The 241587-nt window shown below is 35.7% G+C and overlaps 27 protein-coding genes, 7 long non-coding RNA genes and 1 other non-coding gene across 48 annotated transcripts; 16 read left to right on the forward strand and 19 right to left on the reverse strand.

The window, feature by feature from the left end:
* Positions 1-18118: 18118 nt before the first annotated feature.
* LOC149399158 (O-Glycosyl hydrolases family 17 protein) lies at positions 18119-20438 on the forward strand. The gene is made up of 3 exons (XM_089613852.1): positions 18119-18410; positions 18514-19860; positions 20391-20438. The coding sequence occupies exons 1-3, from the start codon at positions 18338-18340 to the stop codon at positions 20420-20422; spliced, it is 1452 nt and encodes a 483-aa protein (XP_089469978.1). The 5' UTR covers positions 18119-18337; the 3' UTR covers positions 20423-20438.
* Positions 20439-26882: 6444 nt separating this feature from the next.
* On the forward strand, positions 26883-32802 carry LOC149399159 (uncharacterized). The gene is made up of 5 exons (XR_016296767.1): positions 26883-26933; positions 27096-27233; positions 27531-27614; positions 32622-32687; positions 32762-32802. It is a non-coding gene; the product is annotated as an uncharacterized LOC149399159 (long non-coding RNA).
* On the forward strand, positions 28732-29641 carry LOC149399160 (uncharacterized). Its single transcript, XR_016296445.1, has 4 exons — positions 28732-28803; positions 29015-29114; positions 29222-29272; positions 29527-29641. It is a non-coding gene; the product is annotated as an uncharacterized LOC149399160 (long non-coding RNA).
* A 5476-nt stretch (positions 32803-38278) lies between the features above and the next one.
* Positions 38279-42550, forward strand: LOC149399161 (splicing factor). Its single transcript, XM_089611278.1, has 2 exons — positions 38279-38456; positions 38557-42550. The coding sequence occupies exon 2, from the start codon at positions 38589-38591 to the stop codon at positions 42339-42341; it is 3753 nt and encodes a 1250-aa protein (XP_089467404.1). The 5' UTR covers positions 38279-38456; positions 38557-38588; the 3' UTR covers positions 42342-42550.
* A 3841-nt stretch (positions 42551-46391) lies between these two features.
* Positions 46392-51973, forward strand: LOC149399162 (eukaryotic translation initiation factor 5B-like). The gene is made up of 14 exons (XM_089611280.1): positions 46392-46513; positions 47042-47112; positions 47255-48082; positions 48367-48866; positions 48934-49041; positions 49152-49252; positions 49334-49424; positions 49510-49620; positions 49718-49783; positions 49945-50004; positions 50077-50634; positions 50910-51032; positions 51410-51529; positions 51613-51973. The coding sequence occupies exons 2-14, from the start codon at positions 47061-47063 to the stop codon at positions 51676-51678; spliced, it is 2784 nt and encodes a 927-aa protein (XP_089467406.1). The 5' UTR covers positions 46392-46513; positions 47042-47060; the 3' UTR covers positions 51679-51973.
* A 3834-nt stretch (positions 51974-55807) lies between these two features.
* LOC149399163 (transcription factor MYB53-like) lies at positions 55808-57743 on the reverse strand. Its single transcript, XM_089611281.1, has 3 exons — positions 57550-57743; positions 57333-57462; positions 55808-56769 (listed from the first exon to the last, which is right to left on the reverse strand). The coding sequence occupies exons 1-3, from the start codon at positions 57680-57682 to the stop codon at positions 55977-55979; spliced, it is 1056 nt and encodes a 351-aa protein (XP_089467407.1). The 5' UTR covers positions 57683-57743; the 3' UTR covers positions 55808-55976.
* A 10481-nt stretch (positions 57744-68224) lies between these two features.
* POR (C-CAP/cofactor C-like domain-containing protein) lies at positions 68225-72041 on the reverse strand. Of its 5 annotated transcripts, none has more exons than XR_016296779.1 (4): positions 71945-72041; positions 70450-71543; positions 69434-69536; positions 68225-68716 (listed from the first exon to the last, which is right to left on the reverse strand). XR_016296779.1 is itself a non-coding variant. In XM_089613560.1 (3 exons), exon 2 carries the CDS (start codon positions 71535-71537, stop codon positions 70479-70481), a length of 1059 nt encoding a protein of 352 aa, XP_089469686.1. In that variant the 5' UTR covers positions 71538-71543; positions 71945-72041; the 3' UTR covers positions 69241-69531; positions 70450-70478. The 5 variants fall into 5 exon arrangements, 2 of the variants coding, with proteins under 2 accessions (XP_089469686.1, XP_089469685.1); XR_016296780.1 differs by lacking the exon at positions 68225-68716 and adding an exon at positions 69241-69300 and having other exon boundaries at positions 69434-69531; XR_016296778.1 differs by lacking the exon at positions 68225-68716 and adding an exon at positions 69241-69300.
* Positions 72042-72963: 922 nt separating this feature from the next.
* Positions 72964-74402, reverse strand: LOC149399165 (Ribosomal L29 family protein). Its single transcript, XM_089613761.1, has 2 exons — positions 73926-74402; positions 72964-73315 (listed from the first exon to the last, which is right to left on the reverse strand). Exons 1-2 carry the CDS (start codon positions 74277-74279, stop codon positions 73139-73141), a joined length of 531 nt encoding a protein of 176 aa, XP_089469887.1. The 5' UTR covers positions 74280-74402; the 3' UTR covers positions 72964-73138.
* Positions 74403-76311: 1909 nt separating this feature from the next.
* Positions 76312-79331, reverse strand: EMB3006 (embryo defective 3006). Its single transcript, XM_089613077.1, has 8 exons — positions 79117-79331; positions 78768-78836; positions 78124-78153; positions 77927-77959; positions 77482-77552; positions 77055-77136; positions 76633-76725; positions 76312-76544 (listed from the first exon to the last, which is right to left on the reverse strand). The coding sequence occupies exons 1-8, from the start codon at positions 79228-79230 to the stop codon at positions 76485-76487; spliced, it is 552 nt and encodes a 183-aa protein (XP_089469203.1). The 5' UTR covers positions 79231-79331; the 3' UTR covers positions 76312-76484.
* Positions 79332-80731: 1400 nt separating this feature from the next.
* Positions 80732-84364, forward strand: UBP3 (ubiquitin-specific protease 3). Of its 3 annotated transcripts, none has more exons than XM_089612845.1 (7): positions 80732-81163; positions 81829-81945; positions 82208-82306; positions 82710-82898; positions 83161-83342; positions 83517-83927; positions 84064-84364. In XM_089612845.1, the coding sequence occupies exons 1-6, from the start codon at positions 81047-81049 to the stop codon at positions 83920-83922; spliced, it is 1110 nt and encodes a 369-aa protein (XP_089468971.1). In that variant the 5' UTR covers positions 80732-81046; the 3' UTR covers positions 83923-83927; positions 84064-84364. The 3 variants fall into 3 exon arrangements, with proteins under 3 accessions (XP_089468971.1, XP_089468972.1, XP_089468970.1); XM_089612846.1 differs by having other exon boundaries at positions 84171-84364; XM_089612844.1 differs by having other exon boundaries at positions 83517-84364.
* A 2080-nt stretch (positions 84365-86444) lies between these two features.
* On the reverse strand, positions 86445-93936 carry LOC149399168 (calmodulin-binding transcription activator 3-like). Its single transcript, XM_089611219.1, has 13 exons — positions 93663-93936; positions 92705-92824; positions 92348-92463; positions 91715-91803; positions 91353-91395; positions 90768-90945; positions 90539-90637; positions 89963-90288; positions 89207-89635; positions 88420-89108; positions 87602-88175; positions 87157-87477; positions 86445-86826 (listed from the first exon to the last, which is right to left on the reverse strand). Exons 1-13 carry the CDS (start codon positions 93700-93702, stop codon positions 86710-86712), a joined length of 3141 nt encoding a protein of 1046 aa, XP_089467345.1. The 5' UTR covers positions 93703-93936; the 3' UTR covers positions 86445-86709.
* Positions 93937-96492: 2556 nt separating this feature from the next.
* Positions 96493-100616, reverse strand: LOC149399169 (putative mitochondrial adenine nucleotide transporter BTL3). The gene is made up of 4 exons (XM_089613793.1): positions 100003-100616; positions 99292-99595; positions 97970-98434; positions 96493-97200 (listed from the first exon to the last, which is right to left on the reverse strand). The coding sequence occupies exons 1-4, from the start codon at positions 100407-100409 to the stop codon at positions 97126-97128; spliced, it is 1251 nt and encodes a 416-aa protein (XP_089469919.1). The 5' UTR covers positions 100410-100616; the 3' UTR covers positions 96493-97125.
* Positions 100617-104693: 4077 nt separating this feature from the next.
* Positions 104694-105521, reverse strand: LOC149399170 (uncharacterized). The gene is made up of 3 exons (XR_016296775.1): positions 105243-105521; positions 105085-105136; positions 104694-104821 (listed from the first exon to the last, which is right to left on the reverse strand). It is a non-coding gene; the product is annotated as an uncharacterized LOC149399170 (long non-coding RNA).
* Positions 105522-105724: 203 nt separating this feature from the next.
* LOC149399171 (uncharacterized) lies at positions 105725-106762 on the reverse strand. Its single transcript, XR_016296774.1, has 3 exons — positions 106483-106762; positions 106290-106354; positions 105725-105859 (listed from the first exon to the last, which is right to left on the reverse strand). It is a non-coding gene; the product is annotated as an uncharacterized LOC149399171 (long non-coding RNA).
* A 499-nt stretch (positions 106763-107261) lies between these two features.
* Positions 107262-108576, reverse strand: LOC149399172 (uncharacterized). The gene is made up of 4 exons (XR_016296801.1): positions 108426-108576; positions 108272-108352; positions 107653-107808; positions 107262-107580 (listed from the first exon to the last, which is right to left on the reverse strand). It is a non-coding gene; the product is annotated as an uncharacterized LOC149399172 (long non-coding RNA).
* Positions 108577-119962: 11386 nt separating this feature from the next.
* On the forward strand, positions 119963-122921 carry LOC149399173 (adenine deaminase). Its single transcript, XM_089612692.1, has 7 exons — positions 119963-120088; positions 120818-120914; positions 121046-121116; positions 121461-121733; positions 121823-121916; positions 122172-122280; positions 122538-122921. Exons 1-7 carry the CDS (start codon positions 120065-120067, stop codon positions 122614-122616), a joined length of 747 nt encoding a protein of 248 aa, XP_089468818.1. The 5' UTR covers positions 119963-120064; the 3' UTR covers positions 122617-122921.
* A 140-nt stretch (positions 122922-123061) lies between these two features.
* Positions 123062-125130, reverse strand: LOC149399174 (ras-related protein RABH1e). The gene is made up of 6 exons (XM_089612694.1): positions 124902-125130; positions 124199-124269; positions 123894-123982; positions 123651-123762; positions 123484-123574; positions 123062-123413 (listed from the first exon to the last, which is right to left on the reverse strand). Exons 1-6 carry the CDS (start codon positions 125016-125018, stop codon positions 123270-123272), a joined length of 624 nt encoding a protein of 207 aa, XP_089468820.1. The 5' UTR covers positions 125019-125130; the 3' UTR covers positions 123062-123269.
* Positions 125131-125809: 679 nt separating this feature from the next.
* Positions 125810-128746, reverse strand: LOC149399175 (beta-ketoacyl-[acyl-carrier-protein] synthase III A, chloroplastic-like). Its single transcript, XM_089613450.1, has 9 exons — positions 128604-128746; positions 127806-127975; positions 127360-127508; positions 127138-127274; positions 126955-127060; positions 126769-126887; positions 126617-126681; positions 126309-126525; positions 125810-126154 (listed from the first exon to the last, which is right to left on the reverse strand). Exons 2-9 carry the CDS (start codon positions 127970-127972, stop codon positions 125933-125935), a joined length of 1182 nt encoding a protein of 393 aa, XP_089469576.1. The 5' UTR covers positions 127973-127975; positions 128604-128746; the 3' UTR covers positions 125810-125932.
* Positions 128747-130475: 1729 nt separating this feature from the next.
* LOC149399176 (uncharacterized) lies at positions 130476-132922 on the forward strand. 2 transcript variants are annotated; one of them, XM_089611067.1, is made up of 4 exons: positions 130476-130746; positions 131451-131620; positions 131694-131793; positions 131900-132922. In XM_089611067.1, the coding sequence occupies exons 2-4, from the start codon at positions 131504-131506 to the stop codon at positions 132682-132684; spliced, it is 1002 nt and encodes a 333-aa protein (XP_089467193.1). In that variant the 5' UTR covers positions 130476-130746; positions 131451-131503; the 3' UTR covers positions 132685-132922. The 2 variants fall into 2 exon arrangements, with proteins under 2 accessions (XP_089467193.1, XP_089467194.1); XM_089611068.1 differs by having other exon boundaries at positions 131488-131620.
* Positions 132923-133174: 252 nt separating this feature from the next.
* On the forward strand, positions 133175-134816 carry LOC149399177 (uncharacterized). The gene is made up of 3 exons (XM_089613042.1): positions 133175-134006; positions 134259-134384; positions 134491-134816. Exons 1-3 carry the CDS (start codon positions 133435-133437, stop codon positions 134636-134638), a joined length of 846 nt encoding a protein of 281 aa, XP_089469168.1. The 5' UTR covers positions 133175-133434; the 3' UTR covers positions 134639-134816.
* Positions 134817-146178: 11362 nt separating this feature from the next.
* On the forward strand, positions 146179-148457 carry LOC149399178 (adenine phosphoribosyltransferase 3-like). Its single transcript, XM_089612493.1, has 5 exons — positions 146179-146441; positions 146561-146671; positions 147600-147692; positions 147759-147908; positions 147970-148457. The coding sequence occupies exons 1-5, from the start codon at positions 146360-146362 to the stop codon at positions 148086-148088; spliced, it is 555 nt and encodes a 184-aa protein (XP_089468619.1). The 5' UTR covers positions 146179-146359; the 3' UTR covers positions 148089-148457.
* A 4477-nt stretch (positions 148458-152934) lies between these two features.
* On the forward strand, positions 152935-157366 carry DOT3 (Phototropic-responsive NPH3 family protein). Its single transcript, XM_089611473.1, has 7 exons — positions 152935-153537; positions 153684-153753; positions 154228-154826; positions 155274-155573; positions 155876-156134; positions 156226-156354; positions 156844-157366. Exons 1-7 carry the CDS (start codon positions 153401-153403, stop codon positions 157216-157218), a joined length of 1869 nt encoding a protein of 622 aa, XP_089467599.1. The 5' UTR covers positions 152935-153400; the 3' UTR covers positions 157219-157366.
* A 40-nt stretch (positions 157367-157406) lies between these two features.
* Positions 157407-158567, reverse strand: LOC149399180 (Ribosomal protein L23/L15e family protein). The gene has a single exon (XM_089611477.1). It carries the CDS (start codon positions 158505-158507, stop codon positions 157791-157793), a length of 717 nt encoding a protein of 238 aa, XP_089467603.1. The 5' UTR covers positions 158508-158567; the 3' UTR covers positions 157407-157790.
* A 1027-nt stretch (positions 158568-159594) lies between these two features.
* LOC149399181 (Nucleotide-sugar transporter family protein) lies at positions 159595-161813 on the reverse strand. Its single transcript, XM_089611476.1, has 7 exons — positions 161601-161813; positions 161186-161234; positions 160867-161093; positions 160582-160780; positions 160351-160494; positions 160136-160210; positions 159595-159960 (listed from the first exon to the last, which is right to left on the reverse strand). The coding sequence occupies exons 1-7, from the start codon at positions 161726-161728 to the stop codon at positions 159799-159801; spliced, it is 984 nt and encodes a 327-aa protein (XP_089467602.1). The 5' UTR covers positions 161729-161813; the 3' UTR covers positions 159595-159798.
* Positions 161814-164374: 2561 nt separating this feature from the next.
* ASN2 (asparagine synthetase 2) lies at positions 164375-169265 on the forward strand. Its single transcript, XM_089611474.1, has 15 exons — positions 164375-164510; positions 164938-165076; positions 165196-165294; positions 165368-165509; positions 165757-165852; positions 166125-166219; positions 166455-166616; positions 166958-167038; positions 167133-167354; positions 167467-167601; positions 167859-167939; positions 168037-168123; positions 168264-168371; positions 168618-168897; positions 169014-169265. The coding sequence occupies exons 1-14, from the start codon at positions 164431-164433 to the stop codon at positions 168849-168851; spliced, it is 1761 nt and encodes a 586-aa protein (XP_089467600.1). The 5' UTR covers positions 164375-164430; the 3' UTR covers positions 168852-168897; positions 169014-169265.
* Positions 169266-169371: 106 nt separating this feature from the next.
* Positions 169372-172434, reverse strand: LOC149399183 (TLD-domain containing nucleolar protein). The gene is made up of 9 exons (XM_089611475.1): positions 172098-172434; positions 171930-172066; positions 170742-171268; positions 170560-170632; positions 170347-170427; positions 170195-170258; positions 169965-170052; positions 169786-169870; positions 169372-169710 (listed from the first exon to the last, which is right to left on the reverse strand). The coding sequence occupies exons 2-9, from the start codon at positions 172056-172058 to the stop codon at positions 169627-169629; spliced, it is 1131 nt and encodes a 376-aa protein (XP_089467601.1). The 5' UTR covers positions 172059-172066; positions 172098-172434; the 3' UTR covers positions 169372-169626.
* Positions 172435-172578: 144 nt separating this feature from the next.
* On the forward strand, positions 172579-172651 carry TRNAR-ACG (transfer RNA arginine (anticodon ACG)). Its single transcript has one exon. It is a non-coding gene; the product is annotated as a tRNA-Arg (tRNA).
* Positions 172652-175931: 3280 nt separating this feature from the next.
* Positions 175932-178064, forward strand: LOC149399185 (small nuclear ribonucleoprotein SmD1b-like). Of its 2 annotated transcripts, none has more exons than XM_089613806.1 (5): positions 175932-176103; positions 176205-176243; positions 176358-176434; positions 177441-177635; positions 177730-178064. In XM_089613806.1, the coding sequence occupies exons 2-5, from the start codon at positions 176230-176232 to the stop codon at positions 177810-177812; spliced, it is 369 nt and encodes a 122-aa protein (XP_089469932.1). In that variant the 5' UTR covers positions 175932-176103; positions 176205-176229; the 3' UTR covers positions 177813-178064. The 2 variants fall into 2 exon arrangements, with proteins under 2 accessions (XP_089469932.1, XP_089469933.1); XM_089613807.1 differs by having other exon boundaries at positions 175994-176103; positions 176211-176243.
* A 4397-nt stretch (positions 178065-182461) lies between these two features.
* ANNAT2 (annexin 2) lies at positions 182462-185041 on the forward strand. The gene is made up of 5 exons (XM_089613619.1): positions 182462-182675; positions 183476-183621; positions 183729-183947; positions 184237-184449; positions 184573-185041. The coding sequence occupies exons 1-5, from the start codon at positions 182600-182602 to the stop codon at positions 184867-184869; spliced, it is 951 nt and encodes a 316-aa protein (XP_089469745.1). The 5' UTR covers positions 182462-182599; the 3' UTR covers positions 184870-185041.
* A 68-nt stretch (positions 185042-185109) lies between these two features.
* Positions 185110-187660, reverse strand: LOC149399187 (hematological/neurological-like protein). 2 transcript variants are annotated; one of them, XM_089613621.1, is made up of 5 exons: positions 187405-187660; positions 187193-187266; positions 186671-186785; positions 186247-186537; positions 185110-185594 (listed from the first exon to the last, which is right to left on the reverse strand). In XM_089613621.1, exons 1-5 carry the CDS (start codon positions 187510-187512, stop codon positions 185322-185324), a joined length of 861 nt encoding a protein of 286 aa, XP_089469747.1. In that variant the 5' UTR covers positions 187513-187660; the 3' UTR covers positions 185110-185321. The 2 variants fall into 2 exon arrangements, with proteins under 2 accessions (XP_089469747.1, XP_089469746.1); XM_089613620.1 differs by having other exon boundaries at positions 186247-186561; positions 187405-187658.
* Positions 187661-193711: 6051 nt separating this feature from the next.
* Positions 193712-197254, forward strand: LOC149399188 (uncharacterized). Its single transcript, XR_016296387.1, has 12 exons — positions 193712-194034; positions 194122-194159; positions 194236-194387; positions 194506-194643; positions 194731-194861; positions 194953-195051; positions 195387-195465; positions 195553-195808; positions 195901-196023; positions 196269-196291; positions 196393-196493; positions 196919-197254. It is a non-coding gene; the product is annotated as an uncharacterized LOC149399188 (long non-coding RNA).
* A 5372-nt stretch (positions 197255-202626) lies between these two features.
* On the reverse strand, positions 202627-203444 carry LOC149399189 (nitric oxide synthase-interacting protein). Its single transcript, XM_089613188.1, has one exon. The coding sequence runs from the start codon at positions 203365-203367 to the stop codon at positions 202789-202791; it is 579 nt and encodes a 192-aa protein (XP_089469314.1). The 5' UTR covers positions 203368-203444; the 3' UTR covers positions 202627-202788.
* Positions 203445-208495: 5051 nt separating this feature from the next.
* Positions 208496-211955, reverse strand: LOC149399190 (ARM-repeat/Tetratricopeptide repeat (TPR)-like protein). Of its 2 annotated transcripts, none has more exons than XM_089612416.1 (4): positions 211746-211955; positions 210093-211089; positions 209157-210009; positions 208496-208986 (listed from the first exon to the last, which is right to left on the reverse strand). In XM_089612416.1, exons 2-4 carry the CDS (start codon positions 211059-211061, stop codon positions 208934-208936), a joined length of 1875 nt encoding a protein of 624 aa, XP_089468542.1. In that variant the 5' UTR covers positions 211062-211089; positions 211746-211955; the 3' UTR covers positions 208496-208933. The 2 variants fall into 2 exon arrangements, with proteins under 2 accessions (XP_089468542.1, XP_089468541.1); XM_089612415.1 differs by having other exon boundaries at positions 210093-211127.
* Positions 211956-223524: 11569 nt separating this feature from the next.
* Positions 223525-225316, reverse strand: LOC149399191 (cell wall integrity/stress response component-like protein). The gene has a single exon (XM_089612417.1). The coding sequence runs from the start codon at positions 225133-225135 to the stop codon at positions 223771-223773; it is 1365 nt and encodes a 454-aa protein (XP_089468543.1). The 5' UTR covers positions 225136-225316; the 3' UTR covers positions 223525-223770.
* A 4812-nt stretch (positions 225317-230128) lies between these two features.
* LOC149399192 (uncharacterized) lies at positions 230129-233945 on the reverse strand. 4 transcript variants are annotated; one of them, XR_016296319.1, is made up of 7 exons: positions 233653-233945; positions 232983-233063; positions 231230-231318; positions 231082-231134; positions 230933-230992; positions 230789-230842; positions 230129-230532 (listed from the first exon to the last, which is right to left on the reverse strand). It is a non-coding gene; the product is annotated as an uncharacterized LOC149399192 (long non-coding RNA). The 4 variants fall into 4 exon arrangements; XR_016296318.1 differs by having other exon boundaries at positions 230129-230830; XR_016296316.1 differs by having other exon boundaries at positions 230129-230842.
* Positions 233946-241587: the final 7642 nt, after the last annotated feature.

The following is a 241587-nucleotide window of genomic DNA, read 5'->3' on the forward strand; positions in this document are numbered from 1 at the left end:
ATACATACATACATATACATATATATATATATATATATATGTTGACCTGTAAAATTAGTATAACAATATCTCACGAAAATACACAGACTCCGAGTACGAAGCCTCCGAGTACAGATGTGATTTAGGCGAGACTTTCTCTTTATACAGACGAATCAAATACAAGAGAGCAGTGTTTTCTATAGATTTCAAGTGAAAGAAAGTGTGTAAAAAGTCCGTGCTTCGTTCTGTGCTGCTGCCTCTATTTATACTCATCTGGTCGTGTCTTTGGCGGTTATTTTGAGGAACGTGGGGTGATCAATCCCACGTTCTGGACGGTTATGGGTAACTGCCTTTCGCCTTTCTCTGAGGTGGGCGGTTAATGCTCCTCGTGTGGTTCCTGAACCGTCAAGGTGTGCGTTTTAGAGCTTGAAACATGTTTTCTATTAGTTTTGACTAGTCTTTGACCCACGTTCTTCTCTTCTCTTCGAAGTTCTGATCGGTGGGTTTCGTTCTTAACTTATGAACGGTTCGTTCCTTTTCAATGGATGGCCCTTGGGTTTACTTAACCTGAGCTCGGTGCTGGATTCTTCTCGCTGCTCGGTAGTCCGACTAGCCAGCTCGGAGTCTGACTAATTTATCCCGTAACAGCTGCCCTCCAGTTTCTTAGTTTTTTCTTTAGCAAAAATGGTAAGGAACTATTTCGGTTTGCTTCGTGACCGTGTTCATCTTTGCTTACTCGTCTCGGGATGATCCGAGTAGAATTCTTCATTCTTTTGCTCTTTTTCTTTTCTTTTTACAGGACGACGTCGTTTGTCATCTGGCCTTTCTGAACCGTAGCGTCTTTTGCTTCGACGGTCAGATGTGTTTGGCTTCCTGGACAAGCTTAATCCTCGCCGTTCGTGAAGTCTTTATATAAGGCCTTTTCTCAACTTTTGACTTCATTTCGCTTTTTCTTCTAAATTCTAGTCTCAGAGCGTTCTCGGCTTGATCTGCTTATTCAGATTGTGCTTTTGGCTTTTTCGTTTTTGCTCGGATCTTCCGATCTTCAATCTCGCGGGTAAGGTCTGTTATTTTTCATCGTTTTGATACCTTCCTTTTGTTTTGAGATCGTTGTTCGGCGATCGGTATCTTCTTTATTTATTGTATTCGGACCCTTCGGACTTTAGGAATCTTAGTTTCTCAACTTCATTAGGGCTATGGGAGGACTTGCGCGTCCTGATATAAGCTTTGATCCTCGCGTCGTTCGGCGATCGGAACCTGATCCCGATAGTGTTACTTTGTTGGATGGGTCCAAGTTTCCTTTCCTCAGAAGTCCCGTGTGGTATCATGTCCCAGAGATCGGATGGGACCGTCCTGTAATGGCATATGATGAATCATGCGTGCCTCCCAATCCTGAGTCCGAGGGGGTTGATAACGAGAAAAAGGTTTTTGACTCGTCTTCCCTGTCGTGTAGGGACACTATGGTCGTGGAGATATCGTCTTCGTCCGCTTCTTCGAGGGAGAGCGGGTCGGAATCTCGTGATACGACGAGCCTTTCTCTTTCGCAAGACCGAGGAGAGGGCTGCTCTCAAGGCATTCCGGGTCCAAGTGGGAGGACCTTTGGGGTTGATCTTCCAGAGGAAGATGAAGATGCCCTGGTCTTTGAACGGAAAGAGGGCCAGTTTTCGGCCAAGGTTTGGACTTCTCGGGTTACCGAGAAATATATACAAGGGTTGAGGGAGGAATTTGAGATAGCTGATGGAATTATCCTCTCGGCACCTTTGGAACACGAGAGAGCCGATCAGCCTCCTGTCGGAAAGATTGCGTTCAATAGGGCTATTTTGAACGTGATCGGAGGGTTGCCAATGCATCCTCTCATTTCCCAGTTCATTTCCGACCTGGGTTGTTCTCCTACCCAGCTCGTCCCCAACGTGTATAAGATCTTCGTCGGGATGGCCGTGCTGTGGGCGAAAATTTATGATCGCCCTGTCACTTTGCAAGATTTTTCGCAATACTACTCGTTTAAGTCGGCCCCAGGGCAGCATGGTTACTATTATGCTCGGGCCAATGACGATCAGTCTAAGGTGGTTACTCGCCTGCCGACCAGCCAGAAAAATTGGAAAGATCATTTCTTTTGGGTTGAAGGGAACGCTTCTTATGAAAGGTGCCCCATAAGGGCTCCGTTCTCGGAATTGGGTGTGATTTTGGTCCAGAATTCTTGTTTGATAATCTGAGCCAGGCTTTTGTTCTGGGTTCTTATATGTTTTATGTTTGGTTCCAGGTTCCCTTCCGCAATACTCCGAGGAGGAGCGACCACTTCACTCGGAAATTTTTGATCTTTCAGAGGCTGATCGGTCGACGTTTTTGTTATCGGATCCGGACCTGCTCGACCAATATTATTATTACCTTTATTCAAGTAAGTATTTTACTTGCCCTTTATCAACTTGCATATGTTCCAGTCTCTTCTCATTTTCATTTGTGTTTCTTAACAGAGATTGCCCAGATGGCGAAAAAGAAATCCGCTCCCGAGCTGATCCCTCCCAATCCGAAACGTGCCAAGGCTTCTAAGGCTTCGGCTGCTGGTAAGCGGGTGGCCTCGTCTATTTCGAAGGTTTCGGAGCCTCTGAGCTCCTCTCCGGTTAAGAGCATGGCCGAGCTTTCTTTTGCCTCTGATCCTTTGGCTCCGGTTGTCACTTTTCTCCGCGAGCGTTTCCCTGCCGAGAAGGTTCAGGAGGTTCTCAGGTTCGAGCCTTTGGAGAGGCTTAACCAGGCCACCGATTCGGCGATTTCGGTAAGTTTTTACTTGTCTAGTCGGCACCTTTTCCCCTTTTTGATAGCTCATTGAGGCTGACCATTTGCTCGTTGCAGAGTTTTGTCAGTATGACCGGTCTCGTCGGACTGCTAGGCTCCGAGCTCACTTCCCTGAGACAAAGGAATGATCGATTCCTTAAGGAGAGAGACGCTGCCAGGGATGAGACAGCCAAGGTTAGGTCTGAGCTAACCTGGAAGTTCAGAGAAGACCTTGAGGCTGCTCGTTTAGCGGCGGTGGAAGAGTACAAAGCTTTCGACGATTATCGTGATATGCGCGATGATCTCTATACCGCTGGAATGACCGAGGCTGTTCGGCTTCTTGGTCCGAAGAATCCTACTCTGGATGCGACGGATCTTGATCTCGACTCGGAGTCAAGGGCCAGCGAAGAAGGCGACCAGGAGTAGAATTTATAGTTGTTGTTTTATTATTATATTTTTTTTTTATTTATGCTAACCCGCTTGGGTTTTGAACAATTGATCCGAGGTCGGATCTTTATTATGTAATTTTCGTTTTTCCCTTTCGGGATTTGAACAAATGATCCTTGGTTGGATCTATATTTTGTGTATATTCACTTAAGTTTCAAAATTTCGGCAAAGTAAAGTATTACTAGGTATATTTTATAAAAAACTGTTTGTTAGTTATCTAGCCGCCCAGTTTACTTTGTTGAAATGAAAGATAATTAACACATAACGTGATAAATAATAAATAATGCGATTCTCTGACCACATAAGTAATTCCGAGCAGAGGAATGAAAGACGAACAATTACTTGAAATTATAAGCACGTGATTACTCGAAATTCCGAGTAGAAGATCGAAAGATAGAAAATTACTTGAATTTATAAGTACGTGCGACCAAGCCGCTTTTCGAAATTGTAAACGCGATACATGCGACCAGCCGCTTTTTGAAATTTTAACGAATAAACAACTTAAACGTAAAATTGGCGAAGGTGCTCAGCATTCCAGGGATTTTTCTCCATATCGCCGCTTAACTGTTGTAGCCGGTAGGCCCCGTTTCCGAAGTCTTCTCGGATGATGTAGGGTCCTTCCCAGTTTGCGTTGAAGGCTCATTCCTGGTGGATTTTGGTGTGGAGAAAAACTCTTCTGAGGACTTTGTCGCCGACTCTGAATGATCTTGGTCGGACTTTCCTGTTGAAATACCGAGAAACCTTTTGTTGGTTAGCTAGATTTCTTAATCTGGCGTTTTCTCTTTTTTCTTCTAACAGGTCTAGACTAATTTCAAGCATGTCGTTGTTTACCTTTGTTGAGTAACTTTCTCTTCTCATTGTCGGTATCAAGACGTCGGTCGGTATGGCCGCGTCGGAACCGTATGCGAGGGAGAAAGGCGTTTCGCCAGCTGCGGAGTGCTCGGTGGTTCTGTATGACCAAAGGACTTCTTGGAGCATATCTACCCACTCTGACTTCTGTTCGTCTAACTTCGTTTTTAGGCCGTGTTTTATTGTTTTGTTGACGGCCTCCACCAATCCGTTTGACTGTGGTCTGACTGGAGTGGAAAAAACTTTGTTAATACCGTATTTTTCACAAAAACCTTTGAAGGATTCACAATCGAACTGGGTTCCGTGGTCGGATACAATTTTGACTGGTATTCCAAACCGGGTAATGATATTTTTCCATACGAATTTCTCAATTGCATGGGCCGTTATTTTATTTAAGGGTTCGGCTTCAACCCATTTTGAAAAATAGTCGATGGCTACAATTGCATACCTGCATCCTCCTCGGCCTGTTGGCAAAGCTCCGATTAGGTCTATTCCCCATTCTGCGAATGGGATCGGGCATGAGAGAGTGATGAGTGGATTAGGTGGAAGTCTCGGGATGTTTGAGAACTTTTGACACTTGACGCATCTTTGCGTCATGTGCCGAGCATCGGCCTTTAATGACGGCCAGTAGAGTCCTTGTCGGATGATCGTTTGCGCCAATGCTTCGCATCCGATGTGACTTCCGCATATCCCTTCATGGATTTCTTTGAGAGCGTACTCGGCTTCGTCTTCATCTAGGCACTTGAGTAGAGCTTGGGAAAATCCCCTTTTGTAGAGATTCTGACCTTCGAGGAAATATCGGGCAGCTCTGAACTTCAAGCTTCTAGCCTCGTTTTTGTCTTTGGGTAGAGTACCCTGCTGTAAGTATTCCCTGATCGGAGTTTGCCAAGACTTTCGTTGCTCGATATGAAGCACATGGGTGGCTTGCTCGATGCTGGGCTGCCCTATTTTGATCACTGGGATTGACTCCGAGTCTGATCCTTGAGTGGCGTGCTTTGCTAATGCGTCGGCCTCTACGTTCATGGCTCTTGGGACTTGGGTGATCTCGCAAAGTTCGAATTCGTTTGCTAAGTTTTTAGCCTTCTCGGCATATAGCGACATCTTTTCGCCTTTTGCCTGAAATTCACATTTCATTTGATTAACAATTAACTGAGAATCCGAATATACTTTGAGCTTTTTGATTTCTAAATCTTTTGCTATTTGCAGCCCATGTATCATAGCTTCGTACTCAGCTTCATTGTTCGAAGTATTAAAATCGAATTTTAAAGCGAATTTTACCTTGTCTCCCTCTGGACTAGATAGCGCAATTCCGACCCCGGACCCCTTTTCGTTGACTGCTCCGTCTACATACATGTCCCAAATCGGGAATTCGACTGGCCTGTATGTGAACTCTGCAATGAAGTCAGCGACTGCTTGTCCTTTAATTGCTGGTCGGGGGCTGAAGTGTATGTCATATTGTGTCAACTCAATTGACCATTTCATTAGCCTTCCGGATACGTCAGGCTTTTGCAGCACCTGGCGCAGTGGGAAATTGGTGAGGACCGTAATCGGATGTGCAAGGAAGTAGTGTTTTAGCTTCCGAGAAGCAGTGATGAGGGCGAAAGCTAGCTTTTCGAGTTCCGGGTATCTTCCTTCCGCCTCGTTAAGGCGCCGCGAAGTATAATAAACCGGGACCTGGTGTTTTCCCTCATTCTTGATCAGCGCTGAGCTTACTGCATGTTCCGAGACGGCTATGTAGATCTCCAGGGGCTCTCCTTCCTACACTTTCCTTAAAGTCGGAGGCCATGCCAAGTGTTCCTTTAGGGATTCGAAGCTTTCGTCGCACTGCTTGGTCCATTCAAATTCCTTGGAGCCTCTGAGTATATTGAAGAAATGAATACTTCGGTCGGTAGACCGAGAGATAAAGCGACTTAATGCAGCTATGCATCCTGTTAGTTTTTGCACTTCTTTGATGTTCCGAGGTGGTCTCATGTTCCATAGGGCTGTGATCTTTTCCGGATTCACTTCAATGCCTCGTTCATGAACGATGAAACCTAAGAATTTTCCTGATTCAAGATATTTTCCAATCTTGAGCTTCTTCTCAGGTTGCTTTGGATCTGGGGCGACTTCCTCGACTTCGTCTCCTGGGCCAATTTCTTCTCGGCTCGGGAGGCGTGGGTCAAAATCCGAATCGATCATCATAACCTTGTGGACATCTTTGTCCTGACTCTCTTTGAGATAATTCGCATAGCAGCTCCTTGCGATAGCCTGAGTTCCGACTACTTCACCTACTCCGTGCTCGGTAGGGAACTTCATCTTCAAATATTCCACCGACGCGACGGCCCCGAGGGACTGCAAGGTCGGCCTGCCAATGATCGCATTGAATGAAGATTTTCCGGGGACCACTATCCATGTTGTGTTGGTGGTTTTACTCCTCGGGTTTTCTCCCACAGTTATTGGGAGTGAGACTAATCCTTTGGGCTGGATTGAATCTCCCGTGAAGCCATAGAGATTTTCAGGGGAAGGAGCCAATGCGTCTTGCTTAAGACCCATCTTATGAAACGTATCTTCATAGAGCACGTCAACAGCACTTCCAGTGTCCACCAAAATTCGGTGTACATTCCTGTTGCTGATTAGAGCCGAAATGACCAATGGATCGTTGTGAGGGTACATCACCCACCGAGCATCTTCTGCTGTAAAGGTAATTGGCTCCGAGCTAGATTTGGCTATCTTGTTAGGCCTCTGTTCGGCTGTAAACAAGATATGCCGTGGTCCTGCGTAGGCTTCCCTTACATAGCTCTTCTGAGAGCTCCTTGAAGTTCCTCCCACATGTGGTCCTCCGACTATGAGTGAGATTTCGGCATATGCCTCACCTTTCTGTTCCTCTTGCTCCCCTTGCTCGGCCTTGAATTTCTTCAACGCTCCTCTTCGGATTAGAGCTTCAATGGCTTCTTTGAGGTTGAAACAGTCGGCAGTGCGGTGACCGATGTCAGCGTGGAAAGCGCAATATTTTGTTTTATCTCTCCTTGAGATATCTTTCTTGATCGGCCTAGGCTTAGGGAAATCTTCCTTGTCCTGTGTAAGACTAAATATCTCCTCTATCGGGGCATTGAGCTTATGATATTTATCGAACTTACTGGAAAAAGGTTTCAGAGGTCATGCTCCTGACCGGCTCTTCTTCGGTGGGCGGTGGTCCTCAGGATGTCGTTCCCTATGCTCTTCTCGGTAGCTCTTCGGCGGCTTTGCTTTTCTTGCCGCCAGCCTTGCTTCCTCCGCGTTGATATATTTCTGAGCTCTCTTCAGGAAATCGTTGTAGTCCCTTGGACCAGTCTTCTGAAGAGACCACCAGAATTCTGATTCTGTTCGGACGCCGGAAGAGATCCCGAAGAGCTTAAAGTCTTCGTTCAGATCGTCAACTTGAAGTGCTTGTTCCGAGTAGCGATTAATAAAATCTTTTAGAGACTCGTCATGGGCTTGTCTTACCGCCAGCAGTCTTTCTTTGGGAGTTTTCCCTGAACTGGAGCCGACAAACTGTTCCATGAATTTTCTAGACAGCTGTTTCCAGGATCCTATGGAGTTTGGCTTTAGTTTTCTGTACCATCTTTTGGCTGAGCCAGTCAGAGTGATAGAGAAGGCTCTGCACATAACTTCTGGTCCGGCTCCTTGCAGCAGCATCCAAGAGGAAAAGGTGTCTATATGGTCTCCCGGGTCGGTCTTTCCATCGTATACTGGGATGCTTGGCATCCTAAACCGATCAGGCAACGGGTGTTCTAACACGCGGGCCGTGAACGGGGAGATAGCTTCTCCGACCTTTGGAACAGACTCCTTCTGACCTAGGGCTACCTCTTCAATCCGACGTTCCAATCTTCTAAGATTTGTTTTGTTGGTGCTTGCACTGTCTTCGGTCTCCGAGCTTTCTAAGCTGTGCCTGAAAGTGCTTGAATGTCCTTTGTCCATGCTGGGCTGGTACCGATCAGGAATCTTTTCCTGACTGTACTGCTCCTTCTCGGACTCAGAAACATCTTCCATCCTCTCATACCGATCTCTGGCATGTTTCCGAGGTTTCTTAACCTGCGGATCTTGTCCGATGGGTTCTTTCCCTGATCGGTGCGAGGGCTCTTCATCTGGGATCACTATCGCGCTTCGCAGTGTGACCCTTTTTGCCTGCAACCTTCTCTTCAAATCCCTGTTATTTGCCTCTAAGACCGAGAGGCGCTCTTGCATCTGTCTGAATTGTTCTTCGAGGCTGGGTTCCGGAAGGAGTTCAGCTATTTCTTCCGAGGTGAGAGGCAGGGTGCGGTTATGGTGCTCTATCTCCGTCTCCTGGTTAGAGACAGCGTTCACGGGTGCGGACGAACTAGCCATGTTCTTCAGCTGGTCCCCCTCCTTCTAGCGCCAACTGTTGACCTGTAAAATTAGTACAACAATATCTCACGAAAATACACAGACTCCGAGTACGAAGCCTCCGAGTACAGAGGTGATTTAGGCGAGACTTTCTCTTTATACAGACGAATCAAATACAAGAGAGCAGTGTTTTCTAGAGATTTCAAGTGAAAGAAAGTGTGTAAAAAGTCCGTGCTTCGTTCTGTGCTGCTGCCTCTATTTATACTCATCTGGTCGTGTCTTTGACGGTTATTTTGAGGAACGTGGGGTGATCAATCCCACGTTCTGGACGGTTATGGGTAACTGCCTTTCGCCTTTCTCTGAGGTGGGCGGTTAATGCTCCTTGTGTGGTTTCTGAACCGTCAAGGTGTGCGTTTTAGAGCTTGAAACATGTTTTCTATTAGTTTTGACTAGTCTTTGACCCACGTTCTTCTCTTCTCTTCGAAGTTTTGATCGGTGAGTTTCGTTCTTAACTTATGAACGGTTCGTTCCTTTTCAATGGATGGCCCTTGGGTTTACTTAACCTGAGCTCGGTGCTGGATTCTTCTCGCTGCTCGGTAGTCCGACTAGCCAGCTCGGAGTCTGACTAATTTATCCCGTAACAATATATATATATATAATTACAACATTTGGTGTATAGTAATTTCAAAATGAGAAATGATTTTCCTAAGCGATATCAGCCTAAATGTTAAGATGGTGGTGTGACATTAATACAATCAATTGTATTTTTTGTAGGTCTATTTATTTATAATATATTACACACATCACAATAACATTGTTAATTATGTTAAATATCAATGCTCTTTTTAAATAATGCAAAAATTGAGACAAATTTGTAAGTAATTAAGTCACTAAAATTTGTAAATTTTTAAATAATTAATTTTTCGTTAATGATAGATAATAGACATTTGGACGATGTGTCATCGTGGAGATTATTTAACATTTAATATTTTTTTTGTGTATTAAGTATATTTGTGCATTTACATAAATTTATTCATTTTAATAAATAAAAAAATTGCATGACTTATGCAATGCTATTGGAGATTTTCTAAGGTTTTCTTATGGAAAAAAATATTTTTCACAATTAAGTATTTGATTCTCGAGATATACACTATACATATACAGATATAAAAATGTATATGTATATATAGAAGCGAAGGTTAAATTGGGAAATTCCGCGTGAGCAACGACAAACAACGGATAGAATATTAAACTCCTAATCTAAGCAAATGTTTTTTTTTATATAATCAATTTTTCAATCCATGCATGCAGTTTGTGTCATGCATTCTACAAAATGGTACACGTAACTGTTAACATTGGCCTTTAAACTAATAAAATTGTGACTAAAAGATTCACCAAACATGGCATAAAATTTAGCAAAGTTCGGTAACTAGCTATTCCAATTTAAGAAATTTATTCTTATTTACTACATTGATGTATCATCTAAAATTTCCAAATTTAGCCAAACGCTACATAAATAGGATTGCCATGTTTTTTAATTACATTATATTATTTTGGTAATCCTTTGGACAACACGGAATTGGAAAAAAAGATTCTGCGTGCACTAAGATTATAAATAGTTAATTTAATTTAACCACATGAGAAAGATAGATTACTCCATATAATATATGCAATGTTTAATTTATTATTATTATTAAATCCAATGGTAGATGGAATCGGAAACCCCAATTTACCTTTTCATTGGATTTTGTTTAAGATCCCACTGACCGACAAATCTTCAACATACATACTATTCTCTTGATATTTATTCAATTTAACTTTTGATAATTGAGTATATAATTTAAAAAAAAAAAAAATTAGCCAACTAAAACGTTTAAAATTATTATATAACCAATTTTTTCTAAATATTAGTAAATAACCATAAAGATTACGTGACATTCCTGATTTGTCATTTCATTAAAATAAAATAGTTGAGTATTTACACTTGTAAATATATGAACGTTACTATTTACCTAAAATTTACAAAATGTTGACTATATATCAATGTTAAAACTATAAATATAGGTATATACCTAATGGACCCAATAATTTATAACCTTTGAAAATGATACCTTACCAATCATTTCCTGGTCTTTATATTAGAGACCAAATGACGTGTTAGTACTTAGTAATACTACTACTACTTTTTTAATTACCCCAACATAAAGTTGCCTTATGGATTCATGCTACTGTAAATTGAATATCTAGCAGCTACCGTGACTTTTAGGTTTAGATTAGCTAACGTGTAAACAATCACTAATATATAATATAAGAGAAATTTCATTTTATAGATCTACAAGTTAACAAAATATCGGGATTAGACCTCACACTTTAAAAATATCTAAAAATGAATTTTTGTCCAAATTTCGGACATAAATACCATTTTGAATAAATACACTCATTTCACTTGAGATATCTTCTCAATCTTTCATTCGATCTTTCACGCTCGATTCCGACGAGATATAACTAAATTCAATGAGATATGAAGGAATCCGACGAGCTATGATAACATAGAATGACAAAATTTCACGTGAATTTGACTTTTTCCGCTTAAAATGTCCATAAAATATGAATTTTATCGTATAGTATCGTACATTATCGTATGGCATCGTACGTTATAATTATAATGTACATTATAATTTATATGAATTTTAATGTACGATAAAATTCATACAAATTATGATGTACATTATAATTATAACGTACGATACCGTACAATGAGATACGATACATTATAATTATAATGTACGATAAAATTCATACACATTATAATGTATATTATATTTATAACCTACGATGTCGTACGATGAGATACGATAAATTATAATTATAATGTGCGATAAAATTCATACAAATTATAATGTACATTATAATTATAATGTACTATGCCGTACGATAATGTACGATGCTATACGATAAAATTCATACTTTTTGGACATTTTACGCGGAAAAATTCAAATTCACGTAAAAATTTTTCATTTTATGTTATCATAGTTCGTCGGATTCCCTCGTATATCATTGAATTTAGTTATATCTCGTCGGAATCGAGCATGAAAGACCGAATTAGGGATTGAAAAGTTAGAAAGTGAAAGTGAAATGAGTGTATTTATTCAAAAGGTTATTTGTGTATGAAATTAGGACAAAAGTCCATTTTTAGATATTTAAAAAGTGTGAGGTCTAATCCCGATATTTTGTAACTTGTAGGTCTATAAAATGAAATTTATCTAATATAATTATGTTATAAAGTCAATTAATTAATTCAGATAGTCATTGGACTATTTCATATAATTTATTGTATAATTAATTTGTAAGATGAGTTTTTTAACGTTGCCCTGTAGTGTGTATTTTTGTGGATTTCATCATAGAAGCCTTATAATTTAGTCGGTGCGAAACACATGAACATAGAGACCGTTTGATTCAGTATTCTAAATTTATTTATTTTTTTTTAATTTTGTTTTCTGATTCTAATTTTAAATTTAAAAAACAGATTTAGAATTACGTTTCAGAATATTTGAAAATGTTATTTGGTTATGTTTTACATTCAATTGTTTTAGAGTTTAATTTAAAATATAAGAGAGATAAAATAGAAAACACATTTTCATTATTTTTTGTTTTCTAAACAAATTTCAAAGAAAAAGAAACATGATTCTAAATTTGTTTTCTAAGTAATATAACAAAACATGTTTTCTAAAAATGTTTTCTAAAATTTAAAATTATAAAACAGAAAATAAATTTGGAATCACAAACCAAACAATCTCTATATGTTTCAAATATGTTGCGATAAACCATACAATCTTTTTGTATATATATTTACGTTACTTTATACGGCGGTTTTGGAAAAGCGCCATGCAAATCTTTCTATATATGTAAGGTTTTGCACGAAGGTTTTCCAAGACCATGTTTGTATTATTGTATACTACATTTGAAAAAGGGAAAATATCACATTTATACCCTGTGTTTTAGTGAAATGTCGAGTTTAACCCTCGGTTTTCAAAAATGTCGAGTTCATACCCTCTGTTTAACTAAAATGACGAAATTATACCCTGAAATGAATAACAGTGTCACAAATCTCCCTTTCATTGATATTAACTCTTATATAAGAAAAACCAAATCAAATCTAAATCAGTGCCCTAACTTCCAAATTCTCAATTTTGAAATAAAAATAGCCTTAAATTGAAATTAAATAATAAAACGCATACCTCCTAATAAATGACTTCATTCTGTGTTCGAATTGTAACTCTAAATTCTGAATTCTCTGTTCGAATATGCGATTTTGATGACTATCAACTATCGATGTTTACCCATTTGCCTCTTTCTGTGTTCTTCACGATTAAGAGACTGTTGTTTATTTTTTAGTTTTTAAATAAATTACATATATGGCGCGAATGAATAAAGATAATTGGTGTTTATATATACATATTATAGTCAACGTCAATGAAAAGTCAATAAAAAGAATATCCGTGACACTGTTGTCTATTTCAAGGTATAATTTCATCATTTTAGTTAAACATGGGGTATAATTTCGTCATTTTAGTTAAACAGAGGGTATGAACTCGACATTTTTGAAAACCGAGGGTTAAACTCGACATTTCACTAAAACACATGGTATAAATGTGTTATTTTCCCTTTGAAAAATTAGCGATATTTTAAATACTCTCACCAAGGTTTTGAGGAATCTATTTGTGCAAAGTGCATTTTGTGATCCACTACTTGTACAAACGGAGGCTTGTTTTTCTCCTTTTTTTACTGATTTAATTTAGTTATAGCAATAAGATGTGAGACTCTGTACTTATATTGCAAAAACAAATTTTAAATAGAAACCTAATATATGTTATTGTTATAATTTAGTCTAAATGCCACATAGAAATTAGTTTAAGGGTGGAGAATTGTCAACCACCTACAATAAATATAAAGAAAATTTTATAAAATATATTGATAGGACATGAAATCAAGTTTATAAGCTAATTTGTCAAATATTAGACGTCTATGTGTACGTTAGACGAGAAAATAATTTTTTTCTCTTACTAACTTCAATGCTTCTTTGCGCATATCAGATGCTGTGTTTTTATGCAACTAGGTGCAAATTACCGGCTACAATGTCGAGCAGGAAAATAGGATGCTTTTTTTTTACAACAAAATATTAAAAAAGCAACTCAAATTCTGGATTTTATGATACAAAACAATTTAAAAAATGCAATAACGTTGAAAAGTTACTAAAAACTATCTTTACCCATGAAAAAAAAATGTGGGAGAAAGTGAAATAGAATTATGAATATTAAAATTCTCTAAATGCCTCAAGGATTGAACTGTGAATTATAAATAAAATGACAGGTAATCATAAACCACACGTAAAAATTCAACTATCACTCTTTTATAAATTTATCATTGAAAGACTTTCAGCATATATCTGGTAGTTGATTTGTCATAATTTGTCTGATTTATTACTAGCTAGCTTCCAATAGCTAATGACAAGAAAGTTTTCGTTGATTACAAATTATATGCAAAAGGAATTAATACATGTGTTGAAGGAACTTTTCGTTATTCTTACTATTGTAGACTTATTAATTGCGCATGACTCGGCATGAGGTTTAAAAATGAAGATTAAAGCACGTACTTGCCGGTTAGCTATTAGACTGTTATTGTAGCAGAAAGATTCCATTTTTCTAATTTTTTGTAGTATTATATATGATATTAAAATAATTTGACTGTAAACTATATAGTATATGAATTACTTATTTTTTTCATATAAAAAAAGAAATTACTGTTTTCTGAAATCTAAATATTATTACTCAATAACCTATGTTGTAAAAATATTAAGCATATAATTGAAAATTATTCATCACGGTAGTAAAGCATATAAATTATATTTAACATGCCATTTGAAAAATTCGTTATCAAGGAAAAATAAAAAGTTGATACCAATTATACAAATTCGTTCGGCTATTTGTTTTGCTACATATGGTTTGAGTTATACTACTAAGCTACATGGCTTAGGCCTTCGGTTTTATTATCATGGCATGCACTTCAAGAATATCTTCCTTTGCTTCATTCCAATGCATGGAATGTATAACGAGATACGCCAAGTATGTTTAGATGGTCACAATTATTTATTGGTCACGTCTATAATTAAAAACCATTTCTTATTTCCTCAAAAAAAAAAAAAAAAAAATTCTTATAATCGTTTGCCTGAATAAAGGCAGGTTAGAAAGAATTAGATAATCCGATGCTCTCTTGACTGATTTGGTCCTTGCTCGCAGTGAGCAGTATTAAAGCCAGCTGCTTTTCTTAAAAATAACAAAAAAAAAAAGAAGTTATAATTAGATAACCCAACTCTTGAAAAAAATTAAAGACTTGTTTTCACATTAATTGTGTTGAGATATATCTGCCATAGTTGCCCCAACTTGATGATAAATTAAACGATTCATAAAATTAAAAAAAAAAAAAGAATCCGAAAAGATTTGGGGGATAATGAAATAAATTCAGTTGAGGTGTCGTGTGTATAATGTAGAGTATGATTTCAAATGTTTATTTTTTTCTCACCATTTGTCTCTAAATTTGCTGAATAGTTATATTTTTACCCTTAAATTTGTTTATTTAGTAGTTTTGAACATCTTCAAAATGTTTATGAAATTTTCAACAAAAAAAAATTGTATGCTTCAAGCTTATAATTCTTTTAAATACGTATTTTAGCAATACAATATCTTAATTATTTCATAATTTATGAAAAACATGTAGTAGATAATAGACACGCATATACTTCGAGAGGTGATTAAATAAATACATTACTTTTTGTATTTTGCCTCACATTTCTTGCGAAGCCGTATGAGATTTGAGCTTATAATTGCCCCAGCTCTTGCAAACTAGATGTGAATGATTTTGATTAAATGGCACCACTAATACTAATGCTTTATTTTTCTAAATAGAAATGCCAGCAGAAACGCAGTCTAAAGTGGAACTGTGGAACACAAAAATACTATATATTACGACTTATCATATTATTAATTCGGCACATATGATAATTAGGCCGACAAGTTAACATAATAAGATCATGAAACATATGATAAAGTTAATGATTGTTGCCCTTGTTGTATCGCACCCCTGGTAGATTATGAGCCTATTTAATTAGAAATTACTCTTAATCACTTCAATCCCCAACATGTTGTCATAATTAATTTAATATCATAAATACATATATAACGTTTTGCGTTGACCCTTATACGCACAATCACACATTGTTAGACAATTTTTTTTTATTTCATTTAAATTTTTGTCCGAGTCTCAATTTCATATTTTATCATAATATGCTCTTAAGATTTGTCTCGTGGAAGACAAGTTGTTTTAAAATTTGGTTCAGTTGGTCAATAGTTTCTAAATCCAGAAAATATTTTAGAGTAAAGTTGAATTTTAATCAAAATCTACTGTCGTAGATTTTCTTTATATATTGCATTTTGATATCTCTCTCTATCTCTAAGCTAGGAATATCTCGGTTCATTAACTCTGAGGATATATATTTTATAGAACTTACTTATCTTTTTTCTATTCATTTATAGGATTGTGGTAAGGAGAATTGTGGATTATAATATGTTAAATATGGGCCAAAAAATTGGTCTTGGCCCATCTAATTTTTGTTATCGATGATTTGCACCTTTCGTTGAATTTACAAGAAAACGGCTATCTGATTGACCGTTTAGTCCTTGACTAATGATTTGATTATATAGCTTATTTGATTTCTCCCAATTCTATTTTGTTACTCATGCGAGACTTTTCTTAAGTCATTACAATTGTGAAGACTAACATTCTTTTGTCATATAATGAAGATATTGTATATTTGCATTTTTATCTTATATACGAAAACATTTTTTTTAATTGTTTGTTCACTGAAAAAACTATTCGATAAATTCGATATTCACCGATTTATCTATTCGATAACGATAAACTCATCGGTATAGTAGTTTACTCTTTTGTTTAGGTGATACTTCGATAAATTTTTGATAAATTTCGGTACGGTATCGATAACGATATTTGAATCTTTGTCGTTGACCGGTGATTATATACTAGCGCAACAACTTATGCTCTTCATTAAAAAAAAAAAAAAGAAGCAAATTATGCCCTACACAAATTGTAATTTAAAATATTTTTAAATTCGATTACCAAATTTGCATCTGTTATTCGTACGTCGGGCCACCAAAAAACTTGATATTTAACTGCTTCCATTCGTATGTATTTTTCATCAAAGTTATAAAAATACAAACAATATTTTGAATTACTCTTTCATTAATTACTATATAATTTTTTCATTTATTTTGTATCTACTCGTCTATCATACTTAATCATGGACATCATTACTAAGACTAAACGTAAATACTGAGTTCGCCTATTAGAGCATCTTTAATGGTTTAGCTAAATGTATTGCTTAGCTAAATAGTATTTTTGTCACATAGATTTTTCTAGAGCTAAATAGTTAAGCAACTAGCTTAAATTAGCTAATTTGCTTAGATTTGCTTAGCTAAATCAATAGCCAATATGCAAAACAATGGTTAAGCAACTAGCTAAACATTTTTGATATTTACAAGCAAATCCCTACAATTGTTAAGCAAGAAACCATTAAAGATGCTCTTAGTATGCGCTTCCACTGAACTTTAACTTTCGCGGTGATTGAAAATGAAAGTTTCTACTTTACATGGGTGCAAAAATATCTTCTATAACTCACAAGGCATTCTTTAGTTATGGGATGTAGTAGATATTTTTATTTTTAAATAATAATTTAGACCGTTGGATAAATCTCCAACGGTCCAGATTTCATGTTCCTCAAGCTAGCTGAGACAAAATTGCTATGTTTGTTGCGGTAAACTAGTATTTCACTTTTTTTTTTCTTTTTGTGTCAATTTTTTGAATTATTTTCATAATTATTGTTAGATGCTTATTTTTGTAATCAACGACAAAAAATCCAAACTAAGACCCTAGAAGGTGGTTGCACAAATCCTAATTACATGTAATATAATTTTATAAATGTTAAAGACTAATTCGGCTGGTTTTATACCCGCCGTGACAATAGAGGGATGGTTTTATTCCGTTTTAAAAAACGACACCATATAAATGATAAAGATTTCTATAGGACGTCGTTTTTAAATGTACACGATCTCCGAGGCTTCAAGCCACGTAAAGTCCTAACTTGTGAAGCAAGACAACGGATACAAACAAAGCGCATGCAACGACAACACACAAACACAAAACTTTCCCTCTCTAGTCTCTCTCTCTCTCTCTCTTGGGAACTGGTACGGTCTTTTTGTTAGGTTCGGTCCTCTTCTCGTGTCTCGGCCTTTGTCAATCTACATACTCTTCCCATGCCCAGCCCTTTCTAAAATTTGACACGTGTTAATATTACAGTCAAAGGGACGATCTTTTGCTTCCCTTGAAATTCGAGTCTCAATTTTAAATAGAAAATGATTTTCCTTAAATGATTTAAATGACATGATAGGTTTTAATCATATAAAATGCCACTCACCAAATAAATAAGTAATATTTAATTTCGCCAATCGTTTGATTTTTAGAGCATAAATAATGAGAATTTTCCTAGACAAATGCTTAAACTTATAGCCGTTTGTATACTTTTATTGTATTCCTTTCTTTTCCAAATAGAAAACAGACTTTCAGTCAAAAGCAGGACCAGTAAAAACTGTTCTATTTGTGTGTCTCAGAGAGAGAAAATATATATACACTACTTCGCTCCCAGAGCATATATGTTTTGCTTTCTTTATCTTCAAAACCTCTTTTCTTTACTATCTATGTCTCTCTCTAAAAGAAAGGCATAGAACATAATAGTTGGAGTTTCTATACATGCATTTGGATATCGCTATATAACATATATATCTCACCACCTTTTCACTACCTCTTACCGTTTCACATTCTTCCTCATCAGAATAAACAAAAAATGTTGAAGATGATCAGGGTTTTCTTATTTCTTATCTTTACCGTTTTTTGTTTCCGTTTCTTAGGTCTTGCAGGTAAAAAAAATAATAAAAAAATGAGAGCTTATATTTCATTTCATCTTCCATTAATTTTTTTTTGTTATTATATTTATATTTTTCTTGGGTCAATGTATTGTAGACGCTGGTCAAGAAGAAGAACCCACAACCACCACTGAACTCCTCAAGCTCTACACAAAAACCCCTGAGCTGCCACGTGTCATGCCACACACCGGCCTCGCCGTTAGGGTGAGCGAAAGCGACCTCAGAGAAATCTCTAACAGCGTTATAACGGCGGAGAGTTGGCTGAGAACCAACGTACTGTCTCACTACCCTTCCACGCCGATCACAACCATCCTCGTTACCACCACAACCCAATGCCGAAAAGACCAAAATACCCTCTCCGAGTCATTTCAGTTGCTCTCTCTCAGAAATATCCACCACTCTCTCGCCCGGTGGGGTTTGGAAAACGACATCAAACTCTCCGCCACTCTCTCTCCCTGCCAGCTCAGCATTACCACCACAAGCCCAATCTCGGAGTTTCTCCGGCGCGTGAACTCCACGTACACCGTGGAATATCATGATGACGAAAAAGCAATCGACGAAATTGCGAAACGACTCGTCGTTTTAGGTCTCAACACCGCCGTGAATCTCATCGCTCCGGCGAGCCGTAGAAAGCTCTTGTCGCTTTACATTCCGACCATACCTAACCCTTCGACGATCGCGTCGCCGCCGAGTTTCGACCACGCGCTTCCTCCGTGCGGTCGATGGAAAAGCGAACCTCCCGCGAGGTCTCCGGCGGCGGAGGAAGACCACGCGCTTCAGGCAATCAGACCTAACCCTTCGACGGTCGCATCGCCTCCGAACCTCGGTCATGCGCTTCCTCCTTGCGATCCGTCGCCGGCTCCGTGGCGGCGGAGGAGAAGCGAAGCTCCGGCGAGGTCTCCAGAGGCGGAGGACCACGCGTTTCAGACGAACAGACCTAACCCTTCGAATATCGCCCACGCGTTTCCTCCGTGCGATTATAGGAGAAGCGAAGCTCCGGCGGAAGCTCCAGCGCCGGAGGGGGATGCCGGAGGCGCGTGGTACGTTCCGAAACGGCGCGTGGATGATGATTTTCTTCGGCAAGCCAGCGCTAAGCCTCTGACGATCGCATCCCCGCCGAATCTCGGCCACGCGCTTGCTCCGTGCTATCGGTGGGGAAGCGAAGCTCCGGCGGAGGCTCCGGCGCCGGTGGAGGAGGCAGGGGGCGCGTGGTGCGTGGCGAAGGCGAGCGTGGAGGACGAGGAGCTTCAGGCGGCGATGGACTACGCGTGCGGCGAGGGAGGAGCGGAGTGCGGCGAGATCTCGGCGAGTGGAGATTGTTTCCGGCCAAACACGGTTGTGGCTCACGCGTCGTACGCCTTCAATTCGTACTGGCAGAAGCATAAGAGGAGTGGAGGGACTTGTAGCTTCGGTGGGACTGCCATGTTGGTCAACACTGACCCAAGTAAGACCATTTTTCATTCATTTCTTTTATTCCTTTATAGCTAATATAGATTGATGAGAAGAAACGACTTGATCAAATTGTCTAGCATGAGGTGAATTACTATTTTGAATTTTCATCAGCGAATATTGCATTAGTTTTACAACCAAGCTATTTGTTTTATACTAGAATTTCAGGAAAATAAACACAAGATTTTTTGTTAAGGTAAAAAAAACTAATAGTAAATATAGTGGTGCTTTCAATCTAACTAAGTATTTATTCAGGTATTTTGTTAATACCGGAATTACTATAATTGTTCGCTAAAATAATAGTTTTTTTAGGGAACCAAAGCATTAGCTGTGTTACATTTCCTACTCTATTAGTTGTGTTATGTTGGAGATGAACTCTTACCCTGAATTTTTGGCATTGTATTTGTGATACTGTAAATATTAAACTATGTTTAATAGGTAACATAAATTTGAAACTAAAATAGAGATTTAACGAAAAAAAAACTAATGAATGTGGTTTGTTTATTTGTTATGTTTTTGTTTCAGGCTATCTCAATTGTCGCTTTATTCTTTCCTGAAGAAAGAAACACCTAAGGAAAAGAAAGACTCGCCGCCTATGGAATTAATTGGGCAAAACTTAGACAGTTTTTTGGGGGTACTTTTTTTGAGACTACTACTCTTTTCGAGAATGTGAAAGACTAAGCATCTCACTAGTTATGTAATGAGGTATTCCTAATTATGTCATTTTTTTTAAATATTCGTAATTATGTCTCTATTGTACATTAGTATGTTCTTGTGATGGCAATGTCTAAGTTTTTATATTTTGAGACTACTACTCTTTTCGGGAATGTGAAAGACTATTGCATCTCACTAGTTATGTAATGAGGTATTCCTTATTATGTCATTTTTTTAATATATTCGTAATTGTCTTTATTGTACATTAGTATGTTCTTGTGATGGCAATGGCTAAGTTTTTATATATTTTGAGACTACTCTTTTCGAGAATGTGAAAGAAAATACCTGAGTTCGGTCCCCTATAAAGGCCTCAGCCACACTGCCTTCGTCGCTTTCACTCGACCATTCAAAGAAAAAAAGAAAAAGAAAAGAGAACGAAGTCACGAACGAAGGTAAGGATTCGGGAGATTGTGACCGGAAATTATCCGCAGAAACTGTTGTTCGTGTTATTCTCGGATTTGTTAGACATGTTTACTTCTACCTGAATTGTCGTGTATTTATCGTGTTATTTCTTGTGATTCTTTTTCTTCTTTGTTCCTCTTCTTATTCGTTTATTCTCTATTTCTCTTCTCGTCTTTGGGATCTTAGGGTTTTCTGAACTGAATCGATCAAGATGAGTACCGAACAAGCAGCGATGTATGCAATTGCCACTGCAGAGGCTTCCTAAAAAAGAATAAGGTAAATTAAATCATTCATTAATTTTTCCATGTTTTAAGCTGCTTCGATTTAATGACATATTCTTCTTCTTAATAGTTGCTAAAGAAAGCTGAGGAAGAGCATGAAAAACTGCGATTGAAGCTCATCGAAATGGGAATCATTAAGGATCTTGATAAGAAGATGATCGTCGTACTTGCAAATCTTGTGAAGACTTTGATGACCGACATCGAGACTGAGGTCGGCAAGGGTGATTGGAATCGGGCGAGGTTTATTCTTGTTGCTGTGACAAAGTTTGCAAACGAGCTCGGGATGGCACACATACCGCCCATGATCGCTCAGCTGCAAACTCTCCTCGACAGTGAGCAACAGATCAAGCTGGCTGTTGAAGAGCAGAGGGAATCCATCCAGACGAACTTGGAAGAGCTTTTCGTTTTCATGGAAAGGGCTAAGTCGCTGGAGAATATTCGTGCTTCAATAGATTGATAAGTTGATATGGTATGCACTCGTTTCTAACTTGGTTTCGATGTTTCTTGTCACTTGGGTTTGATTCGCCCTGTTCCTGATATTCAAGAAATTGCATTACGACAAAAACATAAACTATTCAAAATTCAGGAATATCAGGAACAGGGCGAATCAAACCCAAGTGACAAGAAACATCGAAACCAAGTTAGAAATGAGTGCATACCATATCAACTTATCAATCTATTGAAGCACGAATATTCTCCAGCGACTTAGGCCTTTCCATGAAAACGAAAAGCTCTTCCAAGTTCGTCTGGATGGATTCCCTCTGCTCTTCAACAGCCAGCTTGATCTGTTGCTCACTGTCGAGGAGAGTTTGCAGCTGAGCGATCATGGGCGGTATGCCATCCCGCGCTCGTTTGCGGACTTTGTCATAGCAACGAGAATAAACCTCGCCCGATTCCAATCACCCTTGCCGACCTCAGTCTCGACGTCGGTCATCAAAGTCTTCACAAGATTTGCAAGTACGACGATCATCTTCTTATCAAGATCCTTAATGATTCCCCTTTCGATGAGCTTCAATCGCAGTTTTTCATGCTCTTCCTCCGCTTTCTTTAGCAACTATTAAGAAGAAGAATATGTCATTAAATCGAAGCAGCTTAAAACATGGAAAAATGAATGACTGATTTAATTTACCTTCATCGTCACATCGGCGATTCTTTTTGAGGAAGGCTCTGCAGTGGCAATTGCATACATCGCTGCTTGCTCGGTACTCATCTTGATCGATTCAATTCAGAAAACCCTAAGATCCCAAAGACGAGAAGAGAAATAGAGAAAAAACGAATAAGAAGAGGAACAAATAAGAAAAGAATCACAAGAAATAACACGAGAAATACACGACAATTCAGGTAGAAGTAAACACGTCTAACAAATCCGAGAATAACACGAACAACAGTTTCTGCGGATAATTTCCGGTCACAATCTCCCGAATCCTTGCCTTCGTCCGTGACTTCGTTCTCTTTTCTTTTTCTTTTTTTATTTGAATGGTCGAGTGAAAGCGACGAAGGCAATGTGGCAGAGGCCTTTATAGGGGACAAAGCTCAGGTATTTTGGTAGTGCACTCAAAAAAGTTTTTGGGCCTGTTTGGTAGTTAACTCAAAAAGTTGCATGTTTGGTAGTTAACTCAAAAAATTTTTGTTTTCTATTTTTTAATTTTCGTAGTTGTACTGAAAAATTATTTTGCAGTTGTTTTCAAAAAGCTGTTTGGTACAGTTTTCATTTTTGTTTTTGAGAAATTGAAAAGAGAAGATGAGGAGAAGGGGGAGAGAAGAGAAGAAATTTTTTTTTATACAAAACACATTTTATTTGTTTTCTGTTTTCTTTACTATTTTACAAAACATCTTCAAAATTTTTTGAAAATTTTTACCGAAAAATTAAACCAAACACAACTTTTACTTTTTGTTTTCAATTTTTTCCACTAAAAAAATCAAAAAACAGTTTTTGGAATGAAAACCAAACAACCCCGGACCATCTCACTAGTTATGTAATGAGGTATTCCTTATTATGTCATTTTTTTAAATATACATAATTATGTCTTTATTGTACATGATTTGTTCATTGCAAAAAAGAAAAAAAATACCATGTAAATCAGCATAAAAATGAAAGTGAAATATAAATAACTTGTACCAAAGGAAAAAAATTAAAAGAGTTAGTATCATCAAAATTTAAGTTAAATTCATAAGAAAATTGGGTCATTGAAGAAAAACAAATTTCATGTAAATTGTAATTGTAGGATAAAAAGAAATATACCCATCATATTAACATTTTGAAAACACTTGTTAAAAAAAAAGACAAGATTACCGTTCAAATAAAAGTCAATATACAGATATTTTTGTATAACTAGTAAGAGAGGAACAATAAGAAGAGAGGTAAAAAGAAAAAAAAAGGAAAGAAGAAAAAAATAACAAAATATGGTGTGATTTTTTTTTTAAAGGTATTTGACTAGAGAAATTTCATTTTGTAGGCTCAAAAGTTATGAAAATATCTCAATTAGACTCACTAGTTCATAAATATATAAATTAGACTTTTGTACCAATTTTGGACAAAAATACCCTTTCAAAGTAGTATAACCATTTTTCATCTCTCATTCTCTCTCATTTCCTCTTGTTTTCATCATTTTCAAGTATTCAATTCGTTCAATCCCGTCGAAATGGGTTAGTATGCTCATTCATTCATCTTTTATAGTTATGTTGATATAGTTTGTGTAGAAAAAAAAAAGTTGGTTGATTTAGGTCATATAACCCGAAATTTAACGTTATTTCCGATGAAATCCGATAATTTAGGATGAAATTTAAGTACTATTTCCGATGAAATTCAAGCTGAAATTCCGACAGGATCCGACCGGATCTGGCAAGATCTGGCAGGATCCGACCGGATCTGATCGGATCCGACAGGCTGCCAGAAATCCGACCAGATCTGGCGGGATCTGGCGGGATCCGACCGGATCCGACAGGCTGCCAGAAAAATGAAAAAATCCAGTATTTTTTTTATTTAATGTATTCATGTTCAACAAAAAATTTCCAGAAAATTTGACAACCCTAAAACTTAGTTTTACCTCTAAATCACATATAAATCAACTTAAATAACTACTTATCTTGTATTATATCATCCTACACAACTAAAACCTTGAAAAAAAACATAAAAAACTAACTCTTTTTTTGACATTTATGGTGGTGGTTGAGTTCTTGAGTTCTTGAGAGGTTGAAGATGATGGTGGTTGAAGATGATGGTCGGAGACGGTCGGATTTGTGGATGTGGTGGTCGGGTCTCGTCGGATTTTGAGAGGAGAGAGGGGGCGGGGTTTTTTTTTCTTTTCTTTTTTTGAGAGTGAGAATAAGAAAGAGAGAGGTTTTAATGGGTTGAGGGTATTTTTGTCCGAAATTGGTATAAAAGTCTAATTTTAGATATTTCTAAACTAGTGAGTCTAATTGAGATATTTTCATAACTTTTGGGTCTACAAAATGAAATTTCTGTTTGACTACCCGTTGAATACATAATTAGAATTACATTGATAAATTGGGGTGTAAAATTAATTCACCGCTAGAGGACTAGATAATGGTGGTAGGGAGGGACTTGAAGCCCAAGTAATTTGATTAGTATTTACTATTGTAATATTACAGGCTGTAATGTTAAAAAAAAGGAAACAAGGAAAGGATATACAAAAACAAAAACGGAAAGAAATAAAAAGACGGTGTAAGTTTGTGACCGTTGTACACTACAGCTGTATCAAAACGTAACAGCTCAGCAAATTGTTTTCGCAAGTTTTCAGGAGAGAGAGTATAACTATAAAGATTGGCGGGACTTTTTCTTTCCTTCATTTGCTCTCCTTCTCTTTTTTTTTTTTTTTTTTCAGTTCATTTGGCGATTTAGGGTTTAGATGAAATTGCCGTCGCTCGTTCATTCCCAGCGACTCCGTCTTTGCCTCGTCGCCGAACCACGACGCCGTCGCCAGCCGTTGTCTAGAAGATCCGTCGGAGCGGGGGTTTCAATCTTCTGCAGAGCTTGGCGTTGGTGGCGTCGATCAGCGGCGATGTCCGCGAGGTCAAGTCGCACCACCAACACAGCTCTCAACCCCTCCGGTTAGAGCTTTTTCCGGCGACGGACAACACCACGGGCTAAAAGTGCGGTTGGAGTTCGAGATTCTCTGTGGAAACAAGCCCCGTCACGTCCCTCGAAGAAGAACACAGGGCGACAATTTCCGTAAAAACCCTAGAAAGCCAAATAAAAACCCTAGATAGCCAAAAGAAAACCCTAGAAACGTAACTTTCTCTCTCTGATTCTATTTTTTTGGGTATTTATTCGCTGGGAAGCCACGACGCCGTCGCCGGAATTTGGCGGCCGATCTTCACCACCGTCCCTCTCAGAAGCTCGTGCTAGTATGGGTCGGGTATTCGTTACCCATCCGTAGAGCCTATGATTGAGATCAGTGCCGGTGAAGCCAACAGAACCCCGGCGGCGTAGTGGTGATCCGGTCACGCTCGGGTGATCGAGCTGTACTCTAATCTGTGCTTATAGATTCGAATCATCATTCTTGAACAAAGGAAGCTGTAAGCAAATAGAGAGAGAACTCTCTTTTTCTTTTTTCTTTTCTTTTTGCCCTGTTTTGTATTTATTTCTTACCCAATATCTTCATACAGGGTTTGCAAAAAAAGGTTTGATTTATTCGGCTAGTTCTTTGGCGAGGGAGATCGACGCGCTTCGCAAGATAGTTCTGCCATTGTATGTGAACAATCTCTTGTTTTTATTTACGAATTACTATTAGAGCCTTTATCATAAATTGTTTTGCAGTTCCTTTGTCAGTAAAAGCAGTGATGTCAGAGGAATAATATTTGTATAAAGTTTTTAGTGTTTGATGTATATCATATTGTTATATTTATGTGTGTGCTCGATTTCCTTGCTCTAACTACCATGCTGTTTTCAGCTCAATATTTGAATTTGAGCCTATTCTAATGCTTTTATCATCTCCAGAGTTCACATCCTGTCCCTCCAAGTTTCCAGCTTTGTTTGTCGGAATGTCGCGGTGTTCTGGTTGTGGGTACTTCTTGTGGAGTTGGTAATGTCGGTCTGCCAGGTCGCGATAAGGTTGTGGGATCAGAGCTTCTCTCGAGACAAGGTTGAGAGACTTGAATTTTCATTGTTGAACAAAGACAGCTCTAAATAATGCTTTTCTTGTAGATTTGTGGTAGCAGGAGTTCGATTCAACCGCTGGTCCTCTCTCTCATTGGAAGTGTATAGAGCTGGGAATAGTTATGGCTGTGAGTCTGTGTTCGGATTGAAATGAGGATAATTTTCATTAAGATAAGTCTTTTAAGAGGAATTGGAAAGTTGGCTTTCTGTGAAATTCCACAACTTTAGAATCACTGGTGTATTACTATTACTTCATCTGGACAGTTATTTATTTGAAAACTAATGGGCAGTTTGGATTTGTATTTTTGTTTGCAGATTTCAGATGTACTGTGTGAACTTGGGAAGCCTTGCGGTATCGCTGCGGTGTCTCAAATATCGGCTCTAAAGTCTGTTGTAAGCAGTTCCACTCTCTTCGCAACTCGTATTTGAACTCGGAGATCTTGTTCTCGCTATTACATGGTTGAGTGTATAATACCTTATTTCTTGATGTGGCCACTCCAGCTTTTGCAAATACGAGTTAAGATTTTGGGCTCTTTCCAACAGCCAAAACAAGTTAGGTTTTCAACTTCATCATCTTTCTAGGTTCTTTTTTGTTTGGTTTTCCTCTGTTTGTTTATTTGTTTTTTATATAAAAAAAAGTATGTTCCCCATTTGCTTAAGCCAAAAGCAAGTCTGATGGATTTCAACCCGATATGTTCACACCCTGATTCACAGGATTTGTAGGAAGGGTTTATTTCATTCGGCTCGTTCTTTGGCGAGCAGGATCAACACCTTTTGCAAGGAAGCCAACAATCTCAAAAGAAATGGAGACCGAGGAACGTAGAGCTTTCAACACGCAACAAGACCACTGGTGTAAGTCATTTTACCAATCTTTTGTGTTTTTTTTTACTAAAAGTGCTGTATTTGTATATTATTTTGTAGTTACCGTTACCGATTTCCTTATGGAAGGCCAAATCTTATTTGCAGAGGAGCTGATACCTTGGCTGACAAGGGTCTAATGCCGAGTTATTCTGTTCATCTATTAAACTTAATTAACTTCTCAAACTTTCTTACTTAACTTTTTTCATGACCATCTATTAAATATCACATCGTTTCTTTCATTTAATAAAGACATTTCTTGCTGTTCTTCTCTGGCAAACTCGTTCACAGTTAATGCAATCAACACAATTGCCTCATCTTTGCCATGTTCAAGCGGAAAAGTCAATAGAGCTTCCATTCAAACGAACAAAACAGGTTAGCATTTCAACCTCTTCATATTTCTAGCTTCTGTTTTATTTTGTTCTTTATATAAAAACGACTCTTACGGTTGGTTTTCAACTTTGTCATCTTTCTACCGTCTGTTTGGTTTTGTTCTTCAAATAAAACACTCGGTTTTTGTTTTCTTCATCTTTCTACCTTCTGTTTAGTCTTGTTTTTTTTAAAAAAAAAAAAACTCAGGTTTGGTTTTTTTATTTCCAATTTGCTTGAGCTGAAGCAAATTTGATGTGATCGCCTCTGCGTTATGAATAAAGTTTTATTGAATGGTACCCTGTTTCTAAATTTCATGTACCCTTCCCTGGTGCTGACAGTGAAGATTTCTTTATCATTTTACATTCTTGTGGCATAACTTCAACCATCCTCACTTAAATAACATGGTAAGATTTAGCAGAAAATAGTGTTAGTTTGATGATATATTTGATGCTTATAAATATTGTAGCTTTGGTGGTAGGAGTTTTATTACATTCCATAATACGTAGCCTGTATGCAATCATAACCTTCTTTCGAGTATCAATGGTTTAAAAGAAGATGTTTGCTACAAAGATCCATATAAAGGTACATTCATAACCTTCTTTCGAGTATCAATGGTTCAAAAGAATATGTTTGCTACAAAGATCCATATAAAGGTACATTCTTATATATTCTGCAAAATATATGTTTCTTATTTGCGGGTCATTTCTATTTATAATTTCTATAACAATTATTCCATTGCCAATTTATGTTGTAAATTGCTCACTCCAGTGCTCTTGATTTTTTTTTTTTTTTTTTTTTTTTGTATATATATTTTTTATGGTGTTTGATGTAAATTATTATAAAGGGAGCTACTTTTATGCGTGTGCTCGATTTCCTTGCTCTTTCAGGTCAATATTTAAATTTGAGTCTATTCGAAAGCTTTTATCTTCTCCAGAATTCACATCCCGTCCCTCCAAATTTTGCCCGCTTTGTTTGTCAGAAAGCTCACGGTGCTCAGGTGGCGGGTGGGTACTTTCTGTGGAGTTGGTGATGTCGATCAGAGCTTCTTACTCTTTTTCCTATTTGACTATTCTTAACACCTTTGTTTTGTGATTCTTAACACCTTGATGCTTTTGTTGTAGATGTGCGATAGCAGGAGTTCAATTCACCCGCTTGTCCTCTCTCTCACTCTCATTGGAAGTGTATAGAGATGGTATTAGTTATGGTTGTGCTGTGCTGTGTGTTGAGTCTATGTGTGAATTGAAATGAGTATAATTTTCATTAAGATAAGTCTTTTAAGAGTGATTGGAAAGTTGGCTTTGTGTGAAATTCCATAACTTTAGAATCAATGGTGCATTACTTCATCTGGACAGTTATTTATTTGAAAACTAATGGGCAGTTTGGGTTTGTATTTGTGTTTGCAGATTTCAGATGTACTTTGTGAACTTGGGAAGCCTTGCGATATCGGTGTGTTTGCATGGAGGCACGTTCAAGGGCCCTCAAATATCGGCTCTAAAGTCTGTTGTAAGAATTTCCACTCTGTTCATAACTCATTATTTGAACTCGGAGATCTTGTTCTCTCCATGACATGGTTACGTGTATAATACCTTATTTCTTGATGGCCATTCCAGCTTTTGCAAATATGAGTTAGGATTTTGGGCTCTTTCCAACAGCCAAAACAGGTTAAGTTTTCAACTCTCAGGTTTGGTGGTATTTTCCCCATTTGCTTAAGCCGAAAGCAAGTCTGTAAAATGAAAATCTTACACGCTGATGGTTTTCAACCCGATATTTTCACACGCTGATCCACAGACCTTGCTTTCATCAGGATTATTTTCCTCGAAAAACTTTACTTTCTCAAACTTTTTTACTTACTTTTTTTATGACTATCTATTAACTATCACATCGTTTAATGTTCTGCTTCTTTCATTTATTGCAGACATTTCTTGCTGCTTCTTCTCTCTGCCAAACTGACTCACAGTTTCTGCATTCATGCAATCAATACAATCGTCTCATCTTTGGCATGTTCAAGCGTGGAAAATTCAATAGAGCTTCCATTCATACGGACAAAACAGTTTAGCTTTTTAACCTCTTCATATTTCTAGCTTCTGTTTGATTGTGTTCTTTATCTTTAAATAAAAACAACTCTTGCGTTTGGTTTTCAACTTCTTCATCTTTCTACCATCTGTTTGGTTTTGTTCTTCAAATAAAACACTAGGTTTTTGTTTTCAACTTCTTCATCTTTCTACCTTTTGATTTTGTTCTTAAAAAAAAAAGTTCAGGTTTGGGTATTTTATTCCCCATTTGTTTGAGCTGAAGCAAATCTGATGTGATCACCACTGCGTTATGAATAAAGTTTTCTTGAGTGGTGCCCTATTTTTTAAATTTCATGTATTCTTCCTGGGTGTTAGTGAAGATTTCTTTTTTCATTGCAAATCCTCGAGGCATAACTTCAACCATCTTTCATTTTGATAACATGGTAAGGGTTAGGAGAATATAGTGTTAGTTTGATGATATATTTGATGCTTATAAATATTTCTTTGGTACCCATCCTGAGTTTGATTCTCACCAACACGTCACACGTGGGTACTCACCTAGCAATTGCTAGTGTTTCAAGTTCCTAAATGTTGTGGGGCCAGGCAGGGAACAGTAAATAAAAAAATTATTGCTTTGGTGGTAGGTGTTTTAGTACATTCGATAATGCATAACCTATATGCAATCATAACCTTCTCTCAAGTGGCTCAAAAGAAGATGTTTGCTACGAAGATCCATACAAAGGTACATTCTTTTATATTCTGCAAATGTATATTTCTTATTTGAAATCAGCCATCAAAGAAGCACAAAGTAGTAATAAAGATGGTGTTGAACCAAAACAAAAAAAGGAATTTCAACATTATGAAAGCAGTCCTGAATTTCTTCCTTGTTGTATACGTTTTTTTTTTCTTTCTTATAGGCTATTTGGTCTCTTTATAGTGAATTTCTAAATGCATTATTTTTACTTTGGAATTTTAAGGTTTTTTTGTGTGTAATTGAAGGTTTATTACATCCTTACCAGCTCGAAGGGTCAAACTACTTACGTTTCTCTTGGTCCAAACAAAGCCATGTAGTACATGCCGATGAAATGGGACTCGGTGAGTCTTTGTTTTCTTCTTTTGTCTAGTTGGAAAGGTGTTCTTAATTGCTTTCCTTCTCTAGTCAACGTCTAAAAAAGATTTGGTCTTGTCTTGAGAATTGAATCTCTGATGCCTGATTAAACACAATCTGACAATAATAGTGAACACAATTTGTACAGATGAGCACTTGATAATATTGATTGAAAAATGAGCGTTACGGCTTACGGGTGGTCTGAGGGACCCGCGGCTCTCCTAGAGTTCTTATAGAAGAAAATTTCCTGAATGGACCGATAACCTTCTATCTCTGAAATTCCCTCTATTCTCTCACCCGCGCATATTCACTCCAATACCTTAACTAAATCTCCCATCAAGGAAAATGGCAATTTTTCACCAAAGGAGTTGTGACCTTCAAACTGATGTGGAAATTTCCGTTTGTTTTGTATTATAATTAAATTATGTTTTTTTTCTACATGCGAGAAATCAGAGGCTTTATATGGTTGTGAAAGTCTGATATAGTCACCGGTTCCCCAATTTGGTGAATTAATAAGATTTTTTTTTAACACGACAAGGTCTATGATTTGTTTTTGTGCTTGTATCATAGTGATTGAGTATTCCAGTTTGGTTTTGCAAATTCAACCTTATGCTCCATAGTCGTGGAGAGTGGCGGCTAATCCCTATTTGAAACACCCGAATCCAACAGAAGCTCGACGGCATAGCGGTGATTCGGCCACGCTCGGGTGATCGAACTGTAAACAGGAGTACTCTCATTTTCTTTTCTCTTTTCTTTTTGCCCTCTTTTGTATTTATTTCTTATCCAATATCTTACCACAGGCTATGCGAGAAAGGTTTGATTCATTTGGCTAGTCCTTTGGCAAGGGAGATCGACGTGCTTTGCAAGATAGGTCTACCGTTGTATGTGAACAATCTCTTGCTTTATTTACTATTTGGTATTTTCCCCATTTGCTTAAGCCGAAAGCAAGTCTGTAAAATGAAAATCTTACAAGCTGATGGATTTCAACCTGATATGTTCGCACGCTGATTCACAGGACTTGTTGAGAAGGGTTTGTTTCATTCGGCTCGTTCTTTGGCGAGTGAGATCGACACCTTTTGCAAGGAAGGTCGGATCAAGGAAGCCAACAATCTCTCAAAAGAAATGGAGACCGAGGAACGAAGAGCTTTCAACACGCAACAAGACCACTGGTGTAAGTCATTTTATGTTGTCTAATCTCTTGTTTTATTTACTAAAAGTGCTGTATTTGTATATTATTTTGTAGTTACCGTTACCGATATCCTCATGGAAGGCCAAATCACACTTGCAGAGGAGCTGATAACTAGGCTGACAAGGGTCTAACACCGAGTTATTCTGTTCATCTATTAAATTAACTTCTCAAACTTTCTTACTTAATTTTTTTCATGACCATCGATTAAACATCACATCGTTTAATGTTCTATTTCTTTCATTTAATGCAGACATTTCTTGCTGTTTCTTCTCTGGCAAACTCATTCACAGTTAATGCAATCGCACAATTGCCTCATCTTTGCCATGTTCAAGCGCGGAAAAGTCAGTAGAGCTTCCCTTCAAACGGACAAAACAGGTTGCTGTTTCTTCTGTTTTATTTTGTTCTTTAAATAAAAACGACTCTTAGGTTTGGTTTTCAACTTTGTCATCTTTCTACCATTTGTTTGGTTTTGTTCTTCAAATAAAACACTCTCGGTTTTTGTTTTCGACTTCTTCATCTTTCTACATTCTGTTGTCTTTTTTTTTTTTAATTTTTTTTTTAAAAACTCAGGTTTGTTTGTTTTATTTCCCATTTGCTTGAGCCGAGGCAAATTTGATGTGATCGCCTCTGCGCTATGAATACAGTTTTATTGAATGGTACCCTGTTTCTAAATTTCATGTACCCTTCCCTGGTGCTGACAGTGAAGATTTCTTTTTCATTTTACATTCTTGTGGTATAACTTCAACCATCCTCACTTTGATAACATGGTAAGAGTCGGCAGAAAATAGTGTTGGCTTGATGATATATTTGATGCTTATAAATATTACTGCTTTGGTGGTAGGTGTTTTAGTGCATTCCATAATGCGTAGCCTGTATGCAATCATAACCTTCTGTCGAGTATCAAAGGTTCAAAAGAAGATGTTTGCTACAAAGATCCATATAAAGGTACATTCTTTTATATTCTGCAAAATATATGTTTCTTATTTGCGGGTTATTTCTATTTATATTACTTGTGTGTCCGTGTGTGAGGATATTTCTATGTGAAAGAATATATCCTTGATGTTCATTGGCAAGCTCTCATCCACGTTTTTATTTTGGGAGTTACTCAAGGAACACACATTCTTCAGAGGTACAATATCTTCTGTCAGTGCAGCAGGCTTTGGCTCCTTTCCGTTTTTATATATTTGGGTCAGAATTTACAATAATATAGTAGCTGATTGAACTATTGTTTATCTAATCTAACATATCTCAAATCTTTCAGGCTGCAAGGCTTAACTAGGAGTCCAGGAGGCTTAATAAGGCTTAATTTAGCTGAACAACGCAGCGGTATTTATTGATATCTTTTGTTGATATATTTTCAAACTGAATCAGACACAAAAACTATATTGGGTCATCAGATGCATGGTTACAAGATGATAGAGGATTGATACAACCCTTTGGGTAGAACTCATCCCCAAACGCTAGCTATTAGGGAGAGGGTGCCCAAGAGGTTATAAACCCACATGCAAAGCCCATACTTTAGCAATGTGGGACTCTCACATGTCAATCCCATACTTAACAATGTGAGAGTCAACTAGGATCGTAACAAGGTTGTCACAACAGAACCGTGAGTGCGAATGCACGTCGGGTTACCCGTCCGTAGAGCCTATGCTTGGGACCGGTGCAGGTGAAGCCAACAGAACCACGCTCGGGTGGAGAAGAGAGACTAGACACGACCATCCACTGATCGAATCATCATTCTCGAACTAAGGAAGCTGTAAGCATATAGGGAGTACCTCTTTTTCTTTTCGTTTCTTTTCTTTTCTTTTCTTTTTGCCCTGTTCTGTGTTTAATTCTAACCCAATAAGGCTATGCGAGAGAGGTTTGATTCATTTGGCTCAATCTTTGGCGAGGGAGATCAACGCTCTTTGCAAGACAGGTCTGATAGAGAAAGTCAGTGATAAGACGTTGTATGTGAACCATCTCTGAAATGCTTTCCAGTGCATCAAGATTGAGCTCATGAACCTAAATTCACACCTAAACCCTAGATTATTGTTAACGTCTAGGATTTGGCGCGGAAAAATACTATGTCAACAGCGTGAAAAATTAGTAGAACTCAAATACCATTCTGACATGTTGCATCACTTTGTGGAGCCTAGAATTTGTGGATATCCTCTGAGTAATGTGGTACGGTATCTCTTCTCTTCTCTTCTCTATTCTGCTTTTATTATGACTTTTTATTAACCAGTGTCTCTATTCTCTATTTTATCATATACCTATATGTATAATTAAATATATATATATATATATATATAGAGAGAGAGAGAGAGAGAAAGAGAGAGAGAGTGCTTTAAGCTGTGTTTATTGAAAAGAGTGGTGATTTCTGTTCCGGTGGAGGCCAAGTGTGGGATTTGTAATAATCTAAATCGACAATCTCATTTGATTTATGTTTAGATCAATCAACATAAATGAATCAATACTTTACAGCTATGTTATCTGGGCGAAAACTGGAAAAAAGCCGTGGGTCAACCGGAGCAGGCAACCTGAAGGACATGGGCAAACACAGCTGCTGAGTCTTCATCTATTGTGACTCCTCATCCCGGTAATGTCTTCTTTTTCTTGTTTACATTCCCTATCTCCTCTCTCTGTATGAAGTTTCTTTATCATGACCATCTTTGCCACGTAGGTTCTTGCTCCTCCAATAGTTGTGTGCTTAGTGAATTCGATCCGGTTGGCTCGATTTCTCCAATGCCCTCATGAGTCTCGTCCGTGCACTACTACACCCAGTCGAGAGCATATCCGGGAGTCATGACCTTCAAATGGTATGTGAACTGATGTTAAAGTTTCTGGTTGAAATAAATTTATTTGATTTCATAGGTGTTCTTTTTTTTTTTCCTGCAAGTGGTGAACATAGTGCTTCGAGTTCTGTCGTGTCCCGTGCCGGACAATCGGCCAATTTGTTAGAACTACAATGAGAGGGTTTTACCTTTGTGTAAGTTATTATTGGAACAGCTGAATCAGGTTAGGATTTCACTTCTTTATCTGTCTAGGTTCTGATTGGTTAGTTTGGTTTTTGTTTTGTTTTTTGTTTTTTTCCATTTGCTATAGCTGCAAGAGCATATGTTGAATGGAAATCTGATGGGATCATATGGAACACCGCACAGTTGAAGAACAAGTGAACTAAGCGGTGAGGCTTTTCAAGGAAATGCTTCTGATTGGCTGTTTGGACTTTGTAAGATTACATGTTAAGCAATGGCTTTCGACCCGATATCTTAACACATCGTTTCGCTGGCTTTGCAAGAATGGCTCTTAGTGAGGAAGAAAACATGCCATGTGCAAGGGCGGGAATGTCAGTAGAACTCTCATTCCAGTAGAACATATTGTTGGCTTGTATTTGGTTTTGTTCCTTTAATAAAAGAACTCACAGCTTTAGTTTTTATCCAATATACCAGAACCGAAGAAATTATGACGTGACCGCCTCTACGTACGGAACAACATAACTGATGGTGAGAATAAAGGCCCAGAAGTAACCTTCCTATTCACAATACATTTTTTTTTCGTTTTTTATTTTTATTTTTATCTTCACTGTTATATGTGAATTGAAAGGTTTTTCTGTTCACATTTCCTAAATTTCTTCCTCTTTCTCTGATGTTTCTTTATCTTTCCTTGCTTCCATGATTTACTCGGCGGACTCATTCCAGTCATGAATCCCCGGTCTCGACTTTCCAATGCCCTCTCCTGGGCCGACTCTCATTCTTCCGCGGCCAACGCTCAGGTGACGTCTCTTTCTTATGGCCAAGGATAAAACAGTCCAATTCATCCTTGCGTACCTATTATCATATCATATATCGTCGTCTGCTCTATTTTTTTTTTCTTTTCCTTTTGTGCTGATTTTTTTTTTTTTTTTTTTGTTAAACTAGATTAGCAGCGGGAAGCTGAGCACTGAAGGTATATCCAGGAGGAACACTTTTCACGAGTCCATGGTTCGAGAGACCTGTCATCTACAATGTTCGTGCACGACTACTCTTAGTCGAGACACTTTGGGGATTTAAGACGCTCAAATGGTCTGTCAAACAATCATGGTCACGAAATTGATATGGAAAATTCTGTTTGTTCTCTATTTTTTTTCCGTGCTTTTTCTTTCTTTCTATTACAGGTGAAAGTACGCCTTCGGATTCTCACCTGTCCTGTGAACCTACACGTACTCGTGCTCAGAAGAAGAAGAGTCCAACAAAGAAGAAGAGAAAATCCTCTACAGCACCTGGTGCTTGGAAAAAAGATATGTGGTTCATGTCCAAGGCTCATTCCAACAAATAAGATTTTGTGTTGAAACGCTCAGTCATCCATGATAAGAAGATAGATGAAGAAAAGTACACAGTCACTCAGATTGTGTCCCTGCTAAAAGAGGTAAAGCTGTTCTCACTGTTACCTCGTCTAAAAGGTTTGTTGTTCAGATAGTTAGAGAAGTAATAGTAAACTTAACTGAGGATTTAGGGAACTCATCAAGCCCAAACTTTGGAGTTGTCAGAATCAGAGAAAATGAGCTGTCAATCACCCCTGACATAGGAATGGATGGTTCAGATTCAATCATCGTCCGTTCTCGAAAATATTTAAATGAAAAGAAAAAAAGAGAAGTTAGGGGATACATAAACACTCACTTTTTAGATATGTCTATATCCCCTGTCCATGAATGTTGCTGAATTTATTGAACCTTTCCGCTTTGTGATTCTTCGCACTTTCCACTTCTAAATCATCAATGTGAATCTCTCTCTCTCTCTCTCTCTCTCTGTCTGGCATTTCGTATGTATATGTATCTCTTAATTTGTGTATATCGGTGTAAAGATTTGATCCGAGACAACTTGTTCGTGTTCGTATAGGCTGTTTGGAATATTACTCGCCTCATTCGGTTTAAAAAAAAACCTCTGACTTTTCCTGAACCTCATTCATTGAAATGGTTTTTGTGATCGAATCTGTTTCGTTTTTCTTCCAAATGTCCCTGGACTGGAAAGAACGGAAAAAAATACGAAAGAATTCACTACGTGGATCTTGAAATTCAAAGTGTGATCGGATAGTCGTCCTTTAGGTAACATATCACCACACACACACTGACAACTTGGTTTGAGTTGCAAATTGAAAAGATTCGATTGGAATGATTTCTTTAAGATATATTGTTTGATCTTCTTAATGTCTCAGTGAAAAACATCTTTCTTCTGGAGCCAGGCAATGATAAATATCTTCTTAGCCGTATGTATCTTTATTTGATATGGCTGAGATGTCTTAGAAAATCTAAGGAAAAAAGAATATGCTTTCAATGCTGTTTTGATGTTCTCGATTTGCATTCAAGATCAATATCATTGTATAAATTGATGTTTTAAATGTATTCTTTGATCATTTTTCGATTGTTCTAGCTGGTTTATTCCTTGGTATGTTCTGCTTAAACAATATATTTAGATAAGTTTTTTGTTTTTTGTTTTTTTTGTTTGTTTTTTTTCCAACATACATCGACGGTATATTATTTCACGATTAGTTTTGTACTGGTTAGTTTTATCTATGGTTCATTTCTCTCTTTATTTTCTTGTTCTTGTTGGTTTTGGTCTGAATGGTATCGGCTTATATGAAGTTTTGTTTTGTTTTCTCGCAGATATTTGGTCAAGTTACGGAGATGGGTGTTTCTTGAGCATTACTTTATTATTTACTTAGTATGATTTCATTGTTTATTTGCTTCTTTCTAATTTTGTTGTGTATTTTGTTTAGAATGTTTTATGTGTATGATGATTACTCCATAGCAAGGATTAAAACATTGATACTAATACGGATACGTACTGCTATATCAAATACGTAATATATAAAAATAAATGATATAACAAATACCTCAATATTACAACACTAACAAGAAGTGAGTATTTTGAACATTGATTATAATTAATGAGTATTTTGAACATCAATTAGAAAATGGGTCTTTTATTGCTGTAAATAGTTGTGTCTCATATATTGAGAATTGTCAAAGAATGGAAAAATAATTATTTAAGGTCGGGTAAAGAATTCAAAATGTTGGGTAAGAATTTAAAATAAATTTTGAAGAGATTTAAATAGGACTCGAATAAATTTTATTTTTTGAACTAGAGTTTTGAAGAATCATCGAGTACTAATGAAAGTATCGAGAGTGATAAAAATTTTCGAAACCGCTTTAATAAATTCGTAAGAAATTAAATCAAACGCGGAAAATTTCCGATTTATTTTCTAATTCTTTCGCAGGAGAAAAGGAATGTGAAGTTTTGTTAAGAATGAACCTATTTGCAACAAAGAGGAAAATTGTTGGGGAGGAAAATTGGAGAGGCAAGGGAAATAAAGGATTTAGTAACAAAGTATTTGGTCTGTATCCTTTCCACGGTTCCACCGCCCTAGGTTTTCCTTATATCCTTCTATCCTCTCTATTTGCTCACAACCCACGCAAAAAGAAAGAAAGAAAAAAAAAAAAAAAATTCGCTCTGAGCGATTGCGATAGTGAGAGTCCGGGAGCGTGTGAGATTGTGCCGGAGTTCGTGTTCGTCAACAAGGTAGGAATCCTCGAAGAATTCCCACTCTTTATGTCCAATTTAGGGTTTCAAAATTAGGGCTTTTGATTTCCTTGCTTGATTTCCGTGGATTCCTGGCTAGTTTGATTTGGTAGGGCTTGGAGAAAGGCAACAATGGCGTCCGTGGACCCTGAGATCGCGAAGACTCAGGAGGAGCGGCGGAAGATGGAACAGCAACTGGCTTCGCTCACGGCCGTGACTTTCGACACGGATCTCTACGGAAGCAGCGACAGGGCCGCCTACGTGTCGTCGATCCCGGTGACGGACGAGGACGACGGAGCCGACGCAGCCGACAACGAGGTGGCGCGTAAGCTCGCGTCGTACACGGCCCCGAAGTCGCTGATGAAGGAGGTCCCGAGAGGCGGCGGCGAGGACGACGACGAAGGGGATCTAGGGTTCAAGAAGTCCCAGAGGATCATCGACCGAGAAGACTCGTACAGGCAGAGGAGGCTGAACCGCGTGATCTCGCCGGACCGCAACGACGCCTTCGCCTCCGGCGAGCAGACCCCGGACCCGTCGGTGCGGACCTACGCCGACGTGATGAGAGAGCAGGCGCTGAAGCGAGAGGAGGAGGAGACCCGGAGGCTCATCGCCAAGAAGAAGGAGGAGCAAGCCGAGGCCGCCAAGACCGGCGGCGCCGCCCCGGAGCAGAAGAGGCGGAACCGGTGGGACCTGTCCCAGGACGAGGGCGGTGCTCCGGCGAAGAAGGCGAAACCGGCGTCCTCCTCCGAGTGGGACTCCGGCGACGCGACGCCCTCGCTCTCGCGGAGGAACCGGTGGGACGAGACCCCGACGCCGGGCCGGGCGATGGAGTCCTCCGACGCCACCCCCGGCGGAGGGGCGGCGACCCCGGCGGGGATGACGTGGGACGCGACCCCGAAGCTGGCCGGGATGGCGACCCCGACCCCGAAGCGGCAGCGCTCGAGGTGGGACGAGACTCCGGCGACGATGGGGAGCGCCACCCCCGGCGGAGGAGCGGCGACCCCGGCGGTCCCCGCCACCCCCGGAGTGACCCCGTTCGGCGGGGCCGAGCTGGCGACCCCGACGCCGGGGCAGATCAACCTGCGCAGCGGCTCGATCACCCCCGAGCAGTACAACCTGCTGCGGTGGGAGAAGGACATCGAGGAGCGGAACCGGCCGCTGACGGACGAGGAGCTCGACGCCATGTTCCCCCAGGAGGGCTACAAGATCCTGGAGGCCCCGGCGTCGTACGTCCCGATCCGGACTCCGGCGAGGAAGCTTCTGGCGACCCCGACCCCCATGGGGACCCCGCTCTACTCCATCCCCGAGGAGAATCGCGGCCAGCAGTACGACGTCCCCAAGGAAGTCCCCGGCGGGCTTCCCTTCTTGAAGCCCGAGGATCTCCAGTACTTCGCGGTGCTGCTCAATGAGGACGGGGAGGAAGAGCTCTCCCCCGAGGAGCAGAAGGAGAGGAAGATCATGAAGCTCTTGCTCAAGGTCAAGAACGGGACGCCTCCGCAGAGGAAGACCGCTCTCAGGCAGCTCACCGACAAGGCCCGCGAGTTTGGCGCCGGCCCGCTCTTCAATCGGATATTGCCTCTGCTTATGCAGCCCACTCTCGAGGATCAGGAGAGGCATCTTCTTGTTAAGGTGATCGATCGGGTGTTGTATAAGCTGGATGAGCTGGTGAGACCTTACGTCCACAAAATACTCGTCGTCATCGAGCCCTTGCTGATCGACGAAGACTACTACGCCCGTGTGGAAGGGAGAGAGATCATCTCCAACCTTAGTAAAGCCGCCGGCTTGGCCACCATGATCGCCGCTATGCGTCCGGATATCGACAACATCGACGAGTACGTGAGGAACACGACCGCGAGGGCTTTCAGCGTGGTGGCTTCTGCGCTCGGCATCCCGGCTCTTTTGCCGTTCTTGAAAGCCGTTTGTCAGAGCAAGAAGTCGTGGCAGGCTCGTCACACCGGGATCAAGATCGTTCAGCAGATCGCCATCCTGATCGGCTGCGCTGTCTTGCCCCACCTGAGGTCCCTCGTGGAGATCATAGAGCACGGCCTGAACGACGAGAATCAGAAGGTGAGGACGATCACGGCTCTGTCTCTCGCGGCCCTCGCCGAGGCCGCCGCGCCGTACGGCATCGAGAGCTTCGACTCGGTCTTGAAGCCGCTGTGGAAGGGCATCAGGTCGCACCGCGGCAAGGTCTTGGCCGCGTTCTTGAAGGCCATCGGTTTCGTCATTCCTCTCATGGACGCTATATACGCCAGCTACTACACCAAGGAAGTGATGGTCATACTGATCCGCGAGTTTCAGTCGCCCGACGAGGAGATGAAGAAGATTGTTCTGAAAGTGGTGAAGCAGTGTGTGAGCACCGAGGGCGTCGAGGCCGAGTACATAAGGAACGATATTCTGCCCGAGTTCTTCAAGAACTTCTGGGTCAGAAGGATGGCCTTGGACAGGAGAAACTACAGGCAGCTTGTGGAGACGACTGTCGAAATGGCGAACAAAGTCGGAGTCAACGACATAGTCGGACGGGTCGTGGAGGATCTGAAGGACGAGAGCGAGCCGTACCGGAGGATGGTCATGGAAACCATCGAGAAGGTCGTCGCCAACTTGGGCTCGTCGGACATCGACGCTCGGCTGGAAGAGCTCTTGATCGACGGGATTCTCTACGCCTTCCAAGAGCAGACCAGCGACGACGCCAACGTGATGCTCAACGGGTTCGGCGCGGTGGTGAACTCCCTCGGGCAGAGGGTGAAACCGTACTTGCCTCAGATCTGCGGTACCATAAAGTGGCGTTTGAACAACAAGAGCGCAAAGGTGAGACAGCAAGCCGCGGACCTGATCTCGAGGATCGCCGTGGTCATGAAGCAGTGCCAAGAAGAGCAGCTGATGGGTCATTTGGGCGTCGTGCTCTACGAGTATCTCGGGGAGGAGTACCCGGAAGTCCTCGGCTCAATCCTCGGCGCGCTCAAAGCCATCGTGAACGTGATCGGGATGACGAAGATGACACCACCGATCAAGGACCTGCTTCCGAGGCTGACCCCGATCCTGAAGAACAGGCACGAGAAGGTCCAGGAGAACTGCATCGACCTCGTGGGCCGGATCGCCGACCGCGGAGCCGAGTTCGTGCCGGCCCGAGAGTGGATGAGGATATGCTTCGAGCTCCTCGAGATGCTCAAGGCCCACAAGAAGGGAATCCGGCGAGCCACGGTGAACACGTTCGGGTACATCGCGAAAGCCATCGGCCCGCAGGACGTGCTCGCGACGCTCCTCAACAACCTCAAAGTCCAAGAGCGTCAGAACCGGGTCTGCACCACCGTGGCCATAGCCATCGTGGCGGAGACGTGCTCGCCGTTCACGGTCCTCCCGGCGCTGATGAACGAGTACCGAGTCCCCGAGCTGAACGTCCAGAACGGAGTCCTGAAATCGCTTTCCTTTCTCTTCGAGTACATCGGGGAGATGGGAAAGGACTACATATACGCGGTGACTCCGTTGCTCGAGGACGCTTTGATGGACCGGGACTTGGTCCACAGGCAGACCGCGGCGTCGGCGGTGAAGCACATGGCTTTGGGCGTGGCGGGGCTGGGGTGCGAGGACGCCCTCGTTCACCTCCTCAATTTCATATGGCCCAACATCTTCGAGACCTCGCCGCACGTCATCAACGCAGTCATGGAAGCCATCGAAGGGATGAGAGTCGCTCTCGGGCCCGCCGTCGTCCTCAACTACTGTCTCCAAGGGCTTTTCCACCCAGCCAGGAAGGTCAGAGAAGTCTACTGGAAGATCTACAACTCCCTCTACATCGGGGCCCAAGACTCTCTCGTCGCTGCTTATCCAATCCTCGAAGACGAGCACACCAATGTTTATAGCCGACCCGAGTTGATGATGTTTGTTTAAGCAACACATTTCATGTTTAGTTAGTTCTCTCTCTAGTATTCTTGTTTACTTTTTTTTTTTTTTTTTTTGGGATTTTGGTTTACTAACAGAAAGTAAGAAGCTTTGTCTTTTGGTTTCTATCATATTACTACTGCTCTGGTGTGTTTTCGTTTTGCTACGTGACCAAGAATAATTTTGTTTTAGCCTAAATTTGAAAGATTATTTTGAAATTTTGCTTGGTTAGTAACAGAAATGTTTGACAGCAATGTTTATAGCCGACACGAGTTTGTTAAAGGAACACGCTGCAAGTTAGTTCTCTGTTTTGTTAGCGTGCCACTATATAGGCTCTTAAAGTACTCGTTTCCATTTTTGGGGCCATCCAGGTTTTTGGTTACTAACAGAAAGTAAGAAGCTTTGCCTTTTGGTTTCTACTTGTTACTTATGCTCTGGTATGTTGTTTTGCTGCGTGACGAAGAATGCTTTTGTTTTAGCCGAAATTTGAAAGATTATTTTGAAATTTTTACAGCCTTCGTTCGTCCCATATGTGTATTCATGTCGTGTAAAAAAACCAATTTTATTTTATGTGATGTTCTTCTGCAACCATTCTTCTCATAAAATTAAATTTGCTTGTACTCATAAAATTGATTTTTTAGTTCCTTTAAGAACGTTGAAACTTCCTTTCCTTATTGATGTGTGTTTTTTTTTTTTTTTTTTTTTTTTTTTTTTTTTTTTTTTTTAATAATTCCTTATTGATGTTTTTGAATGTACCGAGCGGTGAATATAACATCATAGCTAGGGATGGCATTTATACCCGAAACCCGTTAGCCCGTCCGTTACCCGGTCTTAACGGGTCGGATAATATCCGTTCAAAATGAGTTAACGGGTTAACGGGTATTATCCGTTAGTATTTTAGCGGGTACGGGTCGGGTAGCGAAAATGTTAAACCCGCTCTGTTAACCCGTTAACCCGCCCGTTAATTATTTTTATGGAAAAAAACTAGATATTTTTTTTTAAGAAAACATTAGATTACATCATAATGAGGGTTGTTGTTTTGATTCTTATTAAATTTTTTTTTTTTTTTTTAAACGGGTTAGCGGGTGCTCAATTTTGGCACCCGTCACCCGACGGGTATACCCGTTACCCGCCCCGTTGGGAAAACTGGGTTAACGGGTATTTTAATAGGCGGGTACGGGTACCGGTATTGGTGTACCCGCTAAAACCCATACCCGTTGCCATTCCTAATCATAGCCAAATTCAAGAGACCGCTAATTGGAAAAGAGCTCTGTAATCAGCAGAACAAAAGTACTAGGGTGGCTAGAATAATCTCCCTCTGCATTAAATGACGTATATATCATACCATATAAATCTAGTGTCTCAATTGTAAATTGGTGCGGGATATTTGAATTCTACATTTAAGATGACCCTTTCAACAGAAATATCTCTAGCCATGAATGTGTATCATCGGCTTAAGAAATCAAGATGTGATACGTCAATACTCATGTCTGAACCAAACACAAGTTTTTCGGCCACAAATACGAAACCATCGTGAACCAACTTCCCAACAGTCACACCTTTCACAAAAGAAGAGAGCTTGTTCTTTAGACCGCTTCCATTTTGGGCCGGAAATACGCCATATGCCACCGGATACTACGGCGTTGGACAAAACCCTTGTTGGCTGATTGGATATGGGCAGCTTGGAACCAAATAGCCGTGGTGATAATATTGTAGATTTTGATTATGAGGGTTCACTACTACAAATATTGGATTATACAACCCACTTTCTACAACGCTTATGACAAGCGTTGTAGAAACTTAGTGTTTCTACAACGCTTATTGGTAAGCGTTGTAGAAACTGGGTGTTTCTACAACGCATATAGTTAAGCGTTGTAGAAACTTGGTGTTTCTACAACGCTTATGTATAAACGTTGTAGAAATTGAGTGTTTCTACAACCCTTTTGTCTAATCGTTGTATAATTAAGGATATATATTTCAGATTTCTCACAACGCTTTAACAATCCGTTGTAGAATTCACGCCGCGGCGCCATGTGTTTTATGCCGCGGCGAGAACTTACTACAACGCATAGTGAAAGCGTTGTAGAAAAATGTAATCCGCCGCGGCGAAATTTATACCTCGCCGCGGCGAAAATATCTCGCCGCGGCTAGAAATATTCTCCGCCGCGGCGAGGAGGATACCGTGGCCAAGCAGTTTTTTAAGAAACTGTCTCACCGCGGCGAGAAGTTCCTACAACGGATATTATAACCGTTGTAGGAACGTCTCGCCGCGGCGAACACATATTTTCGCCGCGGCAAGGTGTTTTAGGTTTTTACTATAAAATGTCGTTTTCAGTTTTTTTTCTCATTTTTTCCAATACCCACACACGAGACAACCATTTTCGGCCGCATCTCTCCAGTTTTTTTCTTCCAAAATCCCTCGCCACGTCCTCGCCGCCCCAAATCTCGCCGTCGCGTTGTCCTCGCCGCCAACTCTCTCTCGCCTTGTCCTCGCCGCCATTTTTCTCTCGCTGAGTCCTCGCCGTGCGTTCTCTCGCGCCTCTCTCTCTCTCTCTCTCTCTCTCTCTCTCTCTCTTGCGGCCTCATTGTAAGGTATGATTTTAAAAGTTTTTTAAGGTGGTTATTGATTTAATTTCGTGTTCTTGATATGGATTTCTTGTCTGAATTGCATATTGTTTGATTTTTTTAATTCACAAATTTAGGGTTTTGTTTTATTTTCTCTTTTTAGAACAAGAAATTAGGATTTTGTTTGACATATTATGAATGAATTTATGTTAGAATGAATTTGAATGAGAATTTGAGTTAAATTGAAATATCCGGATTGTGTTTGACATATTGTTACATAGGTTAGTGGTTAAAATGGTTATGTTGATTAATGTTGAGATTGAATTGTTTATGAATTTGTTATTGATCGAATTGTTCATGAATTTGTGATTGGTCGAATTGTTTATGAATTTGTGATTGTTGGAATTGTTTTAATTTGTCATGTTTAAATATATATAGTTGGAATTGATATATAATTTGTTATATGTTAATTGTAGAATTGTTTATGATTATGTTTTGTAGGAGTTTGAAAATGCACCGAACTAAAAACACGACGGGCTCCACGGCTCCGGGCTCTTCCAGAGGTCAGAGTAAAGGAAAACGCAAGCGACCTCGTCAACAGTCTCCCGAAGAGGAATACAACTCGAGTATCTTTACTAGCAAGGTCGCGGAGGAACGCTACGACAAATCTCTCTCTCTCTCTCTCTCTCTCTCTCTCTCTCTCTCTCTCTCTCTCTCTCTCTCTCTCTCTCTCTCTCTCTCTCTCTCTCTCTCTCTCTCCACGCCGATTCTTCTTGTTCTTCTTCTTCCTATACATTTTATGTTCTTCTCCACAAAAAATGACAAAAAATAAAAATCTAAATCCAAACCCTAAAGTTAAAATCATGACCAATAAACTTAAATCCTTCCCTATAAAATTAGACAAAGGAAATATAAAAGAAAAATAAAAAGATATTTCATTGAGAATAGTTTTGTTCCAACAAATACAAGAAAATCATATTTTTGGATTATTTTTTACATATGAGAATTTAGTTCAAAAGTATTGATGAGGTCGTATTAGGAATAATCTCAAAAATAAAAGCTTTACATTATCTTCTATTAAATTTATCACAAGACGTATATAAATAAGTTTTCCTTGGATTGCAATACAAGCAAGGACTAGCCTCTAGCCGTAAATAGTGTTTAATCAATGTTCTCTATTTCCAAAAAGCTGATTATATATAAGGAAAATATTACCAGTGTCATTGAGTTTTACATTAAAAAAAGATAATTAAATAGGTAATATAATGGTGAAAAAAAAGAGTAGGAAGTAGTTGCCTAATTAGTGTAATATATTATGAAAATTTAATAAAAAGAATATTGGTGGCACTATTAATGATTTTAAAGTATAAATTTGTCATTTTAAATAAATAGAAAGTATAAAATCCATATTTTTGAAATCTAAAAGTCGAATTCGACATTTCAGTATAACATCATATTTTCCCGATATAAATACCTAGTAAGCGTAAAGCGTACGATTAGAAAAAGCGTTTCTAGCCCAAAAGAAAAAAGAAAAAAGAAAAGAAAAAGAAAACCCTGTAGCGCCGCTCCCAATTGCTCGCCTTCTTCCACCGTCTCATCGTCACGACGACCACCAGGTGATGTTCAAACTCTTAGTTTCAGTATATTGTTTGAATTCCCTATTACATTGCGAAAATATATACTCGATGTGTTTTTAGTTTATGTATTTTGAAATCGTCGAAAATTCAAATTCCGTTTGTCTAATCCAGGCAGAGCATTCCCTGATTTTAGGTCTTAGATGGTGGTTTTTGTTAGTGCATTGGATTTTGGGGGATTTTGTCCCGGGTTTCGACTTAGAAGTTTAGGAATGCGTTTTTCTTAGTTGAAGCTGAATAAAAATCTGTAAAGTGATGTTCAAGCAAGGTTATTCACGTAAAAAAATCCCAGCTAGGCATTTTCCGGACCTAAAACGTACGTTACTGAGGCGTTTTTCGGGCGTTTTACCCTTTACACGCCTTACTCCGTACGTTTTTATTGTTTTTTAAAACCTTGGATTCGGGAAACAAACTGAACCGGTTAAAAACCACCAAATTTCTATAGTGGAAACATCCCCCAAACCAGACTGATGGAGATATTAATAAGCCTAGTTCGTCAACTGCCTGCAGTTTTGGAAGGTAAACAACGATGGAGATCAACGGAATCGACGATCGAGCGCCAAACCAGCTCACACCTTCTGGTTGTGTTATTTGACAAATACGCTGAACTTGTATTTCTTCTATCGTGATGCTTGATGAGTCTTGTTTGTAAAAATTGGAAATTTTTTTACCCATTCATGTTTTTTTTTTGTTTATTAAACTTTCTACTTTACAATTGTGTAGGAGATACCAAAGTTCTTGCAGCGGTTTATGGACCAAATGAAGGGGTGAAGAAGAATGAGAACCCCGATGGTGAAGAAGAATCAGCTGCCGCAAAGAAAAAGAAAAAGAAGAAAGAGAAGGAAAAGGAGAAGAAAGCGGCGGCAGCGCTTGTAAAAGCGGAGGAGAAACCAATGGAAGCGAAAATGGGTAACAAGAAGAAGCTTCCGAAGCATGTAAGGGAGATTCAAGAAGCGCTTGCAAGGCGTAAAGAGGCGGAGGAGAAGCAAAAGAGGGAAGAAGAGGAGAAACGAAAGAGGGAAGAAGAGGAGAGGCTGAAGCAAGAGGAGCTCGTTAGGGTAGCGGAAGAGGCTCGCCGGAGGAAGAAAGAGAGGGAAAAAGAGAAGCTTCAGAAGAAGAGACAGGAAGGGAAGCTTTTGACTGCAAAGCAAAAGGAAGAAGCCCGTCGGCTTGAGGCTATGAGGAACCAAATTCTTTCCAGCGCCGGGGGTTTGCCCGCTGCACCGACCAAAAGACCCTTGTACCAGAAAAAGAAGTCCAAAATGACTCTGAAGAATTCATCGACCTTAGAGGAAGTGGAAAACCAGCCAGATGAGGTTGATTCGCCAGATTCAGACAAGGTTGAAGATGCGGAAGCAATGGAAGTGGAGGAGAAATCTGAAGTTGCCGAGTCTGAAGTTGAGGATGAATGGGATGCAAAGAGCTGGGACGATGTCGATATATCTGTCAATGCCTTTGCGGATGAAGAGGTTGAGTCGGAAACTGAGCCTGTGCCCAAAAAGGAATTGAACAAGTCTGTATCATCTACTGGAAATGCGGACAAAAAAATTGGTATGTCTAATCACTGTTAACCTAACCCTTTTTTACACTTCTTTGAACTGTATAATTATCAACAAAGAAACTTTACTTGATTTATCTTTCATAGAGAAAGTGAGCAATACCTAGCCGAATCTGTCTTTACCATCCATTTATGACCTTATCCTCTCCTGCCTCATATTGGAATGATTTTAAGCTGTTCATGTATAAGCTACACTTAATACAATCCAATTTAGACAAGGAATTGTTCAATTAAGCAGTGTTAGTATAATCGTTTCACGATGCTTTCAATTTCGCAGCTTCCACGGCCCCGCATGAAGATTCTAAGCAACCAAATAAAACGCAGGAGAAGAAGCAAGTTGCGATCGAAGTAAGTGGTGAAAACAAGGAAAAAGAGGCAGACAAAGGTGAAGCAAATCTGCGTTCGCCCATTTGCTGTATTATGGGGCATGTCGACACGGGTAAAACAAAGCTATTGGATTGTATCCGTGGGACTAATGTTCAGGAGGGCGAGGCAGGAGGTATTACTCAGCAGATCGGGGCTACATATTTCCCTGCTGATAATATACGCGAGAGAACCAAGGAGCTCAAGGCTAATGCTATCTTGAAGGTCCCCGGGTTGTTGATCATCGATACTCCGGGCCACGAGTCCTTCACTAACTTGAGATCCCGAGGTTCAGGCTTATGTGATATTGCAGTTTTGGTTGTTGACATCATGCATGGCTTGGAGCCACAGACAATAGAGTCTCTCAATCTTCTTAAAATGAGAAATACAGAATTCATTGTTGCATTGAATAAGGTTGGTATATATAGCTCTTTTCTGACCATTTTCCGTGTCTCGTCCTGATTATCTTTTCCTTTTTCAGGTAGACAGACTTTATGGATGGAAAACCCAACGCAACGCTCCAATTAGGAATACGTTGAAGCAACAGACTAAGGACGTGATAAATGAATTCAATATGAGGCTTAAACAAGTAACACTCTCTCCACTTTATTTATTTATTTTTTTTTTTTTTTTTTTTTTTTTTGTAAATACCTATTTCATTGGCTGCTTTTCAACTCTAAACTCTGTTCGTTTTGTTAGATCATCACCCAGTTCATGGAGCAAGGAATAAACACTGAGCTGTACTATAAAAATAATGATCTCGGAGGAACATACAACATTGTACCCACAAGTGCCATTACGTACGAATCTTGATACTAGTTGTTTTCCTTCTTTCCTGAACTGAGTTGGTCTCTAATGTTTTGTGATCACGGCTTATACAGCGGCGAAGGTCTTCCAGATTTGTTGCTTCTGTTGGTTAACTGGACACAAAGAACTATGGTGGAGAAACTAACTTTTAGTAACGAAGTTCAGGTTTGCTTTCTTTTTCTATATACTCAGATCTCGAGTTACTTTAATGAAAGGATCTAACACACACAGTGGTCGTTCCCTTGTTCAGTGCACTGTATTGGAAGTCAAGGTTGTGGAAGGGCACGGAACCACCATTGATGTTGTGTTGGTCAATGGTGTGCTTCATGAAGGGGAGCAGATAGTTGTCTGTGGCATGCAGGTAAACCACCATATCATAATCTCGACGTTGTTGCTTTCCTTTATTTCAAGCTATAATCGTTATTCGAAAATTCAACTGATTTTTCCGTACTGTGAAGGGACCAATCGTTACAACCATTCGAGCCTTATTAACTCCCCATCCGATGAAAGAGCTCCGGGTCAAGGTAATATTATTTTTCAACACATGCACACGGTTTTCATGATGTATCGAAAATTGAAATATGCATGTTTTGATCAAGTAGTGTAAGCATGTTCTTTCTCATTTCAAATAAGAGATGCTATGCATCATGACACCGACCAAGTTTCACTTTGTTTATGCTATCAGGGAACATATCTCCATCACAAGCAAATCAAGGCTGCGCAGGGCATTAAGATCACAGCACAGGTGGGTTATCTACAATAAATTTACTTTCTTCAGAAATGAAAAGGAATGTGTGGATAATCTTGTATCATTTAGGGCCTTGAACATGCTATTGCTGGCACTGGGCTGTACGTGGTGGGGCCCGGCGATGACGTGGAAGAGATCAAGGAAACAACGATGGAAGATATGAAGTCGGTTATGAGCAGGATTGACAGGAGCGGCGAAGGAGTTTGTGTACAATCCTCTACTCTAGGTTCCTTGGAGGCATTGCTGGAGTTCTTGAAAACCCCAGAAGTAAACATTCCCGTTAGTGGTATAAGCATAGGACCCGTTCACAAGAAGGATGTCATGAAGGCCAGCGTTATGCTTGAAAAGAAAAAAGAGTACGCCACAATTTTGGCATTTGATGTCAAAGTCACCCCAGACGCCCGCGAACTCGCAGAGGACTTGGGGGTCACCATCTTTATGGCAGATATTATCTACCATTTGTTTGATCAGTTCAAGGCGTACATCGACGGCATCAAGGAGGAAAAGAAGAAGGAATCGGCTGACGAAGCAGTATACCCTTGTATACTCAATATCATACCGAATTGCGTCTTTAATAAAAAGGATCCGATAGTCCTTGGAGTTGATGTGCTCGAGGGCATCGCTAAGGTACGCCATTCTTTACTGTTTGTTTTGATTGTGGCATATGGTGCGCCATAGATATCAATCTAGATCCTAGACATGAAAAATTTCACTCAGATATGATTTTTAAGTGGAGATCAGCAAAGGGTAATAAAAGAGTAGCGGGCTGAATAGCTTTTATTGTATTGTTCTGTCTCTTCAGAAAAATAAAAGCATGTAAGATTGTTGATGTGAGATTGGAAGATTGTGTGTCGTTATGAATTTATTATGTAGTTCCGAAGCTTGAATCCCTTTCTTTGTAGGTCGGAACTCCACTATGTATCATCACAAAGGAGGAGTGCATCGACATTGGTCGTATTGCTTCAATCGAAAATAACCATAAACCCGTCGACATGGCCAAGAAAGGGCTGAAGGTAGCCATAAAGGTATGAAACACTATTCTCTTCACTGGCTTAGAACATTTTCACTAGTCCACATTGCAATATCAGCTGTGAAAATATCTTTCTTGAAAATCGGTCAGACTATTTCGTATATCTGCTTCTTGTTTCGGAAGACCTTGCTGGCATAACTGCCATGACTTGACGCCCTTTAGCCTTGCAATTTCTTGTCTTGGAACATTCTTCCAAATCTTTTGCAATTATTAATAATATCCATTCTTCTCATCGTTAGATTCTATTTCGAGTCTCAGTTATTGTTCCCTCCATAAACATGTTATATTTTTGCATGCTTCGCAGTTTTGTGTAGGTTTATTTATACATAGGGCTGTAGATATATGATCTTACTTTTTTTTTTTTTTGGGTAGATTGTGGGGACGAATTCTGAAGAACAACAGAAAACGTTCGGGAGGCATTTTGAGTTGGAAGACCAACTTGTGAGCCATCTATCGAGAAGGTCAATTGACCTTCTAAAAGCGAATTATCGAGTATGTCCAACTAAATTCAACTCTACATTGATTTCATGGATTTTCGCTCCTTATCTCTATCTGTTTTGTAACCTGTGTTGTAGGATGATCTAACTATGGAGGAGTGGAGATTGGTCGTGAAGCTAAAGACGTTGCTCAAGATACAGTGAGGCATCGAATTACGGATGATCTAACTATGGAGGAGTGGAGATTGGTCATGAGTGGACTTGAACGCATTTGCAAAGAAACTCGGAGTCCCAATCCTCAAAGAAATCCTGATTTAGAACTGAGATTTAGTTTTGACTTGTCAATATTCCAATGCCTTTCTTCATATATAATTGAAAAGTAAGCTGTAAATTTATTTTCAAATTAGCACAATCTACTTGACCAGGTTCTGAAGTTCATATAAGTGCATGTTTGTTAAAAGATCAAAATTTTTATTAATAGTGATCCATCTTGTTAATAGTTTTTCTTGTTTCATTTTTTTTCTTCATGATTTAAATATTAGGAGATAAACAGCATATCCAATTAAGAAGTATTTTTACATAGGCTTTAATAATTCTTACTTAAAAATACCCTAACTGCCATTTCCAATATATTGCGTGTGCAAATATACTAAAATAAGACTATTTTGTATCCTATACTTTAATTTTTTTTCCATTATATAGGTAGTATATATTATTTTTTAATACCATTCATGCAATATATATTTGTGTAAGTTTTAGTATGTAACAACTAATATATTTATAATCTTACTTTAAAAAAAAAAAAAAAAAAACCATTGCATAGATCAAGAAGAATGCTAAAATTTGTTGGAAGATAAACATATAGGATAATTGTAAAGGTAAAAAATTATCGGAAGTTATGGTTTCAATGCATTAATTTAACTTGGCAGAAATATCGCTTCTGTGGCTAACGGCATCAATTTCCTTATCACGTGTAAAAACAAAATTCCATCCCAACAAAACAATTATTTCTTAAATTCTTAAAACATGGATCGAGACCAGTAGCAAAACTATATCATGTGATCTTTAAGGTTTAAACACAATGGCTCGATCGAACACACAATAGTCAATTTTTACAAATTCGGTTGCCAACTTTTTAACTAGATCTTCTTTCAGTAACTAAATGATTTGTGTACATACAAGTCTTGTCATTTCTAACCAAGCAAATACACATGAGAGAGATTTGTCCATTTATAGTACGTATAAAAATATGGATATTTTATTTGTCCATAGATATAATGTTTATCTCATCTTTGAACCTATATAATAGTCAAAAGTCAAAACATCGATGTAAAGAAGTCTATATTCCAAGTAGGAGGATTAGGTAGAAAAAAGTAACGCTCCTTTATTGCTTATATAAATGTGTGTATATGCGTATATGTTTGTGTACGAATTTGAATATTAGGTTTTAGTATAATGAATATGTATTTTACATTGAAAATTGGCAAAGCTCTGATTTTTCACCTTAAAATTAACAATTACTTGCCTCTCGTTTCAACACTATTTAAAAAATTGTAGCTTACTCAAACGTCTTAGATCAACAACTATATTGAATCATCCTTTTTTTTTTGGTAATTCTTGCACGACATCTAATTATTTACGTTCTACTCCTTTTTTTTTTTTTTTTTTTTTTTTTAAATTCTATATCACACAATTAACTTTTGAAACCAATGAATATGTTGAGACATCACGGTCAATTCCTTCTTAGAAAAGTAATAACAGTTCTATCTTGATAACAAGATCAAGGACGTTGTTATTGTTTCTAGAATATATTATTATACTTTTCTTCCCTTTTTTTTTTTTTTTTTTTCAGGCACTAACTCTAACGATATTCTCTGGTACGTAATCAAATCGTATTAGCTAGCGAGTTCACTTTAGTCTAAGCTTTTTACACTTTCATATTTAGTAAAAATTAGTTTCATTAACAAATGCAATATTCCACGCTTCACACAAACAAAATACACTCATAATATTTTCAACGTTCCATCATATTTATGCGATTTTTTTTAAGTATTTTTATTTTTAAATGGCCGACCATATCCTTCAAAATAATTTAACTTCGATCGAGTAAGTGTCTCACAGAAGTTCGAAGTTTAGTTTCAATTAATTACCAAGTTTTGTGGCTTCATTACGTGTACTAGATATATAGCTCGTTCTCTAGATATATAAGTCAAACCCATTATTCTTCAAGTCAGATTAATAGACTAAGTAATATACGTTATTAAAAGAAACGTAGCCATTAATTAGGTCTTTGAACTAATTTTATTGGGATAAACCCCAGAAAACTCTCTCTCTCTCTCTCTCTCTCAGGGCTTGATGTTTGTTCGTTACATTTTTTTTTTGGTCCATCAGGTATAGTCATATTTATAGTTTCACATTATTATATATTCAACGTTTCGTAAATCTTAGGTAAATATCCACGTCTATGCATTTATACGCATAAATTGACGTAAATACCTCATTTTTTTTATTTCAATGAAAGAGCAAAACAGAAATATCACGTCATATTTGTGATTATTTACCCAAAATTTACAAAACGTTGGTTATATAGCAATTACAAATGTTTTAATTGGCTAATTATTTAATTTTTTATTTTTATTTTTACATAAATGTCCAACGACATATATTGATATAAGAAATGTTAAGAAAAAAAATTAGCTCCGTTGATTAGAAAGGAGTTTTTTTTTTTTAATTATAGTAAAGATGTAAAGTGAATTTATTATTTTCTTTTTCCAGATATACAATTGGTTGCGCAGTTTAGCTACGATTAAAAAACAAAAGTTAAACCTTAGAAGAAGTCAGAATCCTAAAATTAATTCATTGAGTGTGGCTCCACAAGTCTCAACTACTTTTGGATCTCCCTCTTATGATTGAGAATCCTTTTACGTCACTAATTTGACAATAGGCCACTGGTCAACTCTCTTGCTCTGTGTGTCGTTGAGTTTTGGAGGATATTACAAAGACATTTATCAATTATATAATTAAAAGCTCTCATTCTCAAAGCTAGCTTTTGATTTGCATTGAAAATAAAAATGGAAAGCAGCCAAGATTAATTTATACACGAGAGTGGTTGAGAAACTTTGGCTGTAAAAACAAGTCTGCAGAATATATAAACACCAAAAGGATAATCTCTTTTTATAATGACTTTAAAACACATTGCATGCATATATTGTTGAAATATATTGTATGCGAAAAATCAATGTCAACGACTCAACACCAAGTGGAGCAGAAAGAGATGATACCCAAAAAAAAATATTAACGACAATATATAAACACTATATATAGACACTAGAAACGAATACAAGTAAGCACTACATAATTTTTTTTTAAGGGAAGTGAAAATGGTTAACATTTAAAAATACCAATCCAGATTACATGCCAAGACTTCTTTTGGGAAGGGCTATAAGTATGCACATATTTGAATACATATATTTATCAGTTCTTGATTCCTACTGATACTTTTTTTTCCATTAATTAAATTCAGTGGATTTTTTCAAATGTGTTTAATACGTTATAAATCTAGTGTCGGTTTCTTATACCTACAACAAGATTGGAACGGAATATATGACCTACATCGAACGTATATTATTACATATATTAGTTACATAAAAACAGATAATGAAAAATTAAAGCCGTTTACTAATTAATTACGCACTTAACACTCCGTTAATTTAACATCATATAGTTTCGAATTCGCTAGCAAGAGTAGGACTAGCTAGGATCGAAGCCCAAGGTTAATCAAGATCATATGATCTTAAACAATACTTGTCAGTTTTAATTTCACATCCAAAGAGGGAAGTTTTTCTAGAAAGAAATATGTTCCTAGTTTGGTAACTAAACATGCATATTATGTATGTATGGAGATTATTCAACGTACGTCTACTTGTACTAGCTAGCTATATAGTCAAGTCAAAGCCACCTTATTATTGTACACTCCCATACGCTATATATGTAAATATGATTCATATGCATAGTATTGGTATATATAATACATATGTATGTATATATTTTAGTAATATTATTGACACTCTGGTCGCCAACATGTCCCAACATCAAAGAAATTTTGGACCGATGAAGAGTAAATTCATAGACGAAATAAATTGGACCAACAAAAACCAAAACATCATATATTCCTAGGAGTCCTTGACGTGCACGAGTGTATACTCTCTCTCTCTCTCTCTCTCTCACTCAATGTTCCACAAATGAACAGTCGAACTCATGCTCTCACCGAAAAACGAACGACTATATTTATTTATACATATATGATACGATGAAATGATATACAAAAGCAAAATAAGTTTAATAATATGGCATTTTGATAATTAACATCAATATAATACACAATACTTTATATTTAGTCGAACTGCATAAATATATATATGTCCTCAATGAAAAAACTTCAAAATCAAAATAAACCACTTTGACAATATGTATGTATATAGCTAGCTGGCTATACAAACCCTTCAAAACATAGTGTCATCAAGGATGAGATCATGAGGCCAAACCGAAGGTACGTCAACCACTTCTTGATGATGCTGATTCCCCGCCGGACCCGGGCCCGCCTCGGACGGAGGGGACGGGACGGTGCTTCCCTCCGACGAAACATTTCGATGATTATTGTTATCATCCCACGTGGAAAAATTAGGGAAAATGTTCATCTGATCAATCTCACGGCCATCATCATCATTGTTGATGAACATGGATGCGAAGTCTTGTTGGCCTAACAATCGATGATCATTGGGATTATTCTCGGGTGTCTCTGAGACTCCTTCTAATTTGCTCGGTAGCCCTAACGAAGAAATATCATCACCGAAATTTGGAAGGATTTGAAGCAAGTCGGGCAAATGGGCGAAAGGAATCGAGTCGAATTGGAGACTATTATTATTACTAGTGGTAGAGTTGAAGCTATTTTGATCCATGTAATTAGCATTGTTTTGGATTAGGGGATTACTGCTAGGGTTTGAGGGTTGAAGGAGGTATTGTAAGTATTGGAGTTTGGCCATTTGAAGGGCTTGTTGATCTCCTTGGAGTGAAGATCTCAAGGCGTGTAGATCTTCCCAAGGTTGGTCCATGATTAGGTCTTTGAGGCTGGCTAGGGCTATGAGATGAGGCAAGCTTGAGAAGATGTCGGTCCGAGGGCGGTGAGTCATCGGGTCGATCCCCATTTGGATGAGCTTTTTCTTCAAATGGGTGTTCCAAAAATTCTTTATCTCATTGTCCGTCCGACCGGGCAAGTGGCTCGCGATCGTGGACCATCTTTAATTTGTCAAAAATCCCACAAAATAAAAAGGAAAAAAAAAGTTATTAATTAGTTTAATAAATAGAAAAAATAAAATGTTAGGTTATTAGGTATAAAATTTTAAAAAAGCATATAAAATTTTAAAATAATTCATTCCAACTAAAGAAGCCTTTATTAGGTATCAAATGAAGTTCACACTTCTAGCAATTTATATACTAGATATATGATGATCAAGATGGCCATGATTAAAATGATTATTAATTAATTACTAATCAATTAATAAAATTTAAGTAATAGACTAAAAAAAATTAGTTTACCAAAAATAAAAGGGAGTTAATAATCAACTTTCTTGTGCTGGGGTTTAAAATTCTTGAAACTTGTGAATACTTGATATAGATTATATAGTATGTATATGATTACTAATATAATAAATTCCAACTAAAGAAGCTTTCATTATAAGTATCAAATGAAGTTCACACTTCTAGAGATTATGTACACAATTTAGAGATAATCATGATCAAATGATTAATTTTCCAATAAAAGCTAAGAAAAAATTAAGTAATATAATTGAGTATATTACTTGTTGCCAAGGATGGAATGAAGGTTGAGAATTGTGTCTTCTTCTTCTTGAGAAAACTTCCCTCTTTTGATGTCTGGCCTCAAATAGTTTGTCCACCTAAGTCTACAGCTCTTTCCACATCTGTTAAGCCCTGAAAAAAATACAATAATAATAATTCATTTCATGCATGAGAGAGAGAGAGAGACAGAGAGAGAGAAAGAGAGAGAGTTATGTATACCTGCAAGCCTAGGGAGAGCTCTCCAACTTCCATGGCCATGGTTTTCGATGTGTTGGACAAGCTTGTGGTCTTCTTCAGGAGTCCAAGGCCCTTTCTTGAGACCACTCTCATCACAGCAAGGAGATCTTCCCATTTTGGTGATGAGGATCGATTAATATCAATAATATATATTTCGTAAACATGCATATAGAAGAAGATTTTGCCTCCTCTGAATCCAACCATCAACTAGACCTTTATATTTATATACCCACTTTCTCAACTCTTGTCTCCTCAAATCACATTCAAACTTTCTACGTGCTCGTTTTCTATTTGCTTACATAACAACTACTCTCTCTCTCTCTCTCAAAAAAAAAAAAAAAAAAATTCACATTTATATCATCTTACAGCCTAACACGTGCCAACAAAAATGTCATCCCAAATCAATCATAAAAGAAATCCAAATGCTTACAATGAGCATGTTATGTTATGACTTTACTTACGTCGTCCGTTTTTTAAAATTGACTCACTCATTTAATGTGTTAAGCAGTAAAAAAAAAGGAGTAATTAATGTAAAAGAAATATATCATCAGGTGGGAGGATTGAAATGTTTAAAGAGGACTATAATATTACGGAGATATTAGAAAAATGTATACTAAAAAATAAATTTTCTTAGACATATAATGTTAATGCGAATTTTTGGCGAATTTTTGGATAACACATGCGATACACGTGGCGAAGCAACGAATTGTTACGTGATCAGAGATCCATATCCCGCAATCACCTAAAAGCCCTCGCAATTACAATATTGTGGGCGGAAGATCTTCTTTGGTTGACTAGAGAGATTGAGGCGAGAAGAGGGAAAACCCCAAGATCTTGGTGATTTCAATAAATTGACACTTCCCTCGTCTCCCTCCGTCTCTGTCTATGTTCTCGTTGGAATTTGACCTCTTTAATGTTTGTCAACTAAGCAGAAAGAATAGAGAAAACGTTCTAGGGGTACGGAGGGTTGTTTTTTCCCGACGCACGCTCCGATGCTAGCTCAACATTAGATTCGATGAAAATGTGAGGTGGGGTCTTTCGTTCCTTTCTTGAGTTTTTAAAAGAAAAAGAGGAGTGAGGAGTAAGTTGGACATAATTTTGCCTTAAATTTTGAGTTACCTTTCCTCTTCAACAAGTGAGGTATTTATATATAGCAGGCTTTAGCCTCGAGTTGTACGGGCAATTTGGGCCCACGTACTTGGAAGGAGCCTTGGCACACGGATGGGCTATTTGGTGACCGAGACGGATACATTGTGCAAGATTTCGGTTACTTTGGAGCAAGATTCGGCTACATGGGGCAAGATTCGGCTACTTCGGGACACAATTTGGCTACTTTGAGTTCATGCTTCGGCTGTTTTGGGGACATAATTCGGCTACTTCGGGAGAATAATTTAGCTACTTTGGAGACACGATTTGGCTAATTCAGATTCAAAGTTCGGCTACTTCGGGGGCAAAATTTTGGCTACTTCGGGGACACGAATTGGTCACTTATTAATTTGGATAGAGCTATAATCCGGCTACAGCGGAGACATAAATAGTCTACTTGAGGGGCACAACCCATCGATTTGGGCTGGTTCATGCGTCTTTTGTGTGGTCATTTTTGTCATTGGAGTCTCATTTTTACCGTAGAAAAAAGATGATTTATGTAAGTATATTTTCTATTAACGTAGACATACAAATGTCAATTTTTTTTTACATAAACATGAAAGATAAACAATATAAACGTCAATATGTAGGAGTTAAATTTGTGGTAGCTAGTTTGGTCTAGTGGTAATCTCACACATATTATACCTCGACTGAGAGGTCGTGGGTTCGAGTCATCTGTACTGCAGAAATGCATGCACTTTTATAGATGAAGGATTTATCATCTTTCAACTTAATATTGTCCTTGTACTAAATTGTGTAATCTTGGTCAATAGTGTCATCTGAGTTTGCACTGTCAGAATATATCATGTAATTTAGTCAATAGTCACTTATATAAAAAAAAAAAATCACTCTTATTTGTCACGCGATACCGACAAATATTATACTAGTGGATTATGGATTATAATCCAAATATTTCCGTGGTTTTATAAAAATGCAAACGATTTCCATTATATTTCTATATATCCCATAACTTTATTCGAAGAACACATACATGTGAGTAGGTACCTAATCATTTTGAAAATGAAAAGTTGGTTTTATGTAATAGATATAATATCAGTACGTACATAATGTTTAATGAAATTAAATAATAATACTTTCCCTGGGAGAGGGCAATGTGAAAATATACATAGATATTGGTTGTAAGAAATATACTAGATGTTAGTATTCTCTTAAAATTATAATCATTTTCCAATTCGTCGTCGAGTTCTAGAAGTTTTGAAACAAAATATGCTCTAGTAAATTAATGAAATGCCTGCTGGTTTGATAAAAAAAAAAAAAAAAAAAAAAAAAAAAAAAAAAAAAATGCTCTAGTAAATTAATATATAGTAAATACATTTTATAATATTTCTGTTATCATTATTGTACCAGAAACGAAAGGAACGGAAAAGTGTCTTTAGTTTATTTAATTAACACACAACTGGGCCATATGATTGAACCTAACCAGTAATTATACCCATATACAAGATAATTAAAAAAAAGTTATAACAACAGATAATTAAAATGTTATTGCGCATTTGGAAATATCAATTTAGCTTTGATTCGTGTTAGGCCAGTCGCCAGAAGTTGGAAAACGTCACACACATGTGCAGGTTAGTCTTCTAATCGAAATTTTATTAAATGCGTATTTAACCAATATAACCATGATTAAAGTGGCTTGATCACATATAAAGTGTGGCGGCTCTCTAGCCATTAATAATAAAAAAATATCAAAAGCAAGTAATAAATAGTACCATCTCTAAGTAATTATTAATTAGTGAAGAGATATATATCTAGCTGATTATTACTTATTAAATTATAATTGGGATTTCAGTAGTAGAACGAAATAATATTACAGAGGGTCGTAAAGTTCACAACATTTTGACGATAAATAATTAAAACATCGCATAATAGATATTTTCATTCACTTTTTATTTTATTATTAGTATTTAGTACACGAGTTTACCCCTGTGTTGTATCCGTGAAAATATACTTCGAAAACATAAAACACAAATTAACGTAATAAGAGCTTGAAGATAAACCTCACAAACTGCAAACATTTACGTTATATGTGATCATGAAGAAGTCATGCTATAAAAGACTACGAAGAGGGGTTTTTTTTTTTTTTTTTTTTTTTTAAACATATGTATGTGTGTAGATCCGCCACGCAAAATTTAAATATTGTTGTGAAAATTACCAAATCGCTCGTTAGGTCAACGAAGTGGAAAATCTTTTGCCTGTTCGTTCACAGAAAATACTCATTTATAGTCTACTTTTTTAATTATTTATTTGTACAAAGCCATTCATTTTTCCTTAAAAGATCATGACTTTATCCTCATTTAAAAAAAATATAAACAGTTTGTTTTATAATAAATTTGTTTACATTGATTATTCTAAAAACATGACTAATTAATTGGAAGATTTTTTTCTCGTTATTCTTTAAGAAGGCTTTATTCCAGTTTTTATCAATATATTACTCTTCAAACATATCAAATAGTCTAATTTTTATCTCATGCATCTATAAATTCTTTTAACTTTATGTCTAAGTAAACAATATAAGTTTAGAAAATATATTAAACTATATATTTTTTTTTATATTATGCAGTACCATCGGCAACCGGAATTTTCGTCAAGAATTACATTTTCATTTTACAAGGAAAACGATATTTTACTCTTTCATAACATAAACCATCTATTCATAACCCTTTTGATGTGAAGGATAATTTGGTCATATATGTATATATATATCATTTGGTCTCTTCTTGATACATATCTACCACATATATATATATATATATATATATATATATATATATATATATATTGTCATCCTTGCGAGGGGAACAACTACGATAGTTCCAACTAAAATTAATGTTTTAAATATAAATATTTGATCCTTGCGTCAAAGTCAAAATCAATAGAGAAAGTTTGTATATTTAGCACGCAACAAATCTGAGAGCCTTATTATCGTTATCTAAGTCTTCCTATATATGCGGTCAACAAACAAAATTTGATAACTAATTAAAAACCCTTAATCAGTCCAGTGCGTGTCTGCATGAACTCCTGCGGGCGTACTTGTAGTTCGTATATCTACCAAGATAGTCCCTAAATGGTCTAATTTAAAACAATTATTTCTTAATCATAAGAAAAGATATGCACATTGCCATATAAATTAATAGTTAGAAGACACGTATCTCATTGGTGGAAACTTTTACGGTATCTTGGATAACACATTATGTACACAAAGATAAAGACACGTGAGAGGATGTGACACTCTTGACCTTCGAGCTAAGTTAGCAAAGTTTGGTGTGGCAAACAATCGAAAATAAATTAAAAGTAAAAAAAAAAAAAAAAAAAAAAAAAAAAAAAAAAACCTAAAGACGTTCTTCCTCGACATATATCAAGTCGACATATATCAAGAATCCGTCAATGGAATTTGTTGATGTACTTCGTCATTTTCTTCTTTGTTCTATAGTGATATGTATATATATATATATATATATATATATATATATATATATATATATATATATATATATATCTATATTGTCACTATAATAAATTCTGCCGAAGATGATGGAATGGCTCATTGACGTGGACTATTGTTTAAGTTGAGACCAAATGTGAAACTTCTATGACAAGTAAAAGTAAAATAGTGTGGAAAATAATTATACTATGAAAAAGTGTTTAACAAATTTTTTTGGTTGGCAGAGTTTATTTCTTAAAAATAAATTGGTTGGCAGAGTGTTGTTGACACTTAGATAAATTATTCATTCAATTTTAATGTCTTCTATATTTATAAAGTTTTGAAATTTCTAGATGTCTGTAGAAGTTCTTAGTGTATCGAAAAAATATAGAATATGAGAATAGCTATATTATGGTGAATTTTGGGATTGAATTTCTTTAATATAATTATTATTTCTGTAAAATATTTTCATGACATATACAAGTTTGAAACAGTCCCGCGATTTTCTTTTCTCCCAAATAAGCATTCTTAGTACAAAAAACTACTGGGAAAAAAAATGCGAGCTAGGAAGCCCTAAACTAGTTATTAATCCTTGAACGGCCACGCGATGAGTTGAATGTATGTTAACTATTTAATCGACAAAATTTTGTATTATTGATCAATAACTGACAAAATTTACGTTTTATAATATGCTCAAAGCGGCATACGATTGCTACGTGCATGGAAACTTAGCTGCAAATTACGTACGTACTCGCTAAAGTTGATTTATTTTAATGATTATTCCATGTAAAAACAAAATATTATGAGGCCCATTACATAAATATATATATATATATATATATATATATATATATAATAATACGTATTATTAACATATCATTCGAAATATCCAGATTTTTATTATTCAACGGTCGATGTTAAATATATATGTATATGTATGTATGTATGTATATACATACATCAAACCCAAACTCGTATATAGTTTATATAAGCATCACATCAATAATCACGTAGTCAAGCTGGAAAAGGACGAGAATTGGGTCCCAAAACCATTATTACACTCTTTCTCTATCTGACCTCATTTTCTCATGTTGGTATATGCACAGGTTTAACCATATATAAAAGAAAACCCTAATCCCAAAGATTCTAAATTTTTTTAGTTAGGGAAATGAAGAAAAAAAAACCCTATAATCCCCTTTATTACGAAATGTACATAAATGGAAAATAAATATATTATATATTATTTTTCTTTAAAGATTAGATAGTTATATGTGTGATAAATATTACTGAAATAACTCAGTAGCGATGCCATGTAAAAAGTTCTTATAAAGTAATAAACTTCCCTTTCTATGCCCTAATACTTATACAATATTATCATATTATCATATTTCCTATAAATATAAATTAATATACTTTTTAACAAAAAATTAAGTAAATAACCAACTAAAACATTTGAAATTGTTATATAACCAACGTTTCGTAAATCTTAGATAAATAACCATAAAGATGACATTAGTATGATAAATGAAAGTAATTATTACCTAAGATTTACGAAACGTTGACTGTTTAGCAATGTTAAACTGTAAATGTAGCTATTCACCTAATAGACTTTTTTTTTAAAACATATAATAATATAATATTAGTAATTGTAAAATATAGGTGGGGTTGCTTCTTCAATTATATTTCTTTGTCGGGTGGATCAACTTACACATCAAGACATGTTATATTATAACATTTCAGACATTCACATTTTTTAATATTTGAACATTGAATCAATAGTCATTACTAATGGTTATATTGTATTTTAAGCATAAACAGCATGCCTATGACCAGACGATCAATTTTTAATACACACACACACATATATATATATATATATATATATGTATATATATATATATACACACACACATATATAGGTATATTTTTCATAATTTTTATCTAAATAATAAGTGATATTAGTTAATGTGAGGTTTAACTTCAAAACGTCTCGACCTTAGTTTGATTTCAATTTGATATTAATGGGCCTCAACCTTGCAAGAGTTCGATCTCATTCTCGTAGCAACTAAATTGACATAATAAAGAGTTAAATCGAAATAGCTTCGGATTTTTATTGATTGATATGAGCAAATTAATATAAAAGAAATTAATCGATGAATTATTGACAAAGAAGAGTGAGTTCGGAATTTGAGATTGTGCGTGTAAGGAAAAGATAGCTCCATTTATTATGTGCTAGACGCCGGTGTTTATATCTCTCGGAGATGGTTTCCGAGCTCTTTAGCATTATGTTGAGAAATTAATATTTGTTTTGGAGTTATTTAATATAAATTTTTAAGGTGGTTGAGGAGTTATGCATATTATCTAGCTATTTCATACTAGTTATAATTAAACTCTCTCTCTCTCTCTCTCTCTCTGTGAAAAAAAAAAGAAATATTTTATATTTTTAATAGTAAAAAAAGAACTAATCCTTATTTGTAGTTTCAGCTAAACAACTTATTTGAATCATATGTAAGTCTCTACCCAATTTACATCTAAACTTGGACTTTCTAAACTTTCCCATGCATGCCACGTATAAGGTTTTGTCTCTGGTTCTCCACAACACAAGAAAGCATTGCCATACTTTGCTTACTAACTAATAACACGTTGATTGCAATATAAATCGTAAGTTAGAGAAAGTATATATAATCAAGTCTCTTATATATAGTTAAGACAATAAACTAGAATGGACATTGTCATTTTTTTTTTCAAACCCAAGTCAAATACTCAAGAGTTTAACGAATAAAAAAAAAAGTGATATGCGGTCAAAAATACAAGTATTAATGATTTTCTTTTATACTTGGAAAAATACAAGTGTTACAACATGTCACTTTTGATTAATATATGCTAAACATTTCGTCAAATATCCTTACAAAGATTGCTTCGGAATATTGGTGATCCAAGAACTAGATCTTGTCAGGGTCGACGAAGACAAAAAAATTAGAAATTAAATAATTATTTATCATTAATTAATATTCTCTGGGAAATAATCATGAGAGAACGAGGGACTTGCACAAGTTTGGATTAGTTTTATTTAATTTATTTCTGATTCGTTATACTAAATTACTAATACCGCGATACTTCTGAGTTTCATATACTATACCAAAAATTAGATAGAAGAAACAAAGTATGTAGTAATAAAATGTGAAATATAAGCAACTAGCCACTTTCAGAATAAAACAAGAAAGAAAATAAAATAATATATAGCTACTTCACGTGAATCGTACATATTTAAACGTTCCAATCGTTCCAAACTATTTACAACCTAATATATATTACATTAATTTAACTTTGATGCGGGGTCTACAAAAATCTTTGCTAAGTTCATCATATCTCTACCACATCTAATGGTAATGACTTACGTGTAGCTCTAAATATATTTTAATATACCCATATGATATACTATATAAATTAATGAATCAACAATGTTAATTTTCGCTCAATCCCTATTCGTATTTCAATTTGCTGAGGTTAATTTATCATAAGTTGAGCTAAAATCTTAAAAATATATTACTAAATAACATTTCATGCTCTAAAGAATTTAGTGATTTTATATTAGTAGTCATTTCTTGTGAGTTTTGATAAACACATTAACTATTTGTAAAATTGATAAAAATAAAAATAATAAAAATAAAAATAAAAACAATTTTGTAAGAATCGAAGTTTCAAATAGCTTTATATATAACATTTATTTTGTTTATAATAAAAAATAGAACTTTGTTTCAGATTTTATAATCAATTTACTAAGCAACATTTATTGAATAAAATTCCCTCTACGTAGTTGTTGTACAGATTTACGTAAGCATATGACTTTGCGTATAATAGTACTAGTAAATGTTATTTTACAAGTAAAAAATGTATTGAGTGGTCATCCAATTCATAAAAAGGATAACGGGAATACAGATTTTTTTCTTCTTCTTAACATCTAATATTAACAAGTAACAACCCTTGTATTCTCAACTGTTATGCCCAATAGAGGAATTAATAGAATTTATATATAGTTCTTAATAATAAGTAAAATGTAGGAGAGTAGACCAATATATTTTTTCGTAAATGGTATCATATTTGTCTTAAAAAAGAATTCAACTGCTACGCTATATTCGCTGGCTTAATTAATTATATCGCTAAGGACGTCACGTAGACGAGTAATGATAAGGACCGATGAAATTGCATAATCAATGCATGGGCTTTTATGAGCTCAGTACGTTGATAATCAGTCACTATATAAAACTAATACATGCGTAGTTATCATATTGACCAATTATATTCAGTCATTTGGTCACTACCACCACTACTACGTGTACGTGTTCACACCAACTTACTATTGTCGATTATTTATCTCATAAATATATTAGACTAATATTCTACGATATTTATCGATCATGTATGTATGTAATTTAATTACTACAACTTTACGGGTACGTGATATACTAGTTGAAATATATAGAACTGAATCTGAATGTAGTCGGATCAGCAAATCAATCGATGACAAATAATGTTGGTGAGTCCTACCATAATGGACTGTGAGTCTCACATGTATTTTGCCTGTTCTTTCTTATGTCGATGCCGTCGATGTCACTCCGCTGAAAAATAATGGGATCTTATCAATCAGCGGTGAATTTATTCAACAACAACAAAAATCATGTGGTGAATTCATTCACCGTAGTCCGGTGATGACTACGTGGAAAAAATAATACCTTAGCTAAATGAACATATGAAAGTACAGAAATAATATATCTGATGAAAAAATACATAAAAATAATTTTAACAAAGTGTCGTAAATTACTAAATTATATATATTACAGTATATAGCTAAAGTCATTCCTAAAGATAAAACAATTTATGACCACAGAAAGTACTATATATAAAACAATTTATATATAGTTGTTTGGGTGATTTTTATTTTATTACACCTGTTTGTAAGGTATGGATTTTTATATTTATTTTGAATGTATTGCTCTGTAGCTAGGTCAGGTTTTCTATCTAGCATAATTGTGAAAATCTTCATATGTGCGTGTTAAATATAACTTTTTAGAGTACGGTTCTCAATTAATAAGTGATGTGGTTGCGTCAAGAATGATAAAACTTTGAAAAATATACATGGAATACATTAGATCCTAAAGTAGTATATTACTATTTTTATTAAGTAAATTAGGGTAGTGGAAAGTAATGTTCCATTATATGTTAGTATTAATCATATATTAATATTAAACCTCTACTCTTTTGCAAAAAAAATTATATATGTGTGTGTGTATATATATATCCCAAACCTCTACTGTTATAGCCTTATGTGCTGTCATCTTCTTTAAATAAAAAAAATGATTATACAAATCATTTTCACGTGGTTCAACCACTTCATTGCCTCAAAATTAATCGTCCATCTCTTTAAGAGTATTTACAATTTGTTATTATGTAAAAAATTAATAAATAAATAAAATTCCAAATTTGTTGACCTCGCCGGAAATAATATACAAAAGCTTTACATTATCTTCCATTAAATTTGTCTCGACACGTATATAAATATTGCGTTTTCCTTTTATTGCAATACAAGCAAGGACTAGCCTCTAGGCGTAAATAGCATTTAATTAATGTTCTGCATTTCCAAAAGGCTGATTATATTTTAAAATATGACTTTAGTGATGAAGCTATATGGGCCCAATAAAAAACGCCGTAGCCCAAGGTGGCGTATTCCAACACTCTTAGGTGGCCCATTTGAACTTCATTCTTTAAATACATAAAAATAAAGATGAAATAAAATAAAATAAAAACCCAATTGAAACGATCGCTTTCAAAGATTTAAAAAATTATAGATATTTTCACCAGAAGTGCAATACTAAATCCCACGTCCGTATAGATATAAAAATAAAAAAAATAAAAAATAAAAATAAATAAATCAAAAAGAAAAAAAAACTTATCACTCATTTAATTGCGAGATGCAAACTTTATTACTAACATTAACACTCTATAAGTCCAATAACTAATAGTGGTCCCCACCAAAATAAGTAAACCAAAAAAAAAAAAAAAACCCCCCCTACCTTTTTTAGTAGACAAATGACAAGCTCGTATCAAAAAGACGACTTGTCTAGATGAAAATGCACTAGCCATTTCGCTTCGGTATAAGATTGGACCCTATAATCGCACTTAGGCCAAACGAATCCTCAAACTAAGTTCTGGCTGAATCCTTTGCAAACATGTAGCCTACGCTAAACCCAAAGGTCTGTCGCAGTAATAAACGCGCAAATATGTCGAGGCCGAGGGTGCCGTGGACCCGAATGTTTCGCAAAAGTGTCAAGAAGTTGTTTATGTGAAACTTGGCATGTCGTGGACATTGGCAACCCTTGAGTTAATGCGTGATCTTTGGGTCTGATGAAGAGAATGGCCGTGTCGAGGACTTTGGCACGCCCGAAATAGAGACTCAGTTGGCTAGTACTGACGCGCAGATGAGACGCGGACCTTGCCACAAGACTTGGCTGAGGCAAGACAGCCGTGAATACTTTATCGTCTTTTGCAGCACCAATCTCGGGGCTGTGGAAATGTCGTGAGCCTTAGCTGGATTTGACAAGCCAAGTCTTGGATATGGGCTTCGACCTTGTTATTGGGACCGGGATTTTGTTTGGATTCTTGTAGTCGTTTTTATAGTAGTATCGTTTTTTCTCGACAGAAATTTGACACTATAACACGTAACGAATACAAATTTCTTGCTTTTACCATGATCAACTTTCGGAATTTCAGTTTCTTATGAGCTCTTTGCATCAAATGTCTACTATAATTGAAGAACTGAATTACCAAAAAGTCTCATACCCTTTTTCTGCATCATAATTCTGAATGATATCAAACAATAATATAGCAGCAAAAGAAGGGCATTGATATTCATGTTTATCATTAACTGCGAATGGCTCTAAACATAACTGAGTAACTCTAGGTTCATCTTTCTTCAAAACTCTTTAGTCTTCGCTTTAAGTCCACAGATAAACAAAAGAACTACTTGAAATAGCTTTCTAATTTCTGCTTGAACTACATTTTTTATTTCATTCTCTACACTTCGGAAATAAGGAGAAATCAAAACGCTATCTTTATATATATTTTTTTCAACATAGTTCCTCTTGTTCCTGTGAATGAAATACATGCAGTTTGAATTATCGTGTATGATGTAGTGAATAAAAAATACCAAATTTATCCAAAACTTTCAATTGGAGAATCAAATCAATCTCAATCTCAAAAACCAAGAGCGGCAATGCTTACCTGAACTCAAACCCATCGACCAGAAGATAGCCTAGATTTCCTCATCCCTGTTCTGCCCTGAATCTGGATAATCTGACTCTCCCTCTAACTCTCCCAATCTTCACTATTGATAAAATAAATAAATAAAAATAAAAATAAAAAATAAAATAAAAAATAAACTTTCACAACAAAGCAAAAACATCATTTTATGAAAAACGTGATAACTACTATCGTTGCTTGTAATGTTGTGTCAAGAAAATGATGAGAATATGAATACTGATTTTGGTAAATTGCTGAAGAGAATGATGCTTTTAATGATGGCGGAGATAATAAGATAACAGGTTAATGTATGTTTCTAATAAAGTGAATTTTGGAAAATTCGGACCAAAAGATATCCAAAACCTGTTTCAAATGGTATAAGAAGGTCCAAGGTATTCTGATTAACCATACCACATTGCTTCTTAAAGTTTCAGCTGTGGAAGCAATTCTGATTGGGTTTGTTATGGCCTTATGGGTGAAAGTGAAGAGGGTAAGAAGTTCCTTTAGAGACCAATCAATTGACTATAAAATAATATAGATTTAGAAGGTTCCAATGATTTTTTTGTTTAGATATTGATGAAGGCGAATATGGCTGGTTAATAAATATACAAGATGACAAGAAGTTAGATTCATCTTTCTTCTAAACTCTTTAGTCCTCGCTTTGACACCACCGATAAGGCAAGAGAACTAAGAAAAGCTATTTACTCTAGTATTTATAAGTGAACTAGCTTAGCTTTCTGATGATTTGTACTTGAACTAGATTTTTTTTTTTTTTTTCATGCTCTACACTGCAGAAATTAAGAGCAAATAAAAAATTAAAAAAACACTATCTTTATAATATTTCTCAACATAGTTCCTCTACTTCCTATTAATAAAATACAAGCAGTTTGAATCATCGTGTATAATCTAGTGAATAAAAACACCAACAATTATCCAAAACTTTCAATTGGGGAATCAAATCGATATCAATCTTAAATACCAAGAGTGACACTGCTTACCTGAACACTAACCCATCGACCAAAAGATTCTAGATTTTCACGTCCCCGTTCTGTTCCGAATCCGTGACCTTAATCAATCCGAGCCTCTCATTCTCCGGCAAAACCGACCAATTCGGAGACTGAACCGCGCGAAGCCACCGGAAATCATCCACATTCGCCCAATTTCCGGTCTCCTCTTCGAGCCCGGCGTTCTTCAGATCCACTTCGAGCCCTTCGTAGCTCAAGCAATACGGAGCGAACCTCACTTTGTCGCTGTCCTCGATTATGGGCCGGCTACGGACTCTGAGATAAAAGTCCGTCCCTTTCGCGTGGTGAATTCGGATCTGATGCGAAGCCATCACAAACACGCAATTCTCAGCCCCTTCGATCAGGATCGAAGCCGTGACCGGACCACCATAGATTCTGCAGTTTCGGAGCCTGTGGACGAACAGTGCTCTCACGCAGCCGATCAGCCTCACCTCGCAGGAATCGAGGTCGGAGATCGTGAATTCTCCGATCTCGGATCCGTCGAATTTCTTCACCAGTACCTCTCCGATCTTGCCACGAAACCCCGGCGATTCAGGGACCGTGAAATTGATCCTCTCGGGCTCGACGGCGACCTCGGGTTCTTTGTTTGGTTGGCTCGTCTCCTTTTTTGACGCTTTGCTCTTGAAAGCGAACTTCTTCTTCGGCAACAACTCGGAGCTCAGAACCTCCATGCTCTGCCTCAGATCGGAGACAGCTCTCAGCGACGATCGAACCTCGTAGGATGGCAAAAAGTAGGAGTTCTCGGCTACGAGCTTCTCGAGATCGGAGATCGAGTTGGCAATGGCAGAGAGCTCAGCCTTGACCATGGAAGGCTGGGCGAGCCGGCACCGGGCGATCCGCGACTCGGCGGCGCGGCTCGACTCGGTGAAGCGAGAGAGGAACGAATCGGTCGACTCGAAGGAAGGAGAGGCGGACGAGTCCGAGTCGCCGGAGCGGCGAGTCGCCGAGTTCTTGAGGCGAGTCTGGTGGCGGTTCGCTAGCCGCTCGAGCATCGCGTCGTGCTTGGTGGTCGTGGTTATGGTTTCCCTAGGGTTTGACGACGAAAGATCTTCGTCTTCCATTGAAACCTGAAATGAGAGTGATATTTCGCATCGGAAACTCCAGAAAATGTTTGTAAAATTTCAAGAACGAACAAAACGATAAAAAGAAATGTCAGTGCAAAATTGAATGCTAATTCCGATTCAACAAGGTAACGATATTCAGTAACGGATTATAAGAATAGGTGATGATTCTAGGCCATTCTATGCGTAGTTTTTAACTACCCAAAATCAATAGGTAAATGTACTGAGAAAGCATTATTGTGAACAATAATTAGGCCGAGCAGAACGAAGGAGATAATCAAAGCAAAACAAAACCGCTATGAAAACAACGTGAATCCACGAGAGCAATGACACGGCAAGAACAGATAAAAAAAATACTGATATAAAAATAAATAAAAAGCATAACTGAAAAAAACGAGCCAACGTACCTGGTTTAACGCGAGAGCAGCTGCAAACGGGCAGAGAGAGATTATAAGATCTTCGCTCTTCTTCGAGTGAGAACTGAGAAGGATGGACAACGATCTGTTATAAGGATATTTCAGTAATTTCGAAAGCAAGCTATATCCTGAACATAGTGCTCTTTTTTGGGTGCAAAGTGCAAACAACCCCTAAAGTTTTAGGCTTGTGTATATTAGTCCCTAAATATTAGTCGGAACATTTTGGATTTTGGTCACTAATCTATTGATTTATTTAACAATTATCCTTTTCCAAAAAAATCATCTAAACTACTTAAAACATATTTAAAAAATAAAACATCTTGTTGATATTAAAAAATAAACTAACTAAAAGTTACTTTTACCCTAAAAATACTAAATAATAATTTGAAGAATAAATTTTTAGGGCATTATTTTATATAAGTTATATCTTTCAAAATTATAAACAAGTTATTTTAGTTTATATGTTTTAAGTTGTTTAGGTAATTTTTTTTTTTTAAATGACCAAGAGAGAGGTTAGGGAATAAAATTAAAAAGCTCTTAAAAAGGTTAATCATGAAAATTAAAGGACTATATTCACTCAAAAATAAAAAAAATATATATATATATATATATATATTAGACACATTTTTGTCGAATTCTTATATACTGGCCCTATCATATTCTGGTCTTAACAAATCTTTGAAATCTACTGCCATGGAATCTAGTCCCAACAATGTTTGAGTGCCTCTGAGGCCGGCGAAGAAGCTCGTCTGGCCATGAATAAGGCTTTCAATGTTATTTGCCAAAATGTGCTAACGTCGCTTTTTTTTCGAAATTAATCTTGTTTTGTGACAAACTTGTCATAAAATGTTGCATTTATGATGAGTTTCGTCATAAAACAGAAATTAGTTTTGAAAAGAAAAAGAAAACGTTAACGTCGAAGAAAGTAGTATTCATGTCCATTTCTCTTTTTTTGACATTTAGTTTAAAGTTTAAACTGAACTGAGTGAGGCCATCAATGGGACAAGATAGACTAAAAGGCACTGAATAGATTTGAATTGAGCACGAAATTAGTTACAGCTTACAAGTCTTATAACTTCTACCCAAAACCGGTATGAACAAAATGACTTGAAATAAGATCTTCAAAGCAGTACAAACAGAGGGAATAGATGGGTATTTCAAATGGCCTTTTTTTTTTTCTTTTCCTTAAGAGGATTCTTTCTCCTTTTCAGCGGCATCGGCTTCGGCTCTCATCTTTATCAACGAAGGAGGCGGTCTCACAACGATGCTCTTCTTCCATTGCCGATCAAGCTTCCTCGATATTCTCTTATTGATTCCCTCTTCCAGCTCTCTTTCCCGTCTAACCGTAAGCATTCGAGCAACCTAAATAACATGCATACACACATTAATCCAGTTCAGCTCAATGAGTAAAGAATAGGAAAACCCGAATATGTAGAAACACAACAGGGTTACAGGCTTAAGAAGATAATTAAATGACCCAACCCATCAAGCATTTGAAAAGGCTTTCATTGTTGTAGCAATAAACTCAGAAAGATTAACTCTTAGACCCTTTAAGCAATAGACAAAAGAAATAATTTTTTCTAGACCTGATGGTATTATCTCCATTGTAGACCGGAGAACGATTTTTTGCTGTGAGATAAAAGGGTGTTCGGGTATGTTTGTTTATGCAATTCAAAAGCCAATATCTTTCATGAAAATCTCATACCAAACAATAGTAATGATGAAGATATTGCATTACATAGACCACAAACAATCCTAACTTTTTACATGAATCACATGAACTTCTTTTTGACCTAATTCGATGCTTAAAAATATCTCTCAAGCAGACAAAACAAAATTGTATCCGAATCCTGAACTTACTAGTAAAACCCTATCTTTCCACTAAGATTCCACTACTTTCTAATGAAATCAAACAAACAAAACTCAAATTCCATAAATAAAAAAAAGGGGGAAACAAATTAATTCCACAGACCCGTTTTCGCATGCGACGGAATTCGCTGGGCTTGAACTCATTGCGGTTGGATTTCAAGAGGCGAAGCATAAGAAGGTCTCCTTTAATGTCCATGATCTCTTCGTTGATCTGTTCCGTGGTTTTGGCTCTGATTTCGTTCAGCTCTTGTTCGTCTTTCCACGCCATCGTCACCACCGAAGACGAGCGAGCCTTCGTCGCCGCCGGGGACGGGGCCGAGGAAATGGGGACGGTCATGGGAAAGGAGTGTTGTCGGATTCGGAGTCCATTGAAGGACGACTTCGGGAGCGAGGAGAGAAGAGGCTTTGCGCAGAATGCGGTGGTCGGAGACGAGACTATGGAGATTGAGTTCAACATCTTCGTCGTCTCTCTCTCTTTCTGTGTCTTACTCTCAGGCTGAGGCCTTTGAAGTTCAGTAATGTAGATAAGACTGTTTTCCTTTTTACACACAAATGCTCTCTCTCTCTATCTCTCTCTCTCACTCACACAATTTATATGTAGTATTACTCTTATTAGTATTGTGTAGATTAATTTTAATTTGTACTTAAAAGAAGAAATTTAAGAAATTCAGAAGAAGACATAAAGGAAAAATTATACAAAAGTTTCAAGTTTTTACCAAAATAGTCCATATTGTAGGAAAAAATTGACATCGTCACTAAATTTTTTTTTTATGCTTTTATCCCATCAAAAGATTTTTATACTAGCAATTTATCTCATCAAAATATTTAATCACATGACCAAAAAAAAAAATTATTAAAAAAACTTAATACATTTTGACTATTTTATTAATTTTAGATAATCTAATTATTTTTCAACTCCATTCATGTCAATTGGCTATTTAGCTATAAAGAAAAATTTACAAAGGTAACATATATGTAGTTTGAGCCTAAATTTTGGGTTTAAAAAAAATTAGAATATGTATTATAAATGATGTTTAGGACTTTAGTCAAGATTAAGAAATTAGTTGATCGGTATTTTTTCCAATCAAATTATTTTATTGTCTAGAAAAATAAAAATGGTCAAAATCATATATCACTCAATTGACCAACTCGTAATTTGTATCAAATTAACTAGTAGAAGATAGTTAATAAATTATATACATAAAACAAAAGACTCAAATTTGATAAAAGAACAAATGTATCTACAAAACTTAGATTATTATATTAGTATATGACTCTACAAAGTGGATAAACAATCTTGCATCTAAAATTCACACTAAATCAAGACACAATGCAATAGTCTATTTTTAAGTGAAACGATTTCAATCATGCAATATAAAATCAATATAAAAATCACTATTTTTCGTGTTTTGGTTATAAAAAAATACATTAAAATTGGTTGACCCAATAATTGACTTATTTTTTAGGAATATAAATTGTGCCGGTTATATATATATATATATATATATATATATATATATATATATAAGTTAGTCGTAAACTTCAACCGCATTTGAGCCTTTAATTGATGGTCAAGATATTTTGGGTATTTATAGTAAGGATGATGTAGCTAAATAGCAAGTTATGAATTTGTAAAATAATCAAGCTTTGTATTAAATGAGTGAAATAGCTAAAATGTGCAGGAAAATTTTGACCCCGAGATTAATTTTTTTGAAAGTGATAAATTGCTTATAATAATCGTCAAAAATTTTAATGATGGCTGTCATAAAAATTTTGAAAACGTAAGTTTGGTTACTTTGCTGAAAAATTGAAACTTTGGCTATTTTGCTAATCAATAAGTTTCAAACAATTATTTTATACAATTTTCTATTATGGTAAATGGCAAGATATCAAACGGATAGGATCATTTTTACTTATTATCAAACTTAAGTTATACATAAATAGAAATTTAGCGACAAAATCATATGAGTTTTCGGAAAGTGAACACTGTTTTAATATTATTTTTTTTTGCTCCATATTTTATATTTGAAATTGAGTAATACCTTGGAGTCCTGTTGATAAAATAGGGAGTACGTTTTAAAATTAAAAATATTGTGGTCGTTTGTCTAACTTGTCATCTCATTTTATTAACTTCCATGTCAACATTAAATATGAAATTATTATCTTAAAATAATTAGGCATCGAACAACATAATTTAAGATTCATAACCTATATGATTACATATAGGTGCACGTGCCGAATCAATGTTTCTTTTCCCTTTATAAAATTCGGATGGTATAGACTTGTAGACTACGATTATAGAAGGCAAACTCATCTTCAAATTGTTTGTTTTAAGTGTCTTCCACGCCAAAATTTTACATAGAACAAACACGCATTATGTGGTTTAGGCGAGCGAGCATTCGTTAGAACTTTAGAACAAACAAATCAACGCCAATGATTCTGCAAATTCAGTAAATGCAATTCAATAGCCAATGTGGGTTAATACTTTTGGATAACACACATGGAAATTATGCATAGGTCTTCGGTGCAATTTTTTTCCCCCAAGGAATCTTTTTCTTTACTAGTAAAATACAGTTAGGAAGACGATTAGTCAACCAATAAATATACACAAATGACATAGTAATTTATTTTTACCATATAGTCCTTGCCGAAAGAAAATGTACTAGTCGTTGTTGTTTGTATGGCTACTGTGAAGTGCAAAGTTTGCACTCCCTCTTCTCACCTGTAAAATTCACTTTCATTACATAAGGTATTGATCACCCTATCAAAATAAAAAGTAAATAAACGAGGCCTTGAATCGAATAATTCACCGTCTCAACGATGTCTGACACAACCGAAGCATCTTCAGCTCCTTTCTTTAAGGCCTCAACACGAGCTCGAAGGAGCTGGTTTTGTTTCTCTGCCTGTGTTGAATAATGGGGTAGGGTAAGAAAGGAGAGCCGATTAATTCATTAACATTTTAAAATACAAGCACAGTCGCTTTTACGGATACTAAACCTAATTTCAGATCAAATGTGAAGTCCGAGGAGAGATTCTGCTAATGGTGATCTTAAACTTTACAGCCTTACATATTTATCCCCGATTCGAATAACAAGTCAAAAACCCGAACACCTTGAGTCTAGTGTGCAATTAAAAGCCTTAAACAAGAGATTATGAAGATGGCTCTTTGGACTATTAAAGCTATTCCTAAAGCCAAGCTACAAAGTAGATGATAGAGGCGCGTATAGTTTACCATTTGCAACATCTTCGTCAAGTGTTCGACTTCGTTTCTCTTAGCTATTGTTATGTTCTGAGCCACGTCCATTACATTAGTCCTGTGTTAAACAGCTCTCTTGTTTACAATGTAAAAGTTTCACAAAAACTAGAAACATATATTTGAGCTCAAATTACGCCTTGAAATCAGATGAAGAAATTTTTCTCAATAAAAGAAAAACGGATGATGCTTTTTATAGACATTGGACAGAATTCATACCAAAATCAATAAAACAAACTTATGATATAATCAGCACGCATGACTCCTCGAAAGAGAAAACATTAATGGACAACTGATTCTATTTAGATATTCATGCAACATTAGGTCTCTAGGTTTACAAAATAAAGACCACAACATAGCTATGCCTATTGCGAGCATGACGAGAAAAAGAATTAAAAATACCCACTTTTCAGAATGCAGAGGATCTAATTCTTGATCTTCCACAAGTTGCTCCACAGTATTAAGAGCAGTTCCAATCTGCATTTACAGAGTTATCATAAAGGCATAGCAACAGATTAGTGTATATTAGCCATATATAGGGATATCCTCGAGGATATAGATCGAAGATATGATTTACTGATATCCAAAAGTGAAAGTATCTAAGAAAAGAATTGATGAATGAGGATATTTAATCACATTACATTTCTTTCTTAGATGATAGAAGACACATATATGCCATAAAAAAGATCTACTTGCATAAGTTCGTAGAAAAAAATGTAAAAATAAAGTCTACTGGCTTTCGTTTGTATCCATGTGTAATCTGTGTAATGATTCTGATGAACGAGTGCAATACAGGAAAATACAATGAAGAATGGGAATGAAAAAATAAAAATACGGGTAAAGAAGAATACCTGTGTTTCAAGACACACGGTTTTAAATGCATCCTGTGGAAGTCGGTAAACACAAACAATACTCAGTTTCAGTATGAAACTTAAAACTGTTTTTATTAATGGATGTCTTAAAGCACAATCATCCCTATAAAATACAGTTTATTCTATCATTTGTTAAAGCATAGCAAATACACTCGATGATAGTGTGTAGATTTTACCTCCATACTCCCATGCAAAGAAGCCACAACCTGAAAATTTTGAAACCAATCAAAGATAAACCATTATAGCTTTGCAATGACACTAATTATTACACTTCTCGATGTTCTTAAAAAAATCCTATATGGATGTAAGAGAACAAAACACGCCTTTCAAGTATACTGAATAAGCTGAAGTAACACTTCAACCACAATATATCCAATTATGTTTGAAATCAATATAGTTTAGATTAAAAGGGCATGGCCATGACCAACTTCAAAGACAAAAAGTCACTACACTTGAAATGTCGCTTAGCAACCATTGCCGTTTCCTGACTCTCAAAGAATGGACATTTTCCAAATTCAATGACTGTAAATAAAAACGGTTAAAGCTTTTTGGAAACCCCAAATTGTTTGTTCTCGTATTTTTGTACTTTCAATGCCTCTCCTTTTAAAAAATCATCTAAAATATATCAAAAAGTTTTGAAAAGCAGTTTTCCAATGTTGAGAGTTCTTATCAATCACTCTTTTTCACCAATATCTTTTAAAGTATTATTGCAATACTCCACTACATCTATCGAGTTCAAAAATTTATGACTGAGAACTAGACTAAAAAAATGCAATTCATCTGATTAGATTCTTTTAATGCGTAGTTTAATGAGCAATACCTGAATGTAAATCCGATATAGACGTTCTTTCTCTGTAGCAGTGAAGCTTGGAAATGCCTCGAAAACATCCTTTCAGTTCATATTCATCAGGTCAGGAATTATATGTAATTTTGAACGAATATCAGAATTAAACAAAAATGAAGTGAAAGCAAAATTATGACAATTGTATCAAATTTATATAATAATAAAAATAAAAAAAAAAAAAAAAAAAAACCCTCTCTTTTACTAGAAAATTAAATTGCTGTAAATATTTTCTCATCGTGAGCTCGACCAAATTCCGACTCAAATTTCGAATTCAAACTAATCCTTTCTCTATATCTATTCGTGCAAATAATGAAAAAAAGAAAACCTGCTTCGAACAAGCACTGAGCAGAGAACGAATGGCGACGCTAAAGGACTTGTTCATATTCGCTTGCCTCGATCCAATCGAAGAAGCTTCGACGGTTCGGCCATTTCTCTTCATTTTCACGACCTAGCACACTCGCAAACAAATACAAACACAAATTCCAGAAACTGTCTTATCACTTTCGATCTCTTGTCGACGAAATTGGGGCCAAATACGCAGCATAAATGCTTACCTGTTTGTTTACAGATTATTTGTCGCGACGCGTTCTAGAGAGAGAAACGGAGTGACGAGAGAGAGAGACTTTGAATTTCGGCAAATAGTCCGTTCTTATTTTCCCTCCTTTTTCTGCTAATTTTCATCTCTATTGTGTCTTCTCATCAAATGACTTGTCGTTTTCGGCTTTTAAAAAAAAAAATTCATTTGTGTTTCTTTTTTTCTTCTTCTCTCAAAAGTCCAAAAACATATATACAATTTTGAGCTTGATTGCAGTGGAATATAATAAGCGTAGATGTTGTAAATGTAATAACTGAACGTAATAATAAAGCGTAAATGGAGTGAATGTACTAATTGAATGTAAGCAAGACCGATTGATTTTTTATATATGTCCGAGGCTCTATTTATAAGATATATATATATATATATATATATATATATATATATATATATATATAGTTATCTTACTTGCATGCTAAGTGAGTTAGTGAGCAATTATAAGTTTTAACTAGTCAACTTTTTGTGAAATCCGCTATTAAATCGATTGCTTCTTTAGTTCGTTGCTCGAGTCGAGACACTTAACTTTGTGTTCATACTATGTAGACCAAGCTTATTATTCGCACCAGAGTCTATGGACTTTGTTTAACCTCATGGATTGAGCTCCAAAAATTTGGGCATAATTTGAATTTAAGACATACTATAATTATTTTAAAAACGAGGACGAAGACCTTCCTACATTAAGATACGTAGATTTTTAATTGATCAAATTATAGCTATTCGAGCGTAAAAACATGACCATGTGAAAGACAAGTTGGGGGATCAAAAAGGCTTAAAATTTGTTATTAGTACGTTGAAATGTTGATACCTCTTGTAGCTTTGCGAACATTATTCTTCTTCTCAACAAAAGAAATTTATAATAAATATATTCTTGAATATTCTCTTAATTTCATATCTACTCATATTTTAGAACTTGAGAATTTTAAACTTTTTGATGAGCACGGTGATTCATAATTATCCATCTAGTGCAACTTTCAAACTTGAATTTTGCGACGATTTAAGTTTCAAGCCTAAGTATATATGACATATGAAAAGACAAAGTGTGAAACTGGTTTTTTCATAAATTATTTACCTAAATTTAGTCTTATTCATAGAGAAAATTTTACCTAAATATTATCTTACCAAGATTCTTATACATATCTACAACTACTTATTACAATTTAATTTGATATAATATTAATATAAGATTGAATATTAATAGTTTAGTATAATCTTACCAATTTACCAACCTTTTTCCCAATTGTCAACTATTAAATTTAATTGTTATATATTGATGCAACTTATATTTATATAATATTATAAATGTAAAACTTGTATTATTAAATATAAAGGATATGGGTATGTATGACATTACCTAAAACAATTTTTTTCCCAAAAGAAAATTATTAATTCAATTTACATTTCTTCCACTATTTGCTCTCTAAAGTAAACGAAACCCTCGCATCTCAATCTCCCAATAGCCGAACCAGACCGACCTTAGAAAGAAAACCTAGAAATTCGAACCAGTGACGAAGATAAACAAAGCCGAATCGTCGAAGGACCGCCATGCGAGTCGCGTAGTCCGAGACCGTAACCAAGAGAGACAAAGAGCGATCTGAATCGTCGTCATCGATCGGGAAATTTCGGGACTGATCGTCGTCTTGATCGGCTTCAGAGAGCGATAATGGGTGCCGCGGGGTCGAAGCTCGAGAAAGCGCTTGGCGACCAGTTTCCAGAAGGCGAGCGGTACTTCGGGCTCGAGAATTTCGGCAACACTTGCTATTGCAACAGCGTTTTACAGGTTTGGCATCGTCTAGGTTTATTTTTATTTTTATCAGGTTATTGTTCGAAAGTTGGTATTTCTTCATTTATTGCGAAATTTATTCGATCGCGACTCCGAGTTATCGCGAATTGACAGTCATTTATTTACAAATGTTTTTAGATATTTAAGGTTCGTGGTTTATTTGCGGTGAATATGAGTGGTCTTTCCGTTGTTTGACGTTGCTTTGTTGTTGTATTTGAATTAGGGCGAGAGTGGTTTGTGATTTTATATTTTGATGAAAAAGGTTAACGTGATATTTTGGGGATTCTATCAAGTAGAATCCTTTTGTGAAATTCGGGATTTCTCTGTTAATATTTGGCAAACCAACCCAGGTCTTTGCAATCTATTTGGTTAATTTCTAATGAAGCATTTCATTTAGAGAAAAGTTAAATTAAACATTTTTAAAGAGGAAAAAAATAAATGAAGTATTTCATTGACTAGAGAAAAGTTTAATTAAGTTACAGAATTGAGTTGTTTCCTTTTTGCAATTGCAACTTTTCCTTGTTTTAAAGCTCAATTTTCTATAGCCTGGCAATTTGAATAGCTTCCTTAGGCTCAAGAGTTTGTCCTGTAGAATGCGGCAACGATCACTTATTATAAGGAAAAATCGTATCTAAAAACTTTTTTTTCCACCTATTCTTCAGGCACTATACTTTTGTGTTCCATTCCGCGAACAATTGCTGGAATACTATTCAAGTAACAAAAGCATCAGCGATGTTGAAGAAAATCTTTTGACATGCCTTGCTGACTTATTTAGCCAGGTACGGTTAAGGTGTTAAATACCTGTTAAGTGCTAAAGCTTCATCAATATACCTATGATGTCACGGTGTTTATTATGTTATTTCGGTTCTCCATTTGTGTTACTATTATCTATTTTCCTAGACCAGGTGACAGACTGTAAATGAAGGCATAGACTATTCCCAGAAATTATCAACCGTACCTAATTATATTATAGACCATAAAGGTGGTGTGTATCTGTGGGGCTTGGGGAGAGTGATAATATAATCATGTATAATTTTTCAGATAAGTTCTCAGAAGAAGAAGACAGGAGTCATTGCTCCAAAGAGATTTGTACAGAGATTGAAAAAACAAAATGAACTTTTCCGGAGCTATATGCACCAGGTATATGCTTTTTTTTCTATTGGATTTGAGACCAAAATGTGATTTTCCTCCTTGGCTTAGCTTCCATAACTTGATTGTATTTGTACTGAAATACATATCTGTGGACGGCAATGAGTTCTTGCGTACCTTCAAACCCCCTATTGTGTGTGTGTGTGTGTCTATATATATATATATAGTAAATTTTCATGCTTATATATATATATATATATATATATATATATATATATATATATAAGCATGAAAATTTACTTATTTTGTACTCTGCCGGTTCTTCATCAGCTTCTTTTCAATTTTGCTCGAGAATGTTACATTTGGAATTTCATTTGGTGTTGGTGAAATCCCCTTTATCTATTTGTTATTTTAGCCACTTTGCATGCTTATGTTTGCTGTTTCGTGATTGTAGGACGCTCATGAATTTTTGAATTTCTTGCTGAATGAACTTGTGGATATATTGGAGAAAGAGGCCCAATCTGCAAAAAGTGATCAGGACTCTTCCTCTCCCCATGAAAGTGTCGCCAACGGATCAAAGAATGGTCATGCCAATGGTACTCATAAAGAGCCTTTGGTGACCTGGGTGCACAAAAATTTTCAGGTGAACAACATTGGAAATCTTTATTTTGTTATGGGAAATTCTTCTTGGTACTAGCATGGAGAAATTGAGATGGCAAAGTACCATTTTGTATAATTGGATAGACCAGTTATTTGGACTCATAATATTTTGATAGAACATAACAACCATTGAACCAGTTAATCTGATGAGCTTCTGAAAGCAAATGGTTTAATGTTGAAGATAGTATAAAATGTAGTTGCTGGTGCAAATATCTCATAGTTTTATTTGGTATATTTGGGGCCAGGGAATACTCACGAACGAGACCAAGTGCTTGCGGTGTGAGACTGTGACAGCAAGGGATGAAACCTTTTTCGACTTGAGCCTCGACATCGAACAGAACAGCTCAATAACAAGCTGCTTGAAAAACTTCAGCTCCACGGAGACTTTGAATGCAGAGGATAAGTTTTTCTGTGATAAGTGTTGCAGGTACATAGTATTTGGTTAATCGGTGACTATAGAATAATTAATAATATAAAAAATCAATATAATATATATCTTAGTTTTGATTGAAGCTTAAGCTTTTTTACTGAGGAATATTTAAAGGGATTTATCATTTTTCTATTTCTCTTTTTCTCAATCCTCGTGTTTGTTTGTGTCCAGTTTGCAAGAAGCCCAGAAGAGGATGAAGATAAAGAAACCGCCACACATATTGGTAATCCACTTAAAGCGGTTCAAGTACATCGAGCAGCTCGGGCGCTACAAGAAGCTCTCGTACCGCGTCGTGTTTCCTCTCGAGCTGAAGCTGAGCAACACAGTCGAAGACGCCGACTCGGAGTATTCCCTGTTTGCCGTGGTCGTGCACGTCGGAAGCGGCCCGAACCATGGACACTACGTGAGCCTCGTGAAGAGCCACAATCACTGGCTGTTTTTCGACGACGAGAACGTCGAGATGATTGACGAGTCCGCCGTGCAGACATTCTTTGGTTCCGCACAGGAGTACTCTAGCAACACGGATCATGGGTACATCTTGTTCTACGAGAGCCTCGGAACGAGCAGCAAGAGTTGAGCTGGGTATTTTTTTATTTTTTATTTCACTTTTAGGTTGATATCGTAATCATTGGAACGAGACTTCACTCAGGTTCCTTTTTTCGTATTCTAATTTGGTTCCTTTTTTTCTTCACCCTTTTCGTCAACCTGTGGGAAACAGATGTCAAATATCGAAGAATGGGTAGACAAAATGTATACTTGGGTTGGAATGTACAGTGGATGGTAAAAGCGCTACCTTTTTAATTTAGTTTTTTTTTTTTTTGTCAGAATAAGAGAAAAAAGAGCAGTGTAAATGTGGGTTTGTGAGGCATCTTCACAGAGACTTTGTTTGAATTTTTCATGGCTGAGAACATCAGGATTGCAATGCAATTAAACTTGGCTCATTTTTGGCTTCAAGTGTAACTTCTTGTTTGACCGATTTTATTGCTATATTCAGCATCAATAAATAGAATGTTTCCATATTCTTTCCTATCTCATATCTAATTGATGGAGGTTAGACGGACTCGAAAGTCCTTTTTTACCACTCCTATTATATAGTGAGAAATTACATGTGATTTCTATCTCACTCTAATACTATTTAAACATAAAAATCTAATTATCTGAACCATACGATCTCATAAGAATATATATATCAAAAAATTGGCCAAATAAGTCTTACAAACACTGGCAATTGCGTTTTAGTCAACATTTGGTTAATTATTTGTAAATAGCCAATACGCCTACGTGGCAGGATATTAACTGTTTTTTTGTTACTTATTTGCCCTTATTAATTATCGTGACTCATTATATATGCGGCAGTTTTTTTAAAATTTAAAAATAAACTGAACGGGAAAGTAGTTATATTGGACGTGTGTTTTGGTTCATTAAAATCGCAGTAATTAATGACGCTGGTTTGTTTTAAAAGGGTAATATAGCAGTTATTGTATTCCCGAAAAAATTGGTTTGGTTTGAGAAAATTTTGTGAGAAGTTATTGAGAATTAGTTTCCATATTTCGGCAGAATAAATTGTAGACAGTATCTTAATATATTTATCATTTATAGACTTTATTTGATTCATAATGGGCGAAAATATTGCATTCATTTGGCCGCCAATTTTATTTTAAATCTTTTAGTATACAATTTACAAGAGCATATTTACAAGAGCATATTTACTTATTTTATACAACACCTGTATACTAACTTATTAACAGCATATTTACAAGAGCATATTTACTTGTTTTATACAATTTACAGATATGCATCTACATTACAACACTTGTTAATTTACAGAGTCTGAACTGTATACAGAATTAGTGTACTAGTTAAAAGACAGAACATTGTAAATAACCACAATTTTGAACATATCTTTGGCTCCTTTATTTTACGACGAGATGTCTTGATTTCTTTTTCATATTTGTCAGCCGCGGTCTCCTTCGTCTTTGCCGGAGATTTCCTTGTCATTTTCTTAAATCTGTTCTTCACACATGATTAACCATCATGACATTTAACTATAAATTTGTTTGGAGAACCCCAAACTTTCTACATCGCACACTTTTTTAATCTTCAAATCTATATAAACAGATTTGGAAAAAAAATAAAACTTAACATCTATTCAATATTTTCGGGATTTTAATAGAATAGATAACATGCAAACCTATTTACCAATCCAGTTATTTGGATTAAGATACACGGCGTCATATCTTCATACCGACTGAAAATATTATTTAACACTTTTTCTCTTTACATATTTACTGTTTTCTCATTTCATTTCATAAATCGGTCATCAATGTCCGAAAAAACAGATATCTAAAGTTGGGATATTACCTTTTTTCGCCGTCGGTTTGATGATATTTTCAAAAGAAGAAGATTTGTCGCTGTAGAAACCAGAACTCGCGTTTAATTTTAATGGGTTTCAATTTGGGGATTTCGTGTTTTTATTCGCGTTTGTAGCAGAGTGAAGATTTCGTGTATCATTGGTATTAATTACAGAACGTAATGATGGCCTCGATAACTGCGGTAGTTATTATCCGAAATTTTGCATTAATTAATTTTATTTCGTGAGCGAATGGGCGGGAACGGTTGGGTTGGAGGCTATTTTGGTATTTTTATTCGTGTAAATAAATTGGGCTGGCTATTAACCCGAAATTAACAGAATGTTGGCTAAATCCAAAACTGCCTAAATATGGGAGGCTATATATATATATATTGGACTGCATGTATTCTCTGTTTTTCCACTAGTTTACTAAATTTTTGGTCTATTTTTACGAGAGAAAAAAAACTGAAACCTTATCGCAATACAGCACAGTTCAAAAATATGTAATAAAGTAGCGACAACAAAATCAAGCTTATCCACTAGAAAATCTTCGCGGAAATGACCAAATTGTTGAACTTTCAATTTAGAAAAGCTATATATAACTTGATGGTAATTTGGTAAAAATAGATAAAATTTATACATAAGCATTCAGACCGGTCATATCATTACACTATAAAATTTCTCTTTATAATCGACTGTAAATGAACGAAGGAATCATGGAATCATAATATTAGGGGGCTAGAAAGTCCTATATAAAATTTAAAAGACTTTATTTGTATGTAATCATAATATTATTTGGCAAAACTACAAGACCCTTCAGTTCAGTTATGTGGCATTAATAAACAGTAAAATCCACTAGTAATAAGGACAGCACAGCTACAATTACCCATATAGTTGAAAGAATTTCAAACTCTGTCATACACAAGAATCTCATAACAGCACAAAGTTATGTCAAATCTAAGCATATCATAACTAGGCTCAGCAATCTTTACAAGGAAACATGAAGCCAGAAATTCACTGTGGCGTTGATGTTGGCATGAAAGTATCATCATCTAACAACGCTTCCAAATCAATGTAGTCATCGCCGAACTCCGGCGCCTCTTCGGTACTCATAATGGCATCGTAAAGAACCTGCACCAAGAAAGCCAACACGTAAAAAAAAATTAAAAGAAAAAGGAAAAAACAACCATTTTTTAGGTAATCTTATTTTGGATTCCAAAGTATCTCAAACCACTTCGTAATGGAATGGAAGCAAATATATTTTCAGCACAAATAGTCCTCGAACTATCAGGCGTGCGATATATTTTCAGCAAAATGGTCACCAACCTATTAACATTTTGTCATTTTAAAAAATAGATAAATAAAACATTAAACGTTCGTTTCATTGAAATCCAACGCCTAAACAACTGAAAAGATGTTCACATACTATATCAAATAAAACAGAAAGGAAGTGTAAAGTACCTTGCTTTCCTGAATGGCATTAACATCTTTTAGAAGGCGGCGATATTGATTTCTGGCTTCCGGGTATTGGACCATCGATTTGACCCGAGCCAGTGCCTTTTGCATTCTGACCTCCGATTGCTTTCGACCCTCTTTGAGAAAGTCATAGTCATCGTCCTTAGAAGGACTCTGCACGCTGGACGGCTCAGCCAGAGCCTCCGACTTAAACCCACGCAGACCGCTTCCTTTTCTTCTCCAACGCAATATAATCTTCTCAACAATCCCAACTGTCCAAATGATCTTCCTGTAGTTCTTCCTCACCTGGTGCCCTCTTACATGTGCCTTTTTACCAAAGTTAAAAAAAAAAAAAAAAAAAAAAAAAAAAAAAAAAAAAAGGTTTTAGGGATCAATGCGCATACATAGACGGATGTCAAGAACGAAAAAAAAAGGGGGGAATCGGGTTTACCTGAATTTTGACGACGCGCTGCCTTAATATCAGAAAGTCCTTTCTGCCCTTGTAACTACGGAACTTGTTTTGTATTCTAGTGGCGGCGTCGGCGTGGACTCGGTCGTCGTTGTGCTGGCTGGCCTTGCGAGACTTCAAGGCGATGCGAGACAGTGCTCTCTCGTCCGACATTCCAAATTTATCATCCTCGTACTCCTCCAGCTGTTTCCTCTGGAACGACTGGACCCGGTAGACTTGGTGGATTCGGGCCGCCGCTTGGGTGGCGTTGCACACCGCGGCTAAAGAGTCCTTCAGAGCCGTCCGATCGGGATCGCCGTCCTTGACGGAAGTCGGCGTTCGCTCCGAAACCGTTTGCACGACCAAAGCTTCTGCAACTTTGCCTTCTTTGTTCTCGAGATTAAGGCTTATGAGTTGCGCGCTCAAGGCGGATTCTGCCAGATATCCGGCGATTCCTTTGTGCCCGTTGTCAGAGGCCAAGTCAGCAGGTGTTTTCCCCGAAGGGTATTTCGGGCTCGGGTCGGTTACAAGCCCGGGAGCTGCACCGAGGGAGATAAGGGCGGCAACTATTTTCTCTCTGCTTAAGGGGAAACATGAAATAAGTACATGACCACGAACAACAAGAAACTAAAGTGAAGAAAAGAGAACAAAGGGAAACATAGAAGCACGTGAAAAAACAAAGGCAGGCATATTGCCTTATTTCAGCCTCTCATCACCTCAGTTCAAATGTCAAGGTATTTTCTTTGCAAAAGTAGGAAAACCACACAATAATTGATATTATCACTTCCGGAAAAAGAAAATTAAGTTTTTGATTGGCTCACCTCCCGTAAAATGCTGCCCAATGAAGAGCTGTCCATCCATTTGCATCACGGAAGTTGACACTCACACCAGCAGTCACAGTCGGCTCTAAAGCCCATTCATAGTCAAGAGCCGCTGCAAAATGAAGTACGCCTTGACCACCTTCATCGAGCACACTCGGGCCTTTTCCTCCTTCGCCCACCTTCTGCAAAAGCCAGTCGTGCAACTTCCCTTTCAGAAGCTTTTGCTGCAGCTGATCCTGCACACTTTCGAACGAGAAATCGTCCTCCGAAGTCTGCTTCAACAGCTGATCCCACTCATCTTGGTTTTCTCTCAGAAAGCTTATTTTACTTCGCAGCTCATAATGTTCCTCCAGATCGACGGGATCGGAATTCGGAGGGGTTGCGCTGAGAGATATAAGCTTAGCAAATCGCGAGCTGAGGAATTCGACCGTGTAAGAGCTTTGATCGTATCTAGTATCGACATCTTGGACGTCGTTTACTCGGTATTCAAATTCTCGCACTTCGCTACACGCTACCCGATTGGAACACGTAACGTAAAACGGGACCCGCCCAAGCTTATGTGTGGGGGCATGGCAACGGAGAACGCCTTCTGCTATGACCTCGGCAGGAACTTCTACCTCCCCAAACATACATGACCAGTTACGATTCTCTGTTTGACCACTTTTCAAGAATCTTCCTGTGACTAAAACCTGTATTTAGGGAAGGGAAAAAACATAGCATGTTAAGTAGGGAATAAAGTCCAAGTGCTTCCTAAAGTCCAAGGGCATGTGGGAGAGAGATGAAGCACCTTGACTTCTGAGTTTTCGTACGCCCAGTTTGGTGAGAAGTCAATTATGCTAAACAGCTGATCCTGTGACAGCGAAGGGCTAAGAACATAGTTGTCCAGGGGTACTTGACTCGATTCGTCAACGCAATTCTCACTTTCAACGGTATCCCAGTCAGCCCTGGAACTAGTCTGCACGTCTGACTCGATGACATCCTCCAGAGCGCCATCTAACACCCATTGGTTGAAACTATCGAGCTTCTTTAGACCTTCTTCACCTCGCACACCATCTAACAAAGGTTGCTTCACACCAGAAATGTGCGACCTTTCTCCTGAATTCATACCGCCCTTTGATTCCGGTTTTGGATACTCCTCGTTTTTTTGATATGGCTGAGCGCCGCTTGTATCTTGATAGTTAGGGTCAAGTTCATACGCTTCACCCGCATGAAAATTCTGATCCACATTCCACTTGGTTAGAGATGAAAAAAAATCCTATACAAAACAATCAAAATCTAAAACGGCTAATAGTTTGCCTTGATATTGGTGAGTTAAAATGATAAATAACTTGTAACTCCCCGATACATCACAATAATAATTTATTTTCATTCAAACCAAGCAGATAAATTCTCAAGAGCGAAAAAAGCATTATTAATACTTCAAGCGTGTTCCATGTGTGCGACCCTACGACTCCAACTTCCCAGTGACCTCAATAATGTAATGATTACACACAAGAATTTCTAATGAAGCGATTAATGGGTTATGATATGCATCATTCTATACCTGCCACTCTCCTTGGACCTCTGGATGGCCACGGAATTCCTGCCTCTTGCTATAACCATTAGGGTAAAACTGTTCAAAAGCCTCTTGTCCTTGTTTCTGAGAGATTTCCAAGTTATCAGATTGTAGTTCGGAGAATAAAGGCTTAAAAGGCACTTGTACCCCGGCAGTAATATTCTCCAAGTTCTGATCCCATGGTTGAAATTTTATATTTTTCTGGTGGTCCAGAGCAACTCCACCACCGGCATTCCCATGAATTTTATCATTTGCTTGTGCGAGTGGGCTGTAGTCTAGCCCAGGGACATTTTGAAATTTTCCTGGATAGTTATCTAGCACCAATAGTTACATAAAAAATCCGTAAATTCAGTATCATTAAAAACAAAACCAAACAAAACCAAAAAAAAAAAAACCCCATTAGTATCTTTTCTAAATGGTCAACCCTCTCAACCCTACAAATTTTTGTAGAAGGAAACTTAAGTAGATTACTTAACTACTACAACTGAGCCTAATAGGTACGCAAATATTTCTATCTATATGCACTTCGTAACAGTGAAGAGGAAACTAAGAAGAGAAGTTTACTTTGAAAAGGTATGGGATAGTAAGGATCAGCAACTCTTGCTCCAATCTTCTCTGCAAAAGGCTGCTGTGAATCAAAGAAAGGCTGGAAAGTGGAACTTGCTGCAAACATATTAGCAAAATTGTGAGGAAAAAAAAATGTCAAGAATAATAGTTAATGAGAAGGAGATAAGTGAATCGTGAAGATAGAAATATCACACCAATGGTAGAGATGTAATCAAGAATGAAGTACCTGATTCAGAATCTTCATATTCAGAAGCTTGAGCACTGCTCAAGCTTGCTGTATCTGTACTTTGTATGGGCATCTGGTAGCTGTTCGGGAAACTAGAAGATGAGCTATCTCTGTCAGAACTGGGAGCAATATCACCTTCTTCGGTCTCTTTTATGCGGTTGAAGTGATTCCTATTGCCCTGATTGAGTAGCACAAACCACATTAAAATCATCTAAAGCAAAGAACTTCCAAGAAAAGTGCATTTATGACAACACTCTACACTGACACATCAAAGCCATGAAATGTTTGAAACTGTATTCCCGGTCTTTTTGTGTAAATCTGGCTTTTGCCATTATCAATAGAAAAGTTTTTGTAAAACAAAAGTATTCACGGGAAAAAAAAAAAATCAGATTTAAGGCAAGTTCCTAAACCACATTAAGATCCTCAACAATATGTCAATAGTTCAATACTATCAGCAGTGAGAGTCTTAACGTGATCTTAGTGCTGATCATCAACAACATTTTGCACCTATATAATAGACTAAATTATAAACACAAATGGAAAACTGGGAATAAAAAACTAATAAATACCAATGTGAGTAGTTACCTTTACTTCTCTGTAATGGACAAGAACTATGTGCGAAAGATCCCTGCATCAGTAGCCACCAAAACTCAAAAACTAAAACCTTTAACAGAACTCAAAACCAAAAAAGGACAATTTATTTTAACCAAATAATACACGCTTCAGTGGCGAGTTGAAAGGGAAAAAAGAGAAACAAGACAACCGAACCCCAAAATCTAGAACACATAACATTTACGTACACACATTCAAATTTATGCTCAACAATTTATCACACACTACGTGGCATCCAACGCATGGCCAGCTCTTTTTTTTAAGACGCTATTATGTTTTCTAGCAGCATGGCAGAGAAAAAGATCACATGACCACATATGCTTCTACAAACTCACTCTTCTAACATCCAGTAACTGCGTCTTTGAAAACTTTCATTTTCTTCTCCATGGGCATAGTAACAGTGCAGCACATCGATACTCCCAACCTGAGAAAAGAAAAAAAAAAATGGAAGTTTGGCTATTAACACGAAGCTAGTTCAACAAGGTCAATCCTACATCAGTGGTACCACAGGAAAAACTGAAGAGTTATCATTCTGTCATACGCCTCAGCACAACATGGCGGATCTTTCATGTTTTGCAGTGATATTGAACCTCATACGTGTTTTGCAATGTGGTGACAAAGTATCTGTTTTACTTTGAACTTCTTGAATCTAAATTATCATGGTAAAAACACGATCACGAGGTCTTATAACATAGATGTATTATAGACAGTGACTTGGATTCGAGCACGGGGTTACTCCTTAAGAACCATTTCCTCCTTGCAAAACTAGAGCCTGATAGTCTCTTTGCTGCCACATTTCAAGTGGCAATCATGCAAGCAACAAGCGAAAACGAGATCTATGCTTACGTAACTCATCATCTTACTAGCAAACTATATTGATAAAAAGATGAAGCATTACACATCCACATGTATTTATAGATGAAACAGATTCAAACTTGTGCAGAAATAATGCATTTGGGAAATCTTACCTTAAGCCTTTCATGAGCCTCCTTCACTGTTTTTCCATCTTTTTTCTTCCTCCAATTATGCCCATCTTTTCTGAAATATCTCAGTACTTTCCGGTCGAAGAGAAACAGTGAACCACCTGAAATATATAATGTCATATCTCCTTCTCAAAAAGTCTAATTCAAGTAATATTGATTAATGGTAAATGAAGATTATGGAAAACTACTAAATCCACCACAAGCATAGATGATAAGCATTTAACAGTCAATCTTACGTATATATCATAAATAGAATATTTAGTACACTGGGAGATCAAAAAAAAAAAAAAAATTAAAACAAATCGTAATCGCAAAAAGTGCGCAATCCAGTTAATAACTCACTGGGTGGCATAGTCGCGGGCTCTGGGGCAATTCGAAACCTTTTAAAGTTGCGCAATATTTCACATATCTCAGCTGGGCGTAGCCATCGATGTTGAGCTTCGATTAGTATTTGCTCAATATCTGCATGATAAACCATTACCATGAATAAATTCACTTTCGAAAACACACCCTTTCAAAAATATCTCCCTACTAGACATGACACATTACTAGCCCTGGATAAGCTCATAGACATATTCGGAACGGTAGCGACGTGGTTCAAGGAATATCGTAACTGTCAATGGTTTAGAAATACAATTTAGATCAGATGATGGTTAAATGCACGGTTCATTAAAGTCTATCATTAACTGGCTATCTCCTACATAATAAGACGCTATAGCAAGTGCGAAAATGCCAGTAGGAAATTAAAGGCAGTGTTCATCAAGGTAGTGACTTCACACATCCAGCTCCATATTTCATATAGCTCCGAGATATGAATTATCTTGTATCTGAACCAAGATTTATAGAGCTGGACTAATAACATTTCAATCAAATATGGCTAACCAGGGCTCAAATATCACTTCTAGCCATACTTCAAGATTAACCCTACTTTAGAAATTAACCTAAAAGGTTGAATCTTTTTCTTTTCTTTATTAGAAGAAACTGAGATTTGTATTAAAATTCAAGTAAATCTTGAATCTTTGTTTTTTCTTTCTTTCTTAACAAAAAAACAAGGCGGGGATTCAACACCATAAAGAAAAAACCCCAAACCCCAATTAATCACATTACTGTTCCTGATACCCATCCCACTCGGTCTACGACTAGTTCAAACAATTACAAATCCCCCAAAATGCAATAGTCCAGAAGACAAATCCCTACGAAATCAATAATACCTAATTTGAAGATATTAGAAAGATAACGATGATACGAAAACGAGAGCTGAAATTGATCGGTAATTTTGTATTGCTATAATAAAACTGACCTAGCTGATTAGCAAGAGCGAAACGCCTAGTATCAGCCATGATTGGAATCAGCTTCGCGAATCAGTGACAGGAAACAGCGAAATCAATTCACTTCCATCGATTAATCAATAATTTTTTACCAACACGACGACGAAGACGCAAGCCTTGAATTAATCGGGGATTTCGCGAAAACCGCGTTCGAGAAATTGAATGTACGAAAAGGTGATCGAAAACAGGAAAAGAGAAGGAAAAAGGCAAAAGGTTGTGAGATAGTTTTTGTATTAAAGAGAGAGAGAGAGAGAGAGAAATCGCCAACCAAAATGGAATTGGGACACAGAAACAAATCGATTAAACTCTATTTATGTGTGTGAGTGTGTGCGAGACTTTTTTTCACTTCACTCTTTCGTTGACGTAGCTAATTTAATTGCCTTTTCCTTTTATTATTTATTTATTTATTTGGACCCAGCTTACGCAAAAATCGGGGGTTAATTGATTTTCCTTATCTATTTTTAATGACTCTTTTTAATTCGGATTTGAATAGATGTCCTTTTCTTTCTTCTTCTAAAAGCTATGGGTAAAAAAGCAGTCCTTATCTCCTCCTACATTATTATTATTTTTTTATTTTTTTTTAGAAATACATTATTATTATTATAATTGATCAGTTATTAAAGTTTCTCTCATCAGATTGTAGGGTTAGATTTCATAGATATATTATTTTTAACAATATATAATACATACATAATGTAGAGATGGTTTCGTGTATGTTTCTTCACCGGCGAGTCAAATGAACCCAATAATAGTATAATACTGATAATCTATATTAGCGAATAATATTAGGATTCGATAGCTTAGGTTGATTAAGATTCTTTTATACTATTGTACATATATAGAATTGATAGAAGGGGACAGTTTTTTTTTTTTTTTTTTTTGTAAGAAGGGAGGGGATAGTTTTTATTTTTATTTTTATCGGAGGGCCGGATAGATTAATGAAAGGATCGAAGTATTTATACACATATCTTTTTCCGCATATATCGTTTATACACATATTTTTTTCCGTATAAATCGTTTATTTCCATGTATATTCTGGAAATTAAATCTGAAATTATGGTCGAGTAACACCTTGATACTCATAACCTAATGATCATTGATAGGACGACCATAATTTTCTTTAGAAACATTCACATAATTAATAAAATTATAATTGAATCCACTAATTTCAACGATATCTTAGTTGACAAAAGCTTCTTGGATGTTACAAATGCCCGATCTTCGAAGATAAATTAATAATCAAGTTTGCAACCGCACTAACAAGAGTTTTAATCTCACCTTCTTAAGGCATTGGTCTCCATTTCTTCGTTGTACTTCCAAGCATCTTCAAAGTCGAGCGAATTCTTGTGCTTTAACTTAAGTATAACATCTTAACCTCTTTTGGTTTCGCAAATATTATCCATCCAAGACTCTCTCCAGTGAGTTCTTCAATTTTCAGTTACAAATGGTACTTCATTCAAGTTTGAAGATAAATAACCTCGTCATGTTCTTGATTATTAGATATACTCGAATTAAGATATTATTGCATTTTAAATTATATTCATTTTTTTATATACGTTTTTGAAAAACTTGGGTATATTTTGAGTTGACTCAATATATAGTTTTGGTCAGCAGCACCAAGCCATATATTTTGTAGCTATATTATTTACAATGATTAAAAAAATGCAAAATCAAGATTTTGAATGAAAATAAAAGCAAATGAAAAATTGTCTTAGCAGCCAGAAAGTGACATGACATTTTAATTCTCCAAACTATATATGTCATTTTAGTTCTCCAGACTATATGTGCTAAATTGTATATAATATCAAAAAGTTAGAACAATAGCCAACTTAAACGTTTGACATTACTAAATAAACAACGTTCGATAAATCTTAGATTTACCAAACGTTGGCTATTTAGCAATGTCAAACGTTTAAATTGGCTATTTTCCTAATGGACCCTATAAATATATGGTATTAATGTAAAAGAGGCCGACCCAATAGGTAAGCGAAGTAAGCTCTTGCTTAAGGCCCGTGAATATTTGGAGAAGGCCCAAAATTTTTGCCACTATTCCATTCAAGCTTATATTCCATTCACTTGCACGATATCAAGAGCTTGATTCAATTCTTGTGCCACTATTCTGATTATCCTCTCTTTTGATTAATTTACGTCATGATAATTGGGCCCTAAGCCCATTATTTCTTTAATTGTGATACTGGGTTTAAATTAAACCCTTCTTATATGATGTTAGACTTTGATGCAAGTGGTTAAATCAATTTCGGCAATAACATTCAAAATCGATTTTTGAATGTTATTAAAATACTTGATTTTTGGCTTGAACCGTTTCTTTAACAAGGCCACAATTCTAATGTTCGCTGTAGGCCCCGGTGGGCATTGGGCCGGCCGCAATGGTTGAAATACCGTTACCTATCGTATTATCCAAGAAAAAAAAAAGAATAAATTGTACCTATGAAGTTACCGTTACCGACGTGATTAACCAATAAATACCAGATTTATCGAGGGGTATCTAATGAACAAATAAATACATGTATATATATAATTAATAATAATATTACAGTAAACCAAAAAGTATTAATATTTAATATATTTTATTTACATATTATTATCATCTACTAAAACTAAACGATAATGTTTTTATTTTATGTTTGATGAGTAATTATCATATTGTTAATTAATTAAATGATAAATTAAAGAGTTTACAATAATTGAATTTGTCATTTATTGATTTTTTATTAGTGTTGAAAGATTGATAATTAAGAAAAATAAATAAAGAATAAAAGAAATAAAAGGTAATGTTAAAACTTATGCAATGATATCAAACGTACAATAATTTGCCACACAACCAAAAAATGGCAATTAATATTGTATCATTCATTGTCTTCATTGTATTGTATATTGCTACATTGTACTCATCCCTGTTGTGCTTGGTTTTGTATTGTACAACGATTTGTACTCATGCAAATGCAATACAACTAAAAACAAACATCTCTTTGGAAAAGGCCCGGAGAAAGTAGGGGAAACTTAGAAGGGGAAAAAAAAAAGGTTATAAATAGTAAGTTAGATTGGGCAATCTCAAACGACAAAATTGGGCTTTTAAAACTTTTCAATCAGTTTCGGCCTGTTCCCCGCTATTTCAAACCTTGAATAGTTTATCATTATGAAAGAAAAAAAAAAGTCTAATTTTTTCAAGTGGAAGCTGAAATGCACATAATGTCAAGTGACACTTGATTTCAGCTTTGACCAGATCAGACACTTCAAAACGATGGCCTAACTTCAACGAAAAAAAAAAGAATCGGGTGTGAAATCAATGCCACCAAAATCCGATGCCATGAAGTTAAACCGAAATCAAGAACTCAATGAGATTATTGCCCAAAAAAAAAAAAGATAGAAAAAGTATCTCTGCTGCCAACAAACCTTCAAATGGAAACAGAAATTCTAAGCGGACTCTACTTTGAGAACAATCTTCATGAACTCGTACACAAAGTAGCTAATAGCAGCTGATGGTAAAACCTACACGCCCACAATAAAATAAAAATATATATATCAAAAAACACTCATTGAGTGCCAAATCATAAATTAGTACTATAACGAATCAGCTATATAATGAGTTAGCACAGTATCTCCATATCCATTACTAGGGAATTCACACTCAATTAAAGAGAAGTAAAAAAATATGACTTATAAGCCATGAAACTGATTTTTTTTCCAAAATTAGTAAAACATTATAAAATTATAACTTGTTAGACCAAAATAACCTCAGTGACTAAGAAAAACAACGTCCATCTGCATATGGCCATAGCTGGAAGCAAAAAAAAAAAAAAAAAATCTGCTTCAGGTTGTGGCCCATTGCAGCCGAACGCTGAATGTTTTTAGTCATCAAGGATATTTTTGTCAAACGCTATCGAGTAAAAACCCAATTTCATGACTTATACTATTTCAAATTTCTAAAGCATTAAAAAAAAGTGTAAGAATAATAAAATTCGACAATTTGACAAAAATATGATTTGTTTGACCAACATCCCTCACTAAGAAAAAAAACAACATACAGTCGCACTCGGCCACCCGCGGCCGCAAAAATAAAATAAAAAAAATTTGCTTCCGAGTGCATACGGATGATGTAGTTTTTAAGTCATCAGAGTAATATAGTCAAACGAGTCATATTTTTCCAAATTTCGGACACCATTCAAGTAAAAAAAAAAAAAAGACCCAATTCCACGACATACAAGTCATAATTTTTTTTTCAAATTTCTCAAGAATTAAAAAAAAAAAAAAAAAGTACCTGCAACAAGCTGGGGAGTAAGCCAGCATAGAGAGCGGGAACGCCGCCTCGGTCGACGATCTTGCAGAGAGTGGAGAGAGCGGTCATCTTGGCGGGCCCGCTCTGCATCTGGAGCTGCCTCCTGACGACCTCGAACGGGTAGGTGGCGGCCTCGGCGCAGAGCCCCGCGACGGCTCCGTACACGAGAGTGCGCACCGGCCCCAGCTCGAGCTGCTCGAAGGCGCTGCGCTCCCCCGTCGTCGCCATGCCCTCGCTCCTCCGCCGACCCTCGGGGGACCGAAGGTACGCCGACTTCAGAGCGTCGTACACTCCGTAGAACACCGCCCCCGACGGAGCCATGCTCACGATCGACGGCCCTAAACCCTTGTAAAGGGATAACAACCCTTCCGTTCGGATCATGTGCCGGAACGTGCCCACTAGACCCCCCAGGGCTTCCCCGCCCGGCGCCACCATCACCGTCCGGATCTGAAAAGTTAAAAAAAAAAAAAAAAAATTGTAAATACGGTACTGATTGCTGCCCCTACTTTGAGAATGGTAGGCTTCTGTGCCCTTTTCGTGTTTTTTCTGTCGAGCAAGTCTCGCATTTCTCTGCAAAATTCTCTTTTTCTACTTTTTAAAGAATTAAGAGAGTCTTGTCTTTTTGTGATGTTTGTTTTGAAACCTTAAACTTCAATGAACTACCCACAAGTTATGAGTTTGATAGAGCCTAAGGTTCGTTTCAATAAGAACATATTACAAAGCTTACAATGTTTTCTTAGAGCCTAGAGTATGATAATTTCACCAAATTGTCATATAATTCGAGATGCCGCTTACACTAATCTACTACTAGAATAACTAAACTAATCAATTTACTCAATTTTCTCAATAACTTATAGTAAAATTAGTAGCTTAAACCTATTAGACAATTGACTACCCACGAATTGTGAGTTTTAGCTCTCAACAATAACATATTACAAAGCTTACAATGTTTCTTAGAGCCTAAGGTTTAATAATTTTTCACCAAATCGTCATATAATTCGAGAGGCCACTTTCACTAATCCACTACTAGAATAACTATTCTAATCAATTTACTCAATTCTCTCAATAACTTATCGTAGAATTAGTAACTTATCTATTAGCAGTCTCTATAACCCTCGGGAATTGTCGCTTGGCTCTCAACACAAGAGGCTTAACAAACATGAGTACAGATCTAAACACAGCAAAGTGAATCACCACAATTTGAACACGCCTTTACACACAGACAGACAAATGGAAGAACACGAAAACCTATTGCAACTTACTCCGATCCAAGCCCTAACTCATTGAGCAGTTTCAGTACTTACAGTGTCCATGGGTATGCAAAGCACGGTGGCAGTGACCCCGGCGGCGGCTCCAGCGAGAAAGCGCTCGAAGTTGGTGGTCTCGTCTCTGCCGGAAATTTTCATCAGCCGGTCTCTGTACCTGTCGTAGGCGTAGAAATTGATGGCCTTGAACGGAGCGGTTCTGAGTATGTTCACGAAATTCCCTTTCCAAAACCCCAAGAGCCCTTGAGAGGCCGCGATCGCCCCGATCACCTCGCCCAGCTTTCTCTGCTCGCCCCGCACGATGTACTCAAGCTTTAGCCTCTCCAGAGGCGCGACGAATGTCCTGAAATAATTTTAAAAAAATATTTGTATCACATATACTAATTATTCATTATCAGTATCATGTTGTGAAAATGCAAAACTGACCGATATCTGAAACACCAACACTGAAAATGACTTTTCTAACAGTACAACCATACACTAAATATCTTTTTTTTTTTTTTTAAATAGAGAGAAAAAATACTTGAAACACCAAAAAGCTCAGGACTTGGTCCAAATTCTAAAGATGATTAATCCATATACAAGACAACACACACTGTAAAAGAGAATGAAAAAAAAAAATTTACAATGAGATTATCAATCGCATCTATAATTTATCGCTAAGTTGCTCTGAAAATGACATTTAAAAGAGTACAAAAATTGTGAATACCATATTTCAATTCAACAACAAAATAAAAAAGAATAAAAAACCTTGAGACCATAGCAGAAATAGCACCAGCCCAGAGATGCTTAGTCATGTTAAAAGCCCCTGAAGATTTCTCCTTCCCCTTGACAGCAATATTCCCATTTCGCCCCCGAAATTCCCCCGAATCACGATCGTACCCCTCCTCCGCCTCCTCCGACTCGTCGCCGCCGTTTCTCTTCTTCATCGACAAGCTCACCGACATGAACGGTCTTCCTCCGCGGCCGCCGAAACCTAATCTCCGGACCGCGAACCGCCGTCTCTCCGGCGAGATCAGCGACACGAACGACGGAGAAACCGCGTGCGCCGGATCGAGGAACAGTCCTCCGCCGCCGGTGAGTCCATCGCACGGCTGAGGAAGGGCGTCGATCATCAGGCGGCTAAGACTCGCCATCTCTGGTTCGGCGCCCCACATTTGACCGAGCTCGAGCCTCGTGAAACGGCGTCGTGGCGGGGACGGACAAACATCAGAAGAAGGGATTTGATTCAAGTAATGGGTATATATATACACATATTGATGTGTGTGTATATATATATATTATACAGTTGAAAGCTTGAAGATGACGAGGAATGGAATATGTTGTGTAATGGAATAATGAGCGAGAGAGTGACTAGAGAACTTTTAATATAATTTTTTATTATTATTGTTTTTCGGTTTCCATAGCCGAGAGAGCTCCCTTCGCATTACGTTTGATTATTTTCATTTTTGGTGTTGGTGAAAATTGCATGTTCGAATTTTTTTCTTTTCATTTTCCATTTCCATTTTATGGGAAAAATGTATGTTCAACATGACATGTGACACGTCGTTTTGTTGTTATGTAATTGAGAGTGAAATGTGGTTTCATTTATTTATTTATAAAAAAAAAATCAGGCTTTTTTATTTGCATTATTTAATTTGAAGAGAAATTTGTTTTATTCAGGAGAATAAAGTTGGAATCTACCTTAGGGCAATTTGGACTAGTTGATTTTGTTCCATGTCTTGTTTATTCTTTTCTTCGTAAACTACTGCAGGGTCGGCCCGAATTCAGTAAGATCTCTAGATGAAATAATATTTTTAGATATTTCGATAATAATAAAAATTTAAATATAAAAGAAAATTCTGCTGAAAATTCAGAATTTTAAGACCTATCTTTCTTGTAACTATATTTAAATTTTGGAGCTTAATCGAAGACCTTAGACCGATGTCTTGCTTGTCTATAGTCAAGACCGACACGTACCTTATGTCGAGACTAAGGCAATGTTATTCAAACTAGATTTTAGAAATTTTGCATGCGATGGTGTTTTATTTTTAAAAATTATTCGTGAAAATAGTGTTTAAAGTTTTTATCGCAAAATAATAATGTTCATGTCGTAAACAATTAAAAATTAATAATTTTTTACACTTTAAAAAACACTTATTTAAATTTTTTAAAACAACCACTATTTTAAAAATGTTACACTATACATATATCATCCTATGATTTTTCTAACTAGGTCCTTTGAGTTGAAGTAGAGAGATGAATCATTTTGTTTTAAAATATTATTGAAAGTGACTAAATCAGAGAAAGAAAATAGATACTAAACTGAGGGAGAAACATTAAATCAAAATTACTTAGAATTCTTTTTTTTTTAAAGGACTTGTAACTCTTTTACGGACCTCATCTTTTAGCATCGAATTTGTCAAAAGTTTAAATTATATTGGAGAATCACATATTTTAAAAAAGATTGTGAATTCGAACGTGAAGCAATGAAATTATCATATGCTGCATTAAAAAGCTATTGAGCTAGAAAACTACTACAGCGTGTTTACTAATCTAATTGATATATATGTATATATACAATACATATGCCAATATATATAGCTAATTTATTTGACAATTCAGCAATGATTATTTTGTTCATCAATAAATTAAAAAAAAACTCACTCTGTCGGTCTATCCATTTACTTAGATAAAGGACATACATGAACCATATTATTGTATATGGAATCCTTGTCATGCCCAAAAATCTACGAGATATTGTTAGCTTCAATGTTGATAAGAGGTGGAATAAAGTAGAAACCAAGAATTTTATACAATTTGTAATTGAAATACTGCTTGTCTGAGTCGAGTGCCCATACCTTTGATGCTTCCAACTACATTCTCACTTTATAAAAGAGAATTGAACCCTGAGGTCGAATTATTGTAATATGCTTCCAATATTGTAATAAAAACATCGAATTATTCTAACCTTATACCTCCTAACTGTTTAGTTGATATTTTAATTCCCTTTAACCCTGAGATGATAACAGTTGCATTCTTTGTACACGTCCATTTCATATGAGAAATATGCATTGTATACAAATATTTTTACTCAGACATCACTCCTATACTGACAAAGGAACTGCAAATCAATTTATAATAGAGAAATTGCCTAAACTATTACCATTTGATAAGTTTTTTTTTTCAATTTTTCACCAAAAGTTTAATTTGGCTAAAAATACTAGTACACCACTTGTACAAATGCAATTTTACCCTCAACATGATGTCAATAATTGACATCTCTATTTCAACAATTGACATCTATTGTTGACATCCGTGAGTTTTGTTTTTTCTGTTTGTTGACATCTATGTCAACAATTGACATCGATTGTTGACATCTATGTCAACAATTGATATCAATTGTTGACATCAATTGTTAAGGGTAAAATTGTATTTGTACAAGTGACTTAGTAGTATTTTTGGTCAAATTAAGCTTTTAATGAGAAATTGAAAAAAAAAAAAAAAAAAACTTATCAAATGTAGTAGTTGGGACAATGTCTTTTTATAATAAATGGACTCGTAGTAATCAGTAAATAAAACAAGAGATTGTTCACAACGGTAAACCTATCTTGCAAAGCACGTCGATCTCCCTTGCCAAAGGACTAGCCGAATGAATCAAACCTTTCTCGCATAGCCTGTGGTAAGATATTGGATAAGAAATAAATACAAAACAGGGCAAAAAGAAAAGAGAAAAGAAAATGAGAGTACTCCTGTTTACAGCTTGATCACCCGAGCGTGGCCGAATCACCGCTATGCCATCGACATTCTGTTGGTTTCGGGTGTCTCAGACCACTCGTAAGCCGTAACGACTCTGGAGCACAAGGTTGAGTTTGCAAAACCAAACTGGAATACTCAATCACACTATGATACATGCACAAAAACAAATCATAGACCTTGGTGACTATATCCGACTTTCACAATCAAATATAGCTCTGATTTCTCGCATGTAGTAAAAAAACATAATTGAATTACAATACAAAACAAACAGAAATTTCCACATCAGTTTGAAGATAACAACTCCTTTGGTGAAGAATTAGCCATTTTCCTTGATGGGAGATTTAGTTAAGGATTTGGAGGGAATATTCGAGGGTGAGAGAATAGAGGGAATTTCAGAGATAGAAGGTTATCGGTCCATTCGGGAACTTTTCTGCTATAAGAACTCTAGGAGAGCCGCGGGTCTCTCAGACCACTCGTAAGCCGTAACTCTCATTTTTCAATCCATATTATCAGTGCTCATCTGTGCAAATTGTGTTCACTATTATTGTCAGATTGTGTTTCATCAGGCATCAGAGATTCAATTCTTAAGACAAGACCAAATCTTTTTTAGACGTTGACTAGAGAAGGAAAGCAATTAAGAACACCTTTCCAACTAGACAAAAGAAGAAAACAAAGACTCACCGAGTTCCATCTCATCGGCAAGTATAGCATGGCTTTGTTCGGACCAAGAGAAACGTAAGCAGTTTGACCCTTCGAGCTGGTAAGGATGTAATAAACCTTCAATTACACACGCAAAAAAACATTAAAGTAAAAAACAAAAGTAAAAATAAAGCATTTAGAAATTCACTATAAAGAGACCAAATAGCCTATATGAAAAAAAAAAAAAATGTATACAACAAGGAAGAAATTCAGGACTGCTTTCATAATGTTGAAATTCCTTTTTTCGTTTTGGTTCAACACCATCTTTATTTGACGGGTGATTTCAAATAAGAAATATATATTCGCAGAATATTAAAGAATGTACCTTTATATGGATCTTCGTAGCAAACATCTTCTTTTGAATCATTGATACTCGAGAGAAGGTTATGATTGCATATAGGTTATGCATTATCGAATGTACTAAAACACCTACCACCAAAACAATAATTTTTTTATTTACTGTTCCCTGTCTGGCCCCACAACATTTGGGAACTTGAAACACTAGCGATTGCTAGGTGAGTACACACGTGTTGGTCAGAATCGAACTCAGGATGGGTACCAAAGAAATATTTATAAGCATCAAATATATCATCAAACTAACACTATCTTCTGATAACTCTTACCATGTTATCCAAATGAAGGATGGTTGAAGTTATGCCTCAAGGATTTGAAATGAAAAAATGAAATCTTCACTAACAGCAAGCAGGAATAATACATGAAATTTAAAAAACAGGGCAACACTCAAGAAAACATAATTCATAACGCAGAGGTGATCACATCAGATTTGCTTCAGCTCAAACAAATGGGAAATAAAAAACCCAAACCTGAGCTTTTTTAGATGAAGAACAAAAACCTAGTGTTTTATTTGAAAAACAAAACTAAAACAGATGGTAGAAAGATGAAGAAGTTGAAAAATCAAACGCAAGGTTGTCTTTTATTTAAAGATAAAGAACACAATCAAACACAAGCTATAAATATGAAGAGGTTGAAAAGCTAAACTGTTTTGTCCGTATGAATGGAAAGCTCTATTGACTTTTCCGCGCTTGAACATGGCAAAGATGAGACGATTGTGATTGCATGAATGCAGAAACTGTGAGTCAGTTTGGCAGAGAGAAGAAGCAGCAAGCTATGTCTGCAATAAATGAAAGAAATAGAACATTAAACGATGTGATAGTTAATAGATAGTCATAAAAAAAAAAAAATTAAGTAAAAAGTTTGAGAAAGTAATTAAGTTTTTCGAGGAAAAATAATCCTGATGAAAACAAGGTCTGTGAATCAGCGTGTGAACATATCGGGTTGAAAACCATCAGCGTGCAAGATTTTCATTTTATAGACTTGCTTTCGGCTTAAGCAAATGGGGAAAATACCACCAAACCTGAGACTTGAAAACCTAACCTGTTTTGGCTGTTGGAAAGAGCCCAAAATCCTAACTCATATTTGCAAAAAACTGGAATGGCCACAAGAAATAAGGTATTATACACGTAACCATGTCATAGAGAGAACAAGATCTCCGAGTTCAAATACTGAGTTATGAACAGAGTGGAAATGCTTACAACAGAATTTAGAGCCAATATTTGAGGGCCCTCGGACGTCCCTCCATGCAAACACACCGCAGAAATACCGCAAGGCTTCCCAAGTTCACACAGTACATCTGAAATCTGCACACACAGATACAAATTCAAACTGCCCATTAGTTTTCAAATAAATAACTGTCCAGATGGAGTAATGCACCAGTAATTCTAAAGTTATGGAATTTCACACAAAGCCAACTTTCCAATCACTCTTAAAAGACTTATCTTAATGAAAATTATACTCATTTCAATTCACACATAGACTCAACACACTGCACAGCACAACCGTAACTAATACCAACTCTATACACTTCCAATGAGAGTGAGAGAGGACAAGCGGGTGAATTGAACTCCTGCTATTGCACATCTACAACAAAAGCATCAAGGTTTTAAGAATCACAAAACAAAGGTGTTAAGAATAGTCAAATAAGAAAAAGAGTTAGAAGCTCTGATCGACATCACCAACTCCACAAAAAGTACCCGCCCGCCACCTGAGCACCGTGAGCTTTCCGACAAACAAAGCTGGCAACTTGGAGGGATGGGATGTGAATTCTGGAGACTATAAAAGCTTTCGGATAGACTCAAATTTAAATATTGACCTGAAAACAGCATGGTAGTTAGAGCAAGGAAATCGAGCACACGCATAAAAATAGCTCCCTTTATAATATACATCAAATAGTATAAAAAATATATATATATCCAAAAAAATAAAAAAAATAAAGAACACTAGAGTGAGCGATTTACAACATAAATTGGCAATGGAATAATTATTAACTTCGGTACAACTCTGTTTATTACAGCTTTAATCCGCTTTCTCCCAAAAAGAATTTATTCATTTTCCTCACTATTCCTTCTATTTATATACCTAATGTTGTAACAAAAACGTCACGGACGGACCGACGCGCATTCGCACTCACGGTTCTGTTATGACAACCTCTATCATCTTGTAACCACGCATCTGATGACCCAATATAGTTTTTGTGTCTGATTCAGTTTGAAAATATATCAACAAAAGATACCGATAAATACCGCTGCATTGTTCAGCTAAATTAAGCCTTATTAAGCCTGCTGGACTCCTAGTTAAGCCTTGCAGCCTGAAAGATTTCAGATATGTTAGATTAGATAAACAATAGTTCAATCAGCTACTATATTAGTGTAAATTCTGACCCAAATAAAAACGGGAAGGAGCCAAAGCCTGCTGCACTGACAGAAGATATTGTACCTCTGAAGAATGTGTGTTCCTTGAGTAACTCCCAAAATAAAAACGTGGATGAGAGCTTGCCAATAAACATCAAGGATATATTATTTCACATAGAAATATCCTCACACACGAACACACAAGTAATATAAATAGAAATAACCCGCAAATAAGAAACATATATTTTGCAGAATATAAAAGAATGTACCTTTATATGGATCTTTGTAGCAAATATCTACTTTTGAACCATTGATACTCGACAGAAGGTTATGATTGCATATAGGCTACGCATTATGGAATGCACTAAAACACCTACCACCAAAGCAGCAATATTTATAATCATCAAATATATCACCAAGCCAACACTATTTTCTGCTGACTCTTACCATTGTTATCGAAGTGAGGATGGTTGAAGTTATACCACAAGAATGTAAAATGAAAAAGAAATCTTCACTGTCAGCACCAGGGAAGGGTACATGAAATTTAGAAACAGGGTACCATTCAATAAAACTGTATTCATAACGCAGAGGCGATCACATCAAATTTGCCTCAGCTCAAGCAAATGGGAAATAAAACAACCATACCTGAGTTTAAAAAAAAAAAAAAAAAAAAAAAAAAACACACACACACACAAGACTAAACAGAAGGTAGAAAGATGAAGAAGTCGAAAACAAAAACCGAGAGTGTTTTATTTGAAGAACAAAACCAAACAAATGGTAGAAAGATGACAAAGTTGAAAACCAAACCTAAGAGTCGTTTTTATTTAAAGAACAAAATAAAACAGAAGAAACAGCAACCTGTTTTGTCCGTTTGAACGGAAGCTCTATTGACTTTTCCGCGCTTGAACATGGCAAAGATGAGGCAATTGTGCGATTGCATTAACTGTGAATGAGTTTGCCAGAGAAGAAACAGCAAGAAATGTCTGCATTAAATGAAAGAAATAGAACATTAAACGATGTGATGTTTAATTGATGGTCATGAAAAAATTAAGTAAGAAAGTTTGAGAAGTTAATTAAGTTTAATAGATGAACAGAATAACTCGGTGTTAGACCCTTGTCAGCCTAGTTATCAGCTCCTCTGCAAGTGTGATTTGGCGTTCCATGAGGATATCGGTAACGGTAACTACAAAATAATATACAAATACAGCACTTTTAGTAAATAAAACAAGAGATTAGACAACATAAAATGACTTACACGTGTGGTCTTGTTGCATGTTGAAAGCTCTACGTTCCTCGGTCTCCATTTCTTTTGAGAGATTGTTGGCTTCCTTGATCCGACCTTCCTTGCAAAAGGTGTCGATCTCACTCGCCAAAGAACGAGCCGAATGAAACAAACCCTTCTCAACAAGTCCTGTGAATCAGCGTGCGAACATATCAGGTTGAAATCCATCGGCTTGTAAGATTTTCATTTTACAGACTTGCTTTCGGCTTAAGCAAATGGGGAAAATACAAAACCTGAGGGGTTTTTTTTAGGAAAAATGGCATGAACTAGCCAATTCAAACTATGGGTTTTGCAAAATAGCCATAGTTTCATTAGGTTAACCAAAATAGCCATTACTCTCATCCCTGGACTAAATTAATCCTGCCTGGATTAAATTTAATCCCGATATTTTGTGTGGATTAAATTTAATCCTGCCTGGATTAATAATCGCAGCTTGGCTATTTTGCTTATACTTGATAAACTTTGGCTATTTTGCAAATCCTTAAGTTCTATTTGGCCATTTAGCCGCTTGACCCTTTTTTTTATTATGAAGAACAAATAAACAAACAGAGGAAAACCAAACAGTAAATAAAGCAAGAGATTGTTCACATACAACGGTAGACCTATCTTGCAAAGCACGTCGATCTCCCTTGCCAAAGGACTAGCCAAATGAATCAAACCTTCCTCGCATAGCCTGTGGTAAGATATTGGATAAGAAATAAATACAAAAGAGGGCAAAAAGAAAAGAGAAAAGAAAATGAGAGTACTCCTCTTTACAGCTCGATCACCCGAGCGTGGCCGAATCACCGCTATGCCGTCGAGCTTCTGTTGGATTCGGGTGTTTCAAATAGGGATTAGCCGCCACTCTCCACGACTATGGAGCACAAGGTTGAATTTGCAAAACCAAACTGGAATACTCAATCACTATGATACAAGCACAAAAACAAATCATAGACCTTGTCGTGTTAAAAAAAAATCTTATTAATTCACCGAATTGGGGAACCGGTGACTATATCAGACTTTCACAACCATATAAAGCCTCTGATTTCTCGCATGTAGAAAAAAAAACATAATTTAATTATAGTACAAAACAAACAGAAGATATTGTACCCAAATATATAAAAACGGAAAGGAGCCAAAGCCTGCTGCACTGACAGAAGATATTGTACCTCTGAAGAATGTGTGTTCCTTGAGTAACTCCCAAAATAAAAACGTGGATGAGAGTTTGCCAATAAACATCAAGGATATATTCTTTCACATAGAAATATCCTCACACACGAACACACAAGTAATATAAATAGAAATAACCCGCAAATAAGAAACATATGTTTTGCAGAATATAAAGAATGTACCTTTATATGGATCTTTTTAGCAAACATCTTCTTTTGAACCTTTGATACTCGACAGAAGGTTATGATTGCATATAGGCTATGCATTATGGAATGCACTAAAACACCTACCACCAAAGCAGCAATATTTATAATCATCAAATATATTATCAAACTAACACTATTTTCTGCTATCTCTTACCATGTTATCAAAGTGAGGATGGTTGAAGTTATATCACAAGAATGTAAAATGAAAAAGAAATCTTCACTGTCAGCACCAGGGAAGGGTACATGAGATTTAGAAACAGGGTACCATTCAATAAAACTTTATTCATAACGCAGAGGCGATCACATAAAATTTGCTTCAGGTCAAGCAAATGGGAAATAAAAAAACCAAACCTGAGTTTATTTAAAAAAAAAAAAAAAGACTAAACAGAAGGTAGAAAGATGAAGAAGTTGAAAAAACCAAACAGATGGTAGAAAGATGACGAAGTTGAAAACCAAACCTAAGAGTCATTTTTTATCAAAGAACAAAATAAAACAGAAGCTAGAAATACGAAGAGGTTGAAACGCTAACCTGTTTTGTCCGTTTGAATGGAAGCTCTATTGACTTTTCCGCGCTTGAACATGGCAAAGATGAGGCAATTGTGTTGATTGCATTAACTGTAAATGAGTTTGCCATAGAAGAAACAGCAAGAAATGTCTGCATTAAATGAAAGAAATAGAACATTAAACGATGTGATATTTAATAGATGGTCATGAAAAAAAATTAAGTAAGAAAGTTTGAGAAGTTAATTAAGTTTGATAGATGAACAGAATAACTCGGTGTTAGACGGCCATGTCAGCCTAGTTATCAGCTCCTCTGCAAGTGTCACTTGGCCTTCCATGAGGAGATCAATAACGGTAACTACAAAATAATATACGAATACAGCACTTTTAGTAAATAAAACAAGAGATTGGACAACATAAAATGACTTACACCAGTGGTCTTGTTGCGTGTTGAAAGCTCTACGTTCCTCGGTCTCCATTTCTTTTGAGAGATTGTTGGCTTCCTTGATCTGACCTTCCTTGCAAAAGGTGTCGATCTCACTCGCCAAAGAACGAGCCGAATGAAACAAACCCTTCTCAACAAGTCCTGTGAATCAGAGTGTGAACATATCAGGTTGAAATCCATCAGCTTGTAAGATTTTCATTTTACAGACTTGCCTTTGGCTTAAGCAAATGGGGAAAATACCAAACCTGAGAGTATTTTTTTTTTTTAAATAAAAAACAAATAAACAAACAGAGGAAAACCAAAAAAAACAGAACCTAAAAGATGAAGAAGTTGAAAACCTAACCTGTTTTGGCTGTTGGAAAGAGCCCAAAATCCTAACTCGTATTTGCAAAAGCTGGAGTGGCCACATCAAGAAATAAGGTATTATACACTTAACCATGTAATAGAGAGAACAAGATCTCCGAGTTCAAATACTGAGTTGCGAAGAGAGAAGAAATGCTTACAGCGGACTTTATAGCCGATATTTGAGGGCCCTTAGACGTCCCTCCATACAAACGCACCACAGCAATACCGCAAGGCTTCCCAAGTTCACACAGTACATCTGGAATCTGCAAACACAAATACAAATTCCAACAGCCCATCAGTTTCCAAATAAAAGAACTGTCCAGATGAAGTAATAGTAATACACCAGTGATTCTAAAGTTGTGGATTTTCACAGAAAGCCAACTTTCCAATTCCTCTTAAAAGACGCATCTTAATGAAAATTATCCTCATTTCAATTCGAACACAGACTCAACGCTCAGCACAGCCTTAACTATTACCAGCTCTATACACTTCCAATGAGAGAGAGGACCTGCGGATGAATCGAACTCCTGCTACCACACATCTACAAGAAAAGCATCAAGGTGTTAAGAATCAAAAAACAAAGAAACCAACACAGAATAGTCCAATACTCCCTATTTACAGCTGTCTTCGTTCAACAATGACAATTCAAGTCTCTCAACCTTGTCTCGAGAGAAGCTCTGATCCCACAACCTTATCGCGACCTGGCAGATCGACATGACCAACTCCACAAAAAGTACCCACAACCAGAACACCGTGACATTCCGACAAACAAAGCTGGAAACTTGGAGGGACAGGGTGTGAACTCTGGAGATGATAAAAGCGTTCGAATAGACTCAAATTCAAATATTGACCTGAAAACAGCGTGGTAGTTAGAGCAAGGAAATGGAGCACACATATAAATATAACAATATGGTATACATCAAACAGTAAAAACTTTATACAAATATTTTTCCTCTGACATCACTGCAATTACTGAAAAAGGAACTGCAAAATAATTTATGATAAAGGCTCTAGTAGTAATCAGTAAATAAAACAAGAAATTGTTCACATACAACGGTAGAACTATCTTGCGAAGCGTGTCGATCTCCCTCGCCAAAGAACTAGCCGAATGAATCAAACCTTTTTTTGCAAATCCTGTATGAAGATATTGGGTAAGAAATAAAAACAAAACATGGCAAAAAGAAAAGAAAAAGGGAAAAGAGAGTACTCTATTTGTTTACAGCTTCCTCTATTCGAGAATGATGATTCGAATCTATAAGCCTTGTACAGCTCGATCACCCGAGCGTGGCCGGATCACCGCTACGCCGCCGAGGTTCTGTTGGCTTCACCAGCACCGAACTCAATCATAGGCTCTACGGATGGGTAACGAATACCCGACCCGTACTAGCACGAGCTTCTGAGAGGGACGGTGCTGAAGATCGGCCTCCAAATTCCGGCGACGGCGTCGTGGCTTCCCAGCGAATAAATACCCAAAAAATAGAATCAGAGAGAGAAAGTTACGTTTCTAGGGTTTTCTTTTGGCTATCTAGGGTTTTCGTTTGGCTTTCTAGGGTTTTTACGGAAATTGTCGCTCTGCGTTCTTCTTCGAGGGACGTGACGGGGCTTGTTTCCACAGAGAATCTCGGTCTCCAACCGCACTTTTAGCCCGTGGTGTTGTCCGTCGCCGGAAGAAGCTCTCACCGGAGGGGTTGAGAGCTGTGTTGGTGGTGCGACTTGGCCTCGCGGACATCGCCGCTGATCGACGCCACCAACGCCAGGCTCTGCAGAAGATTGAAACCCCCGCTCCGACGGATCTTCTAGACAACGGCCGGCGACGGCGTCGGGGTTCGGCGACAAGGCAAAGACGGAGTCGCTGGGAATGAACGAGCAGAGACGGCAATTTCATCTAAACCCTAAATCGCCAAATGAACTGAAAAAAAGAAAGAGAAGGAGAGCAAATGAAGGAAAGAAAAAGTCCCGCCAATCTTTATAGTTATACTCTCTCTCCTGAAAACTTGCGGAAACAACTTGCTGAGCTGTTACGTTTTGATACAGCTGTAGTGTACAACGGTCACAAACTTCTTACACCGTCTTTTTCTTTCTTTCCGTTTTTGTTTTTGTATATCCTTGTTTCCTTTTTTAGCATAGATCATTACAGCCTGTAATATTACAATATTAAATACTAATCAAATTACTTGGGCTTCAAGTCCCTCCCTACCCCCAATAATAGCGGTGAATTAAATGCAAGTATGCATTCAGCGACTAGTAAAAAAAACTCAATACGTATTTATGCGGTGAAACACTATATTTTGTTAATTGGTCTATTTTCTTCCTTTTTTTTGTACCTCTCTTCTTATTTTCCCTCTCTTACTAACAAAAATATATGCATATAGATTTTTATTTAAATAGTTAACTTATCATTTATTTTTACAATAAGTCTTTTTCAAAATTTTAATAATGATGGTTTTTCTATTTAATCGTATTGTGTCACAACCAACAACTGCAAGTGTTTTCAACTTTTCCCCTAATTCATATAAATTAATATATCATTACAAAATTAACAAATATTTTATCCTAAAATTACAGTTTACATTAAATTCGTTTTCCTTCAATTACTCAATTTTCTTATTAATTTAACTTAAATTTTAATAAACCTGAAACTCTTCTAATTTTTTTCTTGGTGCATGTTATTTATATTTCACTTTCATTTTTATACTGATGTTACCGCAGACAATAGCATATTATATGGCCCTTTTTCTTTTTTGCAAGGAACAAATATGTACAATTATGAATATTTCAAAAAAATTACATAATATGAAATACCTTGTTACATTTTTTTTGTAACATTGCTACCAATGAAGATTTCGTATAGAATTACCAATTAGACCTACCACACCTAATTACATTTATTACTAGTAAGATGATTTAATCTTGGGCCAACTTTCAATCTTGTTGGGCTTTGTGTACCCACATTTGTATGAGAAAGCCCAACATGTATCAATCACTCAATCGGGGATAATAGTGGGCTTTTCGACCGGTCAAATCGGTCAAAGAGATTAACTGATTAACTTTAGGGCTATGCCCATTTGTAACGCATGTTTTACTTCTACACTTTAGCCGGCAAAAAAAAAATTCGTTTTTTCGATGGGATGAGCGGGAAAATAGAAAGAAAGAGAAAAAATAAGAGATTTTATTGAGGAAGATTGTAGGTTGATAATTAGTATGATGGTATAATAGGTAGATTTTTGTTTATCTCTCATTTGACTTTCGTTTGACCGGTCCTTGTTTGATAAATTTTTGAAAAAAAGTAGGAAAATGAAAATTGACCTTAATTTAGTCCTACTTTTGACAATTTTCCTTCGGATAATTATGTAATATAGTCATTACAATACGTAGTTAGGTTTAGTATCATCTTTCAGTGAATGAGACCCACAACAAATGCCAAACGACCCACGCTCAATCAAATTTGAATTAGAAAAAAAGCTTACGAATTGCTTTGTAGTTATAGTCCATGTTTCAGATACTTAATTGAAAGATGTGAAAATTAAACTCAAATATATGATTAAAGAATAAATTAAATGAAATAATCAAATGACTATTTTCAATTATTATTATGGTCTAATTATAGAAATATTAAACAAATAGTCGAATTCATCTTTACATTTTCATTCACAATACGTCGTATGTGTCTTACTTTGATTTGAGTTATTTTCTTAATTTTTATATAATTAAGCTAATTTATTAACACAAAGGGAGCTTTAAATGGGCTATTATCCCTAACTCCCTTACAATATTATAATATCTGAAAATCAAACTTTGAATACCTTGCTTCAATAACCGACAAACGCTTAAATTAAAATACTCATTTTTTTACATTTAAAAAAAATCAGTTCTCACACAACCTCTCGACCTTTTGTCATTATATATTTGTACTTTTTAAAAGACAATTGAAAATTTAATAGCCGTTTCATATGTTTATAAAGGGTTGTATCGATATGCACACAGCCAAAGTGGTCATAATGGTTAATTTTGTTGCTAGTTATAAATAATAGTTAATTTTGGTAATAAACGGTAACAAACACAAATAACTCGTAGCTAGGCCGTTTACGAACCAAAAAGAACAAACAAAAACATAACACAACGTACATGAATTTTGAACAAAATAATGACAAACAGTGAGAAACCGCTTAAAATTTTAAAATAAATTTAAAGAAACTAATTTATAAATCAAATAACAATGACTACATCATAACTCAAAGGATTCACGTTGCTTCAATAAACAAAAATAAAATGATAATGAAATGAAACTAATCCTTGAATTTGTGGGAAATATTTAGGATGGACAAAAAACGATTAACCTCATAAAATAGAAAAAAAAAAATTTAAAGGTCAAATAATTAATTAAACAATTTTTGAAACATTAGTTATTTTTTGGACGATAAAATTGTAATTGTAATGGTTAAGAGTGTGAATGTACACATAAATAAAACTATGATAATTAGACCGATAGCTCAATAATTCACTCAACTTTTAATAAGTTGCACAAATTTCATTTTATTAAAATAAAATAGCTCATAAAGCTCGCAATAAATTAATTAAGTAAAGAGTAAAATTTATTAGTTAATTAATTTACTGCGGCAGTAATTTAAATTTACTTTTTAGTTAATTAATTTATTGCGATCCTGGTAAACTTTTTTTACAAATAAAATGAAATTTTGGTTATAATGTTAAAAAGAACAAGGGGAATGACTAGTTGTAACAAATTAATGTTAAAACAATCATATAGGAATAGTTTGCTACTTGTTGAAGATATGTAAAATATTGGTTAAATTACAATGTATACATTTCAAGTGGCGTAACTAATTAAAATTTGTAACCAACTAGACCACATCAAGCTTATTATTTTCATTACAACCAACGTTTGAAAAGTTTTAAACAAATAGCCAAAACGATGAATTGAATGTTGAAAAAACATGCTGAAATGCCTATTACGCCCTTTTACAATTTTTAATTAACTATGTTTATAATTAATTAAGTTTTTAATAATTAGTCAGACGTTTATTTTCCTAGATTGTAGTAGTTAGTTATTGTTGACCAGAAGCTATTATTTGAATTTGAATGATGCCAGTATTTCAGCGTTCATTATGCTTAATTACATGATTTTGCTCATTGCCCTTTATTTATGTAGTATGAACGTACCATCATAAAAAAATTAACTGCTCTGGCTTTCATTTTCTCTTGGTGTCATTTTTTTGTGTTGTTGTTGTTTTTTTTTTTTTTTTTTTTTTTTGGTAGACGTATTAAGACCTGGTTTCAATTTGAATCATATTTCAATAATTTAGACTGTCTTTTTTATAATATTTCAAAATGATTACATAGTGACTTGATCCGTTGATTTTTTTTTTTTATTTCCATATATTTACAAAAAAAAAAATCCTAAACCAATCGCCTAAAAAAATTACAAACCAGAAAACTCGATAAAAACAAATACCTATATAATTTTTGGGTTCGATACGAAGTTGAAGATCATCAATTTTTTTTTTTACTACACTAGCACAATAAAACCGAAGTTGAAGATCTTCAAACTATTATTTTGAAAATAGTTCTTTTCAATCTAACAACATCCAAAATAATAAAGTTAACATGAAGAAAACTAGTATTGATAGGTGTGAAGAACTTACATTCGGAAGCTGTGATCTTCGTTGTCTTCTTCGTGCATATCGTTCGTTTAGGAATGAAAATAGCGAGGGAAGGGTGATTTTTTTAATACAGTGATTGTTGCATGTGTATCGTTCGTTTCTTGATTTACGAGAATAATTACACGGGTCATTACTTGTTTTTTTCTGGCTAATAAATACGGGTAATTTTGTTGCTGTTTGTTAGAGGGAAAAACAGGTACAAAATCATATATGATTTGGGCGTATGGCTAGATTTAATCATTTTCTCAAATGTTGGCTATATACAAATACAATAGTTTGTTTTGGGCTAAAAATCTACACTTCCGTAACTAATTATATTTTTCTTAATTTTACTTATAACTATGAATTCTTTTTTAATTGGAAAAAGTAATTTCTTTTTCTTGCCCGATATATTTTTACCATATAATTTAAAATATATTTAAGTAAAAAAACGATGATTCTGATCTAACTAAATAATATATAATGAACCGTTAATCTCTTACCGAGTCTTCTAGTTAATTAACCGATGCCCACTTTTACGCAACATTAATTCGTTAATAAAAAAACACTACAATATAATAAATTAATTGAACAGATCCACCACATAAACTGTGTTTGACACGCCACCGGTTGCACAAGATTTTGTTAAAATGGTTTGTTTGTATGTTTGATTGTCCGATGTGTATCTGATTAAAAAAAAAAAAGATTGTCCGATGTGTAATATAAATATATATATTTTAGTACAAGGCGGTGCACGGCGATAGTGGGTCCGGGTTGGTAGAGAGTCCCCGTGAGAAAGTGGTGGGTCACACTCACAACTAAATAGTGTATTTTTGATGATATATTTAAATATTATATAATAATCCTAATATATATGTGGTATATCGTTAAAAATGCCCGTGAGTGACAGACTAGTGTCTGATTGAGACCCCCCATTTCTCTCTCATTGTCTGCTTGTCTTTTTGCCTCTTTAGTTTTTAATGCACCAATTTGATGTTTATGTTACTATAAATTATTGGTAATTTTAATGGAACTATAAATTATTGGCCATTTAGGTCTCAAACATTGTAATGTATTCCAAAGTAGTTTCAGAGAGTAAATTCACGAACAAATATTGTCGGTAGAGGATTGTAAATGCAAAAAAATCATCATTTTTTTTTTGTTTTTCTTATCATCTATTTGATTGGATTGATTCAATTTGTTATTTGCGACCTACAAATTTTTTACAAGTTTTTTTTTTTTTTTGCTATTTTAATTCATACATATATATAGTGTATATTTAATTATATCGAACATTTTAACACAGATTATTAAAAAAAAAATCATCCTTATTGATTGAATAGTTTTAATTTTGACATGATTTTTTTCCATAGTATATAAACAAGATTTTGTTTTTCTTTCCATATTGTTGAGATTCAAGTTCGCCATGTCCACATGTTAGATAAAATTATATTAAAAATTGGCCATTTTCGTCCTCGCTTTTCGACACACTTTATTCTTCAGATCCGATCTTATAATTTTAACGTCAGATTTTAAATAGCATATTGGTCCTAACCATGACAAATATATGGTACCTAAATCACAATCTCAATAATCCCTAGATTCCACGCTTCCTAATTTGTTATTCTATTACTTTAAATTCTGCATGTGAGGGGAGAGAATGAGAGTTATAATATTAGTTTATGCGCTACATTACAATGGCAAATATGATGACATCACGTGAAAAACTCAATCTTACATTAAGAATTGATATTAAAGTTATAATTAGATAAGTTGATTTTGTCGTGGTAAGCTTTATTTGAGAGAGAAAAAAAAGGTTAAATGGGAAGAGTTCCACAGATGATTAACTGAAGTTTATGACCAAAAAGCCTACTAAAACTGCATTTACAAATTTATAATATTTGGCCAGTAATTGAAAAATAACTAATTAACGAAGACTAAAATAATGATACCGGTGAAAACATTAGTGATTTTGTTTAATAGAGATATAGTATGCTGATTTGTTTCTTCAAATATATTCCAAAGATATATAATATCGAATATATCAATGATTTGATTTTATACACACTACCCCTGATATAAATTATTTTAATAGACTTGATTTTCAATTTTTGTTGTCATCGCCTCTCTTGAGATACATAGATGTTAGTGGTCTCGATCACTAGAGTACTCTCGACCTAAGTAGATAAATATACTTTTTATCTTTATCATTTTCTTCATATTTTGTTTTTTCTTTTGATTATATTTCAATAATCGAGACTTATTAGATCTGATTTTTGTAGCGTCCGATCTTTAATCGGAGTAGTTTTGAATATTTTTTCATATCAAAATCTCAGATTTAAGATATAGTTTTCTTTGAGCGTGGATTTCAGTCGGACAAGACCCCTAAAATCACAATTTACAACATACGACTAATCATGTTATAATAGGCGACTGGTCATATTGTGGATTACGTCAGGTGATTCAAATAACATACAGTCTTATAACATCATGTCTCACATGATAGTATGTGAGACTATCATCAAAGAGAGTTATATTTACAGTCTCACCTCCACACTTCAAATGAGATCCTCATTCTCACATGATATGCCATTGATGAATATCGTGCTTACATACAAAATTGTAATATAAATAGGTTGGTTTATACTTTATATCAATCGACATATAGGTGATTTTGTTTTACAAATGTATTAAAATATTCCAACATATATTGGCTGTTTCGTTCCATGCTAATTAGCATAGCTATGTTCCCACCTACCAAAAAGGATAATCCCTAATGCATATTTGTCTATTAATTGATTGCTAAGAGGATGGATTGTTGAAAAGTCAAGGAGATCTCAAGTCAAGGGACATGGGTTGGTTGGTTTTAAATATAATACAGGTGTGTACTAAAAGAAAACTTGTTGAATGGGTTTCATTGTATTTAACACTATTAATGAAATGTTCTCTAAATTATAATATGAAAAAAATAATTTGTTTAAGGATATAGTCCTAAATAAATAAGGTAGCCCTACTCTCGGATATCAATGGGTGGGGATGAGAAAAGATATTTGGTAAATATACGTGCGAACAAAAAAATCGATGCCCATGTTCATGTCCATATTATTATCAATTATGGGAAGACACAAAACGTATGAAGTTGGTTGAAATTCAATACATGCAAAATCAATACCCTAAAGAAAATGGACATGATATATGCCATATATATCAATAGGAGTTTCCAACGTTTAATTTTTAATTTTATTTATTTATTATTTCTTTCTTTTCTTGCCTTTCTAAAAATGCTCATAGAAATCACAAGTCACAACACAAAAGAACATAGCCGAAGATATCTCCACTAAACAAAACGAGATAAAAGACAAATATTTATATATATATTATATATATATATGTATATATTTCATTTACAAAGCTACCCATAGAATATATTATGCATCGTCTTATGCATAAAAAAACTTTATATTGAATTTAGGATTTGATCAAATTAATATAAAACCAAAATGTCATAACCTTTCAGTCATTTACATAATTTGTAGGTTTCCGCAAGTTATTTAATTAAATTCATAGAAACTAATTTTGCTAAGTTAATTTGTATTTATTATAATTTTAATGAATAAAATTAAATAGTTTTAAAATTCATTTGAATTCATTAAGCTTTCTAATAATATATAATAATATTTTAGACACCCAAAACAAAAAACGTAAATTTTTTTATACTACCTAGTAAAGAAGAAAGAGTAAAAAAAAAAGAGTGAGTAAATTTGTTTTGTTTTTGATTGAGTAAGTAGTAATAAAGGCTAAAAGATAAGGGTGATTTAGTCAAAACATATACATGAAGCACTGTTAGGAATCAGTCGTTGGAATCGTTTGTCGTAGTCAGAAGCACTTTTCTGGCGAATCGCGCCAATTATATAAAATAAAACTAAATAAAAAAATAAATATTATAAAAAGCTTCCTCTTACGATGCAACGTTCATATCCAAGCCTCTCTCTCATAGTCACAAACTCATATCTGAATTCTCTCAGAGCTCTCAGAGGAATCTTCGAACATAGACTTTCCTCTGTTTTCACATTTCCTCTTCAATGGCTTCCAAGCCCTCTGACGAGGTAATTCTCTTTAAACATGGCTTATTTCTCTTCTTTCTTTTATGAATATTTCAATTTAAGGCCTCAATTTTGATGCATGCGATGCCAAATAGAGGATTTTACTTTACCTCATTGAAAAAAATAGGTATTGATATTTCTGAGCTCGCTATTTTACGGTGAGGAGTTCTACACTGTCGGATGTAAAAGATTGAGGATTTTGCTAATTTTTAGTTATGATTCCAAAAAAAGAAAAAAGCGAAGCCGATTAGTTTCGGATTAGTTCTTGACCCATTTTTCTTTGGCAGAATAAATTGTAATAGTATGATTTGAAAATTTTTTTTTTTGACTTATTTATATTTCTTTGTGCATTTTTATTTTTGTGTGTTTGGCTGTGAATGTGGAACTATGTGCTGTTATCAAGGATGGACATGGTGAGCTCAGTGATGAATGGGCTTTAGACTATGATTTAATATCATTAAAATACTTTTACTTTTTAGTATACAAACAACTGGACCCATTTTTTTTTTTTTTTTTTATTCTCCCCAATCCTCTTGATAAAGGTTAGAGATAGGAAGGGAAAAAAAGTGAGTAAAAAAGCTGAATATGTTTAATCAAGTTCTGTGTTTGGTAGAATTAACATTTTCATAACGAAGATGATGGTAAATTGTACATTCTTGAGATACTGGATTTCTTATTTATACTATTTTACAAGGTTGGTCAATCATGGATTGACACTTGAACTTGTCACAGGGAACTGTGGATGGAAGTTGCAATCTAACTGTCAGCTATCCGGGTTTCGAAATACTAAACCCTGGTTTTGATGACGGGAAACATCAGTGTTCTCTGGGTAATCTTTGTTTCCTTTTTTTTCTTCATGAAATATAGATGTCTGATTTGGTTTGATGATGTCGTGTTTTTCAATTCATGAAGAAGGAACATGTTGATTGAACTTCTCTGTGGGTTTTTTACTACTTTCAGATATATTGCCTTTACTTTTTGACGACCCTTCACTTCCGCAAAGCTTGAAATACCCACTGGATTGCTCTCATGTAAGTTACACCTTAAGCCAAAATATTATACACGTCATAACATCACGGTTTTATGTCTTCACTTATAGCTTAACTTTGGTAGTTGACCCGCTTTCATATTTAACACGACGGTTTTCATCGAGTCTTTTACCATTACTGCAATTATATTAGCGTATCACTCGATTATTTAGTTATTGTGATACGACTCGCTACGGGGGCATCGGATATTCCTCTCCGAATGAGGATAAACACCGAAGAAATGTCGAGAACATGTAATAAAAGAAACGATATTTTCATTATTTGATTTCCAACACATTCACTTATGCCATTATACGAACCTGCTTGCATATTTCTGAACCATGCAGTCTAAAGATGTGTATAGCATCCCGGAGAAAAACAACCTACAATGTGCTTCTCAATTGGCTTTTCTAAAGTTCCTACAAGTTCCGAATCATGCTAAAGATCAGGGCTTCTCAGACACAGAATCCAACTGCCAGAGCTGCATCGATTTACACATGAACGGCGGAGATTCCTATCCCTCGTTTGTCGTAGACATGAACCCGGAAAAGGATTCCACAAAAATGGCTGTGTTCGATGACAAAGCAGTGGAAAGTTTGAAAAACGAGAGCGCCTTGATTGTGAGTTTTTCAATAATTAATCGCTGTTTCAGTGTTATATTGTTTTTTCTTTCACCCGGTCGAATTATAAAATTTGCGGGCGGATATAGCACTTGCAGAGAGTGTTGAGAAGGCAAGCAAGTGTGAGTGTCGGTGCAAAACTCATCCAACTTCTCATGAATTACGGAGCTACGAGCCCAAGAGGTAAGCCCAGTCTAAAAGCGCTATTATTTACCAACTGGCGATGTACCTCCGAAAAAAAAAACCCTCTTTAACTATGATTTATTTTCGTCGAATAACTTTTTGAAAATTTTATTCACTAATCATTCTGTCTATGAAGCTTTTGAACTATAAGCTCAAACTGTGATCTCTTTCAATCATATTAGAGAACTTGAATGTATAGTCAAGTTACAAACTTGAAAAAGCAATGTGTTCAAATCATCATTTTTTTTGTAACAGATAAAGGGGGAGCTGAGAGGGTTCATGAAGCACCGAATAATCACTGGAAAAGATGTAGACGAGCTGCCTCACTAGACTCGAGGAAGATCGTTCTTTTGTTCTCAATCTTGTAAGCAAGCTCTCTAAACTAGAAAAAAAAAGGTCGCGTTTGTACAATCTAATTTACACTTCTTGCTGTTAATTATGTTAGCTTTATAGAACAATCGATAAAATCTTATTCCATGTGGTAACAAAACAAAAGACCCATCACTCCCAAAATTAGCAGAGAGAGACTATAGAAACCAGAAAGAAAGTAGTTGATTAGGCTCGGAAGCCGCTCGCACGATTTTTCTTATTCAGTAAACGACTTGACTATCTTTTTTCCAGGTCAATTTTCGGGACACTAGTACTGATTTACCTCACATTAAAAGTCAGACAACAGAACGGCGATGCAAGTATTCAATGATCTACGTGAATCATGTTTCAACTTTGTTATCTGGATTCAGTGAATTAGTACAGTTCCATTTGTGAGACGTGTAAATATTTATTTTAGTTGATAGAATTAGGCTTAAGTGGGTTTTTTTTTTTTTTTTTTTTTTTTTTTTTTTTTTTTGCCTTTGGCAATTTATGTCAGTCTTGGGTTGCTTTATTTTTATTTATTTATTCTTTCATTTTTATTCTTTTTTAGTTCCTACTGTTAAACTCTCTTCTAGGCATTTTATCATTAGGCTTTGTGTGTAAATTGATTCAGTTTCTTTCACATATAGTCTAAAAGCTTTCTTAATAGAAAAAAAAAACACAAATAATTCAGTACATTCCCATGACATGAACATGTAGATTGGTATAGTAAAAAAAGAAAAAAAAAATCATTTATAACAACAGAGGCTTGAAGTTTCAAGAACAAAACACAGTTAAAAAGAAATGGAACAGTTATATAGTAGCAATACAAACAATGCGGAAAACTATACTCTGTTAGAACTTGAGCAACATTTGTTGGTTCTACACTCGGAAAAAAAAATGACAAAAAAAGTCTGAATCTCTCTGGGTCTGACTTTTTCAGTAGCTTTTATACAAACCAAATTATGGTATTGTCTTGTCAAAAACATTTTGTCCGAGGGTCTAACAAGCACAGCCTCCACCTTGTTGCTCGTTCTGTGATGAGTTGGCGGTGGGTTTGAGATTAACGTCAACCATGTCTTCTTGTTTTGCCGAAGAAAGGGCTTCCATTCCCGGCAAAGCAGCCGCGATTTTGCGGAAGAGTGGCTGCAATTTTATTTTTATTTTCTCAGTGACCATTCAGATATTAAGTTACTTTTGTGTTTTCAACTCGTACCTTGATGTTAAATCCCGCTTTTGCACTGGTCTCTATGAACATTACTCCGAACTCCCGGGACTTGGACTCTCCTTCCTCTATTGATACCTGCCTGTTTCAGAATCCAAACCGATCAGAAACCGTGAATTAAAAATGGGATCATAGATTAGGTAATTCCAAACACTCACCTTTTATCGACAAGATCGGTTTTGTTACCGACTAGGACGATGATCACATCGGTGCCCCGCTCGGTCCGTACTTCCTCGATCCATCTATTGGTGCTCAAGAAAGACTGTCTATCTGCAAACCAGAGATATTTTTTTTATAATTGATTTGTGGTAGGAACATGACTTGCCATGTTTCCCATGAGGTAAAATGGTTTTGAAAAGTTGTAAGACAAGGTGTGTATAAAAGTGAAAAGTAAAACTTACTGGATACGTCATAAACAATTACTGCAACAGAAGAGTCTCTGATGTAGCTCGGAATGAGACTCCTAAATCTTTCCTGTCCTGCAGTGTCCCTGCATCAACCAAAAAAAACACGAAATTCACCAAATGCTTGTCGTTGCGATTATGGATTCATCGCTCATTGCAGTTATAGGCAAGCAATCATAGATCCGGATCCATAAATTTTAGATAAAAAAACCAAACCACTACTCAGGGTCTGATAATGAGATCGCTAAAAACAGTTATTTAAAGGAATAGGAAAAAAAATGAATTATTAATCAGAAACTCACCAGAGCTGCAAGCGAACAGTCCGATCTTCAAGATACATTGTTTTCGACAAAAAGTCAATTCCAATTGTTGCCTGTGTTTCACAAACCGATTAATCATAATCTCAGTCCACAGGGATCAAAGCTCAATTCTGTCTAATCTTTCAATATTTTTGTAGCAGTTTCTACTAAAATCTAATTTAGGTTATGTTTGCTCGTAATTGATAGCATAGAGAGAAAAACAAGCATTTCTTGTAATTCGGTTTTTTTTTTCTTTTTATGATTTGACCAAATAAAACCTCCCGATCGAGCCAGAACTTGTTAGCTGAAACATAATTAGCTTCATCGTTTCCCAAGATTCCGTTGAATTATACACTATCATTAACAATAATTATATTAAAGAAACACAATCAAATATTCAATTTTGTCAATGTATGTGACTAATATATAGCATAAAAAAAACCGAATCAAGATCGAATGATAAGACACGTACCAAAAGCGTCAAGAAATCGAACATAAGCTCGTACAGAAATACTCACACAATAATGAACGAAATTAAGGAATCGATAGCACAAACACGATCAATGACGAACAAACAAAGACGATTAACGACACACACTCGCGAAAGAATCAACGACGATCAAACAAACAAATACGATCCAGAAAAAGAAAAAAATAAGACCGATTGATCAATCGAAGATAAAAGAAGGAGAGATAAAGCAATTACCTGATAGGTGGTGTCAAATTTGTCGTACATGAAACGAGTGATGATGCTGGTTTTGCCGACGGACTGATCGCCGAGGAAGACGAGCTTGTATTTCGCCAGAGGTGAAACAGACGCCATTATTCTCTCTCCCTAGATTCTCAGGAGGCTTTAGAGAGAAAGAGAAAGAATCGAATTGCGGATTGGATCTGAATCTAAGAAAATTCCTCGAAGAAGAAGAAGAAGAGGAAGAAAGAGACAGAAAATGATTTGTATATATATATTTGAGCGGAAATGTATTTATATCGTTGATACACGTACATATCGATTTTGGTAATGAAGAGAAGAAACCGCCAAGCACGACAAGGACGGGCTAAAGTCAAATTCTTTCTTTTCGATTTGCCCGATTTGCCCCTACTCTTTTGCTATAATGGCGAGAGTGGGTTTTGAAACGAGTCTCTTTGAAACTTGGGGGTTAAGCTAACGAACGTAAAAGAAAGAAAAACGGACTATAAATTGGCTAACGCATTCTAAGAACGCGCATTTCCTCTTTTAGAAAATATTTTATCTTTCTACCCAACTCATGAGAATCATGAGTATTGAACTAGGGGCTCTTACACAAATATTGAAAAAAAGCCTGAAGAAATGAAAAGAAAAAAAATGTTTAAATTTATATAACACAATGCTTTTGAGCTTCGGAGGCCTCCGGGTAAACCCGAGCATGTGGAAGGGGTTCAATTCCACAAGCTTCAAAATCATAATTGAAAACTTCCGTTCAAGTTTTAATATTTTACGGTCCCTTATGGTTGCGTGAACAGTGGGGGGAACAAAAATTTCAATACTTATTAGAAACTGTTTTATACGTGTTTTATGAGTAATTTAAAGTGATTTGTGTTGCAAGAATTGAAGCTAAGTTTATGGCTGCTGAGGGAAAAAAAAAATCAGCAATTTTTATTGAGGGGAACGGTAAAAAAACAAGCAAAAAAATAAAACTATTCCGGGTTCTTGGTTAGACAAGAGAAATGCGAAACGGTAACACAAAAACAAAAAAGGTGTCAACGCCATCTGAGAATAGCGGAGGCCCAAGTGAGACCGGCCCCGAATCCGGCTGCAGCGATCGTTTGACCGTCTTTGACTTTTCCGCTTCTGACTGCCTCGTCCAACGCCAACGGAATCGAAGCGGCGCTCGTGTTTCCGTAGTTTGCGAGGTTCGATATCACTCGATCCTCACCCACTTCCAACCTCGTCGCCACCGCGTCTATGATCCTCTGGTTCGCCTGCAAATATTCACCCACCCAATCAAAAACATACACACACATAGTGCGAGCGCTTTTTTAAAAAAATAATTGCAAGAGTAACGTCTCTAACTAAAAAAAAAAACACCATTCCTGTAATTTTCCATGTATTATAACGGGGAGATTTCGGGTGTACCTGATGGAGAAGCAACCAGTCGATGTTGGAGGTGGAAAGGCCGGCCATGGCGAGAGAGGCCTCGATGGTCTGAGGAACGCTCCGCAGAGCGAACCGGAAGACCTCTTTTCCGTTCATCTGAATGCAAGAGTACGATGACCGCCGCGGAGGAAAGTCAACCACCGACCCGTTCGTGCCTGTTTCCTTCTCTTCTTCCTTCATGCTCGCGTGTAAATGCCTGCATTGTATCGCAACTTCCTTTCAATATCTTTTTTGTGAGAGATCCGAAAACGGGTTTCATTTTATACAGAACCGAACGGAGAACTGACCTTTGGCCGTCGCCGTCGCTGTGCAAGTCGAACCCGAGCAAACCGTCTTCTTCGCTGTCACAGGCCTGCACGGCAATGATTTCAACGCTCTTTTCTTTCTTTATTTCGATACATATAGTGTTGGAGTGAATTTAAGTTTGAATGAGACGGACCTGAAGTAGAACGGCACCGGCGGCGTCGCCAAAGAGAATACAAGTGCCTCGGTCGGTCCAATCGACGTAGCGAGAAAGAGCGTCCGCACCGATCACCAGAACGTTCTTGAAACCCCCTCCTGTATTTATATACAAACATGCATTTTTAGCGGCCGAAGATTGAGGAGAGCGAAAAGTCGATTTTACCCCTGATGTGACAAGCAGCGGAGACTAGACCCAACACGAACCCGCTGCACGCGGCCGTAATATCGTACGCCAACGGGTTTCCCTTGCACCCGAGCGCCTTTTGGACCTGAAACATAATTGAACGCTGATTCAAATAATTGAACATAAATAGGGCTATCCCAAAATGACTCGAATAATAAAAACCTGAGGAGCGCTGCCGAAAAGGTCCTCGGGCGTGGAGGTACACATTAAGACGAGGTCCACGTCATCACGGTGGACCTGAGCCATCTCCAGCGCTCTCTCCGCCGCCTCCACCGATAAGCTTATCAGACTATCTTTCCCTGAAACCCCAAACAAATGACAATCGCTCTAATCGCACGGAAAGAAGAAGAAATAAATCAATAAAAACGAAACGAACCAACCAACCTGATAAGACGCGTCTGTTGCGGATTCCGGTGCGAACCGAAATCCACTCGTCGTTTGTATCGACAATCTTGGAAAGATCGTCGTTCGAAATCTTCAGACTCGGTACCGCTGACCCACACCCAACTAGCTTGCACCCTTGACTCACAAGCCTGTCACAACAAACACATAACATGCTTTGACTTGAACACGAAGCAAGAACATTTAATCCAACTTTTCACTTTCTTTCCTTCTTTTTGAGACAGAAACCGAAACTTATCACACACACAAAAAGCCATGCAGTGACACATCCAGGTTTTGCAGACAAAATTTTGGCACAGAATTCACATCCCAAGCTCAACGAACTCAGAATCGAATATTCAGAGCATTCTTGTCACGCTCGATAACCCCATAAAGAAACTCAAGACTATAAAATCTTGTGTGACACATGCAATTCAATCCAAACATACCTTGGATGTCGAGATTGAGAAGGAGAGACAATCTTGTCGGAACCTTCGATGGTGGCGGAGCAATACAGCCTCGAATAGCAGAACCCGGATCGGAAAATCCCAATGGGAGTCTGAATCTTCAGCCTCGGGATTGAAGGAGCGGTTAAAAACCCAGATGCATTAGCCATTTTCTGAAACCACCAATAAATAACACAAACATACATGAGCAAAGAGTATAATAAGAGAATAATAGTTATAAAGAAGAGATCTTTCTTCCTAGAGTCCGAGGAAACAATGTGTTAAAAAAAACATACGTAATGAGGCATTGAAACGGTAAAAAAGCCGCCTCAGTAACGTACGCTTTAGGTCTGGAAAATGTACGTGAATGACCTTGCTTGAACACCACTTTGCGCAGATTTGGACTTGTTATAAAGACTTTTTCTTTTTCATTTACTTTTATTCAGTTTCAACTAAGAAAAACGCAAAAAATACTAAAACATCCTTCTTTTTTTTTCTTTTTTTCCCCTAAACTTTTAAGTCATAACCCTGGACAAATTCCCCCATAATCCAAATACACGAACAAAAACCATCATCTAAGCCCTAAAATGCTCTACCTGGTATATCTTGATTAGACTTTGCCAAAAACGGAATTTGAACTTCAGACGATTTCAAATTACATAAACTAAAAACAACAAAAATTACTCTCGAGTATCAATTATATATTTTCGCAATGATATAGGGAATTCAAGCAATACTAATCAACACGGCAACAGAATAAAATAAAAAACTTAAACTAAGAGTTTGAAGTTTGAACATCACCTGGTGAGAAGGCGAGACGGCGAGCGATTGGGAGCGACGGCAATTACTATGTTTTCATATTTAAGAATTATATATATATATATATTTTATTTTTAAATTAAATTATATTCAGAGTACAGAGTTAGTACATATAGACATCTTATGAAGTGGGATTAATTACATGGAATCCTCCTGAATTCTTACACTATTTACAAAGTTCTCTCTAAATTTGTAAACTTTATAAACGTTTACCTGTAACTTTTAAATAGTAACAAAGTTACCCCACCTGTTTATATTTTAACGACTTTTAAACATGTACATGTTGCATGAGCCCAAAATTAAAGATAAATAAGTAAATCGGTGTGGAATAAATCTATTAATATTTTCTTAAAATTTGTAACTTATTAGCGCATTCCAAACATCACGTTTGAGATAAACATCACGTTTGAGATATAGCCGACGTTTGAAAACTTTTAAGAAAATAGTCAAACAAATGAGGTGGCATTTGAATAAGCCAACCAAATTTCCTATTTTGTCATTTTTTTGCTACAATAATTCGTCACTTTCTCTCTCATACAGTTTTTTTCTCATCAAAACTTCAAAAATTCATATCTTCCTCATATGAAATCGAAATTGAGTGATTCCAAACCCTACGGATTCGTAACGAGAAGAACTTCAAAATAGACTCACTGTGCTAGATGAAAAATCATGTATTTCGCCGGAGTTCACTATTGATATATTAATTGTCGAATTTTTAAATTATTTACATTTTTCTATTAAGTATAACATGTTTAATATAAAGATATTTAAGTCAAATATAATTGTCATTGGTTATTTTCTTAAAAGTTTGCAAACGTTGGTTACGTTCCAATTTTATAATTTAGTTTTGGTTAAAAATCAACAACCCCTATTTTTTTCTTTGTATTTTCTTATTTCCTTTTTCTCTTATTTGTTTATTTATTATCAAATCTTGGAATAGATTCTTCTCTTCTCTCCTCCTTCTCCTCATCTTCTCTTTTCATTTTTTCAAAAACAAAAATGAAAACTGTACCAAACACTTTTTTCAGTTTTTTCAATATATCAAAAACAAAAATGAAAACTGTACCAAACAGCTTTTTGAAAACAACTGCAAAATAATATTTCAGTACAACTACAAAAATTAGAAAATAGAAAACAAAAACTTTTTTCATCTATTTTTTTCTTCTTATTATTCACCCCCGTCTCTCTCTCTTTCTCTCATAATAACCTCTCAACTTTTTTTTCGGTCCATTTTTTTATATCATCAATTTAAACTGATATTGAATCATGTACAAGTTGGACTTGGTTTCTATATTGATACCATCGGATAGAGATTTCTTGCAAAATATCATAAAATAAAAATCTCAGTACTTGAATTTCTACAAGTAGGCGCATTCAAAATGGGTTCAACGATGGTGACGGCAGAGAGAGAGAAAGCGATACTCTTGCATTTCTTTTTTCTTTTATATATTAGTTTTTATTCAACAATATTATTTATCATAGTTATGTATAAAAGTTAATATTATTTATGTAATTTAAATATCAACCATGAAAAAGATGACACCCGTCTAAATTCTGTTAACATTTAGACGGAGGGGAAAATTTTGTTACTATTTAAAAGTTGATGGTAAATGTTTGCAACGATTGTAAATTTAGGGGGTACTCTGTTAATAATGTAAGAGTTCAGAGGGATTTTATGTAATTCATCCATATTTTAATTTTCTTTTAGGATCCGGCTTTGACAAGATAGCAACAGACAGAGAAGAAGAAAGCATGAAACAGAAAGGCAAATAAATATAATATTATTATTTATGATTTAATTAAGTGTGTGTATTGAATATTGATCTCACACGCGCACCAATATTCACTCACTCACACAGTGCCTCTCTTTCTTTCTGTCTAAATAAAACAGAGAGAGAATTATCTTTACCATCCATCATCATCACTCAGTGCCTCTCTGACGAGATCTCTCTCTCTCTCTCTCTCTCTCTCTCTCGTCCAAATACCCATTTTGGATTTTGGAACCTTTTGCTTTTTCTCTCGTTATGGATGGTCTCTCTCTTTCTCTCTCAGGATTTGATGTTGCAATTTAGTGGAGAGACTGAATCATCAAACATGAGTTCTTTCGTTTGAAGATCAACGTCAGGTATTTTGCGTATGAGTCTGCATTATTGTGTGTGCGTGTTTATTGATATATTTTGTTTCGATCAGATTTCTCGCCGGCTAAAATGCCTTGTTAGTTTTGACCGTCTTTGTTGTTTGTGTTTTTTACTTTTTATTTATTTTTAATAATATTATTCATTTATTTTCCGCTCTGTTTCTTTGATTCGAGAGAAAAAGGACAAAATGTTGTTGCCTTTTTTTCATGCATTTTTCAAAGGGCCATCGATTACTCATGTTTTTATTTATTTATTATTATTTGTACGAATCACTCTGTAAGAGGGATTGATCGTTGATAGTATTTGCATTGCTTTATATTTTTTTAGTACAATCTGGGTTGTTTTTGTACGTCCCTTTATTCACATCCAGAGTATGGATTTTTATTTTGTCTTTATGGTAGTTATTATATTTATGCAGTAGCATTGAGCAGTATATATATCATTATGAAATCTGTGATGTTTTTCCTTTCTTACCATTTTCTTTATATAAGGAAGCAAGAAGAGATAATTTACTTATCATTCCTTATCATGCAAATATGGACAAATGTGTAAAACATGTTGATCGATTAGTGAAAATTGAAATTATGCTTTAACTCCCCTATTTTTTTTAAAACTAATTACGTTGAAGAAATCAAATGGATGTACTCTGCTACATTTGTTCGTGGATAATAGTTGTATTAATTTTTCTCAGGCCAAAAAGACCATGAATTTGGATCTGATTTGAGCAGGCATTGTGGGGACAAAATGTTTATGCGGCGAGATTTTGATCTGAACTCAGTCGATGTCTGCGTTGATTCTGCGCCGCTTAAAGAAGTTTTCGAAAAGACCATGGTCACTCAAGAAATCATATTTCAGAGCCAGGTTTTTACTCGGAGCTTTTAATACGGATTAGGATCGTGTGTTTTTTTTTTATAGCGACGAAATCCGTGTTCAGGTTCACGAACTCCACCGCATACACGGAACTCAAAGGACTCTGGTGATGCAAAACGACGGCCCGGATTTCTTCGGAGGATATTATAAGCTGCAACATCTCGGTAAGACCTCCAAATTTTCGTAAGATGTTACTCAATCGATTGGCTGCGCGAGAGTGAGAGACGAGCTTAACCTGTGCGCTGCCGCGGGTGATTATTATTTTTTCAGGTCATCACGACAGCTTGAAGCTCTCGCTGAGCGTCGGAGACGAGAACTACAAAAGGACGCGAAGTGGAAAGAGGACTTGGTTCGACGTTGACCTTTCTCGGGAAGTCATTGACTTGGAAGACTCGGAAAATGACGATTCGGAAAGACGTCACGTCTTCTTCGACTTGAACGAAGACGCTTCTCCGAAGAAGCAGCGAAAGAGTCCTCCGAGCTCGACAGCGTTGGAGTTTGACCTCAACAAAGCTTACCGCGACAATAACGACCCTTTGACGCCCAGCGCGTCGATCGAGCTCGTCGGCCGAGCCGAAGGAGACTCCTCCGACGCGACTTCCCAAAAAGAGGCGATCCGAGAGAAAGGGAAATCCGAGGACGTCGCTACGAGTAGCGACGTTGATAACGCTGTGGTCCACGAGGCCGCGGAATTACTGATGCGCATCTCTTTCGAGAACGAGGAGACTTCGGATTCCTTTGAGCGATTCACGTTAGGGCTCGAAGAGTGCAACGGCGACGAAGAGTCGTCGGCGTTGAAGCCGTCGCCGGATTTGGGAGAGAGCGGCGTGAAGATAAGAATGGGTCGTCGGAGAATGAAGGACTTTCAGAGGGACGTTCTGCCGGGAATGGCGTCGCTGACGAGGCACGAGATCCGAGAGGACATCGACATCCTCGAGGGAGTCTTGCGCTCCAGAGAGTACAAGAGAATGCAGGCCCAACGGATGGCCGACACCTGGCGCTTCTGCGTCCCCACCAGAACCAGGCAAGGCAAGCGCCGCAGCAGATTCCCGTGACTCCCCTTCGCTCTCCCATTAATTTATTTTTATTTAATTGTCTCTGCATCTAGGATTGGATTGCGTTCATGCCCAGCTGTAATTAGTTTGAGATAACATTAATAACACTTTTAATCTTAAATACACTCTAAGTGGTCCATGGATTTGTATAATTAGCTTATCAAATTCACGTTCACACACAAACATGATGTAAAACCCAATTCTTTAGTATCAAGAATTAATTGATGATGACTACAAATTGCTTTCTTACCTAATAAAAGATAAACCTAATACACTATCTACCTCTATTCCCACGCTTGAAAGAAAGAAGGAAATCCAATCTGGCTCAAATCAATAGCTTGAGCTTCAGTGCTACTTTTCTAGTTTATTTATTATATATGCAAGAGTTCAGTGACAGAATACTCTTATTTAAATATACATTTAAACTAATGTATCTATACCACTAATGCTAATTCAAACAGAAGAACCACTGAAACAAGAGGATATTTATATTATTTAATAAGTGATCATATTTCTACATCTGTTTTTAGCAATGATTAGATCTTACGTGATCAACCACAATAAGGATGAGACTTGGCTAGATCTCATTTTTCATCTCTCTTTTTTTGGGTGATACATGTTTTCAGATATGCATTGGAGATAGTGGGTTGTGAAACTTAAACCACCATTGACTAACTAGCCAAATTGGAATTCCCACCAGATAGTTGTACTAATGGAAAATCTAACCAATCAAGTGAATCTGCCGTATATATGTGTGTGTGTGTGTGTTGTGATGATAGCAAAGGCTTGAGATTTTGTGAGTTTTTTTTTTTCTTGAATATGGCTTCAAGATGGGATTTCAAATTTCATGAGGCAGCTCAGAACAGTCTGAAGAAAGCAAACCAGTTTCTTAGTTTGGTGAACAAAGAGAGAAGCGTTGAACAAGTAAGCCATGTTGGCACTGAGGCCATTGATGAGTTCAAAAAGCTTCTATTTCTGCTTCAACAGAAAAGGAGGATCAGGAAAGGTCCTTGTTCACCCGAATCCCAACACATAAGCTGCTCCGAATTTATGGAACTTCCAAGCTTTGCACTAGAAAACGTGCCATCCAATCCCAATCCTTCTCAAGCCTTACTCATGGGTCAGTTTTTTACTCAACAGACCAATCGCGACGCAGCTTGTTTGGCCACGAGAAATGGTTTTTACATGTGCGGCGATTCGGGATCAGGGTTGACCCAATTCTCGCAGACGAGTTTGGACGGAAGTAGATTTGGAGGGAAAAGCGAAGACACGGGTTCAACATGTGTTGCCTCAACCGGTGGATGTCACTGCTCAAAGCGAAAGTAAGATTCCTTGCGAAACAAGTCACTAATATATTGATTTTGAATTATTATTTTTAACGTTCCTCTTTAGGTTACATATGAAATTTTAAAATGAGTTTCTCTGAGTAATGTCCTTAAGCTTCGTCCCTTCTTTCGAATCATTAGCCCGATTGAACTTTATTTTATTTTATTATTCCATAATTAGCGAGTAGTTGTGAACTTGAGATGAATTTTTGATAACCATGTGTACACTATTGGTCTTGCCAATTGAAGGAAGACGAGAATAAAGAGAAGAATTAAGATTCCTTGCGTGAGCAACAAGTTAGCAGACATACCAAGGGATGATTATTCTTGGAGGAAATATGGTCAGAAGCCCATTAAAGGGTCTCCATATCCCAGGTATGTATATGATCATAACATTTTTTTGTTTTTTTTTTATGTAATTTCATGAGAATGATAAAATGATATTGTTTTTCTTTTAATTTTATGTAATAAAAAAAAAAAGGAGCTATTACAAGTGTAGCACAATTAAGGGCTGTCCTGCAAGAAAGCATGTGGAGAGGTGTTTGGAGGATCCAAGAATGGTGATTGTGAGTTATGAAGGCCATCACTCCCACTCCATATTTACATTTCTGCCACCAGTGAATAGATGAGAGAGCATTTATTCTTGTCATGTATCAATACGACGTCGCTTTGTGGAGGTGTAAAGTGTAAACTAACGAATTAGCTTTGTATGATAGGCTTGGCTTGGTCTTCTTCATATCGTCGCTAGATTACGATATGTCATTTCATCAAATTTTAATTGAATTCTCAAATTAATACAAAGGCAATGGGGTAAGTTAGAAGTTAGAGCATATCTAATAATAATAATAATAAAAAATCATTATTCTTATTGAATGTTAAATTATTTACTAAGCTCACAACCGAATTCTATTTTTTAACACAAAATGAAATATTCTTTTTTCAAAACAAGAACAAAAGTTCCGCCGAGATTACATGAAAATAAAATACATTCTAATGTTAGATGCACTCTCGAGGAGGTCTTTATTTTGGTTTTTTAAAAGCATTGCTGATACATCATCTCTAATTTATGCTCACACCTTTATATTCATTTTAAATTAAATTGTCTTTTAAAGTATTGAGAGTTATTAGTTACAATAAATCGAGCAAATAAAATAAACTTAAATATTAAGTTTAACAAATACTAGCAAACAAGTTAAATAAAAAAAAATTGGGAGGGGAGCCAACTATGGTATAATTTTTATTCTTTTGGTCAATCAAGAAAGTTGAAGAATTATAAGGACCAAAATATAATTACTACAAATTAAACACTATTTTAGCATGAATTTAGAATATGAGTGGAACTTCAACCAATTCCATAATCGATATTTCTGTTGCATCTAACTATTTAAATTCGATTTATGTTTTACTGTTTAAGTTGGTGTACATAACTTGAATTTGTAGGAGTTTAATTATCTCCGATTTTGAGTTAGGAGAATGTTTTAGCGAATCTCGAGTAAGTTTAATCTTACGTTTAGGCTTTGGTAGTTCTTTGGCGACACTATTTTTGACTGGTCTAGTCAGCTTAATTTTGAGTAATTCCATTTTTTTTTTATATATAATTTACTTATTAGTAACTTTTTAGTTTGAATGAAATTTTTTTCATAAAAAAAAAAAATTGGTATACAAAATCGGTAGCAATAAATGATAAGGTAGACTTACAAGAGTTACATCATAAAAATTGACCAAAGGAAAAATGGGTGGTAGGGTTTAGGCTTTTTTAGGGCACTTGGATGACCTAATTAACCCAAAAAATAGAGAGCTAAAAGGTGTGTGTTTGGTGAAGGAACACAATGTAAGATTGCCCAGAAGATCTTCTTGTCCCCACTTTTCCGATCTCAAATGCTCATTTCGCTTGGCCCATCTTTTTGTAGTACATTTTCATATTCTCTTGCCAATTGAATCACCTCGATTATGCTTAAATTGTTGTAGCAGTACTATTCATAAGTTTCTTAACAAGAAGAAGAAAAAGAAGCTTATGACCCCCACAAAAATAAATATATTTAGAAATGATTATGATAACCTATATATTACTGGGTCTTAAGCTTAATAAGTCTTAAAACCCTAATTATAGCTTGGATATTATTAGGATATGCTACGCTGTAAACTTATTTGTGTGCGTGGAAATTCACATATGGTTGCGTATACACAAAGAGCAAAGAGCATTTGATGCCCAGCAATTTCATCATCATGTTGAGAAAACACACAGTATTTGAATATTTCACGGTATACGTAACAAGTTGACTTGCTTAGCTCATTCTTTTTGTCAATGGGCTAACAGAACCAAGAGTGCTGAGTTTTGCGAGTTTGGGGATATGATCGAGTTTTTGTCGCATCGGTGCGTTAATGAGAACTTGTTTAAAAAAAAAAAAGTTGACTTGCTTAAAAAAAAATATGTAACAAGTTATGTGCGACTTTCACCCTTGTTACAATCAGAAATTGCATGGACGTGTTTATTACTATTACAAAAAATAGTATTATACCCTAGAGACGATGTTATTTTCTGGGACAGTTCTGAGAATGACAATTACAGTGTCAAATCTGCCTTGAGAGCTCTCTGCAACGTCCCAATAGTTGATGGGGATGGTTTGTGGAAGTCTCTTTGGAAACTAAAACTTCATGAACGAGCCAAGATGTTCCTTTGGAGAATCGGTTCAGAATGCTTTAATCTGGGGAAAAAGCTAGCCAAGCACTCTATGGATAATGACTCGCGGTGCCGGGTCTGCAGGATGGAGGATGAAACGGTGGCCCATCTCTTTTTTCGATGTGCAGCAGCGAGGAGGCTTTGGTTAGTTGAAGGGTGGGGACATTCTTGGAGCTGGAGAGTCGAAGACGATGGCAAGGAGATTCTCAATACTCTCATTGATCTGAATATTAGTCTTAACTCCCAAGGGGTTCGTCAAGATGAATTCCTTATTCGGGCTTGGGCTATCATGGAGTCGTTATGGTCCAGCCGGAATTCATTGATTTTCAACGGCGAGATGGAAAATGAGGACGCTTCGATTAGATTCATTAGGCAGAGGGTTTTGGAGTTTTGTGGGAGACCGGTTTCAATGTTGGTTAGTGTCGCTACTCCGACGACAAGTCTTAGACAGCAATGGAGACCTCCTGAAGCTGGCTTCGTCAAGATTAATCTTGATGCTTCCTTTGCGAGCCGAGGCGTTGCTGTAGGGATTGTGGCGAGGAATGAGGAAGGTGCGGTTCTCTGGCTGTGGTGTTCAAAGATTTCAGCTGCGTCGGCTCTGGAGGCGGAGCTCCTAGCGGTGCTTGAGGCTGTCTTATTAGCTAAGTTCAGAAATTCCGGTCGGGTTATCTTTGAAGGGGACAACAAGGTCATCATGGAGTGTCTGGAGCTTCATTCGCAGAGCCCGAACTGGATGCTTACTCCCACTTTTGAGAAGATATGGGATTTAGTTGATAGTTTTAATGTTTGTAATTTCATATGGTGTCCTAGAATTGTGAATGGTTCGGCCCATGAACTGTGCCGTTGGGCGAACCAAAGTTATTTTACCGGTTTTTGTAATTTAAGGGATCTCCCGCCCCTTGTGCGGGAGAGCTTTGCGGTTGATGCCGTGTCTTAATGAGAAGTAGGGGGTGCTCTTTCCTACCCGTCCACCAATATCGGGGGCGGAAGGTTTTAGGGAGGCCCCGTTTGTTTTTCAAAAAAAAAAATCCTTATATAATACTAATAATCTTTTTCTATATATTATTTTTCGGGAACTTGCTTGCACAGATGCACCACCACACAGTCATATATATTGTAAGAGTTTTTTTTTTTATACTATATATGTATATATATATATATATATATATATATATATATATATATGTTTACAGACATACAGTATGTATGCGTATTCAAAATGACATATGCACTGGCCTATCTATAATTTCAAACTAAAATTTGGAATCTATTATAGAAATCAATATGAAGTCTGAAATTGATTCAATCAAGCATGTGGCTCAGCTGTCCCATGACTTTTTTTGGGGTAGTTGCGGCTCACACACGCACTTTATATATATTTATATATATATATACATATATATATAAATATATATATATAGGGTATATATAAAAATAAAAAAATCGGGTCATATTTCCCACAGGACCCTCTTAAGTTTTCCTTGTGTCAAAATCACATTATTCCCTTTGTTTTGTCATCAATTTTCTAATTACCACCATCTTTGTTTCTTGAGAAAACTTTGCTCAACTATTGAAAGTTTACTTAGAATACATTTAGTACAGTTTTTCCAGGGGCGAACTACTTAATGTATATGTATGTATGGACATTCTGTAATAACTTGATACAATTGAAAAACGGCAATTTTTAAAATTACATATTTAATTTGTCCTTGTTATTTAATAAATCAGTGGACCTTATTTTACGTTAGCATTTTGGAAAACATGAGACAACCCAATCTTGAAAGATGTAACTCTCTATAGAGACGGAAAGATTGTGCTTTTTGAGACACACAATATAAATCTCAAAATAATCATCACCGCATCTCATCCATATAATGTTCATCACACCTAATTTGTTGAGTGATTATAACTTTTGTTTGATTATAAACGGTTGTTAAAACTTAGACTCTTTGAAATAGTGCCACATTAATTGGTACATAGGCAATTAGGCATATTATTTTCTTTTATTAATTTTATAATAAGTCATTTAGGGGTTCGGAGAAATTAACAACCAACAGTAAGTATTAATCTTAAGTACACTTTTGCAAGGGATAAAAAAAGATTCTTTATATTTTATACCTCAATTTTAATATTGTTTATTCTTTTTAAATATATAGAAATAGTGTAGAAAATATAATCTTTTGGCTTAGGTTGACTAAGGAGTTAACTATCCTCGATGAAGATAAAATGAGCGAAAGAGTATTATATCTATGTGCTTTTACCATGACATTTAGGATATAATCTAAAAAATTTGACCAATAGTTATACTCTAAGTTATCCTAATCTTTTTGTCTTATCAATAAAAAATAAAATAAAGATTTCTAATAGGTATAGATAGGATCTCATATTTAAGTCATGTGCAAAGTGCAAACACAACATATATAATAAAAGAGCGAGCTTTCCGATCTATTTTATTGTAGAATACAAGAACCAAGCTAATTTAGTAGCTGATTAGCTTTCAAATTAGCTATGACAGTAGTCTATTTCTTCAGTAATTCGACTGTATATTTTATGACCGTTGCATGTATGATTCACATAGCACAAACAATATGTACGATCGTTCAATCGCTGAAAAATAACTGTTTATTATTTTGTTGGGATCGGAACATTAAGCAATAAAGCACGTACGATCCAAGCAGAACAAAGAACAGAAGTGATTTTTTATTTTTATTTTATTACGAGTTTTGGGCAACACCACATGTAATGTAACAAGTTGCAAAAAGTAGGACCATATAGATCATATATTATGTCTACCAGCTCTGTTTGTACTATAGCTGGTCAATAATTTGTCACATTGTCAAGTACAATAATGAGGGGTTTTTTTTTTTTTTTTTTTTTTTCTTTCAAGTAGCTAGAGTTGGTTGGGATCACAAAGGCTGGGATGTAGTATATCATATGTATTTTTTATATATATCATATGTTATGTATGAGAAGGTTGTATGGCAATTGAAAAAAAAAATGTTAAGTTCACGGATGATACATATAGTTTCCCCACAGAATTTAACAAAATAGAATTGAAAGCAACACATTTGGTTGTAGTACTAAAAAATTGAAATTCATTGGCTGACCTTATAAAAGAATAAATATATATATGACACAATATTCATATAAAACTATACATTTATATATCTATTTTGGAAGAGAGCCACAATTAGAAACTGCCTTTGCCTTTCCAACTCTTTGACATTTCCTTACGGAATGCGTGTGGATGCCAGCAATTAATATGGTAGGCCTCACAAAATATTGATAATAAAAATGAAGTGTCACGCGGCCAAAAACAAAATAAATAAATAAAATTTCTTATGGACAAAAGTGTTTTAAATATATTTAATGGGGGCAACTCGACCGTATTTTATTATATAAGCATGTCCTTTTGTTTTGCATTGTTTACCTAGGCGGTTTTTTTGGCTTTTTATAAAGTTCTGAATTATTATAATATTTTTAGCTGTGTAATGGATATTTGAGTTTATTTTTCACGGCAAAAAAAAAAAAAAAAACTTGATTAGGAGATTATCATTTATCACTTGCAGCATTCATAAATACGTCCATGAAAAAAATTAGGATAACCATGGACTGGTCTATAAATTTTAATTTCTTTTTAAAAAAGTGTATGCCATGTAATTGGATGTACGGAATGAGTGATATCTGTAGCAGAAGTTGGATACAATCATATACTCTTGTACATTTTTCAAAAAAAAAAAAAAAATATATATATATATATATATATATATATATATATATTCATATACTCTTATGTCTAATGGTTATTTCATGCGTGGCACATTACGTCAAACTGTTTATGGACACAAAATTTAGCTGTTAAAATTTAGAAGAAGTTTTAATATATTTATTACTTTAATCCGGGGTAGTTAATTGACGGCGCGGAAAAGAACTAATGATGTTCACTTAAAACATTTCATTTAATAAAATATTTCGTTTGGAAATTAAAGGATTTATTAATTACAAATATTTCGTTTTTTTTTCTTCTTCTTCTGAAATTAGGGGAATATTAGAATATGTGAGTGTGATGGAAAAAAAAAACAAACCATTATTGCTGGTACGAATATTTCAATTGATCGAAGATCAATATCTGGTTGTCCCTCAATCAAATGCAGATTTGGAGGGCTCAAATTGGCTAAACTCCGAAATTCCACTCATTATTTTGGACTATTTTGGAATACATAATTACATTTTCTTGTCCCATTTCATCTCTCTTTTTTGAGAAAAATGCCCCGGATTTTCATTAGATATCGGATCAAATACCCTCGATTACAAGAGAGAGGCAACTAACACGGCATATTAAAGATCTAAGTCGGAATAAACCTAAGACTAAGTACATGTAATCGCTCAATTTGTGTTCGTTTCTGACAAAAAGAAAAACGAAAAGCACATTAACATTCGAGCACTCATAAGGCTCTTTCAAAACACTCATAATTGTCGGTGGAAAGATCCACTCGACCGAGGTCCGATGACCATGAAGATAAATCTTGAGCATGTACCTGTATAAATCAATATCTAACAGGAAACTCAAAATGGGGAGGGGGATGACGGCTAATCCGTCTCCCATCAAAGCCCAACTAGGAAAGAAACAAGCATATGGCAAAATGTCCAGCCAATGTAAAGGAAAATAAAGTAGTAGACACCGAAGCCAACAATACAAAAAAAAAAAAAAAAAAAAAAAAAACTAAAGAAAAAGAACCCATGCAGCCACCATAAACAGAAACCAAAACCCAACAAATTTTTCAGTCGCCCAATCTCCATCATCCGCCACGCCTCGCCATAGAGTCCATCACCTGATGGGAGCACCATCGCAGTGCAAGCGCCGTCAGCCAACGAGACACCAACCGAGGGTAAAGACGCCACCAACGAGAGGACCACTCAATCGCAGTCGCCATTGCCGCGCGCCGCCTCTGGATGCACCGAGCTGAAAAGCAAAGGAGCACCGACGAAGACAAGAAAAAACGAGGAGCAAACGGAAACAAAAACGAAAGAATGAGGCTATGGTATTCGATGAATAGAAACACGGGAAAAATAGGCCAAGGGAGGAGGGCTCCCCTTAGGACGGAGCCACCAATAACAACGGCACTTAAAGGGACGACAAAAATATGAAATTAAGGGGTTTTTTTTAAAGCTTTATGAAGAGAAAGCGATAGAGAGAGAATAGTCTGTTTAGTTTTTATATACGTCCCATTTCATCTCTAGTTTATACTCTTAGAACTAATATTCATAGCATATTGTTTCAGACCAACTTTCCCATTAACTTAATTTTACACGTTATAATCTTCGTAAATTACAAATTGTCCAATTGGTAGACATAATTTTATTTAATCATGTATTAAATAATATATTTGTATTTATCATATATTGCGAAATTATTGGAGGTGCTCATATACAACCAACTCAGTCTTTAATAAAGTGCTCCTCGGCCAATTTTTACTCTCATATGTATCATTATTTCTATCATCTTATTGATTGTATTTCTATCTTTTTCTGTTTTTTAGTAGCAACATAACGAGCAAGTAAATTTTAGCTTGCTAAGTTGCTATACAAAAATGTCCATCTCTTTTTAATCTTAAACGTCTTTTACCACAGTTGGTGATCATTGAGCACTTTGATTTGTTCACTAACCTGTGAGGATTTGTTTATGAATAACTAATGAGTTGCTCGAATTTTATTACAGTTTAATTCTAGTTGTCGAAAGTTTTCTCACAACGTGCTTTAATCTGATTCTATAATCAAATCATTGTTATTTTAAGGTCTCATTTTATATTTTTAAGAGATGTAATATATTTGTATTCTTGAGTTTCATATCTATTTGAATGCTTTGAGCAACTTAAAAAAAAGTTATTCTAGGAAAATAAAATGAGTACGGTCTTCTTCAAGCAACAAGAAAAATCCCTCTAAGGGCTCAAACTTCTAAATATGGAGAAAGATGAATAAGGTTTTACATTGTCAAATATGACAATTATCTCTAAACCTAATTATCCTGTGCATTTATTGTGACGTAATACCTTTTTTTATTGATAAAATTAATTGATACGCATCTTTCTCGTAGGACGTTTTTTTTAATAAACGGATTTTCCATTAAAATTGGGTTAAAGATCCATCAATACAAGAGAATAACATCTTAGTACATGAAACACCAATACCTAAGTTGAAATGAATCTAACACTAAGATCCGGTAAAAGTACGTTATGTGCATACTTCCGACAACGGGAAGAATTACAAGCACCAATAGAGCACACAAGAGGCTCGTTCAAAAACCTAAAGATTGGCTGTGGAAAAATCCAATCAACCTTGGTCCGATGGCCACGAAGAAGATGACTCTTTAACCTGCATAGATCAAAACCTAACAGGAAATCCACTACGGGTAAGGAGACTACGGCTAATTCGGCTCCAAAACAAATCAAAAAAACGAAAGCACAACAATAAAAATAAAGGTTCACTACAATACCAGCATGGACTAAAACTAAGAAATTAAAACACAAATCTAAACTAATATTGTCTTCGTCATGCTCAAAGAATCTCTCAAAGAAATCCCACCCCACAAGGACCGCGACGGAGGCATCCTCGCCGAGGAGGAACCGAACCACCGGGACGACGAGGCTGATGGCGAACTGAGCCATGGACCCCCGATGGACAGCTTCTGCCTTCTCCGGTGGAGCACGATGAAGAACACGGCTGCTGCAAGAACCTCCGGCGAGGAAGAAGACGACCGACGAAGCACTGGGAACGCTAAGGAAACCCATGAAGGCGGGATGAGAGAGAGCTTATTCCGAAGACAACAGAAGACAGGGCAGCCTCCCCTCCAAGTCGGAGCCGATCAAGTCATCGGCGTCCTCCCAGGAGGAGAGCGGCAAGGGAGAAGTTGGTCGCTGGGTTTCTTAGAGAGAGAAAGTAGATCTGGGGTCTCTTAGAGAGAGAAAGTTGTTACTAACTTTCTCGTAGGACGTTGAGTGATGTAGTTCGTGTTCTCAAATGAATTCGTATATAAAATGTTTACATACTGATAAAATGAGAGGGTAAAAAAGGGTTAAATGAGTCATGACTCGTTAAGACCAGATATGACTATTTGAAGGGTAAAATATATGGGTTATGCATTTCATTGGAATGTCTTCCAATAATCAAGGGAGCAGATTCTAGATGACTGTTTGGTGAGTAATTAGTCTAGACTTTAGAGTTGCATGATAATCACAAAGAATATATCCACCCCTTTTCGAAAGGTCTCCAACAAAAAAGGGGTCCCAAACACCAAGTAAAAGACAGGTTAAATAGATTAAAAAGGACGAAGTGGATATTTGAGTACAACAAATTAGATCTATACGTGTGTTTAATTTTATGCATGCGCGTTGCCGAGGAAATGCCCTAAGCATATAAATATTGATTGATAGAAATTATCTATGGTTTTTTATGGTATAAAATATAATGCAGTCAACATTATGAATTTTTTTGCTAAACAAAAAATAAATATATTGAGTTGTATTTAAAATCGATGAACTATCATTGAAATAATAATAAATAAAAAATGTTCGAGGCATATATAGATATAAAAAAAAAAATTCTGAACTTAAAAAACTATGCATTGCAACCGATCAATATAAATAAGCACATCAAAATATACAACAAAATTATTATTTAAAATGTAAGCATAGGATGCTATTCAAATGTACGTGTATATAATACAGGAAATACTTTATCATCTACGGATATTTGTAATTAAATTGAATTTATATGCAATCCACACAACATAGATCATAACAATATTCAAGTAGCAATTCTTTAACGCAAAGAAAAGTACCTTTTGGTGAGATACACATATTAGAAATTTAGAACACGGGATATTCTAGTAAAAAAAGAGTTCGAAATGAAATGAGTTTAGATTCTAATTGCACCATGTTTCTCGGATATGTTGGAAGAGAGAGGGGCTTAATTTGTCTTTCTATGTATTTGAATATTTGAGGTTTCTAACTTCTTTAGTCTCATCCTGACTATTTGAAAGAAATGACACTTCCATTAGGTAAATTGGTGTCTTCCCTTGTTTAATGGAAGTAGAATTTTCGTCAGGTTTAATGGAAATATGGATTTTCGTTAACTTACATTAAATCATTAAAAATAAATAAATAAATCAAATTTAAATAGTAAATGAAAATGGACTAAACTGTAAAAATTTTAAAAGAATGTACTAATATGTAAAATAAATTTCATCTTTATTAATAACTTAAAAAAAAAACATTACAATAAGATTATGAGTAAAACATTACAACAAGACTACATTTCATTAATAGTCATGTTTTTTTTTAAGTTTATATCAAAATTATCAACTCTTTTTTTTAGATAATAACTATATACTTGTAGACAATATTGTAGAGATATATTTGAAGATAATATTGTAGAGTAATGCTGTAAAATTGAAATGTGAGTCGTGAGATATGTTGTGAAAAATGAATTAAAATGAGGTCTTTTATAGTGAATGTGTGGAAATAGACTGAAAATGTAAATAAAAGAATTATCAGCCAACGTCCAAAATATTGTAACGATTTATTGGAAGCAAATGTCTTGCCACTACCGCCTTACGTCACTATCACTTCCACAAGTGTATTGGAAATTTTTTTCTATTTCCAAGATATATAGAAATTATTCCTTCCATTAGGCATGGAATAGTAACGGAAGGCCTTCCTTTTCCACTAGTTTCTTCCAATAGTCTAAGTTCTGCCAACAACATGAAAACCCCAAATTCAAGCCCCATAACCGCAACGATGGAGAAGTGATTGCCATAGATGGATTTTAGAAATGAAATAAGAAACTATTACTATTATGCAATGTATTTATATATGAGTATATATCTTGATAAAATAAGATATATGGGTATACGTATATATTTGGTTTATAAAATTTTGTAAAATTTCAAGAAAATTATGGAGAAGTCATAAGAAGGGACACTTGTAAGTTGACAATATTGAGTAAATCTCAATTTCATTACCATGAGTCGCATTTTTCATGTTTCTCTCTAGTTTGTTTTTCTCTTTTGTTTTGTGCTATATGAAGTTAAAATATTTTTCTATATTATAAAAATTAGTGTTTAAACTTTATATTTTAATAGTTTACTGTCTTTATTTTTGTACGATAATAGTATACTATTATTTTTCCCTTTTATGTATGAACCTCCTTGTGATTCCCCTGTTTTATCTTATTAAAATTAGGATTGATTTGTTTTACCAAAACAGAAAAGAAAAGAGATGTAAAAATGTGATTCAATATTAATTTCTGTCCATCTGTGCGTGTCACTCTTTTCTCTCTCGCATATTGCTGTGCAGAGCAGAGAGGGTATTTGATAAACAATTCACAACAAGACACACACTGATACTTGCTTTCCCTTAATAAATACTATAAATACCACTTCTCTCTTCCCTCTCTCTATGTACCTGTTCTGTCACTCTTCTAGACTACAACAACAACAATTCATCTCTCTCTCTCTCTCTCTCTCTCTCTCTCTCTCTCCCTCTCTCTCTCTCTCTCTATATGGCACTGTTGCGATAAACGTGAACGAGCAGAGAGACCGAGCGAGAATATAAATAAGAAAGAACTGAAAAACAGAGGTCGGTATTTCTTGGTGGGTCTCTCTCTCTCGAAAATGTCGGCGTACAAAGACGAAGATCCTCGCATCCATGCCATCAAAACTCAGATTCGGGTCGTCCCAGATTTCCCTAAGCCTGGTCTGCTCTTTATACATTTCATCAATATATGTATATGCCTTGTTTGATAGAGTCGACTGATGTGTTGGAATCAAGTTCTCATCTTTTTGCTTTTGTTTGATCTTCTCAACAATGTGCAGGTATTATGTTTCAAGACATAACAACTTTACTGCTCGACCCAAAAGCGTTCAAGGACACTATTGACTTATTCGTGGAGAGATACAAAGGCAAAAAAATTTCTGTCGTCGCAGGTAAATTATATAAAGTAAAAAGAGAAAAGAAAAAAAAGTTAACAAGTTTGTATCTTTTTTTACCTTTAGAATGAGGAAAAGATAGGATCTTGAGAAGATGAGTAAACACTGCTCATCTAGTTCTGTTGTTTGGGAGGTGAGTAGTGGTGGGGTCCACTTGGTTAGGACTTAGGAGAATGGTAAGTGAGTGAGAGTGTGGTTGATTGATGCAGAAGAAAATTGGGTGAGTTTAATATATAAAGCATATGTTTTGTGGTTCTCTTTTTGAATGCTTTTATGAGCTATTATGGGAATAGATTTGATATTGGAGCTCACTGTGGTTTTTTTTTGCTTACATTCATTTTTGTTTGACTCCATCTTCGTCTGATCATCATCAGATTATATGCTTTGGTTCCACTCCCTCTCTCTCATCCTGGTTTGCATATATTGTTGACTTTCAAATGAGACTTCTTTTTCTGGCAACTTTTTAAGTAACCAGATTAGATATGCCTCTACTATTGTACATTTGACAACCAACAATTTTGTTTGATTTTTATCTTCGAGTTTAATCTGTTACACTGAGATAACTTGAACTTAATTCAGGATCCTTGAACCGCACGAATAATGGTGCTACTGGTAATTCGTGATCTCCAATTAAACGTTTTTCCATTTCGATTCATGCCTTGCTGCACAAATTGTGTACTTTAGAATTATTTTTGGACTCTAGTAGGATAGTTTTTGGATTATGCAGTGCCTGGTAGGATTAGGCTTTTGGCAATTCTTATCTCTCAGAAATGCAGCGACGCTTGAAGAAGTTACGGCTGATGTAGATATTATCGCTTGCTCTCCCGAATCCTGATCTCTTCTTGTCTTGTATTTGCTGATTTGTTCTTGAAATGATCTCGATGTTATATCAGAAACAGAAGATTGTTTTGTTGTGCATTTACAGGTATAGAAGCCCGGGGTTTCATATTCGGTCCGCCCATTGCTCTGGCGATCGGAGCAAAGTTTGTTCCTTTGAGGAAGCCGAGGAAGTTGCCTGGTAAAACTAAGTAAGTGAAGTGAGTAAATAAGTAAATTCTTATTGTTGAAAATGTGTTGGTTTCAGGTGAGGTGATATTCGAAGAGTACACGCTTGAATACGGGAAGGACCGTTTGGAGATTCACGTCGGAGCTGTGAAGAGCGGCGAACAAGCTCTGGTGGTCGACGACTTGGTCGCCACCGGTGGCACTCTCTGCGCTGCCATCAATCTGTTAGGTAAAAATTACGATATTGTCTAGTTTTTCTAGCGTAAATGACGAAACGAGCCCTAATACAGAACGGGCGGGAGCGCAAGTGGTGGAGTGCGCGTGCGTGATCGAGCTGCCGGATTTGGAGGGACGCGAGAGGCTCAAAGTCAACGGAAAGCCTCTTTTTGTGCTCCTCCAATCCCGTTGACCATTCACCACAAGTCAAAGTGTACATTTACACCACATCCTTCCATTCCCTGCATTGCTTTCATTCATTTGAAAAAAAGAAATTAAGAAGAAGAGGAAAAGAGACTGCTGCCAAAGCCTGATTATTATTATTATTATTGTCAACGATCCGTATGCAATGTGTTCTTGTCGTGCTTTCATTTAACTTAATTTTGCACGAGGTTTTCTCTGAATCCACCACATGCATTCTTGATTGTTGATCGAACAACTGCGTTAAAATTCCATCTTCAAAGCTATGAACTATTGGAGACGACTGTTTTACCGATAATAACCGCTTTTATCGGTTAATTAAATAATACTCATTAAGATTTTAACAGGATTTTTGGTACTTGGTTATCCGTTGGTCGATTACATTTTTATTATCTTATATCATGAAGTCCCACATCGACTGGAGATGTATTATTTGTGCTCCTTAGAAAAGGTCATGAGTTACTCCTCTTATTGCCAATTGGTTTTAAGATGGAATCTCATGATACTTTAACATGATATCAGAGTCAAACACATTCTCGATGTTGGGCCACCCGTTTGGACGCGAGGGGGTGTATCAGGAAGTCCCACATCGACTGGGGATGTATCTTTTGTGCTCCTTATAAAGGTCATGAGTTTCTCTCTCTTATTGCCAATTAGTTTTAAGATGGAATCTCATAATACTTTAACATCTTATAAAATAAATAATAAAATAGAGTTTGTAGCCTGAATCCAAGTCTAGACCATGTATTAGACAACATACCGCTTTGGTCGGTCGTCCTTGCCCTTGCCCATATTGCTCGCTATTTTCTGTGTATACAATATACGTGTGTGTGATTATTGTATCAACTTGCTAATTTGTTAGTTGTGTGTATATTTTTTTAAGGGCACACATGAACGGGTCTACATAACCCGGTACCCGATTTTGTAAAGCAAGGAAATGGGTACAACATTTTCTACCTACTTATCCGACGGGTATATATGTTATCCAGTCCGGTTTGAAAATCAGGTATACGAGGCATGTGTGGGTATTAGAATAAGTTAAATTTTTTTGAACCACATAGTTAGAACATTTTAGCAAAGGAGGCAATAATATGCCATTGTTTTTATCATGGCCGCCCAACACAATTGCAAGCTTAGGCAACATTTAAGAATTATGCATCTTAAAAATATTACAAAAAATGATATTTTAAAGAAATGGACTCTAATCAAATTATGGGTCTTTCATCTTTTGAGTTTGGGCTTTTTTTAGTTAATTGTTTTTTTAAAAAAATTTGGGGCTTTAGACATTAGCCTAACTCGTTTAGGACAAGGGCCGATCCTGAATTTTTTTTTTAATTAAAAATAATGTTGAATTATCAACTAGCATGGATACCACAATAATATGCCCATTGTTTTAACTATAATATAAAAACTTCTATTTTTTACTTAATAAAAAAATCATCATTTTATAACGTTTCGATTTAAAATCAATTATATTGTTGATTACATAAATAATTTTAGAATAGCCGAAATCGTCATCATATTATTTATCAACAATCCTAAGATTAAAATATTGCTGGAAATTTAAAGTATAAAAAAAAAAAATTATACAAGTCTTGATCCCATGGATACAATAAAAAAATATAAACACTATTAACCTCATTCTTTAGACAAATTTTAATTATATATGGATCGGATGAAAAATGGTTGGAACACACACTATTATTCTCTCCCTAGATTCTCCGGAGGCTTTAGAGAGAGAGAGAGAGAGTGAGAATGAAATTGTGAATTGGATCTAAATCCAAGAAAATTCTTCGAAGAAGAAGAAGAAGAGAAAGAAAGAGACACAAAATGGTATGTTTATATATTTGAGCATATTTATATCTTTGATACGCGTAAATATCGATTTTGGTAATGAAGAGAAGGCTTGGGTGGCAAGACCTCCTGCCTGTGAGTTGACCTCTGCGAGAGGGCAAGCGTTCAATCCCTAAGAAACGTAATATTGTCGTTTGAATATTAGATCTTGTAATTGATGATATGATATATGATGTAAAATTGAATTATTCAAAGAAAAAGAAGAAGAAGAAGAAGAAGAAGAAGAAACCGCCAAGCACAAAAAGGACGGGGTAGAGTCGAATTCTTTCGTTATGATTTGCCCAATTTGCCCCTTCACTTTTGCTATAATGGAAAGAGTGGGTTTTGAAATGAGTCTCTTTGAAACATACAGGCGAATGTGGAAGAAAGAAAAACGGACAACTAACGCATTCTAAGAACGCGCATTTTCTCTTTTAGAAAATATTTTCTCTTTTTCACCCAACTCGTGAGAATCATGAGCATTTAATTCTGCACATTGCTAAACATTTGTACATATTTAAAGAAAAGGGATAAAAATAGATCCAGTAGAGATGTAACCACATGAAACACTGAATTTTGTCATTTAATCAACTTTTTGTAAGTTTTTAGTAAATGATCACAAAAATTTATTTAGAAGACCAAATTGATGTAAATAGCATGTAAATGCTCTAAATGGACCTAATTTATAAGATGCCATGTCACCGAAATAACAATTTACAAAAAAAAATGACCAATTAGCAATTTTTTTAAATTTCGGTGGCTTAGTTAGTTAGTTATTTGATAAATATATCGGAGACATCATAAAATAGATTGTGTTGTTTAAATGAAGAACATTAAGAATTATACACTAGTCTTGTTTTTATTTTAAAGCAAGGAAAATATATCCTCGAACCCCTTTTCCCTTCTTAAAATATGATCCATTGTCGTCACTCACTCACTGAATGAATCAATAACGTCAAACATGGCCGCGATTTTGATATGTGGGGCTTAAGTTAATTAAATTAAGGGCTCTTACACAAATATTGACAAAACCTATTGAAACGAAAAGAAGAAGAAAAAAATGTTTAAATTTATATAAAACAGTGATTTTGAGCTTAGGAGACCTAGGGTAAACCCGAGCATGTGGAACGGGTTCCATTCCACAAGATTCTAAATCAGAATTGAAAAGTTCCGTTCAAGTTCTAATATTTTACGGTCCCTTATGGTTGCGTGAACAGTGGGGGAATAAAAATTTCATTCCGTCCGTATAGTGTCGGCCCTTCTTTCATTTAAAATAGAGCAGATTAAAAGTTGGCCTTTTTTTTTTGGTTGGGTAACATTTCTTTCATTTAAAATAGAGCAGATTAAAAGTTGGCTTTTTTTTTTGGTTGGGTAACATAATTTAGTAGGTTTTGGTTTTGGTTTTGGCCATGATTTCTGGTTCCATCCAAATGCACGGGTTTAATTACCCTAGGGACGATTGTTCAAAGACACACCGTGCTCTTTTATTGAAGGAAATTAAAGAGTTATATAAGCCAAAGTGACTAAATTTAAATGTAGGGCAAATCATGAGCTAATTGTGGACGCTAAGGGTAATAGTGTGAGGCGGTGTTGTGAAGCTGCCATAATCTTCGGTTTTCTCTAATGGTCACCGATGACTCATAATTTCATTACCAACATGTCCAAGCTTCGTTAAACACGTATGGGTTTATGTAAAAAAAAAAAAAAAAAAAAAAAAGTAATTTGCAAGCGTGGCTTAAAATGGAAATCAATAACTTATATTTGAAAAAGACGAATTTTTGTATGAAACCTTTTATCTAACAATAATTTTTTATTTTACAAGGGACGAACACTTATAATTTAGATTTCGTCCAAATTATAATAGAAGTTGAGGAAAAAGGTCACGAGTTTCAAGTTCAAAAGTCTAAAGAGTGTTGGCAAAAAAGAAAAGAAAAAACTGTCAAACACACGTAAAACTTAAGGATCACACTTGCAGATGAAGGGAAAAAAAAAAGAAGTAATGCACACTATCGAAATTCCAAGAATAAGGTTGTTATAGTTACATTGTGGAGTATAACTGCCCTAAAGTGAATTATATCGTTGTTGTATATGAAAGCAAAATAAACATGCATTTGTCAACAATCAAGCAAATAAAGAATGATTGCGAATAATGCACGAACACTAGTACATGCGTTGTAATCTACATGTGCAAATTTGTCAACATCCGAGAGATTTAAGGTACTTACCAAATTGACAAACTATTCTAATGAAAATAAAAATCGCATGCATGAGGAAGAGAATACGTAAGAATATTGCAGGGGATCACAAATTGTTGATGATGTGCAAAAAGAGAAAACTGTAAATCGGACTTGTCCGGTCTAATTTGAAATTTCTCTAATTAAGTTTGGTCTTCTAAATCAATCTCAATTGATCCGTTCACAAATTAATACTTTTGTTAAGACGAGGCTAGAACTTTTACCAGCGTATAATTTTAAGACACTTGAATAAAAAAATTTGAGTGGTATATGTTCTTAAAAACAACGTTTGGATCTGACCTGGATTTGTCATGTCATGTCTAAACTCTAACCATTATGATTTTTTTTTAATTTAAGTAATGAAAAATCTAAAATAATTAAATGATTAGATATTAAAATAATATTTTTATAAATTTAATTTCGATGTCTAAAAGAGTCTCTCTCCATCACCAATCCAGAGAGTTTAGTTGGCCGGGCCTTCAATGCCATTGTCTCCTTCCACTTGTCCAAAACGGTGTATAGACGATAGTGACGTATTTATTTTAATATTAAAAAAATTACTTGAACTCACTATATTATAATGCAAAATGAACGTCATTTCCTCTTTCATTTCTTCTCTATATTTAGCTTTGACACACTTTGAAAGTAAACCAGACTGAGACTATACGTAAACATTCAAGTTCAACATTCCGAAAAAACAAATGACATGTTTATGTCACCACATTCAAAATTCTTCAGTTATATGTATTAAAAAAAAAGATATATAGGTGACACATCTTAATTTATGAACCACTCATTAGAATTCAATGGTACAACTTCCCAGCTCTCAATCTCATATATACGTGGCTGATATTGTGCCCCATTAAAATTCCTCAAACTTTAGCTCATCAATGTGACCCAAAATCAAGTAAGAGAAGAGGAAAGCGAATTACTTTTTCTATATTTTTTTTTATGAAGAAGCATTATTCCAACAACAACCCATATCATCCCTCATGGGCATTTTCAGCCACAGACTAGCTTCTCATGCATTTATTTTATGGACACTGATGCTTTTTTTTCCTTTTTTTCCTAATGGGGTTTGGTTGGTTGATTGGTACTACTGTGACCCAGCAAAGAGACGAGTCATTTAAACATAAGAAAAATAGACCAAGGCAACACAATCCATAGAGAATAAGATCATGATAATAATAAAAACAAACATAGCATGCCTGAAGTTGTGAGAGACTGACGGGTCGTTATGAAGAAGGCTCTGAGTCCAAGTCCGAGGTCTCGGAGCCCCGGGAGCGATGATCAAGTTCACGACCAGAGCATTGTTTTGCCGTCCAAGTTCATCACCGGCGTCGCCGATAGCTTGGACAGAAAAGAACCCTCCTGGTACAATCTCACACAGACTAACTACAACTATATATATATATATATATATATATATATATATATATATATATGGAATGTCACTTTTCCGACGACTTGTCGATTCTTATCTGTTTTTGGTTGGTTTTGCTCTCCGTCTTCCTCTTTAGGTATATCACTTCTCAGATTCCAACGGAGTTGTCAATTGTAGTTGACGAAGTCACCTTCAATGTTCACAAGGTAAAATGTCTATAAGAAGAGGGTATTTTTTTTTCTTTTTTGGTTCAGTGTGATAAAACTTTATTTGTTCTGTTTCCTACGAGTAGTTCCAATAATAAAAAAAACACACACAAAAAAGTTTTCTTTTATTTTCTATATAGCGTCCCTAGAAAATGACACAAATACGTGAAATAATGTAACTAGATTTTCTCACACGTCTCTTAGAGGAAACAGACAAAATTACTAACATGAAAAAAAAAACCATGTACCGATGTACGTGAAATAATGAAACATAAACGTTCTGAGTACTTCTTTTAAAAAACAAACAAAATTACTAATATATTAAACCCATCTTTGTTTTTAAAGAAAAACAAAATATTTTATTAATAAAATTGAGAAATACAAAATCAGACACCATAAATTATAGAGGTAAAAAAAAGGGGGGGATATAGATCTTACCATAACAGCGAGTGATTTGTTTCACCTTGAAAACAGTATCCACTGCAGTCGAAATGCGGATACATGAGCCGGGCCGAGCCAAGCTACGGCCGGGACTTGGTGCTCGAGAACTTCCCAGGCGGGGCCGAGACCTTCGAGACGATCCTCAAGTTCTGCTACGGATTCGCGGTGGACTTCAGCCCGAAGAACATCGCACCGCTGCGGTGCGCGGCCGAGTACCTCGACATGACCGAGGAGCTCGACGAAGGAAACCTCATCACGAAATCCGAGGCGTTCCTCTCGTTCGTGGTCCTCTCGTCGTGGAAGGACACCGCGGCCGTGCTCAAGCGCTGCGAGAGCCTCTCCCCGTGGGCCGAGAACCTGCAGATCGTCCGGCGGTGCTGCGACTCGCTCGCCTGGCGGGTCTCGAGGGACCACATTAACGCTGCTGCGGGCTCGAGCTCGAGCTCGGCGGCGGAGCGGGAAGAGGGCTGGTGGTTCGATGGGGTCTCGACGCTCCGGGTCGACCACTTCATGAGGGTCGTCACGACCATCAAGGCCAAGGGAGCGAGGCCCGAGATTATAGGAAAGTGTATAATGAGATATGCTGAGCGATCGCTCCCGGGGATGGACGCTGAGCTGGAAGGGCTGAGAGGGTACTGTTTCATGAACCCCACACCTGTGTTTTTATAGAAATGCTCGATCAAACCTTACGTTTTAAAGTCGATCACAATCCTCCCCTCAGTTTTCTGATTATTAATTAATTAATATTTATCCCTTGATCGACAATTTGGTTGACTGTCATGTGTTGATTGACCAAGAAATTACCAATGATCGGGAGCTTTTAGGTAAATTAACAAGTTAACCAAACTCTCAATTAAGAGATATTTGTTGACAATTAAGAAAGCAGAAAATTAATTTAAGAATAAACTTGAAACCGATGGGAAGATTGTAAATCATGGTATGAATGTAAAAAAGATAGTTTTACCAGACTTTCGAGAGGGATTGCTAAATTCTCAACACAAATTTTAATTATTCTCAAATTATATCATTGACTATATAGTAAATTATTAGAATGCCATATAATTCTAAGATCCTTACAGGTACGGGCATGGGAAGAACGAGTTGCAGTTCAGCGTGCTGAGCTCGGAGGAGGAGGCGAGCGGGGACGGGAGAGAACAGAGAGCGATCATCGAGAGCCTCGTTAGCATACTTCCTTCTCAGCACAATGCCGTGACTTGCAAATTCTTGCTGCAGATGTTGAAGCTGGCGAACGTTTACTCCGTGTCCCCGGCTCTGATTTCCGAGCTAGAGAAACGGGTCGGGGTGATGCTGGAAGATGCCAACGGGAACGATCTCCTCATTCCTAGATACAAGAGCGCAGATCAACCAAAACACATGAAGTGAGTATTATTCTTGTTGCTATTCCGTGTATCATCTAGATAGTGACAGTTTGACCCTTATTCATTTTCCTCCAAGCTATTTCCTCTTTGAGCTTATATTTCAGGTATCTCTACCGTTATTTGACTTTTGGCTCCACAAGGCTAAACTATATCATTTTAAAATATAATATAATTTTTAAGACGTCGTCAAAGAATATAAGTTTAGAGCGGAAAATGCAAAGATATAAAGGGGATAAAGTGCCATCAAACAACATGTTACCTTCCGGGATTTGATTTTCCACGACCATTGTTGTGTGAAACAGTTCTGCTGAAGAACGCACGATGTACGACACAGATTTGGTGCAACGGGTCGTGGAGTATTTCTTGATGCACGAACAACATCAGCTTCAGCAACAGGCGGAGAATGCTGGCATAAGCAAGCTCTTAGACAACTACCTCGGAGAGATCGCTCGAGACCCGAATCTCTCAGTGTCAAAGTTTCAAGTTTTGGCCGAGCTACTGCCCGAAAACGCTCGGTCGTGCCACGATGGTCTTTATAGAGCCATTGATGTCTACCTCAAGGTCACTTCTCTCGCTACGTCCTTATTAATTTTTGCTCTATTTTCCCATATCGAATATATAGCAAGAAAGATAATGGAATGTTTACCTATAGACTCATGCTTTGTTGCCGGAGCACGATCGGAGACGCTTGTGCAAGATAATGAACTGCAACAAATTGTCTCTGGATGCTTGTTCGCACGCTGCCCAAAATGATCGCTTGCCTCTCAGAACTATTGTACAGGTAACACAAATCTAAATATTAGTTAGGCAACAATATCTACAGCTTAGTAGAACGATAGAGAACAAATTACCATAATGAAAATGAGTTTCTGACAATAGGGGGTTGTTAGCTTAGGGAAATTTAAGTAACCATAATGTCTCTATAAAACAGGGAAACAAAAAGGGAAAAAGAAACGGGTTTCTATTCCTAATTTTAGATGCTGATCAAATTGGAGGTTTCCAAGTCCATGCCCAAGTACTTATTACTTCTTGGGTTGTAACTACTATATTACTAGCTTCAGCCATTATAGCTGTTCAGAATCCACAAACCATTCCTAAATGACTATCAAAGTATGGACGGAGCTGAAAAAGCCTACAATGCCTAAGAGCAGAACACTAGTGCATTGGTTTACAATGATGAGCCTAAAACAATAACAGACTATAAGTTATGAAGATGTGAAATCTAAAAAGCTTTCACAAGTGGAAAAAGTAACAGAAAAAAAATGGGCAGGTTCTGTTTTCGGAGCAAGCGAAGATGAGAGCGACGATGCAAGAGAAAGAAGTCACTGCCAGCGGCAACAACTCCGAGCACGAGGCTCACCTGTGTTCTACGGACTCGGAGCTCAAAGCCCTGAAAGCGGAGCTCGAGGCCGTGAAGACGAAGATGACAGAGCTTCAGAGCGATTACGCCGAGCTTCAGCAAGAGTGCGACAGGCTGGGAAGCGGCAGGCACAAGAACACGCCCCGCTGGAGCGCCAGCTGGCGGAAGATCAAGAGCTCGTTCCACTCAAAAGCCGACGGGGACGAGGAATTTATTGAAGCGCCACAGGAAGAAATGCCTCGGAGACACAAAACCAGCTTTCTTCGGAGACTATCTATTACCTGAAATTTAAAATCTTTTTTTTTTTTTTTAGTTTCCACATAGAAGAACAGAACAAAAATCCTCCTTAAGATTTACATTTCTCCTTCAAGTTAGCAGGTATTGTATTTCGCTTACCTAACTGCTCGGCACTTAAATCCAATGAACACTTGATGCATATGAGAAAGAAAAAAAAAGGATTATAAGTATTACTATTAAGAATCAATGATAATATATAATCATCAAATACACAAACACGCAAATATCGAATCCTTCACATTTCCAACAAAATAACGCAAGAACACTCATCCTCTTATCTCAACATCAAGTTTCTGAGCTTTTCAATCACTGGTGATTCAAATTCAGAGCGACGGAAATAATTTACTACAAGAAAGCACACAAAATTCCGAGCTTTTAAATTGCACTGCTTTAAATTCAGGCCAAGGAGAAATATCGCTACAATGGAAAGAAAGCACAACAAATTCTTAATCCTCGGCGTCAAATCCAATTATTACATAACAGAAAAAAAAAAAAAAAATAAAAACAGACAATCCAACCAGCTTACAACTCAAAAACCCTATATCATCAAAAAATTAGGGCTATCTAGAACCAGAATTAAACTTAGATTTCATACTGCTCCAAGGAAACTTAGCTCCGTCATTTCCGCGATTGAATGAAGAAGGAGAACTGGGTCTCATACTGCTCCAGGGAAACTTAGCACCGCCATTGCCGCCGCGACGAGATGAAGAAGAAGAGGAGCGAGGAGGAGATGAACGAGGAAGAGATGGTACGCGAGGAGGAGCGGAACTAGCCCCAGCTCTGGTCTTCTGAAGCTTAGAACCGCCATAGCCACGACCGTACGAAGAAGAATTAGTATTAACCCTAACTTGCTGATTCCTGACCATCCTCCCGTGTAGCCAGTGCTTTCTGGACTCCGAATCGGCGGCGTCTTCGACGACGCTCGCTCCGGCGGACTTCGGGGCGGTCTTGGCCCGAGCTTCGGCGACGGCGCGGAAGGGATACAGGTCGGGGTTGATGGAGAGAGGACGACGGAGAGTGACGTAAGCCTTCTTGTAGTCGGGCTTGGCGAGGAGGATTCCGCCGCGCTTCTTCTTCTTTCCCTCCATGTTTAGGGTTCGGACCTCGGCGACTTGGAAGCCGTAGAGAGACTCGAGGACGTTCTTGATCTCCACCTTCGACGCCGACGGAATGGTCTTTAGGGCGATCTCGTCGATGTTCGTCGCTCTGGTTGGCATGAGGAGCTTTATCGGGAGGTTTGCGAAGTGGATCACTCTTTTTCCCAGTCGATGCGTCATTTTTGGTGTGAAAGAGAGAGACACAGAACAAACTCAAGAGTACTCTTCTTCTTCTTCTTCTTCTTTCCCTACTGACTGACCTGAAAGGAAAATGGGCTTGGGCTTGGGCTTGGACTTGGGCTTGGGCTTCGTATGTGATATTGAGAGGGAATGTAGATTACACGTGTGCAAGAGACACACGTTTGCCATAAAATTTGTGGTATTAAAGTTGTTTGTAATTAAGTACAGTAACTTGAGAAGAAAACTCTTTTTTGTATTTATATGTTCTAGAAAAAATCTCAATTTATCCCTCATTTTGGAGTTTACCTCTTCTCTAACGGTTTATCCACCGATATACGTTACTTTATTTTATTGAAATACTTGTGGTAAACCTTCGGGTTTTTTTTTTTTTTTTTTCCACTCCAAATGTGTAGTTCAAGTGAAAACAAATGAAATTTTATAATTCATCACAATAGGTTGATGTCTAAATAATTTTCAATTTACGTGAAATTTAAATAAATTATATAATTTATAAAAACAGGAATTAGTTGCAATTAACCATTTCACTGGCTTATTTTTAAGATTCTAGCTCAAAATTCATTTTATTAAAAATATAGTTCACCAATTTACAATAAATTAAATTTATTAAAGAGTTAAATTTTTAAAAAGAGGATGAGTTATTTGCCTAAGTGCCCTATGCAAAAATATGAAAATGACCTCAAAGTACCTTGTTTCTAACTTAATCCTTCAATACCGTATTTATTTATTCCTTAAGTTAATCCTTTCATTAATCTTTCCTTTGTTGTTTATCATTTCATTTTAAATAAAGGTAAAATTGCCTAAATTATTTATATATAAAAATAAAAAAAATAAAAAAAAAATTGTCGAATGATTAAAAATTCGAGGTTTTTAAGCATTTCAAAATAATTGTATAACTCTCCCCAAAAACATTAGGCGCAATCTTAGTTTTATTTATCATTTAATTTTTGCATTCTCGTCCTATCCAACTCACTCAAACTTCACTTTATCACAATGTTTTTTAATTATATTTCTTCAATACATATAGTACAAATTTCAAGTTTCTTGAATAACAATAATTACTCGGGGCTAACGTAAAAAGTATCTATTTGTTCATCAAGAAAATGAAAAAAAGAAGTTCCAGTCATGTGATCCGAGTCATCTGACCAAGAGACTACATCAGAACCTCATTAATTGGTGAGCGCAAAAAACACACATTTCTTTTGATACTGTTGCTAGCATCTATCTAAACTCTGTAAGTGTAAAAATGCTTAACGAAGATGTTTAATAAGTTCTACACTTCTTTATCTTTGACTTGGTATGGATATTTCTGATATAATGATATACTGCTGACCACGATCGGAAGAGCTACGAGACAGTACAACGACGGCGATTTCCCTTCAAAAGCAAACTGAAATAAGGCAGTGACGAGAAGTGCAGACACAATGACAAAGCCCTGCAAAACAACCAATAGAGCAAAATCTTGGGATTTAGACCATTGGGTTCGTTTATAAGACAACTATGCGAAAAAGTAAAAAAAACATGAGTGATCATAGTCCGAGTTACCAGAGATCTGCAATCTTTCTAGTTATATACAACACTGCGATTTTTTTTTTGTTTTGTTTACTTGCCTTTCTAACACCGCCAGCGTGACTCGTTACTAGGCCAACAAGAATTCCACCGAGCGCATTTGTCATAACTGGGATCTGCAAAGAGAAAAGAAAAAAAAAAAGGTTTGAATTGAACTAAAAATAGTAGAATTATTACCAATATTACCATCGAATAGAAGCACGGGATTCAAACCAGTGCAACGAATGAGAACCAAAACCTGGGTCAAGATCATTACCATGGTCAACAGAGTCCAACCGTGGAAAAATCCATGCCGTCTGATAGATTCGCCATCTGGGGATTTCAAGGTGCTAACCAACAAGCACAAACTTCCAACGATCGACATCTCGATAGTCATCAAGTAAGACGAGTGTTTCTTGACCTTTTTAACATAAACACACAAAGCAATGATATGGTCATGGGAAAGAAAATCATATATACCCAAAAATGATCCGATTTTCAGGCTAACCTGAGAAGCCCACTGGCACAAGGAAGATGCAAGGCCTGAGAGAACCGAAGCAACCAAGACCGGAATAATACCACCAAACAACACTTGATCAGAGTTGGCAGTACTGGAACCCTTTCGAGAACCTTCCCCGATGCTTAGAAGAATGGCCGCAATGATCAATAAGAATAGCGCCCCAATCTGCTGAATCGATTGCCTCTGCCTGTGGGGTCAGGTTTACACATCAAACATATCAAATTCAGGACCTCAAGTGTGCAAATTAAAAATAATACTTTGATTGAGCATTACCTCAATATAAAAAATGTGAAGATAGCAGTGAAGAATATCTTTGTCTGGTTAAGCATCGAGAACGTGAGTGAATCAAGGTTCTTGTAAGAAATCTGCAGCAAACTGTTTTGCAGTGCGTAAATAGCAGCCGGGAGACCCGAAGCAGTTAGCGCTTGGATTAACGTCCATTCTCGGAATACTTTCTTCAGAGTACCTTCCCTTGACATGAAAACTATGGCACATAGAACCTGGAATTTTTGACAATACACAGAATAAATGAGCAACTACAGTTTAACCAATGATATGATAACTATGAACAAAGGACAGAATCAATGATTACCTTTGCAACTTCGCATATCAGAACAGACGAGGTCACAATCACTTCTCGGCTGCGAGAAGAGTATGTGAGAATGAAGATATGAAGAACTTAAAACTCCAAATATATAGATTCCTCTAAATGTGTGTACTGTAAATGAGACACATCGACACCCAATCTTTCAGAATCAACCAGGCAAAAGTTGAAAAGATTTACATATACATACCGAGCCCAAAATGCGGTTAAATCTTTGGACTAAGAATTATAATATACCTGAAACCTAATTATGAAACCTAGCTTCGAAATTCTAAGGCAATTGAATTATTTTGATCACACGAGTTCTACAACTCAACACCGGAATACAAAATCTAAGGGAGGAAAAGAAAACACTCAAACTATTGCTGACGAGATTCAGAGGAAATTGAAGAGAATCGATTACCTTGTGCATCGCTTGGCGATGAGAGGCTGAGCGCCGTATTGGAGAGTGAGGAGGACTGAGAAGAGAAAAACCCTAGCACTGGTCTTGTCCGATCTCGGCGGTCGAGCTTTGGACTTTTTCTCCGGCATTTTGCGCGTCGGCGATTGTCGCCGGAGATAGGCTTGTGAACGTTGTCGTTCGTTTCCGTGAAATGGAAAAAAAAAAAAAGGACAATGAAGTTTGTGATTTTTTTTTTCTTTTTCTTTATTCGCGGGCCGTTGGACGCACGAAACTACGTTAAAAATTCGGTTTCTACAACAAGTCGTTTTACTGCAAAATGTATATTGATTTTGAGTTATAAAAAAAAGTATATTGATTTTGATGCTGTTCTAATTGATGCTGTTCTAATTGATACCCCAATTTTATAGAAAAAATCAATGTACCTTAACTTATGATGTCTCTTATGACGTGTGTTTCACCTTTCATATTTTTCTCAATATTGGGCGTGTTTGGCACAGCTTTTTTAAGCCTGTTTTTGCTGTTAGCAAAAACCAAATTGCAATCTTACTGTTTGGTAAAACAGTTTTTAGAAAAAATTTCAAAAACGATTTTAAAAATTGTACACGAGTCACAAAAGCTAAGAATCTTAACTTTTAGAAAAAGCGTTTTTGTATCTGATATAAAATTACTTTAATATCCTCACGTGATTATCCATAGCACTGCTAAATATTTATTTTATGTCTATTTTAGTCTTTTTACTACAATATATTTATTTTACCAAACGCTAAATCAGTTTTTGTTACCAGCAACAACTGTTTTATAAACAGTTTACCAAACACCTTGTCAGTTTTTGAAAAAAAAAAGCATTTTTTTAAAAAACAAAGCTATGTCAAACGATGCCATTATCTCGTATTTATTTTACATATACTTTTGGACTAAAAATAGGCATTAATTTAAAAATAAAGTTAATATAAAACACAGATGCCTGTCACTAAAAAAAAATCTAAATCTCAAATCTTATATATAGTTCTGGTCATATGACAAAAAATCTATTATATTTGAATTTGTCTAAAACTTTACATGGATATGGATTATATGAGAAAGTCTCTCTCTCTCTCTCTCTCTTTGAAAAAAAGAGTCACATCATTTATTATCTTTTCATTTGTTTATTCCTTTGTTGCATGACTCTAATTTTGCCATGCTCTAATATTATCTAGGTAGAGTATGTGAACTATGGTCCTTGTTAAACAAATAAAAACTCAAGTTTTTGTTTTATATATTTTTTTTTCTTTGACCTAGTCCTTATGAAATGGAATACATTGCCTCCACCGATAGAGATTTTTGTAATCCATAATCTCACTAAAGGGATTAAATTTTATGCATCCGAACTTTTATGAGATCACGCTCTTTCGAGACATTTCGTCGAACACATTCTTGGCGATTTTAGATCATCGCAATCCAGATAGAATTTTATTTGGAGTTCCGCGAAAGTTGGATTTTTCGAACAAGTTTGTGGAAAAATCTAAATAAAAAATAGCTTCAGCGAAATAGACTTTTTAAAAATAAGCACTTGACAAATTTGAATAAAACGAGTCTGTCTGAAATGTTGACAAATTAATTAAAAAATCTGTTGCTAAAAATTAGACGATCAACTTTTAATTTTTGAAATCATATCATATTTGACTTCCGTATTAGGCAAATCCGCTTCATTTAACTGAAAAGAAAAAAAAAAGATTAGTTGAAATTTCACTTGATTATATTGGGTCATTTTATCAACAACAATAAAAAAAATGCAACTTTGACAATGTAATCTCAACATTTTGATGTGGCCTTAATCAATTATTTTTCTGAAAAAAATTAAAAAATTATTTACGGCGACTAGTTTTTTTTTAATTGTTAAATTTAGAGTCTATTTTTTTGTGAAAATATCATGAGGTCCATCTCAAAATTAATTGGTAACGAGAGGAGTAACTCATGATCTTTATAAGATCTTGTTAGTTCTCATTCACTTTCAATGTGTGATTCATAACATTTTCATCTAAAATGATTGTTTTCGCATTTTATATTTTATAATTAAACACGACTTCTAGCGATTGATCTATATCAAGTCGAAAATGCATATTATAATATTTATTTGACCCAAAGAACTTTGCTCGGACTCTGAATCCCTCACGGTTAAGTTTAAAATTCCGAATTACAAAGACAATTACATTATTTTTTTTAGAAGGAAAGTCTAACTCGTACACCAAGCATATAAATCTTGTAACTTTTTTTAGTGTGAAATGTGAATCGTCAAAAATTGTCTGCTAATTTTGTAGGAGCCGCCAAAATATCACAATAATGATTCAGCAACTTTAAACTTTGAAACTTGATTTTTATAACATAGTGTAAATCAAATTTGCCAAATCATTTTCCTACGTGCCATCCATTTCCCTGAGTCATATCATTTACTTATTAAAGTAAAAAAAGTACACAAAACAGTATCCCATATTCAAATCACACGAACACAATCAACGTATTAAATTGTCATGTTCCAACCAGAAGACCCCACCTGGAAGAATCTTCGTCATAAGCTTTCCTTTTTTGAAAAATAATTAAAAGAATCTTTTATAGACAAAATAAATATATTTGTAAAAGAAGCCCTAATTTAAGAGACTAGTAATCATAAAGAGATTATAGATTGATTGAGAATCTTGAGAAACTGTCAAATTGTCAGAATCAACGGCCAAGATTCCCTCGCCACTCTGTATATAATTATTAAGAAAGTCCCAGTCATTTCTTAGCCACCATTTCCTTTTCACTCAGATCTCTCTCTCTCTCTCTCTCTCTCTCCAGCTCAGAGAGAGACGCCATGTGTGGAATACTCGCTGTGTTCGGTGTCGTAGACAACTCTCAGGCCAAACGCTCTCGTATCATCGAATTGTCACGAAGGTGATTCACTTTTTCATTGCTTGGGATTCCAATTTCTTTGTTAGGATGAGCTCTTGAAATCTCACATTCTTCATGCATTACAAGTCGAGAGGTGGATTTTCATTTGCTACGATGATTCGCCTACGATTGATGTTTTTAGGTTGTTTGTTCCGTGCATTTTGTCTGTGAAGAGCCAATTTCATTTTCCTCACGAAATCACTGTTCTATTAAAACTAGAGTCTCTTGGATTTTTTTATTTTTTTTGTTCTGGAATAAAAAGAAAGTAGAGCTTTGTTTCATTGTTTTGTTTATTATTAATTTCAATATGTTAAAGTTTGTTTGCTTAATCTGAAGTTTGAATGTTGATGATGATTTGTCAAAGTATTAATTCAAAGGTCGACTTGTAACTATTTATTTATCTATTTTGTTATATACACTTGAATTATAGGCTACGCCATAGAGGTCCTGATTGGAGTGGCTTGCACTGTCATGGTGACTGTTATCTTGCTCATCAGAGGTTAGCCATTGTGGACCCCACTTCAGGGGATCAGCCGCTCTACAATGAAGACAAGTCGATCATCGTCACGGTAATTTCCCTTTCCACGTCTTTATTGTATCCGAGAACACTAAGGTGTCAAACGTTTGTATGTGGATTCTCTTAACTTATATCTCAGCTAATGCTTGATTATTGACTACTGGCTTTAAGGTTAACGGCGAGATATATAATCATAAGGAATTGAGAGAGAAGCTGAAACCACGCCACCAGTTTCGAACTGGCAGTGACTGTGAAGTCATTGCCCATCTCGTAAGTCATTGACAATGTATTTGAATTCTTTTCTTGTTTTGTGGGTGTAATTTATAATTTTGTTGATCCGCAGTATGAAGAATATGGAGAGAATTTTGTGGATATGTTGGACGGCATGTTCTCCTTTGTACTTCTTGATACCCGAGACAACAGCTATATTGCTGCTCGGGATGCTATTGGTATTACCCCTCTTTACATGGGCTGGGGTATCGACGGTACGTAACTTTTTATCATCGCTAAAATATTATCTCATTGAGTGAATATCTTGTCTATGATTTTATACTAGAAGATCTGATTGGCACTTGAGGAAAACGACTGCCCTTCTTACAATTGACTCGGTTATTATTCTAAGCCATCTTATTTTTAACTCGGTTATTATTCTAAATAGCTTTCTAATGGAAAAAAGAAGAAGTTATATTCAGAAAAGGTGTCCTGTTTTAAGAATTTCGTGATCATTTGCAGGATCAATGTGGTTTGCTTCTGAAATGAAAGCTTTAAGTGATGATTGCGAGAGATTCATGACGTTTCTTCCTGGGCACATATACTCTAGCAAACAAGGTATGGTTTCATTTATCAGCAAAGAGAATCACGAATTGTATTTTTTGCTCGTTTCATTTCATCTGCAAAATTACTCACGTTATTTCTAGGTGGTTTTCATTTTTTATTTTATTTTATTTTATAGAGCTTACTTGCCTGTTAACTTCATGAGCATGTCGATTACAATTATTTTTTGTATGATTTTTTTTAATGAATCATTTTTTGTTCGTTTTGTTTACGTTTCTATGGTACAATGAAATAGCAATAAATTCACGCATGTATTCCTTATGTAGGAGAGATGAGAAGATGGTACAACCCACCATGGTTTCCGGAGCAAATACCCTCAACTCCTTATGATCCAATGGTTCTTCGAAGTGCCTTTGAGAAGGTGTGATTTGAACTTATGTGACCCATCTCACTTTTTTAGTACACATTCTAAGTCAGAAAGCCCACTTGATGGATATGAGTGTAATTTTTTATAAATAATTGACTTCAGAAGGCTGGTAACTTTTAGATTCTGCTCTAAGTTGTAAATGCAATTATATTGTTAAATATTAAGTATATGAAAAGTACTGCATATACATTACTCATTTCATCGTTGTGCTTTTTTTTAAATATTGCAGGCTGTCCTGAAAAGACTTATGACCGATGTACCCTTTGGTGTACTTCTGTCGGGAGGATTGGATTCGTCACTTGTAGCAGCTGTGGCTTCTCGGTATTTAAGGGAATCAGAGATTGCTTGTCAATGGGGATCTCAGTTACACACCTTCTGTGTTGGTTTGGAGGTTAGTACTTGTGTACCAGTGAATCAATTTTACACTTTGTTTCCCTTTTCCCCTGATAGTATTTCTTTGACCTTTCTGTTAATACATCTATGGCGCTTACTCTTAGTGCTGGTGTTTGGTTGTGTCTTGCGATCCAAGGTTGCAAAGTGTTTATAGAGCCATGTTTGTGATATGTCAGTTTATAAACTTGAAATTCTATATAGGGAAAGGACCACTGTATAGCCCCTTTTTGATGAGTTACATTTATTCATTTCTTTCCTTATTCCAAATTTAGATCATGGCTTTTAATGAAGTGTTGTTAATGAAGCTGACGTGTGTTATATTGTGTTATACATGTTTAGGGTTCTCCTGATCTAAAAGCTGCCCAAGAGGTCGCAGATTATCTCGGAACTCGCCATCACGAGTTTCATTTCACTGTTCAGGTGATCAAACTATAGTCTGGTGAAATCAAGATGGATAATGTGGCTTAGATGACAAGAAACAGAATAACAATTTTTTTCCTCATTTCCGTTTCAGGAAGGCATCGATGCGATTGAGGAAGTAATCTACCATACTGAAACGTATGATGTAACGACTATCAGAGCCAGTACTCCCATGTTTCTTATGTCTAGAAAAATCAAATCTTTGGGGGTGAAGATGGTTCTTTCTGGGGAAGGCTCAGATGAAATTTTTGGTGGTTATCTATATTTCCACAAGGCACCGAACAAGGAAGAGTTTCACGAGGAATTATGTCGGAAGGTATGCCATCAACAGTCTAATTCCCATATTATCATGTACTGTAAGTTTCGGAACTCATGCAATTTGTTTTGAATGGGATCAAGTCTCTAATAGCTACTTTTTCATTCGAAAGATCAAAGCCCTTCATCTTTACGATTGCCTGAGAGCCAATAAATCAACTTCAGCTTGGGGGATTGAGGCTCGTGTTCCTTTTCTAGACAAAGAATTTATCAACATTGCAATGAGCATTGATCCAGAATGGAAATTGGTAAATCATTGGACTTTTGCTATCATTCACTTTACAACTTCACAAATCACTAGTCAGAGTTGATATTTTACCTGTTAAATATTCCTCCTATCTTTAAAGTTATGGCGTCTGATTCTCAGAAAAAGCGAGATAAAGTTCCTTCAGAAACTATAATCTGATTAATAGCGTTATATGAGGATTAACAAGTATTAAATCCTTGATTATTTTCTGTCTTATGATTATGGTACTGAATACTTTCATTCACGAGAACTTTACAGATCAAGCCTGATCTGGCAAGAATTGAGAAGTGGATCATACGTAATGCATTCGATGATGAGAAGAATCCATACCTACCCAAGGTTTTCATTGATTTATCCCGTCTTATTTTTGCCCCGATGAAAACCAATATTCTCTCTCGGCTATCTATCTACTAACAATTTTTTATTTTGTTTGTAGCACATATTGTACAGACAGAAGGAACAATTCAGTGATGGTGTCGGGTACAGTTGGATTGATGGCCTGAAGGATCACGCAAACAAACAAGTAACCGTCTTAAATTTCGACCATCATTTGACATTGCTAATAATCGAGCTTCGATACACTTTACAAATACTATTGAAGCTAAACCACGATGATATACATATTGAACCAAAAAAATGTAAATACGCTTCTTCTTTTTTCAGGTATCAGACGCAGTGCTGACACACGCGAACTTCATATATCCCGAAAATACACCAACCACAAAAGAGGCTTACTATTACAGAACCATATTCGAAAAATTCTTCCCCAAGGTTAGAGAGACTATGATCATGTTAAGAGTAACACCTTCTCTTTTTTTTTAGTACCGGGTGTTATTACAGCACTATTTTTATCCAAATTCATTTTGTTACCTTTTTTCTCCCTTTTCTTTTCCTTTTTTGCACAATTGAAAATTATGGTATTATTTTGTAGTTACCGTTTTTCCCCCTTTCTTTTCTTTTTGCTTCGTTGTCTTTTAAATATATATATCAACTTAACTTTTATATATATATATATAGAATGCTGCTAGGTTGACTGTGCCGGGTGGTCCGAGCGTGGCGTGTAGTACAGCTAAGGCTGTGGAATGGGATGCGTCGTGGTCCAAAAATCTAGACCCTTCTGGCCGAGCCGCTCTTGGTGTTCATGCAGCATCATACGACGAGAAACCGTTGGATCTTAAGGACTCGGATCATCTTTTGACCATCTCACCCCAAAAAGCCGGGATCGCCAAGCAAGCTGCCACACTAGTTTGATCAGAGATCAACGAACAAACCCAGCGTTGAGATTGCTATGCCAAAGGTAACAATTTTATCTCGTTACGTTTTATTTGAACTGCTCAAAAGAGCATTCTGATTGATGTTTAATCTGATCAATGAAATGTTTGCAATTTGTTTTTATTTGCTTTTTTGGCCCAGCAAACATGGAGTGTAAACTTCTACTCTGTCAGGTCTCAAAGAGCAGTTTGTAAAAGAAAAATAATAGAGAGCTTTATCCATATATTGTCGTTTGGATCTTTAACTTTTCAGTTATGTTTTTAGTCCTTCCAATTGTAAATTACTAGTTAAGGAAAACATTATAAATCCCTTGTCAATTTTATTTTGTCGTTATCAAATATAAAAACAAAAGTTGTTTTGTTGTCGTTCCTATTTACAAGCGTTTTGTTCTTCCATGTGAAATCATAAAAAATGGTTATAACTCGAGGTTCTATTAAATTTCGTTTAACCTCTTATTATATGTTGATGAACAAACATTGCTCTAGAGTATCACAGTAAATTTAGGTCCAACTTTAACAGCCACGATAGGCTATTGGTACTCTCTATATTATGTACAAACAGTGTGTGTATTAATTGTACTAACAGGGTGTGTATTAATTGCACTATGTACAAAGCAAAACGCCACAAAACGGTCAAAAGCCTTCCTTGCCAAACAAGTTACATATGTACATGGAACAACAAACTGATAGTTTTTGAGTTTGTCAAGCACACGGCTCAGAAATGTTCTCTCTTATGTGCCTTTGAGAGAGTGATTTTACCAGCGGCAAATACCAGGCGTTTCGATTCGGCTCTGGGCAAGAATCTCTTCGTACTTAGATGGGTACACAAAACCCCACAACTGCGTACGAAAAGTAAAGATTTTTCAGCTTTTTAATAACCTGATAGTAATATGAATTTAGAAACCAAAATGTACCTCAACTTCTTTCACTTCAAAGTCTTCCGAATTCGCGAGACAGGGGTTGCCATAGGTTTCAGAGACTGAACTCGACCCGTTTAACCTATCCAAACATTTAAAAGCAAAGAACAAATTAAATAAATATTTGATATTGTTTTCGCTGTTGACAAAATTGAAATCAAACGGGCGATTCTTACAAATCGTTATCCAAATATAACGCAAAGTGGCCGCCACCGCCGATCGCCAGAAAGTCTAGAGAGCACAGAGTGAAATAGCGATTCGCACCTGTTTTTTCATTTATTTACCTCAATTAGTTCCAAGCCGAGATAATATAACCTCGGAATTGAGTCCTTAACAGCTACGCAATTATAAAAGAAATCCAAGTTTAATAATTTTATTATATATATATATCGTAAGTTCGATTTACCCGTGGGGTGGAATATACAAGGATGTCCGGGCTTATCTGTGAAAACAAACGTCGCATTCGATCCCTGTCATAGTTTTATAAAACCAAAAACCATCACTAAAAATATACATGAAAAAAAAAAAAAATCAATCACAAAAGAAGAAGAAGATCACCTGATATCTTTTCTTGTTGGTCGGGTTTAAAGGTGCCTCAATCAATCCCCCGAAAGTCGCACCTTTACGATCCCCTACAACCTGACCAAAATAATTTCACGCCACAAAAAAATAAGTGTTGAAATATTAACCCAAGTCTCTCCACAAAGTCCATTACAGAGAAACAAACATATAATTTATTTCTTTTTGTATGTCTTTAACTTTTTAATTTACCAGCAAACTGAGGCCGGGCCAGAGCATACTTCTTCTGTACAGCGTCGAAAGCGAAATGCCGTGCCTCCAAGTGCTATAAAATCGGAATTGAATTAAAAAAAAAAAAAAAAAAATAAAAAAATAAAAAAATAAAAAACTGAAATAAAGAGAACAATGAGATATCGGAAATCTCGCTCTCTAACCTGTATAGCAACATCCATTTCCGTCCCTGAACGAGCGCCGGAAGAGAAGCGTAAAGTGCGTGCCTCGTATTCTCCGACATAAGCAAAGAAGGCTCGGAAGCCCCCGGAACGTCCCCGTCTTCTTCAACGGACGTGGCCTCAACCTTCTCGACCCGCACCGCTGCCACGTCATCGATCCTCAGGTCGGGATCGGGCTTTCGATCGTAGCTTCTGAACCCTCCGATCCTCGTGGCGTGGGAGAACGCCCTACCGAGCGTCTGCTTTCCCTTGGACAACAAGCTTCTTCTTCCGCCACTGTTTTCTCTCATCGGAGGAGGGTTAGGGTTAGGGTTTTCTCGTTCGGGTCCCTCTTCTGAGTTCGGATTGGAAGCCAAGAGCGAGTATAGGAACGCGGGGAACGAAGAAGTGTCGGGACCGTCGACTAAGCCCTCGTCGGGTTTCTCTCCTTCTCCTTCTTCACTACTCGACTCCGATTTGGGTTTCGGTTCGGCGTCACTTACGTCTTTGGCCTCTGTAGACTCATCTTCCTGATTAAAAAAAAAAAAGAGCAAAATTATATTTACATGATTTTTTTCCCCTATAGGCATTGGAGGCAAATTGAGGAAATTATATCACAACAAGTATAAAAACTCATGCTCTTAAATGAGGTCAGAGATACAAGGTTTGTTCTTTTTCTTTTGGTGAAACATGGAGCAAATACCGGGAACTAAAGAAATAACCCTGCAATTAGTAAGACCAGAAACTAACAACATAAACTATCATTGAATTTTTTTTTTAATCTCTTATTGATATTAAAAGCTAATTGAAGAAAATGTGTCACAACTCTCAACCAAGTACATATCCCATGTTCTTATTCTTCCTGTTTTCCCTTAAATGTTATCAGAGATAAAAAGGTGAGTACTTTTTTGGCGATACATGAAATGCTCAAATGCCCTGTTTTTTCAAGACCAACAAGACAAAGCTCAGAATACCAGGAATGAAAGAAAGAACCCTGTCATTGACTAGGCAAGGAATTAACAAAATGAAAATTATAAACCCCAGAAAAAAAAAAAAAAAATTAAAAGAAGCAGATTTGATTTTACCTAAAAACAGTAAACCGTGAGCGATTTTTAAGTCAATTACATAAAAAAAAAAAATTAATAATAAATAAATAATAAATTTAAAAAAAAAAAAAACAAACAAACTTACAGATAAAGAAGGAGAAGATTTAGGAGGCGAGGGCTTAGATGGCTTGTCAGAAATAGGGTTCAGAATAACGGTGGTGAGATCGGACACAAAGTGTACAGCTTTACTCCGAATTGACTGTTTCTTTCCCATCTCTCTCTCTCTCTCTCTCTCTCTCTCTCTCTCTCTCACTTCTCTCTCACTTACAATTGTTTTTACTATAAATAAGAAGAGATTGGAAAATCGATCGATGGCGATTAATTGTTTAACAATTATCACTAATCCCAGCCATTCAACTTCATTTCTCACTAATCGTCAAAATTCCTAATTTCATACCATTTCTCTCTCTCTCTCTCTCTATTTTGGCGGATTTTAAGCTGTTTAAACTAATAACTAAACTAAGGGGGGAAAGAATCCGACTGCTTGACACTTTGAGAGTCTGATTTGCAAATAATAAATATCAAGGACCAGATTAGGAAGAAAGAAGAACTCGAAAATAATAAAATAACAAAAACAAGAGTGTCAATAAAGAAACAAGTGTCAATATTTGCTTTTTTTCTTTTTCTTATTGCAGAGTTTGTTGGGGTTGTGTTTCCCACACCAAACTTAATTACCTGTTTCTTTTGTGTGTTTTGTATTTTATCAAAACAATTATGTAGCATAATGCCAAATTGACTCCATGGCCCAATGGATAAGGTGCTGGTCTACGAAACCAGAGATTCTGGGTTCGATCCCCAGTGGAGTCGCTTTTTTCTAATTTTTGAAGTGTTTGGTAGTGATCGAATCCAATTAATTTTTATTTTTCCTCCCTACACAAACATACTAATTTAGTAGGTATGAGTAATTCATATGATTTATTGGAAAATTAGTATCATATATGATATCAAAACAAGTAGTGTATAATATAAATGCAGATTATTTCTAATTTCTAATTTTTGAAGTGTTTGGTAGTGTTCGAATCCAATTAATTTTATTTTTCCTCCCTACACAAACATACTAATTTAGTAGGTATGAGTACTTCATATGATTTATTAGAAAATTAGTATCATATATGATATCAAAACAAGTAGTGTATAATATAAATGCAGATTATTTCTAATTTCTATTTAGAGGAATATTGTAAAATTGTATTGGACAATTTTTTTTTTTGTTGGTTTAGCAAAACATTCTTTGTTTAACGTTTAAGAGTGAATTAGTCAATTTAGATATATCTGTTAGCTTATTTACAATTTGTTAAAATTTGTCTAATTAGCAAAATTTCAAATGGTTGTGCGGGTTTCGCGATAAGAAATAATAATAAACTTAACTGACAAATTTAATTCCACACTATGTTCAAATTGGAGATCGTGAATTCAATCTCAACTAATAATTTGCCGCCCTTAAAAAAAAAAAAAAAAACTTGCTTGATGAATTTAGAAGTAATAAAACATTAAGGCCAATCTCCTCTAGACAAATTCAAGTCCCGTTTAGGCCCACGTACGCGACTCAGCCCAATTAAGACGAAGTCCCACACCAACAATATGAAAATTTGAATACAACTTTGTTTTAATATTTATGTAAAGTATTTGATATCAAAATACTAAAATTTTCACCTAAAAATGAACACTCATATGGTGTTTTTGGTCGTACCACACCAAGCTGCGAGACATTTCTCTTTGGCATGAGCCTTGTGTTGCCTCGGTTCAACTTCAATCACCTCATATTGCGCCTCGTCCGGCCAACCATGTGACTCACCTCCCTATGGCTTGGTTATGCGGAAACCCAAACTCTACGATCAAGAGCGGAGCCACACGGGGACAAGGGGGAAAAATGCTCCTTGAACTTTTGAAAATTATAATTTTTACTCTAGTAGTTTTATATTTTTAGCCCAAATTTATATGATTTATTATATTTGTCCTCTCATATTTTTTTTTAAGTTTCTCTGACCCCCGACTGAAAATTCCTAGCTCAGCCATTGTTTACGATAAACTCTTGCCTTCCAAAACTTTGCAGAATCTCTCTCAACAAGTCCACCACATGTAGGCCTTTGTCCGCACCATGTAGCTACCTGACTACAAGCCCTTGTCCATGATAATCTTCCATCCATGCCGTCTTGCTCAAATCGGCGCCTCAATTTTTGTGACATGGACTTCTAAGGTCACCATAAATGCTAGGTCCATTTATTTGAGCATGTTTTATACTCTCTGAACTCTAAACTCTATCTCTTGCTCTCTCGTTTTCTCTCTCTTAAAGCTAGAAATGAGCTAAAGTGCCTCAATCTCACGTAGTGCAAATGACAAATGTGTGGGTGTCGGAGCACACACTATGGGAACCTCCACCCCCCCCCCCCCCTCGGTTCATGTGTTCTTTAACATGTTTAATAAGAAAGCATAAATTAACACGTCATCAAACAGTTTTGAAAATCTTTATCGAAAAATGATAATTAATAAACAGATTTAGCCATCATTGTGCTATAATTATTGATGAGAAACGTAAATAAACAAATATTTTTTTGGTGTTTTTGAAGTGATCACGGGAGATTAAATTTTTTGAAGAGATTTTATCCTAGAAATAAAAAAAAAAGACATATTTTTAAATTTTTAATAATAGCAAATTTTTTAAAAAAATTAATTTATAAGTGTTTTTACCTTTTCATATATTTTATCAGTTTTCTTTTCTGTAATTATTATTTGTGAAAAATGATAATAATAATAATAATAAATAAGGTATTTGTCTTAGAGCAACTCATGCAACATCATCCCAAGTTATTTTATTGTTGAAGTTACAATAACATGAAATTTTTTATATAACTTAACATTGTGGGTAGCAATCATTGTGCCATGATGTCAAAAAGGCCGAGTCGGCCCTTGTTCTTCAAGCTCAAATGAGACCCCGGGCCCGGCCCAAACCTTTTTTATTGGAGGACCGAGCCGGATTTAAGGAATATGACTTTAGGGTCAAACCAGGACCAAGCCTTCAATCATCGGGGCCGATGACCGGGTCCGGACTTGAAAAAGGCCTCAAAAAACTCAAATTACAATCATGAAAAAAAAATATTTTTTAAAATTAAAAAAAAATACAATATTAATCAAAACAATAAATATGTTAGCAAAAAACATGAATATAAAAATTAAATTTATGTGTCAAAAGTAGTTTTTTTATACATGAAAATATAAATTTGAAACAAAATAATATTATTTTATTTAAAAAGGTTTGGGTCCGAACCGGGCCTAATTAAAGTTCGAACCGGGCTTGAGTTGAGCTTTTTTGAGGGCCCAGGGTAGGCCGGGCTTGAGGGCCTACACCTTAGGCCCAGCCCAAACCCTTCATGAAGCTCGGTTCGGCCCGGTTTTTTTTTCCGAAAAAGGTCAGACCGGCTCAAAACCTCTAAAAAAGGGCTGGATCGGTTAGTCCACAGGGGACCCAATCCAATTGACAACACTAGATGCCCTGCCTAGCATCGATGCCCTCATTACTTTTTACTCAAAAAAAAAAAAAAAAATACACCACAATTTTGGATAGAGTGGGACCAACTTTAATCAATTTTTAGTGTTATTATCATTGGAGTGTTTTTTTTAGGAAAAATTGTACAAAATAGCCATTTTAAATTTATTGATGAGTAAATACAGTCGAAGTTTCAATTTTTCAGCAAAGTAGTCAAATTTACGTTTTCAATTTTTTTTTTACAGTCAAGATTAATTTTTTTTACGATTATTATAAGCAATTTACCACTTTCAAAAAAATTAATATTGAGTTCAAGTTTTTTTTTTTTTAAACTAACTTACTGCACATTTTGGTGAGACAAATCTGGACTAATACCTATATCACCTTTTTTTTTATGTAAAGTGCTATAAATGATTATGTGAATAAAAAAATTATTTTTTATGATAATTTAAAATTCGGCGTCTTTTGCATTGGAGTTGCTCAAGAGGTGTACAAAATTTATCTCTGACCCAAAAAAAAGGAGCACCAAAATTATCAATTATGATATGTTTTAGAGTTCTTTGCTCAAAAAAAATATGGTATGTTTTAGAGAACCCTATTTGAAATTTTTTTGCCCTAAAACGCACACTTCCATCTAAAACCCCAGAGACCTATACATAATATAAAACCTCTCTCTCCCTCTCTCTCTCTCTCTCTCTCTCTCGAGTCGAGACCTAAAAGCCATTTCTTCTTCTTCGCTGCTTCGGCTTTTCTTCGTCTTCCTAGCCTTTCCAAGGTAAGTGATTTGTAAGCAGATCTTAGTACTGATTTGTAAGTGATTTCGGATTTTTCTGAGATTTTTCTTCGACTGTGGTTTTGGTGTTCGTGATTGTGCAGTTCAAGCCCTAGATTGTACGACAACATGAAGCTCGTTAGGTCAGTCACTCTGTCCTCATTTCTCGCTTTCTCTGAAAATCTCATTTCGAATGAATTCTTAGGGTTTTTTTTTCTTCCTGTTTGGTTTGTTGAAATTGAATTTGAAAATAACAGATTTTTGATGAAGTTGAACAACGAGACAGTGTCGATTGAACTAAAAAACGGCACCGTTGTACACGGCACTATCACAGGTTCTCCTCTACTTTTTTTTATTCCTTTTGAGTCCCTAGCAAGCTAAAGAGTGATTGTTTTATTGAACTTAAGATGGCTTCGTTTGTGGCACCATTGATATATGCACCTAGATTAGGGTTTATGGGAATATTACAAGTTATATCAATATGTTTCTATAATTTGGTATTTGGGTCATTGCGGTCAATAGGTCACTTCAAAACCTATGCTCATCCAAATTCGACACTATATGGGTTTGGTGAACTCCGAGTGGCCTTATTTAAGCATAAACCCTCTCAGCAATGCTCAGTATTTTTTTCTTTTTCGATTTTAGAGATCTAGTACAGTTGAAAACGGGATTTGATTGAATGTTTAATATCAGGGTGGTGGGAAAAGGCCGATGCCTTTTAGCTGGACTTTCTGCATATCATTTCAGTGTTGAAGATATATTTTATTCACCATTTATAAATTTTGCACCAAGGTTATTCCTGGAGTTCATTTGATTCATCTAAAAATTGAATACCGAGGTTTGGGGTAATATGTAACATAGAAAAAACAATGAATTTTCTCATCTACACACATAGGTAAACTTAAGGTGCCATTGATCGTATCCAATGGGATATAAACCTATATTATTTTCCACTCAGACGTTTAGTGACACATTAGACTCAGGATAATTGAAAAGGATCTGTGTTTAGAAGGATCTTAGTGTCATTTGAACTACACTTAGAACTGGGTTAAGACATGACCAAAACCATAGGATAAGAACTAGTTAAATGTTTCTGTCAGGAATATTTCTCTGGAATCAAATTGTATGAGACATTGGAATACTTCTTGTGATTTTATCCAGTTCTGCTACTGAGTACGTGTACAGTCCTGATTAAATCACCCAGATAAGATCTTTTATTTTCAGATTACCATCGTTATGTATCATTAATCTTACGTGAGTTGTCTTCATATACTCTCTGCTTGGCTTAAAGAATTATATTCTCTATGAATCTAAATGATCGATATGGTGGTTTGTGTTAGGTGTTGATATCAGTATGAACACGCATTTGAAGACCGTGAAACTCACATTGAAAGGAAAGAACCCGGTGACCCTCGATCACCTCAGCGTGAGGGGCAACAATATCAGATATTACATTCTCCCCGACAGCTTGAACCTCGAGACTCTTCTGGTAGAAGAGACGCCGAGAGTCAAGCCCAAGAAACCCACCGCTGGGGGTATTGTGATTTCCCATATATGCTATTTTGCCACACTTATAATCATTATAAATCCTTAATTTTTTTCAAATGCCTTTTTTTGGGTATATTTCAGGGAGAGCCGCGGGGCGTGGCCGTGGACGCGGACGCGGAAGGGGACGTGGTCGTGGTGGCGGCGGCGGTGGCGGTGGCCGTTAAGAGGCTTTGCTCAGTTGCGGCGATGGGTTTTCGATGGTTTTTTGAGAGGCACATGATTTATGTAAAAAAAATAGAACATCTGTGTTGTAAGGAAGAAGGTGCGTATTTGCTGCGAATCCTAAGAGGGTATCCAATTAGTTCTTATTAATCCTTTGGTGATTTGACACTTTTAACATTTCTTGCCTGTAGCGATTTCTTATTGACTTGTTGATGATCCTAAAGAATTTAGTACTACTACCATTTCCAATCCAACGCCTCTGCTCTGCTCTGTTCTGTTCTCTTCATTGGTATTTTTTTTTTATTTTTTTTTATTTTTTTTTATATATATATAGCTTTGTTTATCATCCTACGAACAAAGTTGTGGAGATAATGGAGAGCATGTTTTCTTCTTCCAGTTAAAGCTTGTGAAGCTGCTTAAAGCATTGATAGATTAACGTTTCACAAAATATATAGGAACCCAATTTTAGGTAAAGCTGTTGGAGTGAAATGCTTGATATATCTTAGGAATTCATGTAGTTGCCATTTTCTATAGTGTGATCATTAGGTTGGCTATCAATATGTGGATCCATATTAACACAAGTAATTTTATTAAATTTCTTTTACTATTTTTTTAATCACCCTTCTATTGAATCTTGGATGCCAAATTATAGAGTGCTCAGTTCCCCCTTCTTGAAGGGGTAATGTAATTACGTCAATACCTCAAATGAGATGCATAATTTCCTAAGCTTTCCGTTTGAAGTCTTTCCTTGAATACCTCAGAAGCTATATATTCGGGAAAAAAAATCCTGGAGATTATGATTAATACTTTCATAAAGAGAAGTCAAATGTTTGATACCCAATACATAAACGTAACTTGGCTAAAAGTCTAAAACTACTAACGTGAATCTCGATGGTGCAAACATGAATAATCAATAGAGTTTCGTGCAGCCATAACTGAAATAAAAGAATTTTTTTTTTTGTCCACGAAATAAAAGATAAATAAGGAGTATCTTGCAATAATAATAATAATAATAATATTAATAGGACATGCTTGTATGCGTCAAGAAGTTATAGGAATATATATATTTGATTGAACTTGTGATCAATACATGAGATCACTCCGAAATAGTCTCTAATAACAGCTTGATCGTAAATTCGTAGTGCAAAAATGTGTGTTTTATTCTTTTATTTGATTCAATGATTCGAACTTAGGCATTGTGGCAAGTCCGGCAAATTCGTGTCCAGAGTCCAGACAGAGAAGCATTGATTATACAATGTCACTTCACCGAGTTTGGAATTGTGTTCCAAGCTTATAAGCTTAATTGTCTTGTGTATACTAAATCTCAATTCAAAGTTCTCTTATTGTAAATAAATAAATAAATAAGTAATATTTTTAAAGATATGACCTTATTACGGCGTAGTGATTTTTTCAATAATAATAATTGTTGGATACTCAAAATATTGGTTATTCAGAAGTAAAAAAAAAAAAAAAAAATTGTGTGGCGTCAAGTTTTTTTTTTTTCTTCCCAATATACAGTCTAGTTTTATCATTATTTTTTTTTTCACATATCGACTATTAATTTTGTAGTTTACTGTTGTGCTAACACTCATTTGTTCAGAGTTCAGACAACCGGTTAAAAATGCGTAATTGAATTTGTAAAAGCTTTTATCATATATCCTAAACGAACTTGTTTAAGTTTTTATATGTTAAAAGAATATGTAAGTTTTTATATGTTAAAAGAGTATGTAAAAATTGATCATACCTAGCGACAAGATATTACATTATCATGATGGACCGCATTATCTTAATCCATTTTTTTCTTTATCACTTTTAAAACATGTCTATTTTAATTCAAGTCTTTGCAATAATGACTCTGCTGATTCATTTGATAAAGTGGTACCAACTACTTGCTTTTACTTGAAAATTGACAAGTGGAGCCTATACAATTATTTTGGGTCCATGACTCCATAACGCATTCAAATCGTCGAAGGGGACAAAACAAATAAATATAGATAACAAAAATATTTTAAAATCATAAAATGGAAACTTCAAATAAACATTTCCAGCTGTCAAAATAATGGTAACCAGAGAGAGAAAATAAAGTTATTACGAATCACTAAATAATGTGCTAGTTATTTGTGTGAAAGAAAATGTCAAACATATAATTAAAAAGGTAGATATTAGATATTTGAAATTTGAGGGGTATCACTAGTTTATTATTAATATTTTCCTTTCACTTTCTTATAACTATAAACTATTCTCTATTAATCGCTCTTACTTGTAAACTAATTTAATTTTGAAGTATTACATATTAACATCTTACTTATCTACTTATTATTGTCATAATGTAATATTTAAAGTTGTAAGAAGATCATTTAATTAGAGTATGTTTGTTACATGTACAGTTTGTAGCGTGAGATTCGATAACGTTAATCTATAGATGTCCGAACCTCAAACTCGTTAAGTAATGGATCCAACAATATTGACACTCAACTTAACATTCATAAAACTACTAACCATAGATTCAACAAGTAAGGTTTGTGTCAGACTTTGTTCTATTTGGGTTGGTCACACACGTGGCCTAAAGAGCTTAAGTCACCTCGAAATCACTAAATTAGTGGACCTAAGAGGCTTTGTAAAATAACACTTAGCTATTTCACGTCGATAACAGGTTCCTGTGACAAATGATAAGGTAGCAAAAATCACACCTCGAGAGTACAGTTTTCAGGAAGCCAGCTACGTGATCTTAGAGATATTGATCAGTTCATCGGTTAGAGACGTGGAACGAGTTATGCTCGCACAAACCGGAAACACGTGGAGGAGGTTGCAAATTAAAAAAAGACGTTATCTTCCTTTCACGCGGAAAAACCAATTCAACACCACGTGTAAAGAGATCTAGCGAAGAAGGGAGAACGTGGAGACGTGGCTTCGAAAACCGCAAAAGACGTGAGACGTGAGAACCACTATAAATAAAGCTTCGATTCCCAAAATGTGCACGCACAATCCTTTTCAAGAGCCTGCTTGTTTATTTATTATATTATGATTATTATTATTATCGTATTATTGTATCATCGTATTGTATCGTATTATAACATACATCTATTGCATCATCGTATTATTATTAATAAAGCTTCGTGCATGCTTTTTATTTTCTCGTTTCTTCTTGCGATTTACTGTATTCAAATTCATTGATGAGATTCGAGACCTATTCTATTTATCCACCAACAAATCTAAATAGGATAGAAATTATGATTTCGACTCCTTGACAGGTGAATCGAATCCCGCTTCATCAGGTACAATTTTGTTTAACTCATTCCCAACACTTAATAAAGTTCAGTCTCGTGGATAAGTATAATAAAGTAACAGTAAAAGGACCACTCTTATCTGAGTTTTGAGTCTGTGCATTTCAAATTAGTTGAAGTCTCTCTCATGATCTTGAGACGAGATATACCAACGATAATTCACACGATACTAATAGGATTGCATTGGTGGGGATGATGATGTCTCTGAACTCGATGAAATCAAGAACCTCCCACAAGTGATAAAGACATAGCAAAGAAAACAAACAACCCATGCTTTATTTTTAGTGTTGAAAAAATAATGTCATGGGATTTATTTGTTTGTTTGTCTATACACATCACTATGATTTAAAAAAATAAACATATTTGTTGTAAATTAATGATTTATTCGAAATTTGAATGGAAAACGAATAAGGAAGCAAATAGCTCTAATTAAGGGAGACTAAAAAAATATTGAGATTCTAAATTCCTCCGAAAATATCAATTGTGGAAATAGTACATATAAAAATATTGCTCTGATTATTTTTGGTATTTGAATGAAATCTTGTTTCTGACTAATCAACAAGATTAAAATATGAAATTACTAATTTAATATGAAGGGAATTATTTTAAGAACTCAATACTTGTATTTAAACTAAATTGTCGAATATATATATATATATATATATATATATATATATATATATATAATCTATAAAAAATAAAAAATTTGACTATTTATTAAACGCTTAACTTTAGTGTAGCCTATATATTGTGTGAATTCCACTTATTCATTAGCTTCTTACACAATAATAAGTTTAATTGTTACAAAGATATTATGAACATGTAGCACACTGAAAAAGCATGACAAAAAGTTATTTATACATAACATGTTGTATGAAAATTGCTACACCATTTCCCATTTAATATATGTTTCGTGAATCAGCTGTCGGCTAGGCTATCATGTATTCTTTTGATCATACAATAAAATAAACACTTGATATTATTTGTCACAATTTAGAACTAATTTATATTATTTTTCAAATTGCGTAGATATCGTTTCGCATGATTAGATGGGTCGAGAACTTCGAGTAACGATGAAAAAATAAACATATAAAATAATAAAAAAATTCAAGAATATTCAGAAGAAGAAAAAGTTGTAATAAAAAGGATAGGTAAAAATCAATAAAGTAAATGTGAGATCCTATGCGCGCGGCAAATTGGGAATGAGCAGTAGAAGACAAAAAAGATGCCGCGTCTCATATATCCACGTGGCGCAACAAAACTAACAAGACGTGTGAAACCAAGAATTATTAGCATAATGTAATTTACAAAATTATGATGATTATTTTTTCTATTATATTTTTCTAATTATAAAGGTTTTTTTTTTTTATCGGAATAATTATAAAGATTTCATATCTGCTATTTAAGGCCGTTTAGCCTTTCGTAGACTCTCGTCACTACACACACACACACACAAAACACAAAAGAGAGAGTGAAAGATAAGAGAGAGAAATAACCAGACGAACATGGCGACTTTTACCGTGCCAGCTGTCGTTCCTTCTCCACAGGAAGACGCCGAGCAACTCCACAAAGCCTTCGGAGGTCTCTGATCTTCTCTCTTCTTTCGAACTTCTGTTATTTGTTTTTATTTATTCTGATAATTGAATGTTTCGTATATATTAGATTAGTCTCTGTGTGTTATTTATTCGTTTGTTCTGATCGCCGATCACTCTTGCACTGATCGCTTCACTGAATCTTGATCTGTTCATTTCATCGATGAAATTAGTTTCTGTGTGTTATATACTCGTTTGTTCTGATCGTCGATCACTCTTGTACTGATCGATTCACTGAATGTTGATCCGTTTCATTTCACTTCGTCTCGATTACTTTGTCTCTTGTGTTAATCGTTTTTTCGATCGCGAATCACTCTTGTTACCATCGATTCACTGAATGCTAATCTGTTCATTTAATTTAATTTCATTTCTGGTTAATCTAGCTGTTTTTCATTATAATGTTATTATCTGTTTTTCAAAGAATAGTTTCTACTTTTAAATCGGAAATCATGAAAGTGATAAGAGAAACGGATCTGATCTAGATGAGAAAGAGTGGTTTTAAAGTAATCTGTTTAGATTCAAGCAAAAAAGAAATATACTTTAACGTGTTGCGATCTCAACTCAGATTCAACGATGGCTTAACAATAATCACTAGCTTTCATATTTGTACCAATTTTTATTATTTTTTTTATACTGATATGATATAGATAAGAGTATAGGGAGGTCACGGATTCACCATTATGGCTGTACAGAGTTTCGGTAGAGCTCTAGATCGGATCCCCAACAGCATTAGCCAATAGTAAGATTTGTCATGAGTTATAATACTTGTTTATTGTTTCAATTTCACAGGATGGGGTACGAATGAGGATCTGATCATATCCATACTGACTCACAGGAACGCCCATCAGCGAACACTGATCAGGAAGGCATATGCCGATGCTTACAATGAAGATCTTCTCAAAGCACTCGACAAAGAGCTTTCAAGTGACTTTGAGGTTAGGTTTTTGGTGTACTAGTCCTAACCTTTTAACCGTTTGGTTAAACATTCAAATGCTGTGAATCGTGGGAACTAAACAATTGTCTCGATTATCATGTGTCTCAGAGGGCTATTCTGCTGTGGACTTTGGAACCAGCTGAGCGTGACGCGCTTATAATCCACGAGTCTACAAAGAGGTTCACCTCAAACCTTTGGATCGTTGCGGAGATAGTGTGCACTCGGTCCACCCACGAGATGTTTCTTGTGAGGCAGGCCTACCATGCCCGCCACAAGCGATCCCTCGAAGAAGATGTCGCTCAGCACGCTACCGGAGACTTTCGCAAGGTACGAACGACCACCCTGAACTGAACTGGGCTTGGTTGATTGTGCTACATAACTAAACAAATAACTTTTTTTCAAAGGTTTTACTCAATAATTTGTTAATTTTATAAAAGGAACTTATTAATTTATGTTAGGATCCCAAAGACACCAACTAAAAGTTATACAATTTCGGGATTTTTTAAGTACGATTTTGTTTTGAAGGTGCCTTTTAAAATTATAAACAAATATGTTTTAAGTTTAGGTGTTAAAATATTCATGAAATGTTTAAGAGATTGAGACTTCAAAATGCCAGCTGTTGCACCCGCTTGCGGCTTCGCTGCGATACGAGGGAGACGAGGTGAACGTGACTCTGGCAAAGAGAGAGTCTAAGATACTCCGTGACAAGATCACCGACAAGGCCTACAACGACGACGAAGTGATCCGTATCATCAGTACCCGCAGCAAGGCTCAGCTCAACGCCACCTTAAACCACTACAACAACGCCCACGGAAACGAAATCAGCAAGGTACAACCCCATATCAAAATCAGCTGCCGATAGAACCTTGTGCTGCAAGAATCTAAAACGGATTGATTTGGTCGAGACCGATGGCTTCGAACATTGATATAACCAATGAAACTCGATGTGCAGGATTTGGGCGCTGACAAGGATGACGAGTTCCTGAAGCTGCTGAGGTACGTGATCAAGTGCTTGACCGTCCCCGAGAAGCACTTCGAGAAGGTTCTTCGATTGTCCATCAACAAGATGGGAACGGACGAGTGGGGTCTGACCAGGGTCATCACCACCAGAGCCGAAATCGACCTCGTTCGCATCAAGGAGGAGTACCACCGCAGGAACAGCGTGCCTCTCGACAAAGCCATTGCCAAGGATGTCTCCGGAGACTACGAGAAGTTCCTCATCGAGCTCACCGCTCCCACCTGCGCTTGATCCGACCACTTCGAGGGCGTAATTTGTGCTTTGCCTGCCTTTTTTTTTAATCGGATTTCGGCTTTGTTGTTTATGGGTTTGTGGACCCTAAGTTTATTGCCTTTTGAGTTTGTGAGAGAAGGAGAGGGAACGAAGAACAGTTTGAATAATAAATAATCTATTTCCAACTTCACTGAGAGCTATTTTCTTGGGTTTTGAGTTTCTGTAGCTAACAAGTAGTCCACCAAAAATTGAAGATGGTAGGGTAAATTTGTATTTATTAATAAACCAAATTAGTCCTGGAAGAAGGAAAAGAAAACACAAATCTCTGAAACAACGAGGTCAAACCACACTACTAATTAGCCAACCTGTCTAAAAGGGTTTTTAATCTAGTGTTACAGCATGTAACTAATATCTAAAAAGGGGACACACACACAAACACGATGTTGACGACGGTGATGATCAGAGCAGAGTCAAACCAGGGAAATGGAGCTCTCGCCGCCGGGGGGTTTGCGGACCCCGCCGAAGTGGTCTCGGGACTGCGCTTTTCCGTCGCCGAAGATGTCGCTTCCGCTCATTTCCCTCAGCTTAGCGACGCTCAGCGGCTTCTCGGCGGAGCCCGGCGCCGCGGCTCCTTTGAAGATGTTGTTCCCTTTCAGCTCCGCAAACTTCTGGTTGTGTATTTTCTTTGTCGCATTCACCACCGGTTCTTCGCCGAACATTATGTTGCTCCGACCCCCAGTCGGCTGAGTCACCCAACAAGAAGTTCACACGTTAAAAAAAAATGTATATATACCTTAATTATCTTTGGACACATTAGCAATCTAGCCTTTCTAAATATATGTTTTTGCTCGGAATTTGAAACTCAAGGCCTTGTATTCGTATCAATTTGAATATAAACGAAAAGAAATTATATCAGACATTCGAGAGGTCCGTTCTCTCCAACTTAAAAGTTCTTCATTACAAAATACCTTTCAGAATGTTTTTCATACCTATTATCTGCTAGTTCTTCTTAGTCATAAACTAACATAACTTCTAGTTATTTTATATTAACCCCTAACTTATCTACTAATTATTCTAATGCATCTAATATACCAGCTCCTAACACTAATGCATTATAAAATGTGAAACATTGCAGACTAGAGCCGACCAAGAACCAGCCCCTTTATGTGTCCCGAGACTCTAAACCCGATTTTAACGATGGAAAAAAATAACATTTTTCTAATGAAAACAAAAATACATTCTTAAAAGTCTGCCATTTTAGGCCCCTCTTAAGCCAGACCAAGAACCAAAAAGCAAAAGGCTGTATAAGAGCATAGTCATACCACTTAAACTTAGTCTCATCGGTAACGCAATACCCAATAAAATACTGTGTATTGAGAGATTAGGCGTACTCACATTGGAGACTTTGACGGAGGTGTGAACATTTCTCGGCGGTTCGCCCATCTCTTTGCTCGCCCGAGACTCCAAGCATCGAGCCGCGGCCAAGGAGGACCGCGGAACCACCTCCGGCGGCGGCCCGAAGATGTCGTGTCCAGTCAATTCCTTGCTCTTCGCGTTCGAAATCTGCTTCTTGCTCTTCGAGTCCGGGTCGCTCTTCAGCGTCCCGCTCAGCTCTCGCTGCTTCGCCACTTCCGGGATTGAGGTCGGCTTCTTCGGCGAGATTCTACCGTCTTCACTGAACGATATCTGACTAACCCCATTCAGGGTTTGCTAATTAATAAAATTATTAAAAAAAACAAAACAAAAAAATCGAAACCCGTTCAGATATTGATCACGTCTATGGTAGTTACTACAATGTCATTTGAATCATGAAATGTACCTGATAGACTTTCTTACTGGATTTACTAGAATCGGGCTGCGAAACCTCGTCGCCCTTATCGGTGAAAATTCCACTTCCGGTTATCTCTTTCAGTTTGTAATCCGAACAGGGCTTTCTGAGATTATTCACAAACAAATAATTTTGTTTATTTTATTTTCAGATTTACATAGCACAGAGCTAGTCAGAATGTACGAACATTAATTGACATTTTGATTTTTGACACACTTGTACATGGAATTAATTGAAGGTTAACTCGTTTTTCAACTCTCTCTTTAAGATGTGACAACACGAAATCTCAACCACTACTCTACAGTTTCTTTCGCATTTCCTGTAACTACCTTTTTTTTCAATTTTATTATTATTCTACTAACCGTTTGAAATAAAGATAAAAGCAACAACAACAAGTTTTTTGCAAATCAGTAACTACTTAAGTTTCCGAACAATTCGTACAATCAAGATCTAAAGAAGGAAGAAAGTGAGGAAAAAAAAACAAAAATAAAAACATTTCCAATCAGATCTTACGGTTTCAACAGAGTCTGTGCTTCGTCTTCGGTGAATTGACCTCCATGCAACACTTTCTCTATCCCATCCGATGGCTAATAAAAGGAAACCGAAACAGGAACACATGTTGACTAATTTTTTTCCGAAACCAGATGGATAAAACGACAAGGTGTAGCAAAAACGACAGTGAATGATATATATAGAGAGAGAGAGAGAGAAAGAGAGAGCAATGCCTGGCGAGAGCGAGTGACGGAGGGAGGGCCGGGAGACGGAGCCGGAGAAGGAGATTCAGTCCACGTCAGCAGATCGGAGGTTGAGCCGCGAGGGTTTCTGACCGCCATTGTAGTTGGTTTAAGTTTTCTCGGGGTTTTTTTTTTCTTTTTTCTTTATCTCTCTTGTTTGGTTCTTTATTTTTCTTTTTCTTTTTCTTTTTTGGTTCCAACGAAAATTTTGAAGTTTTGAACACTGAAGACAGAGCAAGAGTCAGTTTTCTTTATTTATATAATTTTTTTTAAGGAGGTATTTTTTTTTTCTTTTGCTTGAAAATGAATTTTCTTTTTGAGTGCGTAATCATGATTGTGTGTTTACTTAAGCCACTCGCATCATGTGATTGCCATGTGTCTGTTTGAAAACTTTGAACTTTTTCAAAACTTTTTTAATTTCTGTTTGTTTTTTTTTTTTATATATATTTTCTAGTATCATGGAATAATACCAATATAATAATTAAAAGAGCCATCTTAAAAGTTGACAAAATTTCATTTTATTAATAAAATAATTCACTAGATCGAACTAAATTAATTAACTGATTTAATTTAATTTACTTAGAAAAATAGTCCATCAAGCCGAAGTAAATTAAATTAACTTATTTACTTCGATCTGACGAGTTATTTTCTTAATAAAACTAAATTTTGACTAGAAACTTAAACATATTTAAAAAAATTGGCTAATTGGAACAAATTTTTCAAAATTTTCATAATTATATTAGCCTTTTTTTTAAATTGTACAGAGCTTATTATTGGAATTTTAGAATTTGAGAAATATAAATACCTTACTTTTTATTCTACACTAAGTATTGTTGTTAACTCAATTTTTAAATGTTTCAAACAACTACGAGAGGCATTAGAATCGAGTACTTATTTGGATAACAAAAAATATGAATACTTCCTCTAACATATATATAGTGCATACAATTTATACAAGTAATTTGTCTCTAATTCAAAACAAAATATTTAAAAAACACAACAACTAAATAAAATTGGATAACCGTTATAACAATTATATACGAAAAATTTGAGAGTTGAGACACAATGACATAAATCATCAAAATGCCGAAGATATCACTGCATCATCAACGACGACGGTTGTCACCAAACCATAGACGATACAAACTCATGTCGCATCATTGACGACAGAGACTTATGTCGCCAATTAACGACGAAGACCGCTGGGCCAACGATCTTGTCATAGCTATCGCACTCCCATCCTAGCGTCGCGCAACACTACACTACCGTCATTACGCGTTCGGCCAAAAAAGTCCTATCATACTAAATTTTTGGAATTATTTTCCTTATCCAGTCCAACCTTGTGTGTGTGTTAAATTTAAAGAGTTTTAGGTTTATCAAAATTTAAGTTAAATTAAAAAAGTAGTGCCTAATTTTGATCTAGTGGTAGTTCTACATATTTTTTTGGAGATCGTGGATGTCCTTAAAAAAAAATTCAAAAAGAAAATTGGGAATTGAAGAAAAATAAATTTTAGGGGAAAAAAATATGTTTAATTTTTTAACAAAAAAATAATTGATATAAAGTAAGGGAAAGTTGAAAACACTTGTAGTTGTGACAAGGGACTAATCTAGATTATGGGAGCTAATATGAAAAAAAAAATCAAGTGGGCTGATTTGTAAATTTATAAGATAAAAGATGGACAAAAAATACAAATTAAAAAATTGAGGGCGGGCTTACTGTGACTCGTGTCTGGTTGTGACAATACGAGGAAATAGAAAAATACCCATCATTCTTAAAAATTTGAAAAATACTTGTCGTAAAAATAAATTATAAGATTACCATTCAAATAAAGTCTATATACATATATATATATATATATATATATATATATATATATTTGTAAATAGTAAGAGAGGGAGAATAAGTAGAGAAAGAAAAACAATAACAAAATATAGTGTTTCGCCGCATAATTACGTTTTGACTACTCGTTGAATACATACTTAATACATTCAAAGTTTAAAATACAGTTTTTGATGTCGTTTCGAGACTCGTGATTTACGAAAATCCAACAGGCAGACAGAAAACCGAATGAAAAAATGTGGAAATTGGCAAATGAAATGCCGTTTTCAAATGAAAAACCGACATGCCGATGGAAAATCGAACGAAAATAATGTTACAAAATAAACCAATACATATATATTTTTAAATATAGTCCAAAATTAAAATACTTGAAATCATAGATAGATGCTCCATACTTAAATTCACACCACAAAATGTATCAACGAAGGGAATAATGAGTGTTAAAGTCACACCACAACATTGCAACCCTTCATCCAAACATATAACTTAAATATAAAATGAAATGCGCTAATAGAATCCAGATGGACGTCCAGGTTGGGTAAAACTCGATTGATGTTCTTGGCTCGTAATATTGGTACCATGTGAAATGCCCCTTGTACGATCGTTCGAAGTTTTGAACATGCCTGTCGTAGTCGGCTCGATCATACCCCACAATGACACTTATGAGTGGACACTAATGACTCATACCCCACGGCGAAATTCGTCAGTATTTATAACCCTAATTCTTACATTTAATCCACATCTATTATTACAGATGACTAAATTAGTGTATTGTAATATTACATGCTGTAATTGAAGATTGCCATTCGGTATAGAAGTTAGCGGAAGAAAGGCTACTGTTTGCCTTTTTATGCCTTACGGAAGTATCGTTTTCGTAGCTAACAGTATCGGAAGGAACTCTTCTAATAACGTTTTGAAAGTGAAAGAAGGTTATTAGAAGACATTCTTTTCGCTAATTTTCATCAATCATTTGTGTTTTTATTAATTAAGATAATTATGAACCGTTGATAATTAACATTTACGATTGATATTATTTGTCTCTTATTAATTATTTTTTATTCTTAAATGCTGAAAATTAACACTTCTGTTAATTTCGAAAAGTAACAAATTACTCAATGAAATGATCACTTCCGTTAATCAATAAAAAATACATCAATTAAAGTGGTATTTCCACTTTCTTCTAATACTCCATGTGATCTCTAATGATCTATGATAAAAAGAGGAAACAAATATATGTAAAAACAAAAAAAAGGAGACAAAGAAAAACGCGGCGTAAATATGAATAAAAGAAGGAAAAAGGAAATAATGAAATTTTGTGACCGTTGTACAGCTGTATCAAAACGTAACAGCTCATTAAATTGTTTCCGCAAGTTTTCTGGAGAGGGAGAGAGTATCAGGCTAACAGCTATAACTATAAAGCATGGCGGGACTTTTTCTTTACTTCATTTCCTCTCCTTCTCTTTCTTTTTTTCAGTTCATTTGGCGATTTAGGGTTTAGATGAAATTGCCGTCTCTGCTCGTTCATTCCCAGCGAGTCCGTCTTTGCCTCGTCGCCGAACCCCGACGCCGTCGCCGGCCGTTGTCTAGAAGATCCGTCGGAGCGGGGGTTTCAATCTTCTCCAGAGCCTGGCGTTGGTGGCGTCGATCAGCGGCGATGTCCGCGAGGCCAAGTCGCACCACCAACACAGCTCTCAACCCCTCCGGTGAGAGCTTCTTCCGGCGACGGACAACACCACGGCCTAAAAGTGCGGTTGGAGACCGAGATTCTCTGTGGAAACAAGCCCCGTCACGTCCCTCGAAGAAGAACGCAGAGCCACAATTTCCGTAAAAACCCTAGAAAGCCAAACGAAAACCCTAGAAATTTAACATTCTCTCTGCGATTCTGTTTTTTGGGGTTTCTGTTCTCCGGGAAGCCACGACGCCATCGCCGGAATCTGGCGGCCGATCTTCAGCACCGTCCCTCTCAGAAGCATGTGCTAGTGCGGGTCGGGTATTAGTTACCCATCCGTAGAGCCTATGATTGGGATCAGGGCCGGTGAAGCCAACAGAACCGCGGCGGCGTAGCGGTGATCTGGCTGGGGAACCACTCTCGGGTGGAGAAGAGAGACTGTAAACAGGGAGTACTCTCTTTTTCTTTTCTTTTGCCCTGTTTTGTATTTATTTCTAACCCAATATCTTCTCACAGGCTTTGCGAGAAAGGTTTGATTCATTTGGTTCGTTCTTTGGCCATGGAGATTGACGCTCTTCGCAAGATAGGTCTGATCGAGAAAGCCAGCAATAAGAACACCGTTGTATTTTTCTTTTCTTTTTTCTATTTATCCTTTAATTTAATTTCATATTCCATTACTGTTTATGCAACTTCGTAAGGAGTCTTTATGTCGCGTTGCAGAGGACCACGTTTCAAAAAAATACTGTCATCTGGGGGCTTTACTGGGATTAACAACTAAAAAGCCTAGAACAGGAAACGATTTTCGAAATCAATTACGCCCCAGTAAAAAATATAAGTATCGTAGTCGTTTAGAAGATAAACAAAAATAACGATTTCAATATTGTCTTACAGAACAACAATTATTTGAATACGTTTATATCGCCGGAAAAGGAAAAACTCAATAGGTTAAGTTTTACTACAGTTGCTTGAAATGACGCAGGATAACATCCTTTTTAGATCAGGTCGAACTTCGACTATTCCTCATAGACATATTTTAGTCAATGGTGTTAGATATACCTCATGAACCTAAATTCATGCCTAAATCCTAGATTATTGTTAACATGCTTCATGTCTTGTGATATAATCACCAATTAGCTTTTCTTTTCAATTTTTATTTATATAGCTTTTTTTTTTTGGGTGTCTTTTCCTGTGGTTTGAATTTGAACAGAAAGAGGATTTATGTCAATCCAACGGAGAAGGAGAAAATCTTCGTTCATGTGAGTCTTCAGAGGAAGTCAGCGAATCTCGTCGCCACGATCCAATCCACAATAATGTTGGCAAACAGCCGTCTCTGAGATCAACGGAGCTGCCTTTTCCCAGGCGGAGATTTATCAATATGATTTTTGAGGCCTCAACAGGTTTTTTTCAATTTCTTTGCTTCAGTAGGATTACGAGCATTTACTCGCCATTCTAGCTATTTTTTTTTTTGTCTTCATGTTCCAGGCTTGCCACTCCTTGCGAGTCTCTCACCTTGCATGGCCTCACTTGAAATAAAATGGTATGTTACTGCAAAACACAGAGCTATTCATTCATGGATAGAACAGACCTGAGGGATTTTCACACATTTTCCTTCTCGTTTGAATTTCCAGCCGCGTTATAGACATTCCAACCTTCCTTTGATCAGTTGTCCTTCTGATAGCTTTGCCAACCTGTAATTAATAATTTACTTATGATCGCAAATTTTAAGATGCAATGGATAACTTAGTTTCTATTTTCTTTTCAGCTTTCTCACTCACTTCTAAGAATCAGCCTCCCAAAGCTCGATCAAGCGGTGCTGTGGCTAGAATCATGCCCGTTCTTCCTGGGAAACTAAGGCCCGTTTGAAGCAAAGGCCCGTCAGGCTGAGCAGAAGCCCCCTGGAGGTTCAGTCTCGGGAAGGGTTTGTAATTATTTTCCCAAAAGGGATGTATTTATTTCATGACGAATAAGCTAGTTTGACGTCTGTATCATTATTCATTTACCTTTGTTTTCTTGTTCACATTCTCTTATAGGAACCGTCTTATCTAGAGTCGTGGAAAGTGGCAGCGAGGTCCCTATTTGAAACACCAAAGTGGTTGACAATGACTTGAGTCCGATGTGGAAACCTGTGTGCCTTAGTATGCAAGCAAGGCAAGCTTATCAATTTTTATTCTTAGTTTTGACCACTTGGTTTTGACTTTGAGTGTTATGGTCCGATGAGTTGTTTTAGTGAGTAGAATTTTGTATCCCATCATCCCATTACGTCCTCCTTCAGTGTCAACAGCGCGGGATATTATTAGAACTCAAATACCATTCTGAAATGTGACATCACTTTCTGCAGCCAAGGATTTGGCAGCCTCTTCCAAATGTATGGTACAGTACTCATCTCTTCTCTTCTCTTTATGACTTTACTATGATTTTTTTTATCTGTTCTAACTAGCGTCTCTATTCATCTACTATAACCAGCGTTCTCTTTCTGGGATTCCCAGCCCTCTGCACCACCCCTCGTCTCCCCTAATTTCGGTTTTAACCACAGTTTCATTTAATTTCAGTTAAGAACAAAAATGAATAAATACTTTGCATATTTCGTTGGCAGATCTGTGGAGGAATGTGATATTGGCATATCAGAGCTTTGGTAAACGGCCCTCTGGAAAACACAGCTGCTGAGTCTTCATCAGATGCGACGCCGTTGTGACTCCGTTTCTGAGGATTCTTTGTCTCGGCGATCCTCTGCGTATGGTATATTATCTTTGTTTTCACAATTTTTTATTTTATATTTTAATCTTCACTTTTATATATGAATTGAAAGGTTTCTTATTTACATTTCATAACTATCTGCCTCTCTGTCTAAAAGTTTCTTTATCCGCCCTTGCAAACATGAAAGAAGATATATACAGTGATGGCCAAAGGTGTGTGCTATAAATAAAACCCTTTTCTGATCTTTTACATATACAAAAGGAAATTTACATACAATGCAAGCATTAAAGAAAAGAAAGAGGGTGATCACAAAACATCTGTTGTATAGAAGAAAGAAGGCATCTAAATTTTCGCCAGTTTTGGCAGCATCCCGGGAGAGCAGAGTTGTGGACAATGGATGTAGTTATTACTAGATTAGGTGGGTGTTCTGAAGCTCTTTTCCCGCTTTTGCATGCCAATATATCTTTTGAAGCTTTCAAAGTTTCTCTAACTCTCTCTGCTTCAGGATTTCACCTGGGTTGGGAGGATCAACGACCGAAACATGTTAGATTTCAAACTTCATCTTTCCTGCTTGTGTTTGGATTAAATTTTTTATTATTTATTTATTTTTGTTTCTCAGGTTGAATTAATCCCCATTTGCTTGAGCTGAAAGAAATCTGTAGAATGCGACTTGATTCTCCGGGAAATCTGGCGGGCTCGGGGCTTAAGAGTCTCATTCATGCATGACCACACCTAGTCGAGAGCACATCCAGTAGTCTTGACCTTCAAATGGTATGTGAAACTGATGTTAAAGTTTCTGTTTGTGCTGTATTTATTCAATTTTGTATGTTTTTTTTTTTCTGCATATCAGTGAACATAGTGCTTTAAGTTCTGTCCTGTTCCGTGCCAGACCAATTGTGAAGTATCTATCGGCCCCTTAGTTAGAACTACAACGAGAGGGTTGTGCCTTCGATTATTCATGAAACTTTGAAATCTGTGGTTACACAGTACAATATCAGTCATCTTATTATTATTACTCAGAGAGAAGGTAATCTAAAGTATATACCCTTGTAAGAAGTTTAAATAGCAATGTTATGTTCTGTTTGTTTGATTTTTTTGTTCATTTTGCTTTGAGCCAAAATAAAATTTGTAGAATGGAAATTTGATGTCGTATGGGACACCACACAGTCGAAGAACCAGTGAACTAAGCGGTGAGGGTTTTCAAGGAGATGCTTCTGTGGCTGTTTGGACTTCTAAGATGATATGGTAAGCGATGGATTTCAACCCGATATCTTCACGTTGATTTAAATGGCTGTGCGAGAAGGGTTTGATTAATTTCTCCACGTCTATTTTGTAGCTGCAGATGAGGATGGCTCAACTAGCTCGGTCCAAACGTAAAATCTGCTTGTTTCTGAGAGGAAGATGATGATCCAGTAATAAGGCGTGTCTGAAACAGGTTACTGTACTCTCTCTCTCTCTCTCTCTCTCTCTCTCTCTCTCTCTCACACACACACACACACACACACGCACACACGCACACGCGCGCGCGCACACAAACTTGGAGTAATGAGTTGAAAATAATTCTATTATGGGACAGTGTTAAAGATATTTACTCTTAATTTTCTCAAGGAAACTAAACTAGCTCAGTCTGGGTTTTCTCCATTCATTTGTTTGTAAAAGTTACTTTCTTTAACCACCTACAACAAGAAGATTTAAAGAAAATGCAATTATGAAAAAAGAGTGCCAAGAGTAATTGGATTTCGATTCTTGAGAATGTTAAGTTGATTCCAGGAAGATGTATTCCAATGTGCTGATATTCCCTTGGTTTGCTTTGGCTGTGTATGAGACCTCTGCTCTGTCCCATGGATAGGTAATCAAGCGTTGCTATAACTGATGTTATTTGTGTCTGATAAGATACAGTAATATGAGTTTACTGATATTTTTGAACTCCAAGCAGAGTGGTAGTGGAAAGGCATTCAAAATGTTCGATATATCAACGAAGCGGAGATGCTTCTGATAATTAAAAAACATCATCCTCGATCTTTGCATTGCGTGTCGATTGTATGTCACTAAGGGATGTGACTCCAGATAACAAGCGTGCGGGCTTTTATTTCAACTGTTGTGCAGAACAGAGAACGAGGTGCTCTTTAACATGTTGATTCGCGAGTATGTGATCAAAGGCAGGATCAACAAAGCCAAGGCACAATGAAATGGTAAGCGCTGCCTTTCAACCCAATATCATCATACATTGTTTGACGGGCTTTGCAAGAAGGGTTTGATTCATTCAGGCTTGTTTGTTGGCAAGGAAGCCGAGAATCTCCCGAAAGAAATTGAAGTCTAGGGACATAGCCTCTGCCGAATTGCCTCATCTCTGCCGTGTGCAAGGGTGGGAACGTCAATTGAGCTTTCGTTCCAATGGCCAAAATAGGTTAGGTTTTCAACTTCTTCGTATTCTAGCTTCTGTCTGTTTTGCTCTTTCTTAAAATAAAATAAAAAATAAAAATCACCGGTATGGGGTTTTCCCATTTATTTGAGCCGAAGAAAATATCCACCGTGAGAATAGAGGAACAAAAGTTATCTTTATTTATATATTTTTGGTTTTTTATATTAATTGTAGGAAGTGTATACGGAAAATGTTATTTGCGATAATCCTTTTTTTATTCATCTATGCAGATCGAATTTAGATGTGAAAGCTGGTATTTCTGCGGTGGAATTCATTTTGCATCAAGTCTCTCTCTAGTGCTTATTGATTTCGTGTTTTCTGCTGACTACTTTTTCTCTTTTGCTGTTTTTGCAGTGCGATATTGTTTCCAATATCTATCACTTTCAATATTTTGCATCACTTTGTATATGGTTTTTTCTCTCCAATTTATGCTTGACTTGGAATCAATATTTTTGGTGAGGTCTCTTTTCTATTTTTAGTATGCTGATTTTGAATGAAACAGTGACCATCGACTAGGTCTGAATCACTAAATTTTACAGCGTTATCTTGAAAACCTTTTCTTTATGAGGTAAAGGTGTAGAAGCTTTAGTGGGGGTCTCTTCCTGAAAATCTCTTACCTCAAGCAAATTTACAAGTTTCTATTTTTAACTTGAGTGACAACTTACAGTTATTTTATTTTTTTTTTTACAAAAAAAATGATTAATTTACTCAAAAGTCTTTATTGAATTGGTTCAAAGATTAGGAAGACAACTTGTGAAGTCTTGACTTTGGCAGAGGTCACAAGTTTTGGGTCCCGAGAGTCGATAAATCGTGTTATCTACTAATACTGGTGTTGGAATGTGTACGTAGTCAACATCATCACTTAACACGTCAATTTCAGGTCTTGGATTCATAACTTCCGTCACATTCATCTTCTTGGTCAGTGTTCTTGTGTCACCGTGGTTGGGGGCTTCTGTCCTAAGCCTTGGAGAGTGGTTCATTAAATGGATGCCTTTTGTTCGACACATATACAATGCTTCATATCAGATTAGCTCTGCCGTATCCCCAGGTCTGATTTATATAACTGCTCAGTGTTTTACTCTCTGATTTATCTAAAAGCTTGGGCCACAAGTTATAGTCCTATGCTATTATCTTCCACTATGTAATAGTACAAGCTCTTCAGTTTTACTTTATATTCTTGATTTTCTTTATCTAATGGCTTACAGGGTTATAATCATTTTTTTTTCCTTCATGAGTTTCTTGTTCGTGTGGCATACAATGCCGTAAAGTACAGGGCTTTGATCTGTCCTCTATTTTCTGTACAAAATCATTGCTACCGTCCTCAATAGAATTCTTATCTATATGAGAACTTATCAATTTTTATATTTTTAATCTTATCTGCATGAGCTCTTACCAACTGTTTTGTTTAATTTTCAATTATTTTTTGAATATTCTGGATTGAAGGAATTTTTTTTTTATTTCGGTCTTGAGGCTATCCTTTCTTTTGTTCATGTCACGTTAACGCGGAGATGATTTCTAGGTAGCGTTCCCTTCATCCCGTTTTCTGTTATGAAGTTTTTAGAATATGGCTTCATTTGTTCACGAGGTCAAATTTTCATGGCATCTATATACAAAGATTGAGGACCTGGTAATAACTATACCTAGTCTCTTTAGTTCCAAAATATATATATATATATATTGGCTTGTAACATCCGCTTACTAAATTTCCTTTACCTGTAATTTTCACTAGTAAGATTCTTTGGAGGAGCTCCTGGACCGGTTTGTGTTTTTGAAGACCAGAGATGAACAATGAGAATGCAATAGAGGCTAGGTAGAATAAGGTGCACTGTACCTTTGCTATCATTACCCTTTTTGACATCTTTTTATGCGTATATTACCTATATTTAGATACGTTTTAATTAGACATTTGCCATGACTTAGGAGATAACTTAAGATTTTTCTCAGTATGAAAAGTACACGATTGATAAAAAGTATTAAAGACATAGTATAAGTTTTTCTGATAATGAAAAGACACTATTGACAAATCAAGCATTTCTCATACAAACGAAGAGAAGAACATCTATTGTTCGACTTGTCAGCGAAACAGGAACGTTGCTTTTCCAATCTTTTTTATTTTCAGAATTGTTTGACAGACCATGGTCAGTGGTTTCTTTATTTAGATTATTTTTATTTTAAATATGGCTCTTCTTGTAGTTTCTATACGACTCGATTCACTAATTATACGAGGCATTGTTTCGAAGCATGGTCGATCGTGAATCAGCCTCGACTTCTCAAACACCCTCAAGAACATTGCTTCTTTATCAGAAGTGTATTTTCATAGATTTATAAATAGTGGTTTTTTTAAAAACAAATAAACTTAGGGTGTATAATGTATCAAAAATTGTACATTCAAATAAAACAAAAGGAAGGCTCATAGTAAGAAATTCAACCATTGGTTTTGTGTTCTGCTATCAACCGTGTTTAAAAATCACATTTTTTTTTTTGGCTAGATTGGGATGTGGAACTAGGAACAAATAGGAGAAGAAAAACAGCAGTTTTCTGAACATCTAGGGGGTGAAAACAGCGGTACTGAATTCAAATGCGTAGGTCTAAATTTCACCTACCATATCGTCACCGTCCCTGGGGTAGTAAAACTAGTCTATCAATGGTGCACTACATATATCCCATTACAGATCTCAGGCTGCTGTTAGATTTGGAGATTGATATCCCATTACTAGTATATAGTTATTTCTTAATTATAAATGCCAAGTTTTTTCTTTATAGCTATTCGGTTGTAGGAAATGCTGATCTCAGACTGTTTGGGCCTCTCAACTTTTATTGTTCGTTTCACGTTCCAAGAATGCAGATGAACTCGGTTAGTGCTAATTTCATCAAGAATGCAATGATCTGTCCAAAAATGTTATGTATGTTATGTTTGCACACGTATCTATGTGCGTTGTCTGTATAATTGCTCTATGTTTTCTCAAAATTTATGACAACACTGAAATTCTTAAAGGATCTGGTTACACTGTAAACACCAACACCTTTTCATTTCCAGGGGTCAGGCTTCTTTTTTGGTGATTACTGATTGGCAATCTCGTGTGTATACTAGTTTTCTACCATGTCTTGTTAGTCTAAAAATGTGTTTACCTTTTACATTTTGTATACGTCTCTGTATTTGGGTTTATTGGTTATTGCTGTTGCTTTTGCTTGTGTTTCTTTTTTTTTTTTACTTGGCTTGCTACTTTTGTTGTGTATGTCTCTTACGTATATGCGTTTTTTTTTGTTGCGATGTGGCTCACAGGATGTCTTTTATTTGTGATTTTGCATTCTAGTTATGTTTTACTATGCTCATTGCCATAGTCTTGGTTGTTCGCGTGATTTGTTTTCTTCTCTTGTGAGCTTTAAAATAGTTTTTATCTTCTGGGTGGGTTTTCTTTTTATATTTATTGTATTTGCTACTTGACCACATGTGATGAGGACATCCGAAGCCAACGAGTTAATAATTTGTTTTTATTATGACTAGTACTTTATTTGATGAGGACATCCCAAGCTAAAGAGTTCATATATCAACATGGTTGTTGCTTTTTGTTATCTTTCTCTATTTGCTACTAAGTTGTTTTATGTAGTCATTTTTCTAGGCTTTTTTTTATTGTTGTTACGAGTTTACTTTTTTTTTTAGACTGATGTGATCTATATCAATTGGTACTTGTGGTTATGGAAAAATCTTTTTGCTATGTTTGTTGGCTTTAATTATGCATGAGTGGATGTTTTATTGGAGCACTTTTACTTCTGTTTTATTATTTATTGTGTGATGCTTTGAAAGATGTTAATATTACTGTCTTATTTCTTTTTTCTTTTTCTTTTTGCAATCAAGCTCAATAATTCACATTTTTTTAAAAAAATAACCAAATTTCATTTTATTAAAAAAAAAACTCATCAGGTTCGCAGTAAATTAATTAACTAAAGAGTAAATTAAAAATTAACGAACTAGTAAAATTTATTTTTAGTTAATTGATTTATCGTGAGTCAGATGAGTTATTTTTTTAATAAAATAAAAATTTGGCTACAATTTTAAAAGAAATTAAAAAAATTGACTAATTGCGATATTTTTTTTTTCATACATCACGTCTGTTTATTTTGTTCGCGTGTTTTGGCTATTTTAATTTGAGTTATTAAGTTATATAGTCACACGGTTATAGTGAATTGAGATATATATAGCACACTTTTCGTTAATTTATTGTAAATAGCCAAGTTAACTTATTAACAGATTAATAAAAGACTTATTTAATCCAGCCAAACATATAAAAAAAAGTAGTTAATAGGCTGCCACGTATGCAAGTTGACTATTTACAAAGTATTTACTAAATGTTGGCTAATTTACAATTCTTATAGTTTAGGTGGCTTAAGTAGCCAATTTTTTGTTTTAATTTTCTTCTCCATCTCTGTCTCTGTCTTTGGTTATAAATGTTCCTTATATTTGCTTAAGTAGCCAATTTTTTGTTTTAATGTTCATTTCCATTTGCTTTCAAATTTAGTCACAAGGTAGTCTCCCGTGTTATTATGATCATGCTCATTTCAAGAACTTTATGGCCATGTTTGTTTAAGATTAATAAGACGACTAAATTTTTGCGCAAATATCACATTTCAATAATATTTTTCAATTAAAACATAATGCTCATATTCTGTCATCAACATATATCTAGCAAACAATTAAAATATCTTAAAAATTGATTTATACGTTTGTAGTAGTTTTCATATATATACTTGGTAGTCAATCAGTAATAACTTAAATAAAATGGAAATCTTTTGCTTAAAGAAACAAAAACATGTATTTCCTAAAGCTAACTTCTATATTGCTTTCTATCCATCATCACCAAACACGAACATTTTGTGTGCTTTTGAGTTATATTTTTTTATTATCAGAGCAAGTTGTGCTTTTGAGTTATATATATACTTGGTAGTCAATCAGTAATAACTTAAATAAAATGGAAATCTTTTGCTTAAAGAAACAAAAACATGTATTTCCTAAAGCTAACTTCTATATTGCTTTCTATCCATCATCACCAAACACGAACATTTTGTGTGCTTTTGAGTTATATTTTTTTTTATTATCAGAGCAAGTTGTTGCTTAATTCCTTTTTTTCTTTTTTTCTTTTTTTTTTTTTTTGCGTGGTAAGAATCTAGCCAAATCGAAACATCAGATTTACAATGTAGCCATAGTTTGATTAACTTACAATAATTAGTCATTACATATTAACCTTTTACGCAAATACTCTTAATTATCTATTTTTTTAAAATTAAAAAATAAGAAAGCACCACAAATTAAGTAGTTGTTTTGCTAATACAAGCAGTTAATTATGACTCCAATTTTTAAAAAAAACGTCACTCTTCATTAAAAAAAAAAACAAATCGAGAAGAAAAAAAAAATCGTTGAAGAAGATGAAGACGAATATTAACATATATTAACGATTATTAACGGATATTAACGACTATTAACTGCGCAATTTTGAATACAAGCTCGGAAACCTATTAACATTTATTTTTATGATGATTAATTGTGCAATTTTGAGTACAAACTTAGAAACACTAAACTTCTGTAACAGTTATTACCGATTATTAATTGAATACGATTTAGAAGAATAAAAACTTCAACTTGTTGATGATCTTTGCCCCGATCTTGAACCCTAATCTCAGCCCCAATCTTCGGATGTGAGTCCTACAACAAGCCATTAACGCAAAATAAAAAAGAAATCAAAAGCTCCAAATTTGCGAACCCTAAATTGGACTCAAGAGAGGAAATTTTGAGGTTTACAACCTCGTGACGATCTAAAACTCCGACCTCATTTTCAACGAAATCACAGCGTCTAAACTTTGTAGAGATCACAAAAACCCGCGCCGAACACAAAAATTCCAGACGATGTTGAAGAAGATGAACATGGATTTAAGAAGAAGAAGAAGAAGAAGAAGAACGAGTGGGAGAGGCGGATATCCTACCTTCACACTATACTCTTGCGACGTGAAGTACCACTCCGACAAACAACCACCCTCGCGCCTCTCTTTCCCTCCCGCGTTTCGCTCTTTGCGATTTTCTCTGGGTTTTTTTTTCTCATGTTTTGCGCATTGAGGGTAATACAGGTATAAAAAAACTTGTCACGTCAGTCCGATGGCTATTTTGAAAAATAAAATAAAACATTAGTTAAAATAAAATTCACACGTTTCAAGTGACTTGCTTCGTAACAATTCTCAGTAATAACTTTATTTGCTTAGAGAAACAAAAACATGTATTTCCTTAAGCTAACTTCTCTATTGCTTTCTATCCAGCATCACCAAACACGAACATTTTGGGTGCTTTTGAGTTATATTTTTAATTATCAGAGCAAGTTGTTTCTTATTAATTCCTCTTTTTGTTTTCTTTGTATAATAAGAAAGATTAAATACTGCAAGTATTCATCAAAAAGTGCCCAAAATTATTTTTTTTTTCTTCCTTTCTCACTTAAAACTATTAAATTTTTATTATGATAGAAAATGCAAGATCATGTGTGTTTTTTTAATGTTCTTGAGACATGGTAACACAACTAATAAGAGCAAATAATATTATGTGTTCGGAGAAATATTCCGTCTTTCATTCACATATATATTCAATGAAATCTCGGTTTTGTTGCGATCCAAAATACAATTTCACTCATATTATCAATGGCCACTACGAATTTAAAAACTAAAAATGAAGAAGAAGAAAAAATTACTTTTTTTTTCTTCTTCTTCTTCTAATTAAGCCTCTATAGCAGCTAGTAGTGCAAAAGCATCATAATAATCACACGTGAAACCATGATGATCATGGTGTTGACCATCTCTACACCCACACATGTTCCAATTTCTTTTACCCTCCAATTTCCCTTCACAAACTTCCAAGTCTCTTGTTTTGATCTCCACCTTCAATTTTGGAGACACGTCGCCACGTGTCGATACCATACTCAGCCACCTGTCTAAGACCGTGTTTGGTGATCCCAAAATCTCCCCCAATGAAATCTCTGCACGCCCCAATAATTTTGAGCCCCCGAAAAGGAATACCGAGCTCCTCAATCGGAGCTCAAAAATCACACTTTGGGCTCTCGAGATCTCATTGATGTCAATTCCACGACACTCCAAAGAGACCGTCTCGTCCCAAACGTGGTCTCTCTTTGCGGGGATTTCTGGGGTTTCGAGCCTTACTGCCCTTTTGTTTCCGAGTCCACAAGGAAGGTAGTATCTCACAAAGAGGTTGCCTCTTAGTGTGGATTTCATGTTTTTTGCTTCTTGGATTTTTAGTTCACAAGTGAATGAAGAAAGATGTTTAGTAGGAGTACCCATGTAATAATGATTATGATAATCACAATAGTAATTTGTTTTTGTGTTCAGAGAGAGTTAGGAATAGATTGAGATTTTGGTTTGATGGTTTTGGTATTTGGTTTACGAGGGTATATATAGTGGATGGTGAGTAGTGTTAGTAGTACCATTTGAGAAATAATTTATGAGTATAAATAATTGGTTGATGATAAAAGTAGTAAATAAGTGTCTGTGATGGTACTTGCATTTTGGTCGGTTCTTTTATAATGTTACAAGTAGTATGTCTCTCGCGTTGTAGCAAAATAATTAATATATTTTAATTTAGTGAAAGAAATTTATAGACACGTCCAGAAATATTTAAATTACAAAAAATAAATTTAAAATTTTTAGAGATATTTTTTTATTAAAAAAAATTAATACGAATGAACAGTATTTGTGTCTAAGGGTCCAATCTCTTTTTTTTTCTATTAAAAAAATCTATTGTAACATGATTAATAATCTGAGTCTTAAGTCCAAACTCTATATATACATTAATACATATATATATATATATATATATATATATATATATATAATGTTATATTGTCCATGACCACGAAGTGAATCATGCGAGATTGAATTTAATTTGATTGATTATTAAACGGTCTCTTTAGATTCTTGAAAAGCCAAAGGATATTCCAAAATGACTCTTGATTTTATTTCATTTTTTTATAAGAAAAGTAGTATTACACGTAGCTGTTGTCTTAGTGCTTATTTTGTGCAACATGAAAATTAAATAATGCAAAATTACGTGGGTTATCCACTAATTCGTTGACAAGTACTAAGAACATTTATAATTTAAATAATCAGTTTCTCCACTAATCTGAGAGCAATGAGTTGAGGAGGATAAGAGTTTGTAATGGAGTGATTTATAGGCATGTTATATCACCATAAAAATAATTTGACAAGTTGATTTTTAATGGATTCCATTTGTAGTTCCAAAAGAAAAGAGCTATAGTGAGATAAATCACTATTGATTTATGAATATTTAATAAATAACTACACGTGAAATTATCAAAAGCGTAAATGCTCTAAAAATTCAAATGTAATCCTGCAATTAAGATGGGGATTTTTTTTTTCGTTTTATTTAAATTACTAGAACTTCGTTCTAAAATAGAATCGTGTGCCAAAGCATGTCATTTAAAAAAAAAATTATATAAACTACATGGACAACATGTCAAGTTTGTGAGTTTGATTAGCCGTCGTGTGTATAAGAGTCAAGAAATAACTACTCAGACAAGTTCAAAGATAATCCATGTGTGTTATCTACAATACAACTGACTGGCATAACAAATATTAAACGTCAAATATTCACAATACAACTTACGGATTAAATTATTATTTGGCTCGCAGCAAACAAAGTTTTGCAATAAAAGAATATTATACATTCAAAAAGATAAGCTACAAAGTGTATTAGCAATATCTTCGGCTTTATCCCGAAAGATTTCAGATTTTGACTACGTAACTCGAAAAATCTAAGCAAAATAAAAAATACTATAAAAAAATCAATTGAAGATCTACTTTCTCTAGATGAGAAGTTTCGAAGGAAATAGGTTATAGTTCTAGAGTTATAAAAATAAGGGAAAATAATCACAAAAGTATAGTTGTGAACAACAAGGATTGACTAATAGAGGTTTAGCACAATGTCATTGGTAAGAAAAATCATAGTTAATAACGATGGTGCTTATGAGCTTATCAAAGTCCAACAAGTTATTTTTCTTAAAAGATAAATAACACAATCTTTGAGAACAAATTCTCGACATTAGTATCAACTATACCTGCACTATATTGGAATATTAAACCTCCCCACTACTCAAACATGTTAATTAAGATTGCTTTCTGATTTCTTAATATTAATTTATCACGTTTTATGGTGTTCACATATGTTGTTTTTACTTTTGTCCCAATGAATGTTCAGAGAGACAAATGTCTACAGTTTTTAGTTTTTAGCCAAGCATTGTAGATAAGCTTAATTAAAAGGTAGGCAAAAATATAATCTCGTCTAATTATTGTTTATTAATGGTGGTGTGCTTATTTTTTTTTATCTCAAGAATATGTTACACGCTTGCACTCCTCCATATTTTAGTGCTTGTTTCTATTTTTATTTTATTATTATTCTACTTTCGTTGTAAATCACCAAAGACATTACCATAGTATTTAAAAAAAGATGAAAAACCACGAATACAGGTTCTGAATTTATGTGGTGCGAGAAAAATAATTAGTAGTACAACTGAAAACCGATCTTGTTGAATTTTAAATACCTTTTCTTTTTTTTTTTTTTTCTTTTGGTGGTTGGTGAATTAATATGAATATTAATTGTTAGCATTGGAAATGCCGCGGTTACCGTAGATTACTCGTTGGTTAGAACGGGCATATGATATTCAAAGGGATATACCTATCAAAAATATTTTTCAGGTAGTGTTTATCATTGTTCATGTTGTTTATATTCGATTTTACCAATTCCAAATAGAACAGCCCTAAACATTAGTATCATCGTGCCACTCGAGTTTATTTAACTATTTGTATTATGCATTGATCATTTTGTTATTACTTGTAGTTTTTGTGATTTTTTAGGAGCTAATATTATTAGTTACAAGCTTGTATATTAGTGTTTGAAAGACACAAGTGTATTTTTTTTCTCCTTTTTTTGTATTTTTTACTTCTGAAATATCCATCAGTATGCAGTTTACTTATATGTATAGGTTACATATATCTTTCCGGGGTACATGGTTTCTCCGTAAGTTGAAGATGTAGCATATTTGTTGGTAAAGTCATGCGATTATCTAGTCATTTTTAAGTTTGGATTTAACAAAATAGCTCAACTTTCCAAAGTTGATACAAAGTAGCCCAAATTTTAAAAGGAAAAATTAAATAAAATAGTCATTTGAAACTTATTAATTAACAAAATAGTCAACTTTTCAGCAAAGTAACCAAATTTACGTTTTCAAAATTTTTATGACAGCCATGATTAAAAATTTTTACGATTATTATAAACAATTTATTACTTTCAAAAAAATTAATCTTGGGGTCAAAAAAATTTTTGAAACCAGATTGCTGCACATTTTGACTATTTCACTCAATTAAGACAAACCTTGGCTATTTTGCAAATTCATAATTTTAAATTGGCTATTTAGCTATATCATCCATTTTAAAATACCCAAAAAATACTCTATCTCTATCTATCCATCTCTCATCTCCTGTTTACCCAAACATAAAAAAACTTCAGTTCACAAAATTATCTTGAACTCTCGCCATACACCACCGCGTGCTCCAGAAGCTCGTCGATCTCGATCATCCTCATGAACTCCGACTCCGTCATGAAGAAGTAATCAACACAATTGACCTCGCCGGGCCTCATCGGCCGAGACGTCGCTGTTATGACGAACTGCGGGCCTTCACGGACCTCACTCAGTCTTCATATCAGTGCATCTTTTTCGACGCCGCTTGGTCCGCTCACGACGACAATGATCGGCCATGGATTTGGCCAGAGAGGTTCAGAGCTCAACGACAATCCGAGCGAGGTCTCAAGGGATCGGATGAGCTCTGATTTTTTAGGCATGGTAGAGGAGCAACAGAGGGATCAAGACCGGACTCGCCGGAGGTCGAGAGACGTCATCGTCGATTTCCATCACCATCGTCTTCGATTGTCATATCCATGGTATCGATCTTTGTGGTCAATATCATCGTCGATTGCCATCACTGTCTTCTTCTTCTTCTTCTACTTCTTCTGATTTATCGAAGAGTTGATTAACTATTTTGAAAGCATAATTAAACATTTTGATACTTCGTCGCCTTCTCATTGCAGGTGACTAGACTTCAAATATTTTGTTGACTGTTTAGTGGTAGGTTAAATATTTTGAAGGCACGATTAAAATATTTGAAATCATGTACATTGACTGATATCATGTAACTTGTATGTGTGTTTTGAATTGATTTAACAAAATTGAGGTATGAATAAATTTTTTGAAAATTTGTTGCCTAGTTTTGAAATTATTTGGTATATATAAAAAGTGCATTAAGAAAATAGTGGATTAAAACTTTTGACACATAGATTAATTATTTTAAAATCCTAGAAAAACACTCAAACATCAATGATATATTAGTATTTTTACACTATAAGTGGCTAGAATGCAATAACTTATGAAACTTTGACTATTTTGTGAATACTTAGTTTGAATTGGTTACTTCGTACAATTTTTTTAAAAAAATATTTGTAATGTTACATTATATTTTATACCATCAATATTATATTGGATATTTGAGCACAAATTACATGAAATAATTGTCAACCTTCAATGATTTTTTTTATTTTTTTTATTTTTTTATTTTTTGATTCGTGGAATTGAACTATCTCCCTCCTTCTTGTACAGGTCACTCAGGATAAGTGTAAAGCTATCTTACTCCTACCATATCTATATTAGGTTTTAGTATGTTAGTTTCATTTTTTACTTTCGTACATTAACTAGACCAAATCGAATTGATGTAAAATTTATTCCTAGTTACATTTGATGTGAAATTCAACCACGGATAAACGAAATGTGTATCAACTCGATCGAATCATTAGAAAAACGACTACATTCATGATTCCAAATTGATTTCGCTCAAATCTATAAAAAAAAATACATTGCAGCAAAGGCTTTAATTAATGGAGGAGGTGAATCTCGTCGCCAGGAAAAATTCGCTGGAGCAGACGATTTTCTAGTTTACTGTCATTTGTTCTGTCACTGTCGTTTGTGTCGAATTTGGTCGTTTTTTTTTGTGTCGTTTGTTTCTTATACTGTCGATTTCCTTATACCAAGATAAACGAAAATTAAGACTATTGTTTTGTTGTTTAGCCTCTTAGCTCTAGTTATAAGCAGGAGAAAACTAGGAGTGCTGTTATAGAGAGTGTTGTCAGATGTGTTTCTTCTATTTTATTTACTTTGAGCTCTGTATGTACATAAACTTTAATTTATTGTATTTTAATATAAAATGTATACAAGGAGTACATATCACAAATTAAATCCATAGATATTATTGTAGCATAAACCTCATCATTTTGAGTTGTAGCTAAAGTTAAATTATCATACGCTTGCTTAATGTGAATAATTGATACGAAACGACAGCAACTACATAGTTGAAGGAAATCACTTTTTTTTTTTTTTTTGGTAGGAAAACAGAAATTCACATTGAAGTATCGACAAAATGACAGTTCAAAGTTCAAACAAAGTCAAAAGCCTGAACAATTCAATATACATACAAGGAAAAAAAGTCTCTCCAAGTTACTTGAAAGACTCTACCAAACCTACACTCAAAACAAAACTTACATTTTTCTACAATTGACATAAATATGAAGGAAAAAAAAAAACACAACTTAGATAAACAAACAGATAAATAAAACTCTCTTCTGCAACAATTTACCACGTAGGACGATAAGTTCCATCGAGCCCCCGGAAAAGATCATTGCACTTGATGCTCCAGGAATAAATATATAAAAAGTTGCTGCTTTGCCCCTCCTTTTTATACCTCACTTTTTTCCTCGGCTATAAACAGAAAATCTCCGTCTTCAAATTTACGGTTCGTCTTCAACGAGCTGCACATTATATCCATGGCTGTGCTTTCGGTCTGAGCAGAAAATAAAGGATTAGAGTCGGCCCATAAATCTCAAAAAAGGATAGCTTGCTCCTAAGAAGTGCAAGCTATATTAAAACAAAGAATTACGAATATATCCTAAAAACATATCATATTTTAGGTCTAATAAAATGATACAAAATAGCGCCAAAAAACAGTCGTACCTTTCACCGGCGGTTTTTCATACACGTCCTTCCTCCCGTCCCCGTCCCCATCATCATCGTCATCATCATCATCCTCGTCGTCATCGTCGCCTCCCATGTCGTTCCCGATATCGCTCTCGCTGGCGGTCTCCCACTCGGAGTCGTCGGAGTCTCTCCCTCCGGCGGCGGCCTCGCAGCGGAGCCCGCCGTGCTCGGCGGCGGCGTCGCGGAAGAGCCAGGCGGCCCTCATCTGCTTGCGGACGAGGCGGTCGGCGTAGTCGGGGACCTTGTTGTGGCGCAGGGAGAGGTCGGGGTCGCTGGACTGCGAGCACTCGTTGATGAACAGGATGGCGTCCAGCAGGCTCTCCTTGGCCAGGCCCAGCATGTCGTACGCCTGGGCCCGCCGCCACAGGGACTTGGCGTGGCGGTTGAGCGGCGAGTGGAGGCACAGCGCCCGCGTGGCGTCCCCGATCGCCCCCATCGGCTGCTGCAGCAGCAGGTGGCACTGCGCGCGGTTGCTGTGCAGCACCACGCGCTCCTTCTTCGACCGCATGGGGCACAGCGCCAGCGCCTCCGAGTACTTGGACGCCGCTCCGGCGATGTTCCCGGCCGAGAACAGCGAGTTTCCCTCCAGCTTCACCACCAGCGCCGCCGCCTGCTTTATGTGCAGGTCCTCCTTCGCCATGCTCTTCTCCCACTTCAGCCGCTGCCTCGAGCTCGCCAGCTCCTCCACCACCTCCTTCGCCCGCCCCCCGTTCCGCCCCTGCACGCACTCTTGCACCACGCTCGCGATCGTGTCCCCCAGCTTCTTGTGGTCCCCCAGCGCCGAGATCTCCGCCAGGTCCGCCAGCGCCGGGACCGCTTTCTCCATCACCTGCATCGACAGTTTATCGGTATTCTGTTCTATCAATAACCCCTAACTATCTACTCATTATTAGTTCCCAAAACACGTCAGACCTTATGGCAGGTATTGGGGTCTTGAAGCAGCCAGAGAAGGCAGTCGATGGCCATGTACTGCCAGTCGTCGGAGGAGCGGGCGATGCAGCAGAGGGCGTCGACGAGGCCGGGGCAGGCGGCGACGGGGCCGCGGCCGAGCTTGTGGTGGCAAATGGTTCGGAGGAGGCCGATCCCGGCGGGGGAGTTCTCGTTGACGAGGCCGCCCCACATCCCGGGGAGCCTGGCGAGGAACTCGGGCTTGCAGATGGCGGGGAGGAACTCGGGCTTGAAGGCGAAGCAGTTGATGAGCTGGAGGGACCAGCACTGGAGCTGGCTGGCCCACTCCTCGGCTTTCCTCGACTCCATCTCCACACCTCCCATACCCCTCGTCAACAGGTCGCAGTGGTAGCTCAGCCGCCGCTCCGCGTGCTGGTAGAAGTGCGAGTACACGATCTCCAGCGAGCTCGTCGCCAGCTGGACCGCCAGCTCGAGGATCTCCCCGTGGCCCGCCACCGCCCCGAACGTCGCCGGGTACGTCGCCAGGTGGCCCAGGGCCCGCACCGCCACCCTCTGCTCCACCCACGTCAGACGCCCCCTGAGGAGCTCGACGAGGGGCGGGACGGCGCCGGCGTGGACCGCGGCCTCGGCCAAGTCCTCGACATTCATGGTGTAGGACCCGATGATGTGGGCCGCGTAGTAAGGGATGTAGATGTTCTGGTCGTGGGAGAGCCACCGCCGGTTCTTGAGGCCCTTCCATATCAGGGCCGACATGCACTCGAAGATCCCGAGCTCCACGAACTCGGGGTCGTTCGGGTGGGCCATCGCCGTGTTCCACAGCCCGCTGATTGGGAGGACTTGCCCGTCCTCGTCCTGAGACGGAAGCTCCCGGAAGAACTTCAAGATGCTCGCTCGCCGCTTGCTCGGGTTTCCTTCCTTCATCACGCAGAAGAAGCAACCCGGGTACGGGCAGTCCGATGATCCTTTCTCCATTTTTCGTTTTCTTTCTTTCCTTCTTTTCCTTTCAATCAGATCCCCCGAACAAGCATGTCAATTTTACTGCAATTTAACCCACATTTCATCACATTGTGAACAGAACACTTTTAATAATAAATAAATAAATAAAACCCAATTTCGTAGACTACAGTTCATATCGCATTGTCCAAGCCAACAGTCAAAACCCTCTCAAAAACCATGTCAATTTAACAGACCAAAGTTCATATCACATTGTGTGAAATCGTTTTTTATAAATAAATGTTAAAACTAGATTATTCCACAGCCTCATTTCAACTAGTAAGCATTTGTATATATATAGATGAAAATTGAAATCAGATCAAACTCTACGAGTGAGTACATGGGTTTACGAAGGAAATAGATCTACCTGCAAAAAATTTAAAGCTTTTGACTAGTCCGAATAAGAGACTTGCTATCGCTAGACTCGAAGATCATAAATCAGATTCAAAGAATATTCCCAAACCCTAACCTTAATCTCTGCCACAACAGGTACACGATTTCTTCTACTGGGAACTCAATTAAAAAAACAATCCTCCACAAAACGACACACAGTCGTGTATACATGTAGCGATATTCACTTCGAAATCACTGATAGCAAAAGTAAAAAGCGGAAAAACTAAACAAAAAACATTGGGATTCATAATAAAATTGAAAATCACGTACTCTGTTACTTTCGACTTGGAGTTCTCCCTTTAGTCAGATTTGAATGAGGTCTCCCAAGACGATTCTCTTCTTAACTGAGAGAGAGAGAGAGAGAGAGAGAGAGAGAGAGAGAGAGAGAATATACGACGGCGTTTTGGTGAGAGGCGTGGACGGAGAAAGAGATCGTGGAGAGTGGGCTCTTTAAAGTGGTGCACTCTGGTTTGTTGAAACTCCAACTAGGACTACTTATTTTCATATATTGTCCTAATATTTTCAGTCATTATCCCACCGTGTTCTGGATATCCACGCGCAGCTTTCTCACGCGCCTCTAGATTATGTTAATATAAAAGGCTATTATTCTATATTATTAGTTAAAGGATAAATTACATAAATGCCTCCTGAACTTTTGACCATTTAACAACGTGGTCTCTATTTTTATTTTTCTTACAGCGTCACCCTTGAACTTTGACAATCTTACAAACTTAGTCCTTCCGTCTATTTTTCTCAACAATCCATCCATTTTTGCCCATGTGATTGGCATGTGACTATTTAAACAGGGAAAAAATTGTAAAATAACAAAAAAATATTGATTTTATAATTATTTAATATTATTAAAAATTATTATTTATTATATAAAAAAATTAATAAAAATAAAATAATTATGTAAAATATGAATTTTTAATAAAAATGAATTGTAAAAATGAATTATTATTTATTATTAATTTTCTATTATCGTGAAAAAAAAATATAATGGAAATGTATAAAAAAAAGTATTAAAAAAGACAACAAACAAAATGAAAAATGAAATTTTTTAATTTTAATTTATTAATTTTAAATATAAAATAATTAAAAAAAAGGATATATAGGTAATTTTAAATATTCAAGTTATTACACAAGTTAAAATAGACGGAATATACTCCCAAAATTTGACGGAAGGACTAAGTTTGTAAGAATATGAAAATTTAAGGGCGACACTGTAAGAAAAATAAAAGTAGGGACCACGTTGTTAAATGGTCAAAAGTTCAGGGGGCATTTATGTAATTTATCCTTAGTTAAAAGATGAAAATTTTCTTCTTATCAAGACTCAATTGGTTGTCGGAATATATAACAAGAAAATAAATGAAAATATTATACTAAAATTAAATATACACTGAAAATTCTAAAAATATTTATAACTTTTTGGGCTTAAAGATATGTGTTTGTGTATGTAAAAAATGAGTACGTATGTTTGAGATAAATAATGGTCTGACTCAAACCTCCATTTATTATTCAAATGGTATATTGAATTTTTATAAGAGTTGCATTTCATTATTTCAGAATTCAAAACTCACTGAATAAGTGTATTTTTACTAAAGTTGAGGTGGTAATTGTGGATGTTAAGGGTTGAGAAACAAATATCATCCATGTAATATAATCTTTATTTAAAATGATAATTTTTGTTGCAATTTCTAAGTCCTTCGATAACTAGTTCAGCTAGCATGTGGATGTTAAAAATTAGAACTATGAGTCCAAGCCGTAGACCCGACACATCCGACTTTTGAAAATCTTGGTGACCATTTAAACTAATTCGATGCTAATTGGATTCTAAACTGAGGTCGCAATTTATATTTCTTTCAATGTTTTTCTACCGATGTGGAAAAAATACATCTTAAAAATTAATAGTGTTTATGATACAAATTGTCAGAAGATTATGTATTTTATGTGACTTTCGTTACAAATACTATTAATTTTAAAAAAGGAAAGAAAATAAATAAATATTTTCAATGTTTTGGAGACAAAAAAAAATAGATTTTAATATTATTAATGTCTATTTCTCTAAATTTATCGATCAATACATAAACAATTCAAAAGGTCATGACAAAACAGAAATACAAACCCTCTTATTTAATTAAAGATAAATTTATCAATTCAAAAATGGGAATAAATTCTGGTAAGAGATCTCTATTTATATGTCTTTAGTTACTAAAAGTCGAGTATATAAAACAAGATGTTTTTAGATTTTCTATTTGTTGTTTTTCTCTCAAACCTCGTTATAAATTAGGAGAAAAAGAGCGCGTGAAGGTTTGTTTTGGAAAGGATACATGCAAAGGACCCACACAAGCATATCTAAAAGAGTTGCGGCAAACCAATTCCGAATGTTTTCACTTTAATGTGGGCCCCACTGTTTGTACACGCCTATTCTTTGTCTTTATGCTTTCTTACCGTTTCTTTTGAACATTTGTGATTATTTGCCAATGTAAGTTATACGTACATAAACTTATGACGTCTATGTTTCAAATAAATAAAGGTAAGAATACATCAAATTACATGTATCTTCTCTACAATCTCACACTAGTCTAAGTTCGTCCTCAAATTTTCAAATGTATAAATAAGTAGAACAATTACAAGATAGTGTGATTATTAGAGATAATAATAGAATAACATGGTAACAGATGCTCTGAATTCTTTTTTTTTTAAATAAGCGTATACTTATTTTGTTCACATAAATTAAAAAAAAATTTGAATCAAGAAACATTGTTTAAGTCGCGTAAAATTTTCACATCAATGTCGATATCCAAATTATTATTATTTGTACTTTTTGACACTTTATTTAGTTGATTTTTAAATGTTATTGGATATGAATTAGCCATCTTCCACTATTTTATTAGGTGAGTAATATTAATGTTATGTCTATAAATGTTGAAGAATCGACGGATTATGGTTTCTTTGATCTTAATCAACAATTATAATTATTTTGAAATAGTTAAACCAAAAAGTGTTTGATTTTTATTATGCCTTTTGTTCTTTCTTATCTCCGAAGTATACACAAAATGAATGAACGGTGATACTTGGTGTTAGATCTAATCAAATATACGTATGTGTTATGCCTTGTAATAAGGTGTTCTACAATTATATGTGTGACTGATTTATACTCATTTCTGTGCAATTAAATAAATGGAATTTTGATGTACTTCGATAAACATTAATCTTAAATTATCGTTGTAGGTTAACTCCCATCGAAATCTCAGTTGACCAAAATGCCCACAATAACATTAATAGTTAAAAATAGATCAAAACGGCTAAGGTTAAAAATTCCGTTTACAAACTCAAAACCAAAATCGACATATACGAGTGTAAAACCCAAAAACACTAATTGGATGTTTAATTTGACTCAAAATATGCCATAAAATAAAGAAATTGTTTCATGCTTTTGAATCTTTGACGCTTAAATAATAATTTTTTTTATAATAACTATACATTATGGTATTTAATCGTTAATCTCAACCGGGCAAAGTCTTCTAGAATGCAACCACCAATATGTGATTGTACGTTGAAAAAATTGGTAACTATTTTGTTGTATCCTTTTTGGTTTTTATATATATTATTGTGAACAATCTTTTTATGAATTAAAAGGTAAAATTTAAGCAATATTACATATGGATAATACATAAAGTAGTGAAAAAAAAAAACTATGAGCGCGCGGGGAAAACAATAGAGTTAGAGATAAAAAAAAAATTAAAAAAAATAATAATAAAAAAAACTTACATCGTTCAGAGACTTATCCAAAAACTAAAGTATCAATAAAAATGGCACGATCCTCATGATACGGTTAAATTTATGTTAAGTCAAATGCGATTTAAGATATTTGTCTATATTGAATTCAAAACTAATCATTACAACGATTTTGTAATCTCCGTTGATATCGAAGCAGCAAGTTTGTGTTTTGCTAGAAAGTTCAGATTCTCCGCGATCTCAGTCGCATGTTTAAACTTTAAATCTGATGTTGATTTATTTTTATTTGTTGAAGATAAGTTTTAAATTAATGAAAAGTCATCTCTCTTGTCGTTAATTAGGAACTTTATTTATCCCTCTATCTATTATATATTATCTACGAAGAATCAATCGGAATGAAATTAGACTCCAATGGGAAAAAATGCTAAAAATATTATACACAAAATTCAATTACATGAATATATACAATATTTTTTTAATAGAGGAAAAAATAAAATGGTACAACGAAGAGAAATGGGAAATGGGACCGAAACTTATTAAATTGACGACTCGATTCATCCAATTCTTGGATCAACCAAATCACGTTTGATTCTACGTTATGGAGGTTTAATATATATAATGTTCGTTTCTAAATATCGCGATGGAATTTCAATAATTATTTAGCCCGCGAGTCGTGTTGATATTTTTTTTTTTTAATTATTCACACTAGTTTGTCTGCTTGCTAAAATAATTGCAACAAGATCCGAGACAAAGAAAGCGAGTGAAAATGGAGATATGTTGTTGCTGTCTTCTCATTTATTACAGATAGATAAATCATTGAATATATATTTTCTACATATTAATTGTCACGATTAATATTTTTCACCGAGTTACATAACCTAAGGCACGTATAGTCCGTGACCAACGTTATAACGTTTAGTCCGATATGATTGGCTGGCTCCGTAATCTCATGCAACCAAATACTTTTATACAGAAATGGTACACAGATATAGAAGCCTAGCCTCTTTATATATATTGGTCTAAGAGGGAATATAAAAGAGTAAGATTTACGAGACACACTCGTTTTTATTTGTTTCTCTCTCGTTTGATATATATATATATATATATATATATATATATATATATATATATATATATATATATGTCAAAGTGCTCTACATCGGTTGGTTCTCACTATTCAAACCCTTGTTACACAAAACATATTTCAGGACCTGAAGCCCTTTGATCTACGTTGTAATCTTATTATAAAATCGACGAGGAAAGAGTTTTACGGTCGAACGAGGGTTTCTTAGGACGTGAGTTCAAACTCAACTGCAAAGCTATAAAAAGTTTAGAAGAAATTATCTCACGTACCGATTTTCAAAACCTGTTACACAAGTATCGATCTAACCTTTTTACTATTATAAAAATACCGATTTTCTATAGTTTTTCAATCTTTAGTATTATTTTCCTTCCTGTATATTGTTTAGTTTTTTTTTTTTTTTTTTTTTTTTTGCTATAGAATAAAAGTTGATTTTAGTTTGAACTAAAAAAAGTATTCGTAAAATTTACTGAATTCGGTATCCTTGGAACGAGTATAAAAACAATACGTATTTGTAGAATTTCTCAAAATATCTATACACAATGTAAAAAAACTGTGCATTTAAGATATTATATAAGTAAACCCATACTTTGTGCTGCTTATATTCCTTAAACTAGGGCCTCCAAATCGTGATCCAATATTGATAAGGGTGTGCAAAATATTTCACGGAATTTCATTTTTTTCTGACATATCACTAATAATAAATGATAATTAAGTTAAAACAATTTGGTGATAAGATGAGGATGTTCGAAAAAGAATGGCAGAATATGGACTATGGAGTGAGAGTGAGTCCAAGTAAATATAGTATATCCAATGTAGTATTGGGCTTTAGGGAAGGGAAAAAAAAAAGCCCAATAGCATTCGTCTTTTTTGGGCGAGACCATGTAGATTCAGCGTAGCATGTCTTCTAGTGGAAATTACCCGACATATCTAATTTTAAAAACTTTTTTTAATATTTTACTTCCCATTCTTAGTAAGAGAATTTATCATTTTATCCCGATTCTTAATGGAATCCATACATGCCAACTACAATAAACCGAACGCAACGAAGATTTTAGGCCGAATTCTTCATGTAACATACAAATTACGAATCTAGTTACAAGAAGAAAAATAAATAAAATAATAGGGGTATTGATTGTATATGAATTCAACTACCGAGTGTGAAATTTTGTGTCCACGTGTGTGTGCGCGCGAGCGATTCGTTTGCGGGATGATCTGACAAGTGGTTATCGATCACTTTGTAATTTTTTTTTTTTTTTAATTCAGATCACTTTATAATTATTTTCCCCTATACTCGTGCCAAAGATTTGACAAGGTATAATTGGCTCGCCTTGTACAGGAATGGTTACATAAAATAATTATTTTCCCCTATACTCGTGACTGCTTTTGAATATTCACTTGACTAGCCATTAGGGTAATCGTTGGTATTTTCGATTTTTTTGGTTGACAGTTTTTTACCATACACATTATGATCCTAATCGTTTCTCTTTATATTTTGGTCATCGAGATCTTCACTCAGACGTTTTTGGCAGCTTATACCTCACCCGGTCTATTCGACCCTTATGAAAATTATGAATTTGTGAAAATGAAATAAAATTATAATTGGTTGGGGATCCATTGTCACTGATATGACGACTTAGTGAATTGGACACACATAATAATTAAATATCCTGGAAGTTTTTTAAAGTCCTTGACTCGGATCGATATCAGTACCCTACCTGAAAGGCAAAACAAAAAGAGCAGACTGAAGTGTTGATTTTTTTTTTTTAGTATTAAGATTAGAATCTAGTATCCTATTGTTTATTCGTCAGTAATTCCATATATATATATATATATATATATATATATATATATATATATATATATATCAATCCACCGCCGACAAAATTTAACTCGTATGCTATATTGAAACCCTTAATAAAATATTTTGTTCCTTCAAACTAAAATGGAAAATATGGAATTTTGTATCCATCATAATATTTGACTTTCTTACGCACTTCATAAAAAAATAAAAAAGAACAAAGAAAAAAAGGAGAGAGAGAGAGAGAGTATGCTTTTGTCGACAAGTGAAAGGGAAACGATAATAAGACAGTCCTAACTGTTTTGTGATCACCTAAAAACATTAAAAGTAGCTTCAAGAACATGTTCTAACAACCAAACCAGGAATATAAATAAATAAATAAATAAAAAAAAAAAAAAAAAAAAGCAACCAGGTCACTTGACAGTCTAGATCTCATTTATTATATTTGCTTGCTTTCGCCACTCCAAATATTTCCTTATATATTGTCATCTTATCTTTATTTTTTCATTATCTTATAAATTTACAACATATTGTATATTATTTGGGAAATTATGATGTTCACAATGTATAGAAGAGGTTGATAATAATCTATATATACGAATTTCTCTATTAAATAGAGAAATAACAAATTCAAACAAGATATAATACATGTAAAAACATGCCAATTCCAAATTAATTATTTGAAGAACCATGACTTTGACGCCCGCAATAATTGTCTGGTTTAATAAACTCGTTCTAGTTAAAACAAAATACGTACAGCCACTATTAATGAAGTTTTGAACCACCGACAGTGCATCAAACTCGTCGGCTGATTTTGGAAAATGACGTAAATGACCTCTACCAACACACTTACTTTCGTAAATGACTACCCTTTACGTACTGTTACCTTTGTAATACTTTTATACGTACGAAAGAGCGGTTTACATGAAACTTGCTTATGGTCCACAACGTGCTTTTTTCTCTTCTTAATGCTATTTCCCAAACTGGTTGTGTGAATAATATATGCATAAATAAAGTTGGACATCCATAGATCCAAACTTGATTGTCCTTTTCTAGTTCAGACTTCAGAGGCGGTGAATTGTTTTATTATCCACAAAACGTCGAATGAGGTGAATATTTTATAATATTTAAATATATTTTTAAAAAATGTGATAAATATAAATTTTTTAAGATAGTATCTAAACGTTTTCTTCGTTAAAAGTAATAAATGAGGAATATGTATTTTTGGGCCAAAATTGAGTATTGTCTTGGTGGTAAAATATTGTTCGATTTGATAGACACGAACTTTTTATTTTATAGTGTAAGTAGTAGTAATGGACATATAAATTAAATGGTTTAAATGCACACATTTAAAAAATGCTTAATTCCTAATTACTATTACTGCTTGAAAAGGATTTAAAATATATTTGATGATAATACTAATATTTAATGTCTATTAAGTTTGTAATTTAATTTATTTATACAAAAAAGTTCATTTGTGGCATTTAAATTTTGTGATGTGGTGTTTAATACTTTAAATTCAAGATATTTATATTTATTTACGTATTTAATTATGTTTGTAATTAGATTTATGATAATTAAATATGCATCAAAGCCGATCACATTAAATACCGCTAGTTATTCATGATTAATAATTATTAGTTATCCAGTTAAATTAATATGATTAATTTTTTCTGAAAATAATTCATTATATGTTGTTAACATTTAAGCCTGAAACTTAGCAAAATTTTGGACAAAACAAACATTTTAGTTTTTCGAAAGGGAAATGGCCACAACTAGTAGTGATTTGGAAAGTTTGGACCAAAATGTTGCTGTACATGTTTTTGGACAATTATATTACCAATCTGAGGAGAGATAATTCTTTGTTACCTTCTTTGCCCTTTAATTTTTAATTTTGTTCATTTTAATCTAAAACTTGCTCATAAAGCCAAAAAAGCTCTCACCTCTCACAGCTCTCTCTCTCTCTCTCCTCTGTTTTTCTCTCTCGTTCATTTTGACATACAAAAAAAGCTTACCTTTTTATGTTGGTCGTCCTCGCTCACCACCGACGAGCTCGAGCGCGTGAGCACATGAGGATGAACCTTGTTGAGATTCAGCACATGGCTTTGTTTCTAAATCACGACGCTGTTCATGGCGGCAATTCGGCGGTGATCCGGCGACCGATCTCGAACCAAGAGCTTCAGCTATTTCAACCAATTGGAGAATCCTTCTCGAGTCTGTGTCGTTCTGGGTTTGTTAGTGCCATTACCCGCCGTCTCTGTGTTGTTTGTTGCTGGGTTTGTTTGTGTGTTGTTCTTCATGTTTTTGGACATTTGAGTTTTTTTCGCGTTCTTGAATTGTAGATATACATGTCTACAATCTCTGAAATTGTAGACTGTCCCCGTCATACGTCGTTATTGTAATTGTAGATATACATGTCTACAATTCTTGTAATTGTAGACATATAGGTCTACACCTTCAGCTGTTGTAGACTTATTAGTCTACAACTGTTGAAAGTGTAGACCTATATGTCTACAATTACAAGAATTGTAGACATGTATATCTACAATTGGTGTAATTGTAGATATACATATATACAAATAGTCTCATTGTAGATATTATAAGTCTACAGTTACTACAACTCTAGACGTCGATATCTACAATTGTTGTTAACTCTAGACTTATAAGTCTATAATTTATGACAGTTTTTATTACAATTATACATATCAATCTAAAGCTATTCTGATTTTTGAATTTTCTTATTCAGGTATGAGAATGAACATATTTTTTGTATAAATGAGAGACAAGCCTCCGACATACAGATCACGTGTCGTCGGTAGACCGAAGAAGAGACGGATACATTCTCAAGGGGAAGAGCCTATTCTTAGGAAGTGTTCGCGATGTGGAGAAGTTGGTCACAATCGGACTACATGCAACAGTCCAGTTCCTTTGTCCGAGAGGAATGGATGAATTATTATAGTTGTATGTGTTTTTGGAACTAATTTCAGTTATTATAGTTTAATGACTAATTATATGTCTTTTTGAAACTTGGAGTGTATTTCAATAATGGATGAATGACTAATTATATGTTACAATTTCAGTAATTTATGTCTTTTTTACGTCTTTAATTCCTAAACATAAATGACAATAGTTGAAATCTCATACGTCCCATACAAAAATATAACTAACAGAAACCCGAGCCCGAACGAGATATCAAATCTCGATTAAAATATCAACTCCCAAATCCATTTTCCAAATCAATCATCAAACCAAACTGAGCGATTCATCAACTAAAACACAAAGAACTCCCGAGGCTCAGATTTTCTATCACAAGACACTAAACAACAACAACAACAACAACAACAACAACAACACATTTCAGAATTCCCAGCCAAAAGAACCACACGGCCAAAACGTAAAACACGGCCAAAAACAAGCAAGCCAAGCTCACGGCCAACCTTAGCTCACGGCCAAAAACACACAAGCAAACCAAGCTCACGGCCAAGACCCAATCCAAAACAACACTCGCCCAAAACCAAGAACAAACCCATAACCGTCCAAAAGAATCATCACCGAAAGCAATTCAAATCTTCAACTAAAATCATCAAAACACGTTTACAACCAAAACCCCCAAATCAAAACCTAACCCTAATCAACATGGATTCCAATCTGAAGAAATCTCATCACCTCTCTATGTTCCTGAAATCCGGCCTCATCCACAAGCTCTCTCTCCCTCCCGGCGTTTCTCCTAGCTCGCAGCGGCGCACACTTCACGGCGGTCGAGCGCTCGAGGAGACTCGGTGGTCGCGCGCTTGGGCTCGTTCCTTGGCAGCGATCCACGCGAGAGAGCTAAGCAAGGAGAAAATGATCGGAGTGGTCGAGGTGCGCGTCCAAGCTGGGCCTCGGCGGCAGCGGCGTTCTCCCTTCTCTCGGCCGGCACGCGCGCGGTGGAGGATCGGTAGCTGTGAGTCGCGCGGTGGAGGATCGGTGGCTGTGAGTCGCGCGATGGAGGAGACTCGGTGGTGGCGCGCGGGAATAGGAAAGGAAGAAGGAAGGCGAGGAAAGGTGGTGGTGATGATTTTGGGTGGCCGGCTGGGAAGAGAGCTTGGATGATGTGGTCTGGAATTTTTTTTTCCTTGCTCTGTTTGCTCTCCAATGTCGCGCGGGTGAGGAGAGAAGAAGAAGAAGATAACGTGAAGAATGAAGAAGAAGGGCAAATATGTATTTGCTCACTTAAGCAACTACTAAAAGTGTCCAAAACAAGAAACTCAATATTTTGGTCCAAATCATTGAATTTAGTAGTAGATCCGGCCATTTCCCTTTTCGAAATACATAATAGAAACCGGTTCCATTCGAGCAAAATCCAATATTAGTTAATCACTGTAATTGGTTGGGTTTCTGTTGTTGTTGGCAAATTCTGCCCCTCCTGTCATTCTTATATTTTGTTACAGATAATGTTATTTTTTAATAAAATATAGACTTTGAGAGAGATTTGAACTTGGGGCGAGAAACTACCACTGAGAAAACTCAACTATCAAGCCAAAGTTACTACCAAGCCAACTACCACCAAGAAACCAAAGCGAACTGGTTAAAAATTAATCGGTGCGTTTACATATTCAATTCACTTATCGGCTCAACAAATTTGTAGTTATTACCAATGATTTTTCGTGATAAATAGTGTTAAAATAAATTTTTTTTTGGTAACTATCATCGCGGTTATTTATTGACCTTGAAAACCAATTAAAATGAACATTAATAGTAATATGCGGCTAAAGTTATCTAGGGATTAACATTATTTATTGACCTTGAATGCAATTAAAATAAACAAACCAACCTTTAACCAATTTTAAGCCGCTTAGTTTTAAGTTTAACCAAACGAATTAAAAATGAGTTTTTCCGGTTTACTTTAATTGTACGATTATAATTAAGTGATCGAAACTGTTTAGCCTCTCAAAAAATTATCATCAAGTCTACGACATTGTCTTTGTGAGTTTGTGGTTAGATATATGAAATAAATTAAATTTCAAGGGCTCAAAATATCGGAAAACTTTCCAAGGTTATATTGACCTTGGACTTTGGAGTAGTTGATTCGACAAAGCGTATAAAACTGACCAATCTCTCTGACTTCTCAACAAGCTACTTCTCAAGCAAATACATTATACATCGGATTCAGTGACACAATGTCTCACTTGACTTTCCTTAAAAGTTAGCGCTAAAATGCAATCATTGGGAGAAGAACTATATACAAGTATATATAGGCCATGATTCGAACCTAGTATGTACATGTATAAAATTAGCATAATTTATCTTAAACAACTCATAAAATTGGGTCTTTACTATTGTATATTGTTTTTTAAAAATCTACTTATTTTGGTCGTAGATTGCAAATCAGCATCACATTATAAACGGAAACCCGAATCATATCGTATTATCGTGTAGTACAAGAATTAAAGCTCAACTAGCTTTAGCTAGTTAATAAACAGCTGGCTTCCATTAATTGGCTTACACCATACATAATATTACTTTACATTATATAATATAAAACCCTTCCTATTGAACTCTACGAGAGAAAAATTTATTTTTCACCGCCAATCAAGTAGAGTAGACCAACAATAACTTCATCATCAATCCACTTTATATGTATAAGAAAAACTAGAAATTCATAAATTAAATTAAAAAAAAAATTGAAAATCTCAATTCTTCTTTCCCTCTTCACCACCTTCTTCCAGGTACGCCTTCTTCCTCCGCTCGGAAATCGCGCACAGACAAATCAAAAAGAAACACGTGGCGTAGATCCCGTGGACCTTCCAGTTGGTCCTGGGAGGCTGACGTAGCACAAGGCGGTGAAAGACAGCCACGTAATAATGAAGGCCCACGGAAAAGCCCACAAACATTTGGGCCAGGCCCAACATCTTCGAGCCCAGCCCGGATTCGGTGGAGAACACGAGGACCAGGTACATGAGAAGCATGAGAAGGTAGAGAACGTACGCGAGGGTCTGGAGGAGCTGCACGCAAACGTACGTGGACCGCGAAGCAGTGTAGAAAAACCTGAGCGGCTCTAGACCGGTGACGATGGACGACACGCAGAGGATCGCGAAGTATATGGAGAGGTACACCTGGACGAAGATGAGAAGCTTCTGGAGAGAGAAGTAGGCTTTGATTCTGTTGAAGAGGAGTGAGACCAAGAGGAGAGGGATTAGCATGAATGCGAGCGAGACCAGGGAAGCTGCTGTGGGCGCGTATTTCGGGCCGATGATGGGCTTGAAGTTTTGGGCCAGATCTTTGTTGGCCCGGTTTAGATAGGCCTTTGAGGTGGTGGAGATTTTCTCCAGGTCTGGGATTAGACTCTGCTGGAACTTCTGGGGTAGTCCGGTAATTTCGGACATGAGGTCGGTGTCGTCGTCGTCGAACCATCCCGGGTTTGATGTCGTTTGCTTCTTCGGTTTGTCGCTGTCGTTTTTTGTGGTTTTCTTGTCGTTTATTTGGGTCGGTGTGCTTTTCTTTGTTGTCGTTTTTGTTGTTTCCGTGTTTTTGGGTTTGATGAGATCCAAGCTTTTCTTGATGGGAATAAGCGGTTTGGTTGTGGAATTGAGCTTCTTGGGTTTAGAAGTGGAATTAAGCTTTTTTAGTTCGGTTTTTTGTGGAGTAAGCAATGTTGTTGTAGATGTCGTTTTTGTCGGTGTCGTTTTAGTGGAGTTTGTTTTTTTTATGGTAATCTTGGTTTGGTTCTTGGATGAGAGATTGGTTGTTTTGATGAGTTTGGTTTGGTTTTTGGGTGATGAGAGGTTGTTGGGTTTATTGGTATTGTTGGTTTTGGTTTGGTTTTTCTTCGATGAAAGTGAATTGCTTTCAGTTGGTAGTGAGATTTTCTTCTTGGGCTTGGTTATGACCAACTCTTCTTCATCTCCACTAGACTCATCAATTTCAAGCATTTTTCTTCTACCAATAAATCTCGAGGAGCTTTGTTGATGAATCTCCGAATAGGCACAAAGAAGATGTAAAGAGAAAATGAATAGTAAGACTAATTGAAGCAAAAGTACCTTTCTAAGTTGAGCCATTTTTGGCTTCTTTGATGATGAGACTGGGTTTTTTTTCCTTTACTCTCTCTAATCTCGCTCCAAAGATCTGAAATTTGGATTGTGAGAGAGAGAAAGAGAGAGTGAAGAGGTGTTATAAATACAAAAGGAGTTTGAAGTGAAGAAGAGTGAGTGTGTCTGTGTGACGTGAATTATATTGAATTGAATTTATGGAATTTGGAGGTAGCAGAAGACTTTTAATGCAAAAGTAGAAATGGCCAATTATTTTATTATAAAAAAATCATAAATACAACTTGTGATTAGAAAGAAAAAAAGAAAGAGAGATAAGCTATAGTCATGACTCGTTGTCACATGGGTGGACAAGTGGGAAATGAAATATAAATTTTTTCCTTTTTTATTTCTTTTTAAAAATAAAACTCAACGCGGTTTCACCGCTTTGCGCTCTATTTTGACTCTATGCTAGCTTAGCTTTTTGCTTCCAAAAACATTATATAATTTAAATTGTCCTTGCTTTATGACGTTTTGTTTTAGATATCGAAATAACCCACTTGATTGTGGGATGTTCTTGTTCGTACGATCGAATAATAAGAAAAATAAGGTACTATTAAACGTGGCTTACCGGTAGCGGGACGGGACGGAATCCCCGCTACCGGTAATGAAGGTAACGGGACGGGAGGTCCCGTTAAGACTAACGGACGGGAGTCCCGTCCCGTTACTGTAGCTAACGGGATCCGCGGATCCCGTTAGCGACCGTTGCTTTTATTTTTTTTTTTTTTTTTTTTTTTTTAAATCTCGGCCGTTGGATCAAAGATCCAACGGCCGAAAAAAAAGAGCCGTTCGAATATGAACGTTGGATTTTAGCCGTTGGAGGCGAAAATGAGGTTTTTTTATTTATTTTTTTTTTCCCACTTATTTCTAAAATCTATAAATACCCCCCCATTTCATTCATTTTCTTCACACCTTTCACTCAAACTCTCTCAAACTCTCTCAAATTCTCTCAAATTCTCTCAATCTCTCTCTCTAATTCTCTCAAACTCTCTCAATTTTACTCTCTAAAGCTTTCATTTTCTCATGGCATCATCATCCCACAACCGAGGAGGTCGAAGGGGAAGAACTTCCCGAGGTGAACGAATGCACCGTTTTGAAGAAAATTGGTTGCATTTGTCTCAAAACGCCCCCGACCCAAACACCCAATACTCTTTCGATCCAAATTATGTTGCTCCTACTTTCCACAATACGGAATTCACCGAAATTCCAAACACACAAATGCCATATTATCCTCAAATGGATCCCGAGCAAGCATATCAAGCACAAATACCGCCATCCGAAGCCGCTTTTCAAGAGTTTCAAGTGTTCGAGGAATATTATCATCAATCCCAAAATCCAAATGAAGAAGAAGACGACGATTTGATCTTCCGAGGATCGTGCAAGCTTTTTTTGATCTATCCAAATACATAAGAAACCATTTTGTGGACCAAGATTACGTTGCACTTGATCTTCCGAGGATCGTGCAAGCTTTTTTTGATCTTTTCAAGGTTTACGAGGCGAAACTTCTACCGCAATACCGAGCGCAACCTTCTCAATCACAGACGCAATATCCGAGAAGACACCAATACACGAATGTCTTCGTCAACGCGCCCGCGTACAGCCCGTCTCCTCAACAACAAGAAGCTGGGACAAGTCAGACGAGGTCAAGCGCAACCGACGCACGGTCCCATCCGGAGATCCAAGAGTACGATAGGAACGATTGGGTCAGGTCGGACGACGAAGCCATCGACCTCTTGGTTTGGTGGAGGCAGAATGCGAGGAGGTTTCCGATCTTGTCATCTATGGCACAAGACATCCTCACCATCCCAGTTTCAACTGTGTCCTCTGAGGCGGCTTTTAGCAGCGCGGGCCGGATCATCGACGATAGAAGATGCAGCCTGAAACCGGAGATGGTCGAAGCATTGACGTGCGGAAAAGATTGGATTCAACATCGAAATCGAGCACAAGAAACATTCATGTGCTTCGATATTCTAGACGATTTTGAAGTTGATTTTGCAAACGTAAACATAAATGGTTAAAGTATCGTGTATAACAAAGGGATATCCCGGCCCTTGTCCGGGATACATTTTCAAACATTTAACGAGGAAAGGGGTGCTCTTTTTCCTCGCCGTCGCACCTTTTTAGGGGTCGGTGAGGTTTTTTAGGAGGCCCATTTTTAATTTCACATTCTTCTTTATTGTTTTTTTTACCCATTTTTAATTATTTAACAACATTCATATTTTTCATTTCTACCCACTTATTCCAAATCTTTTCACTTTAATCCTTTCATTTTATTTATTAAATTATTTTTTTTAATTTTTTTTTTTTTTTATACTGCCTAACGGGATCCGCGGATCCCGTTAGACATTTACCGCCTCCGTCCCGTTATATAACGGGACGGGACTCCCGTTCGGCGAATTAACGGGAGTCCGGGCGGGGGCGGGACGGGAGGCGCGGGAACTCCCGGTAAGCCAGGTTTAGGTACTATATAACTTGATTGTGGGAAAAGGCCAAGCATGTTTTCAAGGCAGAAGAAAGGAAGATTAGAAGGTTATAACTTATAACTTATAACTTATAAGACAATGAGACCTTGCTTTGAGAGTAAATGCTTTGAATTTAATTAATTAATAGGGCCAAAGATGTATCGTTGTTTTAAAGTAACTTAATTGCTTGTTTGCCAGCGAATATTGTTAAAAATAAATTAATAAAAAATAATTTGATTTCTAACTATGCATCGACAACGACGACAAGACAATGCTTGATTTATATTTATTGACATGATTAATATCAAAGTTTCGACCCAAATTATTTCATTTATTTAGAACAAAGAGAAAAATCCAGCGAAGCTAATAAAAGACGTCCATCATGATAAACGTAATCATTGTTCCTTAAAAAATTCACCTTATTTAATAAATTGCATGTGAATTGTGAACTAGTTCTCAAATCCACACATCCAAAAGTATGGGTTCGATTGGCTTTTTTCGATGGCTGCTTTTTAAAAAGATAGGAACGGTGCATGGTGAAAAGTTTTAGTTATACTCACTTAGACTACAAAAATTGGTGAGAATAATAGTAAATATGATAAGTAATGCGCATGCAAATTTTGTTACGTTAAGTTACCCATTTTTTAAAAAAAATACTAAAAATTTAAAGATACATTAAATGATTTTCATTTTAGAATATGAAACAACTCTAACGATCCTCTGCTACGTTTAGAGGTGCTTCTCGCCAGAGAGAGAGAGAGAGAGAGAGAGAGAGAGAGAGAGAGAGAGAGAGAGAGAGAGAGAGAGAGAGAGAGAGAGAGAGAGAGATTATTGAAGTTTTTGTTTTGTTTTACTTCGAAATAAAATGTTGACTACAAATATATTGCGTACAAGCACGGAGCTAAATGTTAAGCACCGACCAATTGTGATGGCTATTTCGGCTTGATCCATTGTAAATTCGTTGGATAGATACAGTTATGTTCATACAAAGGGATTAAAGAAAGGGTTCTCTATTGGCCAAGTTTTTTTTTTTTTTTTTTTTTTCTGTTTACAGGTTTCCATATATGGATTTACATAAGATGTAACGTCGAAGGACTACCATTAACAAATTTATTTTCTCTAAAAGAACCCACTATACTATTATTTTTTATTTCATTAAAATATAACTATTTGAGTAGTTTATGGTATATATAATTTGAATGTAAAAATAAGACGAACTGGGTAACATTAACCTATTTTTTTTCTTTCAAGAAACTAGTGTAGATTGATAAGTAGTAGTAGTATATTTTTCTACTATCATTGGTAATAGTAATTTTCTTAAATTAAATACGAGTCCGAGTCGCCGTCGGAAACCGAATTGGAGGTATTTGTTTTAAATATTCCAGGCTAAGTTTTTGGTGTTTGATTTAATATATGCTTATTCATAATCTTTTTTCTTTTATTTTTTTTATCTTTTTCATTCTTTCCGATTCTTGCATTTTACTTTTTTAGACATTAAGTTTTGGCCTTTAATAAATTAAATCTATAACCATTTATGACACATGGCATAAACTGGACTCAGACTATCAACTCGTCGAATGTGAAAGGGGTTAAAATCAAATATATACGTCTTTTGAATAGTATATTACAAGTGTAAGAAAGTACTTGAATAGAAAGTTACACAAACAATCATTATTTTGACCATATATTATCATCATACCAACCTTAGATAGCTAGGCAAAAAAAAACTACGTATTCCATTTCCATCACATTCCTTATTTCCTGCCGTATTTTAATTGCTGCTCTTAAATTAACCCTTTAATTGGTGTTCGTTGATGACTTAATGATGACATAGAAGTCTTTCATGGGTCCGTGACATGACACCTATTTTTTTTTCCACGTGATGCCACATCAACACTGAAGAAAAATATGTGAAGCAATGTTCTGAGCATCCTAAACTTTGGGTCGACCCGCACCCAGCATTACTGAGAAAATAGTCGAAAGAATATTTTTCTGGTAATTTTTTTTAATGTTAGCCGTTAAATTTTTTTAATTTTTAAGAATAACCGTTTGAATAACAGTTAATCATATTTCAATAGTTGTTGAACATATTTTAATAATTTTTAAATTAGATTTCAATAATAATTTAACAGATTAACAGTCAACCAAATTTAAATAATTATTGATTAGATTCTTATAATTGGTGATAATATTTCAATAACTATTGACTAAATTTATGAAACATGAGGGTATTTTTGTAAAAAAAAAACAATTACTAGTGAAATATTTTGAAAATACGAGTGAAATTTTATCATCACAAAATTCTAATTTTATTTATAGAGTTTTAAAGTTCTTTGGAAGTCATAACTAATTCATTTTCATGTAAATAATATTTTATTCTATTGTTACCATCGATGAAGAAACTCTCTGTCCAGCTTTTAACTTTAGATGGTCTTGAGCTTGACAGACGAAGAAGATCTATAAACAGAGAACAGGCTACTCTGCTAAAATCTGTCAAAAGGATCATTTTATATTATTTTATTTTTATTCCCCCCCTATACAAAAATCCATTTAAGTTGTACATATCAGTACACCCATGAAATCCAAAGAAAGGCACTGTGTATTATTTGCCACATACTGAGTAGTAGTGAAACAAGTAAAATTCATATAGATCATAGGGTCATCAGAGAGACTCGATATACGCCGAGTGCCTCTGGACTAGAAGCGAAATACGGGGATTCTCGACATCTTCGAGAGCACTCTCTCGGCGAACCAAAATATTCCCGTCGCGCGTGACAACCACAAACCTCCTCGTTGCGGCTCAACAGCTCGTTAGCCACGACCATTGTTCATCTTCTACTTCCTCAGAGCCGCGCCGGCTTTCTCTAACAAAATCTTTGTGTCCGTCTCGAGCCGATGGATCGAAACACTGTTGGGCCAAATGGTTGAGCCACACAAAAAGAAAAAGAAAGAAATAGGCTTCGAATTGCAAGAGTAATCGTCGAGCATTTGGAATCTTTTCCTCCAACTTATTTCCTGTTCACCTTTCACGACGATATTTATTCTCTTATAATCCCTTAACTTGTAAGTATTCTAACCGGTGACTATCTACTTGTTATTATATATCGTCCATAGATAAGTTTCTGATAGCTATTTGGGCAGTTTGACTGAAGCTTTTTGCGTACCATGGTTTCCCAAGGGACATAGAAGTCGGAAAACTGCAGCGGCTAGATAAAATACTGCGTTTGGTGCAAATTTCAACATTGAATAGCAATAAAAAGAAAAAAAAATGCAAATTAAAGCAAATCATAAGCAGCTAAAAGCTTTACCTGAAGATACTCGAATATGGTTGTGAATGGAAGCTTCAACAACAGCCCTTCTTCTACTGCCTGGAAAATATACCAATAACCTGACAGATTAAAAAAAATAAAAAAATAAAGAGAGAGAGAGAGAGAGAGTTGTAGATAGCTTTCCATACAGCACGATGCTCGGAAATGGCTCTTTTATCAGCTTCACGATGAGATTCCCGAACTGAAGACACGATAACCAACCTTAGTCGCAGAGATATATAAACCATTCACTAGAAATTAAACCACCAATCGTAATCGTAAACTATGTATGTTTACCTTGAATATCCGACTCTTCATCACACACCTCGAAACATTCGAGCAACGGATCATCAGGAAGCGACCTGCAATACGGCTGGCAAGTTCCCCTACACAATCACATCACTTTTCAATACAAAATTTCACAGAGGAGCCGAGCTAAAGAAGGTCTCGATTTCCTTATCAAGAGGGCATAGTTGCCTTCTCCCGATCCATTCTCGAGTTCCATTGAGCTGATAATTCATGTAATCAGATTCCTTACATGTTCCAAAGAATACTATGTTCTTTTATTTTTTTAACAACGAAGAACTCTCTTATTTTATTCTTGCATATGTATATAAGCGCAATCACACATATTAAGAATGCATTAATAAGTATTGTTGTCAGATCACATAGAATGAAAAAAATTAAGGTAAATGTAGCAATGTAATAATGCTTCTCGGATGATACAAACTACTTTAGAAATAAAACTAGAAAAGTTGAGATAAAAAAAAAAAAATTAAAATTTAAAAAAGAAATTGAGAGTAAACTAAAGAAGACCCAATGAGCATCACTGAGATCTTTCCAACGTTTAATCCCTATTTGGTTTGTGATTCCAATCCTGTTTTCTGTTTTCTAATTCTAAATTCTAGAAAACACTTTTAGAAAATATGTTTGGTCATAGTACTTAGAAAACAAATTTGAAATCATGTTTCTTTTTCTTTGAAATTTGTTTAGAAAACAATGAAAATATGTTTTCTATTTTATCTCTTATATTTTAAATTAAACTCTAAAACAATTGAATGTAAAACATAACCAAACAACATTTTGAAACGTAATTCTAAATCTGTTTTTTAAATTTAAAATTAGAATCAGAAAACAAAATTTAAAAAAAAAAAATTTAGAATACTAAACCAAACGGACCCTTAGATTTCAGTATGTTTTGTCGTTCAATTAAAAAAAAAATACTTCTAGAATAAACCGATACAATCGCACCCAGAAAATTAGGGTGTGACCTACTACGACGATTAAACACTATTAAACAAACTTTATTAAACAATAATAAAATCACAAAACATCACGGTGCATACTCAGTTATTTACTTGTACACTTTAGTTATTTACTTTACAGATCAAAAAATAAATTAAACAAAATTTGAAATATATACACCTGCTAGATAAACTAAAATCTTCAAAAACACCTGACGACACCAAAACTCCAAAGTCGCCCAAACTCTTCTTCTCGTTTCATGGTTACAAATTTTTTTTAAAGAAAATAGGGGTAAGCCTGATGCTCAGGTGTTATAGTATAATAGTATATGCTTAAGTAAAAGATTTTCGAAAATAATACTATACTTGATGATAGTAATATTTTTATACGTGTAATTCACCATACATGTACAAGTATAACTTGCATAAGTGTAAATGACAAAAACTTAAGTGTCTGTAATACATCTAAACGTGTACTATTTCCTAACCTGCACTGCCAACATAACCCGTAGCAGTGCTCTGATCAGAGCAAGGTGCACTCTCCGCACCGTCCACACCGTATGCATGTATGTGAATCCGGCTTATCCAGAATATACAAAACATTTTCTTTCGAAAATACGGGATATATATATATATAATATTGAAAATAATTTTCGATTTCACAATCGGATCTCCCGATTTGAAATTCCGACTCATTTTAAACCGGTCTCGAGTGTTGTGGCATTTTCGCAAACATTTTCATTTCGAAAATAATATAATTGTGACCAAACCATAAAACCAAGTAAGAAGAATTATACTTATTCTACCTCTAGGCTAATCGTCTATAGCGCTCGTCAACGAGGCGTTTACTCGCTCCATGAACCCGCTAAACGTCCTTTAACTGATTCCTATCCCGATAATGAGACCAGATCAGAATTTAATAGTAACTAACAACATTCAGACTCAGATTCTAATCTAAAAAACAAACTGCCTTAAGCATATCCACAAGCACAGCATAACATGCATTTCAAATTACAGTAAACAGTTCCATTATTGCGAATTCAATCAACAAGCAAAGCAGGTCCAAGTTTTTGCAACAAATCAGATCAACGCATGGCTATCCAACCAACGCGAAACATTACTGAAGGCCTTGTCCAAAACAGAATCAATATCAGGTTTCTAAAACCCAACCAAGGAACTCAATTTCAAAACTCAAATCCATAGTTTCAGAGCTAACGACCAAAATGAATAACCTCTCAGTTTCAGTTCCGCCAATTCGAATTCAATTTCCAACGGAGATAATCAACGACCAACAGATTCAGATTCATCGTGATAACTACATCAACAATTCTCATTAAATCATCATCAAACTCCAAATAAAAGTAATCGATTCCAGATGCCAATCCAAAACACAACATCAGAAAATCCCAATTCAAAACCCTAGTTTTTCATCTCAGAAATTCGACCTGGGAGAGATGAAGAAATACGAAGCTGTACCTTGAACAGAACTCGTTTAGTACCTCCGCTGCTGCTCCTCTGAATCCCCAAAATCCCGTTCAAAATCGAGAGAAAGAAAAGCCCCAATTTGATTCCAGTTTATGGAACCCTAGAAAATCAAAGCCCAATCTGCTCAACTTGTTGATTTACTTTAATCCCCATGAATCTAGAAGAATATCTCTTCAATATTGAAGAACATCGAAGTTTAAGAACAATCCTAGTACTTAGTGTTAAAATGTTCGTGAGAGGTTTTAGAGAAATATTTTAAGAAAATTTGATTAATTAATGTTAATTAATACAAAATTTTAAATAACTAAGTACCCGGTTAACCGAAGGGTAGCTTGGTTTTAAAACCAAGCTACCCTTCGGTTAACCGGGTACTTAGTTATTTAAAATTTTGTATTAATTAACATTAATTAATCAAATTTTCTTAAAATATTTCTCTTTTAACCAATTGAATTTTCTTTATTTTTTTAGTAAAGAAAATTGTAAATAAAAGTCAACCGCGATGTTTATTTATTAGAGAACTTATGCACTAATCTGAAAAAGAATATGAAACATGATCTGCCACTTCATCGATACCTGAATATGTAATTGTATTTATGATATGAATTAATAGATTTATTTATTTTGCAAGAGTTCAACAATGGTGATGGATCCCTTTACTTGGGAAAAAAAAAACAAAATGAACTAATTTGTCAAAGAACATTTTCAACAGAACAAAACCAAGTTAAAAAAAATTGACTCCCTCTTCTTGTTTTTTTTTTTTTTATAAAACCTCTTCTTAAACAATATGTTAACAAGTATTTGTTACAATTAGAATTTTTTTTTTTAAGATTTAGATAAATTTTATTTTATCAGAGAAATAGTCTATTAGACCGAAGTTAATTAAATTAATTGAACAATCTGATTAATTATTTTCGTAATAAAATGAAATTTGATTTTTTTAAAAGTGAATTATTTTGCTAATGGTTTAATTGCCTCATATTTTAATACTAAATAATAGGTGAATATGGAGAGGATGAGTTTCAGGCAAGGATCGAAATACCGTTACCGTTCCGAGCTTTCGAATTTACTGGTAACCCCCCGTACCGTAAAGGAATACCGGGGGAAGCAGGAAAAAAAAGGAAACCGGTACCGTTGAACTTACCATTACCGTAGAGGAATACCGTCAAATACCGTATTTACCGAGGGGAATTCAGAAAAGAAATATACAAAAAAACATACAAAGTTTAACATAACCATAATCGTTACAAAAAAATCATAAACGTGAACACAAACTCTAAAATTAAAAACAATTCATAACAAATTCTTCATAAATCAATAAACAAGTTCAACATAACCTTAGTCATCACCAACTAATCAAGAAATTACAACATAATTCGGATTAATTACATAAAATTAGAATCATGAACACAAACTCTAAAATTAAAAACAAGTCACAACAATTTCTTCATAAATCAATAAACAAGTTCATCATACCCTGAATTATCACTAAATAATCAAAAAAATTACCAAATAATTCGGATTAATTACAAAAAATTAGAATCATGAACACAAACCTTAAATAAACACTACATTTAAGTTCACAACTATCAATTTATACTTAATCTTCAAGAATTATCAAGAAATTTGAAAAATTAAACTCAAAATCATTAAAAAACCTTAAACACGTCGGGAAGCTCACGTGAAAGGGGGATTCCGGCGGGATCTGGGAAGAAATGAGCTATGTCGCGTCGGGAAACAGGCGGTTCGGCGGGATCCGGACGGGATCTGGGAAGAAATAGGCTAGCTCGCAGCGGGATTTGGGAGAGAAGAAACCGGCTTGAATGGCTGAATTTTGGGGGAATCCAGGATTAAATACCCTTTTTTTTTTAAGTGAACCGGACCGGGAAGTGTGAACCGGACCGGGAAGTGAGAACCGGGTTCCTAGCCGGATCCCGGTCCGGTTCCCCCGGAAACTTCCGGTTTTGGTGGTTTCGGTGCCGGGGTCTTCAAAAAAGGGGGAACCGGACCGGTTCCCCCGGAATTTAAATCCTTGGTTTCAGGTCCTCGTAAAATAAAAAAGGGAGAACATAGAAAAGGCGTAAAAGTGATGTAGGCCCATGGAAGTGAGTCAGTGGCCATGATTTTGATGACAAATGGGATGAGGAGAGTTAGCATTATGGAAAGGGGAAAATAACACATTTATACCATGTGTTTTAGTGAAATATCGAGTTTAACCTTCGGTTTTCAAAAATGTCGAGTTCATACCCTCTGTTTTACTAAAATGACGAAATTATACCTTCTTTTTAACTAATATGACGAAATTATACCCTGAAATAGACAACAGTGTCACGAATATTCTTTTTATTGACTTTTCATTGACGTTGACTATAGTATTTATATATAAACACCAATTATCTTTAGTCATTCGCGCCATATATATAATTTATTTAAAAACTAAAAAAATAAACGACAGTTTCTTAATCGTGAAGAACACGGAAAGAGGCAAATGGGTAAATATCGATAGTTGATAGTCATCAAAATCGCATATTCGAACAGAGAATCAAGGATTTAGAGTTACAATTCGAACACAGAATGAAGTCATCCTTTAGAAGGTATGAGTTTTATTATTTAATTTCAATTTAAGGCTATTTTTATTTCAAAATTGAGAATTTGAAAGTTAGGGTACTGATTTATATTTTATTCGGTTTTTCTTATATAAGAGTTAATATCAATGAAAGAGAGATTTGTGACGCTGTTATTTATTTCAGGGTATAATTTTGTCATTTTAGTTAAAAAGATGGTATAATTTCGTCATTTTAGTTAAACAGAGGGTATGAACTCGACATTTTTGAAAACCGAGGGTTAAACTCGACATTTCACTAAAACACAGGGTATAAATGTGTTATTTTCTCTTATGGAAAGCTTTTTCCCTCAATTTTTTAGATAATATTTTTTTAAAACGTAAAATATTATTTACAATTATTTTTCTTGAAATCATAAACAGTAAACATTATTATATAGAAACGAAAAGATTAATATTTTATATATATATAACATCAAGAAAATAATTACTTATAATTTGCAAAACACTACCTTCATGATAAAATATATAAATTTAAACACTTTTTTGTGATTAATTAAAAACTGCAAATTTCACTACAACACAATCGAACTAATGCAATCTAATGATGTGAATATATAGATTATGTTAATGTAGTTGTTTTTATTTAGAGAAAAATAATTGTGAATGTATAAAATTATTTAAAACTAGTTAATTAATGATTAGAAATAATAATTTTTAAAAATTGAAGTCTTTTCTTTAGACTTTAGAGCGATGTCAAATAAGGGTTTCTCTGCAATGCTCTTCATTTAAAATAATTTCTGTTTTTTGGTGTCACCGTCTGTCATGGTTTTCGTAGGGCTAAAGACTACCAATTAGACCCAAGTAATTGGTGAATTGTGTAAGCAAGTAAGAGCTAAGAACTACCATTTACGGTTTACCTCTCATTTCCTAAATTAGGTTGATCTTGATATTATTACAATAGATTAAATGGCGGTAGTGGTAGACAAAAGTGGGGTTCGTGAAAATCACATCTGACCCACTTTATAGGTACAAGATAATGTGGAGGCAAAAAATTAAAAGAAAATTAAATACAATATTTTATGATATACAAAATTTAAACACCATTGAAATCGGTATCATAATTCATTACTATCTATATCCTATTTTCTCTGAATCCCATCAACATGTTGTTTTCTTCAAAAGACAACCAAGGTAGAGCGAATTTTGATTGTGAATCTCATTTGTTAAGATTCTATAAAGCTTTCTTGTTGTAAAGAGAATATTTTGTTGACAACCTACATTACTATGGGCTTAAAATAAACTATATGCTTTCATAAATCTCATATTCTTATTTGAAATCAACATGAATTTGACAATGTTGCAACTTGTGACAAGTCATTTCCTTTTTATTTTGACGTTGATGAAATTATGTAAATTTCTCTTCGACGTTTTTATGATGAGATCTCTCGCCGTGTCCTAAGTCTCGTGTGATATCCAAATATTTCTAAGACACTATTGGGTAATAGGATGGTCGATAAATGATTACCTAGAGTCGGCTAAAACTTTTCCTTTCCCTTTTCACAAATCATAAAGATTCAAATTATATAAGCTCGTGATGATCTTTAGGAGTCATTATGAATAAGATGACATTTTTTAACCTAATTTGAGATTAGGTATCTTCTAAACAAAACACCATGAGCAATTCAGAAATCTAATGTATAAGTTATTATTGGGAAAATAACTTAATATACCATGTGTTAAAGTGTAATGTCGAGTTTAAAATTTGATTTTAAAAAATGTTGAATTTGTACCATCTGTTTAATTAAAATAACAAATTTATACTCAAAATAGATATATGTACCAATCTTCTTGTATTTAACTTTTCGTTGATGTTAACTCTAATATGTATATGTAAACTATAATTTATCATTATATTCAGTCGCACACCTATAATCCTATATTTAATTTATCAAAAAACGAAAAACAAACAACAATATCAGAATCGTGGAGTTAGGGTTTAGGGTTTACATAAAGAAGAAAGGAATAAAAATTCATAGCCAAAAATCATAAAAATCCCGGATTGGAGCGTGAAATTTAGGACTTAGAATTACAATTTGAACACAGAAATCAGCCAACTCTTGGGAGGTATAAAATTTGTAGTCTATTTTGATTTTAATGCTATTTTTTATTTCAAAATTTGGGATTGGGGGTTAAAGTTCTTGATTTGGGGATTGGCGGTAAGGGTAATAGTTCGAGGTTTGATTTGATTTATTTACAAGTCATTAGAAATGAAGATTTATAAGTCATTTTGAGTCAACCGAAGATATAAACTTGACATTTTTGAAAACTATCAATTAAACTCGATATTTCGTTAAAACATTGAATATGTATGTGTCATTTTTCCATATTAATTTGTCAAGATTTCACAAATTGTTAGATAATAAATAGATATGTTTAGCTAAAACCTATTAAAGTATTTAAACGTTCATGTGTAATTAGTCTACCTAAACATTAGATGACCAAAAAAAAGTAGAAACCTCCTACATTTAATTAAAGTTAGTCTTCTTTTTAAAAAAAAAAAAAGTTAGTTTATCTAGCGATAATATTATTATTTTCCCGCGGAGACAGAAATGAGCCACAAGCAATATATTCCTGTCCAGTTAATTAAGAACTTAAAAGTCTTGAAAATTGAAATTAGCTCATTTAATCTCCCTAGAAACTAATAATTCAAGAATAATTATAATTATGCATTACTGCCGTCAGCTTGTAGTCACAAGCTTCTTTTTTTTCCTAATCAGTTTCCCAAAATATCAATCTTAATTTTGTGTTTGGAAAACTTGTAATGATTTTGTCGCCACTGAGCACTCATCTAGGATAACATCATTCCCAACACACTTTAAAGAGTGGACCACTAAACAGTAAAGGAAAGTTTGGAAGTTTACGTAAATAGTATATAATTGGTAACGTAAATTAGTTAATTATATATACAGTTCATTTGAATGTACAATCCTTATATCTTATGAACAAATAAACGGTATAAATAAACGTATAGATAGATAAGATATTTGTGTAATATGACTAGATGATAACTTAAAGGAACTAAATACTGACCACATTCCACTAAAGGTACTCTTCGTACTCATTTGGTTATATTTTTCTTGTTTGTGTAGATGACTCTCAAATTTATAAATATATTCGTAGCATATTTCATGACCCAACACTAATATTTAGTTTTTATTTACCCATCACCTTTTTTTATTAATTTTTTATCGACACCAGTAAAAAAAAACACGGGTTTTATAACAGTATAAAATCGAAATAAAAGGATTTTATAACGGTTATGTACCGTTGTAAAAGCCTAAATATGAAAATCGTTTGTAAAATCTCAGTTGAACCTCAAAAGAAAGTTTTTTTTTCTTCCCGTTTTAATTTGTGAGATATATATTCAAATTGCTGTATTACATATCATATAAATAAATTAATATAATGTGTTTTTTTTTTTTTTTTTTTTTTTTTTGGGTAAAGGCGTTAATATAATGTGGTGTATGCGAAAGAGAAGCCATCATCATTACTAATGAGCAAAGGGCTTATTATTCACTGTCATGGGCCACTATTGTGCTAAAAAGAAGAGGCTGTGTCACCTCTTGTAAAATGACATTTTCTCACAACATCATTTGCAACAAAAAGTAAAATGTAAAGACATTTAAAATCAAATACAAAAAGGATGTACTAATTTTTATATTATATTATGATGAATGGAAGAAGAGTGCCATGCTGTAGAAGTACTCGAGCAAGAGGATCCAAAAATATTTGAAAAGCAGTGAAATGTCCACTCTCGTCTATTCTCATCGATGTCGATCATAATTTACTTTAAAGTTTAACCAAATTTGAAAAGATGTATAATTGAAGCACACAGAAAAAAAATTATAAAGAAAACAGGAATAAAAATCATGATATATCAATCAATGACATAAAAAAGATTATTAACTTTATACATATCAACCGTTGTCAATCAAAAAGATCATCAACTTTTTATAAATATATAAAAAAGTGGTTATATTACATTTTATTAATCAAGTGCTCTCCCATGGAAGTCCAACAATGTTTTCCCCTTTTAATTCTCTTTTTTGAAAGTTGTAAGAATTTGTGTGGGAGAAATATGAAAAAGTTAAATAAATTGTAAGGAATAAGGATTATGCTCCGCAAAAAGTATCTTATATAATATTGATTATATTTTTCAACTTTTCTGCATTTTGAAGCGAAAAAAAACTTTATATATGAAGTTTTGAGTCGGAAATGGTTGCCTAATATTGTCACAATAATTGTGGGATGTACTCGAAATCTCTTCCATTTTCTCTTTTGAATATAACATGCAATGCATGTGGTTATTATAATAAGAAGTCTATATATAGCAAATTACGGGTAATTATAAAATCTATCGTTCGTGGCTTTTACCAGAGAATATATAACAGCGATAATTGATAGTTCCGTAAAGAGGAGAGATCTCTCTCTCTCTCTCTCTCTCTCTCTCTCTCTCTTTCTTAAATAATAGGCGCGGAGACGCAAACCAGGGATATATAATATAAAACTAAAAAAGGTAATCTTTTTTTATAAAAGTAAAAAAAAGGAAATTGGTTTGATTAACCTAATTGAGTATTAAGTTTTTACTAGTTAAAAATATGGACACAATTAACCTATATGTATCGATGCTCTACTAGCTAGCTATGCATGAAAAGGTCGTCACGTACTGACCAAACTCACTACCGTATATATATATATATATTTATATTCATAGACAAAAGCCACTAAGCTATATTTCTCAACAGCAAATAAGTTAAATGATATAAAAACAAAATTTGTCCTGATCGTGAACATTGGGCTTCAACTAATACCAGAATGATGATTATTTAGCAGACATTACTATACATTTATATTACTGTGCTGTTGGAAATATGTTGCTGATCAATCTGAGTAAACTGATGTACGGAAATCAGTGAAAGAATGAAAACTGTTTGAGATCAGATGTACGTATTTTTTTTCCTCTCTTCTTAACTTTCTACATATATCTATCTCTTCAATATGTTTCGTTAGTTGTTTCATTGCTAATAAACAACTGACATCTTATTTGTTGACACATAAGTGCATATATATATATATATATATATATATATATATATATATATATATATGTTTCTATCTATAATGGTACTATCTGAATAACCAGCGAAGAAAGAGAGAGAAAAAAAATGCTGTTCATAATTTAATAAAAAAAAAAAAAATTAAAGCCAGGGCAAAAGATAACTTAGGTAATAATATACATCTTTAATTTCGATGATGTACCTTACACTATATTATTGATTTTCTTCGTTTTCTTTCTTTATTTT

Source organism: Urtica dioica, chromosome 4 (genome assembly GCF_054948205.1).
Source record: "Urtica dioica subsp. dioica isolate 48M chromosome 4, U.dioica_male_clone48M_v1_H2, whole genome shotgun sequence".
NCBI lineage: Eukaryota > Viridiplantae > Streptophyta > Magnoliopsida > Rosales > Urticaceae > Urtica > Urtica dioica.

What these genes read in the sequence shown, in the direction of transcription:
- LOC149399180 (XM_089611477.1), bottom strand. Translation starts at nt 158,507, where the DNA reads ATGACGCATCGACTGGGAAAAAGAGTGATCCACTTCGCAAACCTCCCG.
- LOC149399165 (XM_089613761.1), bottom strand. Translation starts at nt 74,279, where the DNA reads ATGTTGAACTCAATCTCCATAGTCTCGTCTCCGACCACCGCATTCTGC. An exon ending in TCCGTCGCATGCGAAAACGG is followed by an intron (nt 73,316 to 73,925) that starts GTCTGTGGAATT and finishes CATGTTATTTAG; the next exon opens with GTTGCTCGAATGCTTACGGT.
- DOT3 (XM_089611473.1), top strand. Translation starts at nt 153,401, where the DNA reads ATGAAGAAGGCTCTGAGTCCAAGTCCGAGGTCTCGGAGCCCCGGGAGC. An exon ending in GATCAACCAAAACACATGAA is followed by an intron (nt 155,574 to 155,875) that starts GTGAGTATTATT and finishes TGTGTGAAACAG; the next exon opens with TTCTGCTGAAGAACGCACGA. An exon ending in CCATTGATGTCTACCTCAAG is followed by an intron (nt 156,135 to 156,225) that starts GTCACTTCTCTC and finishes GTTTACCTATAG; the next exon opens with ACTCATGCTTTGTTGCCGGA.
- LOC149399161 (XM_089611278.1), top strand. Translation starts at nt 38,589, where the DNA reads ATGGCGTCCGTGGACCCTGAGATCGCGAAGACTCAGGAGGAGCGGCGG.
- EMB3006 (XM_089613077.1), bottom strand. Translation starts at nt 79,230, where the DNA reads ATGAAGAGAAATGGCCGAACCGTCGAAGCTTCTTCGATTGGATCGAGG. An exon ending in TATATCGGATTTACATTCAG is followed by an intron (nt 78,154 to 78,767) that starts GTATTGCTCATT and finishes CAAAATTTTCAG; the next exon opens with GTTGTGGCTTCTTTGCATGG. An exon ending in GATCCTCTGCATTCTGAAAA is followed by an intron (nt 77,137 to 77,481) that starts GTGGGTATTTTT and finishes TGTTTAACACAG; the next exon opens with GACTAATGTAATGGACGTGG.
- LOC149399173 (XM_089612692.1), top strand. Translation starts at nt 120,065, where the DNA reads ATGGCTTCCAAGCCCTCTGACGAG. An exon ending in CGGAGCTACGAGCCCAAGAG is followed by an intron (nt 121,917 to 122,171) that starts GTAAGCCCAGTC and finishes TTTTTGTAACAG; the next exon opens with ATAAAGGGGGAGCTGAGAGG. An exon ending in GTTCTTTTGTTCTCAATCTT is followed by an intron (nt 122,281 to 122,537) that starts GTAAGCAAGCTC and finishes TCTTTTTTCCAG; the next exon opens with GTCAATTTTCGGGACACTAG.
- ANNAT2 (XM_089613619.1), top strand. Translation starts at nt 182,600, where the DNA reads ATGGCGACTTTTACCGTGCCAGCTGTCGTTCCTTCTCCACAGGAAGAC. An exon ending in ACTCCACAAAGCCTTCGGAG is followed by an intron (nt 182,676 to 183,475) that starts GTCTCTGATCTT and finishes TCAATTTCACAG; the next exon opens with GATGGGGTACGAATGAGGAT. An exon ending in ACGGAAACGAAATCAGCAAG is followed by an intron (nt 184,450 to 184,572) that starts GTACAACCCCAT and finishes CTCGATGTGCAG; the next exon opens with GATTTGGGCGCTGACAAGGA.
- LOC149399176 (XM_089611067.1), top strand. Translation starts at nt 131,504, where the DNA reads ATGTTTATGCGGCGAGATTTTGATCTGAACTCAGTCGATGTCTGCGTT. An exon ending in AAATCATATTTCAGAGCCAG is followed by an intron (nt 131,621 to 131,693) that starts GTTTTTACTCGG and finishes ATCCGTGTTCAG; the next exon opens with GTTCACGAACTCCACCGCAT. An exon ending in TTATAAGCTGCAACATCTCG is followed by an intron (nt 131,794 to 131,899) that starts GTAAGACCTCCA and finishes TTATTTTTTCAG; the next exon opens with GTCATCACGACAGCTTGAAG.
- LOC149399177 (XM_089613042.1), top strand. Translation starts at nt 133,435, where the DNA reads ATGTGTGTGTGTGTGTGTTGTGATGATAGCAAAGGCTTGAGATTTTGT. An exon ending in TGTCACTGCTCAAAGCGAAA is followed by an intron (nt 134,007 to 134,258) that starts GTAAGATTCCTT and finishes TGCCAATTGAAG; the next exon opens with GAAGACGAGAATAAAGAGAA. An exon ending in AAAGGGTCTCCATATCCCAG is followed by an intron (nt 134,385 to 134,490) that starts GTATGTATATGA and finishes AAAAAAAAAAAG; the next exon opens with GAGCTATTACAAGTGTAGCA.
- ASN2 (XM_089611474.1), top strand. Translation starts at nt 164,431, where the DNA reads ATGTGTGGAATACTCGCTGTGTTCGGTGTCGTAGACAACTCTCAGGCC. An exon ending in ACAAGTCGATCATCGTCACG is followed by an intron (nt 165,077 to 165,195) that starts GTAATTTCCCTT and finishes ACTGGCTTTAAG; the next exon opens with GTTAACGGCGAGATATATAA. An exon ending in ACGAGGAATTATGTCGGAAG is followed by an intron (nt 167,355 to 167,466) that starts GTATGCCATCAA and finishes TTCATTCGAAAG; the next exon opens with ATCAAAGCCCTTCATCTTTA.
- LOC149399175 (XM_089613450.1), bottom strand. Translation starts at nt 127,972, where the DNA reads ATGGCTAATGCATCTGGGTTTTTAACCGCTCCTTCAATCCCGAGGCTG. An exon ending in CCGGTGCCGTTCTACTTCAG is followed by an intron (nt 126,682 to 126,768) that starts GTCCGTCTCATT and finishes ATTGCCGTGCAG; the next exon opens with GCCTGTGACAGCGAAGAAGA. An exon ending in AGCGACGGCGACGGCCAAAG is followed by an intron (nt 126,526 to 126,616) that starts GTCAGTTCTCCG and finishes GATACAATGCAG; the next exon opens with GCATTTACACGCGAGCATGA.
- LOC149399178 (XM_089612493.1), top strand. Translation starts at nt 146,360, where the DNA reads ATGTCGGCGTACAAAGACGAAGATCCTCGCATCCATGCCATCAAAACT. An exon ending in AAAAATTTCTGTCGTCGCAG is followed by an intron (nt 146,672 to 147,599) that starts GTAAATTATATA and finishes GTGCATTTACAG; the next exon opens with GTATAGAAGCCCGGGGTTTC. An exon ending in GAAGCCGAGGAAGTTGCCTG is followed by an intron (nt 147,693 to 147,758) that starts GTAAAACTAAGT and finishes TGTTGGTTTCAG; the next exon opens with GTGAGGTGATATTCGAAGAG.
- LOC149399174 (XM_089612694.1), bottom strand. Translation starts at nt 125,018, where the DNA reads ATGGCGTCTGTTTCACCTCTGGCGAAATACAAGCTCGTCTTCCTCGGC. An exon ending in ACCGATCTTGTCGATAAAAG is followed by an intron (nt 123,575 to 123,650) that starts GTGAGTGTTTGG and finishes ATTCTGAAACAG; the next exon opens with GCAGGTATCAATAGAGGAAG. An exon ending in AAGCGGGATTTAACATCAAG is followed by an intron (nt 123,414 to 123,483) that starts GTACGAGTTGAA and finishes ATAAAATTGCAG; the next exon opens with CCACTCTTCCGCAAAATCGC.
- LOC149399191 (XM_089612417.1), bottom strand. Translation starts at nt 225,135, where the DNA reads ATGGCTCAACTTAGAAAGGTACTTTTGCTTCAATTAGTCTTACTATTC.
- UBP3 (XM_089612844.1), top strand. Translation starts at nt 81,047, where the DNA reads ATGGGTGCCGCGGGGTCGAAGCTCGAGAAAGCGCTTGGCGACCAGTTT. An exon ending in TTGCTGACTTATTTAGCCAG is followed by an intron (nt 81,946 to 82,207) that starts GTACGGTTAAGG and finishes ATAATTTTTCAG; the next exon opens with ATAAGTTCTCAGAAGAAGAA. An exon ending in TTCTGTGATAAGTGTTGCAG is followed by an intron (nt 83,343 to 83,516) that starts GTACATAGTATT and finishes GTTTGTGTCCAG; the next exon opens with TTTGCAAGAAGCCCAGAAGA.
- LOC149399181 (XM_089611476.1), bottom strand. Translation starts at nt 161,728, where the DNA reads ATGCCGGAGAAAAAGTCCAAAGCTCGACCGCCGAGATCGGACAAGACC. An exon ending in TTCACATTTTTTATATTGAG is followed by an intron (nt 160,781 to 160,866) that starts GTAATGCTCAAT and finishes CTGACCCCACAG; the next exon opens with GCAGAGGCAATCGATTCAGC. An exon ending in TGTGCCAGTGGGCTTCTCAG is followed by an intron (nt 160,495 to 160,581) that starts GTTAGCCTGAAA and finishes TATGTTAAAAAG; the next exon opens with GTCAAGAAACACTCGTCTTA.
- LOC149399183 (XM_089611475.1), bottom strand. Translation starts at nt 172,058, where the DNA reads ATGGGAAAGAAACAGTCAATTCGGAGTAAAGCTGTACACTTTGTGTCC. An exon ending in AAATGGATGTTGCTATACAG is followed by an intron (nt 170,633 to 170,741) that starts GTTAGAGAGCGA and finishes CCGATTTTATAG; the next exon opens with CACTTGGAGGCACGGCATTT. An exon ending in TTGTATATTCCACCCCACGG is followed by an intron (nt 170,053 to 170,194) that starts GTAAATCGAACT and finishes ATGAAAAAACAG; the next exon opens with GTGCGAATCGCTATTTCACT.
- LOC149399168 (XM_089611219.1), bottom strand. Translation starts at nt 93,702, where the DNA reads ATGGCTGATACTAGGCGTTTCGCTCTTGCTAATCAGCTAG. An exon ending in CGCTCTTGCTAATCAGCTAG is followed by an intron (nt 92,825 to 93,662) that starts GTCAGTTTTATT and finishes TTTATCATGCAG; the next exon opens with ATATTGAGCAAATACTAATC. An exon ending in TCCATTACAGAGAAGTAAAG is followed by an intron (nt 90,946 to 91,352) that starts GTAACTACTCAC and finishes CTACTCAATCAG; the next exon opens with GGCAATAGGAATCACTTCAA.
- LOC149399162 (XM_089611280.1), top strand. Translation starts at nt 47,061, where the DNA reads ATGGAGATCAACGGAATCGACGATCGAGCGCCAAACCAGCTCACACCT. An exon ending in GTACCCACAAGTGCCATTAC is followed by an intron (nt 49,253 to 49,333) that starts GTACGAATCTTG and finishes CGGCTTATACAG; the next exon opens with CGGCGAAGGTCTTCCAGATT. An exon ending in CTTTTAGTAACGAAGTTCAG is followed by an intron (nt 49,425 to 49,509) that starts GTTTGCTTTCTT and finishes TCCCTTGTTCAG; the next exon opens with TGCACTGTATTGGAAGTCAA.
- LOC149399187 (XM_089613620.1), bottom strand. Translation starts at nt 187,512, where the DNA reads ATGGCGGTCAGAAACCCTCGCGGCTCAACCTCCGATCTGCTGACGTGG. An exon ending in GCACAGACTCTGTTGAAACC is followed by an intron (nt 186,786 to 187,192) that starts GTAAGATCTGAT and finishes GAATAATCTCAG; the next exon opens with AAAGCCCTGTTCGGATTACA. An exon ending in CCAGTAAGAAAGTCTATCAG is followed by an intron (nt 186,562 to 186,670) that starts GTACATTTCATG and finishes TTTATTAATTAG; the next exon opens with CAAACCCTGAATGGGGTTAG.
- POR (XM_089613560.1), bottom strand. Translation starts at nt 71,537, where the DNA reads ATGGAAGACGAAGATCTTTCGTCGTCAAACCCTAGGGAAACCATAACC.
- LOC149399169 (XM_089613793.1), bottom strand. Translation starts at nt 100,409, where the DNA reads ATGTGGGGCGCCGAACCAGAGATGGCGAGTCTTAGCCGCCTGATGATC. An exon ending in TTTGCATACCCATGGACACT is followed by an intron (nt 98,435 to 99,291) that starts GTAAGTACTGAA and finishes TTAACTTTTCAG; the next exon opens with ATCCGGACGGTGATGGTGGC. An exon ending in TACTCCCCAGCTTGTTGCAG is followed by an intron (nt 97,201 to 97,969) that starts GTACTTTTTTTT and finishes GTGGGCGTGTAG; the next exon opens with GTTTTACCATCAGCTGCTAT.
- LOC149399185 (XM_089613806.1), top strand. An exon ending in TGTACACGGCACTATCACAG is followed by an intron (nt 176,435 to 177,440) that starts GTTCTCCTCTAC and finishes GGTTTGTGTTAG; the next exon opens with GTGTTGATATCAGTATGAAC. An exon ending in CAAGAAACCCACCGCTGGGG is followed by an intron (nt 177,636 to 177,729) that starts GTATTGTGATTT and finishes GGTATATTTCAG; the next exon opens with GGAGAGCCGCGGGGCGTGGC.
- LOC149399163 (XM_089611281.1), bottom strand. Translation starts at nt 57,682, where the DNA reads ATGGGAAGATCTCCTTGCTGTGATGAGAGTGGTCTCAAGAAAGGGCCT. An exon ending in AGCTCTCCCTAGGCTTGCAG is followed by an intron (nt 57,463 to 57,549) that starts GTATACATAACT and finishes TATTTTTTTCAG; the next exon opens with GGCTTAACAGATGTGGAAAG. An exon ending in CATTCCATCCTTGGCAACAA is followed by an intron (nt 56,770 to 57,332) that starts GTAATATACTCA and finishes GACAAATTAAAG; the next exon opens with ATGGTCCACGATCGCGAGCC.
- LOC149399190 (XM_089612416.1), bottom strand. Translation starts at nt 211,061, where the DNA reads ATGGAGAAAGGATCATCGGACTGCCCGTACCCGGGTTGCTTCTTCTGC. An exon ending in ACCCCAATACCTGCCATAAG is followed by an intron (nt 210,010 to 210,092) that starts GTCTGACGTGTT and finishes CTGTCGATGCAG; the next exon opens with GTGATGGAGAAAGCGGTCCC. An exon ending in TGAAAAACCGCCGGTGAAAG is followed by an intron (nt 208,987 to 209,156) that starts GTACGACTGTTT and finishes TTTTCTGCTCAG; the next exon opens with ACCGAAAGCACAGCCATGGA.
- LOC149399158 (XM_089613852.1), top strand. Translation starts at nt 18,338, where the DNA reads ATGTTGAAGATGATCAGGGTTTTCTTATTTCTTATCTTTACCGTTTTT. An exon ending in CCGTTTCTTAGGTCTTGCAG is followed by an intron (nt 18,411 to 18,513) that starts GTAAAAAAAATA and finishes AATGTATTGTAG; the next exon opens with ACGCTGGTCAAGAAGAAGAA. An exon ending in GTTGGTCAACACTGACCCAA is followed by an intron (nt 19,861 to 20,390) that starts GTAAGACCATTT and finishes TTTTTGTTTCAG; the next exon opens with GCTATCTCAATTGTCGCTTT.
- LOC149399189 (XM_089613188.1), bottom strand. Translation starts at nt 203,367, where the DNA reads ATGGGTACTCCTACTAAACATCTTTCTTCATTCACTTGTGAACTAAAA.